Genomic DNA, 288,358 nt, shown 5'->3' on the forward strand with positions numbered 1-288,358 from the left:
TATGTTGAAATCCTACCGTCCACATAAAACTGACACTGTATTTCATTTAATATTCCTATATATCTGTATTCATCTTCAAAAAAACCAAATCATGAAACTAGGGCCTATCTCATCAGGGTACAATATATCTAGGGAGAACAGGCTATCAATGGCCATCGTGTACAGTAGAACTATGAATTGTTCAATCGAATATCTTGACAAGTAATTCTACTAATCCCAAGCAACTGTGTTATGTGAAAATATTAATTGTGTTTCCTATGTTATTCTTGTGAAGCGTATCAGATGACATAGATCAAAGTGGGTATTAAAAACAAAATAACATTAGCATTGATTTTCTTTAAAGATTATTGAGGTGAACTGCATAATTCGACACTCTAATGTGGCTGTGGAACTTTTATTTCACACAGAACATACATCATATTCTAAAATGTTCTCCATTTGCCCACTGTAACTTAAGACAGAGGTGCTCAGCTTGGCGCCCGTTGAAGCTAGCCCAGTGCAGCCGGGCTGGCGTGACGTAAATGCGGGCAGCTTACGTAACAAGCATACGACGCTGTGAAGCGAGAGAGCAAATACGCCTTGCAGCGAAGGGGACAGTGACGTTCGATTGTGATTACGAAGCTCTCTTCCACTACTCAGCGAAATGCTAATTGGGGTACAGTACAAAAATTCAGAGAACAGGGAACACTACAAAATCAAGCAATAAACTTGTTGACTTTATATAAATATATTAATTTTCGCTAAATGAATAACAGTAATTTTACTTTATAAATGGCAATACTGTCATTCCCATCCACGGAATTGTAAATCGTAGCGTGTACTCTTAAACCCTGTACCTTTACAAATTGTAACACAAAAATCATAACGTGTCAGTTTTCTTTGAATCTATAAATGTAAGAAAATAAAACTGACTGATTATATCGAGCGCAGTATAAATCGAATCGGATAATACTCAAAAGGACGGTACCGGAAGAGTTGGCCGTGCGGTTAGGGACGCGCAGCTGTGAACTTGCATCCGGGAGATGTTGTGAGATGGACAGCAGGCAATTGTATGATGAAAAACAGGGTTAAAAGTCAGATTGTTTCACGAATAGGAAAAGTCCTCTCAGGTTTAATTTCTGCGTTGATGGGGTGAAAATTCCTTTTGGTGATCATTGTAAATATCTAGGTATTAATATAAGGAAAGATCTTCATTGGGGTAACCACATAAATATGTTTAGGGTTTGTAGTAAGGATGTAAAGGAGAGGGCATATAAGTTTCTGGTAAGACCCAAACTAGAGTATGGTTCCAGTGTATGGGACCCTCACCAGGATTATTTGATTCAAGAACTGGAAAAAATCCAAAGAAAAGTAGCTCGATTTGTTCGAGGTGATTTCCGACAAAAGAGTAGCGTTACAAAAATGTTACAAAGTTTGGACTGGGAAGAATTGGGAGAAAGAAGACGTGCTGCTCGACTAAGTGGTATGTTCCGAGCTATCAGCGGAAACATGGCGTGGAATGACATTAGTAGACGAATAAGTTTGAGTGTTGTCTTTAAGAGTAGGAAAGATCACAATATGAAGATGAAGTTGGAATTTAAGAGGACAAATTGGGGCAAATATTCATTCATAGGAAGGAGAGTTAGGGATTGGAATAACTTATCAAGGGAGATCTTCAAGAAATTTCCAATTTCTTTGAAATCATTTAAGGAAAGGCTAGGAAAACAATAGATAGGGAATCTGCCACCTGGTCGACTGCCATAAATGCAGATCATTATTGATTGAATGATTGATAGTGGTTTCAAACCCGACTGTTGGCATCCCTGAAGATTGTTTTTCGTGCTTTTCCATTTTCACGCTAGGCCAATGCTGGCGCTGTTTGTTAATTAAGGCCACGGCGCTTCCTTCCCGCTCCTAGGACATTCCTATCCCATCGTCGCTATAATAAGACCTATCTGTGTCGGGTGCAACTTAAAACAGGTTGTATATATATATATTTGAGGTTGTAGTAGTCCTAACTCTTTATTTTATCCTATCATAATACATAAAATGCAATGAATATTAATGACTTATTTCTTACAGTGTAAATTGAAAATGACGTGGATTGCTGTCTTCTTTCTTTCATTATTTTCTGTCTCCATTTCAAACTAGGGTTTTGCCTCAGTGATGGAGAGTGACTGGGAGAACTTCGCCCAACCTTCACGGCCTGTGACGTAACCACAACGTCGCTGTGGTTGAATAGCATTCGCTCATCGCCTGCCAGCCCGCTTACAGTACTGTGTGCCCGCGGGACGAAACGCCCAGCGAGAGCACTTCTGACTTAAGATAACACTTCCAGATTAGATTAGTTGAAGAGTTGTGCCACTGAATCTTATTGAATGCTTGATTAAAACATTATGAAATGTGCAAGGCAACGTAAGTACCTCCCACAAGGCCAAACACTTGTCCACGTCGTGGGGACTGCGTATTAGTGTTGGTTACTGAATGCATGATTTGAAGCAGTGTATCGATTCATTCAAGTGTCCGAGTGAATCGATTCACAGGAACGGCGAGCTCACGGCACACGATTCAGCTTACTCCCAGTGGACAGTGCTGAGTGGCGCACTCACTGGACGTTGACGGGGAGCAGAGCTTCCACTGCAGCGAGACAGTGAATCATGGCACATCGAAAGAATCGTGAACGAGCGCGGCTCAGTGAGACACATGACACACACGGCTCCTTATCGGCTCACTGGACACGCGGAGAGCCGAGCTTCCGCTGCAGCGAGACATACAGTGAGCCATGGTACACGGAAAGAAGAGTGAACGAGCCGGCTCAGTGAGACACAAGATACGCACGGCTCCTTATCGGCTCACTGCAGCGAGACATACAGTGAGCCATGCTACACTGAAAAAATCGTATGCTATAATGGACTCTCTAGCTCAGCTCATTTGAAAATAATACCCATTTGCATTCACTGTCCTCTTCTTACAGGGAGGTTTAAATAATAGATGGATTATTTGCAGTGTTAAAAAGGTAGTCACAACATAATTCTGAAGTAGCTAGTAAGTAGGTAGGCTATTAGGTTATACTATTTATTAGTTTAATGAATCTTAGTATTATAACTTAGTTGACATTTGACAATTAAACTCGACTCTAGCCTGCCCTATGACTATGAAATTTCTAGATCCTAATGGGTGGGTAGGAGATAGGGATCTGCGCTCGGATGACCTTCATTTAAACCGCAGTGGTACGTATAAGTTAGGAAATTTGTTTGGAAGGGTAATAGGGAGGTACATTCAGGGAAACGGGATGGCCTAGGGAGCGGTGATAAGGGAACAGGGAACTGGAAATCAAGTAGGGATGACATAAAATTGTTAGTGTTGAACTGTAGAAGTATTGTAAAGAAAGGAATAGAATTAAGTAATTTAATAGATATATATTTACCAGATATTGTAATAGGAGTTGAATCATGGCTGAGAAATGATATAATGGATCCAGAAATTTTCTCACGGCACTGGAGTGTGTATCGTAGAGATAGGATAGGAAAGGTGGGAGGGGGAGTTTTCATTCTGGTGAAAGAAGAATTTGTAAGCTACGAAAAAGTTAAAGATGAGACACATGAAATTCTAGGTGTAAGGCTCATTTCTAAAGATAATAGGCAACTTGATATATTTGGAGTGTACAGATCGGGAAAGGGTAGCACTGATGCGGATTCGGAATTATTTGATAGGATAGTCAGCTATGTGGGAAATGACATGGAAAGAAATGTGATTGTAGCGGGAGATCTGAATTTGCCAGATGTAAATTGGGAAGGAAATGCGAACGACAGGAAGCATGACCAACAAATGGCAAATAAGTTAATATGGGAAGGACAGCTGATTCAGAAAGTGATGGAACCAACCAGAGGGAAAAATATTTTGGATGTGGTGCTGATAAAACCAGATGAGCTCTATAGGGAAACTGAAGTAATAGATGGTATTAGTGATCATGAAGCTGTTTTTGTGGTAGTTAAAAATAAATGAAATAGAAAGGAAGGTCTTAAAAGTAGGACTGTTAGGCAGTACCATATGGCTGATAAAGCAGGTATGAGGCAGTTTCTAAAAAGTAACTATGATCGGTGGAAAATGGTAAATAAAAATGTAAACAGACTCTGGGATGGGTTTAAAGAAATTGTTGAGGAAAGCGAAAACAGGTTTGTACCTTTAAGGGTGGTAAGGAATGGTAAAGACCCACCTTATTATAATAGAGAAATAAAGAGACTAAGAAGGAGGTGCAGACTGGAAAGAAATAGAGTTAGAAATGGCTGTGGAAGTAAGAAGAAATTGAAGGAACTTACTAGAAAATTGAATCTAGCAAAGAAGGCAGCTAAGGATAACATGATGGCAAGCATAATTGGCAGTCATACGAATTTTAGTGAAAAATGGAAGGGTATGTATAGGTATTTTAAGGCAGAAACAGGTTCCAAGAAGGACATTCCAGGAATAATTAATGAACAAGGGGAGTGTGTATGTGAGGATCTTCAAAAGGCAGAAGTATTCAGTCAGCAGTATGTAAAGATTGTTGGTTACAAGGATAATGTCGAGATAGAGGAAGAGACTAAGGCCAAAGAAGTAATAAAATTTACATATGATAACAATGAGATTTACAATAAGATACAAAAGTTGAAAACTAGAAAAGCGGCTGGAATTGATCAGATTTCTGGGGATATAGTAAAGACAATGGGTTGGGATATAGTACCATATCTGAAGTACTTATTTGGTTATTGTTTGACCGAAGGAGCTATACCAGATGAATGGAGAGTTGCTATAGTAGCTCCTGTGTATAAAGGAAAGGGTGATAGACATAAAGCTGAAAATTACAGGCCAGTAAGTTTGACATGCATTGTATGTAAGCTTTTGGAAGGCATTCTTTCTGATTATATTAGACATGTTTGTGAAATTAATAACTGGTTCGATAGAAGGCAATTCGGTTTTAGGAAAGGTTATTCCACTGAAGCTCAACTTGTAGGATTCCAGCAAGATATAGCAGATATCTTGGATTCTGGAGGTCAAATGGACTGTATCGCGATTGACATGTCTAAAGCATTTGATAGGGTGGATCATGGGAGACTACTGGCAAAAATGAGTGCAATTGGACTAGACAAAAGAGTGACTGAATGGGTTGCTATATTTCTAGAAAATAGATCTCAGAGAGTTAGAGTAGGTGAAGCTTTGTCTGACCCTGTAATAGTTGAGAGGGGAGTTCCTCAGGGCAGTGTTATCGGACCTTTATGTTTTCTTATATATATAAATGATATGAGTAAAGGAGTGGAATCGGAGGTAAGGCTTTTTGCGGATGATGTTATTCTCTATAGAGTGATAAATAAGTTACAAGATTGTCAGCAACTGCAACGTGACCTCGAAAATATTGTGAGATGGACAGCAGGCAATGGTATGTTGATAAACGGGGCTAAAAGTCAGGTTGTGAGTTTCACAAATAGGAAAAGTCCTCTCAGTTTTAATTACTGCGTTGATGGGGTGAAAGTTCCTTTTGGGGATCATTGTAAGTATCTAGGTGTTAATATAAGGAAAGATCTTCACTGGGGTAATCACATAAATGGGATTGTAAATAAAGGGTACCGATCTCTGCACATGGTTATGAGGGTGTTTAGGGGTTGTAGTAAGGATGTAAAGGAGAGTGCATATAAGTCTCTGGTAAGACCCCAACTAGAGTATGGTTCCAGTGTATGGGACCCTCACCAGGATTACCTGATTCAAGAACTGGAAAAAATCCAAAGAAAAGCAGCTCGATTTGTTCTGGGTGATTTCCGACAAAAGAGTAGCGTTACAAAAATGTTGCAATGTTTGGGTTGGGAAGAATTGAGAGAAAGAAGAAGAGCTGCTAGACTATGTGGTATGTTCCGAGCTGTCAGCGGAGAGATGGCGTGGAATGACATTAGTAGACGAATAGGTTTGAATGGCGTCTATAAAAGTAGGAAAGATCACAATATGAAGATAAAGTTGGAATTCAAGAGGACAAACTGGGGCAAATATTCATTTATAGGAAGGGGAGTTAGGGATTGGAATAACTTACCAAGGGAGATGTTCAATAAATTACCAATTTCTTTGAAATCATTTCGGATAAGGCTAGGAAAGCAACAGATAGGGAATCTGCCACCTGGGCGACTGCCCTAAATGCAGATCAGTATTGATTGATTGATATGAGTCATGCTCATGACCACTCAAAAGTACCTGTTTTATATTGGGAAGAACGGCTCAGTATTTTCCCAGTTCATATGTCACATCGTTGCACAAGACTTCAATCATATGTGGACAGACGCAATAACAGTATGGTGAATCAGAAAACCAGCGGGCTACTGTACATCTCGGGTAGCCTATACAAAATATGACGATTTAAAAAATCCTCAGCTGATAGAAAAATACATATTTTCAAAAATGAGCGAGTTGTCGTGCGGTTAATATCGCGTGGCTATGCGCTTGCATTCGGGGGATGGTGGGCTCGAATCCCACCGTCGGCAGGCGTTAAGATGGTTTTCCGTAGTTTTCCTATTTTCACACCAGGAAATGCTGGGACTGTACCTTAATTCAGGCCATGGCTGCTACCTTCCTAATCCTAACCTTTCCCACCCTGCGTCGCCGGAAACCTTCGATGTATTAGAGTAACTAGCACTTTTTCTAAGAAAGGAGTTCATAGTATGAAGACCAGATGGCAGCTGCGAGCACTGAATGCTGTTGCTGCTGTCTTACCAGCACATACTACGCAGTAGGAGCGGTGACCAATGAGCCGTGAATCGGATCACTGTATCGATTCAGTAACGTGAACGGAATCGAATGAATCGATTCAGTAAAATGAATCAAATGTCCCATCACTACTGCGTATACCCCATGGCTGCTACGGTAGCTGTGAAGGCCTTACAAGAACCCTGAAGAGTGATGGCTAACGGGGCTCAACGGCGGTAACGGGGAGAAGGATTTGCGGGTTTGGTACGGCGAAGCTGGCAGAGGAGGCAGTCTTTCTTCTCGGGGATATACAAAGAAACCATTGCCTTGTGGCAAATAGGAATTTGTAAAGGCTAAGAGAGATAACCCGTTCAGCAAAATTCCGCGGTGTAGTGCAGAAAGGAGGCTGGACTTAGGGTGCTATGGGCTAATAACTCGCACAAGTGGATTGAACTCATTACGGAAACCGGACGAAATTTATGCCGGTCGGATTTTACTGAGAGGACGTTTGCAGTGAAATACAGGACACGAATTGGATTCTGGGATGTGAACACTATGTATGAAACTGACAGACTGAGAGAAGTAATGACAGAAAAATGAAAAGTTATAAACTGGAGATACTTGGGTTGAGTGAAACAAGATGGAAAGATGCGGAGAGGCTGGTGTCTTGGAAAAGTGTAGCAATCCAACTCATAGGCCAACTGCTACACTGGCTCGACGATTGGAAATGTCCAAAGATCTTAAAAGTTTTTAAATTGGCAATTGTCTGTGACACTGTGCGTACTTCATTGTATGATCGGGGTGGACAACAGCACAGCCGCTACCATATTCAGTTTTTGAGCCATCAATGTATATAGGAGTGTGTCTGGGCAGACTTTCACACTTTTCAGATAGCATTTGTTTAAATACGGTACTGTCTGTTGTTTCTTTATTGAATTCAATTAAATCTAATATTATTGGTGGTGGTTCAGCTTTCCATGGAGGGAATGTGATGTCTTTTTTGGATCTTGAAGCAATCGGGGGAACTGAAGAATTAATTTCCTGTAAGTATTGCGTAAACCTAATGTGGAAGGGTATATGTCTCTTTTGTTGCGAGGAATAGCGTTGAGGCTGATAGCGTGGGAAAACATACTCGTGTGCTCTGTAGTGAGGAGAGGCCACTATCTTCACTGCCTAGTGGATAGTCAGTTGTTTTCTGCGATTCCGAAGCGGGGGTTCATTGGCTTCTATTAATAAACTTGAGATCGGGCTAGTTTTGAATGCTCCCAGGACAATCCTGAGAGACGTGTTTTGAATCGGGTCAAGCATTTTCAATGAGGATGCTGTAGCTGAATTATATATAATAGAACCATAATCCAGTTTGGTGCGAATTATAGATTTGTAAGTGCACATTAATACATGAAGATCTGCTCCCCAGTTGTTAGCTGCCAATGATTTGAGTACATTAATTCGATGTAGGCAATCTTTTTTACAGTTTTTAGATGGGAGTTCCATGTTAATTTTCTGTCAAAGGTCATTCCTAGTATTTTTATTTCATTTACTATCTCAATTTTATTTCCCTTGAGGAACAATTCTGGGCAGTTACTATCACTCTTTTGTTTGGAAAATAAGATGCATTTGGTTTTGGTTGAAGAAAAGATAAAGCCTGTGTGTTTTCCCCATTTGGCAATATCTTCAAGAGAATTTTGTATAATTGTTTGGGTGGTTGACAGGTTGCGACCTCTGCAAAAAATAGTCATGTCATCAGCAAAGAGGCAAATTTTTGCAGGAGGGTTAACGCATAACGTGATGCCATCTATAGCTACTAAGAATGGTGTTACACTCAGAACTGAGCCTTGTGGGACACCATTTTCTAAACTGACTTCTTGGGACAGGACACTATTAGCTCGAACTTGAATGCGTCGGTCTTACAGGATGTTATAGATAAAACTGATCATGTTTCCCTTAATATTATGTTGCAGTAGAGTTTTAATAACGTGAGTTTTCCACACCATATCATATGCTTTATGAATATCTAGGCAGACAGCCAGGAGATGTTGTCCATAATGAAAGGCATCCGGGATTTCTGACTCTAATACTACTAAGGTGTCAGCTGTTGAGTGAAACTGTCGGAAGCCACACTGTTCTGCAGTGAAGAAATTCTGTTGTTCTAGAATCCATTTTAGTCTTTTATTTATTATTTTTTCCATTAATTTGCACATAGTGCAGGTTAGAGCTATTGGTCGATAGTTATCGGGTAACATGTGGTCGCAGTCAGGCTTAGGTATTGGAATTACTATAGCTGTCCTCCAAGCTACAGGAAAGACTTTCTGTGACCAAATGAAATTAAATATTTCAGTGAGGAATGCTAGGCCTTCAGGAGGAAGTTCTTTCAAGAAGTCATATATAATATCGTCAGGACCTGGGCTTGTACTTCGACAGCTATTAAGCTCAAGTAGTACTTTAGTAATAATGATATTATCGTTGTAGTATTAGTCAGCACTTAGGTGGATGTGTGACTGTAAATCAGGACAATCTTCACGAGAGGATAAAAATTCTTGTTCATAGTTGGAATCACTTGAAAGTTTTGCAAAGTTCTCTGCTAATGCATTTTCAATATCGTGATGTGTAGTTGTAACTGATCCAGTCGTTTTATTGAGGGCTATGATACGTGAGGGTTTTATAAGCCCTCTTATTTTTCGTAGGTGTTCCCAAATTGTGTTTTGTGGGGTCTGATGAGAAAGGGATGAGACATACTTCAGCCAAGATGCTCGTTTACTCTCTTTTATGACTTTTCGGGCTGCAGCACGACTTTCTTGGAACCGTAATTTGTTTTGTAAAGTGGGATGGCGTTTATACTTGTAGAATGCTTGGTTTTTCTTTTTAAGTGCAACTTTACAGGAATCATTCCACCAAGGAACTGATTTTCTGTAAGCTGTATTGTTGGTCCTTGGAACAGAATTTTCTGCGGCTTTAAGTATGATATTGGTGAATTCTCTTACAATATAGTTAATGTTGTAATTTTTGAAATGGGTAGGTGGTGGTAATCTATATAACTCTGCCTTAATATTTTCTTTATATTCTTGCCAATTAGCATGTTTAGTATTCCAGTTATTTGGGCATACACTTGGGTGGGGCTTGTTGTTTCCATTTATTATGATAGGAAAGTGATCACTTCCGAAAAGGGTTTTGCTAGCTGATGATGTATATATCGTTGCTGCATCTGGAGTGCTCAGATACAGATCTATAGTACTAAAAGTTCCGTGCTGGATATCATAATGAGTAGGACCATTCGAGTCTATTAGGATCAAATTTTCAGAATCTAGCAACGATTCAATTATTCTTCCTCTTGTGTTACTGTAAAGACAGTTCCATAGGGTGTTATGGGAGTTGAAATCTCCTAAGAGGAGGAATGGTTTAGGAAGTTGATTAATCAGATCTACTAATTCATTTAAATCCATGTTCTGGCTGCTGGGCAAATAAATATTACAGATGCATAGGGAAAATGTTAGAAAGACAGTAACTGCTACTGCTTCCAAATTGGTTTTCAGAGGTATTTCTTTTTGAGGAACATTGTCACGAATGTAAGTAGCAACCCCTCCACTTGCATGAATGGGATTGTTGCGGTTTTTGTGATATGCTGTGAAATGTCTCATATTAGCTACGTAGTTATCTCGAAAATTAGTTTCTTGTAAGCAAATTATTTCGGGTTGGTGTTCATTAATAAGTTGTTGTAGATATTCGTAGTGAGGGTAAAATCCGTTCATATTCCACTGCAGTATCCAAGAATTCATGATGGCTTTTTAAAGATGTACTTACTAGATTTGATCCTTATCAGTTATTGGGATTGTCTGATCTGGGGCAGGCCTATTGCTTTCTCCGTTTATGGCTGTAAGAAGTTTCTTAACTAGTCTGGTACTCTGGTTTTTAATTTTTTTGTCCTGATAGTAGGGGTAGAGTTTATGCAAGGTCTCGATAAGATCTTCAACATGGGAAGTGTAAGATAATGCAATAGGTAAGATATTTGTTGCTGATGTTCCTTTAGTATTTTCAAATAAACTTTTGAGTTGTATGAAATTAAGAATAAAATTTGAGGGATTAGCTTCTATTACTTCCTTAACGGGAAGTAGTTGTTCTTCAAGACTGAGGGGATTTAATACTATTAGTTTCTTCTTAGTCTGTTTAATGTCTTGGGTTTTATATGATCCTAGAACAGGAAATTCATCATCTGTTTTATCATCTCCCGAGATAGAAGAATTATCTAAGAAGGAATTATTATCAGCCTTGGAAGTGTTATTTGAAGAGTCTGTGACACTTGTATTTTATCTCTTGTAGGAGCTTACCTTCTTAACTGACAACAGTTCCCAGGATAGGAAACTCAAACTATCTTCAATATAATAAAGCTCGGAGCATAAACTTTTCAGGAGCATAACAGGGAATTCTCAAAGATGATTGTGCGCGAAAGGCTAATTCGGCGTGCGGTCAGGGTGGCGTAGCTGTGAACTTGCATTCAGGTGATGGTGGGTTCGAAACTCACCATCGGCAGCCCGGAAGATGGTTTCTCCGTAGTTTAGCATCTTTACAGCAGGAAAATGCTGGGGCTGCACATTAATTAATAAATCTTCGCAATCCAAGCGCTTTCCAATCCTTCGGTGTGTGAGTGCGAAGTTAAACCTCTAGCATTTTTATACAATATCTTGTTAATGGTGAAAACACTTCTTAGCCTCGAAAAACGTAACATTAATTACTTTCTTCAGTTGTGCCGAAATTTGAAGAGCTAAAGGACCTGAAAAGGTTTCACATTGAGAGTCATGAATAGCTCTATGAAACTAAAAAAAGAAAAAATCGAAAATCACTTCCGGCTTAAATGCACTTCTGGAAAAACAACCTAAAATCGCTTGTTTCTTTATTCGTTTTCTTTTTTATCTAAATCGTAGCCAAATTAAGTTATTTATATCATTCTCTCTGCAATGTGCTCCTTGGCTTAATAACCTCAGGCGTGTTTTGAAGTTTGAAAAATGTTCACACCGAATGTAGTTATTAGGGCTTAAGTGAAACTCTGAATTTACTGACGGTAGCGCTCGTAGTTTTAGAAGAAGAAAAACTGCTAATCTAATCGACCGGATGACGATGATTAAGAAAATGATTGTAATTTTCAGGAATAAATAAAGAATATATCCACATACTTGATTATATTTTATTTACCTAAAATCGTAGCTCACATCGCTCGGGTGTTTTAGACATCGAGTTGCTTGCCTGAAGGATAGAACTGTGGATTTTTCCGAGCGTGAAATTTTACGTTTTCTTTTCCATACTATTTTTCTTTTTCTGGGAATTTATACATTTGCTCCAGATTCATGCGCACATCAGTCAACATACATGCATAGTTAGCCATGGGAAGATGCTTCAACTTATGTATTTCTTGTGATCATGAATAATTTAATGAAAAAATGACTATCGTATTTGACTTTGTCTAACAAAAATTAGAAACCATATAATGAATCTACTGAAATTTAAATGATTTTTACTATTATTGAAAGCATTCATTTAGTAACCTATGACTTCTTAATCTTTCGAAGATAAAGCATGCCCTTAAAGTGTCTTCATTACGTATGTATGTTGTGTAAAAGATCGGTAACAAGATACGTCTTCTCCAGTCGCAGTGGTGTAGGAAATACTCGTGGCAAACAATAAGTGCATTGAATACTACAGCTACTTGAGTTTTTCGTGCAAAATTGCTGTTAGAATAGTTCTAAGTATCACAACATGTATTCTAGAGAACTGAGCTTACACATCTGATTTCTTAAAGGTATGCCTAGAGAGTACTGATCGTTCCTTGAAGGATGTACAAGTGAGCATGTTTAATCATAAACTGTGTTCTTTAGCATAATGAGTTTGCAACTCAGCATGCGAGTGAAACTGGCACTTCCTTTCCGTTGACATGACGAGAGAAATTAAAGAAAAAATAGTAAAAAGAAGCCAATGGCCGTAGCCGTGTTAAAACACTGGATCCAGTGAGATCTCCGAAGTCAAGCAACATTGGGCGTGGTCAAGAAGTGGATGGGTTGCCACGCACTGTTGGTGGGGGGTAAGGGAATGGAGGAGCGGAAAGGAACTGGCCACCCTGAGGCACGTAAACTCCGGCTCAGGCACACCTCTGCGGAGGTTCAGACCTGCCTTAGGGCAGAATACACCCTTACCTTACCTTAGTAAAAAGAACAATTTATTAGACATTCTCAAGTGTTAAGCAGAAACGAACGCCCACCTTTGAATTCCTATCAGCAAATATTGGAGATGTGTAATTTGTTCGCTAATGTGCGGTTTATCACTCAACAGATAACCGCGGAACTTTCAAAGATAAATTTGTTGTCGGACTGTCTGTTGTAAGTCTGAGAATTAGGTATAGATAAGAAGATAATATGGTCAACTTACAATGGAACTTATCTAATGGCAATTTATCAATGAGGTGTGAATATGATTAATCAAGGGTAACCAATCAAAAGTAACCACCTACTGTGATCATTCCTTCCCATGTACTAAGGAGTAAGTGTTAATCAAAGTGGAGAAAATGTACCTGAGTGCTATCTAAGTTATTCATAGTTCATAAACCATCAAGGGCAACTCAAGTCCTGAGGCATATAGGCAGGCGCGCCGACTTCGGGTAATTACTGTGGGGGTGGGGGTGGGCATGATTAACATGAACACAGGCTTGTGAAATGAGGAACAACTGTTAATAGAAAGATTCCTATATAATAACAATATTCACAAACAAACAGAACAATCATAGAGCTTGTACCTCAAATACGTTTTTGAACGAGATGTATGTACGGAGTTCTCAATAATATTCATATAAATTGAAAAATAGAACTTGATTCATAAATAGAGTAAATATTTTGAAGGAATGTTTTACTTACGAAGCTATAAAAATTACAAGTAAATAATTAGAACTTGCTTTATTAATATATTTTCTTAGTAGATAACCTATTACCGTACTGTACATGATGCGAAATATGCAAAGCTGTACCACCTGAACAGTCTCCACTGGGAAGTGTAGTTCTTTGAAAGAATGCCCGCTTTCTGATCTCATTTCTCGATATAAAACCATCTGCCACCTTCTCCGGATTTAACGCCTACCAAACCCCACGTTTTATGGGGACTTATCATCTAGGAGGAGATTTTTTTTTTTTTGGTAGGGGCTTTACGTCGCACCGACACAGATAGGTCTTATGGCGACGATGGGATAGGAAAGGCCTAGGAGTTGGAAGGAAGCGGCCGTGGCCTTAATTAAGGTACAGCCCCAGCAATTGCCTGGTGTGAAAGTGGGAAACCACGGAAAACCATTTTCAGGGCTGCCGATAGTGGTATTCGAACCTACTATCTCCCGGATGCAAGCTCACAGCCGCGAGCCTCTACGCGCACGGCCAACTCGCCCGGTAGGAGGAGATTTTTTTTGTTTTTGGGGGGGGGGGAGGATAAATGGCACTCTGCCCCCTAAGATCAGTTTTGGAGAGGCAGAAATCGCCTTGCACCACCCCCACCCCTGAAAGTCGACTCCACTGCATATAGGTCCCCAAATATTGATGACGATAAACAACGATATAGTGAATCTCTTCTTGCTGCTAGATAATTTATTAAGAAAATAGAAGACTCTTATCATTTTATTAATGACATTTTCGTAAAATGAATAGTTGGCTTCACACATTATTTATTCAAAGTAGCTCAGGCAGAAGAGCGCTGGAATTTTGAGTCAGGGTGGCGGGTTCGATCGGTGGTGGTGATTATTGTTTCCAGAGGAAGTACAACTAGTCAACCATCCTCTATATAACGCTAATCAGAGAGTAAGTGGAAGCAATACCAGGACTCAGCTAAGGGATCCTTGGTCACCAACCCACGCTCCCATGTTGAGAGCCCATGGGGCCCTTTTAGTTGCTTCTTACGACAGGCAAGGATACCGTGGGGGTTATTCTTCCACCCCCACCAACATGGGAGTGGGTTCGATCCAATAATGTTCGAAGATGTTCAACTACGCCATGTAGACAACACCGGCACCTAAAGGAACTCTTGCAGGACAAACTTCCACTCATAGATGTCCACGAGAACTGTAAAAGTAGTTAAAGAATGTGACAGCAATAACATCATCGTCATCATCATCATCAACACCACTTATTCACAGTTCTACCATGTGATTCCCGTATTTTCATGCTTGTAATCTAGTCACTCTACTGTATTTGTGTTTCCTATGATGCGAGACTTTAGGGCCACCCAGTAGATAGCAGAACCGCGCTATCGACGAGCACTAGTTTAAAAACCATCAGTAGGCTCGATTCGTAAGATAAGTTTCAGGCAATAAATGCTTTGTACATGTCCAATTTTCCAGTTCGTTTTATTACACGTCAATAATTCACATTTTGTTTTAAGATGCGCATAGAATGAGAAACGTGACAGAAAAACAACAACTATTAATTGAGCACAGCGTTGACGATGTAGGCTAAATTCTCCGTTAAATGAAGGCTGTGCAAATTAAATCGTATAATATGTCACTCTGTATCGCAAATCATCCGCACTGGAACGAATCTATTAACAAAAGTCCTCTTTCCATTACTTTCGAATAGTTACAGAATTACTTGTTACCTAAATTTCACAAAGTAGGTCAGCCGTCGCAAAGTTATCTGATGCAGCCCAGGTCTCTAGACTGTTGTTGTGAGACGAACATAATTGTCTTGCACGATTGGCGAGGGGCTTCATAACCTCCGTTGAAGTTCAGACCAGAGAGGATTCTTTAAAAAAGCCATGAGTTCTATATATTTTTAAAATCCTGGCAAATTAAAACTAATTACATTTATTTATTTATTTATTTATTTATTTATTTATTTATTTATTTATTTATTTATTTATTTATTTATTTATTTATTTATTTATTTATTTCGTGCAGCTAGCTCTAGCCAGGTGTAGCCCTTGTAAGGCAGACCCTCGGATGAGCGTGGGCGGCATCTGCCATGTGTAGGTAACTGCGTGATATTGTGGTGGAGGATAGTGTTATGTGTGGTGTGTGAGTTGTGGAGATGTTGTGGACAGCACAAACACCCAGTCCCTGGGCCACTGGAATTAACCAATGAAGGTTAAAATCCCCGACCCGGCCGGGAATCGAACCCGGGACCCTCTGGACCGAAGGCCACTACATTGACCATTCAGTCAACGAGTCGGACAACTAATTACATGAAAAATATAGAACAAATTTTATTATTACTATTTATTTAATCCGCTTACCGTCCAGGGTTAGTTTTCCCTCGTGCCCAATGAGGGATTCCACCTCTACCGCCTCAAGGACAGTGTCCTGGAGCGTGAGACCTTTTGGTCAGGGATACAACTAGGGAGGAGGACCAATGCCTCGCCCAGGCGGCCTCACCTGCTATCCTAATAGGAGCCTTGTGAGGGATGAGAAGATTGAAAGGGATTGGCAAGGAACAGGGAAGGAAGCGGCCGTGGCTGCTGTGAGTTATGTACCCTCCCGGTATTTCCTTCCAGAAGGAGTGGCAAACCACGGAAAACCACATCGAGAATGGCTGGTGAGGGAATGAAATCCCCTTCTATTCAGTTGACCTTCCGAGACTGAGTGGACCCCGTTCGAGTTCTCGTACCACTTTTCGAATTTCGTGGCAGAGCCGGGAATCGAACTCGGGCCTCCGGGGATGGAAGCTAATTATACTGACCACTATGCCGCAGAAGGTGACTTGAGAAAAGGTTAACACACAAATTTACGACCTACACATTTGCTTGATGCTGGTCATAGATGTAATTTTTCTCAATGTCTGTGTCTTTGAAGTATGTTTATTTTAAATATAATTACACAAAAGGTTAACAACTAAATATCACATATTAAGTCGGTCAGTTTTAAGGGTGACATCCAATGTTATATCACTTCATGCAAAAGCAAAAAACGCAAAATCATCTCCGTACAGGCCATGAAGTCCCTTGGAGGGGTGGAAGGTAAAGGTTTCCACCATACGTAACCTCAGCACTTGGTGGGGTAGAGCTGTCAGCTCTACGCCCGACCACTTCTGCCCAGTGAATTAACCTGGTACTCATTTTTGGCGTAGGATGAATGAACCTCAAAACCATATTGTAACCGCTCATCGCCATGCCATAGGCATGTTAGGATCTTTAGTCAACCATATGTGCCGTTTTCCGCAATATTCTGCGACATATAATGTCATAATTAGCAGTTTACGTTCTAAACCGGGACAGAGTTGTGATACGCAAGCTCGAAGGGAGCAGGTTTCTGTGCTGTATCGAGAGAAGGGTAGCGTATTACCGCGGAACCTTGAAATTGCGCTCTCACTCGGTGCGAGAGAGGAGGAGAGATGACGCTACGCGTGAAAATGTATTTTGCCAGAGAGTGGGGTGAATTAAGGTGTGTTAACCCCCAAGAAATAAAAATCCTTACTGATTCAACACCGCATTCATTGCTGCCAATCCACCACATTTAAATAAGAAAAAGGAGAAGAAGAATACCTTTGTCTGAGATAATCTATGGAAATTTATAAGTTAGGTCTCATTCGAACCGAAGTATTTTATGCAAATTGTTGATGCATATAAACGCAATACTTTAATAGTGGATCAGTATTTACGCATGTCATATAGCAGTGCGCAGACTGAAGCCGAGTGCTAAGATTTGGCAACGTGAGGAAAAAGTAAGTGTACTTACGAGATAAACCATGACGCGTGAATTTATAAAAGGACGCTTTTGAGATTGTGAACGACCCGCTGATCGGATAGACTTAAAACTAGATCAGTATAAAACAGGGGCCAAGAGCTATAATTTGAATACTGTCACGTCGCTGGAATATTACGTTTAGCGGAGCTGAATTTCGATTAGGGGCGTGTTTTACCACCTCTCCTATCACTCTGCCCAAATAGTATAAATAAAACCCGGACATAGATGCAGGATCCCATTGTAATTTGTGCAGCCGCAGTACTTACGTGTCAGTAATGAACTATGGATATCAGTGTGTGAAGTGCTGTGTCGAAGAAAATCATATCAGCACGGTGTAAATATCGCGAAATAAGCCGTGTTGTACGAGATAAAGTATAGTAGCGATTAACAGAGGTGTTTTAATCCTTTAAATATTGGTGACTTCAATGACGGCTTATGATGCAATAATCAGAGAACGGGCAAACGCATCAGGTTGTTTGGAAGTAGTGAGACAGCCGATTACATTCAGTAAATAATAGTGGCAGATTTAAAAGAATTTAAATTGTGAGTGACGCTCAGTAAATTAAAAAAATGATGCTCGTGATAGGAAAAACGTTTGCATACTCCATGGACACTCGTGGTAACAATTAGTCAGACTGTGTGATAAAGGGGAAATAAATAGTGATTTATCCAAACTTACCGCTATTCGAGTTAGTCCATTTGAATTAATGAATGGATCTAATCATCAGTAGGTTCTTTGGAAACACACAATCAGTGTTCATTAACCAATTTTCCCATTTTTGCCTGTATGTTCGTGAGTGATCGTCGAACCCAGGATTGGAATCAACTAGAGTCGCGCCTAGTGCCAGCATTCATCCCTTCAGGGAACGTCTATAGATTCCAACAGTAGAAGACCATAATTCAAGACATGGACGGTACCACAAGGGAAAGGAACCAAGGACTATTTAAGAGTGAAGCTGTCGTCATGAAGGTCTAAAAATCCCAGGTGTACCCCTCGAGATGGTAGCAAACCACATGCAGAAGCGATACGTACATTTTTAATATACTAAAGTATGAGATCTGCACGTCTATATCGACTTTTATTGTAAATAAAGGTCTTGTTTATTTTATGTAATTAATAATATTAAATGTAGGGAACACTATACGCGTGTGACTAGGAAAGATTATTTTCTTAATTTAATTAGGATTTTTCTGTGATTTAAGGATAATCACTAATATTTCAGCAGGCTTATTTGCATGAATTAGTACATAAGGTGGTCCCATAAAGTTTTAGTGCGTGTGAAGCATATATTTTAAGAGAGAATGGCACTTCAGCGAAATTTATAATTTCTTCCTAATGTTAATAACTGGTAAGGATCTTCATAATAATTTGAATATAGGTTATGTGTTCGCTTCGCATGGTAATGCATGCATTTTAAAAAATCCCATAATAATAAAAATATGATCACTGAAGACATTCAAGCCTGAGGTGCAATTTGTGAATTATATAGATACGTGAGTGAGATGGAATTAGTTAAATGACCTGTGGGAATAGAGACTTCTATATAAATGAATAAAATAGATTTGATATGCAGTAGCGTGACAATGGGGAAGATGAGACTTGTGAAATGTTTCAGATGACAGAATGACAAAGAATTAGAATAATGATGGCTATCGCGACGTATTGAATTAGGCTGTAAATGATCGGAATAATAAGAAATAAGAATTAGGGGCCCTTATATAAATGTGTACTTGGAAACGAGCCAAAATGAGGTGAAAGAAAGAAAGAAAGAAAGGAAGAAAAAGAAAATAGAAAGTGTCTTTGTGGCCGCAAGGTAGGACACTGACCACAACCAGAGGGGCAGATTTATGATGAGGGTTTTTTTCTGGTCCCATGTGCGGACGGAGTTGTCTCTAAAAGCCTTTAGAATTTTAGTCTCAGTAAGTCCCGTTCGTTTACCGCTGCATTAATAATCCTATGCTAATAATATATTATGAGTAGCGTTGATAATTTTATGATTCTGCGATGGACGTATTCCCCCCCCAATTTTATTTATCAAATTAGCTCGTGATAGAAGTTTCAGATTTTTGCACATTGGAAGCTGGAAAATGTGGGTTCGACCCGCGTCAGAACGATGGATTTAACCTGATACCATATGACTTGACTAGGCCATATCTTCAAGATGTATTTTTTGCTAATGCAATTAATATTTCTCTGTGAAATGTATTTATGTATTTCTGTTGTTCTCCAGTGTGTATGGTGATGGATAGGATACCAACGTTGTGTTGATCTGCTTCGAATATAACAGGATCAGGTAAACCCAGGATACGTGTATGTGTTCAGTATAATATGTTATTGATGTGGTCAAATAGATCATGTTTTCGATATGCGGCGATGCAATCTCGTGCGTGAAAAAATGTACTAATTTAACCTGCCTAAATTCCACAACCATGACAGCCAACTAATAATATGATTTAATGAGAGGGTGCCATTCTGACCTTGTGGTCAATCCATTCAAATAACAGATACCATAGAATATCATTACTCAGAGATAAATAAACTTGCGTTTGTGAAAAATGTATATAGTATTAGTGCGCGCTAATAAGGTGATTCAAAGTATGCCAAGCGATAACCAAAACAGTGCACGAACTGACAAGGACGTTGAGGCATACTGCATACAAATGATTGCTTTACTATTGATTATTTTTATGTGTAATAATATGGCATTATCTCGTGTATTTTATCGTGTGGTTTTATCAGTTCTATCGGTTGGAATTCAAAAGGACAAACTGGGGCAAATATTCGTTTATAGGAAGGGGAGTTAGGGATTGGAAAAACTTACCAAGGGAAATGTTCAATAATTTTCCAATTTCTTTGCGATCATTTAAGAAACGGCTAGGAAAACAACAGATGGGGAATCTTCCACCTGGGCGACTGCCCTAAATGCAGATCAGTCGTGACTGACTGATTTGTTTAATAAAATTCTTAGTAAATATTGGGAACAAAATTCTTTTAATTTAATATTAGTGTATTCCCCATACATTATAGAGAACCCTACTTTTGTTATATTTAATGTAGTGCCCATTTTTTACGAACATCCCATTACCGGTATGGTTCTGAGCTTTAGCCGTTGAAGCAATGAAAGTAGGGAGGATGGGACTTCGAGTCCGGGAGGTGATTTCCGATGGTTCTCAACTAGGAGCTCCGTTTATATATTTATTTGTGAAGCCGAATTATTTAATTGATGCCCTGAATTGCCCGGGTTGGTACAATATGCACCTCCAGAAATGAAAATCCCGTTTCTTAAATTTTTCAACTACCTGACGGGGAATCGCACCCAGTTCTTCCGGGTGAACGGAGCACGTCTTTATTTCCTCGGTCAGACAGCCCATACAAATTTATGAATTTTTTAAAATCAGTTTGCATAATTTAAAGATTCAAATATATTTCAATTGCACAGATTTTAACATTTAAAAGATATCTTGCATGAAAATTTCTGAAACCGCTTTCATCTGTTGAGAGGGACAAATCATTTCACAACCAAGTGCTCCACCTCCTTGGTGAGTATTGGAGCATTAACCAGTTTAAACAGATAGAGCAAGGATTACACAAACGTGTAGCACAGATTCGAGCTGTCTAGCGGGAAATATGAAGCCAGAGAGAAATATCTGTGCCCCGGGATTATTATTATTATTTATTTAGCGTACGATGCTACAGTTGACAATGAACTATGTACAAGTTCTTAACAGGCACAATATTTCTATAATTTACTCTTATATACATACATACATACATACTTACATACATACATACATACATACATACATACATACATACATACATACATACATACATACATACATACATACATACATACATACATACATACATACATACATACATACATACATACATACATATATATACATACAAAGTCCACATGTAACTGTTTGTGACTACAAATATAAAAATTTCTGAATAAAAATATCTATAAATAAAATACTTCAAATAAATTAAATTAATAAACATAATTAATCGAAAAGTCCGTAGTATGGGCGCCAGAGTTCACCAGAATGGATCCCTCAAATTTAGATAGAGCATAATAAATTCTTTATCTCCCAGTGCGTGTACATATTGCTGCGTACTGGTACGTCTGCTTCAGGCCTTACCTAACCATCTGAAAACGACTAAATAGGTAGGAACTGCACCTAGGTTCATCAATAACTCCACTGATTCTAAAATATCTAACTACACTTAAGAAAATGGAAATTGCAACACCATGAAGGCATTGGTCGTTTATGTTGATTTTCAAGATATGGAACGATGTCATGTAGGTATGTAAACGATCAAAGTTTCAGACCTATTGGATTGTTGCTACATGTCTCTCCACGTGATTGGTCGCGGAGGAATCAACTGCAGTATACGGACTCTGGTGCAGCGTAGTTGACTTGCAGTCTGTGCAGTGAAGTGTTCGCCGTCAAACTTGCCTCGACGACAGAGAAGAGCACGCTATCAACAACTGTCGCGTTTGAGAGGGCTCGGATAATTGGGCTGTGTGAGGCTGGATTATCGCTAAGGACTGTCGCTACGCGTGTTGACCGACAGGCATCTACGGTACAACGTGTATGGCAGCAGTGGTCAAATGAAGGTACCCAACTCGTAGACCTGGCACAAGCCCAGCGCGACGGACAACTGTGAGAGAGGATCGCCACATCATTCGGATGGCCCGGATGGAACCCCATGCAACAGCAGCGCAAATTCGAGCAGCTGTGGCACCCCACGTTACACAACACACAGTTGGTAATTGTTGGATGACGAATTGAATGCTGTAGCACACATGTTGTATTACTAAACAGCGATGATTACTCTGGTAGTGGACTGTAGTTTGGTTAAGCACGTGATAAAACCATAGGGGCCGAGTCATGCATCAATATTACACGTAAATAAAACTTTTATTACAATTAAACATGATTAACAAACTGCGTAGAAATTATTTACACATTAACAATAAACTGAAATGCCTGGATGGCTATTGATTAAGTTAGAGGCCACGTGGCCGCGAATGCATCTCTAGCCGACATGTTGTCTTGTTCGCGACTGTCTCGTTTTCTTGCCGGAAACCAGATGCATTCTGGACACTCAATAGAGACGCGGACAAGAGCGCGCTCTGTATAAATTTTCTAAGAGGACGGAACATTCTCCCCTCTGTTGATTGCATTCAATCAAGAAAAAATACAGTTTCAATGAAAATAACACTAACATAAAACAAAATGTCATCAGAATACAAATAGATAATAATAAATGTTGCACTTAAATGAACGTCAATCACTAATTAACATAGATAAAATGAAACAGAACTGTACACTGGTGTGCAGGCTGATGCATTGTTTGTTTTGTTCACAACTGCACAATGAGAGTTTTGAATTGTTCATTTTGTTAAATGACTGTACAATATAACTACAAATACAACTTTATACACCAATCAACTAACTGACACTGTAAGGAATCATATTGTCATTAAAAAGAAAACACTACTCGATGGGAAGGGGACACAACTTCACTATTGGTCTCTTGAAATTTCCATGAGCAGTTTTTATGGTGACTGCTCGCACAAGTCCATCGAGACCTGGGTGAAGTTCCTCAACCACACCTAGTCTCCACTGAAGCGGGGGTAAATTGTCCTCCTTGATAACCACCACTGCTCCAAGTTGTATACAAGGTTACTGGGAGGCCCACTTTGGCCTGTTTTGTAGTTGAGTTAAGTATTCCTTATGCCATCTGGTCCAAAAGTGTTGCACCATTTGCTGCAACCGTTTCCAATCTGAAAGTTTATTGCTGGGTACAAGTGTCAGATTGGATTCAGGAATGGAATTCAAACTGTTACCAGTAAGAAAATGACCTGGAGTCAAGGGTTGAGGGTCAGTCGGATCTGAGGATAGGACTGTAAGTGGACGAGAATTTAAACAGGCTTCAATTTGTGTGAGCACAGTACTAAGCTCTTCAAATGTTAATGATGAGTTTCCAACAACTCGATGCAAATGATATTTAACTGACTTGATGCCAGCTTCCCATAATCCTCCAAAATGGGGTGAACGAGGTGGAATGTAATGCCAGTTGATACCCTTGTTTGCCAGATTGCTTACAACTTCCTCTTGATGCTGCGGTGATGCTATGAATTGGTGAAGATCTTTTAATTCTCTATCGGCTCCAATAAACGTAGTAGCATTGTCACTGTAGATATCTGCGGGCTTTCCTCTTCTGGCTATGAAACGATGAAGTGCGGCTAAGAAGGCATCTGTAGTAAGACTGCTGACTACTTCCAAATGTACAGCCTTTGTCGTGAAGCAAACAAATAGTGCGATGTATGCCTTAATACGAATATTGCTCCTCTTGTTAACTGAGTGAAGTAGAATAGGACCTCCATAATCAATGCCACAAACACTGAATGGACGTGTTGGTTGAACTCTATGCTCAGGATAGTCAGCCATGAGTTGATGACTAGTTACGCCTTTCAATTTGTAACATGTTACGCATTTGTGCACTTGCTGTCTGGCTACATTTCTGCCATTCAGAATCCAATAACGTTGACGAAGGGTTGCTAACAACAATTCTGGTCCTGCATGAGCTTGTTGTAAGTGTTCATGTTTGACAATTAGAGTCGTCAGGTGATGTTTTGATGGTAACAGTATTGGATGTTTGGATGAAAATGGAATCGATGCATTCTTCAACCTGCCTCCGACCCTTAGAATATTGTTGTGTAAGAAGGGACATAGGTTCCTTGTCTGGCTCTTCTTAGAGACTACGCCTCCGTTTTTCAGGTCTCCAATCTCTTCTGAGAAGGCTGCATTTTGTGCAATACGAATGCAGACTTCTAATGAATGTTCCAATTCTTCAACATTTAAAGGTCCAATTTTCTTGTCCCTGGCATGCTTAGTGTTATGCAAAAATCTGTAACAATAAGCTATTACTCGTTGCAGTCTTATTAATGATGAGAATTTCTCAATAATAGTTTCAGCTTGTGTCACTACTAATAGTGTGGATGATTGTCGCTGCTCTGCTATGTCGAGCGAATCCTCAACATTGTTGTTCTGCGGCCAATTTAACTCAGAAGTGGACAACCAGGTGGGTCCTGACCACCAAATGGTTGAGTTTTGCAGATCTGCTGGTCTGACGCCTCGAGAAATCAAGTCCGCTGGATTATCTTGTGATGGTACATGATGCCAGTCACTAGTGTTCGTTGATTGTTGAATGTGAGCTACCCTATTTGCTACAAAGGTCTTCCAACGTGATGCTGGTGATGCTAACCATGACAGTACGATAGTGGAGTCTGTCCATAAATGTGTTTCATTAATGGCCAAGTTTAAGACTGGCATGGTTTTGTGTACCAACTGAGCTAATAATGCTGCACCGAGAAGTTCTAGACGAGGAAGAGTGACTCGTTTAACCGGAGCTACGCGCGATTTAGAGCATAACAGTTTGACTGATACTTCACCCTCCTGATTCACTGACCGAAGGTAGATGCATGCGCCATAAGCTAGCTCGGAAGCGTCTGAAAATCCATGAACTTGAATATTTGCCAAGTCACCCTCAATTATTACGTGGCGTTCTACTTGTATATTGTCAATGTGTGCTAGCTGCATTTGTAATTTTGCCCAGTCTGATGCTAATGGATCTGGCAGTGGGTCGTCCCAGTGAAGTTGATGTAACCATAAGTCCTGCAAAAATATCTTGTATAGTATCACTAATGGGCTGATCAATCCTAATTGGTCAAATATAGATGCTACAACTGACGTAGTGGTGCGTTTAGTAATGTTACTGTTCCCTGGAATGTGTTTGATTCTGTTTGCCACTAAGAATTTGTCTGACGTAGGATGCCATGATAATCCTAAAGCTTGTATGGTGTCATCATTATCAAACTGGAAAGGTAAGTTAATTTCTCTGTCTTCAGGTGGAACAGCGGCAAGTATAGCTTGATGATTTGAGCACCATTTCCTGATGGGAAAACCACCTTTATTGAGTAAGGCTATGAGTTCACTTTGCAATTTTAATGCTTCAGCGATGTTGGACGCACCACACAGGGCATCGTCAACATAAAAATCCCTTTGTAAAACCGTTGATGCCAGTGGAAATGAAGTTGCTTCATCTTCTGCCAATTGCTTGAGGCACTGTGTTGCCAAATATGGAGCTGAAGCTGTACCATACGTGACAGTCAATAGTTCGTAAGTCTTGATAGCTGTTTGTGGCGATTCCCTCCAAATAATTCTTTGCAACTGCGTGTCATTTTCATGAACCCGAACTTGTCTGTACATTTTCGTGATGTCTCCCGTAAATGCAATGTTGTGTGTCCTGAATCTCAACATAATGGAATAAAGGTCTTGTTGTATAGTAGGCCCTACTAACAATGTATCATTAAGCGACACTCCAGTAGTAGTTTTGGCTGATGCGTCAAAAACTACTCTGACTGATGTAGTTGTGCTTTGTTTAAATACTGCGTGGTGTGGCAAGTAATAATGTTCAGAATCATTTGTTGCATGTAGGCCTACCTCCCTCATGTGAGATAACTGTTCATACTCGGACATGAAGTTCGCATACTGTTCATGCAATACTGGATTTTTCTTGAATTTTGCTTCCAGTTGTTGAAATCGTTGTGTTGCCATATCACGAGAATTGCCCAAGGGTGATCGAGTTTCTTTACGAGGTAACCTGACAACGAATCTTCCTTCAGGAGTGCGTGTGGTGTTTTCCTTGAGGTGCTGTAAACACTGTTGTTCATCCTGAGTTTTAGGTTTAGTGTGCAATTCTTCTATTTCCCAAAATTTACGAAGTTGCGTGTCGAGTTGATCTTCCTTTTTGACAAAGAGAGAAGTGACTGTGTTGCATGCAGGATGGCTGTTTGACTGAGAGCATTTACCAGAAATTATCCAACCCAGATGAGTGTCCTGCAATACCGGGTAATCACCTGCACGTTTTTCCCATCTGTCTTTAAAATGTTAAAGAACATCTCTGCACCAATGATTAAATCTACCTTGCCTGGACTGTAGAATTTAGGATCTGCTAGTGTGATGTCATTAGGTAGGTTCCACGATTTGTAGTCTAACTCCATGGAAGGCATTTCTCCTGTGATGGCAGGAACCACTAAACAATTTATGTTAGTGTTAAAATCTGATGTTGTGGACTGGAGGTGAATATCCACACTGTGTTTCAGAGTTGATGAAGAATTGTTAATGCCTACAATAGAAGTGGTGTCTTCTTTACATTTTAAATTTAGTCTGCTGACAGTGTCTGTAGTAATGAGATGAGTCTGACTGCCGCTGTCCAAGAGTCCTCGAACCTTGCTAAATTTACCACTGTGATCCTTGATTTTTACAATAACTGTGGATAACAACACATATGGTTTGTTTCGAGTACATGGATGTTCATTCTTGGTGGTTGTGTGAACGCTGGCAAATACCACCTTGTTGTTAGAAGTAGTTTTGTTAGTTGTACTAGACTTGTGATTTTCAAGATGTAGTAATGTGTTGTGGGCCTTGTTGCATTTGCGACAGTGACTGGATGTACACTCTGACGTTTTATGTGATGCTCTAAGACAATTTAAACAGAGTTTGTTGTCACGAGCATATTGAATGCGATTTGACACTGTTAACTTGAGAAATGCTTCACATGCAAAAAGTCCTGGTGTATGACCTTGTTTACAATAAGAGCACTGATTGTTAATGCATGCAACATGTGTATAGGTCGACGGTTTTTTCTTGTGTGAGCTTTCTTTACTACCGCGCACCTTGCCTTGACTGACAGATGTTTGCATGCTTTCAAGGACTTGGCAGCGATGTTCAATGTAAGATGTTAATTATTTGAGGGAGGAATTTTTGTTGGCGTTTGCTTCTAGTTCCCAGCCCCTCCTGGTTTCATAATCAAGATGATCAACAATATGTTGTGATAATATTACTTCTTCGAGAGGAGTATCTAATTTCAATGCTTTAAGTGCTTGTAAGTTGCTTGAGAATGTGCCGATGAACTGCCTGAGGTCTTCAGCGGTTTCATTCTCCACTGTTGCAATGTTTAAGATTTCTCTAACATGCTTTGCTGCTATTAGTCTCTTGTTTTGAAACCGATCACATAATAGGTTCCAAGCTACCGTATAGTTTGTTTCAGTAGTTGGAAGGTTCTGAATTAATGCTTTAGCTGAACCTTGAACTGCTCCTAGTAAGTAGTGAAATTTCTGAATGGTTGCTAGACTGGAATTTTCATGCACCAATAGTTTGAAATTATCTTCAAACGACATCCAATCTTCATAGTTACCACTAAACATGGGTAGTTTAATCGCGGGTAATTTGATGTTGATATTTTCATGCGACGAATTGGAAGTGTTACTTCTGGTACTACCGGCATTTTCGTGTTGGTCTGGCGACAATAATACCTGCATTTTTGCCTTCAAACTGTACACAATGTCATCTACTTCATCTCTATCTACCCCATGATCTCGTTTACTATCCTCCACCTCAAGCTGCGATTGAACTAAATCGTATTTGCTTTCTAAATCAATAAGTGCATCATATCTAACCCTAATGTCTGCTAGGTTTTGAGTAGTGTCGTACTTTTCGACGAAAGTTTTGATTTTTGTGATTCTACCTTTCAGATAACCCCGTTGCTTGATCAGCTTTGTGATTTCGTTCTCGTCCATCGTAAAGCACTGGCTCACACAAATGTAAATAATGCAAGGAAAAGGTAATTAAAGGGAATCTGACCTTGTAAACTGAAGAGTCCCACGTTGCATTGTATGTTTCCAATCCTGCGGATATTTCACACGCGTTTCACTTTTACCGTGTAATATCCGGCCCGGAGGACCAAAATGTTGGATGACGAATTGAATGCTGTAGCACACATGTTGTATTACTAAACAGCGATGATTACTCTGGTAGTGGACTGTAGTTTGGTTAAGCACGTGATAAGACCATAGGGCCGAGTCATGCATCAATATTACACGTAAATAAAACTTTTATTACAATTAAACATGATTAACAAACTGCGTAGAAATTATTTACACATTAACAATAAACTGAAATGCCTGGATGGCTATTGATTCAATTAGAGGCCATGTGGCCGCGAATGCATCTCTAGCCGACATGTTGTCTTGTTCGCGACTGTCTCGTTTTCTTGCCGGAAACCAGATGCATTCTGGACACTCAATAGAGACGCGGACAAGAGCGCGCTCTGTATAAATTTTCTAAGAGGACGGAACAGTAATCGCCTGCGTGCAGCTGGCTTACGAGCCCGTGTCCCTGCAGAAGGTGTTCCATTGACCCCACAACAGCGACATGTAAGCCTGGCCTGGTGTCGAGAAAGATCGACGTGGGTCGACCAATGGCATAGGGTCGTCTTTAGTGATGAATCGCGCTTCTGTCTTGCCCGCAGTGATCGTCGGAATCGTGTGCGCCGACGTACCGGGGAGAGGGGCCGCCCAGATCTTATTGTCGAGAGACGCACAGGGCCAACACCAAGCATTATGGTCTGGGGAGCTATTGGCTTTAATGTGAAATCACAATTAGTGCTTGTTGACGGCACTATCACTGCTCGACAGTACGTTGATAGGGTACTCAATCCAGTGGTTGTCTCTATGATGGCGAACATTGCTAATGGGATGTTTCAGCAGGACAATGCCCGGGTTCATACTGCACGCATCTCCAGAGAAGCTCTCCATGACATCACAACCTTAGAATGGCCCGCCAGATCCCCGGACCTCAGTCCTATTGAGCATGTGTGGGACATGATGGGTCGACAACTGGCCAACCGTCCTCAGCCACCCACAACTCTGGAACAACTGACTCGTGCAGTGCAGCAAGCATGGGCCACAATTCCTCAGGAAGCGATCCAGGGCCTTATTGACTCTATGCCTCGACGAATTCATCAATGTATTGCAGCTCGTGGTGGGCACATCCTGTATTGATTGTTGTCCAAACTTGCGGTCAGATGGACCTGAAAGTGTAATCATCGCATCACAACCAAACACTCGTCCTGTATGTTCAATTGCAGGAATGTAGCACTATTTCTTCTGGGTGTTGCAATTTCCATTTTCTTCAGTGTATATTCTCAATAAATCCGTGCATGACCATCTCATCAACACACCAGAATATACTTATGATACACAAACAAAGTATTACTGGAAGACTCCATATTTAAAACAACTACAAAGAAAACAGTGGGAAAACGAAAAAGAGAACTAAGCCACCATTTGCGGTTAGTCCGTTGAACAATGTACATATATGTAGATAAATACCCTTCACTGTCTCTGCATCAATACGACTTGCCGATTCCCATAAAGGGTACTTATGATATCACACAGATACTGTACCTCGTAATACTGTGTTCACTGACTTTAACACTTGTTGTAAAGATATATACATTTGAGCAACACACGCTTGTCGTTCCTGAACATAAATTATGGAAATTCTGAGATAGCTTTCACCAACAAATAATGCCACACGTGCTACAATATTTAGGTGTATGTCAGTCACTTTTAACAAACATAAAAAGACTACGTTCCACAAACGTTTGAAGTCAAGTCTAGTATAGTGCAGATGTGTCACTCCAGTACCGTATATCCAGTTTCACTCCCGTATGTGTTAGCACTACTTCATTCCCGTACAGTGTGTGTTCTTCCCGCCGTTTGATCACATGTTAAATAGATGTCAGCATTCCCCTTTCTCTCACATGATAGGTCTGGATTGATCCTGGCAAGCCAATCATGGTAGATTCTCTTGTCAAGACCACGCCCTGAACTCCTTCTTGGTCCCAAGACATAAACAAACTCCGGGGTGTTTCACATGAGTCATAGAACTTTCCGAGTACAACAACAAGTTCATCTCATCAGACTGGTATATATACTGTACATGACTCATGCAAAGTTTCCAAGTTGAATATAGCAATGTTTTCCCAGCCGTTGTACAAAACTAATTACTCATACCTACCATATATACCTACAAATATTAATGACAAAATATACAATTGAAATGCAGATAATAATAATAATAATAATAATAATAATAATAATAATAATAATAATAATAATAAATCAAATACTGACAACAATAGCTTACCAATATTAATTGCAAAATATACAATTGAAATGCAGTTAATAATAATAATAATAATAATAATAATAATAAATCAAATACTGACAATAATATCTCTCACTTCTAAATATAGTGCGAGGGTGTGATACATGTACTACCACACACATTAGAAAGGTTGATATGGAGGTCTTTCTGTCTCTTATAGACGAATGTCGAGTTCTTCCAACAAAGAGAGTGCCTCACGGGTCCTCGATGGAACCGGCAAAAGCTCGTAGAGAATGTGCGCGTTGGTTTGCAGTCTCAAGTTGGAGAGTCTGATGTAGAGCAGAAGCACTTCTTCCTCGACTCCGCAGCGTATGTGCGGTCCAGGTGGAGCGAGGAAAGTTGAACTCAGGCAACTTTGTAATAGGATCCTTGATGTTGGCAATGCCGTGAGGGTGTGCTTGAGACCATTCATGTTTCCATATTTCACCAGGCTTGAAATGTGAATTAACTTATTCATTTGCCGTTTTCCAGGCACGTTTCCGTGATTTGAGTCTCCTTACGGCATTTTCATCTGTATCCTGATGTATTGGGAGGTAACTGTTCCTCACTATCTTGGTCCACAGTCTAACAAGGGCGCTTTGCCTTCTGATGCGAGGATGCTGAATGCTGCTCGGTAATAGTAACCATTGAATAGGAGTAGAGCGCAATTTACCAGATATAATTCTCATTGTGTGGTGCGGTTGGCCATCAACCAGACTGGTGTGGGAGCTATTGAGCCATACAGAGGAGCAATATTCATCTGGTGAATATATTATTGCTAGAGCAGTTGTTCGTAGTGTATACGCATCTGCGCCCCTTGAAGTGAAGAGCACTAACAGGAGAGCTCAAAGAAAATGTAGGTTTCACTTTCTTATCTTTTAATGAAACGTTGTGTAAACTTTTTTTTACATAATATTACAAATATTTTTCTTTGATTTAACATGGATATGGTTTTGGGCTTGGGGTCTATCTGTGATTAACGTCATCAATTTCGTGACACCTCCGCATAAAGGCTTCTATGTATAAAATTCAAAACAAATTAGTCCGCTCAAACACATCAATAATTACTAATTCACAGATTCATAATTATGAAACAAGAATTATTTATCATATTCACTACAGTCTGATTAATTCTACTAGTTATGGTCACCGGGCGAGTTGGCCGTGCGCGTAGAGGCGCGCGGCTGTGAGCTTGCATCCGGGAGATAGTAGGTTCGAATCCCATTATCGGCAGCCCTGAAGATGGTTTTCCGTGGTTTCCCATTTTCACACCAGGCAAATGCTGGGGCTGTACCTTAATTAAGGCCACGGCCGCTTCCTTCCAACTCCTAGGCCTTTCCTATCCCATCGTCGCCATAAGACCTATCTGTGTCGGTGCGACGTAAAGCCCCTGGGAAAAAAAAAACTAGTTATGGTCAAAATTCTCTTTGGCATTTTTCTATAACTATATATAACTCACTTCCAAAAAATATAGAAATGTTTCCAACGTTATCTACTTTTAAGAGTAATGTAACTAAATACTTAAAGTAGCATGACAGTTATGCTTAGGAACCTTTATCCTATCTTATCTATTACATCATGTTACATTATATATTTACTGTATTTTATTTTGTAATTAGTGAATGTAGCCGCCATTGTAATTTATTTGTATTGCACCAAGAAGAGCCTTGGCTCAGGTACCTATATTGAAATGAAACAAATAAATAAAATAAACTGTAACCATGGCAACCAGTATTCGTCTACGTATACTAGGTCAGAATTGTCATCTCCTCACTGAGCGCTTTTTTCCTGCAATTGAGAGCGTCATGACATCTCGTATCAAGTAAACCCCGTTTTACACCTCAGTTTAGAATTAACATCAGTGAACTGGCCGGAAAACGAAACCAAGGCCTTCGACTAAGAGACAGAAACCACAGGGCTGTAAAATAATAATAATAATAATAATAATAATAATAATAATAATAATAATAATAATAATAATAATCCGTGCCCGGTCAGCTTGCGTGGGGGTCTAGCTCTGAACTGAGTAGGAGTTAGGCATAACTCTATGTAAGACACTGGGGTGGGGGCCCTCAACCCCGACACGGCGCGTCCCAATGGCTGATAGGGAAAGTTCCTGTAGATATGCAGGACAGGTGCGAATAAGGCGTAGCCAAATAAGCACCCGCAGATCAACTGAGGGAACAAGGAAAAGGGCCAACGGCCTCGACGGCATAAGAGGATTCATCCCGATGGCGGAGAGGGCGGAAGAACTGACTGAAATCCACTTCGCGTCTGACTTGCAGCAAGCGGCAAAGTGGTCAGCGTCTGTTCACCAGAGGTGCGGCTGGAAATGTATGTTCTGGAACTATCCACTCCAGTCCTATGAAACTGGACTACGGTCCAATACTTGGATAATCAAATACCATGAGGCGTGGCAGAAAACAAATTTGTACCCCAGGTGGTAACCAATCCACTGCTGACATTAGCAGCACAAGCAGACTATCGGATTCTGGGGAGTCTGGCTGGACACGCAAACAGAGGGAGTCGGAGACCTCTGGCCAAATTCACCCAAACAGCAAAACATTTTTCGGAACACTGAACATAAATTCTCTCTTGCGGGCAGGGAAGTTGTACGAACTAGAGCAAACCCTAAATGATCAAAAGATAGAAATACTGGCACTCCAAGAAACGAGGCTGACTGACGAACATGCAATGGATTTCGGGAACTACAGACTCTTCAAAAGTAAAACAGACAAACGGATTCTCAAAAACACACCCCATTTAGGAGTTACTTTTGCAGTCAAGGAGAGCATACTTAACTCAGTAACAGGTGTGAAATGTGTAAACAATAGGCTAATGACAATCACCCTAAAGTGTGCAAACAAATCATACACACTGATCAATGCACATATGCCAGTCAATGAAGACAATAAAACAGACCGCGAGAAGGTAGACAAATCCTGGGAAATACTAGAAGAAACAGCATCAAAAATTCCTCAAAACCACGTCAAAATTCTGTTAGGAGATTTCAACGCTCAGGTAGGCAAGGAAAAGAAATACAGGAAAACAGTTGGAAAATTCCCATCACATAAATGGACGAACCAAAATGGACGGAGATTAGTCGAATTCTGCAGGGCATTCAACCTTAAAGTCATGTCGACTCACTTCAGGAAGAAACCTTCTAAACAAATGACATGGAGATCACCCAACTCCCTCTTGGGCGAGTTTCAAATTGACCACGTGGCAATTTCGTACCCAAACCACAGAGAAATTATGAATGTCCAAGTAAGGAAGGGTGCAAACATAGACTCAGACCACTCTGACAAGAGTCAAACTACAGTTGATACCCCAAGGTTCAGAAGAAGGAAGCAAATAATTCCGAAATTTGATACTAGTCAGATCCAGCCATCTCTCACTGAAGAATTAGAGAAAAAGCAGTCCAAAAATTGGCAGCAACTCAAGACCAAACTAATTGAAACAGCACAAACACTGATTCCTCTGCAGAAAAGAAAAAAACACCCTTGGTGGAACGCAGACTGTGAACAAGCCATCCAATCCCGGCAGAATGCATACAATAAGTGGAACAGCAAAAAGACCGATAAGAATCACGAAATGTTTTTGGCAGTCAGGAAAGAGGCAGCGAAATTAATCCAACAGACCAAAAGGAAATTCGAGAAAGATCAACTACTAGAAATTAAAAAGGACTTCGAAAACAACCACACACGAAATTTCTACAAGAACTTCAAAACAAAGCTAACAGGGTATCAGCCACAAAACCTTTGCTTTAAGAAAGTAAATGGGCAATTTGCACTGAACAATCAAGAAAACTGCACTGAATTTGCAAGGTATTTTGAAGAACTGCTTAACTGCCCAGAGCCAACACAAAGATTTCCACCACAGGAACCTGACTTCACAAACCCAAATTCAGTACCACCGGATGAAGAAGAAATTACCAGACAGATAAAACGACTTGAAATGCATAAAGTTGCAGGTGAGGATGGGATCATAGCAGACATTCTCAAATCAGCAGGCCCAAATACTATAAAAGAATTCACCGGTATCATCCAAGAGATTTGGGAAACAGAACAAATTCCAGAAGATTGGAAAAGTGCACTAATTCATCCTTTACATAAAGGAGACAGAACAGACGTAAATAACTACAGAGGAATCTCATTGGTATCTGTTGCCTACAAAATTTTATTTCAGTGCCTTCTCGATAGAGCCCAACAGCAGCTAGAACCAAAAATTGGAGAATATCAAGCAGGTTTCAGACCAGGCCGTTCATGTTCAGAGCAAATTTTGAACCTAAAGTTAATCCTAAGGCATCAGAGAATTTGTAGCAAAAATGTAGTTTGTACTTTTGTTGTTTTCAAAAAGGCCTATGATTCAGTTGATCGTCAATCACTGTTTCAGATATTAAAAGAACAGGGTCTAGACCGGAAAACACTCGCAATTGTAAAAGAGACATTGACAGACGCAAAATCTAAGGTTAAATTCTTGGGGGAAATCTCAGACCCTTTTCCGATCAAAACAGGAGTAAGACAGGGAGATGGGCTCTCTCCACTACTCTTCAACTGCGACCTTGAAAAGGTAATACAGGAATGGCGCAAACAGAAGTCTGTCCTCAAGATTGACCAACCAATCACTTTTGGTAGGGGTAAATTAGCAGTAGACTGCCTGGCATTTGCGGACGATCTGGCAATCTTAACTCGTGACGTTTCAACAGCCATATACCAGATCGAACTCCTGAAAGAAACAGCGGAAAAAGTCGGCCTCCAAATATCGTTTGAAAAAACTGAATACATGACCTGCAACAAAGAAGCCCCTAAATTCATGGAGACAAAATATGGCAAAATAAAACGGGTCCAGCAATTCAAATATCTCGGTGAAATAATTCAGGAGAATGGAATGGAAACAAAAGCCAATGAAGTTAGATGCCAAAAAATGGAAACTGCGTATAGACTCACCCAAAATATCTATAACAAAAAGTGTCTCTCCAAGCTTGCAAAACTAAGACACTATAATACAGTTATAAAACAAGAATGCCTCTATGGATCACAGACACTAATTTTGAACAGGAAAACTGATGTAGAAAATATTCAGAAAAAGGAACGCAAGATCATTAGAAAAATTTTAGGCCCAAAACTCGTAGATGAACAGTACCGCCTTAGAGGGAAACAGGAAATCAAACAATTTTCTAACATTCACAGCGACATCAGAAAACGCAGATTAAGATTCTTTGGACATATAAAAAAGGATGAACCCAGATAGACTTACCAAGCAAATAGTTGAATTTTATGAAAACCGAAGTAAAGCCAAAACGGACACAATAAAATGGATTGGCGAAATTAAAGCAGATCTCAAACTGGCAGGAAACACACCTGAAGACATCCAAAGCCGGGTTATCTTCAGAACCAAAGTTCATAAGTGGCAAGTTGACCAAGAGGAAAAATCAAAGAAGAAGACCGGAACAACATGGTCTCAAGAGAGAAAAGAAGCACACAGCAAACGAATGAAGGAAGTGTGGGCACAAAGAAAGGCAAATGCCTGTCTCTAAGTACTTTGCGTAGTCCTAATGGGCTCATTCGCAAAATATAAATATATACACTGACTGACAGAGCAAATGCAACACCAAGAAGGAGTGGTTCGAAAGGGATGAAAGTTGGGGAAAAAACAGAGACGGCACGGGCGAATAATTGATATTTATTTCAAACCGATATGCAGGTTACACAATGCGCACGGCATCGACTCAGTAGGATGTAGGACCACCGCGAGCGGCGATGCACGCAGAAACACGTCGAGGTACAGAGTCAATAAGAGTGCGGATGGTGTCCTGAGGGATGTTTCTCCATTATCTGTCAACCATTTGCCACAGTTGGTCGTCCGTACGAGGCTGGGGCAGAGTTTGCAAACGGCGTCCAATGCGATCCCACACGTGTTCGATTGGTGAGAGATCCGGAGAGTACGCTGGCCACGGAAGCATCTGTACACCTCGTAGAGTCTGTTGGGAGATGCGAGCAGTGTGTGGGCGGGCATTATCCTGCTGAAACAGAGCATTAGGCAGCCCCTGAAGGTACGGGAGTGCCACCGGCCGCAGCACATGCTGCACGTAGCGGTGGGCATTTAACGTGCCTTGAATACGCACTAGAGGTGACGTGGAATCATACGCAATAGCGCCCCAAACCATGATGCCGCGTTGTCTAGCGGTAGGGCGCTCCACAGTTACTGCCGGATTTGACCTTTCTCCACGCCGACGCCACACTCGTCTGCGGTGACTATCACTGACAGAACAGAAGCTTGACTCCTCGGAGAACACGACGTTCCGCCATTCCCTCATCCAAGTCGCTCTAGCCCGGCACCATGCCAGGCGTGCACGTCTATGCTGTGGAGTCAATGGTAGTCTTGTGAGCGGACGCCGGGAGTGCAGGCCTCCTTCAACCAATCGACGGGAAATTGTTCTGGTCGATATTGGAACAGCCAGGGTGTCTTGCACATGCTGAAGAATGGCGGTTGACGTGGTGTGCGGGGCTGCCACCGCTTGGCGGCGGATGCGCCGATCCTCGCGTGCTGACGTCACTCGGGCTGCGCCTGGACCTCTCGCACGTGCCACATGTCCCTGCGCCAACCATCTTCGCCACAGGCGCTGCACCGTGGACACATCCCTATGGGTATCGGCTGCGATTTGACGAAGCGACCAACCTGCCCTTCTCAGCCCGATCACCATACCCCTCGTAAAGTCGTCTGTCTGCTGGAAATGCCTCCGTTGACGGCGGCCTGGCATTCTTAGCTATACACGTGTCCTGTGGCACACGACAACACGTTCTACAATGACTGTCGGCTGAGAAATCACGGTACGAAGTGGGCCATTCGCCAACGCCGTGTCCCATTTATCGTTCGCTACGTGCGCAGCACAGCGGCGCATTTCACATCATGAGCATACCTCAGTGACGTCAGTCTACCCTGCAATTGGCATAAAGTTCTGACCACTCCTTCTTGGTGTTGCATTTGCTCTGTCAGTCAGTGTATAATAATAATAATAATAATAATAATAATAATAATAATAATAATAATAATAATAATAATAATAATAGTGGTTCATGTTAGTGGGTTACTGTAGTCAAGTCCTAGTTCGTGAACCATGGGCAACTTCTGAGTGGCTTAGTAAGTGGTCCTGAGAGTCGGGATACCAGTTGCTATGGAATGACAGTGGGCATCTCGGATATATTCTGAGTCCTGGCCCTCCTTGTGCTCAGGCGGCTAGGACTATACAATCCACCGGTGGTCCATAACCCGTTAGAGGAGAGATCCTCACTTGGACTATGTGCAAGTAGGGCAGCATCCTGCTTCATGAATCGACCGAGCTCAGAACATTTTAAGCAAGCCTCGGACCTATGGGAGTAACGGAGTCCCACTCCCATTTGACAGGCGAGGGACTCCTTGGAAACAACTTGGCGAACGAAATGGAATTCGATGGGGAGCTATCAATATTAATGGGGCTTATGGAAGAAAGAAAGTAGAACTGGCTGAGTCAGCAAAGAGGATGAATCTGGATGTGCTAGGAGTAAGTGATATTCGGGTAAGGGGAGATAACGAGGAAGAGATAGGAGATTATAAAGTGTACTTGACGGGTGTTAGAAAGGGAAGGGCGGAGTCGGGGGTAGGGCTCTTTATCAGGAATACCATTGCATGGAACATAGTTTCTGTTAGGCACGTAAATGAGCGAATGATGTGGGTAGATTTGTCAGTTGGAGGAATTAGGACTAGAATTGTGTCCGTGTATTCACCATGTGAGGGTGCAGATGAGGATGAAGTTGACAAGTTTTATGAAGCATTGAGTGACATCGTAGTCAGGGTAAACAGCAAGGATAGAATAGCGCTAATGGGCGATTTCAATGCGAGAGTTGGGAATAGAACTGAAGGATACGAAAGGGTGATTGGTAAATGTGGGGAAGATATGGAAGCTAATGGGAATGGGAAGCGTTTGCTGGACTTCTGTGCTAGTATGGGTTTAGCTGTTACAAATATATTCTTCAAGCATAAGGCTATTCACCGCTACACATGGGAGGCTAGGGGTACCAGATCCATAATCGACTATATCTTAACAGACTTCGAATTCAGGAAATCTGTTAGGAATGTACGAGTTTTCCGGGGATTTTTCGATGATACAGACCACTATCTGATCTGTAGTGAACTAAGTATCTCTAGGCCTAAGGTAGAGAAAGTGAAATCTGTCTGCAAACGAATAAGGGTAGAAAATCTCCAGGACGAGGAAATTAGACGAAAGTACATGGATATACATGGATATGATTAGCGAGAAGTTTCGAATAGTAGACAGTAAGCAGGTTCAGGATATAGAAAGTGAATGGGTGGCATACAGGGATGCTGTAATAGAAACAGCAAGGGAATGCCTAGGAAAAACTGTGTGTAAAGATGGGAAAAGGCGAACATCTTGGTGGAATGATGAAGTGAGAGCAGCCTGTAAACGTAAAAAGAAGGCTTATCAGAAATGGCTCCAAACAAGGGCCGAGGCAGACAGGGATTTGTACGTAGATGAAAGAAACAGAGCGAAACAAATAGTTGTTGAATCCAAAAAGAAGTCATGGGAAGATTTTGGTAATAACCTGGAAAGGCTAGGTCAAGCAGCAGGGAAACCTTTCTGGACAGTAATAAAGAATCTTAGGAAGGGAGGGAAAAAGGAAATGAACAGTGTTTTGAGTAATTCAGGTGAACTCATAATAGATCCCAGGGAATCACTGGAGAGGTGGAGGGAATATTTTGAACATCTTCTCAATGTAAAAGGAAATCATCCTGGTGGTGTTGTGAACAGCGAAGCCCAAGGGGAGGAGGAAAATGATGTTGGTGAAATTATGCTTGAGGAAGTGGAAAGGATGGTAAATAAACTCCATTGTCATAAGGCAGCAGGAATAGATGAAATTAGACCTGAAATGGTGAAGTATGGTGGGAAGGCAGGGATGAAATGGCTTCATAGAGTAGTAAAATTAGCGTGGAGTGTTGGTAAGGTACCTTCAGATTGGGCAAAAGCAGTAATTGCCCCTATCTATAAGCAAGGGAACAGGAAGGATTGCAACAACTATCGAGGTATCTCACTGATTAGTATACCAGGCAAAGTATTCACTGGCATCTTGGAAGGGAGGGTGCGATCAGTCGTTGAAAGGAAGTTGGATGAAAACCAGTGTGGTTTCAGACCACAGAGAGGCTGTCAGGATCAGATTTTCAGTATGCGCCAGGTAATTGAAAAATGCTACGAGAGGAATAGGCAGTTGTGTTTATGTTTCGTAGATCTAGAGAAAGCATATGACAGGGTACCGAGGGAAAAGATGTTCGCCATACTGGGGGACTATGGAATTAAAGGCAGATTATTAAAAGCAATCAAAGGCATTTATGCTGACAATTGGACTTCAGTGAGAATTGATGGCAGAATGAGTTCTTGGTTCAGGGTACTTACAGGGGTTAGACAAGGCTGTAATCTTTCACCTTTGCTGTTTGTAGTTTACATGGATCATCTGCTGAAAGGTATAAAATGGCAGGGAGGGATTCAATTAGGTGGAGATGTAGTAAGCAGTCTGGCCTATGCTGACGACTTGGTCTTAATGGCAGACTGTGCCGAAAGCCTGCAGTCTAATATCTTGGAACTTGAAAATAGGTGCAATGAGTATGGTATGAAATTTAGCCTCTCGAAGACTAAATTGATGTCAGTAGGTAAGAAATTCAACAGAATTGAATGTCAGATTGGTGATACAAAGCTAGAACAGGTCGATAATTTCAAGTATTTAGGTTGTGTGTTCTCCCAGGATATAGTAAGTGAGATTGAATCAAGATGCCGTAAAGCTAATGCAGTGAGCCACAGCTGCGATCGACTGTATTCTGTAAGAAGGAAGTCAGCTCCCAGACGAAATTATCTTTACATCGGTCTGTTTTCAGACCAACTTTGCTTTACGGGAGCGAGAGCTGGGTGGGCTCAGGATATCTTATTCATAAGTTAGAAGTAACAGACATGAAATTAGCAAGAATGATTGCTGGTACAAACAGGTGGGAACAATGGTAGGAGGGTACTCGGAATGAGGAGATAAAGGCTAATTTAGGAATGAACTCGATGGATGAAGCTGTACGCATAAACCGGCTTCGGTGGTAGGGTCATGTGAGGCGAATTGAGGAGGATAGGTTACCTAGGAGAATAATGGACTCTTCTATGGAGGGTAAGAGAAGTAGAGGTAGACCAAGACGACGATGGTTAGGCTCGGTTTCTAACGATTTAAAGATAAGAGGTATAGAACTAAATGAGGCCACAACACTAGTTGCAAATCGAGGATTGTGGCGACGTTTAGTAAATTCACAGAGGCTTGCAGACTGAACGGTGAAAGGCATAACAGTCTATAATGATAACGAATGAATGAATGAATAATAATAATAATAATAATAATAATAATAATAATAATAATAATAATAATAATAATAATAATAATAATAATAATAATAATAATAATAATGAAACTAAAGAAATCAATATTGGTAGACTTCTCAGAAACAAAATTCACCCTGATTACTTCGCCTTTGCAGATGACTTGGCAATCCTCTCCAACAACAAACAAGAAGCACTCCAGTCCGTAGAAAAACTTCATGAAATAGCGGCAAGAACAGGTCTGCAAATTTCGTATGAAAAGACAAATTAGATGGAAGGTAAAAAATAAGGATTTAGCAACCATCCAGTAATCACTAGATATGGGAAAATCTTCCAAGTAGATAAATTCAAATACCTAGGCGAAATTATACAACCAAGCGGGATAAATCAGCAAGCAAAGAAAGAATTACAAAATTACAAAAAGTATAAAAAATTGTCTGGAGCAGAAACAACATAATATCTATGTCCCAAAACGCTAAATTACGACACTACAACACAACTGTCAAACCAGAAGCCGTTTATGCATCAGAAACTCTGATAACTGGTGGCATATCACAAATTTAAAGGAACATCAAAAACAAGACAGGAAAATTCTAGGACCTAAATGCGAAAATGGTATTTGGATGAAAAGGAAATCGCAGAAAATCTATCAAGTAACAGAAAAAAAACACAGACAACATTAGAAAAAGACAAAAATTCTATGGTTTCCTGATCAGGATGGATAACAATAGGCTAACAAAGAAAATACTAAACCTCACAGTATCTCTAAAAGTCACAACTGGCTTACAGAAATAAATATCTTCAGGAAATTGGTGTAAATGAAGAAATCATGCAAGACAGAAAAAATTCAGAAATCTCACAAACAAACACAAATTTGCTGATCAATCCAAAAGGCAAGCTGCAGGAAGGATGGAAGAACGCAAAAAGAAGCACAGCGAAATGATGAAGATATTTTGGGAAGACAAGAAGAAACATTGTGCTAAATAAGTTCGCACGTGCTCCTTATTTGGGAATAACGAATCAAAATAATAATAATAATAATAATAATAATAATAATAATAATAATAATAATAATAATAATGTTTACGAAGTCTATGATGTTTCATTTTCTCACGGTTCATGCCCCTTACCATTCTCTTTTCGATACACACCTTGTTCTTTCGATCTATCGGAACTGTTTGTCTACCCTCTGGGTGGAGTCAAAAGATGCATTATATTTACCTGCTGCATGTCGTAAGAGGCTTCTAATAGGGGGATCAACCAAAGAATTGTACTCGCTTTCTCGTCTTCTAAGCTCAAAAACATACCCGTAGTTCTATGCTTCTCCGTGAAGCAAAGAAAATGTATGAGTGCGAAGTTTCTTTTAACAGTAACTTCTCTACTTTGGATTATTTCTTTCAATTTTTAAGTGTACTTGATTAATGATTTTTACTTCAAACTGGCTAGTTCCCTTGTTGCTCCTAGGAGATAGTGTTTCGCACTCGGGAAAAGAGCACAGAAAATACAGAAAACATAAGTCTAAACCTCAATTTCGTAAAAAGTAGGCATAATGCCTTTTACTTTGGTGTAGAGATATATTCTTGTCCTACACACATGTGCGGGCAGGGTGTGATAGGGCTAAAACACGAGCATGGTCATATCCCTGGTGCAAGTATCGGAAGAAATGACATAAAGAGAGTACTATCGTCATCATCCCAGTGAACTAGATTCTTCTGGGGTGGCGGTGGTAGGACACATCCACAGTATCCCCTGATTGTCGCAAGAGGTGACTAAAAGCCTCTTAGCTTGGGAGCGTGGGATGGCGATAACGGGGTCTAAGCTGAGTCCTGGCATTTCTTCCACTTACTTGTGACAAGCTCCTTACTTTCACTTTTCCTATCCGACTTCCCTTGGTCAACTCTTGTTCCTTTTAAACCCCGATGTTATTACGTTTGAGAGGTACAGAGAGTCGTTAATTTTCACGCCAGTTGTGCCCCTGGCCTTCCTTTTAGCGATACATTTATTCCTTCATTATTCGAAGTGTCGAACCTTTCTCCTTATTCCCTCTGATCATTGTTAAGAGAGGATGGCTGCTCAATTTTATTTCCTCTTAAAATAATACTAACCACCACCTTCGTTTCTGAGGGCCGCGGTTTCGATTACCGACCGGATCGGTTCAATTCCTCTGGCTCAGAGTTTGGGTATTTGTGATCATATTGATACATTTATACATACATTGATGCATACAATTAATTTAAACTATTTTTTAAAATTCAAACCATAAAATATATCTTACGGATTTCCTAAAGCTTTTCAAATTTCTGGACTACATATCTTGGCAACTACCGGTAGCGTTTTTTTGTCTGAATTCATAATGCTGTAGAAAACTCTTTTTCTCAAGCACCTTAAACATTTCAGATTTTCTGTGTTAAATAGAAGGGAATACATTTTGATATATTCACCCATACTTTCTTTGAAGTTAATGTTATTTTTGTCGACTAGAATTATTTCGATAACCATCATCCATGACTTTGGGAGACGAGCGCAGCATCACACATCCGTAAAGGAGCTATCTGTGATTTCCTATTTTAACGCCAAGAAAAAGTTTAGATGACAACAGCCGTAATAACTTACAACCATTTACTTCATACTTTATTCCTTAATCCATTTAAAATATTTTTCACCAGTCGTATTCCCCACCTAGTTAAACTGATCTTCAATAGGCCTACCTGGGTTCACGAATGATGATGCACATCGTTTACATCGAGCGCCTTTCATATAGGCAACACTTCTTGCAGCTTGTCTTGGTAGTACGAACCTTGGCCGTTAGAGCGCAATGGATTGATTATATAGACACCATACATCTATCCCTACGATGTTTTATTACCGTGGGTTATCTGATAACATATCAAGTTGCAATTACGATGCCTGAATTGTTACTATCATTATTTGTAATATTTGTAAACGAAATTTTGATCACGGCAAAATTAGTCGGTTTTCGAACGCAAAAAAGTCAAAATGATGATGATGATCTTTTTTTTACGGGGCCAGCTTAATAACGCCATACGATAAATAAATAAATAAATAAACGGAATCTAACGTCTAGGTCATCGGCCCCTCACAAAACCAATCTTAACATTTCATGTTATAATCCTTAGGGCCTGTACTACGACAATCAGATAAACGTGCGGTAATGTACTTGGCAGCACACTCTCCAACCAGATCCCCCTATGGGTAGACGTGGTAGGTTAACACCCGCGGTATCTCTTGCATGTCGTAAGAGGCGACTAAAAGGGACCCAAGGGGCTCAAACTTGGGAGCGTGGGTTGGCGATCACGGAGTCCTTAGCTGAGTTCCGGCATTGCATCAACGTCCGGTTGAGTTTCGTTTAGCTGCTTGATGGTAGAAAATCGGAACATAGAAATAAGTACGCAGGTCGCCAAAATAGGTCCATTGTAGAAGGACTACACCCCAGTAACTGAAGCCATACGATTATTATTATTATTATGATTATATAATCTGTTTACTGTCCAGGGTTGCTCTTCACCTCAGCGAGGGATCCCATCTCTACAGTCTCAAGTGCATTGCCCTGGAGCGTGAGACATTTGTTCGGCGATACAACTGGGAAGGATGACCAGTACCTCGCCCAGGTGGCCTCACCTGTTAAGCTGAACACGGACGTTGTGGAGGATGGGAATATTGAAAGGGATAGGCAAGGATGAGGGAAGGAAGTGGCTGTGGCCTTAAGTTAGGTACCATCCCGGTATTTCCCTGGTGGAAAAGTAGAAAAGCACAGAAAAATACTCAGTTGACATCCCGAGGCTGAGTGGACCCCGTTTCAGCCTTCGTATCACTTTTGAAACTTCGTGGCAGAGCCGGAAATCGAAGCCGGGCCTCCTGGCGTGGCACCTAATCACAATAACCACTACACCACAGAGGTGGATTATTATTATTATTATTATTATTATTATTATTATTATTATTATTATTATTGAACCTCCAAGAGTCAGTCGTCTTAAGAAAAAGCAAAGCAAAAAAAAGCAATCTCCGTTCAGGTCATGAAGGCCCTTGGAGGGGTGGAAGGTAAAGGCTTCCACTATCCGTAACCTCGGCACTTGATGGGCTAGAGTGGTTAGCTCTACACCCGGCCGCCTTTGCCCCCAGGAATTAACCTGGTACTTATTTTTGCTGTAGGCTGAGTGAACCTCAGGGCCATGTGCACCTTCGGAAGTTGATTTCTCGTTTCTAAAGTTTAACGACTTTCTGACGGGGATTCGAAGCCACGTTCTTCCGGGCGAACCAAGCACGCCTTTACCACCTCGGCCAGGCAGCCCATAAGACAAAGGAAATGCAGAAGAGTATCTTCCAAATGAGCACAAACTATAATGAAGTAGTAAAATTCCAACGTGAAGGGACCTGCGGAGTTCCGAAAGAGCGGTGGGCTAGTTTATAACTACCGCACGTGAACTTTTCCTCAGATGTGACTGCGGTCTAGTGAATCAAACTATTCACCACATCGTAGCACAATACCGAGGAAAGCGTAGAATGACATGAGTAGACGAATAAGTTCGAGTGGTGTCTTTAAAAGTAGGAAAGATCACAATATGAAGATAAAGTTGGAATTCAGGAGGACAAATTGGGGCAAATATTCGTTTATAGGAAGGGGAGTGGAATAACTTACCAAGGGAGATGTTCAATAAATTTCCAATTTCTTTGCAATCATTTAAGAAAAGGCTAGGAAAACAACAGATAGGGAATCTGCCACCTGGGCGACTGCCCTAAATGCAGATCAGTAGTGATTGATTGATGTGCTGGATCCGCTGATCCACCTGAACAGGCCGTTGACCGGTGACTGTTACGTTGAACTTCTTGTTGACCACTTGCAGACCTTCACGTACTCCTGCAACGATGAAAATTTCCAACAAGTTGTCCAGATCTGATTCAGGGCGCGTTCTAGAGAGTTGAACGACTCCTGCAGCCACCTCGTTCGCCTGATGTGAACCCTGTCGAGGATTTATGAGACGTGGTAGTGAGGAGCATTCACACCCAAGACCTTGTACCTACAAATAGCAGCAGGAAGCTGTGGGAAGCAATCCAAACGGCATGGGTTAGAATTCCTCCACTTGCCACGACAAGCTGCTGCACTTAGCCGAGCTAGGAGAGGGCCTACACGATACTAGACCCCTATCCCATGCCACTGTAAAATAAATAATACTGAAGCCAAAACAGACACTATGTCATGGATTGGCTAAATAAAAAACGACCACAGAGTGAGTGGCCGCGTGGTTTGAGGCACGTATGTCACAGCTTGCATTCGGGAGATTGTGGGTTCGAATCCCACTGTCGGCAGTCCTGAAGATCTTTTTCCGTGGTTTCCCATTTTCACACCAGGCAAATGCTGGGGTTGTAGCTTAATTAAGGCCTCTGCCTCTTCGTTCCCACTCTTAACCCTTTCCTATACTATCGTTGCCATAAGACCTATGTGTGTCGGTGCGATATAAAGTAAATTTAAAAAAATCACAATCAACCTTAAATTGTGAGGACATACTCAACGGGACTTTCAAAACAGGATGACCTTTAGATCCCAAAATTCACAAACCGATCAAGAGAACAAACCGAAGAAACCGAGCGGAGCAACTTAAACAAAAGAGATAAAAGAAGACCACAGCAAAATAGTAAAAGAAATATGAGCACAAGCGTAGGCGCCGACTTAGGGCATCCTCTGCCATTATGATTTGTTATATTTAATAAATTTTCTGGACAGTGAAATCGTAATTATAAAGCCTCGAATACAAAGAACGTATCGGTAGTTAAAAGTATTAGATCTATGTTTATTTCGTTGCTTTAGGTAGAAGTTATCCTGTTAACTCTAACACCATCTGGTGCGATTGGTCCCCGAAAATGAATTTCACGTCGTCACGCTACCAACAATCAGCTTTATAACATTTTCCACAAATTATACACAAGTTTCAAGGTGGAATAGAAATTCACTTCCATAATGAAAATTGGAAACATTACATTTCAGATGTAGTCTTATGATGTAAAAATAATGTTATTGGTTTTATTTCCCACTAATAACTTTCACGGATTTCGGAATGCCGGGATGCCAGAATTTTGTCCCACAGGAGTTCGTTTTCGTGCCAGTAAAACCACTTATATGGGGCTGACGTATCTGATCACCTTCAAATACCACCGGTCTGACTTAGAAAGTCAGCGCCCTAAATGTCTGGCCCACTCAGCCCGGCGCTTTGGTATGTATTCGAGTGGCTACTAATTCGTTCGTTCTTTCCGAAACGTCATTCCATAATGTTCCTTGCTGTTCGTCTTGTTCTACTGATAATAATGAATGGATTTTTGAATAGGACTCGCTGAGAGTGGCGGCAGTGGAATAACACCCACGGTATCCCCTGCCTATCGTAAGAAGCGACTGAAAGGGGCCCGAGAGGTCTTAAATTGGGAGCAAGTGTTGGTGACCACGGGATCCTTAGCTGAGTCCTGGCACTACTTCCACTTACTTGTGCCAGCCTCCTCACTTTCATCTATCCTATACGATCTCACTTGGTCAGCTCTTGTTCTTTTCCGACTCTGACGGTATACGTGTGGAGGCCTAGGGACTCTTTCATTTTCAAACCCTTCGTGGCCTTTACCTTTCTTTGACCGATGTCTTCATTGTTTGGAGTGTCGGATCCCTTCCCTTTTTTCCCCTCTGATTGCAGTTATTAGAGGATGGATTGCGCAGTTGTACTTCCTCTTAGAACAATAATCACCACCACCAAATTACATTTCAGATGTAGGCTTAGGTATACAAAACACAAACGAGCCGACGTAAATCCATGCACACCCAATATAAGGCAAATTCTTCTAGGGAATGTGCTAAGTTACGATGTGTTGGAAAGTAATCTGGTGGTATCTCTTCAGAAAATGTGTAAATAGTTTTCTATGCGTTTCGCATAAAACTGGCGAATTTTACTGTTCTGTATGTAAAAGAGTGGCCGACGAGAACTTCCTGTTGCCGGCTGCTACAGTCGGAGAAATTAATCCATTCATTAAACAGGTTGTTAACGACTAGTGCATTGCATTGACAAGGTCTTATGATCGATCTTCGTGGAGCCTGCCTAAGGATATCCGAAAATTGGCGCCTGTGAGCACAAGGGAGACAAACAAACGCCTCTAAGTACTTTGAGCTCGTTCGTAACTAATAACAAATCTTCTTCCGTGTTTCATCCTTCTGAGACGGTTTAGTCCAAGAACTTGCTCTTCTTGCAGACAAACACAACAGGACAAACTTCTGACGTGTTAAAGGAAGGCGCAACATTTCACGGCCACATTGACTGCCATCGAGGCTCGAGAAACTAGTCGTAATATTATCCAAGGTCAAACGCAGAAGTGACCGATTGGTTGGAGCCAAGGATCGAACCAAGGATGGCAACAGTGCTTGGCCGAGTGAAAGTTAAGGGTGCGAGCAGAATGACGTAAATGTATCCAGGTCGTGTTGCAACTTGAGCTGCTGCTCCCCTCCCCCTCTCCCAGCGCAGCGCCTCGTTGAGGTCTGGTCAGCTTGCTTTTTTGCCTCAGAATGTTGTCTAATATCCTGTGTGATTGTGGTCTAGGATTTTGTGACTGGACCAGAGAGAACCATGGGTAAAGAAAGCAACAAGATGAAGCCTGAACCCAGGGATGCGATTTGCAAACAAGTTAACCTGGACAGACGAAAAGAGTGGTCCACCTGCGAGACGCAAGAAATGGTGATGTCAACATTTAGTCCTCAACACATTTTTACCAATAAACACTCAATTGTCAGTAACGGGCAAACCAAGACGGCATCGTCTCGCACCACCATATGAAGGTAACTTACCCCACGAGTCTCGAGAAGAGAATGCCAGCTCCAGGGGGTTCTTAACTTGGAAGCGTGGTTTGGCAACCACGAGGACCTTAGGTGAGTCCTGGCATTGCTTCCATTTATCTGTTCCAGACTCCTTACTTTCACCTACCTTCTCCAACCTTCCTTGGTTAAGTCTCGTCCTTTTCCGACCCCGAAGGTATTAGAGCAAGTGTCGAACCCTTTAAGTTTTTCCCTCTGAAAAAATGAAATGGCGTATGGCTTTTAGTGCCGGGAGTGTCCGAGGACAAGTTCGGCTCGCCAGATGCAAGTCTTTTTGATTTGACTCCCGTAGGCGACCTGCGCGTCGTGAGGAAGATGAAAGTATGATGAAGACGACACATACATCCAATCCCCGTGCCAGCAAAATTAACCAATTAAGGTTAAAATTCCCGACCCTGCCGGGAATCGAAGCCGGGACTCCTGTGACCAAAGGCCAGCACGCTAACCACTTAGCCATGGGATTAGTGTTAATAGAGGATGGTTGCCTTGTTGTACTTCCTCTTGAAACAATATTCACCACCACCACCTATCAAGAATGAGAAGTTACCAAATCCTCTTCTTAATTACCGCCAACGGTTGTAGCCGTGTTGAAACACCGGATCCCGTGAGATCTCCGAAGTTAAGCAACATTGGGCGTGGTAAAGATTTGGATGGGTTGCTACACGCTGTTGGTGGGGGGGGGGGGTTATGGAATGGAGGAGCGAAAAGGAACTAGCCACCCTACCGTACGTAAACTCCGGCTCGGACCCACTTCTGTGGAGGTTCGGACCTGCCTTCGGGCAGGTTACACCCTTACCTTACCTTCTTATTTACCCTTCATTAGATAGTATGAGAGAGAAATAAATAGGTACTAAAATGTACTATATTGGTTTAATATTCTTCTTCTTCTTCTTCTTCTTCTTCTTCTTATCGACTTCTGGTGTCGTTATAATTCATTGAACCCATATTTCATAAGTTCAGTTTTATTGACTTAAATTCATTATAATGTCCTTTACCTAAATACATATTAAACCAGATGCTGATCCATTAAGACATTGGGAATCGACACCTTTAGATAAATGTAAAATCTATTTGAAATTTTTTTTGTTATAGATTCAAGATATTTAATGTATTCCTCATACATTTGTTTTCATTAAGATAAGTAAAAGCAATAACGTATGTCTGTTATTTTAGCAGTTTCAGTCATTTTATTCTTTTCTTACCTTTTGAAATTGAATAGCGAAAACTTATTGTTTCGTGTCTGTATGTTTGTTCGTACATCATGCAAGAATCGCTGAAGACATTTAGCTGACACTTCGCATTAAATTTAAAGTAGGCCTCGATTAATGTTTAGGATACCTTCTGTTTTGCAATTCAATAATTATTAATGTCATTGGTTTTACGTCCCACTAACTAATTTAACGGTATGCGGAAACACCTAAATGCCGGAATTTTGACCCAGAGTAGATCTACCGACACGAAGCTGACGTATTTGGGCATCTTCATATACCACCGAATTAGGCCAGGATAGAGCCATCGAAGTTGGCTGAAAAGGCCAGCGCTCTAGCCTTTGGGCTACTCAGCCAGGCTTTCAAAATTCAAATTTGAACACTTACCTTCTAAGGAAACGTGAAATTCAAACTTCGAAATATCTCCCTTAAATGATAGGCTTAGGAAAAAAAGTGTTGAAGGAGAAAAAAGCTTTAGAAATTATTTTGCAGTCACTTTTGTCGTATAAAATATTTCGATAGGATGAACGTTTCTGAAATTCATCTTACCCCTCTCCGATTGTCCATTTGTGGAAACAGTCCAAATGCATTCACCCGGCAGTGACCAACCACGTGATCATTCCTTGCTGCAATTTTTGGACTAAACACATTTACATTATGGCTTACGAAGTTGCCACTGATTCCTTTATTAACTTACCCATGTGTGTTGTAAGAGCTCCAACTTCCTTCTCTATTCTGCAGGTATTCGAAGACATACGAGACTGCAGAGGAGAGAAGGCGCTCAACGGGTGCCACCGGACTCTTTCACTCTCCGACTCTCCGCCAGCGGTCAGCCCAGCTGTATTAACCCCTTTTTTTTAGTTTAAACGCCTGTAGTTTTCACTTAAGTGTCTGCTTCGCGATGACTATCAACAATTCTCAAGGGCAGACGGTTCAGGTTGCAGGCGATGACTTGCGCTCGGGCTGCTTTTCCTGTGGACAGCTCTACCACCTACTCCCAGGTCATCGGCAGGTCTGCATTTTTTATTTACACATTACAGGGTACCACAGAGAATATCTACCAGGAAGTGTTTGGGTTATTTTGAGTAAATTGTGTGTGAGTGCGTTATCCAATAGTTCAACGTAAAGTAGCTGTACCTTGATCTTCTTCAATCCGTCAGTGACGGGCATGTCCCGCTAGCTGGTACAGCCTAATAAATTGAAGAAATACATTTTATTCTATAAGTTTCAAAACAATTGGGTAGTAGGTAAGGACCCACATCGGAGGCAGCCTTACCCAGGGAGTGTCGCCCATGCCAATGCGAGTCCCAGAGCACACTGGGCCGGCGTGTATCATCTAGTAAGGACCCTAGATCAGGGTTACGAGTGAAGACGTCAACGGAATCTACAGCGGAGAAGATGGACTTCGGAATGGTGGAGATTGTGGAAGAGGGGAATAATATGAGTACACTATTCACCAGCAGCGTTTGTTTCCCATGGAGGCGGCTGCAAGGGAGTCTGTTCTCCATGTAAGGGGTGGCCTGAATAATTACTGGTAGTAGCTCTAAAATGGCTTTGGGAGTGGCGACCCTATCGTAACAATAGCCTAAAATGAGTGGTGGTAATTATCAGCCTCGGAAAAGGTTAGGGCGTACCCTGCTAAAAGCGACGCGCAGTTCTTGTGCTGGGGGAGCAACCGGCATTTAATAGTCTGACGTGGGAATAATAAAAGCCATGACCCTGACAGGGAAATCAGTTGATTGATGTTATGGAGAGTGAGAATGTTGCAATGATGGGACTGAGTGATGTCAACTGGTGGGAAAAGGGAGTGAAGAAGGTGAGTAGAGGGTACACCATATACTGGAGCGGAGGAGATGAGGCAATGAATGGCGTAGGAGTGATTGTTAACAAAATTCTGTGATTCCTCACGCAGATCTGAAAAATATATATTCAAAATAATGTTGATACCCTTCTGTTATTAGTTATCACTCTGTTAAACAGAAATATCCGTCATCTCTGTATTGATTTCATTGTCAGAAATGGGTTAGACGGTCTGCACTTGCCACTTCCAGTGGCCTGACATTTGTTACTAACTTCACAGTTTGTTTAAGCACCTGCATACCCTCTCCAGTCACTAAATTATGATTACCATTTTTGTTGGAGTTGTTAATGAAGGTGAGCTGGTTCAACTTCATCAAAAGGGAAGCGGGTAACGTCCAGGCCATGAACGTTCTTGGAAGGGAGCAAGGTCAAGGCTTCCACGTTCCACACCCTCGGCACTGAGTCAGATAGAGTGGTTAGCTTCATGCCCGGTCACCTTTGTTTCCCAAAAATTAACCTGGTACTCATATTTGGTGCAGAAATGAAAATCTCGTTTATTAAACTGTTTGACTTCCTGATGGGGAATCTAGTGCTAGTGCTTTAACGTCGCAGGTCACAGTAGCTTAAACGGTAGAGCATCCGTCGCTAAATCGGAGGGTTGTGGGTTCAGGTCCCGTGTTTGCCACGCATTCTACGGGTAGTGCGCTTACCTTTTATTCCGAGGTCTCTGGCTGGACTCCCGTTTAAGTCAGGGATTTTTACTTGGACATGAAGGCTGCTTCTAGGGACATGTGATGCTCCAGAAGTGGAAATCTCGTTTCTTAAATGTTTCGCCTTCTTAATGGGGAATCGAACCCATGTTCTTCCGGGTGAGCCGAGCACGCCTTTTCGATTTCAGATAGACAGCCCCTTAGCGATACGTGAAAGAGAACAATAAGCAGTAGTAGACAAAGTAAATTCGAAAAAAATCACTAGTCAATTTTCTAGTGAAGAGAAAAAAATCACGATGTCGAGGTATATGCAGTGGAAATCGAATGATGAGGGGAAGTCATGGATAGTAAACGATAATCACCATCATCTCGCCAACATCAGCATGCGGTCGAAAAACTAGTTTTAATCCACGTGTAGTATCGAGACCAAGTACTGTAACTAGGAAAAGGCTAGGAAACAAATAAAGAAACGAACCTCGTTTTGATGTAAAACTTTTTGCTAGTTGCTTTACGTCGCACACACACAGACAGGTCTTATGGCGACGATGGGATAGGAAATTCCTAGGAGTTGGAAGGAAGCGGCCGTGGCCTTAATTAAGGTACATCCCCAGCATTTGCCTGCTGTAAAACTGGGAAACCACGGAAAACCATCTTCGGGGCTGCCGACAGTGGGATTCGAACCCACTATCTCCCGGATGCAAGCTCAAAGCCGCGAGCCCCTAACCGCACGGCCAACTCGTCCGGTGACATAAAACTTAGACCCAGTAGCAGGATGGCATCCCAGTAAGTCATCCGACAATTTTCAGGCGAGTTATGTCACTCCTATAATTGAATCGGTTGTTTGAGAAAAAACACGAGCCCAATGTTTGGTCATTTTCAGTTATGAACACAGTCAGTGTGCCGACTTTGGGAGGGGGCCATTTTCTCCCCCCCCCCCCGCTCCGAAATGATCTTAGGGAGCAGAATGCCTTTTTACCCCACACCCCTCAAAAAATCTCCTCCTAGATATTAAGTCCCCTTAAAACATGGAGCTTGGTGGGTGGTTTTCGGGGGCTGCTAAGGCGTTAAATCTGGAGAATATGGTAGATGGTTTCATATCCAAAAATTAGATTAGAAAGCGGACATTCCTTCAGAGAACTACATTTCACAATGGAGACTGTTCAGGCGGTACATCTGGTGGTAGAGCTGTTCACATTTCGTATCATGAAATGAGCAATATTCAGTAATGATCTCATTGTAACATTACATGTAGAAATAGGATAAACAACAAGTAGTAGTTTGTAAATAAATATTATATTAAATTTAAAATGTTTTACTTATTGTACTCCCTTTACACCTTTCGGTTGACGTCATAGCTGCGGAAGAGGAGGAGGAGGAACGAGGCTATGTTCCGTCGAAGGAGGAGGAGGAACGAGGCTATGCCCCGTTGGAGGAGGAGGAACCGGAACGCGACTATGTCCCGTCAGAGGAGGAAGAGGAGGTGGGATATACCTGACCTCCATAACGTTACGCTGTGGAGAAGGGTAGCTAGCCCAGAGACCTAAAGTCGCTACTCTAAAATAGTGTCGAGAAGGGCATCTTACTATAAAACTATAGCCCAGTAAGGTTAGACCCCTTCAAGATGGCGTTATGTCGAGAAGGGAAGCTAGCCTAAGATAGTAGCAGTAAGGGTAGCCACGTTTACTCGTTTAAAATCCATGTCCACTTGGTTAGCACCTGACAGCTGTCAAAAGTATGTGCCACATTCAAAATTCCGCGTCTGTGCGTGGCTAAGTCCTCTCAAGGTGACAGCAGTGAGGTTAGGGTTCATTCAAAATTCCACGCCCGCACATGGCTAAGTCCCGTCAAGATAACAGCTGTAAATATAGTGCCGTTTTATTCATCAAAATTCCGCGCTACATATCTGTTAAAAGCATGTGATGTGTAGGTAAGACCCGTTAAGATGCGCACGCATACGAGATGAGCTTACATTCTATTTTACTAGAGTGCGCAACTATTGGTAAGCGATGTATGCACATCGACAAATCGAAAAATTTCAAAATAAGCTTATATTTTAATTTACCAGAGTGCGCAACTATCGTCAGTCGATGTGTATGCATCGACAATCCAAAGTTTCGAGATGTTTCTAGTTTCTTTTAGCAGAGTGCGCAACTTTCGTCTCATAATGCGCGCGCACTGCATGCTGATCTATGCATTCCCCCACCTGCTCAACTTTAGTATAAATACAACTGCAAGTTGCAGTTTCATTCACTTGCCTCGTAAGAGGCGGCCGTGCCCTAGCATCTTAGCCGGGGCAATATTATTTGTAGAGGACTCATCGCTACGGCGATAGAGCTCTAGGGAGAGAGAGAGAGAGAGAGAGAGAGCACATCTCTTACTCACTAATCCCCTATTTTTGGTAAGGTGAGCTGGGAAAAGAGGACTACCTCTCTACCCTCTCCACCGAATTCAACAAAGCATAAAAAAAATTCTCTGAGGTTAGCCTGCACTCTTGCTCGCCTCAGCTCACAGTTAACTCCCGTCTATGAGGTTAGCCTTACTCACTTTTTCAAATTCCGTGCCCCTATGAAGTTAAAGTGGTAGCAGTGAGGTTTGGTCATGTTAAGATGAGAGCACTGAGGTTAGCGACGTTCACTTGATTAAATTCCGCGCCTACGTGGTTAGGACCTGTCATCTTGACAGCTGCCAGAAAGCACGTGGATTTTAAATTCCGCGCCCTTACGTGCATAAGGTGGCTGCAGTGAGGTTTGGCCTCGACAAGATGGCAGCAATGAGGTTAGCCACGTTCACTTGTTTAAAATGTACGTGGTTGGAACCTGCCATCTTGACAGCTGTCAAAAGCACGTGGATTTTAAATTGCGCCCCACCATATGCATAAGGTAGCTACAGTGAGGTTTAGCCCCGCTAAGATGGCAGCACTGAGGTTAGCGATGTTGTGTTGTCCGAAAAAGTGAGGTTAGGGTCCGTCAAGATGACAGCTAACGCTTTGGTTTGGAGTTTGGAGCTGCTATTGTTCTTACTACTGATAACATATGGAAAGTATGTTTAGTTTGCAACATTCGATTCAATTTCTAAACTATACAACGTACTCCTTTGAAATGAACGATGATCGATAGTGGAAGGAGTAATTTATCCCATGTTAAATTTCCTCAGTGACGCTTAGTACCGTACTGGAAAATGACGCATTGGCAAGGAACTCCGACACGAGTGCCTTGAGCAGTATAGTGATGCAAGACTTGTTATATAGGTGGTGCAAGTTTCTGAAACGGACACTAAGCAAACGAGCACTCAGAAATATATTGACGTCGGTTAGTAAACTGTGCTCCGTAATACGCAACGATACACGTATATCACAAGAGAAAACAAGCACCCACACCCACACCCACACCCACACACATCCACACCCACACCCACACCCACACACACACACGCTTGGCGCAACAGGCCACTGCGTTTGCCTACCGCATGGCCTGCAGATGCAGTACTGGCGTGGCACGTGCTTAGGCGTACTCTTTGGCTTTCGCGACCGGGTCGTACATCACAATAAGTTTTAAATTAATTTAATTTTTAGGCCATATTAAAAAACCACCAAATTCCCGTGGCTCAGTTTAAATGTTAGCAAGAGCCGTATATTTTGTATTTTTTCTTACAGATTTCCATTTTTTGGCATATGCTCAAATTTGCCTAACCGATGTATAGGTTTCTCAACGATTTGGGCTAGGAAAGTGTTGGGACTAGGAAGCAAATGGCTATGGCAGTCCCAGGATTTTCCTGGTGTCACAGAAAACCATCCTCAGGGTTGCAGACGGTGGGGTTCGAACCCACAATCTTCCAGTTTATAAGCAAAAACTTTATTTAAATGAATTCCTGTATTAGTAACGATGGCGGTGGTGATTATTGTTTTAAAGGAAGGTATAAACAGATAGCCAAACTCTCAAAGTGACTGGAATATGTGTGTGTTTCAGATAGAGAGATTGTCATTTTAAAGAATATCATAGTACAAAAGAGATATACAGCAATTGTACATTTTGTACTGTATGTATTCAAATGAAATGGCGTATGGCTTTTAATGCCGGGAGCGTCCGAGGACATGTTCGGCCCGCCAGATGCAGGTCTTTTGATTTGACTCCTGTATTCGACCTGCGCGTCGTGATGAGAATGAAATCATGACGAAGACGACACATACACCCAGTCCCCCCTGCCAGTGGAATTAGCCTATGATGGTTAAAATTCCGAACCCTGCCTGGAATTGAACCCGAGACCCCTGTGACCTAAGGCCAGCACGCTAACCATTTCATGGAACCGGACTATATACTGTTAATACACTGAAGAAGATGGACATTGCAACATCCAGAAGGAGTGGTGCTACATTAAAATTGAACATGAAGGACGAGTGTTTGGTTGTGATGCGATGATTACACTTTCAGGTCCCTCTGACCGCAAGTTTGGACAACAATCAATACAGGATGTGCCCACCACGAGCTGCAATACATTGATGAATTCGTCGAGGCATGGAGTCAATAAGGCCCTGGATCGCTTCCTGAGGAATTGTGGCCCATGCTTGCTGCACTGCACGGGTCAGTTGTTCCAGAGTTGTGGATGGCTGAGGACGGTTGGCCAGTTGTCGACCCATCATGTCCCACACATGCTCAATAGGACTGGGGTCCGGGGATCTGGCGGGCCATTCTAAGGTTGTGATGTCGTGGATAGCTTCTCTGGAGATGCGTTCAGTGTTAACCCGGGCATTGTCGTGCTGAAACATTCCATTAGCAATGTTCGCCATCATAGGGACAACCACTGGATTGAGTACCCTATCAGCGTACTGTCGACCAGTCATAGTCCCCTCAACAAGCACTAATTGTGATTTCACATTAAAGCCAATAGCTTCCCAGACCATAATACTTGGTGTTGGCCCTGTGTGCCTCTTGACAATAAGATCTGGGCGGCCCCTCTCCCCGATACGTCGGCGCACACGATTCCGGCGATCACTGCGGGCAAGACAGAAGCGCGATTCATCACTAAAAACGACCCTATGCCATTCGTCGACCCACGTCGATCTTTCTCGACACCAGGCCAGCCTTACCCGTCGCTGTTGTGGGGTCAATAGAACACCTTCTGCAGGGACACGGGCTCGTAAGCCAGATGCACGCAGGCGATTACCAACTGTTTGTTGTGTAACGTGGGGTGCCACAGCTGCTCGAATTTGCGCTGCTGTTGCATGGGGTTCCATCCGGGCCATCTGAACGATGCGGCGATTCTCTCTCACAGTTGTCTGTCGCGCTGGACCTGTGCCAGGTCTACGAGTGTGGGTACCTTCATTTGACCACTGCTGCCATACACTTTGTACCGTAGATGCCTGTCGGACAACACGCGCAGCGACAATCCTTAGCGATAATCCAGCCTCACACAGCCCAATTATCCGAGCCCCCTCAAACGGCGACAGTTGTTGACAGCGTGCTCTTCTCTGTCGTCGAGGCATATTTGATGGGGAACACTTCACTGCACAGACTGCAAGTCAACTACGCTACACCAGAGTCCGTATACTGGAGTTGATTCCTCCGCGACCAATCACGTGGGGAGACCTGTAGCAACAATCCAATGGGTCTGAAACTTTGATCGTTTACATATCTACATAGCGCCGTTCCGTACCTTGAAAATCAACACAAACGACCAATGCCTTCATGGTGTAGCAATTTCCTTTTTCTTAAGTGTATGATGATGCAATTGTAGTCCTGTTAATTCTAGTCTGTAATTCGGTATGTGGGGCTCACCTGTTTTTACCATCCATCTCCGTAGCGTAATGCTTAGCACTATTAGTTGCCGAACTCGGCGTGGGGCGGGGACGATTCCTGGTACTGCCAGAAACTTATGAATGGTAGGAGCAGAGCCGCGTATAAGGTTTATGACGCTCTGAACAGACTTTCAAATGCCATGTCCCCATCCCCTATTCCCACTCGTTAGTGAACGATAATGTGTCCGAAGCCACTCGGCTGCCAAGGCGGACCTCTCATTCTTCCAATATGAGGCGACCACTGGTACACGGGTTATTGTAGTTGAAAAATCATTTTTGAGTAGGAATTTGGGAAAGAAGTGGTCGTGATCTTTAAATGATGCACCGTTCCGGCATTTGCCTGAGGTGAAATGGGAAACCACGGAAAACCATTTCAAGAACGGCCGATGGTGGGTTTCGAATTGCGGCATCTTTGGAGTCCAGATTAGTTGCCCGCGGTCCTACCGTTGAGCTAATCCGGTCGTTTGCTAATAATAATAATAATAATAATAATAATAATAATAATAATAATAATAATAATAATAATAATAATAATAATAATAATGTGCCATTTCACTGTTAGTAATTAACATCGTGGAACAAAAATGGACGCTATGCCGCGGGAACATTAAAAACAAGACGCGAATCTAACCGTAAATGTCGAGAAGATTGTATTTTCATCAGGGATAAGCCGAGAAATAACATCTAGAAGGCGGTGAAGACGAATGAAAGATACAAGATTGTTACACATTTATTATTACAAAAAAATTATTTCGGAAAAAACCAACGCAAACAGATCGCTACAACGTATTAACACGTAAAGGAGACGACGTTCATATAAGAAGGCTTAAATTGAAAAGGAAACAGAAATAACATCAAGAGAATTGAGCGAGACGACGGAAGTACTGTATACGATCGTGTATTAATAAGCTGAGGAAATAAAACGACTTGTCAGAATCGTTACGTAACCAGCTACGGCACGAGATACCAAGCGAAAGAGGCACATAGCATCATAAGCTACTCGCAACAAGATAAGAAATACTACAGCGATTAAGAAACAACTATAGGAAATTAAATCAGATTATTATTGATATCTTTATAGCCATATTAGTAGTCTGCAAGACATAAGCAGAAGTTTATTGAAAGAAGCATTATTCTCAACATATTTATGAATCCTAGAAGGCTTTGAATACTAAGATGACGAAACTGACCATGTTAATCTGTATTTATGTCCTAACTGCGCAAGAAATGCACTAATGCACTAAGAAGACCGAGGCAGGCTGTCTGGTCATGGTGACCTGAAGCGGAAAACCTATCCTTAGATGACGGAGAAGGAGGAGAGACCTACAAATATGTTTCCCAGAGACCAGCACGATATAACAGTCGTATTGACGAGATGTCCTAAGGATTTGGACACACCAGCGAGGGAATATAAGGAAGAAGAGATAAGTTTATTGAAACAACATTACCGTAAGTAATTTAAATAACATATTTTTGAAAGGTGCCATTTTCTATTTGTATGTAATATGTGTGTGCAATGCTGTGATATTTTTATATTCAAGAAAAGTGATGTTATGTGTGGAAAAACATTGATTTAACAACATAGGATAATGGGTAGTCATCTAACTGAAATGACAAATCTCTTGGGTTAGGATGTATTTAATCAGTGATAACCAGGTTATGCGTTCGTAATGCTATCTATATTGAGTAGAGATGTTAACTTACCTCAGCTGTTGATATGGTACGATATTGTGGTTAGTGTTATGATTGTATTAGGCTGTTATACTACGAAATGGTGATACTGTAATGTGATATACAGGTTATATTGAGATCATAGGAAGACATGAAGAATATGAGAGGAATATGAAGAAAATTGAGAAGGAAATGGAATATATAAGTGGATAAATAATAATTATGAAGTCATATGCGTCAAGTTAAGATAGATTATTGCGGTTATTGAAATGAAGGATGAGATATGATATGAGAAATGTGAAGCAGATGACATATACATGAAGAATGGTCGAGTAATAAGAATAATAATGATGGCGATGATTAATTTTTCGTCGAGATAGGAGAGATGGATGTATTTTATTGATGATATTAAGTTAGTTGACGCGATTTAAGGTTAAGAGTAAATGTATTTGATTCCATAACGTATATTAATCCTTCAGTATTCCACATCTAACACTATATATGACCCATATAACTTGCATATGTTGGTTAGATACCTGTAGATCATAAAAAACGAATCCGTATAGGGAAGTGAAAGTGAAATTATCCCATATTATTCGGAATTCTTAACCACAAACGTGTTTATTCAAATAAATAGAGTTAGGAGGCTTGCTTGCTCATATTTAATGGTATCACTGAAGAGGTTCTCCATAATTGGATGATAATGACATTGGTTATTAGAGTCTTCTTAGATGACAGACCACAGAACTTCTAGAAATAACATTAAATAAGATGTCAGGTGTTAATGATGACATGATGACAGATCACATATGGTAAATATAATTTGCACTTAAATTAATTTTGGGAATTTATATTTTATTTTTGATGACTGATTTTAATAATGATCGGTAATGATAATTTTGATTATTTGAGAGTGAAGTAATGTTTCAATGACTTATATTTATCTTTTCTTCCTTATGTATATGAATAGAAAAGATATATAACGTCAAATACTCGACAAAAATGAATGAGAAAACGAATGCTCTCCTTACACGAAAGGTTAATAAACGTGATCTAAATGTAATTATGAAATGTTGACAGATAGATGCAGGCAAAACAAACTGAAAACTTGAGAATAGATCTGCAATGTATTGTATAAAACTTTAGGAGAAAAAGTAAGGAATTATGTTGTGTATAAGCAAAGAAAGAATAACAAACGTGATTTTAATTTAATAATTTGTTATAAATAATGAGCATTTCTGAATCATTTTCTATATTCAACAGAAATAATATATATAGCAAGAAATATTTTCTTTGATATGAAATGCCTTGAAATATCCCATACAAATATTAATTAGATTAGTTAGGTGTAGAGATAGCTAGATTTTCTCTAGGATGTTCAACTCCCACTCTATTTTCAAGATCTTTTATTTTAATAAAGAGATGTTAGATGAATTTATTTATCGTTTTTAATGGTATCCTAAATTAGATAAGTACTTATAAGTATCTCTAGGTTAATAATGATAAAACTTTATGATGATATGAATTAATTCGCGAGATAGAGACGTCCAACGCGCTGATATGATATAAATTTATCCATTTGCCTCGTCCGATGACTCTACTTCCGAAACCTACGACCCCAAATCGATATTGAATTGATGAATGATGATAAAGTTGAGCTAGTCTGGATCGTTTTGTGACTCGACCTGGACGTGGGAACGGCGCAATAATAATAATAATAATAATAATAATAATAATAATAATAATAATAATAATAATAATAATAATAATAATGTTGTTGTTTGAGTCATCAGTCCATAGACTGGTTTGATGCAGCTCTCCATGCCACCCTATCCTGTGCTAACCTTTTCATTTCTACGTAGCTATTGCATCCTACATCTGCTCTAATCTGTTTGTCATATTCATACCTTGGTCTACCCCTACCGTTCTTGCCACCTACACTTCCTTCAAAAACCAACTGAACAAGTCCTGGGTGTCTTAAGATGTGTCCTATCATTCTATCTCTTCTTCTCGTCAAATTTAGCCAAATCGATCTCCTCTCACCAATTCGATTCAGTATCTCTTCATTCGTGATTCGATCTATCCATCTCACCTTCAGCATTCTTCTGTAACACCACATTTCAAAAGCTTCTATTCTCTTTCTTTCTGAGCTAGTTATCGTCCATGTTTCACTTCCATACAATGCCACGCTCCACACAAAAGTCTTCAAAAACATTTTTCTAATTCCGATATCAATGTTTGAAGTGAGCAAATTTCTTTTCTTAAGAAAGCTCTTCCTTGCTTGTGCTAGTCTGCATTTTATGTCCTCCTTACTTCTGCCATCGTTGGTTATTTTACTACCCAAATAACAATATTCATCTACTTCCTTTAAGACTTCGTTTCCTAATCTAATATTCCCTACATCACCTGCCTTCGTTCGACTGCACTCCATTACTTTTGTTTTGGACTTATTTATTTTCATCTTGTACTCCTTACCTAAGACTTCATCCATACCATTCAGCAACTTCTCGAGATCTTCTGCAGTCTCAGATAAAATAACAATATCATCGGCAAATCTCAAGGTTTTGATTTCCTCTCCTTGGACTGTGATTCCCTTTCCAAATTTCTCTTTGATTTCCTTTACTGCCTGTTCTATGTAAACATTGAAAAGGAGAGGGGACAAACTGCAGCCTTGCCTCACTCCTTTCTGGATTGCTGCTTCTTTTTCAAAGCCCTCGATTCTTATCACTGCAGACTGATTTTTATACAGGTTGTAGATAATTCTTCTTTCTCGGTATCTGATCCCTATCATCTTCAGAATCATATATAGCTTGGTCCAATCAACATTATCGAATGCCTTTTCTAGATCTACGAATGCCATGTACGTGGGCTTGTCCTTCTTGATTCGATCCTCTAAGATCAGACGCAAAGTCAGGATTGCTTCACGTGTTCCTACATTTCTTCTGAAGCCAAATTGATCTTCCCCCAACTCAGCTTCAACTTGTTCTTCCATTCTTCTGTAAATAATACGTGTTAAAATTTTGCAGGCATGAGATACTAAACTAATGGTGCGGTAGTTTTCACACATGTCAGCACCGGCTTTCTTGGGAATAGGTATAACAATAGGTATTATTATTATTATTATTAATAATAATAATAATAATGATAATAATAATAATAATAATAATAATAATAATAATAATAATAATAATAATAATAATAATAATAATAATAATAATGCCACTTTGACAAGAAATGAGAATAAATTGAGTTTTGTAAGGCATTGTGTAGAATCATTATTTATACAGTGAAAGGGGTATTTTTTCTTCTTAACCTATTGTTAGGCAAATCATGGAACGACGTAAGATGGCAAGCGAAGACTGTGTAAATGACCAAAACTCAATTACTCGTGGTTTGTGGCACAGCTCCCTCTCACTAGACCCCTCAATTTAGTCTGTCACTTAAAAGTCATCTATATTGACTAAGACAGAGCCTGCGAATTTCGGATCATCAGGTAGCTAATAGATTCTAACACACTCTAAAATATAATCATTGTAGAGAGAACGTTGTTGTCATAAGGCCAGTTTCTTAGTGTTTCAAGTACGTTGTGCATAACAGAAGTAGACTACGCGCAAGTTCAGGAACATTAACACGAAGTAGCTGAGGAGGAATGTAGCAATGGGACTGCTGCCACGTTCAACTGGACTTGAAAAACTTGTCGCTCTGCTCGAGTGACCTTTCAGAGGCGAGGTTCGCTCACGCATTCTCCGGAACTGGAGTAGAGTTACTTCATTGCCCTTGCAGCCAGAACGTGAACAGTTCTGGCCCATGGGAACAATATTATTCTCACACTGAATGTTTACGCTAACGTTAATATTTGACATAAATATGTCTTATGGCTGGGGCAAAAGCCTGGATTCAGTTCCAAATCTCTCCGCGGTGCTCATATGGGGTGAGGCCATATGGCGTTGTTGGTGGTGATTCGTCCGTCAGATGGAGACATAAAGCCTTGAGCAGACCCTTGGTACCATTCGACAAGAGTAGGCTATGTGCCGGCACCGGGTTTCACTCTCTCCCTTGCTACTAATCATACATCACGTCATTCATTTCATCTCATTAACTCCTCTGATAAGATAGACGTCAGAAAGGCCATTTGGTCGCAAAAACTGGCTACGAAGATTCATCTCACTTCATATTCGACCCCATAGAGAAAAGGGATAAGAGTTAGAATACAGTAGAATATAAATTAATGTTACGAAAGTGTAACTCTAGTCACCGTGCAGGCTGAGATGTAAGGTACGGAAAAAGCAACTGATTGTTGAAAACATCCTAGGGGTATGAGGTACGAAATTTAGGCAAATAAAATATAATAAGTTATGAGAATATTATTCCTAAAAATTACAATCCTTTCCTTAATCATCGTTATCCGGTTTGCCTTTTTTTTCTACGACTACGAGCGCTAATGTGAATCAATGCATTGTTGCACTTAAGCATCACTACGAGAGCTAATGTGAGTCAATGCATTGTTGCACTTAAGCAACACTACGAGAGCTAATGTGAGTCAATGCATTGTTGCACTTAAGCATCACTACGAGCGGTAATGAAAGTCAATGCATTGTTGCACTTAAGAATCACTACGAGAGCTACTGTAAGTCAATGCATTGTTGCACTTAAGCAACACTACGAAAGCTAATGTGAGTCAATGCATTGTTTCACTTAAGCATCACTACGAGAGCTAATGTGAGTCAATGCATTGTTGCACTTAAGCATCACTACGAGCGCTAATGTAAGTCAGTGCATTGTTTCACTTAAGCATCACTACGAGAGCTAATGTGAGTCAATGTATTGTTGCATTTAAGCATCACTACGAGCGCTAATGTAAGTCAATGCATTGTTTCACTTAAGCATCACTACGAGCGCTAATGTAAGTCAGTGCATTGTTTCACTTAAGCACCACCACGAGCGCTAATGTAAGTCAATGCATTGTTTCACTTCAGCACCACCACGAGCGCTAATGTAAGTCAATGAATTGTTTCACTTAAGCACCACTACGAGTGCTAATGTAAGTCAGTGCATTGTTTCACTTAAGCACCACTACGAGCGCTAATGTAAGTCAATGCAGAGATTCACTTGAGCCCTTATAACTACATTCAGCATGGACATTTTCAAAAAATCAAAAAATACCTGAAAGTATTGAACCAAGGAACGTATTACAGAAATAATTGTGTAAATGAGTTAATTTGGTTAGGGTTTTATTGAAAAGAAAAGGAGTAAATAAACAAGCGATTTTAGGTTGTTTTTTCGGAACTGCATTTAGGCCGGAGGTGATTTTCGAAATTTTCTTTTTTTTTAGTTTGCTAGAGCTACCTACCCAAGACTCACAATTTGAAATCTTTCCGGGCCATTTAACCCTTCAAGTTTCGGCGCAATTGAGGACATCGCTTAATCTTACGTTTTTCGTAGTATGGGGACCCCTACTTTGCTAAGAATAGTTTTCAGTATTTAAAACAAATAATAGGAATATCTAAAGAACGAACCTGGCAAGACTGACCGATCAGATAATAACATCTTTTGAGATCAGGTATCAGGAGGTGTAGAATGGCCTGGAAGAAATGGGAATACAAGGAACGGAAATCAGCACAGGGATGCTTACAAGTCAAGGATCAAGGTCACGAAGATGTTTCAAGAAAAAGTTTCATCCTCTCTCCTCATTTTCTTCATCATCCCACATCCAGACGCCCAGCCGAACATATCCTCGGACACTCCCGGCACAAAAACTATACGATAAAGAAATAGCGTTCATTTAAGCGTTGCTTGTTATGGCTAGTAAAGCAAGTTGAAAAAAAAATATATATATAGCATATCAAGTATTATGTAATTATAATAAATTAACACAGCACTTCCTGTTTACATGAAAGTTTATAAAACAGTAGATGTTCTACTCAATGTAAAATAACAATTATAAATGAATAGTTTCCATTCAAATTCTGAAGTTCTCATATAATGAATCAGGAAAGTATTCAATGAGAGCGGTATGCGTGCATGGTTTGACACAGTTCTGTGATCCTTGGACTTCGAGGTGAACATTTCTAGTAGAGGTGCGCGCCAAAATTTAGCTTATCTTTAGGTACAACATGGATGAAAACCCGCCCTCGCACTAGCACAGTCAGCGATATGGGAAAACTTGTTCTTTCTCTGCAAACATAAAAGTTTTTTCAACTGAAATGTCATGGCCGCGAACTTCTTTTAGAAACAAGCCAATTATTACTACTTTCGGGAAATTAAAAAAATTCCTCACTTCAGGGCAGTAACTCCATTTTGAAAACATCCTAGGGATATGAGCTACGAATTTTAGGTAAATATAATATAATGAAGTACGAGAATAACTTATTCTTTATTTATTCCTAAACATTTACAGTCTTTTTCTTAATCATCGTTATCCGGACGATTACATTAGCAGTTTGACTTCTTCTACCACTACGAGCGCTGATGTGAGTCAGTGCATTGCTTCACTTAAGCACCACTACGAGCGCTAATATGAGTCAATGCACTGTTTCACTTAAGCACCACTACGAGCGTTGAGCATTGTTTCATTTAAGCACCACTACGAGCGCTTATGTGAGTCAGTGCATTGCTTCACTTAAGCACCACTACGAGCGCTAATATGAGTCAATGCACTGTTTCACTTAAGCACCACTACAAGAGCTAATATGAGTCAGTGCATTGTTTCACTTAAGCACCACTACGAGCGCTGATGTGAGTCAGTGCATTGTTTCATTTAAGCACCACTACGAGCGCTAATGTGAGTCAGTGTATTGTTTCACTTAAGCACCACTACGAGCGCTAATGTGAGTCAATGCACTGTTTCACTTAAGCACCACTACAAGAGCTAATATGAGTCAGTGCATTGTTTCACTTAAGCACCACTACGAGCGCTGATGTGAGTCAGTGCATTGTTTCATTTAAGCACCACTACGAGCGCTAATGTGAGTCAGTGTATTGTTTCACTTAAGCACCACTACAAGAGCTAATATGAGTCAATACATTGTTTCACTTAAGCACCACTACGAGCGCTAATATGAGTCAATGCATTATTTCACTTAAGCACCACTACGAGCGCTGATGTGAGTCAGTGCATTGTTTCATTTAAGCACCACTACGAGCGCTAATGTGAGTCAGTGCATTGTTTCATTTAAGCACCACTACGAGCGCTAATGTGAGTCAGTGTATTGTTTCACTTAAGCACCACTACGAGCGCTAATGTGAGTCAGTGTATTGTTTCACTTAAGCGCCACTGCGAGCGCTAATGTGAGTCAATGCAGAGTTTCACTTAAGCACCACTACCAGCGCTAACGTGAGTCAACACAGAGTTTCACTTAAGCACCACTACCAGCGCTAACGTGAGTCAACACAGAGTTTCACTTAAGCACCACTACGAGCGCTAACGTGAGTCAACACAGAGTTTCACTTAAGCACCACTACCAGCGCTAACGTGAGTCAACACAGAGTTTCACTCAAGCACCGCTACCAGCGCTAACGTGAGTCAACGCAGAGTTTTGCTTAAGCCTTTATAGCTACATACTGTGTGGACAATTTTCAAAAATCTAGAAAGCCTAAGGGTATTGAACCAAGGAACACATTACAGAAAGAATTGTGTAAAGAAATTCATCTGGCTAGGATTTAAATAAAAAAGAAAACGAGTAAAGAAACAAGCGATTTTAGCCTGTTCTTCCGCAAGTGCATTTAGGCCGGAAGTAATTTTCGAAATTTGTTTTTTTTTAAATTTGATAGAGTTATCCAAGACTTACAATTTGAAACCTCTCCGGGCCCTTTAGCCCTTCAATTTTCGACAAAATTGAGGAAATTGCTTAATTTTGCGTTTTTCCTAGTATGGGGACCCCTACTTTGTCTGCTAAGAAACGTTTTCAACATTAAAAACTTTAAATATCTAAGCGCCCTTCATACCTTTTCCTTAAGTAAAATTCTCTGCTCTATTTAACAGGAAATTGTTTTTCAAAATGTCATGTTTATTCCTAAAGAACCTAACAACTGTATTATATGCCTTACTAAAGGTTGTTCTTGCGAAAATCTCTAGGTTTCTTTTTTTTTTTTTTTTTTTTTTTTTTTACAAGTCGATTTACATCGCACCGACACAGATAGGACTTATGGCGACGATGGGATAGGAAAGGGCTAGAATTGGGAAGAAAGCGGCCGTGTCCTTAATTAAGGTACAGCCCAGCACTTGCCTGGTGTGAAAATGGGAAACGACGGAAAACCATCTTCAGGGCTGCCGACAGTGGGGTTCGAACCCACAATCTCCCGAATGCAAGTGCACAGCTGCGGACTCTGAACGGCACGGCCAACTCGCTCGATCTCATGGTAAAAGAGCTGAACATCTTGTTCTTATAAATACGGCTGAAAATTCTGTATTTCTTTCATTTATTCTCATGGATGAGAAGAATGCCCGCCTTTGCGGTGTAGTGGTTAGGGTGATTAGCTGCCACCCCGGGTGGCTCGAGTTCGATCCCCGGCTTTCCACGAAATTTCAAAAGTTGTACGAGAGCTGGAACGGGGTCCACTCAGCCTGTGTAGAGGAGGTTTCGATTCCCACCTCAGCCGTTCTCGAAGGGGTTTTCCCTTGTTTCCCCACTTCTCCTCCAGGCAAATGCTGGGATGGTACCTAACTTGGCAACGGCCGCTTTCTTCCCTATTCCTTGTCTATCCCTTCCAAACCCCCCCCCCGCAAGGCCCCTGTTCAGCATTTCAGGTGAGGTAATGGTCCTCCTTCCCAGTAGTATCCCCCTACCCAAAGTCCCACACTCAAGGACACTGTCCTTAAGACGGTAGAGTTGGGATCCCTCGCTGAGACTGGGGTAAAGCCAATCCTGGGGAGTAAACAGATTAAGAAAGAAAGAAGAAAGAAGGATGAGAAGAAAACCATTAAGGTAGGCCGTAATAGCTAGATCAACAGATGTGCCGGTGGAGCTCGAACCCATAATCACCCAAATGTAAGCTCACAGCTATGCGACGCGAACCATGCAGCCTATTCGCTCACTTTCAAGATACATCGAGGTCTTGCATAGGCTACCGAAGAAGACTAAGAGACCTAATAAAGTATCGTAAGTGACGGATGACAACGAAAGTTGATCAACTGATGTCGAGTTGGAAGGAAATATTGTCATCCACGTAATAAGGTGATATGTGGGTACGTGACACCGTTGGAGCGCATGTCATGGACAGGAGCGGAAGTGGACCATTGCACTGCAGGAAGTAAGCTGTCCTAACACTCGAAAGGGACATTCACTGTAGAGTCGCGAACACATGTACATTATTGTTCTTTTGTAATCAGAGTTAAATTCTGTTCTCTTTCCTTCGCGTGATCTAGTCCTCCACTTCCCACACGATGTGAGTTCTCTTCAGCCTGTCAGACCGAGCAAGTGGCTTCGCGGTTTGATCACGTAGCAATAAGCTTTCATCCGGGAGATAGTGGGCTCGAACCCCACTGTCGGCAGTCTTGAACACGGTTTTCCGTGGTTTCCTGTTTTCCCACCAGGCAAATACCTGGGCCACGGTCACTTCCTTTCCAATCCCAGCCCTTTCCTATCGCATCGTCACCGTAAGACATAGTTGTGTCGGTGTGACGTAAAGCAAATTTTAAAAATAAAAATAAAGACTATTTCAGGAGAAATAATATTAGAGATACATGAAAAAGAAAATATATAAACACAGATTTTACCTGAAAAATACATCATATGATTAAAAGCAAAATGGCGTTTCGTTCTTGATAGAACTTCATCAAATTCGATCACAACACACTCACACTTTATTATTATTATTATTATTATTATTATTATTATTATTATTATTATTATTATTATTATTATTATTATTATTTTACAGCGCTATTCCCATATGTGGAGCGCGATAAAACTTACTTAGCTGATGTTGACATTTTCTTCATCTGGGCACTGAACATCTTCCTCCGTTCTCGAGTCCATGATTTCTTGGTCCTGGTATTCACTTATCTCAGCAAAATTATGGTTGTTGGCTGCTTTTTTCAACTGGAGTCGATCTTCAACTATTTCCTGCTAAGCCAGTTGTTCTTGACATTTTTTATTTGCAAGTTGCTTTACGTCGCACTGACACAGATAGGTCTTACGGCGACGATGGGATAGGAAAGGCCTAGGAGTTGGAAGGAAGCGGCCGTGGCCTTAATTACGGTACAGCCCCAGAATTTGCCTGGTGTGAAAATAGGAAACCACGGAAAATCATCTTCAGGGCTGCCGACAGTGGATTTCGAACCCACTATCTCCCGGATGTAAGCTTACAGCCCCGCGCCTATAACCGCACGGCCAACTCGCCCGGTTTCTTGACTTTCAATGAGAGAGCAAGGTTAAGAATCCCTTTGATGAGCCTGTCACTGTTCATTCTGAGGATGTGGCCATAGAACTTTAATCGTCTTTTCCTGGTGGTATCGGTGATCTTTTCAGAACGCTGATAAAGCTCCCGACACCTTCATTTCATCCAGACTCCCTCTGAGTAGAATGGACCAAAAAGTGTCCTCATTATTTTCCTCTCGTGTTTCTCTATGTCTTTAATAAGTGATCTGCCTCGAATGATCAAGGTTTGCGCGGCGTATAGTGCTTAAGGTTTGATAAGTGTGTTGTAATGTCTTAATTTTGTGACCCTGGATATTGATTTTTTTGTTATACCGTACATCTGTTCCAGGTGAGTCTATAAGCCTTCCATAATTTTGAGATCATCTCCTTTTTTACTTCACGATTCAAGTCTGGTGGCTGAATCACTTCTAGTAGGTAGGGCCTACTTGAACTTATTCACTTGATTAATTCTGCCGAATTTAGTCTTCAGAGGTTTCCCATCTAGATAGCGAGCAGATCCTTCCATTTACTGATTTTTTTTTCATACGATATTTGGAGCCCAGTCTTAGCTGCAATTTCATTTTTTTCAAGGGCCTGAATTGCTTCTGGTCTGTTGTTAGAAAGAATAGCTAGATCATCTGCGAAGGCCAAACACTGCAGATTAATTTTAGTTTTGAGTAGTCGACCTATAGTTATTCCCTTTGTGCCATTTTCCCATGCCCTGATAACTTTTTCAAGCACAAGATTGCCCATTTCGCCAGTCAAAGTCATACCGATGCTGGATGCAAAGCAAAAGTCTGCTGTTGAGGACTGGTAAAAATCTGGCGGGACGAATTGTCTGAGGCGATGATCCGCAGCGAACCTGCGAAGACCGCAGACCGCACGACTTTAAATTGCACTCCCCTCTAGCTTGGATATGTGCGAAGTGGTCTTAAACTGAGCCTTTATCTTGATCTATTCACCTGCAAAAGATTACGGAAACTTACTTCCTGACTGCAAGCTTACAAAGCAATTCACCTCCAGCTACATGATCGAAGATAGCCAGCCCCACGAGGAAGTTAGATTGCCTTATCCTCAGTAGGAGTACGGTAGTGAGTAACTCAAGGACTTCCCGTCACTGACAGGATGGCGTGCTCTGTCATGGGCGCTGTGCAATTAGCCAGTTAATTACGGCGAGATTATTTATCAATGCAAAGAAGTGTGTGCATCCGTCTCATTAGCGAGTTTTAAATTTCCTTGTGACACTCACTCGTTGAGAAGGTGATATGGGGTGCCTACACTCCTGTTTTATTTGGAAATTCTCCTGTTCATTGGAATTTTTAAGCCATACCTCGTTTCCCGTTTTGATTTATCCGGGAGCTCGCATCTCCCGTTTTTCAGAAAAATTATACCATACCAAATTGCCACGTTTTTAAAGAATCTAATTTTTGAGTGATAATTTCACCATCGAGTATTGTTACGAAAATGTTGCAAAGTTTGAGATGGGAAGACTTGGAGGAAAGGAGACGAACTGCTGGACCAAGCGGTATGTTCCGAGTTGTCAGTGGAGAGATGGCATGGAATTACATTAGTAAACGAATAAGTTTGAATGATGTTTAAAAATAGGAAAGACCACAATTTGAAGATGAAGTTAGAATTCAAGAGGACAAACTGGGACAAATATTATTTTATAGGAAGAGGAGTTAAGGATTGGTATAATTTACCAAGGGAGATGCTCGTTAAATTTCCAAGTTCTCTGAAAGTATTCAAGACTAGGTAAACAACAGATAGGGAATGTGCCACTTGGACGACTGCCGTAAATGCAGATCAGTAATGATTGATTGATTGATTGATTGATTGATTGATTGATTGATTGATTGATTGATTGATTGATTGATTGATTGATTGATTGATTGCGATGTAATGTCGATAACATGACTTCACCGATACGTGGTGATACGAGCTACGACAGTCGGCATCCTTGCGTTTCCTTATTTCGGTTCTGATTTCATTTTGTTCACATACTTCGGCCATGCCATGCATAACACTAAGTACAGCTTTCTACACTTGGTCGTCCAGGGGAAGATTGAAGGCAAACGGGGTCCACGTCGCGGAAGGACATCTTGGATAGGGAATCTCTAGCAGTGGTTCCAGCTCAGTACACTTTCGCCATTCCGGATGGCTATGGAAAAAGTACATTTCATGCTATTGATCACCGACGTTATTGGAGGACATGGCTTGAAGAAGAAGAAGAAGAGGAATAGGAAGATGAAGAATAAGAGGAAGAATACATGCATCTGCTGCTGTATATCGTTTTTGGATCTACCTTAATTGTAGTGATACAATATTCATGGACAAAACTCCTCTTAAAAGAGAAACGGAAATACTAACGTGTTTTATCAGGCCCTGTCCAACTCCACTCCTTAATTATTTAGTCAGTGATCCTCTAGGTTGCGTGAATTGTATGTGTATGTCCAACCCTTGCCACGTTTCTCTACGGGGTCAGGTGTCAAGTGAGATGGCTCCGTAGCGAGTTCTTATGACCTTATACCCTTCCTGGTCTACCTCTGTGGTGTAATTGTTAGCGTGATTAGCTGCCAGCATCGGAGGCCCAGGTTCGATTCACGGCTCCGTCACGAAATTTGAAAAATGTGGTACGAAGGCTGGAACGGGGTCCACTCAGCCTCGGGAAGTTAACTGAGTAGACGGGGGGTTCGATACCACCTCAGCCATCCTCAAACGGGTTTTCCGTGGTTTCCCACTTCTCCTCCAGGCAAATGCCACGATGGTACCTAACTTAAAGTCAAGGCCGATTCCTTCCCTTTTCCTTGTCTATCCATTCCGATCTTCTGATCTCCCACTCCCCCAAGGCCCCTGTTCATCATAGCAAGTGAGGCCGCCTGGGCGAGGTACTGGTCCTCCTTCCCGTCTGTTTCCCCCGAACCAAGGTCTGACGCTCCAGGACACTGTCATTGACGTGGTAGAGATGGGATCCCTCGCTGAGTCCGAGGAAGAAACCAACCCTGGAGGGTAAACGGATTAAGAAAGAAAGAAAGAAAGAAAGAAAGAAAGAAAGATACCTTTCCTGACGTCAACCTCATCAGAGGAGTTAATGAGATGAAATGAATGACATGAATGATATATGATAGTAGAAGGGAGAGAGTGAAAGCTGGTGCCGGGACATAGCCCACTCCTGTCGAATAGCACCAAGGAGTGTCCCCATCCGACGGATGATTCTCCATCAACACCGTCATATGCCCTCGCTTTATATGAGCACTGCTGTGAGGTTTGGAATTTAATCCATGCTTTTGATCAGAAATTGTATAGCACCACCTCCCCTACCCTGCCGGCCAACATTCTGATGGTGAAATGTTTCAACCAACGGGACTAGAACCGGCTAACCTCGGTGTCAAACCGTTTAAACTTCACGCCTTAATGATCATGGCCACCGGGTGGGCTTACATGAATTGTGTCTACAGGGACAAATTTACAAACGCCTGACTTCATGAATTGCGGCCCAGTGGCAGCTTATACCGGAGAAATACCAGGCTGGAGGGAAATATTGAGTAATATGATCTTCGTTGTTGTGATCTCCAGATATTTTTTGCGCTTTTCTGCAAAAGGCTGCATTTATTACGCAATTGTTTCAATAATACATCCCAAAATTAACATGGCAGCCCTGTGATCTCCTTCGGTACTTTCTGGATGGTGTTAGTGAGTGATATGACTGGAGATCTTCCAGCCGGCCTTTCCGTGTATTCTTCTTGTCTGCTGGTTTCCCTGTGACATTCTGGGCGATGCAACGAGAATGTTCCTGAGGATAGCCGCGAACATTCAGTCAGTGTTCGACTCTGTGTTTGAGTCAAAGTTGGACTCGGTGTGTTGGTGTTCGGTGGCCGGGCTGAAGGTGACAGAAGTGTTGGCTGTGGCTAGTGTCTCAGTGGAGTCTGAACGAGGAATTGTGGTTGTTGCTTCGGAGTGACGAGTGAGTAGATGGACTGGAGACCGCTGTTTGCTGTTGTCAGGGTATCGTACGTACGGTACGGAGTACTCTCTCTCTCTCTCTCTCTGTACTTGTATGGACTGAGGACCGTCGTAGAATCGGCGACTGGAGCAGGTATCGAGAGTGTCATTGGACGTGGTTGCGAGAAGTATTGTCGTGCTGTTTAATACTGTAAGCTGTTGCTGTTTAGTTGCTCACTGCATAAGACTGTGTGAATTCTTGGACTGTCTGCAGTCGAACCTAGGAACAGTCATCGTGTGTTGTGTGGCGAGTAGCCTATGTTCAAATCCAGCTGTCTGCAAGCAATTGCTTTGTGGGGTGACTTGACTAGGAGAAATGAAAGTAAGGCAAAGCTGTGAATAGGATTATAGCATTCTCAGGTAATAACGAGCCTGACCACCCGCTGTGTGAAAAGAGGAGAGACTTGTAAACATACGGCAACTAGTGAGTGTGCTCATTCATAGCTGAACAGAATTGTGTGTGTGTGTGTGCATTTATTGGGTCATCCTGAAATAAATGAGAGTAATACAATAGACGGCGTATTATTTGTAACAATATTGTTTTAATGTAAATAAGAGGGTACATGTGTTTGCACCATCTATCAAAGTGATCCTGTGAAATACACTTTGTTATCTAAATATGTGCCGTGTAGTCCGCTGTGTGTTGTGAAAGAAGACAATAATTTTCGTTTGACTGCATCTGTTTATGGACGTGAAGAAGGTAATTGAGAACAACCTATGTGATGAATTTAATTACTTGAAAGGCGTAATATGTACAAAAATTCATGAGAAAAATGTGGAAAGTGGGTATCTGTGATGACACATACAAAAGCCAAAGGTGTCATCCCATGTTCACGCAGAAAGGATTTTCCTTGATGAGCAATAAATGATTGACAGCAATTGTTGCAATGTCTTGCAGTGTCTTTAAAAGTAGGAAAGATCACAATATGAAGATAAAGTTGGAATTCAAGAGGACAAATTGGGGCAAATATTCGTTTATAGGAAGGGGAGATAGGGATTGGAATAACTTACCAAGGGAGATGTTCAATAAATTTCCAATTTCTATGCAATCATTTAAGAAAAGGCTAGGAAAACAAGAGATAGCGTATCTGCCACCTGGGCGACTGCCCTATATGCAGATCAGTAGTGATTGATTGTTCTGATGAAAGCTGAATTACAAATAAGTGAATGTCGATTTCAATAAATGTATACTAATTTATGCAACAAAAATAGTACGTCTTGTTTATCTACCTTCAGGGAAGTGTTCGTTTCTGAATTTAAACAAGTACTTTCGCAGAAAACATTTTTTTTTAAACTAGCTCTCATCCGTTGTTAGCTGCACAGACTTGCCAGAGTCTAACACGGTGCAGGACTACAATATACAAGTGTTTGAGTGTCATTATCCATGGCATATGGTCTAATATACTCGGAAATAGCCTCATTACTCAAATGAAACGACACCAGAATATTTGCCGTGGCTCAAGGATGGAAAAGGGCTAGGATGAAGAAGGTAGCGGACGTGGTATTAATTAAGGTTGCATTTGCTTGGTAAAAATGAAATGGCGTGTGGCTTTTAGTGCCGGGAGTGTCCGAGGACATGTTCGGCTCGCCAGGTGGAGGTCTTTCAATTTGACACTCGTAGGCGACCTGCGCATCGTGATGAGGGTGAATGATGATGAAGACAACACATACACCCAGCCCCCGTGCCAGAGAAATTAACCAATGGTAGTTAAAATTCCCGACTCTGCCTGGAATCGAACTCGGGACCCCTGTAACCAAAGGCCAGCATGCTAACCATTTAGCCATGGAGCCGGACGCATTTGCTTGGTGTGAAACTGGGAAGCCACGGTAAACCATCTTTATAGCTGCCAACGGTGGGATTCAAACACACTATCTCCCGAATTCGAGCTCACAGCTACATGGCCCGAACCGAGCAGCGCTATTTGTTAAGGCCACAGTTACTTTCTTCCCGGTTCAAGCATTTTCCTATCCCAACGACTCCATAAGACCTATCTGTGTAGAAGAATGGGAAGAAGCGGTAGAAGAATGGGAAGAAGAGAAGAGCGATAGGACGCTGTGATTGGTGGTGTGACTTTTGCTTTAAGAGGAACTGCACCTGGGCACCCACCAGATCTTAACACTAAGCGGAGGGAAGAGGTAGGTAGGTAGGTAGGTAGGTAGGTAGGTAGGTAGGTAGGTAGGTAGGTAGGTAGGTAGGTAGGTAGGTAGGTAGGTAGGTAGGTAGGTAGGTAGGTAGGTAGGTAGGTAGGTAGGCAGGTAGGTAGGTAGGTAGGTAGGTAGGTAGGTAGGTAGGTAGGTAGGTAGGCAGGTAGGTAGGTTGGTTGGTTGGTTGGTTGGTTGGTTGGTTGGTTGGTTGGTTGGTTGGTTGGTTGGTTGGTTGGTTGGTTGGTTGGTTGGTTGGTTGGTTGGTTGGTTGGTTGGTTGGTTGGTTGGTTGGTTGGTTGGTTGGTTGGTTGGTTGGTTGGTTGGTTGGTTGGTTGGTTGGTTGGTTGGTTGGTTGGTTGGTTGGTTGGTTGGTTGGTTGGTTGGTTGGTTGGTTGGTTGGTTGGTTGGTTGGTTGGTTGGTTGGTTGGTTGGTTGGTTGGTTGGTTGGTTGGTTGGTTGGTTGGTTGGTTGGTTGGTTGGTTGGTTGGTTGGTTGGTTGGTTGGTTGGTTGGTTGGTTGGTTGGTTGGTTGGTTGGTTGGTTGGTTGGTTGGTTGGTTGGTTGGTTGGTTGGTTGGTTGGTTGGTTGGTTGGTTGGTTGGTTGGTTGGTTGGTTGGTTGGTTGGTTGGTTGGTTGGTTGGTTGGTTGGTTGGTTGGTTGGTTGGTTGGTTGGTTGGTTGGTTGGTTGGTTGGTTGGTTGGTTGGTTGGTTGGTTGGTTGGTTGGCAAGATTAAGGCCTTCAGGCCTTCTCTTCCATCTAACCAGGCACTGAAATATACATATATTACATTGTATCACTTTACAGTAATAGATTTAATACTAATTAAATTAATAGTAATACGAGAATGATAAGTGATAAGGTTAAATGATGAAATAAATTAGGTATAATAAAAGGATAAATTCTTAAAACTAATATCTTAGGTGTAAAAAGAGGTAGTACATAAAATGTAATAAAAAATTAAAAACAGATCGGGTAAGAATTTTAGACTAATCTTCTATCAGAACATCCGTGACAATAGAATGGCAGTAAGTAGCAGCATCAAGTTTAAGGATAAACCTGACTGTTGCATAAAATGTCTCCACAGAGCTTCCTTGAAAGTGCGAATAGCGCATAACCCTCTGATACTTTCGGGAAGGTGGTTCCACTCTCGGCAGGCAATTACCGTGAATGATTTATCGTAGATGGCAGATCTATGGGTAGGTAAAGCAAGGATGGAATTATTAGTAGATCTGGTGTTAAGATTGTGATAAGAAGATAGGTATTTGAAATATGAAGTAAGGTAAAATGGCTGTGAAGAATGAAGGATTTTATGAAGAAGGGATAGGGTATGAACAGGGCGACGGATTTCTAGTCGGGGCCAAGATAGGTGTTTATATGAAGGAGTTACATGGTCTTAGTACCGTAGGTTACAGACGTATCTCACACATGCATTTTGACCACGTTGTAATCTGCTCAATAACTTGCACCCAGCATCTCTATAAATCACGTCACAATAGTCGAAATGAGGGGAAACCAGAGCTTCTACCAACATTTCTTTTTGTTTTTCAGGAAATAAGTATTTGTACACGCGCAGCATGTGCAATGCAGATAATGTTTTCTGAGTGATGTTCGTAATATGCGTTTTCCATGACATGTCATCATCGAAAGTAACGCCTAGGACTTTTACCGGTGACGTGAATGGTATGTTAGTATTATATAACATTATAGATGGAATCTCTGGTCGATTGACCTTCGCGAGTAGTTTCGGGTATCCAAGGATGATGGCTTGCGTTTTTTTCTGGGTTTAACGTAAGACCACATCTCAAAGACCCAGAAGAGAACGATGTCAGATCCTGATTGATTTTGTCTATGGCCGAAAATATTCGATCTGGAGATGTATGGAGGTACATTTTTACATCATCAGCGTAAATATGGTATTTGCAATGCGTTAGGGTTTGGGAGACATCATTAATTTAAATAGAAAAAAGAAGGGGTCCTAACACCGACCCTTGGGGCACACCACACTGCACGGACCGTCAAGTTGATTTGTTTAACCTATCTGTAACACACTGCCGACGGCCATGCAGGTAGGAATGCACCCAAAGGAGGGCACTGTCCGAGAAGTGAAGGGAATACAATTTCGAGAGCAAAATGTCAATGTCAACAGAGTCAAAAGCTTTGCTCAAGTCTAGTAGTATTAAAACTGTCATTTCTTTGTTGTCCATTGCTTCTCGAATGTCTTCTGTGACTTTCAGTAGTGCCGTTGTAGTACTGTGTGCTTGACGAAAACCAGATTGTACTGTAGTGGGTCAAGTAAGTTGTAAGTCGTCATGTAGTCTGTTATTTGCCTATGAGCGATGAACTCTAGCGCTTTGGATAAAGCAGAAAGTATGCAGATGGCTCTATAGTCAGATGGTTCAGAATGGGAAGCTACTTTTTTTAAGAGGACGTATAATGCGCGCTTTCCATGCTTCGGGAAATGTGCTGTCTACATAGGAAGAGTTAATTATGTTAACTAGTGCAGGTAATATCACGTCCAGAATAATTTAATCATCTCTATTCCTATATTGTCATTTCCTTTCGCCCTTGTTGTTATCCGATTTATAGCAAACCTGACTTGTGAGTGGGTTGTTGGACGGAAGTAGAAGTTTTCTCTATCTGTTCGCGAATTTGCATAATTCCCGTCAAGACCTTCCTGTTTCAGGGCTACATTTAATGTGCAGTTGGATAAAAAATGATCGTTCAGTTTTTCCAAGGGTATATTTATTTAGTCATCGTCTCGTCCTTTGGTAATGCCAAAGCTCTTTATGGATTTCCACAACTCATCTGTTGAAATATTTGGTTGAATTAAGCTATGAGCGTGTCGTAATTACGCGTTTCTAATCTGTTGGGTCGTCGCGTTTCTCAGTTTCTTATAGTTAAGTAGATTGTCAGGAGTGCAATGTTTTCTGACTCGTCTGTAAGCAGCATCGCGGTCAGCCATTAGTGCTCTAATCTCATCTGAGAGCCAGGGAGCTGGCTTCCGCGAAACTCCAGCCGTCTTTTCAGGGGCATGTCTATCGTACAGCTCAGTCATGTGTTGATTGAAACATGCCACTTTGTCATTTATGTTTTTAAGTTTAAGTATGTCATGCCACGGCACTGCAACTGTGTCTTGTAAAAGTTTCTTCTTATCAATTCGTCGTAGATCTCGATACGAAATTATTTTCGGTTTGAACTTGGGACTTTTAATAGAATAAGCCATAAATACAGCGTCATGTCGCGATATACCTGGGACACTAATTTGACTGTGGTAGGTTTGTGGCAATGAGATCAATTAAGGTGTGTGATGTGCCTGTGTGATGTGTGGCACTGAGAGGGAGAAACGTTAACTTGCAAGCTTTAAAAGAAGTTATAAGTTGGGTAGTCTGAGGAGAGTTAGGTTCAAGAAGGGTTTTTTTTTTTTTGCTACGGGCTTTACGTCGCACCGACACAGATAGGTCTTATGGCGACGATGGGATAGGAAAGGCCTAGGAGTTGGAAGGAAGCGGCCGTGGCCTTAATTAAGGTACAGCCCCAGCATTTGCCTGGTGTGAAAATGGGAAACCACGGAAAACCATCTTCAGGGCTGCCGATAGTGGGATTCGAACCTACTATCTCCCGGATTCAAGAAGGTTTATGTTGAAATCGCCCATAATAATTATATTTGAATAATCAGTGACTAAATCTTGTATTTGAGTTTCTAGATCGCATAAAAAAAACCCGCGTTTGGTGGCTTATATACTACACCCAGAAGACATTTTACTTCACTCACATTTATTTCCAGGAACATGAAATGAGGTTTTCGCTCGTACGAACCTGGAGACCTACAGATTATTTTAGGACGTAGACTGCTCATAACATATGCAGCGGTACCCCCGGAGGGCTTATTTAATCTGTCGGATCTAAGCAATGTATAACCCGCCACCTGCAGTCTTTCTATTGCGTGGTGTGGTTTTAACCAAGATTCGGAAATTGATATTGCGCCGAAACTGGGAGGCATAAATAGAGCTTTAATTTCGTCCATTCGCGTCTCAGCAAGGAGGCTTTGAGCGTTTACAGTATCGGCCAAAGAAAGGAAAGGACACGAAGCCGTGAAGATGAAAGACTTCCTAGGCCTCGGATACCTAATACCGTCGGAGTCGGAAAAGAGTTGACCAAGGGAGATCGGACAGGAAATATGAAACTGAGGAGCCTGGCACAAGTAAGTGGAAGCAATGGCAGACTCAGCTGGAGAACCAACGACGTCAAGTTGAGAGCCCCTGATCCCTCAAATCAAATCAAATCAAACCAAATCAAATCAAATCAAATCAAATCAAATCAAATCAAATCAAATCAAATCAAATCAAATCAAATCAAATCAAATCAAATCAAATCAAATCAAATCAAATCAAATCAAATCAAATCAAATCAAATCAAATCAAATCAAATCAAATCAAATCAAATCAAATCAAATCAGTCAACACTGATCTGCATTTAGGGCAGTCTCGCAGGTGGCAGATCCCCTTCCTGGTGTTTTCCTACCCTTTTCTTAAATGATTGCAAAGAATTTGGAAATTAATTGAACAACTCCCTTGGTAAGTTATTCCATTTCCTAACTCCCCTTCCTATAAATGAATATTTGCTCCAATTTCTCCTCTTGAAATCCAACTTGTCCGCCTCTGTGGTGTAGTGGTTAGTGTGTTTAGCTGCCACCTTCGGAGGCCCGGGTTCGATTTCCCGCTCTGCCACGAAATTTGAAAAGTGGTACGAGGGCTGGAGCGGGGTCCACTCAGCCTCGGGAGGTCAACTGAGTAGAGGTGCGTTCGATTCCCACCTCAGCCATCCTGGAAGTGGTTTTCCGTGGTTTCCCACTAATGCCGGCTAATGCCGGAATGGTACCTAGCTTAAGGCCACAACCGCTTCCTTCCCTTAACCTTGTCTATCCCTTACAATCTTCCTATCCCCCCGCAAGGCCCCTGTCCATCATAGCAGGTGAGGCCGCCTGGGCGAGGTACTGGTCATCCTCCCCAGTTGTATCCCCCACCCAGAGTCTGAAGCTCCAGGACACTGCCCTTGAAGCGGTAGAGATGGGATCCCTCCCTGAGTCCGAGGGAAAACCGACCCTGGAGGGTAAGAAGAAAAAGAATTCCAACTTGATTTTCATATTGCGAACTTTCCTCCTTTAAAAACATCACTCAGACTTATTCGTCTACTAATGTCATTCCACGCCATCTCTCCATTGACAGCTCGGAATATACCTCTTTAGACGAGCAGCTCGTCTCCTTTCTCGTAAGTCTTCCCAGTTAAACTTTGTCTGTTACGAAAGGCAGGGGATTCCATTAGAGAATAGCATGACCAATACTGAGCCTCTGAACGTGACGTAGCTCGGGTGTCAGCCCAAGACGTGTTGTAATGGAACAGGATCTGGTATAATTTCCAACGCAGATTACTCACGCAAGAAGACATTCCACGACACTAACAGAGCTGAACTATGGCCCCTTTCCTGTGTTGTCAAACACTATGACTACAGAATGTTAAGCAATAGGCTCTATAACCACCTTGACACCTTGTGGTACAGTCTCTGCCGCTGCTTGCATCATCAGAAAAATAATGTCTGTTCTGGTTTAAATACAATCTTGCAATTACAGCCTATTACGTGTGAAGTACCTTTAAGGCTGACAGTGATCTGGATACTTTATAGCGTCATCTGAGGAGGAGTGGTAGAGATCGCAGGTTAGAACCCGGCTGAGGAAGTCAGGATTTTTGAAGGGTGGGTGAAAGTGCATTCGGCACTCCCCGTCGTACGATATCAGCATGTTGTAAAAGATCTTTGGGGAGACAGTCGGTGTTTAATTTCAACCATAGATTATACAAACGAGTTCTGGCTTCTCTGCCATTTCGAAGTATAATGGAACGTTGACATTGTCGCACATGCACTCTAAAAGGTGTCAAATCGAAATGCCTCTCTTCGGTAGCTGACATCATAAATTATTATTATTATTATTATTATTATTATTATTATTATTATTATTATTATTATTATTATTATTATTATTATTATTATTGCTAGTTGCTTTACGTCGCACCGACAGAGATAGGTCTTATGGCGACGATTGGACAGGGAAGGGTTAGGAGTGGGAAGGAAGCGGCCGTGGCCTTAATTAAGGTACAGCCCCAGCATTTGCCTGGTGTGAAAATGGCAAACAACGGAAAACCATTTTCAGGGCTGCCGACTGTGGGGTTCGAACCTACTATCTCCCGAATACTGGATACTGGCCGCACTTAAGCGACTGCAGCTATCGAGCTTGGTATTATTATTATTATTATTATTATTATTATTATTATTATTATTATTATTATTATTATTATTATATATATAATTCGCTGGGGCCATCAAGGACCACGTTAAGTCTTGTTGCATTTGACACTGAACTTGGCCTTCTTTACAGCCCAAATTTCCCTCATTCTTTGTGAGTGGGCCTGCTTACGCTCCTCTGTCCAAGGGGCACCGTGTCTTCTCTTCGGTTGCTCGTCTCAGTTTAGCCCATTCGTCAATATTTTCTTGCGGAAGAGATCTCTGTTAAAGGCGTCTTCAGCTGAGATATATAGCATTTGCAGGTCTTCTTTGGTATTTCTAAACCAGGGAATTGTGGTTTTGGGATTTGAATAAAAAAAGTGAAAGATTTCTTTAGTTAACTTTCTTCTGTCCATTCTTTTCAGATGACCGTAAAATCGTGCCCGTCTTTTTCTGATTGTGTCGGTAATTTTCTCTGTTTTGCTGTAGACTTCCTTGTTGGATCTCTTTTGATGGATTCCATTTCTGTACTTTGATCCCAAGATTCCTCTCACAATTTTGCGTTCTCTTTTCTCCAGTTCTTCAAGGAGTCCTTTGTTGGCATTTAGAGACAGGGTTTCGGCTGCATATAGAACTACTGGCTTCAGAACTGTTTCATAGTGACGTATCTTGGTGTTTTGGGAAAGGCATTTTTTGTTGTAGATTGTGCGGGATGTTTGGTAGGCTATTTCCAGTTTGCGTACTCGCTCCTGAAGTGCTTCTTTGTCCAGTCCATTTTTCATGATGATCTCACCCAGGTATTTGAATTTGTCTACTCGGGTGATGTCCCCGTATTTTGTATGGAGTTTTGGTGGAGCCTCTTTGATGTTAGTCATTACTTCTGTTTTCTCAAACGATATCTGCAAACCAGTTTGTTCGGCAATTTCCTTTAAAATTTCAACTTGAGCTCTAGCGGTTTCTATGCCGGTTGAGAGAACAGCAATATCATCGGCAAATGCTAAGCAGTCTGTTGTGATCCCCTTGGATTTGGTTCCTATTCTCAATGGACTGTAGTTGGTTTCCTGTAATCTCACCCGCCAGATTCTGATGATCTTTTCAAAAACACAGTTGAAGAGTATCGGGGATAGCCCATCACCTTGTCGGACTCCTGTTTTGATGTCAAAGGAATGCGAGAGACATCCGTGGAACTTCACCTTGGATTTTGTATCGGTCAGGGTGGCTCTAATTAATGCCAGAAGTTTCGAATCAACTCCAAATTCATTTAAGATGTTTAGCAGGACTTCCCGGTCAATGGAGTCGTACGCTTTCTTAAAGTCCACAAAGACAGACACATACTGCTTGGACCTTAGTGTACAATATCTGATGATCGTTTTTAGATTTTGGATCTGTTCAGCTGTTGAGCGATCTTTTCTGAACCCTCCTTGGTATTCACCTATTTGATGTTCGACTTGTGCTTCCAAACGCTCCAGGATGGCAAGTGATAGAATTTTGTAAGTCACGGGTAGCAAAGATATTCCTCTGTAGTTGTTGATGTTCTTCATGCTGCCTTTTTTGTGTAATGGATGGATCAAAGCTATTTTCCAATCTTCGGGTAGGGTCTCCTTGTTCCAAATTTCTTCTATTTGCTTTTGCAAGATATCAAGTGATTCTTCTGGGGCATATTTCCATAGTTCTGCTACTACTGAGTCTTCCCCCGGCGCTTTGTTGTTTTTGAGACGGGCAATGTGGCGCTTGATTTCATCTCTGTCGGGTGGTCTGGAATCTGGGTACCTGAGTAAGGGTTCCTTGGTCTCAATGGCGCTTTGCGGTTTAGAGCAATTAAGTAAATTCTTGAAGTAATCTGCCAGAATGCTGCAATTTTCTTCATTTGACGTCGCCAGTGTGCCGTCCGTTCGCTCAAAGCATAGAGATGGTGGTTTATAGCCAGTGAGTTTGCGTTTGAAGGTTCTGTAGTACTCTCTGCTTTCATTCTTCCTAAAGTTTTGTTCTATCTTTTCAATGAGAGATTTTTCGTATTTACGTTTCTCAGTTCTGAACACCCTAGCTGCTTGGGCACGTTGGGTTTTGTAGGTTTCAAAATCATTTTCTGATTTCGTAGAGTTGTACTGTTTCCACGCATTGAGTCTTTCTTGGAGGACTGATTCGCAGGTACTATTCCACCAGGCATGCTTTTTGCTTCTCTTGATTTCTGCAACGTCTTTGGCAGCCTCAACAAGGAGACTTTTGGCGTTGTTAAAGTCACAGTCATTTGGTCTAGCCTTTTCCTGGAATTCCTCGACCCTTTGCCGAAGTTTATCATTGTCGAAGCGTGTGATCTGTTATTATTATTATTATTATTATTATTATTATTATTATTATTATTTCTTCCTTTCTTTCCTTCTTAGTATGTTTACCCTTCAGTGAGGGATCCCACCTCTACCGCCTCAAGGGCAGTGTCCTGGAGCGTGAGACATTGGGTCGGGAGGATACAACTGGAAAGGAGGACCAGAACGTCGCCGAGGCGACCTCACCTGCTATGCTGATCAGGGGCCTTGTGGAGGGATGGGAAAATCGGAAGGGACAGGCCAGGAAGAGGGAAGGAAGCGGCCGTGGCCTTAAGTTAGGTACCATTCCAGCATTTGCCTGGAGGAGAAGTGGGAAACCACGGAAAACCACTTCAAGGATGGCTGAGGTGGGAATCGAACCGACCTCTACTGAGTTGAACTCCCGAGGCTGAGTGGATCCCGTTCCAGCCCTCGAGCCACTTTTCAAGTTTCGTGGCACAGCCGGGAATCGAAGCCGGGCCTACGAGTGTGGTAGCTAATCACGCTAACCACTACACTACAGAAACGGACATTATTATTATTATTATTATTATTATTATTATTATTATTATTATTATTATTATTATTATTATTATTATTATTATTATTATTATTGCTTCTCTGAGTGATCCCCAAGCAAGGTGCGCTAGAAGTGAGAGTTAACGTTAGCGAAGTTTCAATAAGCAGAGCCACTCCTTTTAACTTTCTACCTCGAGTCTTCGAGTATACTTACCCCACAATGTCTCAAAATGGTAAAAGACTAGTCCTCCGCGAGCTTTCTTCTGCTCGAATAGAAATCGCATTTTCACTTCATTGTGTCAGAGCATCATCGAGCAATTAGAGATCACAATGGTAACACCGTATATTCAAGACGGCCACATGTACCACACCAATTAAGAATGGAAATTAATGTTATTCGCTGCAGCTTTTGTACTCGTTGATTGGCTTTTTTCTGTCAGCGAGTTGGTTACGTCGTGCGGGTTTGTAGCTGTGAGTTCGCATTGTGGTTCTAGTACGACTGTTGAGAGCCCTGCAGATGGTTTTCCGTGGTTTTCCACTTTCACATTAGGCCACATCTTAATTGAATTGGCAGTTGCATAAACAGCACTAGTCTAGAAAGATAAATGTTACAGGAGAAGCATCTAAATGTGGAGTGACGTAGTTTCTTCATTTAGTTCAATACCAAGTCCCAGTATTTGCTCAATCTGGGTGGATAGGGTGGTAGAAAAACACCTACGGTAGCATCTGACTGTCGCAAGAGGCGATTAAAAGGGGCCCCGGGGTCTTTCAACTTTGGAGCGTGGATTGCCGACCACAGGACTCTCAGCCGAGTTTTGGCATTTATTCCACTCACTTATACCAGGCTCCTCACTTTCATGTATCCTATCCCGCCTTGCTTGGTCGACTCTTATTCTTTCCCGAGCCCGACGGTATTAGGTTTGTGAAGTTTAGAGAGTCTTTCATTTTCACGCCCTTCGTGGCCCTTGTCTTTCTTTGGCCGATACCTTAATTTTTCGTCGGATCCCTTCCATATTTTCTCTCCAATTAGTGTTATATAGAGGATGACTGCCTAGATGTACTTCCTCTTAAAACAATAATCACCATCATCACCACCGCTTACTAGAACTGAGTAGTTCAGACGGTTAAGGCACCGGTACGGGCTTTCTGAGCCCAACTTGGCAGGTTCGATCCAGGTTCAGCCCAGTGGTATTCGAAGGTACTCAAATACGTCGTACTCGTGTAGATAGATTTATTGGCACGTAAAAGATTTTCTGTGGGACAAAATTCCGGCACTTCGGTGTTTCCTTAAAACCGTCAAAAGTAAATAATTTACTCTCCTCCTCTCATGAACATAACACACGATCGACTACTACACTCTCAATTCCTGTGCATCGTTCATCGTCATTTAACCGCACCTTTCAAGTTTCTGGTCCAAGGCTATGTAATTCCCTTCCAGTTAGTGTTAGGAATTGCACTTCTTTAGCTTCTTTTAAGCGGTCTTGCCGAGGTTACCTATTAAATGTATAACCAGCTTGTATGAATGGCAGTATGAATGGAAGAATGAATGAGGTTAGGATTTATATTTTGTTATATTATTTCATTACTCTGTTTCATGAAGTTTATTAGATATGTGGTTAAGTGTAAGAGAGGGCCGTGAGCATTAACTTCGCCACAAATGAAGGCATGAAAATAAAATATTAAAAAAGAACCATTATATTATTATTATTATTATTATTATTATTATTATTATTATTATTATTATTATTATTATTATTATTATTATACGACATAGCAGTACAATTTATTTTTAAAATGCCTTAAAAGGTGCAGACAAACCGAAACTAAAATGTTCCTAGTGTGGCAGCTCATTCAACATTAATGTATTTTTCATTCCTGTGAACAGCTGTTAACAGTTTTTTGACGTAGAATACATCTTTCGTTTCGTTCGTGATCTGTTCCTCGCGCACGGAGCAAGTCGGTCGTGCGGTTAGGGGCGGGGAGCCATGAGCTTGCATTCGGAAGATAGTGAGTTCGAACCCTATTTTCGGCAGCCCTGAAGGTGGTTTTCCGTGGTTTCCCATTTTCACACCAGGCAACTGCTGGGGCTGCGCCGTAATTAAGGCCCACTCCTAGCCGTTTCATATCCCACCGTCGCCAGAAGACTTCTCTGTGTTGGTGTGACGTGAAGCAAATTGTAAAGAAAGAAAAGAAAAGTATAGCGCAGTAGTTTCTTCATTTAGTTCAATACTATATTTGTTTACTCTGAGTGGGCGTGAGGGCGGTAGAATAACACCCACGTTAGTCTTTCCTGTCGTAAGACGGGATTAAAAGAGACCCCAGGAGCGTGATTTGGTGACTACGGGGCCTCAGCTGAGTCCTGGCATTGCTTTCAGTTACTTGTGCCAGGCTCCTCATTTTTATTTATCCTATCCGACCTCCCTTGGTCAACTCTTGTTATTTTCCTAGCCCGACAGTATTAGTTATCGAGGCCTAGTGAGTCTGACTTTCACGTCCTTCGTGGCCCTTGTCTTTCTTTGGCCGATACCTTCATTTTTCGTCGGACCCCTTCCATATTTTCTCTCCAATTAGTGTTATATAGAGGATGGTTGCCCAGTTGTACTTCCTCTTAAAAAATAATCATCACCACCACCACCACCTGTCCGCGCAGCGGGACGTACAGACCATACTTCCAATGGAAGTTCCTATGGAACCGTGGACCGGGAGTCGGCTGCAGACGATGAAGATGTCTACCTTATCTACCCCTGTGGGTGTGGGGAGGTGGTAGAATAACACCCACGCTATCCCCTGCCTGTCGTAAGAGGCGACTATAAGGGGCTCCAGGGGCTCTCAACTTGGGAGTGTGGGTTGGCGACTACGGGGCCCTTAGCTGAGTCACGGCATTGCTTCCACTTACTTGTGTCAGGCTGTTCACTTTCGTCTATCCTATTCGATCTCCCTAGGTCAACTCTTGTTCTTTTCAGACCCCGACGCTAGGCCTAGGGAGTCTCATTTTCACGTCCCTCGTGGCCCTTGTCTTTCTTTGCCGATATCTTCATTTATCAAAGTGCCGGACTCCGTTCCATTTTTTCCTCTGATTAGTGTTAACAGAGGATGGTTGCCCAGTTGTTCTTCCTCTTTAAACAGTAATCACCATTACCACCTCTTACCTTGCCTCCGATCCCCAGCAGACCGAGTTAGCCTTAAAGCTTTGTCTTATGTAGCTACCAACGCATTCGCCTAGCGAAACGAAGGTACAGTATCTCCGCTTTCTTGATCGAGTGGTTTCCAGTACTCACCTGACTGACAACCTTTTACCATTAGATGCAGAAACGAAGAGATTGGTGTCACCTGGACTACCGGTACCGTGTGTGCAGATACGCCACCTGCAAATGGGAGCAGATAATAATCATACTCTATTTACTAGATCTAATTCGATATATTCACTCTTATCAGAAAGACGTATTCTACTGAACGCCATCAACTTTTCATCCATGTCTCAGACACTGCCCTGTCCGTTATATTTCGTCTTTCTCAGAAATTGCATAGGAGTTTGGTAAGACACCGCTGCTAAATTTACAGAAATAAACAACTCGGGCTTAATCAAGTCGACAAAACATTTATTTGTCACATCTGACCAAATCACATGAGCATGAAGTGGAAGTGGACAACCTCAATTAGCTGTTTGATATTACACTTGACATCAACCAGGCTGGCCAAACCAAGCACCTCTAAAAATAAATACAACAAACTGTCATATTAGAGAAAGAAAGCAAGGAGTGAAAAATCTTTGCTCTTTGGCAGAACTGAATCCTGTGATATTCATCAGCAGCAGAAACTTTGGCTTATTTCTTTCGAGGTAAAAATATTCTGAAGTACGGGACAATTGCCGTTCAGGATAGGGTCTGCTCGGGACATGGGGCATTTTTCATGAATACAGACCTGTCCCTTAAAGTCCAGGACGTCTGGCAACCCTGACAGGTGGTTTTTTGAAGATAAAATTGATAAGCCAGACTTTAGTCTACTGAAAGATTCCTCTAAGCATCTCAAACTTTCTAAGTCCCATATTGTACGTTTTATGCCTGCCCAAGCTATGCATTTTAACTGTGCTTAGTTGAGAATCCCTTGTCTTGTTTGATTTACTGAAACCTACATAACTGAACTATTGTCAAACAAATTCCCGCACCCGGTATCTAAGAGAATTTCCAGACGTTGTTAATGTGTCAGCATACACGTTCAGCATGTGAAAGTCCCAGTATGGGTCTCGCATAATTAAAGCGAGCAACTTTCCAAAATGAGAATGTTTTCTGAGACATTGTTTCGCTAACTTATCTCTGAAGGCAACAATTTCAAAGCCATCGAGTTTCACATGCTCGTAAGTCGCAAGGTTGCTGTTCACTTGATCTCAGCTAGACTTCAAGATATGGAGATTAACCCTTTCAAACCAACTTTTTTCTAACTAGAAGAATTTAATTTATGAAAACGTGTGGACTTTTGAAAGTACACACAATGAACTTTTTGAAGAAAATAGGGTTGAAGGACATATGCTAACACCGCCTATGTCAAGTTAAGCAGACGAGTTGTGTGATAAACAAATCTTTCAATCAGGAGGCAAGAAGAAGTTCATTCCAATATATTACATTTTGTCACCGTCAATGCTTGAATTACAAAGGCACTCGTTATGTGAGTGAATTTTATGTAATATTAAATTGGGACATGAACTCTTTTACTACTTCCGATATGTATGTGCGTGGTGCGCGCCGTGGTTCAACGATGTCATTCGCCAGCCAGCTGTGACTTACTCACTTGCTTGCCGGGTCAGTCTCTCAGCCGACCTCAGAACGCAACGTTCATACTTTCGAGTAACATCGCGTGTATTATGACTTGACATACTCAGATTCATGCATGGCATTAAACTAACAGACGTCAACGTTATCGAGGCTGCTAAAGTACGTATTCGCCTGTGATATTGAAAAGGATCCACGACTTGACAACTTTACTAAAGTTTTTGTACAAGTTTCAGCTACGAAATCAAGAGGACTTTACACACTGATTTGACATGAAGATATTACCCACTGTCGAGTGTGACATCAACTTCATCATGAGAGTTTAAACCCTGGGACCGCCGCCAACCACGTCAAGATGAGAAGATACCCGCCATGATCAGAGCACTGGGGGCGATCAGTCATCGTCCAAAATGAAGGAGTCAGAAGAAAGTTAAGTCGACACAAATCTTACAGTAATTATCTGTTCAGTAGTTGGTTAGTTGATTTCCTTGTGGTTGTTGAATAGTCTTGTAAGTTAGTGTAACGTTTTAGTTCTCACGTTCTGATGTGTAGCAGTTTTAGTACACAGTCTTCGTGTATTTCCAGTTGGCACAGGAAACTTTATTTAGATGATTGGTTTTTGGCTAGTAAATTCAACTGTCATGGTTATGATGATTATCCACGAATATTTCCATAAAATTTTCTCAATTATTCCCGAATGGTGATTTCGGTGATTTTCAATTTATCAGCTTAGTGTAGGCGTGACTTGTGGTGAAATGTGCTCGTATCTTTACAAGGTTATAACGTATATTTTTTTGCGTTTCCGAACTCATCATATTAAACACATTTTCGATTCTAGGTTATATGCATTCTGAATATTATGCGCGAGACATTACCAAATCACGAGATTCGAGTGGTAGAATTAATTTCACTCTTTGAACCTTATGTCTATTGGAGTTCAATATTTATCTATCTATCTATTTATTTATTTATTTATTTATTTATTTATTTATTTATTTATTTATTTATTTATTTATTTATTTATTTATTTGTGGCGAAGTTAGGGCTCTTGGCCCTCTCTTACACTTAACCACGTGATGCGGCTTGATAATAAATACAAGCTTAATATTCAAACTCAACACACTGTATATTGAACCCTTTTGGTCCATATTTAGGGATACCTACCTTTCTTACCTATCAGCAAAGTTCATGAGATCTGTCTCTTGGGTCGTATCGAGTTCTTCGTCACTTGCTGAGGTGAAGGTAGGGTTCAGTAATTCTAATCTATCTACTTGAATGAAAGGTCTGTTTAAAAGATTTCTATTTCTTCAGGAAAATTTGAAGCATTCTGATATGTCAACGGTATCATAGAAGTCAATTGTGTCCGCTGGACACCACAATCATTTTTACATAAAGGTCAGAACACTGGTGTGAGACTTTGACGTAACTGCCTGATGGGCATTCTTACTAGAAACCATTGTCTCAATTATTAATTATTTAAGAAAGGAAAGTCTGGAAATCCTTAAATTCGGCTTCCATGTGAGACCACATGTACCATCATAGTGATTCGTTATGGTCCAGCCCTCGTAATACGAACTCTGGACTCTGGGTATAATTAAGGCCGTCCAATCGGTGTGTGCCACACAGTGGTTATACAACATGGACCCTTAATTGAATCGATGTGACCTGCGTCTATGTCATGGACCGACATCTAAACTTCTAAGTTACTTTAAAGTCATCGTGGATGATGACCGCAAGGAAAATGATGCTACAGTGGCATATGGCCCTAATCTGAGTCACTGAGGTTGATGACCCCCTGACCATCCAAGTTTCTAGGCTGAAGGTTAAACACAATTAAGTTACATCGGTTGATGGCCAAGGTTTCCACTTTACTATCCCCAGCACATTCACTGCTTAATCAATCAAAGTTCAATAATTACAACAATAGCAATGCTCACAAACTTCGTGGCAGTAAAATCCATTTCCTTCGGATATGTCCCCTTAATCATTACTTTACCATTTAAATATTCCCCAGAAAATAAACTAAGATTTCCAGAATGCATCTCCAAGTTATTCGCTTGATTAAAGTTATTTCAAAATGCGGTTTCACTGAATTTAATAATTAAATAAATTTAAATGATTTAACGAAATGTTAAAGAACAACAATTTCTATCTCCGCGGACTCTGGTTTCTTCACAAATTCCTACGCAGCTGTGATGTAAATACAGTCAAGTGATGTTTATCTGGCTGGTAAAGAATTGTTACATAATTCATGTCCAGTTATATATCTTGTCTCATGATCTCACACTTTAAATCTAATCTAGTCCTAGCCATTATTAACACTTGGATATCCTAATAATCTACGTAAAAACCAAATAACTCGCCATATAATTACGATGTCATATCTCGTCATACCATTTATAAATTTTGCGCACCCCTCACAGACAAACCATAATCACAACCATCGCCCTATATTTTGGACAACCCTGAATTTAGTTACTCTTGTTCCTTACACTCGAAGTTCGTGGTTTCAAATGTTCATTACGTCCCCAATTAAACAAATTTTACAGTATTTCACAATACTCAGGTTATTACCGGCTATGAATTTCAACTAAATTCAACTTTTAAAGTTCTCCCCGGCCGAAAATACAATCTCAATTCCACGTGTGTCCCGTTATCTTACGGTGAAAACCTCTGAGCTGAGGCCTGTCCCCAAGTTCGCTTGGCAGTAACATGAAACATCTGGTTTGTTCTACTTGACTGGCTTCTCAAAATGCTCCCTTTTAAACTCTGTCGACATAATTAAACAAATACGATATTCTAACCACCAAAATGCACAGATTATGCTTCAAGATGCCCACAATAAATATACGCGTCGCAAATTAATACCGCCATGGATTTCTGTATATTTCTTTCCATTCCCAACATTATAAAATATTCCTCGGGTTTCCATGTCCCGGCTTCGATGACAGGTCTAACCTGATTCACACATCTCACCTCAACTCATACGACACCTCTGTTTCCCAACTCCACAACTATCACCGACAAAGAACCGGAATAAAATCCTTACTAGAATTCATGACGTCTAATACGCAAATGCATTAGTGATGAACAGCTTCGCATAACATGATATCGTATTATTAATAACTTGATTTTTACGAAAAATGACTGAAAACGTTTCTCTCCGTGAACAAATTCATCACACTAGACTCTCACCCGACAGCGCGCTTCCACTCGATTGAAAATGAGTAACCATGGATTTCTAAGTTATTTACGTCAAAATTATAGACAGAAAAAATGTACGTCGAATGAACATCTTAATTTGACATCACAAAATATAGGCAATACATACACACGGAAATGGCGATCTACATTGGACATGATATCACCTCGAAACCCTATTCAATAACTTTTTACAACATTATACGGCACTCGCAAGACTTCAAAAATTTATCCAAGTGGAAAATAAAACAAATGACTCTTTTAGTCGTATTCTCACATTTACAAAACGTAATAGGGGTGACCACTGCGTCGTATATCCCCATTCAAAATACACTTTTAGAGATCATGAAACAAGATATAATAGGTAGTAAGATGGAAAGTTACATTACCTTATGTAGTCTCACCAGTGTTCGTCATAGGGCTCACCTGCGACCCTTGCATTTTATTTAGCCATTTTTACATTCATGGCTTTACAGATCATTATTATATTTCTTCAGGTTTCCTGGAATAAAGCATTAAAAAAAGAAATACCCTTCACTTGTTTGCTGAGCGCACACGATGGACTATAATTACTTCCGCACACGAATTACTTTATCACATTAGAATGTATTCAGTACTTTGACCGTCCTATCTGGTACAATTATTTCACTCAAGAAAACTATCTCCTCATGGAGTCAAGATCCCAGTCACAATGGCTAAAATCAGCAGTTGAACTCAATCTACTTTTGTTGTTTGATTTCGCAGAGCTTTGTATCGTCCGCTTTGTATCACAAATCCCGGAGAAGGAGACTTCGTCATGGCGTCCCTTCATATTTATACCAGTTACCCCCTCTCTTCGGGCATCTCCCCTTGTCGCCAAGAAAATTTCTATAAATTTTCTGACTTAACTAAACTGTAATTACAAGAGTTTTGAAAGTGACTACATACTTGCTACATTTCTGGCGGTAGTGTTCATGGACATTTAAAATTTATACGGGTTCGATTTGTGGGATACATGACCTCCTTTGATAGGCACTATATTTTTTTGACTTGGCTTGGGTCACGCCATGTACACGCGATTTGAAATAGTTCGCAAAATTGACTTAAGATTCTTCCGCCGTTAACACGTGCGGCTGACGTCACGTATCCCAGAGCGTGGGACCGAAGGTAATCACCCGCTCGTCACGTGTCAAATCCATGCTATCAAGAATCCAACTTTTAATTTAATTGTCAATTTTATGCATAATGTTCTTAGGGCACAAAGGTCATGGGTTCAATATAATATAGTAATATAACTTAATATAGGCTAAAACTAAAAGATCTACATGCTAAGTCTAAAATGAACAAAATTAATTCAATATTAACTACTCTACGTGGAATTCATATAATATAACAGTAATGTATGTAAACTTTTGGGAACTATTTACTCAATACTTTCACTCACGCATTCACACATAACTACATAATATAGCCTACGTATTCAAGAGAAAATCTTTAGACTGTCTTTTGAAGGTAATTAATGAGGAACAATTTCTAATTTCAGGGGGTAAAGCATTCCATATTCTAGCGCCCGACACAAGGAAATAATTACTGAAGGCAGATGTATGATGTGGAGGTACTGCAATTGTTGACCCAGAATGCGTGTCACGATCATGAAAGGAAGATAGAAAATGGAAGTTACTGGAGAGATATTCAGGTATATTTTCAGTCAAGAGTCTATAGATAAGGGAGGGTACATGCTGATTTCTCTGCTGCTCTACTTTTAACCACGAAAGTTGTGCATAAAAAGGGGATACATGCGAGGCAAAATTAAATGAAAAAATAAATCTAATGCAGGAGTTTAAAGCTCTCTGAAATTTCTTATTTTGTTCACTGGTAGCATCCAGCAACACAACATCACAATAGTTAAAAATTGGTAGTTTGAACCAGTCTTATTTTTAAGTTGAGAGGTAATACGGTCAGGTGAATCTTAAGGGGATGAATGAACGTTCCTGCATACATTAGTGACATGCCCATCCCAGTTCAAAGTTTCATTTATAGTGACTCCAAGGCTTTTCACTGATTTACAGAATGGGATAGCAACGCCATTTAGTTGAATAACTGGAAGTTGTAGGCTGTGTAAATGGATAAGCAGTTTTTTCTGCCCTAGTATGATAGGTTGTGTTTTCGTTGGTTTCGGGAGACGGTGATTGATTTTGATTTCATTGATTGTTCTAGTCATTTCACATGTGTTACTTGTGAATTAGTCAACGTAGTTTTTACATTTCAGTGTTTCAGACTATTCACCGTTGTGTTGTGAGAGCTGAGATTGTTCTTTAATTTATGATGGACCATTTGAATTGATATTTCACAGCTTAAGTTTATTTTTCATTTAATTGGACTAGAGGTGACTATAGTCATGAACAGATACTTTATTTCTTTTGCGTAGATTTAGTTTTGGAATGAATTATCGCACCAATTATGTTTCTTAAATAGTTATTGTAAATTACTATCTTAGTAAGAGGGATTGTGATACGGTATGATTTTCTTACCAGTTTATTTATTTTTGATATTTTCCATATTTGATCGAGGAAACACAGATTTTTCACAATTAAATTAAATGAAAATTGTTCACTTAAATCTCAAGACGCAAAACATTGTGTTTATTGATTTGTTAGGGTGAGATAGGGAAAATTCATATGTACCATCCCATCTTGATATATTTTCTTTGTACTTCAAGAGCAAGAATTAATTTTATGTTAATGATCATTTTCCATCATCATAGATAGCGTGGATGACGAATGTATTTTATTTAAGTAAAATATGCCATTATTCAAATTTTATTTTTTCTTATATGCTAAATCCTACGTCATTTCTTTCATGTGTGCCAAATCCTTACTGAGCACACCTGAGATGTCTCAATGTTCTTTCGACTGATGTTCTAACGGGTTCAAATGCCTCATGTAGACACTTTGTATAATCAACTGCAGAAGTGTGATTGCAATCCACTTCTTACTCTGACTCAGCTAAAGGAATTTGATAGAGAAATTCAAAAAGTTAGAAACAGCGTGGAAGATGAGAAGCCACAGGAACAGTCAGAAAAGAGAAGAAGAACTGAAGAGCAGTGTGTAAAAAGGGATGCATTTGAAGTGTGTGATGTTATTCTAAAGAAAGTCAGTTACAGGTTTAGCTTCACGGAACACCGTGTAGCTGCAACTTTGTTTCACTCTGAAAATTTTTTCTGAATATGACAATAAGTTCCCAGAAGAGTCTATGAAAGCTGCAGTAAAAGCCTATCCATTCATTAATGAGAGCAAGATTCGCACGGAACTGTTTGTAATCGACACTAGGGAGGAGTCCCGAAATATGTCTAGTGCTATGTGTTTAATGGACTTCATTACAGACAATAATTTGCTACATTTAGTGAAAGTGTTAAACTGTTGGAAGTTCTGTTAACCATTCCGATGTCTACTGCATAAGCAGAACAATGTTTCTCCTCTCTAAATAGGGTAAAAACATTTTTGAAGAACACAATGTCGCAAGACAGCTCTGGCAATGCTTTCAATACAGCGAAAATTTGTAATGAGAATCAGTGACTTTAATGCAAAATTTATTGATAAGTTTGCCAGGTGTAAGGAGAGGAGGGCAGATTTCCTGTATAAGTATGTGAGTTGTGACTTTTTACTTATTTGTTTGTAGTCGTTTAATTTCAAAACCGGATACATTACAAATAATGTTTTCGATACCGGTATAGGCTAATTGAAAGGGTTCCATTTCAATATGGTAAGAGGGTTTTTGAAATGAAAAATTGGTTGATGGGTTGTAGTAATATTCCTGAAAATAGACATGTAAAATGTTTGTTTTATTTATAATAATAAAAAAGTATTGTTGATGTATCTGGATTTGAAAATTAACCTGTAAGCATATTATATCGTTGTTAAATATTTTGCACCACTGAACTTTTAAACCACCAGCCGCCACTGGTATACAGTGCTACTACTTCCAGCTATAAGCACCAGATGGAACTTTTAGCGCTGAGATTGGAGAATGGCATCTAACAAGTTTTGATAGTAAGGGCAAGGCATAGAAATTTTCATTGTTGTACCATCTTCAGATGTAATTCCATACATCTATATAAATATCATGGAACAATGGAATATGATTCTGGAAGAAACAGCACAAAGGAAAGGGAAGCATCTCTTAAACTTAGTTAAAAGTATATCAACAACACCTTGGTTTGCTTATACAACTTACACAAGACCTCACATAACTACTATCATTCGTCTTAGATTTAATCATGCCTGCACAACTGATTTCTTTAAAATGAAAATTATAGAAAACAATGTGTGTGTAGCTGGTAATTAAATGGGCACCATTAACCATATGTTGTTTCATTGAAAGAAATACAGAAAGCTACAACAAAAAGTCCTTAATAAATTAAATGAATTAGGATATCAACTACCTCTAAATATAGACTTCCTTAATAAATGTAAAATTCATATAAATTTACCCTGCAAATCTATAGTTCCTAGTTCTGAATTATTATTATTATTATTATTATTATTATTATTATTATTATTATTATTATTATTATTATTATTATTATTATTAACTAAATGCCGTATAGTATGTACAATCCAAATTAACTCTATCTTTATGTGTGATCCGGTCAGGTAAGTTTAAGTAGAAAACCCGTGGTGGATCACTCAGGCGAGGGGGCATACCTCATATCTTTGTGCTATCCCTTCCTTGCAGAAAACCAACAACCCAGGATTATATCTTTATCCAAATGTTATCATTAGGGTTCGGGAGTTTATGACGTAAAGACGTACATAATATGCAGGTAATTATGCCCTAAGTACTAACTAAATATGACCTAAAATAAGGTAAAATATGACTTAAAAATGTTAGCGATAGGTTGCAAGTATTGGAGTATTACTAACATTACATTTGTCAAAAACTGATAATTCGGCAGAAACATGCAAACTGACAGAGCTACAGTGTGTAAATTAAACTTTATTTCTCTCAGTATCATAACCCCGAAGCACAGTTCTCTCGCTGTTTTCTTAGAAAGGAACCCATAATGAAGTATCTTGCAGCATGCTTTCTGGTATCTGTTGGCGTACGTTCGTACAGCGTCACTTTCTCAGAATCATGTCGTCTAAACTTACCACTTGTTTCTTCCCAGGAAAGAAAGAAAAATACACCTTCTACAGTATTTGAAAACCGACGCCTTGTTAAAAACGGCGCTTCAAATAAAAAAATGCTCAAAATATAACCACTAATCACAAAAAATGAGCGAAATATGGCCAAAGCAAATAAAATGGGCGAAATATACATTTACATGCAACATAAAATTTCTTTAAACGGGTTCAGGGAAATTTTTCAGATTTTCAAGCAAAATGACGTCAGGAACGAAATATGACTTTTCCTTAACCCCCGAAGCTTAGTTATTTCTAATACATAACCTCACAAGTGATCAATATAAACGCTTGTATCTACTTTATTTATTCTTTGATATGCTCATTTGCTAGTGGACAAAACGAAATGAAGTACAAAAACAGACATCGTAACTGGTCGTGTTGCTACACGCGAAGTCCAATAAATTATGAAGAAGAACTTTTGATGGCGAATGCTTCGTTGTAGGCATTTCCATTCTAGATATGTGATTCGTGTGACATAGAAGTTTGGCGTGTTTGGTACTTTGTGGATAAAATGCCCCTCACTCAGTGATATGAAATTGTCATTGCACCTGGTAGCATTAACATTTTAACAAACTGTCAGGAAAGATAGCACTGACCAGGAGGGGAGGGGATCAAATGAGGTGGGTAGGGTTGAGGCTCTGGTCATGGGAGATTCTATCGTTATACATGTCGGGAAAGTGTGTGGAGGAAAGGGAACCAGGGTAGAGTGTTATCCAGGAATTAGGTTAAGGCATATATTGAGGAAAGTAGAAGAGAAGGAGGAGGGAAAGGAGAAGGTGGTAGTGTTTCACATTGGTACTAGCAACGTAAGAAAAGCAGCCATTAGTACCAACATAGTTGGGGATGTGTGGGACCTGGAAAATGCAGCACGGGTGGAGTTTAAGGAAGCGGAGATTGTTATCAGTGGAATACTGTGTAGGAGGGATACTGACCGGAAGGTGATTGGGGATTTAAATGAGACTATGGAGTGGGTATGTGGGAAACTGGGAGTGAAATTTCTAGATCCTAATGGGTGGGTAGGAGATAGGGATCTGCGCTCAGATGACCTTCACTTAAACCGCAGTGGTACATATAAGTCAGGAAATTTGTTTAGAAGGGTTATAGGGAGGTACATTCAGGGAAACAGGGTGGCCTAGGGAGCGGTGGTAAGGGATCAGGGAACTGGAAATCAAGTAAGGATGACATAAAACTGTTAGTGATCAACTGTAGAAGTATTGTAAAGAAAGGAATAGAATTAATTTAATAGATATATATTTACCAGATATTGTAATAGGAGTTGAATCATGGCTGAGAAATGATATAATGTATGCAGAAATTTTCTCACGGAACTGGAGGGTGTATCGTAGAGATATGATAGGAATGGTGGGAGGGGGAGTATTCATTCTCGTGAAAGAAGAATTTGTAAGCTACGAAAAAGTTAAAGATGACAAACACGAAATTCTAGGGGTAATGCGCATCGCTAAAGATAATAGGCAACTTGATGTCTTTGGAGTGTACATACGAGGAAAGGGTAGCGCAGACGCTTATTCAGAATTATTTGATAAGATAATCAGCTATGTGGGAAACAATAAGGAAAGGAACGTGATTGTAGCGGGTGATCTCAATTTACCAAATGTCAATTGGGAGGGTAATGCGAACGACAGGAAGCATGACCAACAAATGGCAAATAAGTTAATATCGGAAGGGCACCTAATTCAGAAAGTGATGGAACCACCTAGAAGGAAGAATATTTTGGATGTGGTGCTGGTGAAACCAGATGAGCTCTATAGAGAAACCGAAGTAATTAATGATATTAGTGATCCACGAAACTGTTTTTGTGGTAATTAATAATAAATGTGAAAGAAAGGAAGAGATTAAAATTAGGACTGTTAGGCAGTACCATGTGGCTGATAAAACAGGCATGAGGGAGTTTTTAATAAGTAACTATGGTCGGTGGAAAACGGTAAATAAAAATGTAAATAGACTCTGGGATGGGTTTAAAGCAATTGTTGCGGAATGTGAAAATGTGAAAACCTTTAAAGGTGGTAAGGAATGGTAAAGATCCACTATATTATAACAGGGAATTAAAGAGACTAAGGAGGAGGTGCAGACTGGAAAGAAATTGAGTTAGAAATGGCTGTGGAAGTAAGGAGAAATTGAAGGAACTTAATAGGAAATTGAATCTAGCAAAGAAGTCAGCTAAGGATAACATGATGGCAAGCATAATTGGTGGCCATACAAATTTAAGTGCAAAATGGGAGAGTATGTACAGGTACTTTAAGGCAGAAACAGGTTCCAAGAAGGACATACCAGGAATAATTAATGAACAAGGCGAGTGTGTATTCAAGGATATTCAAAAGGCAGAAGTATTCAGCCAGCATTATGTAAAGGTTATTGGTTATAAGGATAATGTCCAGATAGAGGAGGTGACTAATACTAAAGAAGTATTAAAAATTACCTATGACAGCAATGACATTTACAGTAAGATACAAAAGTTGAAAACTAGAAAAGCAGCTGGACTTGATTAGGTTTCGGGGGATATACTAAAGACAATGGGTTGGGATATAATACCATATCTGAAATACTTATTTGATTATTGTTTGCATGAAGGAACTTTACCAAATGAATGGGGAGTTGCTATTGTAGCCCCTGTATATAAAGGAAATGGTGATAGACATAAAGCTGAAAATTACAGACCAATCAGTTTGACGTGCATTGTATGTAAGCTTTGGGAAGGCATTCTTTCTGATTATATTAGACATGTTTGCAAAATTAATAACTGGTTTGATATAAGGCAGTTTGGGTTTAGGAAAGGTTATTCCACTGAAACCCAACTTGTAGAATTCCAGCAAGATATAACAGATATCCTGGATTTAGGAGGTCAGTTGGACTGCATCGCGATTGACTTGTCTAAGGCATTTGATAGGGTAGATCATGGGAGACTACTGGCAAATGTGAGTGCAATTGGACTAGAAAAAATAGTGACTGAATGGGTTGCTCTGTTTCTAGAAAATAGAACTCAGAGAATTAGAGTAGGTGAAGCCTTATCTGTCGATGTAAAAATTAAAAGGGGAATTCCTCAAGGCAGTATTATTGGGCCTTTATATATACTTATATATATCAATGATATGTGTAAAGAATTTGAATCAGAGATAAGGCTTTTCGCAGATGATGTTATTCTGTACAGAGTACTAATAAGTTACACGATTGTGAGCAATGCAAAATTATCTCGATAATGTTGTGAGATGGACAGTAGGCAATGGTATGATGATAAACGGGTATAAAAGTCAGGTTGTGAGTTTCACAAATAGGAAAAGTCCTCTCAGATTTAATTACTGCGTTGATGGGGTGAAAGTTCCCTTTGGGGATCATTGTAAATACCTAGGTGTTAATATAAGAAAAGACCTTCATTGGGGTAATCACATAAATAAGATTGTTAATAAAGGGTACAGATCTCTGCACATGGTTATGAGGGTATTTAGGGGTTGTAGTAAGGATGTAAAGGAGAGGGCATATAAGTCTCTGGTAAGACCCCGACTAGAGTATGGTTCCAGTGTATGGGACCCTCACCAGGATTACTTGATTCAAGAACTGGAAAAAATCCAAAGAAAAGCAGCTCGATTTGTTCTGGGCGATTTCCGACAAAAGAGTAGCGTTACAAACAAAAATGTTGCAAAATTTGGGCTAGGAAGATTTGGGAGGAAGAAGACGAGCTGCTCAATTAAATGGTATGTTCCGAGCTGTCAGAGGAGAGATGGCGTGGGAGGACATCAGTAGACGAATAATTTTGGATGGTGTCTTTAAAAATAGGAAAGATCACAATATGAAGATAAAGTTGGTATTCAAGAGGACAGATTAGGGCAAATATTCATTTATAGGAAAGGGAGTTAGGGATTGAAATAACTTACCAAGGGAGATGTTCAATAAATTTCCAATTTCTTTGAAATCATTTAAAAAAAGAAAGCTAGGAAAACAACAGATGGGGAATCTGCCACCTAGGCGACTGCCGTAAATGCAGATCAATAGTGATTGATTGAACGTGTATGAGTGAACTATGGCTACCCTTTGCCATTGTGCTGCCAGAGTTGAAGCAAGCGGACACGCGTGGTCGCCATGTTGCTTGGACTAGATCATTGGGGACCAGTTGCTGGCTGTATGAATAATTGTGTGAAGCTTGAAGTAAGCACGGAACTTGTACACTAAGATTATTAACATGACTTGAAACAGGAATGAAGGGATGCACTTAGGAAGCGAAATCAGACATTTTAATGAAAATGGCACTAAACTCAAACGTAAAATCAAATTAGCTGCACGAGTTTGATCAAATTCAGACGAGTCAAACACCAGGGACAGAAACTCTTTATACCAAGGCTGTTCCCCAGTTCTGTTCAGAAAAGTTTAAAATACTCTACTCTTCGGCCAAAAGTATTTTAATGTTTTAAACATTTCTTAGCAGACTAAGTACGGGTCCCCATACTAAGAAAAACGTAACATTGAGCATTTTCCTCAATTGTGCCCAAAGTTGAAGGGCTACAGGGTCCGGGAACGTTTCAAAATGTAAGTCTTGGATAGCTATCACTTCCGACCTAAATGCAGATCTGGAAAAACAGCTTAAAATTGGTTTATTTACTCGTTTTCATTTTTGATTCAAATCCTAGCCAAATTAACTTATTTACATAATTATTCCTGTAATGTGTACGTTGGTTCAATACCCTCAGATGTTTTTAGTCACACCAAATGTATTGTAGTGATAAGGACTTAAGTGAAACTCTGTCATCGACTCACATTAGCGCTCGTAGTGGTGCTTAAGTGAAACAAATCATTGACTCACATTAGCTCTCGTAGTGGTGCTTAAGTGAAACTCTGCATTGACTCACATTAGCTCTCGTAGTGGTAGAAAAAGGCAAACTGCTAGTCTAATCGACCGGATAACGATGATTAAGGAAAGGATTGTAATTTTTAGAAATAAATGAAGAATATATTTCCATACTTTATTATATTTTATTTACACTCGTATCTCTAGGATGTTTTCAACATTGAGTTACCTGCCTGGGATAGAACTGGATTTTTTAACTAAGAAAAGGAATGAAATAGTTGTAGATTCTAACTACAGTGAACGGTTTCTGAAGTCAGAAATGGAAAATTAGGGAAATTGTTATTATCAATATTTCAAAAAATCAGATTACATATTGTTCAAACTTCTTCATTCTTCAGGGTTCTTCTTTGCATCCAAGTGAGATTACTAATTTTTCGGGCCTAACAGTTCTATGCCCAAGGTTAATGTCATCAACCAATAAGATCTAAATATTCTGAAAGGTGAAATAGCAACGTTTATTAGTAACGATTCCGCAGAATGCGATGATGTTAATGACGTAGTATTATTCTCTTGATTTTTTAACTCTTTTCATTCTTCAGACATGCCACATCGCAAGTTAGACTTAAAAGTTGGATGTATCGTAATTATTCATCGCTATTTAAATACCAAAGCTGGTAGTGCAACTAGACTGGGTGTGCTGAAGCTAGACAAAAGTATTGTTCATGCAGAAGTTCGATCAACTGCGTACATTTGGGAAAATACATCTCCCGTCTACTACTCTAAATGGTTTATGAAGATTTCTTTTTTTTAAATTGGCTTTACGTCGCATCGACACATATAGGTCTTTGGTGACGTTGGGACAGGAGAGAGCTAGGAATGGGAAGGAAGTGGCCGTGATCTTAATTAAGGTACAGCCCCAGCATTTGCCTGGTGTGGAAATGGGAAACTATGAAAAATCATTTTCAGGGCTGCCGACAGTGGGGGTCGAACCCACTATCTCCAGAAAGCAAGCTCATGGCTGCGCGCCTCTAACTGCACGGTCAACTCGCTCGGTAAAGGAATTTTGTAACACCTGTTCTGATTTTACATTGACATTTATATATACCACAGAGAGTGTAATTTTGATTTTTCAAATACAGTAGGTCTAAATTACCATGTTTATTATCAAATTTTCAATTACTTCTATAACAGCAATTTCGACTGTCGCAGCCGGCTTTCACACTAGCAGAATGTATTGTGCACAAGATAAGACTTTCTAAGATAAGTATCTATCCTCTAAGCACTGAATGAAGTGGGTTTACTCATAAAATCGAGCAGGTTTATTAACTATTGTCAGTTACTCCTCAACTTTCACTAAGTCCTGATAGAGTGGACTCTATCATAGCACTCGGCACATAAGGCTGTACGCTAAAAGGCAAATATCGGCGCCCTATTCTGTCTTTATTTTTTAATGGCTCGTCACTGTTGCCAACTTAAATAGTTACATATTGAAATCACGAGACATAACAATCAACAAACTAACCTCAATGTATCAATAATGGACGTTCCGTTGCCCAAGCAAGTAATCAATCAAGATATTCATAGTTAACGGCTTTCAAGCTTAAGGAAATACACACACTCTCACTCACTCTTACTCAGTTTAATGTTTTATATTTCTGCATTTATTTTGATATACGCATTACTATAACCGTATCCTTCGGTGTTTCCCTTGTGTAGTCTAAATAATTAAGCTTTCTTCTTGAAATTTACTAATACTTGTCGGACTGAAGAGAAACCACGCTGTAATAATACACACAAGCAAATATATTACATGTACATATGCCGTAAGTCAATAATAATACAGAAAGGCTAAGTGTGCAAACCGTCGTGACAAGACAGGTTAGATTAGGTTAGGTTAATAAGAAAACGTCGTTCCATTTCAAATGAACTGATCTTTACAGAGGTAACTTTGCTTTTCTTTTCGGAGGAGTTCTTGTCGATGTTTTTTGCTTCTTATTTATCCTAACCGAATTCTATACATACGAATTTGACGAAATAAACCGTAATTAATAAAATGCTGCGTTCGTCATTTCACCCCAACTTCGTTATTAAATTCATTATTACCGGGCAAGTTGGCCGTGTGCGTAGAGGCGCGCGGCTGTGAGCTTGCATCCGGGAGATAGTAGGTTCGAATCCTACTATCGGCAGCCCTGAAGATGGTTTTCTGTGGTTTCCCATTTTCACACCAGGCAAATGCTGGGGCTGTACCTTAATTAAGGCCACGGCCGCTTCCTTCCAACTCCTAGGCCTTTACTATCCCATCGTCGCCATAAGACCTATCTGTGTCGGTGCGACGTAAAGCCCCTAGCAAAAAAAAAAAAATTCATTATTCGAACGCCTCAATTCTACTTACCTGGTATTACCCAAACAGATTTATGATCCCACAGAAAAAGAAAATATGCTTTAATTATACCCGCAAACATAACTCACTAGTGATCTTAACAATATGGCAGTGGCAACACGTAATTCTCGCAAGACATGAAATAAACTATAACTGTTTAGTGTCAACGTGCCAGATTAATAACTGTAAGAAGTCGTATCGCCAAGTAAGGTCCAAAAACTGTCTGGTTAGCGACACTGAATCGAACCGAACAGTTAGAAAATAATTAAAAATCATTACTTGCAGTATTAACAGGGGAGAAAGAGTAAAGTTGTACCCTTAGTGTCTAGGCTTACGTGCCACAAAGTATATGAGGAGCCGGTGCAGAAATGTCCTTGAATACGTACAGAGGGCATACCAAAAGTTCTAAATGGAGATTAAGTATCAGGAGAAAATACAAATACAAATACAAATGGTTCTATGTGATGCTGTTTTAAATTCCACGTTAAGCTCATATTAAGTCTTCTTCTTCTTCTTCTTCTTCTTCTTCTCCTTCTTAATCTGTTTACCCTCCAGGGTCGGTTTTTCCCTCGGACTCAGCGAGGAGTCCCATCTCTACCGCCTCAAGGGCAGTGTCTTGGAGCGAGAGATATTGGGTCGGGGATACAACTAGGAAGAAGGACAAGTACCTCGCCCAAGTGGCCTCACCTGCTATCCTGAACAGAGGCCTTGTGGAGGGATGGGAAGATTGGAAGGGATAGACAAGGAAGAGGGAAGGAAGCGGCCGTGGCCTTGAGTTAGGTACCATCCCGTCATTTGCCTGGACGAGAAATGGGAAACCACGGAACACCACTTCCAGGTTGGCTGAGATGGGAATTAAACCTACCTCTACTCATTCGACCTCCCGAGGCTGAGTGGACCCGTTCCAGCCCTCGTACCACTTTTCTTACTTCGTGGCAGAGCCGGAAATCGAACGCGGGCCTCCGGGGGTGGCAGCTAATCATGCTAACCACTACACCATAGAGGCGGACTATTAAGTCATTTTACCACTCAAATTACTGTAAACCGTAGTTTTAAGACATTGGAAATATATTCTACTAATGTCTATATATTTTCTTTGTTTATTTTTTGTTACACTTCTGGAATATTTCACATTATATTTTGTAACTATTTTGAATTTTGTATTATTATTATTATTATTATTATTATTATTATTATTATTATTATTATTATTATTATTATTGTCGAATTTGGCCATAAAAGGACCGAGTAGGGTAACCATATTCATTCATATTCGTGCTTTCCTGCGTGGGTTCCAATAGCTTCGCTCATCCTTGCGCTTTTCCGTCCAGATGTTACTTCCTTTGCTCATCTCCCTCTGCTGGAAAACTTGAAGTTGGTGAGGCAGCCTGAGCGAGGTACTGGTTCTCCTCTCCAGTTGTATCTTTGACCAAATGTCTCACTGATGAGTATCCTGTACACAAATGATTTAAATATAATTTTCCTCAGCATTAAAATGTTATAATAGGCTAATTGTACCGGGGGCACATCTTCTCCGGCCAATTAAACTGTGCTCCTTCTATAAGGCCATCCATCCATGTAATCTAACTTGAACTGATGTTATGCAAGATACTTGGGTTTTAAACCGTTAGATGTCTCTGTCATCGGTTTAATTGCTCCCCTAGCGGGACGAACTCTAATTAATTTATTAAGAAATGTGTATTTTCACAGTTGGCTAACCTTAGTTTTTTAAGATTGTTTTGTTCATGTATCAAAGTTGTCAGCATTTCTGATGATTCCTTCTCCAATATCCATCAACCTATCAGAATTTTGAAAACGAATTTCACCATCAGAATATTGGCCGACAGGATAGGGGAGGTGGTGGATAATTTGTAATCACTAAATTGCGTGCCAAAAGCCTGGATTCTGTTCCAAACTTTTCCGCAGTGTTCGTATCGAGTGAGGATATATGCCGCTGTTGATTGTGATTCATCCGTCGGATGGATACGTTAAGCCATGTAACTGAAACATTCTCTTCTGCGTTTAGCAGGATGTCCCGGCGCGACGGAGCACTCCTCGTCAGCGAAGCAGTCATCCTATGTTATCTTTAAAATTCTCCGATATATCCACATTTAAATGGCCTGCAGTCAGTTCATTGAAGATTTCTGTGTTCATCCTTCCACGTCGTAAAGCAGCATTGGTAATAAATAACACTTCAAAACAAGACAACGAGTTTCCAATCGGAGGTCCTGATTGTACACAACATGTTTTAATTTTAGAAGCAAAATTCTTGCAGTGCCCATTCTTGTGTTTTCTGGATCTTTATTTTAATGTCAAACTCCTTGCTTACTTCACTGGTACTGTTCAAGGTCTGAAGATTAAATAATACTTCAACTACGTATATAATACCTCATAAGCACGCAAAGGTTATAATGCATGATATAATGAAGCGAACACGCGAGTAACGCTTTATGTATTACAAGATACCAATGCAGTCGTGTTTAACAAAGCAAGGAAATGACAGAAATTTGAACGTCATGTGATTGTGTTTTGAATTTCGGATTTACTTTTTGCTGCTGCTTGTCAGAGAAACCTTTTGTTTAATAACCCAAGAATTTTATCTTACAAAATGTATATTCCTGTCCAGATTTATTTGAAATGATAGTCACGTTCTAGTTCGTGAATCATGAGCACGGTTGAGTTGCCTACTAAAGGGTGCTGAGATTCGAAACATCTGTAGACTGGCACCTTGCGTGTGAATTTGTATATGATGATGCTGGATTTAGAACGTTAAACTAGTAGTAGTCCGCTTCTGTGGTGTAGTGGTTAGTGTGATTAGCTACCAGCTCGGAGGCTCGGGTTTGATTCCCAGCTCTGCCACGGAATTTGAAAAGTGGCTGGAACAGGGTCCACTCAGCCTCGCGAGGTCAACTGAGTACACAGGGGAGGTTCGATTCCCACCTCAGCCATCCTCGAAGTGGTTTTCCGTGGTTTCCTATTTCTCCTCCGGCAAATGTCGGGATTGTACCTAACTTAAGGCCACGGCCGCTTCCTTTCCCCTCCGTTGTATATCCTTTCCAATCTTTCCATCCCCCAAGGTCCCCGTTCAGCATACAGGCGAGGCCGCCTGATCGAGGTACTGGTCTTTCTCCCCAGTTGTAACCCCGACCCAAAGTCTCACTCTCCTGAACACGGCCCTTGAGGTGGTAGAGGTGGTAATAATAATAATAATGTTATTTGCTTTACGTCCCACTAACTACTTTTTAAGGTCTTCGGAGACGCCGAGGTGCCGGAATTTAGTCCCGCAGGAGTTCTTTTACGTGCCAGTAAATCTACCGACACGGGGCTGTCGTATTTGAGCACCTTCAAATGCCACCGGACTGAGCCAGGATCGAACCTGCCAAGTTGGGGTCAGAAGGCCAGCGCCTTAACCGTCTGAGCCACTCAGCCCGGCGGTAGAGGTGGGATACCTCACAGAGTTTGAGGGAGAAACCAACCCTGGAAGATAGACGGATTAAGAAGGAAGAAGAAGAAGAAGAAACTATTACGCCTAGTATTTCTTGGAATATTTTCTTTCCATGGAATTGCTTCTTACACTCTTGTTGCTTTTGTTGTTGGGTAATTATGTTTTATCTTTTCATTATTATGACACTACTTTTTAAGTGATCATTTCCACTGGGTTATTTCTAATTGCGATGTATTTGTTGTTAAGAATAATAATATAGTCTTGTAAGAGAGCCTCCGTGGCTCAGGCGGCTAGAACTCAGAATATCTTATTCATCCTTTGGAAATAAAATACTTGAATGAAGCTAATTTAATTACTGGTACACCGAGCGAGTTGGCCGTGCGGTTGGGGACGTACGGCAGCTGTTAGTTTGCATTCGGGAGATAGTGGGTTCGAACCCCACTGTCGGCAGCCCTGAATATGGTTTTCCATGGTTTCCTATTTTCGCAACAGGCAAATGTTGAGGCTGTACCTTATTTAAGGCCACGGTCACTTCCTTTCCTATCCCATCGTTGCCATCGTGTACGTACGCTTGAAGCAAATAGTAAAAATAAAAATAAAATACTGTTACAAACTGAAAAGAAACGATAGAACTTATACTGTATCACCTGCCTGTCGTAAGAGGTGACTTAAAGGGACCAACGGCTCTCAGCCTGGGATTGTCGGTTGGAGGCAATGGTTCTCCTAGGTGAGGCTGACATTACCTCAACTTACTTGTGCCGGGCTCCTCTCTTTCATCTTTTTTGTCCGGCGTCCCTTCTTTCTCTTTCGACCCCGATGGTACGAGGTTTGCGTACCTAGGGAGTCGTTAATTTTCACGTCCTTCGTGGTCCTTTTTTCGTTACCTTCATTTTTCGAAGGGCCGCGTGTGTTTATAGTGCGGGAAGTATATGAAGCTGTGTATAGGCTAGACGGGAGCAGGAGACGTACTCCGGTGCTGTTTGTGCAGCTCGGCCACCTCGACTTTCTTACCATGTATGCAGACTTTCTTAGGGTCAGTCTTGGATATTTTGAGCTTGTCAAATTCCTTTTGTCTCGTTCTTCCTTATTGTTCCTCCTGGCAGTAAGCTTGCATCTTATTTAAATTCAGATACTGAGATATTTCAGAAATTTGCAAAAAGTTTACAGATATTTCACAATTTTCCACGAATCTAATGAAGTTTTCTCTCAAATGACGAATATCGACAGATCACGCGGTACTTACTATCAAATAGCTGTCCCGAATCATACTAATTTTACCACAAAAACCCAGCTCTGATTTCAACACAAAATGATCGATGCACCCGCCGTTCACTATTGTGATTGTGACTTTGACAACTGTTTAAATAACTCCTTAGAGCTTCCATTTTCCTGGCGAGATGGTTTTGAGATTTTGAAATTACCAAGTGGGGTGACGCTCATGTTAATGCGCCTCGGCTGTAGAGCCGAGCTCAGCATTCAGGAGGAAAGTCTGTTCGAACCCCACCGTCAGCACTCCTGAGAATGGTTTTGCGTGGTTTTCCATTTTCACATCCTGACAAATGCCGGGACAGTTCCTATCCATAGGACACAGCCGATACTTTCCAGCTCCCTACCCAATTTCATTCACCATCATTCACTTCATCTTCATAAGCACCCTGACCTAGGTTGGCGTCAGGAAGGGCATCCGGCCGTAAAACATGCCATATAACTTAATAACATCTAAACCACGACCCCGTATAACAGAACAGATCCGAGGGGTAGACATACATAATTTGGAAATTGTGGGAGATAGACTGGTATAGAGAAATGTTTTGGAACACGCAGTTTTTTTTTTTACCGGGGAAACCGAACGATAGACGTGTTCTTCACAATCTGTCACCACTGATCTGCAGTTAGGGCACTCGCCCAGGTGGCAGATATTCCTTATCTGTTGTTTACCTAGTCCTTCCTTAAATATTTGCGAATTTGGAAATTTATTGAACATGTCCCTTGGTAAGCTATTCCAATCCCTAACTCCCCTTCCTATAAACAAATACCGTATTTGCTCCGATTTGTCATTTTGATTTCCAACTTCATATTGCGATCTTTCCTACTTTCAAAAACACCACTCAAACTTATTCGTCTACTAATACGAGGGTCATGGCAACTTATTTTTTTCTCGCGAACAGGAGACAACACGGAAAATCTAAGATATGCATTTGGAAATATAGGGCATGTACTTAAGCATAGTGCCGGAAGACACATTCTGACTTCAGGAGATTCTCGTAGGAAAGTGACAGAACACAGGCCATTGGGAAACATTGTTTTATTATGGTACAGACAGCAAATACACAAGACTACGTATAAAGGACACGTCTCCACTGGTTACAGACCTTCTACTCCGTACATCTTTGTCCGTGGACACTGGACGGCCTGGGCGAGACAAATCCGCAGGTGACACTCTACCCCGTTTGAACGTCTCAGCCCACCTCGCCACTGTTCTATAGGGCATGGCATACACACCTAATGCTTCCCGCAGCTCTGCATGGCATTGGCGTGCATTTCTGCCGCGGAGAACTGCTATTTTAATATACGATCGTTGCTCCTGCTTGTTGACTTCCATTTTGTGACGCTCTCACTCACACACTGAACTTGGGGGCATGCTTAGACCCACACTGTTGTTTACATACACCATCTAGTGGGATCATACGCAAGTACATACCGTACGTTTCCAAATGCATATCTTAGATTTTCCGTGTTGTCTCCCGTTCGCAAGAAAAAAAAATAGTTGCCATGACTTATGACTCGACCTACTATGCCCTACTGCACTATAAAGTTCCGTCCAGGCGAAGGCCGGTCTCGAACCTAGAGTACAGTAGTGAACGAACTCTCACAGACGTGAGCTGGTGCACATAGTCTTACCTGAACACTGTCCTCTTCAATCAGCCGGGAGAGCGCTCTTCTCAGGGATAATATGGGTATAATGGGGCAACATAAAGCTCAAACACTAGGACATGTGCCTACTCAGGTAAGAATTCGACTAAGTAAAAATAATTAAAATAAATATCTAACAGAAAACACCGCTGCATTCAAATTTTAACAAATAGGGATTTATTACATAAAATTGAATTATTTACAAATAAAATATCATTTTAATATGAGATGGAAAAATGACGCTGAGCCGATGACTATCAGTTCACTGCCTTCACGAGAATCCGTGAGCTGCAACAAGCATGTAACCATAGGGTAAGTAACGAAGTTTAGAAAGATGGATATCTGCTTACTGACACAAAAACAATAATTCCCATAAAAATTTACAATGCCTCGCGCCGTCGAACCCCGGTGCAAACAAAATCACTACAAAATTTACAATGACCTGACTCGGTCACGAACCCTAGTCCTATGACAGGTAAGGTGTCCAAGATACCTATGCAAACAATATAAAAGGATCCAATCAACACCTACAAGGGTGTCAGTATAAAACGGGCCAGTGTTAAAAGATTACGTAAAACAAATAGGACATAAAACAAATCTCTCTCCGCTCTCAAACCATGAAGGTCGTTTCTTCCCCTTCTGACATACTTGAAATACTGCAGACGACCAACACACCCGCCTGTGACGTCAAGCTCAATGACCTCCATTCTCACCCCACCACTGGCGGCAGTCCCCTAATTTATGAGCTCTACCGGGGAGCCAGGCTAAAATCTTGCCTTTCAAAAGAACACTTCACGTAGTCAGCTGCTAAAGCCCTCATTTAAATATACCTGGGCGATCTGCCCTCGTCTCGATACCTTCAGCAATCTCGCTCATCTTACTTATGCCTCTCATGGGCTAAATCCAAGTGCTACAAAACCCTAATCATTAAGCGATCGTCACATTGCCTTCCTAGGCATTTCCAAAATATATTCAATAAACTCTTACTGGTTGGGCTCTCTCAGGCCGACTGCAAATCTTACTTCTGCCTCTTATGGGCTCAAATCTCTTAAATACCTGGACTCGCTCGCTCTATCAATGAATCTGGGTGAATTACTGGTCACAGCTTGGTCACAACTTGGTCATAATTATACACTTCTACGTCTGCAGAAACAAATGCCTGAATGTGATCTAATAAAAGTACCTATCTGTAGACTAACCTCCTATGACAAAATGAGTTCAATCAGACCCTTACAAAAACACGTACATTAAAATAACGCAATCAAAATGAACTATAAATACGCTAACAAGGACTCTACCAATAACATCTACCTTAAAGTACGGGGTTCGAGTTTGAGGCCTAGCTCTAAATTACAAGGGAAATTCTCCTATTCCCACAAATTTCTGCTGACTGACGGCCCCCATATACCTATCTAAATTTAAATGACATGCTTGAAACAGAATTGGAAAGCTCTGACCTTAATTTAGCATTCTGGAGAGGACATAGCGGAGCGGCCATCCCTGTGGACCACTGGATCTACCACATTCTGATAGACTGCAGAGCTTGCATCAGATACTGCTGACCATTTGGAGACATTCTTGCTGGTGTGGCGTCTTCGTACAGCTCCCTCTGTAGTCGGAAGGTGTCCCCTTCGATGTTGTGCTGGTCAGGTGCTCCCAACGTTCTTGGATCGATGCCCGTTGTTGTGTTGGCTTCAGCTCCTGGTTGTGGCTTCTTTGGAATGATGCTGTCACACACTCGTTCTGACTTGATGCTGGGGTAAATCTTTGCAGAAATAGCAGTACAGGTAGTCGTTGTAGCTTGAAGACAAAGCGTTGTTCTCAGTACCAACACGCCGTATGACGATTCGTTCCCGCAGCCTCTCGGTCTACGAATGACTCTGATATGCCCTGGCGGCCTTAATTTATAATTCCGGGTCGCGTCATCAAGCCACTTGGCTGCGTGCAATCATAGCGTGCCCGGGAAAATTTTCCCGCATTAATTATCATGAGCGCAACTTAGCAAATGCATTAATTAATGCAGCCCTAATGCCTATCAAAATAAAGCAGATATAATACAGGTTGCAATTCTTGTCTCAAATCCAATGCAACTCTTCTGTAACCAAAGATATTAATTTATTTCATTCTTCCCTCCTAGAATAAGTTTAGCCGGGAACTGGAACGCGTCCCCAAGCTTCATCAAGAGGCTTCGCTTTGGACATAACTCCTTCTAATGGGTTCTGGAGATTTCTCATAATGACGCTCGCGCTCACTTCACATAAGAACGCTTCTTCTGGACCCCTTTATGACATATACTGTAAGACATCGGCTTCGTGGGTGGCCTAGTATGATTCCAATATCCAATACTCAAATTAATACAATTGCTCCATGAACAGAATGGTTCATAGCCCCCCGTGAACGACAAAATAAAATTTTGTCAAGAATTTTATTTTCCCAAATTCCAAGATCATTTTCTTATTGCAATTATATCTGCTGTTAATATTCAAAACTTCAGGGCATGGGACTATCTTCAGCGACAGACATGATAGCCTCCCTATCCTTCCTAACTTGGTAATAGGCATCCAGCAGGGCTAGAAACCTCCGGTGGTTACTCTCGCAGTCTTGACACTCCGTTTCTTTGCGCTGCTCAGATAGCTGTTGCTGATCGCCTGGAGAAATCATATTCACTTCTTCTTCTTCTTCTTCTTCTTCTTCTTCTTCTTCACCATTGGGTATCTCTGGTTGTTCTTCTTCGCTGTCGTTTCCATCTTCTTCCGGAATAATAACCTCCTCTCTGGCAATATTTTCGGTCTCTTCGTCCTCAGGTTCTTCTTCCTCTTCTTCGCCTCCTTCTTCTTCTTCTTCTTCTTGATTGTCTAATTGATATTGGCCGGGTTGGAAAAAGGGCTTAAGGTTTGATGAGTTAAAGACCTTAGTCACTGTAGCGTCCATGCTTTGTACCTTGTATGAGTTATTTTCATAACTATGAATTATTCTATACGGTCCAGTGTATAGCTCAGCGAACTTATGGTAGTATCTCTCTGTAGGGTTAGAGACAGTGGGTGTCTTAACTAACACTAACTCGTGATCTAGTTGCGGATCCCTGTTAAATTCATCTTAAATTCTCCTCATTCGTCATGATGTTCAATTAATTTAATCCACAAAATACATTTATATCCACTGGCTATCATAAGCTTTCTAGTTACAGTACTACTTATATACAGTGGTGTTTATCTAAATGGCTCTTCTATTTGTCCAGTTTACAGAAGTTCCCGGTATCACGTTCGTTTCGCAACTTTCTTCACACCCTGTCTCCTTCATGCGGCCTTCTAGCCTGCAAAAGTTCATGGCACTACGTGTTTGTTTACTTCTGTAGTTAGAGAGGTTCCCTCTCTCTGTTCCGCTCTTTATTTTGTGGATTAAGAGATATTCCTTTCTCTCGGTTTTCCATTCAATTTTCTTCCGCCTTATTTCACGACATGCGGAAAGCCACCTCTTCGCAACAGCACGTTTTCTCCTCAACTGTTCCACGTAGCTTCTTGGTTTAAGCTTTCGTCCCTCTTTCATATCTTCCCTTCTCCGCTTCTTCTTTCTCCTGATGGTTCCAATCTTCCACCTCCGGCGTATTCTTACTTGTCTTGCGAACCAACCAAACTGGTATCGGTACTTTTGGTTCTTCTTGCGTTTCTTGTATGACCTAGTTCTCTTTCCTTCATTTTGCTTCGAATGCTGGTTATACCATTGATCGTCTCCTTCATTTCTGGCTGCTATTTCTTGAAGATACTTTCCAATCGTTTCCCTTTGATTATTTTGTGCGTCCCCGGTCGGGTCTCCCATTTCTCGTCGTCCAGAAATCCCATTAACGTTGTTTGCTATTTTCCTTCTTATCTCATCTGCCTCGACCTTGGATACTGTTACACACACTTCTACCGCAGTATTTATGAGGTCTTTACCCTCAGACGTCGTCGCGTAGCACTTGATCTCGGCCCCTTCTGACCGGACTATGTTGCCAGATCTCTGCACAATGGGGTTCTTGAACTGCTCTTCTTTTCCTTCCTGTAGCCAAACCAACGTTGCCATTTCCCCAGCTTCCTTGCTTTGGTCTGTCTCCACCTCCGTGCTTGCCGTGTCATTCAATCCTTCTTCTGAGGCTACAGTAATATTCTCGTTTCCTGGTGTATCTTCCCTTTCTGCTTCTGCCTCCTGAACCATTGGACTGTTTGTATCAGATTGCTCCATTCGCATCACTTCATTTTCGGGCGGTTCAACCGGTGAATCAGACTGCTGAACTTCTGTGATAATTTCCTCCTCGGGCACCTTATCGCCGACTTTACCTTCCTTATTCTCTTCCGTGGTTTGCTCTTTCCTCCCAACTCCTTCTCGAGTCCTCGCCTCCATACTGTCTTCTACTTTCTGCTCTACTTTTTCTAGCCTCTCTTGGGTAGAATCTATGCGATCTATTACTGCTACCAGTTCTTCTTTAACGGTTCTCGGTTCAGTCTGAGTCTCCTTGTCCTCTTCTTCCCTAGGCTGTTTTATTCCTCCGATACTGCCCTTAATCTTACAAATCTGTTCATCTCCTGTCCTGTGTGACTCTTTCACCTGTCTATTCAATTCCTCTGTAGGGGTAACACATTGTCTACTATCGGTCTCGATCTTCGTTTCTACCTTGGCTATGGTTTCCCTACTCGCTTCATTTCTAGAGGCCAATGGCTTCAAACGCATGCTAGGATGTTCCTTAAACTCAGTTATTTGGCTCGTTATCCGTGCCTCTGTGAGTCTTAATCGTTCGGCCAAGCGTTCTTTGAACCCCGCGAATGGATCTGTGAGTTGCTCGGTCGAGTGTTCCTTCAGTCCTTTCACTGGTCCCGAGTTCTTAACTTCCGGTTCTCTAAAATTTGTACTGACTTGGTCGTTCAAATGCTCACCGAGCGCCACAAACTGTACCTCGCTTTTGGCACACTGTCTAGGGAATGGCTCACTATTCCTAGTCTTTCGTCCTGTCATAGCTCGTATATCCTCTCTAAACGTAGTCTGTTGTCCTTTAATAATTCTTAGATCCTCTCTAAGCGTAGTCTGTTGTCCTTTAATAATTCCTACATCCTCTCGAAGCGCCACAAACTGTTCGCTCAGGTGCCTCAGCACCTCCCCTATGTCTACCGACATTCTACTCACTTATTATAAAGTCCGGCGGGAAAAGCCGCTCCGTATGTCCTCGATTAAATTTCAAATACTATAAATTTCCTACTCTTTCTAATTTATCAAAATGTTCCTACTGCTAAACTCTCGAACTTTCAAATCCTAAATTGGCTACCTCAGTCTAATATCATGTCATTCAAACATAGGGTAACCGTCAGTACAACACTATGATATAAAAATATATACACAACACAAACAAAAAAAAATTCTCCCACAAAATGTCATAAACCAGCAAAAACTACCACATGCACAACTCCAAGCTATCCGATTATACACCTGTAAAACACAACAGCTTGCAGGTCAAATCCCCGCACGAATATCATCCATCACTTCAAGGAAACCACAAAATCAGCACATCCTCGCTAAACACCACCAACAGCAATATCCATAAACTAATGGTAAGATCAAAGAGAGAACATCACAAAATATCTCTCTGAACTGGCAGTCATTCAAGCTCACAAGTTTAACAACATACTCCAAATATATCACCAAGCTCACAGTACAGATCACCGACCAAACTTGGTATACCTGCACAACACGTAATAGAATGCAGCTGTCATAACATATGCCTGAAATCAAGCCTTGCACGACCTTTATCTACCAAAATATCAGGTCCTGCCTTTATAGACACACATTATGACCTATAGCCCTATTTTATGGGGAAAATCAACAAAATACCACTTGGTTGTGTGAGCTCGTTTACACAAATATCAAGCATCACCTGACGGCATAATCAAATAAGCTGTATGACCCTCCTTACTGCAATATCGGGTCCTCAGTTAGCCACACCAAGTTCACAATGTAGACAAAGGCGCTCTGGTCCCTTTTACTGAAATATCGGCCACCACGTTCCTCGGCGTCATAAACTATGGCGCTATGGCCTAATGAGCCCCTTTTTACTAAGTTATCGAGCTCCACGAGTATTGGGCGCCAATTAAACTATGGCGCTCTGTTTACACTGTCTGGGTAGCCCTCATTACAGCAATATCGAGGCCCCACGATGGCTTGCGCCAATTAAACTATATGCCCTACTGCACTATAAAGTTCCGTCCAGGCGAAGGCCGGTCTCGAACCTAGAGTACAGTAGTGAACGAACTCTCACAGACGTGAGCTGGTGCACATAGTCTTACCTGAACACTGTACTCTTCAATCAGCCGGGAGAGCGCTCTTCTCAGGGATAATATGGGTATAATGGGGCAACATAAAGCTCAAACACTAGGACATGTGCCTACTCAGGTAAGAATTCGACTAAGTAAAAATAATTAAAATAAATATCTAACAGAAAACACCGCTGCATTCAAATTTTAACAAATAGGGATTTATTACATAAAATTGAATTATTTACAAATAAAATATCATTTTAATATGAGATGGAAAAATGACGCTGAGCCGATGACTATCAGTTCACTGCCTTCACGAGAATCCGTGAGCTGCAACAAGCATGTAACCATAGGGTAAGTAACGAAGTTTAGAAAGATGGATATCTGCTTACTGACACAAAAACAATAATTCCCATAAAAATTTACAATGCCTCGCGCCGTCGAACCCCGGTGCAAACAAAATCACTACAAAATTTACAATGACCTGACTCGGTCACGAACCCTAGTCCTATGACAGGTAAGGTGTCCAAGATACCTATGCAAACAATATAAAAGGATCCAATCAACACCTACAAGGGTGTCAGTATAAAACGGGCCAGTGTTAAAAGATTACGTAAAACAAATAGGACATAAAACAAATCTCTCTCCGCTCTCAAACCATGAAGGTCGTTTCTTCCCCTTCTGACATACTTGAAATACTGCAGACGACCAACACACCCGCCTGTGACGTCAAGCTCAATGACCTCCATTCTCACCCCACCACTGGCGGCAGTCCCCTAATTTATGAGCTCTACCGGGGAGCCAGGCTAAAATCTTGCCTTTCAAAAGAACACTTCACGTAGTCAGCTGCTAAAGCCCTCATTTAAATATACCTGGGCGATCTGCCCTCGTCTCGATACCTTCAGCAATCTCGCTCATCTTACTTATGCCTCTCATGGGCTAAATCCAAGTGCTACAAAACCCTAATCATTAAGCGATCGTCACATTGCCTTCCTAGGCATTTCCAAAATATATTCAATAAACTCTTACTGGTTGGGCTCTCTCAGGCCGACTGCAAATCTTACTTCTGCCTCTTATGGGCTCAAATCTCTTAAATACCTGGACTCGCTCGCTCTATCAATGAATCTGGGTGAATTACTGGTCACAGCTTGGTCACAACTTGGTCATAATTATACACTTCTACGTCTGCAGAAACAAATGCCTGAATGTGATCTAATAAAAGTACCTATCTGTAGACTAACCTCCTATGACAAAATGAGTTCAATCAGACCCTTACAAAAACACGTACATTAAAATAACGCAATCAAAATGAACTATAAATACGCTAACAAGGACTCTACCAATAACATCTACCTTAAAGTACGGGGTTCGAGTTTGAGGCCTAGCTCTAAATTACAAGGGAAATTCTCCTATTCCCACAAATTTCTGCTGACTGACGGCCCCCATATACCTATCTAAATTTAAATGACATGCTTGAAACAGAATTGGAAAGCTCTGACCTTAATTTAGCATTCTGGAGAGGACATAGCGGAGCGGCCATCCCTGTGGACCACTGGATCTACCACATTCTGATAGACTGCAGAGCTTGCATCAGATACTGCTGACCATTTGGAGACATTCTTGCTGGTGTGGCGTCTTCGTACAGCTCCCTCTGTAGTCGGAAGGTGTCCTCTTCGATGTTGTGCTGGTCAGGTGCTCCCAACGTTCTTGGATCGATGCCCGTTGTTGTGTTGGCTTCAGCTCCTGGTTGTGGCTTCTTTGGAATGATGCTGTCACACACTCGTTCTGACTTGATGCTGGGGTAAATCTTTGCAGAAATAGCAGTACAGGTAGTCGTTGTAGCTTGAAGACAAAGCGTTGTTCTCAGTACCAACACGCCGTATGACGATTCGTTCCCGCAGCCTCTCGGTCTACGAATGACTCTGATATGCCCTGGCGGCCTTAATTTATAATTCCGGGTCGCGTCATCAAGCCACTTGGCTGCGTGCAATCATAGCGTGCCCGGGAAAATTTTCCCGCATTAATTATCATGAGCGCAACTTAGCAAATGCATTAATTAATGCAGCCCTAATGCCTATCAAAATAAAGCAGATATAATACAGGTTGCAATTCTTGTCTCAAGTCCAATGCAACTCTTCTGTAACCAAAGATATTAATTTATTTCATTCTTCCCTCCTAGAATAAGTTTAGCCGGGAACTGGAACGCGTCCCCAAGCTTCATCAAGAGGCTTCGCTTTGGACATAACTCCTTCTAATGGGTTCTGGAGATTTCTCATAATGACGCTCGCGCTCACTTCACATAAGAACGCTTCTTCTGGACCCCTTTATGACATATACTGTAAGACATCGGCTTCGTGGGTGGCCTAGTATGATTCCAATATCCAATACTCAAATTAATACAATTGCTCCATGAACAGAATGGTTCACTACGTATCATTCTACGCCATTACTCCATTGACAGCACGGAACATGCCATTCAGTCAAGCAGCTCGCCTCCTTTCTCCCAAGTCTTTCCAGCCCAAACTTTGCAACATTTTCGTAACGCTACTACTTAGTCGGAAATCACCCTAAACATATCGAGCTGCTTTACTTTGGATTTTTTTTTCAGTTCTCGAATCAAGTAATCCTGGTGAGGGTCCCATACATTGGAACCATATTCTAGTTGGGTTCTTACCAGAGACTTATATGCCCTCTCCTTTACATCCTTACTACACCCCTAAACACCCTCATAACCATGTGCAGATATCTGTACCTTTTATTTACAATTCCATTTATGTGATTACCCCACTGAATATCTTTTTCTTATATTAACACCTAGGTACTTATAGTGATCCACATAATGAACTTTCACCCCATCAACGCAGTAATCAAAACTGCGAGGATTTTTCCTATTAGTGAAACTCACAACCTGACTTTCAACCCCGCTTACCATCATACCATTGTCTGCTGTTCAACTCACAACATTGTCAAGGTCTTTTTGCAGTTGCTCACAGTCTTGTAACTTATTTATTGCTGTATACAGAATAATATCATTTGTAAAAAGCCTTATCTCTGATTCCACATCTTTACTTATTTTGATTCGTATTCGTCAAAAGAAGAGCGGAAACAGTCTTTCTTCCCAACCAAACACACTTTAATAACCGAGACTTTCTTTAAAAAAGAGTCATTTGTGAGAGGAGAGACCCGGATAGTTATGATTGCTGTTAGATGGTTGAGTGATCGGCGTCTGTACTCCCAGGTTTCTCTCACAGTTCAGTACTGCCCAAGGCGCCCATTCAACACGTTTGTAACTTCTGCACAATGTTAGATTCCCCTTCGCTCACTCAAGGTCTGCACTTTCTTTTCTGCATGATATTTAGACACAACAAAACTATGCCAATTCCTGGAACGAACAACTCCAGTTGAGACAAATTAGCAGGGATTATTTTCGCACAAAACATGTCTCACAATTATTTTTCTTCGTATTTCCTGGACTTTCCCAATGCCTTGAGGCCAGAACAACTGGCGGATTAAGGCTAGTTTTACAACGGGGTGCCCTTTCTGGTGCAGCGATGTATTCACCACAGGGTACTTCAATGGTAGATGGTATTACGGATAGTTAGGGATTGAAATAACTTACCAAGGGAGATGTTCAATAAATTTCAAATTTATTTGAAATCATTTAAGAAAAGGCTAAGAAATCAACATATAGGGAGTCTGCCACCTGGGTGACTGCTCTAAATGCAGATCAGTAGTGATTGATTGATTGATTGATTGATTGATTGATTGATTGATTGATTGATTGATTGATTGATTGATTGATTGATTGATTGATTGATTGATTGATTGATTGATTGATTGATTGATTGATTGATTGATTGATTGATTGATTGATTGATTGATTGATTGATTGATTGTAGTGTAGCGCGTTGCGTGTAGATGAAAATGTGTCGATTAAGACAAACACAAACATGTCCTCAAGTCAAACGAATTAACAAGATGTGTAGAAAATCCTCGAACCGGTCGGGAATCAAACCTGAAACCCTCTAAACCGGTGGCGCTACACGAACTATTCGGACAACGCACCGGGCAGGAAGTATATCTCACGAAACGCCATGAATAAAATTTGCCGGCCTGAGTGGCTCAGACGGTTAATTTCTGAAACAACTACTATGTTCAAATGCGATCTATGTCCTGAAAACCGGGGGAGTTGGCCGTGCGGTTACGGACGCGAAACTGTGAGCTTGCATCCGGGAGATAGTGAGTTGGAGCTCCACTGTCGGCAGCCCTTAAGATGGTTTTCCTTGGTTTCCCATTTTCACACCAGGCAAATGCTGGGGCTGTTCCTTAATTAAGGCCACGGACGCTTCCTTCCCACTTCTAGGCCTTTCCTATCCTATCGTCGCCATAAGACCTATCTGTCTCGGCGCGACGTAAAGCAAATTATTAAAAAATATATATATGTACTGAAAAAAGTTTACAAGACGCGATAGCCTTCAGCTTCATAAAAGAGATCATCATAATCCTCAAATTATTATTTACACAGATTGTCCAGAGATATTTAACAGAAGTGATCATTTCTAACGGCATATGAACACTACACATCAACAATCAACGTCTGTAATAAAGCAAACTAACAAACTAATAAATGTAATGCTGAACTGTGTGAAGAAAGATGCACTCCTCTGTTTCCGAGATGTTTGACATTTTTCGAAACCTTTGGGGTGTTACAAAAAATCTAGATCTCTCTTCTCTATATTATATAGAGAGAGACTAAAAAATCTATACTCATATTATCATTCAGTACAGCAAAAGAGACCGCCTCCCCTTCCCAGCTTCTATGTTTATAAATTCGGCAAAACGCCCTTTTTAGTTTCGATTCTTGTAGTTTTACGCACACATTCTACTTTTATAGTACACCAAAGCACCCTTTTTAGCACTGATTCACGACCAATAAATGCAGCTTTCCTATCTCCCCAGCTTCGATTATTGCGTTTTGTCAAAATGACCCTTTCAGCATTTTTGTAGTTTAATTCTCCCAGCTTCTGTTTTTACAGTTTTCCGATCGGACGCCCTTCCGGGTATCGATTCGACTCCAAAGTGGAAAGGGCAGCTAGTGATGTGGAGGCAGCCGCAGAACTCTGAAATAATACCTACTTGCAGGACAAAATACCGATACCGCAGCGTCGCCGAAAATCGTAAATAATTTTAGACTATTAACAATAAGTCATTATGAATGTCTTCTTGTCATTTATATATGACGGTAAAAAATGTGTAATGGTTAGTGTCATTAGCTCCCATCCCTAAAGGCCCGGGATGGATTCCCGCCTCTGTCACGAAATTTGAAAAGTGGTACGAGGGCTGGAACGGGGTCCACTTAGCTTTCGGAAGGTCAACTGAGTACAGGGGATTCGATTCCTACCTCAGCTATCCTCGAAGTGGTTTTCCGTGGTTTCCGACTTCTCCTCCAGGCAAATGCTGGGATGGTACCTAACTTAATGCCACGGCCACTTCCTTCCTTGTCTATCCCTTCCAATCTTCTCCTCTTCCTAAAGGGCCCCTGCTCAGCCTAGCAAGTGAGGCTGCCTGGGAGAGGTTCTGGTCCTCCTCCCCAGGTGTATCCTCCCGACCCAAAGTGTCACGCTCCAGGACACTGCCCTTGAGGCGGTAGTGGTGGGACCCGTCGTTCATTCCGAGGGAAAAACCAAGCCTGGACGGCAAACACATTAAGAAAGGAAGATCCATTTACTCTGAATCCTTGGTTGAGCGTACTGGCTTTCGGTTCAGAGGATCGTGGTTTCGATTCCCGGCTGGGTCGGGGAAATCAAAATTTTCTGGTTAATTACTCTAGCTCGAGGGCTGGGTATTTGCGTTGGTCTTAATACATATCGTCATTTACACACAACACACCACAGAAACGCGCAACAGTGAATACATCCCTCCAAATAGAACTGCCGTCGGGCAACATGAAGGGTATCTGGGCCGGCCATGAAGTACGGATAGCATTAATTTGAAAAAAAAAATAAACAAGAAGAAGGGGAATAACATGGAAGTGGTGCGTGAAATCAGGGATTCTGTAGAAAACTTGTTCCTGCACTGCACTGATCTACAGATGCCTATCATACCTGAAGCAGGATCACACGTCAACTTCAAGCTGCTCGCTAACCATCAAGATGTACCATCACAGCTTTGTGGGTCACCCTTCATCTTTGTAAACACTCGTTGAGGCGTGCCCCTTGCTGGGCGAGGAAAGGGAAATGAGGCCGTTAGCCGCGTCCCTGACCTTAACAGCTCGTCTCATCCCGGAGAAAGTGGAGTGGGATGGCTGGCCAACGTAACACACGCACTTTCTTCAAACTTGACCTTCCAGCTGGGCCCACCATGATACACACCTCCTGCTTAGGAATGTCGGTAAACTTGAGAACATCGCGTATCCTTTCACACAGATACTTCTTGATGCATGCTGTATTTTTGTATCTGTTTCAATCAGTCATTACTGATCTGCATTTAGGACTGTCACCCAAGGTTACTACCTGGTCTTTTCTTAAACGATTTTTAGAACTTGGAAATTAATCGAATATTTCCCTTGATAAATAATTCCAATCCCTAATATTTCTTCTTATAAACGAATGTTTGCTCCAATATGTTCTCTTGAATTCTAACTTTGTCTTTATATTGTGATCTTTCCTACCTTTAAAATCTTCACTCAAGGTTATTCATCTACTATTGTAATTCCAAGCCATTTCTCTACTGACAGCTCGGAACATACCACTTAGTCGAGGAGCACGTTTTCTTACTCCCAGATCTTCCGAGCATAAAGCTTACATTTTTTAAACATTACTCTTTTGTCGGAAATCAGCCGGAATAAATAGTGCTGCTTTACTTTGGATCTTTTACGGTTGTTCTATTAAGTAATCCTTATGTCGGTCCCAAAAATTGGAGCTCCAATTGGGATCCTACCAGACATTTATACATCCTTTACATCCTTACTACAACCCCTAAAAGCCCATCTAACCGTGTGGAGAGATCTGTAACATTTATTTACAGATGGTGGTGATTAATGTTTGTAAGATGAAGTACAACTAGGCAGCCTTCCTCTATATAACATTAATCAGAGAGAAAATATGGACGGAATTCGACACTTCGAAAAATGAAGGTATCGGCGAAAGAAAGACAAGGGCCACGAAGGGCGTGAAAATGAAGGACTCCCTAGGCTTTAAATGCTCTAATACTGTAGGAGTCGGAAAAGAACAAGAGTTGACCAAGGGACGTCGGATAGGGTAGATGAAAGTGAGGAGCCTCGTACAAGTAAATCGAAGTCATGATAGAATTCAGATCAGGGCTCCAACGTCGCCACCACACGCTCCAAAATTAAGAGCCCATGCGCCCCTTTCTGTCGCCTCTTACGACAGGAGGGGATACCGTGGGTGTTATTCTACCTCCCCCACTCCCAGGAGAACCCTTTATTTACAATGAAGATGTTCATTATATTAACACTTAGATACTTACAGTGATCCCCGTGAAGTACTTAGACATGTTGATCCCCACTACTTGTTTTAAACTTGGCAACATCTATCGAATCGTCCAGCAGATTTTTTTTTCTAGTTGCTTTATGTCGCACCGACACAGATAGGTCTTATGGCGACGATGGGACAGGAAAGGGCTATGAGTGGGAAGGAAGCGGCCGTGGCCTTAATTAAGGTCCCAGCATTTGCCTGGTGTGAAAATGGGAAACCACAGAAAACCATTTTCAGGGCTGCCGACAGTGGAGTTCGAACCTACTATCTCCCGAATACTGGATACTGGCCGCACTTAAGCGACTGCAGATATCGAGCTCGGTCGTCCAGCAGAAACTAGATCTGGATAAAGTATGGTGCGATTTTGAAAACTGGATAATAAATTAATCCTTCGGCAATTACATCGCTAAACAAGGCTATATTTCATTTCTGCATATTCTCTTCCTATTCTGAAGCTGAAGGTTATTTTACACAAATAAATGAACACTTTTGAACATATCGAGCGAGTTGTCTACGTGGTACGAGCCGCGTAGCTGTTAGCTTGCGTTCAGGGAAGGGTGGGTTCGAACTGCACTGTCGGTGGCTGTGAGGATTTTCCGTGGTAAATGCTGGTAGTAAGTGCAAGCTCACAGCCACGTGACCCAAACAGCTTAGCCAACTCAGTTCGTTAAGTCTTTTATTCCTTTATAAGGTCATGCTACACATTCTGATACAATACCATCATGGACTGAATGAACAGATGACAGGAACTGATGTACATAGAATCACTACAATCTGATTTTCGAAAGAGCATGAGAGATTTAACGGGAGTGAATAAACTGGTTGCTGGCTTGTTTCTTACTGGTTGTCAGTTCTTAATTACACTGTTTCTGTTTGTTAAATTCGTAGTAAATACATAATTACTGTCCGAGAAGAAGAAGAGAAAATAGATATGCTCATTTTTTTTACAATTGGCATTAGGACCTACGTCACACCGACATAGATGTGTCTTATGGCGACGGGATAGGGAAAGGCTTAGGAGTGGGAAGGAAGTGGTCGTGGCTTTAATTAAGGTACAGCCCCAGCATTTGCCTGGCGTGAAAATGAGAAACCACGGCAAACTATCTTCAGGGATGTCGATAGTAGGGTTCGAACCCACTACCTCCCGGTTGCAAGCTCAGAGCTGCGCGTCCCTAACCGCACGGCCAACTCGCTCGGTATGCTTCGGTTTCCTGATCACATTGCCGTTATAGAAGAGAGCGAGAGAAGCTAAAGACAATGTTGAAAGTAATGGATAATACCGTTCTGAGTACAACATGCACCTTAATACCGACAAGACAAGAATACTCGTGGTAAGCTGGTGTCGTACTCTGCATGGGAAACATGTCATTAACACGTCGACGGAGACTGAGCAAGTGGCTGCGAGGTTTCGGGAGATTGTGGGTTCGAACCCCATTGTCGGCAGCTCTGGAGGTGGCTTTCCGTAGTTTCCGATTTTCATGCTAGGCAAATGCCGGGGCTGTACCTTGATTAAGGCCACGGTCGCTTTCTTACCGCTCCTAGCCCTTTACTATCCCATCGTTGCCATAAGAGCTATCTGTGTCGGTGCGACGTAAAACCATTTGTAAAGAAAACACGTTGAAGAGTTACCTTTCTTAGGAAACAAACTAATAACTGATAACAGCAGTGAAATAGACCTGGTTAGCAGAATTAACCAAGCCAAGGCAAGAAAGTTTAGCTCTTCACATCTAACAACATCAGCTTTAGGTTAAGGAAACAACTGGTCAAAACATTTGTGTGGAGTGTGTTACTCTACGGAAGCGAGACATCGACAGGCAGTCTGACAAACAGAAGAGTTATGGTGCTACAGAAGAATGTTGAAGATGTGGAGGGCGGATAGAATTAGCAACGAAGAAGTACTAAGAAAAATAGGAAAAAACGAAATGGCGTATGGCTTTTAGTGCCGGGAGTGTCCGAGGACATATTCGGCTCGCCAGGTGCAGGTCTTTGGATTTGACTCCCGTAGGCGGCCTGCGCGTCATGATAAGGATGAAATGACGGTGAAGACGACACATACATCCAGCCCCCGTGCCAGTGAAGTTAACCGATGACGGTTAAAATTCCCGACCGTGCCGGGAATCGAATCCGGGACCCCTGTGACCAAAGGCCAGCACGCTAACCATTTAGCCATGGAGTCGGACAGAAAAAAGGAGCGACGCCATGATTAACAAAGGATATCTCCGGCCCCGTGGTGTAGGGGGCAACGCGTCCACCTGTCACCTGACGGCCCCGAGTTCGGCTCCCAGCCGGGTTAGGGGTTTATAATTGTAAATGATTAATATCACTGCCCTGGGGACTGGGTGTTTGTGTCGTCCTTAACGTTCCTTTCCTCACATTCAACACTCTTCACTTCCGCAATTCCAATTACACGCAGATTCATGTCATATGGTGCAAGTAGGGGCAAAAGATCTCTATAGGTCGACGCCCCGAACAAATAGCATTTAAATAAAAAAGAAAGGACATGAAGAAAAGAACGTACCTCTGAATTGGACACATAATCGGGCATGGAAGTCTGCTGGCTACGATCTTGGAGGGTTTTCTAGAGGGGAGCAGTTGTAGGGAGAGGCTTAGGCTTAACTACATAGGATACATAGTGGAGAAGCTGAAGACACTGGCTCAAGACCAGGACTGGAATGGTTTTTAGTGCCGGGAGCGTCTGAGGACACTCCCTGTCGATGAAGACGATAGAATAACACCCACGATATCCTCATGCCTGTTGTAAGAGGCGATTCAAGGCTCTTAGCTGAGTCCTGGCATTGCTCCACTTGTGCCACTCTCCTCAGTTTCATATTTCGTATCCGACCTCTTTTGGTCAACTCTTGTTCTTTTCCGACCCCGACGGTATTAGGTGTTCGAGTCCTAGGAAGTCTTTCATTTTCATGACCTTCGTGGACCTTTACTTTCTGCTTCATTTCTTCGACGTATCGGACCTCTTTCATTTTATTCTGACCAGTTGCCTAGTTGTACTTCATTTTAAGACAATAATCACCACCACCACCACCACCACCACTCCGACGGCATATTCGGCTCGCAAATTCTATAGGTGCATTTCCCGGTACACGCCATAGGGGTGATCCCCCTATGGGTGGGGGTGGTAGAATACATCACCGGTATCCCCTGCCTGACGTAAGAAGCGACTAAAAGGGGTTCCAGGGGCTCTTAACTTGGGAGCGTGGGTTGGCGATCACGGGACCCTAAGACGAGTCCTGGCTTTGTTTCCACTCACTCACGTAAGGCTCCTTAGTTTGATTTTTCCTATCCACCTCCCTTGGTCAACTCTTGCTCTTTTCCGAACCCGACAGTATTAGAGTTTCGAGTCCTGGGGAGTCTTTCATTTTCACGCCCTTCCTAGCCCTTCCGTTCCTTTTGCTGATTGGACCCCTTACTTTCTTCTCTCTGATTAGTGTTAATAGAGGGTGGTTGCCTAGTTGTACTTCGTCTTAAAACAATAATCACCACCACCCATCGGGGTAAGTGACATGTAATTGAATGGGCTAGAAATGGGAAGACCGAGCTCGACAGTTGCAGTCACTTAAGTGCGGCCAGTATCCAGTATTCGGGAGATAGTAGCTTCGAACCCCACTGTCGGCAGCCCTGAAGATGGTTTTCCATCTTTTCCCATTTTTACACCAGGCAAATGCTGGGGCTGTACCTTAATTAAGGCCACACCCGATTCCTTCCCACTCCTAGCCCTTTCCTGTCCCATCGTCGCCATAGGACCTATCTGTGTCGGTGCGACGTAAAGCAACTAGAAAAAAAAGAAAAGGAAAAAGAAATGGGAAGAAATTGGTCGTGGGCTTCAGAAAGGTACCAACCCATCATTTGCCTAGAGTTGAAATGTCAAACCAGGAAAAACTATTTCGATGATAGTTGATGGGGTTTCGAAGCCTCCATCCCCCGAATGCAAGCTCACAGCTACGCGACGCTAAGCGCACGGCCAACTCACTCGATGAACTAACCTGTGATGATCGTGATGAAGGCTAAAGTATACGCTGCAGTACTTGTCGTTAGTGGGACAGTCATACAGCATATCTAAGTCCCCAACTACTTTCCGCCAATATTCAAGCAGGCTGCTTTACTCGGGACGCGGCAGTGATCCCATCTATCGGAGATGAGACAAATCCCATCACAACAATGGTCAATATAATGTTATTGTTGGTCAGTTTTATGGGTTTTCGTTATTGTAAGCCTTCACATTTAGTTTTCTTCCGACTCTGTGATATTAGAGCATCTAATGTAAAGGCAGTCCTTCCTTCTTTCATGTCTCCCTCTTCTCCTATTCTTCAAGCGATCGCTCCTTTACGATTTTTTCTCATTTTTATAATAATCTTCACATTGTTTTGCTATTTGCTTTACGTCGCACCGACACAGATAGGTCTTATGGCGACGATGGGATAGGAAAGGGCTAGGAAGTGGAAGGAAGCGGCCGTGGCCTTAATTACGGTACAGCCCCTTTTTGTCGACACAGACCATGACAACGCGATTTTACACCTTAACACAATCATGACGAAAACCATCGCCAGTTAACACAATTAAACAATATTTCCATGTTAACAATGATTGGCGTTGATATGGACTAAGTAAGAAAAATCTACATTCTTGAATTCTATTATCATAGTCGTTACGGTAAAACTGTATAAGACGTAAATGATTGAAACTTGTATTCTATATAACTTTTGTTACGTTATGTAATGGTTTCCGATAGGTCCAATAACATTATTAAAAATACATTTTAATAATAATAATAATAATAATAATAATAATAATAATAATAATAATAATAATAATAATAATAATAATAGTACCCATGACCTTTGTGCCCTAAGAATATTATGCATAAATTGTCAATTTAATAAGAAGTTCGATTCATGATAGCATGGAATTGACACGTGGCAAGGGGGTGATTACCTTCGGTCCCACGCTCTGGGATACGTGACGTCAGTCGCACGTGTCAACGGCGGAAGAATCTTAAGTCATTTTTGTGAACTATTTCAAAGCGCGTGTGTATGGCGTGCCCAAGCCAAGTCGAAAACATAGTGCCTAAAAAATGAGGTCATTTATCCCACAAATTGAACATGTATAATTTTAAATGTCCATAAACACTACCGTCAGAAATGTAGCGAGTATGTAGTCACCTTCAAAACTCTTGTAATTACAGTTTAGTTAAGTCAGAAATTTTATAGAAATTTTCTTGGTGGCAAAGGGAGATGCCCGAAGAGAGGGGGTAACTGCTATAAATTTGAAGGGACGCCATGACGAAGTCTCCTTCTCCTGCATTTTGTGTTACGAAGCGGACGATAAAGTGTTGAGCTGCTCTGTGAAATCAAACAACAAAAGTAGACTAAGTTCAACCGCAGATTTTAGCCATTGTGGCTGGGGTCTTGACTCCATGTGTAGATAGTTTTCTTGAGTGGAAATAATTGTACCAGATAGGACGGTCAAAGTACCGAATAAAATTTTATGTGATAAAGAAAGTAATTCGTGTGCGGAAATAAATACAGTCTACCGTGTGCGCTCAACAAGAAAAGGTGAAGGGCATTTTCTTTTTTTATGCTTTATTTCCAGGAAACCGTGAAGAAATATAATGATCTGTAAAACCAGAAATGTAATAATTCCAGGGTCGCTGGTGAGTCCAATGATGTCCGATGGCGTAACATAAGGTATGTGACTTACCATCTTACTACCTATTATATCTTGTTTTATGATATCTAAAAATGTGTATTTGAATGGGGTATATACGACGCAGTGGTCACCCCTATGTGGTTTTTGTAAATGTTAGAATACGACTAAAAAGAGTCTTTTGTTTTATTTCCCACTTGGATAAATTTTTGAAGCCTTGCGAGTGCCGTATGATGTTGTAAAGAGTTATTAAATAGGGTTTCGAGGTGATATCACGTCCAATGTAGATCGTCATTTCCGTGTGTTTACTGCCTATATTTTGTGATGTCAAATTAAGATGTTCATTCGACGTAAAATTTTTCTATCCGAAATTTTAACGTAAATAATATAAGAAATCCATAGTTATCCATTTTCAATCGAGTGGAAGCGCGCTGTCGGGTGAGAGTATAGTGTGATGAATTTGGTCACGGAGTGAAACGTTTTATAGGCTCATTTAAACTGTGTCTGACTGACAATAAAAAGATCTAGTAGAATTTTTCAGTCATTTCGTGAAAATCCAGTTATGAAAATACGATATCATTTTATGCGAAGTTATTCATTATTAAAGCACTGTGCGTATTAGACGTCGAGAATTCTAGTAAGGATTTTATTCTAGTTCCTTTGTCGGTGATAGTCGTGAGTTGGGAAACAGAGGTTAGTTTTGTCGTGTGAGTCGAGATGAGATTTGTAAATCAGGTTAGAGACCTGTCAATGAAGCCGGGACTTGTGGAAGCCCGAGGAAGATTTTATAATGTTGGGAATGGAAAGCAATATACAAGGAATCGGCGCTGGTATTAATTTGCGACGTGTATAATTATTGTGGGCATTTTGAAGTATAATCCATGTGCATTTTTGTTGGTCAGAAATATCGTATTTGTTTAATTATGTCGGCGGAGTTTAAAAGGGAGCATTCAGAAGCCAGTCAGGTAGAATGGACCAGGTGTATCGTATAACTGCCAAGCGGGTTGGGGGTGAAAGGCCTCAGCTGATAAGGGAGCACAGCGGGGATATAACGGGACACGCGTGGAATTGAGATTGTATTTCTCGGCCGGGGAGAACGTTAAATGTTGGATTTAGTTGAAATTTTCATCCGGTAATAACCTGAGTGTTATTAGATACTGTAAAATTGGTTTAATTAAGGACGTAATGTGCATTTGATACGACGGACTTAGAGTATAATGAACAAGACAAGCCAAATTCAGGGTTGTCCAAAATATAGAGCGATGGTAGTGATGATTGTTTGTCTGTGAGGGGTGCGCAAACTTTATAAAATGTTATAACGAGATATGACATCGTAATTATAAGTCGAGTTGCTTTTGGTTTGCACGTAGATTATTAGGGTATCCAAGTGTTAATAATGGCTAGGGTTAGATTAGATTTAAAGTGTGAGGTCATGAAACAAGATATATAAACTGGACATGAATGATGTAATAGTTCTTTTCCAGCCAATAGGAATATACAGATAAACATCACAGGATTTTAAAATTGTGAGAACACAATTGCGTAGAAATTTGTGAAGAAACCAGAGTCCGCGGAGATAGAATTCGTTGTCCTTTAAGATTTTATTAAATCATTTAAATTAATTTAATTATGAAATTCAGTGAAATCGCATTTTGAAATAACTTTAAATCAAGCGAATAACTTGGAGATGCATTCTGGAAATCTTAGTTTGTTTTCTGGGGAATGTGTAAATGTTAACGTAACGATTAAGGGGACATATCCGAAGGTAATGGATTTTACTGCCACAAAGTATTGTGAGCATTGCTATTGTTGTATTATTTAACTTTGGTTTATTGAGCAGTGAATGTGCTGGGGATAGTAAAGTGGAAACTTTGGTCATCAACCGATGTAACTTAATTGTGTTTAGCCTTCAGCTTAGAAACTTGGATGGTCAGGGGGTCATCAACCTCAGTGACTTAGATTAGGGCCATATGCCACTGTAGCATCATTTTCCTTGCGGTCATCATCCACAATGACTTTACAGTAACTTAGAAGTTTAGATGTCGGTCCATGACATAGACGCAGGTCACATCGATTCAATTAAGGGTCCATGCCGTAGAGCCACTGTGTGGCACACACCGATTGGACGGCCTTAATTATACCCAGAGTCCAGAGTTCGTGTTACGAAGGCTGGACCGTAACGAGTCACTATGATGGTACATGTGGTCTCACATGGATGCCGAATTTAAGGATTTCCAGACTTTCCTTTCTTTAATAAAAAAATGAGACAATGGTTTCTAGTAAGAATGCCCATCAGGCAGTTACATCAAAGGCTCACACCAGTGTTCTGACCTTATATGTAATAAAAATGATTGTGGTGTCCAGTGGACACGATTTATTTCAATGATACCGTTGACAAATCAGAATGCTTCAGAATTTCATGAATAAATAGGAATCTTTCAAACAGACCTTTCATTTAGTAGATAGATTAGAATCACTGAACCCTACCTTTACCTCAGCAAGTGACGAAGAACCCGATACGACCCAAGAGACAGATCTCCTGAACTTTGCTGATAGGTAAGAAAGGTAGGTATCCCTCAATATGGACCAAAAGGGTTCATAATAATAATAATAATAATAATAATAATAATAATAATAATAATAATAATAATAATAATAATAATAATAATAATAATAATAATGTTATTTGCTTTACGCCTCACTAACTACTTTTACGGTTTTCGGAGACGCCGAGGTGCCGGAATTTAGTCCCGAAGGAGTTCTTTTACGTGCCAGTAAATCCACCGACAGGACGCTGACGTATTTGAGCACCTTCAAATATCACCCGACTGAGCCAGGATCGAACCTGCCAAGTTGGGGTCAGAAGGCCAGCGCCTCAACCTTCTGAGCCACTCAACCCGGCCTAAATTACATTTTAGACATCTTCACCTAAATTACCATTTTATTCCGCTTGAATAAAAGCTATTTATAACCTATACTGTAGCACCTTATTCCCAGACTTTATATACAAGTTTTCATTCAATTATATTTGCCCATTTTCTCGTGGTTAGGCATTGATGTGGACTTATCAACAAAATTCTAAATTCATGAATATCTCTCTTATCATAGCCGGTACGTAAAAATGTACAAGACATACATGATCGGAAATATAATTCTATATAACTTTAGTTACCGGTATGTATTACTTATCGGTAGGATCATTAATACCCGGTCTGGAGAGCCAAGAATAACGGCCGAGAGGATTCGTCGTGCTACCACACGACACCTCGTAATCTGCAGGCCTTTGGACTGAGCAACGGTCGCTTGATAGGACAAGACCCTTCAAGGGCTGTAGTGTCATAGGGTTAGCTTTTTGGTTAGGATCATTAATAACATAAATATTTGAGAATTAAATTTTAGGCCCTCGCCAAAACTACCATTTCAATCAGCGTGAATAAAATTATTTATAGCCTAGATTGTAGTGCATCATTCCCCTATCCTACATGCCGATTTTCATTAAATTATCTTCTTCCATTTCCTCGCGATGCTCGTGCAGACAGACAGACAGACAGACAGACAGACAGACAGACAGACAGACAGACAGACAGACAGACAGACAGACATGGCGGAAAATTAAAAAGTGCATTTCCATGTTACTGTGGGTACGACCGATGCATCATTCTCTTTAAATTCTGAGCAAAGTACAGGCAAAACTCTTATTTTATATATATAGTTAAAGATTTATTATGGGCCAGGACTGTAGCACAGATGGCGGTACTGAATGTCACGTCCCGCTACCAAGATCACTGCTCGCATCACTTAGCTCCCTGGTTGGGTCAGAGTGAAAGAACTCGTTCGGCTTGCCCGTGCTGGAGATCAGGGGACTGCTAGCCGCAGGACGACTTTCCCTGACCACCATTACCACACCTGAACTCCTTTCACACTCGGAATCGATGTCAGCGGAGCATCATCATTGGGGAGAATGAGCCCGGTTCATTGGCAGCGGCTTAATCTGACTGGTGCCCTTGGTACATTCTCCCTCCTCTTGTCCAATCAACAGGTAGGATTCCAGCAAGATATAGCACACATCTTTGATTCAGGTGGACAAATGTACTTTATCGTGATTGTCCTGTCTAAGGCATTTGATAGGGTAGATAGGGTGGACAAAAATAGTGCAATTCGACTAGACAAAATAGTGACTGAATGGGTGGCTATACTTCTAGAAAATATAACTCAGAGAATTAGAGTAGGTGAAACATTAACTGATCTTTAAGAGATGAATGTATTCCTCAAGGCAGTATTATTGGACCTATATATTTTTTATATATAAATGATATGAGTAAATAATCCGACATAAGGCTTTTTGCTGATGATGTTATATGAGTAATAAATAAGTTACAAGATTGTGAGCAATTGCAAAAGTACCTCGACAATCTTGTGAGATGAACAGCAGGCAATGGATGACGTTAAACGGAGTTCAAAGTCAGGTTGTGAGTTTCGCAAATAGGAAAAGTCCTCTCAATTTTAATTATTGTGTTGATGGGATGAAAGTTCCTAATAGAAATCACTGTAAGAACCTAGGTGTCAATTTAAAGAAAGATCTTCATTGGGGTAATCACATAAGCGGGATTTAAATAAAGGGTACAGATATCTGCACATGGTTATGAGGGTATTTAGAAATTGTAATAAAGATGTAAAGGAGAGGGAATATAAGTCTCTGGTAAAACCTCAGCTAAAATATGTTATTAGTGTATGAGACCATCGAGAGGATTACTTGATTCGAGAACTGGAAAAAAATCCATAGAAAAGCAGTTCGATTTGTTCTGGACGAATTACGACAAAAGAGTACCGTTACAAAAATGTTGCAAAGTTTGGGCTTGGAAGACTTGGGAGAAAGGAGACGAACTGCTCGACTAAATGGTATATTCCGAGCTGTCAGTAGAGAGATGGCGTGCAATGACATCAGTAGACGAATGTTTGAGCAGTGCTTTTAAAAGTAGGAAAGATCACAATATGAAGATAAAGTTGGAATTCAAGAGGACAAATTGGGCAAATATTCCTTTATAGGAAGAGGAGTTAGGGATTGGAATAGTTTGTCAAGCGCGATGTTCAATAAATTTCCAAATTCTTTGCAATTATTTAAGAAAATGCTAGGAAAACAACAGATAGGGAGTCTGCCACCTGGGCGACTTCCCTAAATGCAGGTCAGTGGTGATTGATTGATTGATTGATGGATTGATTGATTGATCGATCGATCGATTGATTGATTGATTGATTGATTGATTGATTGATTTATTTATTTATTTATTTATTTATTGATTGATTGATTGATTGATTGATTGATTGATTGATTGATTGATTGATTGATTGATTGATTGATTGATTGATTGATTGATTGATTGATTGATTGATTGATTGATTGATTGATAAAACAAGGTTCCAAGCTCTCTTTCCTGTGGCAGGTTGTACTTGTCTGAGGGTTATTGATGTGACGTCTATAGAATCAGGCTAAATTACATTCAAACCATAATACAAGACGTATCAAAACTGAAATAAATAATTTCAGAAGTGGATTCCTCGTACAGGGGTTAAAACGAATGACGACTTGGGTCAGGGAATGTAGGAGTCAGGAAGCGGAACATTTTTGAAAAAGTAAATTACTCATATGGAGAGACAGATGACCCTAAGGTTCATTGAACGGTTACCAAACATGCCTAGGCGCTACTAGGTTTAAATTCTGGGGGTAAAGGCGGCTGAGTTTAGAACTAATCAGCCACCGTTTTACTTGCGCTCCTCCAAGGGCCTTGCACGGAGATAGCTTTACTAATAACTAGAGCCCGAATTTTTATGTAATATCAAGGTGCGAAATATTTACATAAAGGTGTACTAAATACGAGGCGTATCAGCGAAGAAAGCGCTGATCGACGAGCTCAGGCGGTACTGGCAGGATGTCAAAGTCGACAGACGAACAAGACACAGACACTGAAAATGAGATTGATTGTTAACACGCAGTCCATAGAGGCTCAATTCGAAAGAAAAAAAATCAGTGAAATATGTAATTATATATACCAGGTGGCTCTCGAACGCCGTACTTTCTACTTATAAATGCCCCGCATGCAAAAATGATGAATGGGATGTCTACCAACTGATTTTCACAGGGGAACTACTGCCAGCGGCCAGGTTACGTCAGAATATGAAGAGATAAGAAACGGAGTGTCGCTCTCAGCATGTTACTCAGCGCAACCGGTCTAATGCACCCCTTGCATTAGTAAACATTGTTTTCGACCGCATAGTTCTAGGCTGATGTATGGTACAGCCGCACTATATTTGCTGTCTGCATATCGACAGTGGCTAGTGTGATCAGCAGCGGTGAATACACAGACATTATTTTAATCTGGACAACCTGGTCGGAATGCAACAAAAGATCCAAACAGACTTATGCCTTCTACACATGTACTTCACCGAACATTATTAATTTTTGTTTCATACAAACAACTCTTTTATCGAGTTGAATGTCTACACGTGTATAAATTAATAAGTTTTTAGATTTCATTTACTGCATCTTCGGCGTGTCTACAAACAGTGGCGGCGATTAGGGGGTGGGGCGAGGAGGGACAGTCGCTCCCCCCCCCACTCACTTTGTGGAGTAAACATTATATTTTTATTCCATTTTAGCCAGTAGCCAGCTGGATCTAGGAATTATTTTAAAAAAGCTGTCTGTACAAACCTTGTTACAGTATCTTATCTGCTAATTCATTCGTTTATATTCTTTAATATTATTAACATAATTATTGACGGAAATACGCACAAAATGCTGTTCATCGCGGCTAACCAATTTGTGTAGCACTACGACAAGTAGTGGAGACTTTGCATGTGCTGTGATGAAGGGTAGTAGCGATACATATTTTTCTGCCGAGGTCGTGGCCACTGAGTTATAATTCACCCACTTGTCGCGCTCATTCATCAGTCTGGCAGTCTCTGTAGTGTCAGTTAGTTTCTTAGTGAGTATTCAAATACTAAATGATTTTTAATTGCATTATCACGCCGTAATTCTATTTAATTATACCGGGCGAGGTGGCCGTGGGATTACGGGCGCGTAGCTCTGGGCTTGCACCCGGGAGATAGTAGTTTCGAATCCCACTGTCAGCAGCCCTGAAGATGGTTTTCCGTTATTTCCTATTTTCACACCAGGCAAGTGCTGGGGCTGTACCTTATTTAAGACCACGGTCGCTTCCTGTCCACGCGTAGCCTTTCCTGTCTCTTCGTCACCATAAATCCTATCTATGTCGGTGTGACGTAAAGCCAATTGTTCAAAATAATATTCAGTTGTAATTGTATTTCAACGGGAGATAATACCAACGTTCCTTTCACTGCGCTAAATAATTTTTGTGCCATGTTATTTATTAAGTAAATGCATTTAACCTGCCCCGTAGTATGTTTGTGAGACCTGGTAAAAAATTTATTATACAGCATTGAATCAAAATCTCCAAGAAACTATTATTAAGAATAATCGACGGGGCAGATTAATTACATTTACATACAAAATAACATAATACAAACGAAAGAATTTAGTCCGGTGGAAGTAAAGTTGGCATTCTCTCGCGTTGAAATTTCAATTACAATTAAATATATATTTTCTTACAATTCTTTACGTCGCACCAACACAGATAGAACTTATGGCCTACCAAGCGACCGCTGCTCAGCCCGAAGGCCTGCAGATTACGAGGTGCCGTGTGGTCAGCACGACGAATCTTCTCGGCCGTTATCCTTGGCTTTCGAGACCGGGGCCACTATCTCACCGTCATATAGCTCTAATCACGTAGGCTGAGTGGACCTCGAACCTGCCCACAGGTCCAGGTAAAATTTCCTGACCTTCCGGATAATCGATCCCGGGGCCTCCGGGTAAGAGGCAGCCACGCTACCCCTACACCACGGGGCCGGCAAATAAATAAATAAATAAATAAATAAATAAATAAATAAATAAATAAATAAATAAATAAATAAATAAATAAATAAATAAATAAATAAATAAATAAATAAATAAAATAAATAAATAAATAAATAAATAAATAAATAAATAAATAAAGTAATTAATAAAATATATGGCCGCCTCTATGGTGTAGCGGTTAGTGTGATTAGCTGCCACCCCCGGAGGTCCGGATTCAATCCCGGCTCTGCGACGGAATTTGAAAAGTGGTACGAAGGTGGAATGTGGTCCACTCAGGATCGGGAGGTCATTTGAGTAGAGGAAAGGGGCGGGGGGGCTTTCGATTCCCACCTCAGCCATCCTTGAAGTAGTTTTCTGCGGTTTCCCACTTCTTCTCCAGGAAAATGCCGGGATGGTACCTAACTTAAGAGCACGGCCACTGCCTTCCCTTTTCCTTGTCTATCCCTTCCGATTTTCCCATCCTCCTACAAGACCCCTGTTCAGCATAGCAGGTGAGGCCGCCTGGGCGTGGTACTGGTCATCCTCACTAATTGTATCCACCGACCCAAAGTCTCAAGCTCCAGGACACTGCTCTTGAGGCGGAAGAGGAGGGATCTCTTGCTGAGTCCGAGGGAGAAACCAACTCTGGAGGGTAAATGGATTGAGAAAGAAAGAAAGAAAGAAAGAAAGAAAGAAAGAAAGAAAGAAAGAAAGAGATAACGAGGAAGAGATAGGAGATTATAAAGTGTACTTGACGGGTGTTAGAAAGGGAAGGGCAGAGTCTGGGATAGGGCTCTTTATCAGGAATACCATTGCACGGAACATAGTTTCTGCTAGGCACGTAAATGAGCGAATGATGTGGGTAGATTTTTCAGTTGGAGGAATTAGGACTAGAATTGTGTCCGTGTATTCACCATGTGAGGGTCCAGATGAGGATGAAGTTGCCAAGTTTTATGAAGCATTGAGTGACATCGTAGTCAGGGTAAACAGCAAGGATAGAATAGTGTTAATGGGCGATTTCAATGCGAGAGTTGGGAATAGAACTGAAGGATACGAAAGGGTGATTGGTAAATGTGGGGAAGATATGGAAGCTAATGGGAATGGGAAGCGTTTGCTGGACTTCTGTGCTAGTATGGGTTTAGCTGTTACAAATACATTCTTCAAGCATAAGGCTATTCACCGCTACACGTGGGAGGCTAGGGGTACCAGATCCATAATAGACTATATCTTAACAGACTTCGAATTCAGGAAATCTGTTAGGAATGTACGAGTTTTCCGGGGATTTTTCGATGATACAGACCACTATCTGATCTGTAGTGAACTAAGTATCTCTAGGCCTAAGGTAGAGAAAGTGAAATCTTTCTGCAAACGAATAAGGGTAGAATATCTCCAGGACGAGGAAATTAGACGGAAGTACATGGATATGATTAGTGAGAAGTTTCGAACAGTAGACATTAAGCAGGTTCAGGATATAGAAAGTGAATGGGTGGCATATAGGGATGCTGTAGTAGAAACAGCCAGGGAATGCCTTGGAACAACTGTGTGTAAAGATGGGAAAAGGCGAACATCTTGGTGGAATGATGAAGTGAGAGCAGCTTGTAAACGTAAAAAGAAGGCTTATAAGAAATGGCTCCAAACAAGGGCCGAGGCAGATAGGGAGTTGTATGTAGATGAAAGAAACAGAGCGAAACAAATAATTGTTGAATCCAAAAATAAGTCATGGGAAGATTTTGGTAACAACCTGGAAAGGCTAGGTCAAGCAGCAGGGAAACCTTTCTGGACAGTAATAAAGGATCTTAGGAAGGGAGGGAAAAAGGAAATGAACAGTGTTTTGAGTAATTCAGGTGAACTCATAATAGATCCCAGGGAATCACTGGAGAGGTGGAGGGAATATTTTGAACATCATCTCAATGTAAAAGGAAATCATCCTGGTGGTGTTGTGAACAGCGAAGCTCAAAGGGAGGAGTAAAATGATGTTGGTGAAATTATGCTTGAGGAAGTGGAAAGGATGGTAAATAAACTCCATTGTCATAAAGCAGCAGGAATAGATGAAATTAGACCTGAAATGGTGAAGTATAGTGGGAAGGCAGGGATGAAATGGCTTCATAGAGTAGTAAAATTAGCGTGGAGTGTTGGTAAGATACCTTCAGATTGGGCAAAAGCAGTAATTGCCCCTATCTATAAGCAAGGGAACAGGAAGGATTGCAACAACTATCGAGGTATCTCACTGATTAGTATACCAGGCAAAGAATTCACTGGCATCTTGGAAGGGAGGGTGCGATCAGTCGTTGAAAGGAAGTTGGATGAAAACCAGTGTGGTTTCAGACCACAGAGAGGCTGTCAGGATCAGATTTTCAGTATGCGTCAGGTAATTGAAAAATGCTACGAGAGGAATAGGCAGTTGTGTTTATGTTTCGTAGATCTAGAGAAAGCATATGACAGGGTACCGAGGGAAAAGATGTTCGCCATACTGGGGGACTATGGAATTAAAGGCAGATTATTAAAAGCAATCAAAGGCATTTATGTTGACAATTGGGCTTCAGTGAGAATTGATGGCAGAATGAGTTCTTGGTTCAGGGTACTTACAGGGGTTAGACAAGGCTGTAATCTTTCACCTTTGCTGTTTGTAGTTTACATGGATCATCTGCTGAAAGGTATAAAATGGCAGGGAGGGATTCAATTAGGTGGAAATGTAGTAAGCAGTCTGGCCTATGCTGACGACTTGGTCTTAATGTCAGATTGTGCCGAAAGCCTACAGTCTAATATCGTGGGACTTGAAAATAGTTGCAATGAGTATGGTATGAAAATTAGCCTCTCGAAGACTAAATTGATGTCAGTAGGTAAGAAATTCAACAGAATTGAATGTCAGATTGGTGATACAGAGCTAGAACAGGTCGATAATTTCAAGTATTTAGGTTGTGTGTTCTCCCAGGATGGTAAGATAGTAAGTGAGATTGAATCAAGGTGCCGTAAAGCTAATGCAGTGAGCTCGCAGCTGCGATCGACTGTATTCTGTAAGAAGGAAGTCAGCTCCCAGACGAAACTATCTTTACATCGGTCTGTTTTCAGACCAACTTTGTTTTACGGGAGCGAAAGCTGGGTGGACTCAGGATATATTATTCATAAGTTAGAAGTAACAGACATGAAGGTAGCAAGAATGATTGCTGGCACAAACAGGTGGGAACAATGGCAGGAGGGCACTCGGAATGAAGAAATAAAGGCTAATTTAGGAATGAACTCGATGGATGAAGCTGTACGCATAAACCGGCTTCGGTGGTGGGGTCATGTGAGGCGAATGGAGGAGGATAGGTTACCTAGGAGAATAATGGACTCTGCTATGGAGGGTACGAGAAGTACAGGAAGACCAAGACGACGATGGTTAGACTCTGTTTCTAACGATTTAAAGATAAGAGGTATAGAACTAAATGAGGCCACAACACTAGTTGCAAATCGAGGATTGTGGCGACGTTTAGTAAATTCTCAGAGGCTTGCAGACTGAACGCTGAAAGGCATAACAGTCTATAATGATAATGTATGTATGTATGTTTTTGCTATTTGCTTTACGTCGCACCGACACAGATATGTCTAATGGCGACGATGGTATAAGAAAGGTCTAAGAATTGGAAGGAAGCGGTCGTGGCCTTAATTTCATTTTTCATTTCTACGGAAAACCATCTTCAGGGCTGCCGACAGTGGGGCTCGAACCCACTATCTCCCGATTACTGGATACTGGCCGCACTTAAGCGACTGCAGCTGTCGAGCTCGGTAAAGAAAGAAATATAATACCAATAATAAAATTAATACTGCTACTATCATAGAAGTATATTAAGTTCAGATTCTTGAACTGGTCTGTCAATTGCTGGTCCGTGGTTTCAATTCATCCTTGACCACACGGAAGAGCGACAGTGGTAATGGTCTCCTCGCCTTAGCAGCTGGTGACATTGAACTCGTTGAAAGTGACGCAAGTGCTGTGAAGAAGAGCCAGCCAGGCCTGTGATGACACTCTCCAGTGGCTAACCTCCAGAGCCAAGTTCATTAACAATGCCACCGGTGACCGAAGATTTCTCCAACACCTGTCCACAGTAGGTCGGAGGACTGCAGTCTCTACTCGCCACGCGGCTGATTGAAATAATAATAATAATAATAATAATAATAATAATAATAAATAATAATAATAAAAAATGTGTTGTTTTGTCATCAGTAAATAGACTTGTTTGATGCAGCCCTTCATGCCACCCTATCCTGTGCTAATCTTTTCATTTCTACGTAAGTACTACATCCTACATCTACTTTAATCTGTTTGTCATATTCATACTTTGGACTAACCCTGCCGTTTTACCGCTTACACTTCCCTCAAAAATTAAGGGAACAAGGCAGATAGATAAATAGATAGATACAACCTGTGGCAATAAAGTTCGGTGAATAGTCCTGTACTATCAACATAGATGGACAATGCACGGCAATGACCTTACAGTCCTTCGAAATAGTCCTCTCCCATAACTATGGATAGCTGAGATTGGCAATACATGTCCTGGAAACTTTGCAAGAAGACTTCCTTTGGGATGGTGTTCAAAAGCCTCGTCACGTTTCGTTGGATGTCAGGAATATCGTCAAATCTCTTTCGTTTCGATGCGGACTTTTCGGCTCTGACCTTTTTCCGACGAGGGGATCCCGGAGAACGCCATTCCATGCTTTGCCGTTTCGTTTCAGGGTTATACCTGAGACACCAGGTTTCATCCTCAGTGACAATATACAGTAGTTCAAGAAATTTGGTGATTCGTCCGTCGGATGGAGACGGTAAGCCATGAGCAGACCCCTTTATTGTATTCGACAGGAGTAGGCTATGTGACGGCACTATGTTGCACTCACTTCTTTCCACCTATCACACATCACGTTATTCATTTCGTCTTATTAATTCCTCTCATGAGGCTGACGTGAGGAAGGACATTTGGTCGTCTAAATTCACTCCGAAAATTCATCTGACTTCTCCCCGACCATGTAAAACAAACGGGTTATTTTAATTGCGCATAGAACTTCTTTTACGGTAGTCCACATTTTGTAGCCGAAAGGTCGTAGCGGGGTAAGTGCCTTCTAATGAATATGGCTAATTTTAAACTTAAAGCTAGCTTTCCAACCTGCCTGGTTCCAACACTCAATGTTCACCGTAGTGGCCTTCGGTTCAAAGTGCCCCGGGTTCGATTGCCGGCCGTGTCGTGAATTTTAACTTTGTCTGGTTAATTCCTATAGCTCAGGGTCTGAGTGTTCAACCTAATTCACAACACACTGCCAACCATCACAGCAACACACAATACTGAACACTTTCCTCTATTTAGCGTTGGCGAAGGCATCGACTGTAAAAATGGACTAATTCATACAAATTGCAGACCCCAGATAACTGGGGAAAGACCAAGAATAAGAGGAAGAAGATAGACTCCTGTCCTTGCATATAAAAATATCAGGTTCAAATGTAGATGTTTACTTAGAAAGAAATCAAGGGCAGTGTTATGGAGCGTGATACTTTGGGTCTGGGGATACAACTGGGGAGGATGACTAGTACCTCGGGGCCTTGTGCGGGGATGGGGATATTGAATGAAACACAGTAGACAAGGAAGAGGGAAGGAAGCGGCCGAACCCTTAAGTATAATCCCAGGATTTGTTTGGAGGAGGAGTGGGAAACCACGATAAACCACTTCAGGGATGGCTGAGGTGAGAATCGAACCCCCTCCCGCGTCCTCTACTCAGTTGACCTTCCGAGGCTGAGTGGACCCCTCGTACACTTTTCGAATTTTGTGGCAGATCGGGGAATCGAACCCGGTACTCCGGGGGTGGCAGCTAATCACACTAACCACTACACCACAGAGGCGAACAAATACTTTTTCACATATTAAAAAACTTATAAAGCCTCTTCTGGAAGTTAACTGTGACCGCAGTAAGTTATAGAAGGGTCACTAGACAGTTAGTCCAAAGGATGTCAGTGCAGGAGTCGTTGAGAATGCTACCTAAGAACAAGTTCTCTACAGTCACATTCACCATGTGTTCCGCCCTGAGTTCTGAGGTAGAAAACAGGTGAAAGGTAGTTCCTGTATCAGTCACCGGACACGACAACTGCCTCACACAAAAGACTCCTCACAGTCGTAATTACACTCCGACATGCAACACACAGTCAGACCTCTTGTTCCTTCACTTCCCATCTTTCTCTCCTCTTCGGGAATGATCCGTTCGGGCCTCCGTGTTAGTGGTTTCTCTTCAAATGTTTTTAGACTATCGACTCTTCTGAACTCTCCTCTATTGCGTGTAATTCCAACTCTTCCACATCCCTCTTGATCTCTTCTACCCACCTGGAGGTGACCTTTAATCCCATGATGTATCTGAAGATCTTTTTGGTTAGTCGTTTGTCATCCATTCTTATCAGGTGTCTGTACTATTACTATTATTGGTCGATACGGCAATCTGTGGGTCACGTTTACACAATCTACCTGCCCTTCCGTCACGCGCAGACTAATGCTCTTCTCTTTGCATTCTCGCAAAACATCCTTAAGTCTTTGGCTTCTACAGAGATGTTCCGTAGTTTTCCGGGTGCATCCCTCATTCTCGCTACCTTTTTTTCAAATTTTGTTCTGTCCTGTATCTTTTTCTCCTTGATGTCCACTTTTGCTAGGTCCCTGTGCACCTGTGTGAGCCACTCAGGCTATGTTTTTAACTTGTCTTGCAGAAGGAATATTCTGTTGGCCAATCTCTCTTGATTTATCCTTCTAAAGTGTCCAATAAAGGTAGGTTGCCTTTTCCTCATCATCGTGTAATTTTTTTGTATGGTTTCATAGAGTTCTAAAGTATTTTGGTCGTTTTGCAATATTTGGACTGAACCACATATTTGTAAAGGATTAGGTATTCTTTCTTTTTCTTCTTCTTCTTCTTCTTATTATTATTATTATTATTAAAAGTAATTCTTAAAATAAATGCATTAAAATAAGAAACAAAGACATTCATGATAGTTAAAAATGACTTGTGAGTTGTGTGACATAATTAACATTTTCAGAAAATTACATAAAATAATTCTTTTCGTGCAGGGTAATATAATTACAACGCCATTATTTCAATCAATCAATCACTACTGATCTGCATTTAGGGCAGTCGCCCAGGTGACAGATTCCCTAGCCTTTTCTTAAATGATTGCAAAGAAATTGGAAATTTATTGAACATCTCCCTTGGTAAGTTATTTCAATGCCTAACTCCCCTTCCTATAAACGAATATTTGCCCCGATTTGTCCTCTTGAATTCCAACTTTATCTTCATATTGTAATCTTTCCTACTTTTGAAGACACCATCCAAACTTATTCGTCTTCTGATGTCCTCCCACGTCATCTCTCAACTGACAGCTCGGAACATACCACTTAGTCGAGCAGCTCGTCTCCTTTCTCCCAGGTCTTCCCAGCCCAAACTTTGCAACATTTTTGTAACGCTACTCTTTTGTCAGAAATCGCCCAGAACAAATCAAGCTGCTTTTCTTTGGATTTTTTCCAGTTCCTGAACCAAGTAATCCTGGCTTAGGTCCCATGCACTGGAGCCATGCTCTAGTTGGGGTCTCACCAGAGACAAATATGCTCTCTCCTTTACATCCTTACTACAGCCTCTAAATACTCTCATAACCACGTGCAGAGATTTGTACCCTTTATTTACAATTCCATTTATGTGATTACCCCAACGAAGATCTTTCCTTATATTAATACCTAGGTATTTACAATGATCCCCAAATGAAATCCAAAGTTCATTCAAAATTTACAAAATATATAGGCCTAATATAAATTATTCTATTACGAGTAGTATAAAATAATACAGTAATTACAAAAGAAAAAAACACATACAGATTCGCAGATAACTTAAAGATTTCCATTACCAAAACAATACTACTTATAATAGGTTGAATGGTACAGTGACATATTACTGGCATAACATTATGAGTACAACAGCATCATATAGACCAAGTATATTCTACGTTTCCACATTTAAAACAATCAATTACATCCGCTTTTCTAAACATAATTGTTTGCATCTTATCGAAGCATTCTACTATAGATCAATAATAATGTTATTGGCTTTACGTCCCACTAACTACTCTTTTACGGTTTTCAGAGACGCCATGGTGCGGGAATTTAGTCCCGCAGGAGTTCTTTTACGTGCCAGTAAATCTACCGACACGAGGCTGTCGTATTTGAGCACCTTCAAATACCACCGGACTGCCCCAGGATCGAACCTGACAAATTAGGGCAGAAGTCCAGCGCCTGAACCGTCTGAGTCACTGAGTCTACTACAGATCACTACAAAAACTTGTGTGTATCTGTGAATCGGTGGAAAAGGGGAAGTTCAATCAGACTTCGAGCGAGCATCTACTATACGCGAAATTTTTCTTGATACCTGAGCTCCCTGGTGCTGAATTGGTAGACCTCGGTTATCTTCGTGATTCGTACTGGCAACCTTTGAAACACAAACTATGAATCGCGTATGCATCGCCGGGAGACATCTGGCGTACACTTTACGTACTAGTACTATTGTTGTTTACACAGCAAAGCCGAACTATGGAATTCATGCCAGGAACAAGATTCGCATCGAGAAATGTTATATAATGTTATATAATGTTTGTGACACAGTTGTTGGCTTAAAATAATAAATGTTTAGAAAATCCAAATCGATCGATCATATTATCGATTCAATTCAGATTTCATTTTCATTCAGTTGGCAGTATAACCGGAACCCGGAGAGCTCCCTCCTTACTCCTCACCCCGGTAAAACTTGACATCAAGAAAAGGTTCACGTACAGTACTCACTTCCAACATGGCACATACTGTATTTCAAGTTTCAACTTTCTTTCCACTGTAAAACCGGCTGATTCGCGTGACCGCTAGCTCATGACCTTCGGTACACATACGAGATAATGACGACATGAAAAGGAAATGGAGGAGGACTCGGCATAGATCCCTGTGTCATGGCATTCGTCAAGTGACGCCATTATCACATACCGTGACCATCGGAAATACATTACCGTCTGTCGTGAAGGTAAAAACATATCCAGTTTAAAGCGCTGTCATTAAAGTGAGTGAAAAGTGTTTAGGTAGTAAGATATCGCGGTTTGCAGTGTCAAATGCCTTACTTAAGTCCAGCAGTACAAGAACGACTGACTGTTGATCGTCCATTACCTTATGTACGTAGTCAGTAATTCTTCGCACAGCAGTGGTAGCTAATTGTCCAGCTCATTGCTCATTGCTTAAACCAATGGTGAATTCGGTTTATATTTGCGCTAGAGTTTCTGGTCCGTAGCCATGTTCTGAAATTTCTAACATAATTTGTCGTGAGATAATTAATTTCCATTCTTCTGCAGAAAAGATTGCTATAGTACCCGCAACGAATAAACTGGAGAAGCCTCTGCTCTGGATGTGGGTTCTCACCTGCACATTAGGTATGTGCACTACCTTTCACTCTCACAGTTCCTGCTCTACATTCTTAACGATCTTAGCTTTTATTCTGCTAACCAGCTTTTAATGGTGAATTGTTACCATAACGATACACAGATTCCACACAGGTGTAGCCAAGCCAGGATCTACACAAGAGGACACATTAACTGCTCGACAACCGCGTTCTTTGATTCAGAAAGGCTGTGTTTCTGATCTGTCACTAACACGCATCTTTAAAATATCTAGGCTTGTATTATTTCATAGTAAAAACTGAGTGAATTGGTAGTGTGGTTTGGGACGCGCAGCTATGGGTGTGCATTCGGGAGATAGTGGGTTCGAACCGCACTGTCGGCAGTCCCTAAGATGGTTTTCCGAGATTTCCCATGTTCACACCAGGCTGTACCTTAATTAAGGCCATGGCCGATTCCTTCCCACTCCTAGCCCTTTTCTATCCCATCGTCGCCATAAGATCCATCTGTTTCGGTGCGACGCAAAGCAAATGGTAAAAACATAAAAAAATCCTAGTAATCTATAGAGGGTGTATCAGACCTCAACGGTAAAACTTAAGAAATTGATTTCTCGTATATAGAAACCCCGTGTGGGTGAGAGCGGTAGAATAACACACAAGGCATCCCCTGCCTGTCGTAAGAGGTGCCTAAAAGGGGCCCCAGGGGCTCTGAACTTTGGAGCCGTGGGTTGGCCACTACGGGGCCCTTATCTGAGTCCTGGCATTGCTTCCACTTACTTGTGCCAGGCTCTTAACTTTCACCTATCCTATCTGACCTCTCTTGGTCAATTCTTGTTGTTTTCCTACCCCGACGGTATTAGGTTGCGAGGCCAAGGGAGTCTTTCATTTTCACGCCCTTCGTGACCCTTGTCTTTCTTTGGCCGATACCTTTATTTTTCGAAGTGTCGGACCCCTTCAATTTTTTTCTCTGATTAGTGTTCCAGTATATAGAGGATGGTTGCCAAGTTGTACTTCCTCTTAAAACAATAATCACCACCACCACCATCACCACCACCACTCGTGTATACAGGAGAAGAAAACCTTATTACAAAATCACAAAACTTCCCATTACAGATTTATCCGAACTTTAGTAACGTTAGTGCAAAGCGTCACTCTCGACACTTTTATAGTAATTACGTCTCTAACGACACCAGAACACTCTGTTCATGTATCAGATAAAATGTTCAAAGTGACCTCTTCGGTCTGAATATATTGCCTCCTCTCGTCTTCGTACCGTAAGCCGAACACGATCAAAAATGTCTGGTGTATTGTCAACTGCCTGGCAGGCTATGAAAGTGCGCACACAGCACCAAGAGCAGTCGAACACAGTACGGACTTTTTGTCACCGAAGGTAAAAGTCCAGGGGATTTACGTCAGGAGAGAGTGGTGGCCAAACGAAGGTTGGATAACTCTGTAGTTATTTATTTCCGGACTAATGTAGTCATACACCTATTTTCTTCTCGCTATATGAGGAATCCAGACCTACCGGGCTGAGTGGCTGGCCTTCTGTCAGGATCACGATCGAACCAGGATCGAGCTCCTCAACCGTCCGAGCCACTCAGCCACTCAGCCTGGCAATAATTAATGATTTAGACGTGATAGAGGAATATTCAGTGGCCAAGTGTTTTGTGATCAGGAGGCGCCTGAAGCTATCCTGATTAAGCCTGTGAGTGAAGTTGAGATTTTGGATGAGAAAGTCAAGGTTTTATTAGATTTTCGTATTGAGGACCTTAAGTTTTATAATAATGCTAAAAATAAAAGGCACATGGTGGAAGAAATTCCTGGTAGTAACACTGTCTACAGTGAGCAGTAAATCACATAGAATTAGGAGTCAAGTGGCAATTCCGTTAATATAATGAGATTATTTTTCACCCTTGAGCAAGTACCTTCTTTTAAATATCCAGGTAAGAAAATATTCAGAAGAAGGCTACTCTCACCAAAAAGTCAAAGTGCGCCTTGGAATGGCAAGAAAGATGTTCTACAAATACCGGGAAATACCAACAGCGCACTGTGCCCAGAACCCAGGAACCTGGCAATCGTATTCAGGCATATGAGGTGTGACGATTGAATCACAAATGCGAAAGTACCTAATCGAGTTGGTGAAGGGAAAATGTGTGCAAGACGCCTCGCCTGGATTGGACACACACTACGACATGAAGACTTACTACAGAACGTAATGGAAGCTGCGCTAGAAGAAAGAAATAACTCTTTCGGCGATGGATGGTCACGACGGTGGAGGCGAAGAGCAACTCATCACTGGAACTCATGTCACTGTTGCTATCGCCAGCGCTGTTACGAAGTCGGGCGGCGCCTTCACACTTACGTTGCTCCCTTTTCCCTGTTGCCTCTGTTTCGTTTGGCTCTGGTGACACCTTTTTGGAATCACCACAACTCGCTTTTTATTCTAATTGTCGTTTCCTGATTTCTGCTTTATAAATTTGCCGTAAGCCTTGGCACTGTCAAGTGTGCAATATTTTTTATAATCTCATCTTACAATTGTTGTAGCATAACAGTGGTATAATTCTTTAAATGTGTATTTTTTGTTTTTACAAGTTGCTTTACGTCGCGTCGACACAGATAGGTCTTATGGCGACAATGGAATAGGAAAAAGGCTAGGAGTGGAAAGGAAGCGGCCATGGTCTAATTAAGGTACAGCTCAAGCATTTGCCTGGTGTGAAAATGGGAAACCACGCAAAACCATCTTCAGGGCTGCCGACAGTGGGGTTCGAACCCACTATGTCCCGAATGCAGGCTGATAGTATGTGACTCAAACCGCGCAGCGACTTGCTTTGTTAAAGCGGTGTTTTATACAGTTCACTATATTCTGCACAAAATGACTTTCATTTCACTTAAATCGGTTGAGGGATGTGCAGTGTGTCTTGATTTTTCAGTATGTTTATTTTTGTAAATTTCAGGGGTTATAAAAATTGTGCGTTATAGCTTGGCAATTTACGTAAGGAAATAAAAAAACCCGACTATTTCTCAAAGGATTAAGCTACTGTACATAATTAGTACGGCCGTGCTGAGTAGCTCAGATGGCAGTATGCTGGTTTTCGGAGCTGAAATTTGTGGGCTCGAACTCGGCTCATTCTAGTGGAATTCGAATATGCCTCACGTCGGCAGATTTACCGGCACGAAAAGAACTGCTTTGAGACAAAGTGTCCATAACCCCGGTGTCTCCCAAAACCGTTAAAGTCGTTTGTGGGACTTAAGCCTACAACAAATGACAACCGTATAATTGTCTTGGGAGTGAACTGCCGAAGACGACCATTTAGAAAGCGGTCGAAGACGCTCCATTGGGATCATTCATCTGCCATTAAAAAGTAGACAAATGAAGCCTAATTAATAATAATAATAATAATAATAATAATAATAATAATAATAATAAATTGTGGTCATAAGTACAGAAATTGTGGAAACAATTCGACCTAAAGGTAATGATTTAGATGTGGTAATCCAAATCAGTAACGGCGCTTAGGGGAGGCGAGGGGGACAGTCGGCCCCCACTTTCTGGAGAAAATATTACATTTTTATTTCATTTTGGCCGGCTGAAACTAGGAATTTAAAAAAGCAATTTGTACAAGCCCTGTTGTCTAATCCTTTCCTTAATTTTCTTTAATTATTAACAAAATTACTGGCGGAAATGCGCTTAAAATATCGTTTGTCCCGTCTAACCGATTTGTATAACACTACAGTAAGTAGTGGAGACTTTGCGCGTGTTGTATGAAAGGGTAACGGTTGTGTATGTATGGCAAAGCCATGGACACTGAGGCATGGTTTACCCGCTTGCCACGCGCATTCGTCAGTCTGGTAATCTCGTTAGTGACTGTTAGTTTCTTAGTGTGTACTTAAATATTAAATAATTTTAATTGTATAATCACACCGTACTTCTGTTTAATTGTAATAAATGTGTAATATTGTTCCTTTGGTGAAAGTTGATTGTATGGTATTGAATCAAAATATCAAGAAACTTTTATTACCGCACTTAAACTGGTGAACTGTCAACCTTTACCTTTCTGTGGAAACTGGCTCAGAGAGCATAAAAAACTTACCTTTTGTAGCTTTTCCTGTTCAGTTTTGATGTATGTATCCCCCCCCCTCCCGGCCGATATATCCCACAAACCCGGGTACTGTTTGTTGTCTGTATATTATTTTCTTTGCCCCCACACTTTTAATTCTCAATCGCCGCTGCTGATCGAAATAGTGTAGATAGAAGCTGGATACAAAAGTAATAATTACAATTCCTTCTTTGTTTATTAATATGGATATGTTTTGGTGCTGGGGTCTATCTGGAATTAGTGCCAACAATTTGGAGTAGACAATTTTGGACAGAAAACCGACACCGTGGCAATCAGGCAACAAGTGTTCGTCATCTGTCTATACTAAGTCTTTGTGATCTTCTTCACGTTATTAGGTTACCGTGTGCCAGAACACTGCGCCGTGTTTTAAACGAGTTTCCACTGCCTTTGACTGGAGTCACAGAAAACCAAAGCCCCTTAGACTCGGTAACGCCACTAAAGGCAGCAGAATTTTAATGATGACAATTTTTCTTAGCAGTCGAAGTAGCGGTCCCCACACTACGAAAAACGTAAAATTAAGCAATTTCCTCGATTGTGCCGAAAGCTGAAGGGCTAAAGGGCTAAAGGGTCCGAAAAAAAAATCAAATTGTGTCTTGGATATATCTATCAAACTAAAAGAAACAAATTTCGGAAATCACTTCCGGCCATAAATGCAGTTCCGGAAAAACAGCCTAAAATCGCTTGTTTCCTTACTCGCTTTTTATTCAAATCGTAACCAAATTAAGGCAATTCTTTTTGTAATGTGTTCCTTCGTTCAATACTCTCAGGCGTAATTTGATTTTTTTTTAATGTCCAAAATGAATGTAGTTAGTCATAAGGGCTTAAGTGAAACTCTGCATTGACTCACATTAGCGCTCGTAGTCGTGCTTAAGTGAAACAATGCATTGACTCACATTAGCGCTCGTAGTGGTGCTTAAATGAAACAATGTATTGTGACCGTATCGTCACAGTAGATATTGATTTCGATTTATATATTTGGGAAAGAAGTAGGCTTGAAGCTTCCTCTGTGAGGATGCTGATGGTTGCATCATATTGTGCAATCCTTCTCGCCAGAGCGGCGCCTAGAGCACGCAGATGATGGCTCAGAAAACCCCCGAACTGAGCGCGCGTCGAGAAAGAAGGCGAAGAAAAATACAGTTTTTGATGACTCCGCCTTGAAAACAAATGCCAACTCACAGTAGAGCCAACGTGAGGGGGTGATTTCAGAGGTGTTTTCGGCCTAATAACGTTTAATTTAACCAGGAAGCATATGTCAGAGCAATTAGAAGAATACTGGATGAATAGTAAAATTATAAACCGAGGTAAAAGAATGTCGTCTATGAAAGTGCGCATTGACTCACATTAGCGCTCGTAGCGGTGCTTAAGTGAAACAATGCATTGAGTCCCATTAGCGCTCGTAGTGGTGCTTAAGTGAAACAATGTATGGACTCACATTAGCGCTCGTAGGGGTAGAAAACGATAAGGATAACGGATAACGACCGGATAACGATGATTAAAAATTGTTTGCATTTTTTGGAATAAATAAAGAATATATTTTCATGCTTTATTATATTTTATTTACCTAAAATTCGTATCTCATATCCCTAGGATGTTTTCGACATTGAGTTGCTTGCCTCAATGGCTAGAACTGTATATTTTTCTCTTATTACGAAAATCCACAGCGTGTTTCCAGTCATTCGACCGGATCAGGAATGGGATGCATTTTTTTTTCCCTAGGGGCATTACGTCGCACCGACACAGATAGGTCTTATGGCGACGATGGGATAGGAAAGGCTTAGGAGTTGGAAGGAAGCAGCCGTGGCCTTAATTAAGGTACAGCCCCAGCATTTGCATGGTGTGAAAATGGGAAACCACGGAAAACCATTTTCAGGGCTGCCGATAGTGGGATTCGAACCTACTATCTCCCGGATGCAAGCTCACAGCCGCGCGCCTCTACGCGCACGGCCAACTCGCCCGGTAGGAATGGGATGAATGAAGCCCCTATCTAGCGGCGAGGGTAGGAAATGTGCCGGCTTCCGAAGTCTGTCGGACTCGTCTGGGGCAATATGACTGGCAGATGAAATGTTAATGGAGTGTGTTGCTGGAATGAAAGATGACAGGGAAAACCGGAGTACCCGGTCCACTTTGTCCAGCACAAATCTCACATGGTGTGACCGGGATTTGAACCACGGTATATAGCGATGAGAGGCCGGCTTGCTGCCGCCTGAGCCACGGAGACTTTTTTATTTATTATATTCTGAATATTCATGGCCATAAAATTCTGTGCTAAATCAGCGACCATTTTGTTGACTATAGATCTTGAGAGATGGTGCTATCTTGTGACATAGCATGGAAAGATGTGTGCTTGCTCTTTCGTTGTTAGAAATGCCGTTGACTTTCACTGGCGGAAATTCCACTGACAGTCCTCACAGTCAGTGGCAGAATGACTTACCGCAAGCTGTAGACTCACTCTCCGTACAGTGATGTGCCATAGATAAGTAAGGCACAATTAGTTCCTTCTTTCATTCTGATTTAAAAGCACCATAAACTCTGTCATAGAAATCAAAAGGAGAAGATCGATGTAGCATTCTGTTTAACTAATAATAATAATAATAATAATGTTATTTGCTTTACGTCCCACTAACTACTTTTTAAGGTCTTCGGAGACGCCGAGGTGCCGGAATTTAGTCCCGCAGGAGTTCTTTTACGTGCCAGTAAATCTACCGACACGGGGCTGTCGTATTTGAGCACCTTCAAATACCACCGGACTGAGCCAGGATCGAACCTGCCAAGTTGGGGTTAGAAGGCCAGCGCCTTAACCGTCTGAGCCACTCAGCCCGGCTTCTGTTTAACTCATGAGGGAAAGAAGAATTTAAGGGCACGGCCACTTCCTTCTCTCTTCCTTGTCTATCCCTTCCGATCTTCCCATCCTCCCACAAGCCCCCAGTTCAACATAGCAGGTCAGGCCGCCTGAGTGAGTTACTGGTCCTCCTCCCCAGTTATATACCCGACCAAATGTCTCACGCTGCAGGACACCACCCATGAGGCGGTAGAGGTGGGATTCCTCCGAGAGAAAAACCAATCCTGGACGGTAAACGGATTAAGAAAGAAAGAAAGAAAGAAAGAAAGAAAGAAAGAAAGAAAGAAAGAAAAGAAAGAATTAAGGTATCTGGAGGTACCTCCTGACACAGTAACTAACTGATTGAAATGTTCTATTTTCTATCTCCCTAATAATTGCCTTTTCTAGCCCACGCCCAGTCTGATAGAACTTTCGTTAATAAAATGTCATGTTATATCGACATTCTGAACTCGAGATTCTCCCTCACAATTAGTAATTCGAAATAATATGTATTTGAAACTACTTAGCTAAAATCGCCTAATTAAATAGGCTCCATCCTGGATATCCGCCAATCAGGACAGTTAAGAGCCTGGCAGATACAAGTTTCCACATCAATCTCGCCTGGCAGCATCCGACTTCTTGGCTGAATGGTAAACGTTGAGGTCTTCCGTTCAGAGGGTCCCGGGGGTTGTAAAAATCGTGGATGACCAGTATAGGCTACGATAAAGGGGATAATTATGATAGAAAACTGAAACATTGATTGAGTCAATGAAAGACTCAAATTTTATGAACAGCTGTTTAGAATGGACGCGAAGAGTCTGACAATATATATTTTTAAAACACTTGGCAGCACAGTAGACCTAAAGTTTTCGACAAATGGTTCAGGGAGGTAAGAAAGGATATTGTGGTGCCTGGATTAAATCGGGAAGAACTCACCAAGAAGAAACAAGAGATATGGCCGGAGTTCTTCGCCAGGGAAGCGATGAAATGAAATGTCGTATGGCTTTTAGTGCCGGGATATCCCAGGACGGGTTCGGCTCGCCAGGTGCAGGTCTTTCTATTTGACTCCCGTAGGCGACCTGTGCGTCGTGGTGATGATGATGATGATGATGATGATGAAGACAACACATACACCCAGCCCCCGTGCCGTTGGAATTAACCAATTAAGGTTAAAATCCCAGACCCGTTCGGGAATCGAACCCGGGACCCTCTGAAACGAAGGCCAGTACGCTGACCGTTCAGCCAACGAGTCGGACATAATAATAATAATAATAATAATAATAATAATAATAATATGGGTTCGTTTACATTGTTAGAGTAGCCTTGATCTGACGACCTATCGGCTGCCTACATGTCAGTTACGACGTTCCATTATACTCTGACAGATGGCATAGAATCCAGACTTCTATCGGGCAATGGAGGTGGTATGAAATGAAATGGCGGATGGCTTTTAGTGCCGGGAGTGTCCGAGGACAAGTTCGGCTCGCCAGATGCAGGTCTTTTTCATTTGACACCCGTTAGGCGACCTGCACGTCATGATGAGGATGAAATGATGATGAAGACGACACATACACCCAGCCCCCGTGTCAGCGAAATTAACCAATTAAGGTTAAAATTCCCGACCCTGCCGGGAATCGAACCCGTGACCCCTGTGGCCAAAGGCCAGCGCGCTAACCATTTAGCCATGGAGGTGGTGTTGGTAGTGAATACTGTTTTAAGAGGAAGTACAACTAGGCCACCTTTCTGTATTAGACTGTACTCTACCACCATCACCCACAGGGCAATCTATTATATGGGCTGTTGCTGAGATTTAATTGATTTATTCAGACAAACGCCGACACTACTAAACAAAGCGAGCTTGTTCTTACATTTTGGCATGAATATGCCTTCTGACTGGGGTTATCCAAAAATATGATTAGCGCGACAAAATATGTGACGCATAACTGACGTCTCATTAGTGGTTACCACAGGCCTTGGTCGCCAAAGATGCTGCGGCTATAGATTTACAGTATAGAATAATAGAGTGTGTTGAAACAGAAAGTGTACAGCCAGTGACGTCACATCAGTCGTTACCGTAGGCCTTGCAAATAAATCGTTCGTTAACAATATTGGAGTTTCATTTATTCAAATGCGCTTAAGTGCGGCTAGTATCCAGTATTCGGGAGATAGTAGGTTCGAATCCCACTATCGGCAGCCCTGAAAATGGTTTTCCGTGGTTTCCCATTTTCACACCAGGCAAATGCTGAAGTTGTACCTTAATTAAGGCCACGGCCGCTTCCTTCCCACTCCTAGCTATTTCCTGTCCCATCGTCGCCATAAGACCTATCCGTGTCAGTGCGACGTAAAGCAACTAGCGGGTCATTTATTCAAAGACATAATTCATGATCATTAGTTTTTCGCAAAGGGGAAAGGTCGTTTCTTCTTGACATTTAATTTTTAATTTCGTGTGGCTATTTCTAATAATAATCTAATAATAATAATAATAATAATAATAATAATAATAATAATAATAATAATAATAATAATAATAATAATAATAATACGGTAATAATAATAATAATAATAATAATAATAATAATAATAATAATAATAATAATTGTTTTACGTCCCACTAACTACTCTTTTACGGTTTTCGGAGACGCCGAGGTGCCGGAATTTAGTCCCGCAGGAGTTCTTTTACGTGCCAGTAAATCTACCGACACGAGGCTGATATATTTGAGCACCTTCAAATACCACCGGACTGAGCCAGGATCGGACCTGCCAAGTTGGAATCAGAAGGCCAGCGCCTTAACCGTCTGAGCCACTCAGCCCGGCTGTGGCTATTTCTAGCCGGGTGCAGCACTTGCAGGGCAGACCCTCCGATGAGGGTGGGCGGCATGTGCCATGTGTAGGTAATTGCGTGTTATTGTGGTCGAGGATAGTGTTATGTGTGGTGTGTGAGTTGCAGGTATGTTGGGGACAGCACAATTACCCAGTCCCCGAGCCAAGGGAATTAATCATGTAAGGCTAAAATCTCCTACCCGGCCGGGCATCGAACCAGGGATCCCTGTGACCAAAGGCCAGCACGCTAACCATTTAACCATGGAGCCGGACTCTTCTTGACACGAGTAGGGGAAGGTGGGGCAATTCCGCCACCAGTTAAATTTCAATAACCGCGCGTCGAACATGTGCGCAAATGAGCGTGATCTCTAGCGCACGACTACCGAAACACTGCAAGGTATGTCAGTTTCCTGTAAGCAAACGTGTTTCTACTCGGAGATTAAAAATCTAAAATATTCCTTTATAATCGTATTTTGTGACATCAAATAAACTGAGGTAAGGGCAGTTTAAATTAGCGATCGTCAAATTACGGTTATATTTTATAAAAGTATGATCAATATTAAATATTTTATACTAAACTTTTGTTTTGTTCGATTTGTTGGTTAGGCAGCATTTCGATCCAAATACTGTATAGCCATGTGCTAACGGGGTAATGCTGCCACAGGTGGTGGTATTCCCCCCATGCAATATTTAAGTGGGCGCAATTATATTATTTTATTTTCAGCTGCCTCGGAATAGACCGAGAAGAACAGAAAAGGCTAAATGGACTGCGGAGGATTTGCCAAAAGGCATTAAAGCAGTGAATGACGGCCAGGCTGTTGAATGGTGTCTGAGTTGTTCAACATACCAAGATTAACATTAGAAGATAGGTCTAAAGACAGTAAATTAGAAAACCCTACATTGGGGTGAAAAATCTTTATTTTCTGAAGAACAAGATAAAGAAATTCGTGATCACCTATTGCTCATATCACATAACTTATGTCTATTTTCCATTGTAGAACTTCGTTGACTGGCATTTTATCTGGCAGAAGCAAATGGGATTGCTCATAATTTTAAGCGGACAGCTAAGGTGGATGTTCCAGATTGGGTTTATGGTTTTTTAATGAGAATTTCTTACATCTGCACCTATAAACTGAACCCGAGTGACTTAGGCCCATAATCAATCATGATTTGATCGGTAAAATAATATGATACATTTATTGAAATACAGAGGAGTGTATTTGAAAATATTTCGTTTAGGTAATGTCGAAATCAGAGCGAAGGAAGGACGACAGACTGGAGCCTGACGGATTAGCTCAACACGACAACTTTTAGCTACTTCACAGCAGGGAATATCATTAGTTGGCGTACAAGGAAATACAGAGTCCACAAATAAGTCTTGGTCAGAAAGAGGAAGGGGGAGAGTCATACAAAGAAAACCCACCACATGAGTAAGACCTTGGGATATTTTTGGTAGGACGGAAATTCCATGACCTCATGGAAAATTACAGCGGCTGAGTGTACGTTCGCTAGCCTAAGTTCGAGCAGGTGGAGATTTAAATCACGTGACCGCTTGCCGGCCAATAGTAAAAATTTGATGGGAGACTCAGTGATACCATCTTAAGGAATGAGGGATGAGATATTTTCGTAACTACAAAAGTAATCAGTAATAAATTAATATGAGTACGCGGATGGATGTAATGAATTTATTAGATGTCACGCATGGAAAAATAATCAATACTTATTGGCAAATTAAATAAATTGAAGGCTGGATTTCTTGGAAACCGGACAGCTTGAATCTCATTGGCTGAAAGGAGACCACGTTGTCAGGGACGCTTACGAAGGCGCGAAATGTGAGGAGCGAAATCCATCCATATCTCCTAAATCTGTGATCACCTGGAGTTCATATTTTATCCAGCAGATATGCTAGCGGAGTGGATTAATTTGATGTAAATTTTAACTTCCAATTCGGAGTGCAAGTACCGATATTAAAAATCCACCCCCTCCCTAAGGGGCATGACGTCAACAAATCCGCGGGAAAAAGGCTTCATCCATATATACGGAGCTGAATTGACGGTCGCCAGCACACTTGTCTTGAATCGTTGGAGCTGAATTGACGGTCGCCAGCACACGTGAATTGAATATCGGGAGCTGAACTGTTGGTCGCCGGTAACTTATAATTCTACGGACGTACAGTCACTTAATGGCGCGAGCATCCGCCAGTGTTTGTAAAGTGTGATCGCGCTCAAGCAACATGTTAAATCTGGAAATAGTTAGCGTAGGACAGTGTCTGTCATTTATGAATAATCAGTGACGTAAAGTAATTACCCTGCAAGAGAGTAGTATAAAATATATCACCATAAGTACGTACATAATAGACTGTGTGACGAACAGTACTTTAAGGAAGTAGTAGCCTGTACTTAGCTATACCGAACCGATGTAATGAACACGTCAAGAATGCCGTATAAATCGGGCGTATCGCGACGGGCGAAATAGTTGACACCTCGTCGTACGTGTCCAGGTCCATTGTGCGGTAGGTGGACGAAGATTAAATAGTGTAAATATATTAAATTCTTGGGTCTAGGATAGAAATTTGTTGTATCCAAATTAAAGTATACAGTGTTAACGTAGTAAATGGTGAAGGTTTGTGGTAGTCAAGATATGAGTGTAAAATAATAATGTGCCAGGAAATCTTTTGTGAAACTACGCCATCAAGGATGGAGGAGTAAAACGCAGAGAGGGGCTGGATGAAGCCTCTCGTCTGCAAAGCTGCAATGGAATACCGATAACTAAGATGAGTACTAAACTGTAAAATATATTTGGGAAATGTTATCGTGATGGGAAAAATGGGAATAATTTGATTATACTTGGTTACCTTCTGTAACAAGATGGGTCGCTTAACGACCCCATCCTAAATTTGTAGCACGGACAGTAGTAAATCATAATAATGTAAATAATCGGGTCTTTTATGTATTCAGTTTGTTGGAGATGTAAATTTGTATATATAGTGTAGTACGTTAAGTCATGCATGCATTCATATTTTCTTTGTAGTCGATAATTTTCTTTACATTTGATTTTGATTATGCTAGTTAAATAAGACCCGATATGTGCTTTTATGTTTTGTCATTTTAACGAGCCATTTAATGACATGGAAGGAAAATCCAGCTTCGCCATACCAAGAGTGTTTTGTTGAAATTAACATGGTCATATTTTCAAAGTGAAGTTGTTAAATTTGTGAGATGCGATTAATATAATATTTCCAAGTAAATCATATCTGGAGTGATTAGTGCCAGAATAAATTGAATTTGTAAAAGGGGTTATGCGTTAAACATAATAAGAGTGGACTACCGTATTACAGGCGAAATTATTATTTTTTTTAAATATTAATAATAATAATAAATAAATAATATAACTACTTTTTTTTGTGAAGATATTTCTTTTTTAAATATGATTTGGAGATAATAATAATTTATGTGATCAAGTGTTGAGTTTATTGGGAATCATTTAATGACGGGAGGTCGTTTTAATTTGGAATTAAAGTGCGTGATAACTTAATTTGATCAATTAATAATATTGAAATGTAGATCGGTGTTAATAATCCGTACATGTTAATGAACGTGTGGTTTAAATTACGGTCCAATATTTTTTTACGTATAAATGTCGCGTTTTGAAGTTGCGATTCATTAGCCGGAACATGTAGTGCTAATATTACGAGACCATGATTGTCAAATTTTGGTAAATATAATTTCAAGATGTTACGATTATTTGTGGAGAATGAACTAAGGCATAGATCCAAATGAGATAGAGAATGTGAAAGAATTTGCAGTCAGATAATAAAAGGTCGTACGATGTCCGAAATGAATAAATAAGTCAGTTGATAATTCTGTGAGGAATAAATAAATGAATCGAGGAATATTGAGATAGAGAGGAAAATAAATTCCGTACGAGAGACACTTAGGATATTGATATGAGTGTAAAATGTACGGGCAGTGTCACAGAGAAATACTGAGTTACGCAGCGGGTAGAATTCGAACCCGTGACAGCATGTACGAAATAAATAGACTGCACAGTTATTCGTTGAGATACAAGGGATCTAAGGATAATGAGAGTTCAGATTCCAGAGAAATGGTCGTATATTGTATTCATTGTAATAACGAGTGAGGACAATCATGATGTCGTGATAATAATAATAATAAATATTGCAGATAAAGGATTGGACCGCCTTAATTAATTGAGCGTTGATAACGATGTTAAACGGGAATCTAATTGAGAATATGCAACCGATAATAATAACAATGTAAGGACGATGTTAAATCACCGCGGTCGGATTAATAATAATTGTCATAATAATAACAGGAATGATGTCGTTGGTTGATCAGTGAAATGTTTGTAATTGCGACCGATATCTTAATAGATAATTTGGCGGAAGTGACCGGTTCATTAATGATAATAACCTTTTTAAGTGACGTGAATAATAATAATATCTTGAGTCACCTATTCATTAATAATAATAATAACCACGAGAGGGATATAATAATAATAATAACAGTAATAACCACTTGGTGTTTGCATCCCGCATAATAATGACGATATTAATCAACGTGACAGTGCCAGGAACCGTTGCATATAATAATAATAATAATAATAATAATAATTTCGAGGATGATAATTTTGTGGATTAAATTGTTTGGTGACGATATCCCTCTATTCGTATGTTTGAATAATGAGAGTGATAATATTAGAGTCTTTTGGAATCTTTTTATTGTACGGTCTCCGTACGGGACGATGTTACAGTCATACTTGCGTGTTTGTTTACTTCGCTCGCGATGCGAGGGGGGTCACTGGCCACGGTATTTCCCACCGCTTCTCGTTATCTCATCTGTGTCAGTAGTCTACTGAGGCTAACTGGAAACAATTCAGATCACATGTAAATAAAATGTAAATGCTAATTCATTGGTATGGTATCAGCTGGATATCGTGAGATAGGGACTGTCCGTGGAATCCAGTTTTCGCACTTCACGAGAAACATTACCCAGTCCGAGTACCGGTCTCGGAAAAATGTACATAGCCGGAGTACATCATCTTAGTTAAATCGGGAAGCCGACCGTAACATGGGTTATGCTCGGGCTCCCGATAGAAGGAAGCTATATCCTTGAGTAACGGTTCGATTCAAATGGAATCGATCCGTAAATTATACCTCCAAAATGTCATTTTATTTCAGAAGCAACGCAGCAAGATATTGATACCACTTGCGGTATGGCAAGTGATTTATATATGTAACATGTGTGTAAATTCAAATATTGTTGCCACGTGTATCAAAGTTTTATACGTCAAATGGCGTAATAAACCGCTCCTTCTGGCAAATTATTTCAAAGGAAACCACTCTCATAATCTTTTTATTGCAGTTAGATGATGCCCTTTTTAACGTAACAGTCACTTCCTAGTCCTATCATGGAGTCCTTAAATTTAAGTTACAATCGAGCCTTCCCCCTTTTAATTTTAAGTTGCTCCGTTCATCCCCGTGTTCTATTATGCCGTTATATTTATATTTGATGATTTAAATAATGAACCGACACCCCTGAGATAAATGCTAGTCTGGGACTCGGGAGGTGGACGGGTGCAAAATGGCTGGCCCAAAGTGGGGCTTTAAGAACGGCAAAGTGTTGCTTTAAGAACGGCAGAGAGGCAAATTTTATTGCTAATCAAATTTTAGATTTTTATATTTTTTTCCAAATTTTATATTTTTAAATTTTTGATTTTTATTAATTGATGACCGCATCACGGTCAAGTGTGTGTTCACTTGTAACGTAGTATCATGCTAGAGTAAGGTTAGTTTCGAACGGAGCTAGATTTGACTAGTGTATTAATATAATCCATTGCTAATCTCTTCAAGTTTGGCAATGATTCAAAAGTCAATAAGCTCGAAGATTTGATGTTTCTCTTTTTCCCATATGAAATTTAATATTATTTTGGTAATTCAGGACTCCATTTAAATGTCATTGGACATGAGATGAATATTATAAACAGCTGTTTAGGAAGGCTTGAAATGGTAAAAATATTACTGAGCACCAGTTCAAGTTATTAGTTAAAAAGAGGTTGAGATGGTATAAATTTAAAATTAACGTATTTCAGGGCAGGAGATTTCCAACTTCATCGTTGTTTTTAATGTTGTTGTTGTTGTTATATTGGAGCGGTTTATTGTGAAATCTTAGGCGCAAGCCAGCATTCAAGTTGAATGACCTGCGAATGTAAACAAGTTTTATAGTCAAAATTTTTTTTTGTTGTTAAATGAAAGTTAGTGTAGGGGTATAATGTCATAGGATAGGGCCTAGACCCAATAGCGTATTCCTTCGTGTGCAGCAAGGCGAGAGGCCGATCGGCCCTTTTGCTTTCTCAAGAAAAGTTATAATGTCTGACGACGGTGGGGAGCGATCCCAGGACATAGTGGTAGAAGGACAAGGAGAGATGAAAGCTCTCACGTTAGAGGACTTAATGCAAGCGTTGGCTTTGAATAATGTTGCAATGGAACGTAGGTTCGATCAAGTACAGGCTAATAGTGTTTCATTAGAAAACAAAATAGATCAAGTACAGGCTAATAGTGTTTCATTAGAAGACAAAATCGACCAAGTACAGGCTGCGAGTGTTTCACTAGAGAATAAGATCGACCGAGTACAGGCTGCGTGTGAAATAAATAAATCAGAACTCAAGGCACAAATAGATGCAGTTCAGGCCGCGAGCGTAGCGATGGGACAGGAACTTAGGGACAAATTAACTCAAGTCCAGGAAGCATGTCACTTCGCGAAAGACGAATTAAAAGTGCACATGGATGCGTACATTATCATCGTTAATGAAAAGGTTGACCGCGTTAGAGATGAGGCTCAAATGGAACGCGCAGAAATTAAGGAAAAATTGAACGCTAGTGTCAAGGAACTCGCCGCTCTGCGATTAACTGATAAAAAAAACATAGAATCACACATAGAGGAAATTCGGGATGAGTGTAGGAAGGAGAATGACATCGTCCGGGGACAAGTAGAAGAAAAATGCGCGCAGATAGCTGGCACCTTGGACAAGCATGACAAGGGCATGAACGAGTTACGTGGGGAAGCCGCACGTACACTTGTCATCGTAGCAGGACTGAAAAACAAAGTCGAAGAACTAACTATAAATTTAGAAGACCGTAGCCAGAGAATAACTAAGTGCGAAGACGCAAACTTAGCGTTATTCCAGCGGACGGAAGATCTAATCGAACAGGGCCAATCATTTGCCGACACGGAAGTTCGCCTATTAGAACAATGCAAGGCGCATAATGGGCAAAATTCCGGCACAAAAGAAATAGCCAGTTGTAATCCCGACGGAATGGATGACATCCGAAAAGACTTGGAGATGTTGAAGGCTAGGTTGGAACCATCAGCGTCTAGCCAAGATTTTAACCTCCAATATCGCGAATACGAACCCCATGATAACCATGGGATTCATAAGAAAGGAGGCCTATCCCATGCTGATACACACGGTTTCAAGTTTGAAAACAGAGATGGGTCGTCTACGTCATCAAGTGCTATCCCGACATCGGTGGTACACGTCATTAAGATGTCTGATGACAAGCCACCAAAGTTCGATGCCCGTGGGCATGTCACCCCGAAAGGTTTCATCCGGGAAATCGCCGGTTATATAAGTGAGAATAAAATACCAGTAGAGCGACAACTGCGAACGGTCGAGAAATTCCTAGACGGAGCACCAGCTGTATGGTTCAGGGCTTTCTTGTATACTTTTGAAGATTTTGAAGGATTTCGGCGGGCTTTTCTCCAAAAGTTCTGGAGTATTCAGGAACAGCAGGAGTTAAGGCTGGAAGTATACTCCAGACGATATGCAACATCTTCACCAACGAAATTCTCTGATTACTTTGTGGCACAATTTCACAAGCTACGAGAGCTTGATAATCCAATGAGCGAAACAGAATTGATTAGCGCCATTGGAAAACAATTGCCATTCGAGGTCCAACGAATGATGATAGCGTCAAATGTCCAGACAGCTGTCGATGCGGAGGCTTTATTACGTCAATTAGACCTCACAATGCATCATTCGAACCCAAGACAAATTAGGAGCAGGGACCAACAGGTGAATAATATCGAACGGACCATCGAACCGAAGACCACTAGTACGAAGAACCAGGGAACTAGTACTGATCCAGAACCTCGTCGAGCATATAATACGGAGTGGAAGCCGCGACAATGGACGAGACCAAGGAATTTTGCGGAAGGCAACCGGCAAACAAACCAAGGGAATTTTCGAGCCGACAGGGGATACCGTGGATTCCAGAGAAGTAATTATAGGCCGTATCCAGCTAGGAATCAAGGGAACCCGAGATATTACCAGGGAGGATCTCGTCAGGAGAAGGATGACAGATATCAAGAGTCTAGGCGGTATATAGAAGAGCTGAACAAGAGAAAATGGAAGGAGGCGATCCATGATCGGGGCCGTGATGAGGAAGCGACAGGAGCGGAGAGCTTGCAGTTCCAAAGAGCAAGGAAAGGGGGCAGCGACTTGAACCCAAATGCACCGACGTTCGATTCGGGACAAGGAAACAAAGAGATGTGACTAGAAGCAGAGGATGAACGAGAGGAAGCAGATGACGAGCCGGAAGAAGATGATGTCGAAGAAGAGGATGAAGAAGATGACGGAAGGGAAGAAGAAGTCCAAGTAATCCGTACACCAATTGAAGCAAGGCCATGTCCAGAGTGTGGAGAGATAGACAGAGACGTGCAGGAATTTGTCAATGCGATCCATGATATCGAAAGACAGAACGAGGAGTTAAGGGTCAGGAACCAGATGTTGAGAGACGAAATCAATAGCCGTCGCAGAACAGAGGATCCAATGTCAAATCATGATAGTGATGATATGGACACATCATAAAAAAAAAAATCTCATGATGCTCACTAGATTTTTTTTTTACCTGGGCAAGAGGAAGATGAACCCGAGTGACTTAGGCCCATAATCAATCATGATTTGATCGGTAAAATAATATGATACATTTATTGAAATACAGAGGAGTGTATTTGAAAATATTTCGTTTAGGTAATGTCGAAATCAGAGCGAAGGAAGGACGACAGACTGGAGCCTGACGGATTAGCTCAACACGACAACTTTTAGCTACTTCACAGCAGGGAATATCATTAGTTGGCGTACAAGGAAATACAGAGTCCACAAATAAGTCTTGGTCAGAAAGAGGAAGGGGGAGAGTCATACAAAGAAAACCCACCACATGAGTAAGACCTTGGGATATTTTTGGTAGGACGGAAATTCCATGACCTCATGGAAAATTACAGCGGCTGAGTGTACGTTCGCTAGCCTAAGTTCGAGCAGGTGGAGATTTAAATCACGTGACCGCTTGCCGGCCAATAGTAAAAATTTGATGGGAGACTCAGTGATACCATCTTAAGGAATGAGGGATGAGATATTTTCGTAACTACAAAAGTAATCAGTAATAAATTAATATGAGTACGCGGATGGATGTAATGAATTTATTAGATGTCACGCATGGAAAAATAATCAATACTTATTGGCAAATTAAATAAATTGAAGGCTGGATTTCTTGGAAACCGGACAGCTTGAATCTCATTGGCTGAAAGGAGACCACGTTGTCAGGGACGCTTACGAAGGCGCGAAATGTGAGGAGCGAAATCCATCCATATCTCCTAAATCTGTGATCACCTGGAGTTCATATTTTATCCAGCAGATATGCTAGCGGAGTGGATTAATTTGATGTAAATTTTAACTTCCAATTCGGAGTGCAAGTACCGATATTAAAAATCCACCCCCTCCCTAAGGGGCATGACGTCAACAAATCCGCGGGAAAAAGGCTTCATCCATATATACGGAGCTGAATTGACGGTCGCCAGCACACTTGTCTTGAATCGTTGGAGCTGAATTGACGGTCGCCAGCACACGTGAATTGAATATCGGGAGCTGAACTGTTGGTCGCCGGTAACTTATAATTCTACGGACGTACAGTCACTTAATGGCGCGAGCATCCGCCAGTGTTTGTAAAGTGTGATCGCGCTCAAGCAACATGTTAAATCTGGAAATAGTTAGCGTAGGACAGTGTCTGTCATTTATGAATAATCAGTGACGTAAAGTAATTACCCTGCAAGAGAGTAGTATAAAATATATCACCATAAGTACGTACATAATAGACTGTGTGACGAACAGTACTTTAAGGAAGTAGTAGCCTGTACTTAGCTATACCGAACCGATGTAATGAACACGTCAAGAATGCCGTATAAATCGGGCGTATCGCGACGGGCGAAATAGTTGACACCTCGTCGTACGTGTCCAGGTCCATTGTGCGGTAGGTGGACGAAGATTAAATAGTGTAAATATATTAAATTCTTGGGTCTAGGATAGAAATTTGTTGTATCCAAATTAAAGTATACAGTGTTAACGTAGTAAATGGTGAAGGTTTGTGGTAGTCAAGATATGAGTGTAAAATAATAATGTGCCAGGAAATCTTTTGTGAAACTACGCCATCAAGGATGGAGGAGTAAAACGCAGAGAGGGGCTGGATGAAGCCTCTCGTCTGCAAAGCTGCAATGGAATACCGATAACTAAGATGAGTACTAAACTGTAAAATATATTTGGGAAATGTTATCGTGATGGGAAAAATGGGAATAATTTGATTATACTTGGTTACCTTCTGTAACAAGATGGGTCGCTTAACGACCCCATCCTAAATTTGTAGCACGGACAGTAGTAAATCATAATAATGTAAATAATCGGGTCTTTTATGTATTCAGTTTGTTGGAGATGTAAATTTGTATATATAGTGTAGTACGTTAAGTCATGCATGCATTCATATTTTCTTTGTAGTCGATAATTTTCTTTACATTTGATTTTGATTATGCTAGTTAAATAAGACCCGATATGTGCTTTTATGTTTTGTCATTTTAACGAGCCATTTAATGACATGGAAGGAAAATCCAGCTTCGCCATACCAAGAGTGTTTTGTTGAAATTAACATGGTCATATTTTCAAAGTGAAGTTGTTAAATTTGTGAGATGCGATTAATATAATATTTCCAAGTAAATCATATCTGGAGTGATTAGTGCCAGAATAAATTGAATTTGTAAAAGGGGTTATGCGTTAAACATAATAAGAGTGGACTACCGTATTACAGGCGAAATTATTATTTTTTTTAAATATTAATAATAATAATAAATAAATAATATAACTACTTTTTTTTGTGAAGATATTTCTTTTTTAAATATGATTTGGAGATAATAATAATTTATGTGATCAAGTGTTGAGTTTATTGGGAATCATTTAATGACGGGAGGTCGTTTTAATTTGGAATTAAAGTGCGTGATAACTTAATTTGATCAATTAATAATATTGAAATGTAGATCGGTGTTAATAATCCGTACATGTTAATGAACGTGTGGTTTAAATTACGGTCCAATATTTTTTTACGTATAAATGTCGCGTTTTGAAGTTGCGATTCATTAGCCGGAACATGTAGTGCTAATATTACGAGACCATGATTGTCAAATTTTGGTAAATATAATTTCAAGATGTTACGATTATTTGTGGAGAATGAACTAAGGCATAGATCCAAATGAGATAGAGAATGTGAAAGAATTTGCAGTCAGATAATAAAAGGTCGTACGATGTCCGAAATGAATAAATAAGTCAGTTGATAATTCTGTGAGGAATAAATAAATGAATCGAGGAATATTGAGATAGAGAGGAAAATAAATTCCGTACGAGAGACACTTAGGATATTGATATGAGTGTAAAATGTACGGGCAGTGTCACAGAGAAATACTGAGTTACGCAGCGGGTAGAATTCGAACCCGTGACAGCATGTACGAAATAAATAGACTGCACAGTTATTCGTTGAGATACAAGGGATCTAAGGATAATGAGAGTTCAGATTCCAGAGAAATGGTCGTATATTGTATTCATTGTAATAACGAGTGAGGACAATCATGATGTCGTGATAATAATAATAATAAATATTGCAGATAAAGGATTGGACCGCCTTAATTAATTGAGCGTTGATAACGATGTTAAACGGGAATCTAATTGAGAATATGCAACCGATAATAATAACAATGTAAGGACGATGTTAAATCACCGCGGTCGGATTAATAATAATTGTCATAATAATAACAGGAATGATGTCGTTGGTTGATCAGTGAAATGTTTGTAATTGCGACCGATATCTTAATAGATAATTTGGCGGAAGTGACCGGTTCATTAATGATAATAACCTTTTTAAGTGACGTGAATAATAATAATATCTTGAGTCACCTATTCATTAATAATAATAATAACCACGAGAGGGATATAATAATAATAATAACAGTAATAACCACTTGGTGTTTGCATCCCGCATAATAATGACGATATTAATCAACGTGACAGTGCCAGGAACCGTTGCATATAATAATAATAATAATAATAATAATAATAATAATTTCGAGGATGATAATTTTGTGGATTAAATTGTTTGGTGACGATATCCCTCTATTCGTATGTTTGAATAATGAGAGTGATAATATTAGAGTCTTTTGGAATCTTTTTATTGTACGGTCTCCGTACGGGACGATGTTACAGTCATACTTGCGTGTTTGTTTACTTCGCTCGCGATGCGAGGGGGGTCACTGGCCACGGTATTTCCCACCGCTTCTCGTTATCTCATCTGTGTCAGTAGTCTACTGAGGCTAACTGGAAACAATTCAGATCACATGTAAATAAAATGTAAATGCTAATTCATTGGTATGGTATCAGCTGGATATCGTGAGATAGGGACTGTCCGTGGAATCCAGTTTTCGCACTTCACGAGAAACATTACCCAGTCCGAGTACCGGTCTCGGAAAAATGTACATAGCCGGAGTACATCATCTTAGTTAAATCGGGAAGCCGACCGTAACATGGGTTATGCTCGGGCTCCCGATAGAAGGAAGCTATATCCTTGAGTAACGGTTCGATTCAAATGGAATCGATCCGTAAATTATACCTCCAAAATGTCATTTTATTTCAGAAGCAACGCAGCAAGATATTGATACCACTTGCGGTATGGCAAGTGATTTATATATGTAACATGTGTGTAAATTCAAATATTGTTGCCACGTGTATCAAAGTTTTATACGTCAAATGGCGTAATAAACCGCTCCTTCTGGCAAATTATTTCAAAGGAAACCACTCTCATAATCTTTTTATTGTAGTTAGATGATGCCCTTTTTAACGTAACAGTCACTTCCTAGTCCTATCATGGAGTCCTTAAATTTAAGTTACAATCGAGCCTTCCCCCTTTTAATTTTAAGTTGCTCCGTTCATCCCCGTGTTCTATTATGCCGTTATATTTATATTTGATGATTTAAATAATGAACCGACACCCCTGAGATAAATGCTAGTCTGGGACTCGGGAGGTGGACGGGTGCAAAACATATTTGAAGTAGCAAAAAAATCTATGTATTATATGTGATGCATATGGAAAAAACAAGGAAATGTGGTATAAATGCACATATTGCTCTGAGTGGTCAAAATTCTCCTGAAAACTAGGTTTGTGACTTTTGTTTGTGTAAGTAGATGTAGGCTATATCGTAATTGTGCGTTTGATATCCAAGACTACCGGTATGAGGTCAATCCATTAAATCCTCGTGGCATGGGCAATAGCACCATATTCACGGTTTCACAAAAACAATCTAATTACCTATAACTTATATATAAAAACTAATTATACTTAGTACTCCACAAACTATTATAATAAGGAACTATATTCTGTTACTTACTACATTAAACTATATTAACACGAAGTGACATTATCCTTAAGGTGGCGCCATTCCCCCATCTTCCCCTATGTCTTATGGTTGGAGGTCATCGGAAAATTTCTGGAACATGACGCGACAAAATGTGTGACGGAAGAGTAACCATAGCAACTGCGCAGGCTGTGGCTTATGCCTGGTTGGATCTGAGATTAGCAGCCGTTGATGGATGGCCTTGACCAAGAGATACTGTATATGATAATTTGATTTTCGCAAAGGGTAAAGCGGTTTCATTTTTGTCATACACACTTTTACTGTGAGGTTTTAGGGAATCTGGTCATTTTGAATATAAAGGAGAAGTGCGAGAGGTTTCATTTATGTACAATAGTTTATAGTTTAAGATACACTGACTGACAGAGCAAATGCAACACCAAGAAGGAGTGGTCAGAACTTTATGCCAATTGCAGGGTAGACTGACGTCACTGAGGTATGCTCATGATGTGAAATGCGCCGCTGTGCTGCGCACGTAGCGAACGATAAATGGGACACGGCGTTGGCGAATGGCCCACTTCGTACCGTGATTTCTCAGCCGACAGTCATTGTAGAACGTGTTGTCGTGTGCCACAGGAAACGTGTATAGCTAAGAATGCCAGACCGCCGTCAACAGAGGCATTTCCAGCAGACAGACGACTTTACGAGGGGTATGGTGATCAGGCTGAGAAGGGCAGGTTGGTCGCTTCGTCAAATCGCAGCCGATACCCATAGGGATGTGTCCTCGGTGCAGCGCCTGTGGCGAAGATGGTTGGCGCAGGGACATGTGGCACGTGCGAGGGGTCCAGGCGCAGCCCGAGTGACGTCAGCACGCGAGGATCGGCGCATCCGCCGCCAAGCGGTGGCAGCCCCGCACGCCACGTCAACCGCCATTCTTCAGCATGTGCAAGACACCCTGGCTGTTCCAATATCGACCAGAACAATTTCCCGTCGATTGGTTGAAGGAGGCCTGCACTCCCGGCGTCCGCTCAGAAGACTACCATTGACTCCACAGCATAGACGTGCACGCCTGGCATGGTGCCGGGCTAGAGTGACTTGGATGAGGGAATGGCGGAACGTCGTGTTCTCCGATGAGTCACGCTTCTGTTCTGTCAGTGATAGTCACCGCAGACGAGTGTGGCGTCGGCGTGGAGAAAGGTCAAATCCGGCAGTAACTGTGGAGCGCCCTACCGCTAGACAACGCGGCATCATGGTTTGGGGCGCTATTGCGTATGATTCCACGTCACCTCTAGTGCGTATTCAAGGCACGTTAAATGCCCACCGCTACGTGCAGCATGTGCTGCGGCCGGTGGCACTCCCGTACCTTCAGGGGCTGCCCAATGCTCTGTTTCAGCAGGATAATGCCCGCCCACACACTGCTCGCATCTCCCAACAGGTTCTACGAGGTGTACAGATGCTTCCGTGGCCAGCGTACTCTCCGGATCTCTCACCAATCGAACACGTGTGGGATCTCATTGGACGCCGTTTGCAAACTCTGCCCCAGCCTCGTACGGACGACCAACTGTGGCAAATGGTTCACAGAGAATGGAGAACCATCCCTCAGGACACCATCCGCACTCTTATTGACTCTGTACCTCGACGTGTTTCTGCGTGCATCGCCGCTCGCGGTGGTCCTACATCCTACTGAGTCGATGCCATGCGCATTGTGTAACCTGCATATCGGTTTGAAATAAACATCAATTATTCGTCCGTGCCGTCTCTGCTTTTTCCCCAACTTTCATCCCTTTCGAACCACTCCTTCTTGGTGTTGCATTTGCTCTGTCAGTCAGTGTAAATAAGGCCTTTGTCTCATTAGTAATTCCTAAACCATTGCCGACGAGAGCAGAAGATGAACGCATTGTTCGATCAGTGGGCGGTGTAGTGAAGTATCGCCCACTCCCACCGGAGTCGTGAACTGCTCCACTCACTTCGTGATTCAGTCCAAGGACGAGCCACGAGCTGTCTTGACTCACCTTCAAATTCATGTTTATTTCGAGCATTTATTAACTCCAAGACAAAAGCCTTGTTGGCGAGCAAAATGCTGCTGTGGCTATGAGAGGTTCTGTTGCCGGGATGCCAAGTAGTCCATTACTCATGACTTCCAGGACTATTCTTTCTGGACTGCTCAGTTATTACTGCTAAGCTGAGGATCTTTTCTGAAACTGTCCTGTAACTACTAAATATGCAAAGTTAAAAATCCGCTTTAGGTCAAATTGTTGGTCTTATTTTTGTTTTTGTAGATTGGGTCATGAGTCCATTGACTGGTTTGATGCAGCTCTCCATAACACCCTACCCTGTGTTAACCTCTTCATTTTTTTGTAACTACTACATCCTAAATCTACTCTAATCTTTTTGTTATACTAGTGCCTTGGTCTAATCTTACCATTCTCTTACCGTCTACACTTCCCTCAAAAACTTCTTGTGGCCAAATTTAGCCAAATAATTCTGCTTCCAGTAATTCGAATCTGTATACCCTTCATTCGTGATTCGATCGTTCCATCTCACCTTCAACATTTTCTATACCGTAACACTTTATTTCAAAAGTTCCTATTCTTTTATTTTCTCTTCTGAGCTACCTATTGTCCAAGTTTCACTTTCATTTGCGTACAATGACACATTCCAGACGGAAATCTACCTTTGTAATTTCTATATCACTGTTCGAAGTGAGAACATTTTTCTTAAGAAAGGCTTCCTTGATTGTTCTAGTCTCCATTTAATGTCCTCCTTACTTCTGCCATTATTAGTTATCCTACCACCCGAGTAACAACATTCATCTACTTCCTTTAAGACATCATTTCCGAATCTAATATCTATCCTGCATCGCCTGACGTTCTTCTACTCATTCTACACTACTTTTGTTTTGGATTTATTAACTTCCATCTTGTTCTCCTACTCCATACCATCCCATTTTCACACCAGGCAAATGCTGGGCCTGTACCTTAATTAAGGCCACGGCCGCTTCCTTCCAACTCCTAGGCCTTTCCTATCCCATCGTCGCCATAAGACCTATCTGTGTCGGTGCGACGTAAAGCCCCTAGCAAAAAAAAAAAAAACTCCATACCATCCAACAACTTCTCTAGATATTCTGCAGACTCAGATAAAATAACAATATCATCCTGAAAAATGTTGATTTTCTCTCTTTGGATTTTGATTGCCTTTCCAAATTCCTCTTTGATTTCTTTACTGCCTTTCTATATAAACATTGAAAAGGAGAGGGGACAAACTGCAGCTTTGTCTTACTCATTTCTGGATTGCTGCTACTTTTTTCCATTCTCCTCGATTATTACCACTGCAGAAAGATTTGTTTACAGATTGTAGATAATTCTTCGCCCTCGGTATCTGATCCTGACCACCTTCAGAATTTCAAATAGTTTGGTCAAATTACGTAGTTAGTGCCATAGCTTCTTTTGACCATTAGTGCTTATTTTGCAACTAATTCTTATTAAATGCCTAAAATATTATTTTTCTACATTTCTTTTTCTGCTTCGATATAATTATGTCATTGGTTCGTAGAGAGTATAGTTCCGATCACATCCCGTAAAGTCGAGAGGAAATTCACTCGATTTTAAACATATTGTGACCAAAAAGAGGAATACCATTTTTTGCTTTATGTCGCACCGACATAGTCTTATGGCGACGATGGGATAGGAAAGGCCGTGGCCTTAATTAAGGTACAGTCCCAGCATTTGCCCGGTGTAAAAATGGGAAACAACGGAAAACCATCTTCAGGGCTGCCGACAGTCGGGGTCGAACCCACTCTCTCCCGGATGCAACCGCATAGCTGCACGCCTCTAAGGGCTCGGCCAATTCGCCGAGTAAACGGTGATAAATGTACACCAGGGAACCTTGAAGAATACACAGTAATCAACTATAATACAGTTGAAGAGGAGGCTGTTCCAGTAGTTTCACTGGCACGTCCAAGCAGCCTACAGTAAACTCCTTACTGTTCAGGAGATAATGTCAATGTTAAGTAGCTAATACAAGGTGCAGCTTCTTCGATGAATGGTCGGCGTCGATGTGTTCGGTCAAGAGGGTCCTGTGTTCGATTCGCAGCCGGCCGGGAGATTTTAACCGATGCTACCAATTCTCTTGTCTCTTACGACTTCCTCCACGTGGGCAGTGAAGAGACAAACTGGACAGTGTGTATCACGTGAAAAAGACAGACCGCATTACAACATCACGAACATCCTTCACTTCTTCAGAAGTAACAGCAATGTTTTTAGTATTAGATTCTACTTTTTACTGTTTCCGGAGACGCCGAAATGTCGGTATCTCGTTCTTTGATTTCTTTACTGCCTGTTCTGTATAAACATTGAAAAGGAGAGGGGAGAAGTTGCAGCCTTGTCTTACTCATTTCTGGATTGCAGCTTCTCCTCGATTATTACCACTGCAGAAAGATTTGTTTACAGATGCAAAGTTAAAAATCCGCTTTAGGTCAAATTGTTGTTCTTATTTTTGTTTTTGTAGAATGGGTCGTGAGTCCATTGTGTGCCGGTAGATCTACCGACGCGAAGCTGGCGTATTTAAACATCTTCGAATACCACCTGACTGACCTCGAAATGAACTTAGGCTCAGAAAGCCAGCGCTTTACCACCTAAATCACACTGTCCGTGTGAGGAAGTGTTGGCTACATCGCTCAGGAGTTCCCACCAGACACCAAGAGATATTAGTATTGTCTGCTGCTCGGTATCACTTAGCACGGTAGAAAGCCTATAACATGCAGTGCCGTGTGACAAGCTGCACCCTACTTCTGGAACACGACAACAATAGTAATTAGAAATATCATGCCGCAGTCTAGCGCCACTTTCCTGTTGGTCTGTAACCTTCACGACAACCACTCTGTCTAGAAACATGGCTGAGAATAGAAGAACAAATACTAACAATCCGCCATTCTCATGTAGATTATGGTGCGAGTCAACCCCATCAGATGAGCTTTGGCTCCCGCTGTGGATTAGTGGTACTTTGTCTTTTCTTAAATTATTTGAAAGAACTTGGAAATTTATCGAACATTCCCTTTGATAATTTATCCCAATCCCCTATTCTTCATCCTATAAATGAGAATTTGCCCCAATTTGTCCTCTATAATTGTAACTCTATCTTCATATAATGATCTTTCCCACTTAAAAAAAAGCTGCACTTCAGCTTATTCGTCTACTAACATCGTTCCACGCCATCTCTCCACTGACAGCTCGGAATATACCACTTAGTCGAGCAGCTCGTCTCCTGTTTCCCAAGTCTTTCCAGCCCAAAGTTTGCAACATTTTCGTAACACTACACTTTTGTCGGAAATCAACCAGAACAAATCGTTCTGCTTACCTTTGGATCTTTTCCAGATGTCGTACCAAGTAATCCTGATGTGGGTCCCGTACACTGGAACCAGGCTCTAACTGGGGTCTTATCAGAGACTAATACGCCTTCTCCTTTACATCCTTACTACAACCCCTAAGTAACTTCGTAACTTCGTAACAATTCCGTTAATGTTATTTCCCCAGTGAAGATCATTCCTTACATTAACACCTAGGTACTTACAATGATCCCCATGAGGTACTATCACCCCATCAACACAGCAATTTTTCCCTCTTGATGAAACTTACAACCTGACTTTTCATTGCTTTTACCATCATTCTATTGTCTGATGCCCATCTCAGAATATTGCTGAGGTCTTTTTGTAGTCGCTATCAGTCCTGTAACTCATTTACTACTCTATACAGTATAGTATACAATCGAGTAGCCGGTTGTTTCCTGTAAAGTGTCTAGGCGAGTGATGTCATGTTCTCTGCTACTCTGCGATAAGCTTCCGTACAGCGTAAAGCGTAATTGCTTCTTATACAGCAGTAGTTAATCAGTTTAGTGCTTTAGATTTCCAAATGCAATTCGCACCAAAATGTTGCAGATTCGTGAAACTGCATTGCAGAGAGTGAAGCGGAATGCAATCACACGCTACGACGCTTGTCTACAGCGTGGTCGGAAACGACGTGAACCAAGTATATGAGCGTTAGAGGTAAATAATTCGATATCTCCTGCAGTTGACCAACCAGAACACTTCGCGGGCGAATTCAAATGGCTTTGCGACGAGGTGTTGCTAAATCTGTACGTAGAGAGCGCCAATCGAATGTGTGTCCAAGTCCACTGTACGCATGCAACATGCCTGCTTAATGAATATTTCCGTAAATGACCGATCACCTAGCACCTACCGACACCAAAAAATCGGCATAGAAACGAACACACCGTGGGCTTCAGCCGGTGTCACCGTAGCGTACTGTCCGACTCGTTGGCTGAATGGTCAGCGTACTGGCCTTCGGTTCAGAGGGTTCCGGGTTCGATTTCCGCCCGGGTCGGGGATTTTAGGCCTAACCTTCATTGGTTAATTCGAATGGTTCGGCGGCTGGGTGTTTGTGCTGTTTCCAACATCCCTGCAACTCACAAACCACACATAACACTATCCTCCACGAAAATAATACGCAGTTACCTACACATAGCAGATGCCGCCCACCCTTATCGGAGGGTCTGCCTTACAAGCGCTGCACTCGGCTAGAAATAGCCACACGAAATTTTAAAAAACCGTAGCGTACTTGCTACGGCACGGTTTCTTTCAGATCAGGGATCCGTGTTCAAGTCCTCCCTTGGCGATTATCCCTTTCCACCTTTGAATGCGCTCTTGAGCCGGTTTTAACATGGATATGTTTCTGGGATGGGGATTCATCTGGAATTAGTGTCATCGTTTCCCCAACACCACTGTAACCATCTATACTCGTCTATCTATACTCGGTCAGCAGTGTCATCATCTCACTGTGTGTGCTTTCTTCCTGAATCTAAGAGATTGAGAAAATCACGTATCAAGTGAACCCCATTCCGCTCTTCAGTACAGAATTAAAATCCTTGAACTGGCCGGAAAAAGAACCCAGGGCCTTGGAATAAGAGACAGGCACGCTACCTCAACATCACAGGGCTGGATAATAATAATAATAATAATAATAATAATAATAATAATAATAATAATAATAATAATAATAATAATAATGTCCGCCTCTGTGACTCAGTGGTTAGTGATTTTAGCTGCCACTCCCGGAGGCCCGGGTTCGATTCCCGGCTCTACCACGAAATTTAAAAAGTGGTCCATTCTGCCTCGGGAGGCCATCCTCGAAGTGGTTTTCTGTGATTTCCCACTTCTTATCCAGGCAAATACCGTGATGGTATCTAAGTTAAGGCCACGGCCGCTTCCTTCCCTCTTCCTTGTCTATTCCTTCTTACCTTCCCATCCCCCAACAAGGCCCCTGTTCAGCATAGCAAGTGAGGCCGTCTGGGCGAAGTACTAGTCCTCCTTCTCCAGTTGTACCCGCCTACCCAAAGTCTCACGCTCCAGACACTGCTACTGAGGCGGTAGATGTGGGATCCCTGGCTGAGTCCGATGGAAAAACTAACCCTGGAGGGTAAACAGGTTAAGAAAGAAAAATAATAATAATAATAATAATAATAATAATAATAATAATAATAATAACAACATATTTACGAGAACCGAGTAGGTGGTTGCGCGATTTGAGTCACGTAGCCGTGAACTTGCATTTGGGAGATAGTGGGTTCGAACCCCACTATCGGCAGCCCTGGAGATGATTTTCCCATTGTCATTCCAGGAAAATGCTGGGGCTGTACCTTTAAGGCGACGGTCGCTTCCTTCTCATTCCTAGTCCTTTCCCATCCTGCCGTCGCCGAAAATCTTCGACGTGTTAGTGCGACGTTAAACAAGTAGGGCCTAGCAAACAAAATCTACGAGAAAAAATCGATTTTTTTTACTCAATTACTTCCCAGCTCTGAAGTTTTTTTATACTACAATTTTCTCAGATGTTCTCTATTTCATATTGTTTTGTCATACTTCTAGAACTCACAGAGGTGAGTAAAATCTCACACAGCGTGCTACCGCGTTGGAATCTAGAGTTACACTTAGTCGCGCGACACGGTGATTTTAGTACCTCAAAATGGTGTCGCTATTGCATCACACAATGATGGCATACCGAGGCTACACTCTTCTTGATAGGTACAGTGGTTCTTCTTCCATACCATGAGATATTAAACACTGTTTGCGCATGTTGTCTAGAAATTACCTCGATTGTAAAACGTTCGTGCTTTTGTACCACTCACCGGTCCAAAGTTGGCTCCCATACTAGAGGCGTATTGTATGTCAATAAGACATCGAAAGTAAACACGAACAGTAACACAGTGAACTGAACGCGCCACATTTGGAGCGGAACCGGCGCGGCGCCGCAATTAGCACAGAACATGTAGATCGTTGTAGAGGGAGGACATCGCGGAAGTAGAGGCTCTCGGAAATGACAGCACGTCATGCAGTAATACGTTCACGTAAACGCGAAAGCAGGCTGCCTTATGTAGGCTGCCAAGTTTATAGGATGGAAGAATGGCTCTTTATATCGTTAAGAACTTCTCATATTTAATTTCTAGCTATGAAAGTAAGATAATACAGTACGAATAGAAAAAAAGAAGCACGGTTACCTCCTACTGTTTCTTTTTCTTCTTCTCTTCTTGTGATGGCGTCTCGTCACAGCAGGATGGCGACCATCAAGCAGCAATGTTTTTCCTATTTTGTGTTTTTCGAATTAGAGTGGTCGGTCGGTGGAGGCAGAGTAGGCTTCGCCTTACCGGTTGCCACTCATCTACGGCTCTGCATTCAGGAGACAAAGAGGGGCTGATCCTCACCGTCGGCTGTTTTCCCTGGTTTTTCATTCTCCTCCTCTAAGGCGAAACCCGGGACAGTTCCTAGTATAGGCCACGGCCGCCAACTCCTCACCTCCTCCAAACATGACCTTCACCACTTCAAATGTTCTTGACCGGAGAGAGGACTTATCTCTCCAGGACCCTGTTTCATCAAGCAGGATTAAATCTAAACTCTGAGTTTGTTCATTTCGGGTTAGTATATTAACTCGTTCTTGCGAGTTACGCGTTTCACCGAGCTGTTTCGGCACAGGTTAACTAACACCGTATTAACTCTCGCTGGAAGTAGCTACTGTCCCGATCTTTCTTTCTTAAATCTGTTTACCCTCTAGGGTTGGTTTTTCCCTCGGACTCAGCGAAGGATCCCACCTCTACCGCCTCAAGGGCAGTTTCCTGGAGCGTGAGACAGTGCGTCGGTGATATAACTGGGGAGAATGACCAGTACTTCGCCCAGGCGCCCTCACTCGCTATGCTGAACAGGGATCTTGTGGGGGGATGGGAAGATTGGAACGGATAAACAAGGAAGAGGGAAGGAAGCGGCCGTGGCCTTAAGTCGGGTACCATCCTGGAATATGCCTGGAGGATAAGTGGGAAACCACGGAAAACCACTCATTTGACCTCCCGAGGCTGAGTAGACCCCGTTCCAGCCCTCGTACCACTTTTCAAATGTCATAGCAGAACCGGGAATCGAACCCGGGCCTCCGGGGGTGGCAGCTAATCACACTAACCACTACACCACAGAGGCGGACTACTGTACCGATCAAGGATCAAAAGTAGAGCTTATGAACACACTTCTTGCACAATTGTTTTGTTTCCTTTTTCGCACGGTATTTTTTCTTCCACAGTTCCGAAGTAACCTGAATTATACCGAGCTCGATAGCTGCAGTCGCTTAAGGGCGGCCAGTATCCAGTAATCGGGAGATAGTGGGTTCGATCCCCACTGTCGGCAGCCCTGAACATGGTTTTCCGTGGTTTCCCATTTTCATACCAGGCAAATGCCGGGGCTGTACCTTAATTAAGGCCACAGCCGCTTCCTTCCACTTCCTAGGCCTTTCCTATCCCATCGTCGCCATAAGACATATCTGTGTCGGTGCGACGTAAAGCAAGTAGCAAAAAAAAAAACCTAAATTATTCTTTCGTAATAGGCCTGATGGCAGTGATCGTAAAATGGAAGGTATTCACAGGCACAACTTTGTGCTTCAGAAAAACATTAGGTACTTGCTGAGTCACTAAGTATCAAATCAATCCAAGAAAACTGATAGTGTGAGATTAAAATAAAAAAGAGGACACACGGAAATAGATTTCACAGTAATTTAATGGCATTGCCCACTTAACAGCGTGAACTAGCAAGCAACGTAAACAGTTCTACAAAAATATTAATTATATAGCTGCAGACACCTTAGAGACGGTAGCTCTTGATAACCCAGCGTTGTCTCCGGCAATTATGAAACGACTCTTAATGCAATCGAAACCTGCAGTACAGGGGAGAGAGGCTTATTTCTATCTGTTGTACTCCTAGCCCTTTCCTCTCCCTTCGTCGCCATAAGACCTCTCTGTGTCGGTGCGACGTAAAGAAAAAGAAAAAAAAAAGAGTTCCTCGTACTTACACGTTTCTCAGAAACAACTGAAACTATAGATATGTTTCTTGCGGGTACCCAGAGGGTTTGTATCTAAGTGGGAAGTGAATTATAGTTTGATAAAAATTAAAGCTAATTCTTGTACGGCCCCCCGGGGTAGGGGGCAACGCGCCCGCCTGTCACCCGGCGGCCCTGGGTGCGATTCCCAGCCGGGTAACGGGTTTATACTTGTAAATGATTAATATCTCTGGCCTGGGGAGTGGGTAGTTGTGTCATCCTTAACGTTCCTTTCCTCGCATTCAACACTCTACACTTCCGCAATTAGCAGGTGAGGCCACCTGAGCGAGGTACTGGTCCTCCTCCCCAGCCTCATCCCCCGACCAAATATCTCACTCTCCAGGAAAATGCCCTTGAGACGGTACACTCAGGTTCATATCACCTTTATAATACTAATCAGAGGAAAAAATGGAAGGGATCCGACACTTCGAATAATGAATGTATCAGCCAAAGGAAGACAAGAGCCACGAAGGGCGCGGAAATGAAAAACTCCCTAGCCCTCGGAAACCTAATACCGTCGGGATCGGAAAAGAGCAAAAGTTGATGAAGGGAGGTCGGATAGGAAAGATGAAAGTGAAGAGCCTGGCACAAGTAAGTGGGAGCAATTCCAGAACTCAGCTAAAAGCTCGGTGGTCACCAACCCACGCTCCCACGTTAAGAGCCCCTGAGGCCCCTTTTAATCAACTCTTACGACAGGCAGGGGATACTGTGGGTGTTATTCTACCGCCCCCAACCACAGAGGACACTGTGGTTATATTCTCAAATAGGTAAGCCTCGTGGTAGTTCCCGAACAGAGATAACCTAATCCTCAAAATACCATATCAAAGATCCACCCTCTACAATAATTATTTTGTTGTCGGTACAATTCTTCTTACTCTTCTTCTTTCAGAGCGTTTAATCCTGCATTGGTGCAGGTCAGTACAATTCCAGCATGGAATTCGTTGTCCAATAATCTAAGGGACAACATACATGTCAACCGGTATTGGCAGCGCTACTTGGACGGATTAAGTGGAGTATAAATACATGCGTCCGACTCTGTAGTGTAGTGGTCAGTATGATAAGCTGCTTCCCCCAAAGGCCCGGGTTCGATTCCCGACTATGCCACGAAATTTAAAAAAATCGTACGAGGGCTGTAACGGGGTCCACTCAGCCTCGGGAAGTCAACTGAGTATAGGGGGCTTCCATTACCACCTCAGCCATCCCCGAGGTGGCTTTCCGTGGTTTCTCCAATTCTCCACCAGGCAAATGCTAGTATGGTGCCTAACTTCAGGCTACGGCCGCTTCCTTCTCCGTTCCTTGCCCATCTCTTCCAATCTTACCAAGCCCACAAGGTCCCTATTCAGCATAGCAGGTGTGGCCACCTGGGCGAGGTACTGGTCCTCCTCCCCAGCCTCATCCCCCGACCAAATATCTCACTACCGGGCGAGTTGGCCGTGCGCGTAGAGGCGCGCGGCTGTGAGCTTGCATCCGGGAGATAGTAGGTTCGAATCCCACTATCGGCAGCCCTGAAAATGGTTTTCTGTTGTTCCCCATTTTCACACCAGGCAAATTCTGGGGCTGTACCTTAATTAAGGCCACGGCCGCTTCCTTCCAACTCCTATGCCTTTCCTATCCCATCGTCGCCATAAGACCTATCTGTGTCGTTGCGACGTAAAGCCCCTAGCAAAAAAAAATATATCTAACTCTCCAGGAAAATGCCCTTGAGACGGTAGAAGTGGGATCCCTCGCTGAGACGGCGAAAAACCAATCCTGGGGGATAAACGGATTAAATAAATAAATAAATAAATAAATAAATAAATAAATAAATACATAAATAAATAAATAAATAAATACAGGAATTTTGTTATTTCATTCCGTGTGTTACTATGTTTCGGACTAAATTTGTTTTTGTTGACAAGTTAGGACAACTTTCTTTATTCTGGGTTATTTTTTATAATTTTCTTTTCTCTTTCGTTTCATGTGTACAGTTTAGTATTATAGTGTGAGTGTGATAAGAGTAACATATTGTTGATAATTTACTTTACGTCACGTCGACACCGATAAGTCTTATAGCGACGAAGGGACAGGAAAGGGCTAGGAGTAGAAAGGAAGCGGCCGTGGCCTTAATTAAGGTACAGCCCTAGCATTTGCCTGGTGTAAAAATGGGGAACAACAGAAAACCAGCTTCCGGGCTGCCGACAGTGGGGTTCGAACCCACTATCTCCAGAATGCAAGCTCACAGTTGCGCGACCCTAACCGCACGGCCAACTAGCTAAGTATGTATGTTGTTGAATGGTATGTACATAAGAATAGCTTCATGGTCTGAGTCACGCCATGGAAATAAATGAATAATAATAATAATAGTAATAATAATAATAATAATAATAATAATAATAATAATAATAATAAATCCGCCTCTGTGGTGTAGTGGTTAGCGTGATTAGCTGCCACCCCCGGAGGCCCGGGTTCGATTCCCGGCTCTGCCACGAAATTTGAAAAGTGGTATGAGGGCTGGAACGGAGTCCACTCAGCCTCGGAAGGTCAACTGAGTAGAGGTGGGTTCGATTCCCACCTCAGCCATAATGGAAGTGGTTTTCCGTGGTTTCCCACTTCTCCTCCAGGCGAATACCGGGATGGTACCTAACATAAGGCTACGGCCGATTCCTTCTCTCTTCCTTGCCTATCCCTTCCAATCTTCCCATCCCTCCACAAGGCCCCTGTTCAGCATAGCAGGTGAGGCCGCCTGGGCGAGGTACTGGTCATTCTCCCCAGTTGTATCCCCGACCAATCAATCAATACTGATCTGCATTTAGGGCAGTCGCCCAGGTGGCAGATTCCCTATTTGTTGTTTTCCTAGCCTTTTCCTAAATGATTTCAAAGAAATTGGTAATTTATTGAACAAGAGTCTGAAGCTCCAGGACACTGCCCTTGAGGCGGCAGAGGTGGGATCCCTCGCTGTGTCCGAGGATAAAGCCGACCCTGGAGGGTAAACAGATGATGATGAAGATGATGATGATAATAATAATAATAATAATAATAATAATAATAATAATATATAAAAGAACTCCTGAGGGAAAAAATCCAGCACTTCGCATTAAACAGAAACCGGCAAAGTAGATAGTGGGGCGTATGGTAAAACCATAAACAATATCATTACATTATTTACAAATTTGATAAATGAATTCAAGGTAGAACGTCAAAAATGTTAGAAACTAACTCCGACCCTGAAATTCCGGAAAAACCAAACAAAGTAATTTCACCTTCGTGCAGACCGTGAAATCCTGGATGGCCAAGGCTTCTAATGTTCGTTACTGCAGTGGGAGAGAGTTTTCTGCTGTAGAATGCCCGGTCGCCTGGAACTCATCTCTGGTGTAGGCTGACTGACTTCGGGGTCAAGTGCCTCTTCACAGGTGTTAGCAGTGTTTCTAAATTTCTCTACTCTTCAAGAAGAATTCGTACCGAACACGTGCTAGTTGCCCCCATAACTAGCCAGTTCTCTACTCTTTCTAAGAGAGTTGTAAGAACAACTTATTCAGTCACACTGTCCTCGTACGGTGCCTTGGCTGATTGGGCAGCGTCGAGGCCTTCGCTTTGGAAGGCCCCGGGTTCGATTACCGAATGGGTCAGGGATTCTGGCCGCGCCTGGTTAATTTCTCTGGTTCAGGAACTGAATACCTTCACCTATACACAACATACTACCAATCACCAAAAAACACAGTGAATTCACCCCTTCAATAGGGCTGGTCTCAGGAAGGGTAACCTCGATCCCCACTGTCGGCAGCTCTGAAGATGGTTTCCCGTGGTTTCCCATTTTCACACCAGGCAAATGCTGGGACTGTATCTTAATTAAGGTCACGGTCACTTCCTTCCCACTCCTATCCCTTTCCTATCCCATCATCGTCATAAAACTTATCCGTGTTGGTGCGACGTAAAGCAACTTGTAAACAAAAAGAAAGGGCAATCGGACTTAAAACAGGTCCAAGTCCACGTGAGCAAAACAGTTCGCGCCGCGAGCTTATCAGAGTGTAGGAAAGGCAGCAGAAGGAAAGAAAAAGAAAAGAAGAAGGAATCATAATGTTTCTTAAGCTGTGAAAAGGCGGGGTATCAAATCTATCACTTGAATTATGTGCGGAGATATGTTTTCAGTCCGCCTCTGTGGTGTAGTGGTTAGTGTGATTAGCTGCCACGAGGCTGGAACGGGGTCCACTCAGTCTCGGGAGGTCAACTGAGTAGAGGGGGGTTCGATTCCCACCTCAGCCATCCTGGAAGTGGTTTTCTGTTGTTTCCCACTTCTCCTCCAGGCAAATGCCGGGATGGTACCTAACTTAAGGCCACGGCCGCTCCCTTCCCTCTTCCTTGTCTATCCCTTCCAAACTTCCCATCCTCCCACTAGGCCCCTGTTCAGCATAGCAGGTGAGGCCGCCTGAGCGAGGTACTGGACGTCCTCCCCATTTGTATCCCCAGAGTCTGAAGCTCCAGGACACTGCCCTTGAGGCTGTAGAGGTGGGATCCTCGCTGAGTCCGAGGGAAAAACCGACCCTGGAGGATACACAGATTACGAATGAACACATAGGGAAAAGACCGGTCCTCTAAGAAAAAATCTAATCAAGTACAGTAAACAAAGAATATAATCTTTTTTGCTAGTGGCTAGGTCTTACGGCGACGATGGAATAGGAAAGGCGTAGGAGTTGGAAGGAAGCGGCTGTGGCCTTAATTAACGTACAGCCCCAGCTTTTGCCTGGTGTGAAAATGGGAAACCACGGTGTGTGTTAGTTGGTAAAGTGGTGTGTTGAATGTAGATAGAGAGAAGTGTATTAAGATGAACACAAACACTCATCACCTGAGCCGGAGGAAATTAACCATATACCGTACAATTAAAATCCTCAGATCAGCTTGAAATCGAACCTGAGCCCTCTAAATCGAAGGCTAGTACATTGACCATTCAGACAAGAACCCGGGTCTCCGAGTGCAAAATTGAAAAGCTTACTTCAGTTTTTAAATTCACAAAGGAAGTATGAACCAGAGTGCTGACGGTCCTTGGCCTACCCAGCGACCGTTACTCAGCTCAAGAGGGCTGCAAATTAGGATTTGACCCATGATAAGCGTCAGGAATCCTCTGGACTGTTATTCGTGGTTTTCTAGACTGGGACCGCTTCTCTCTGGAACACGTCAAGTTCGACTTGGAAACGGATAATCAAGCCTTAAGTTGGGTCTTAGCTAGGCCGCGTCGTACTGGTCGCATAGCCCGCTGGGCCATCAGGATTTCTGCCTTACAGTTTGATGTTAGGCACATAAGAGGGTCTGTAAATATTGTGGCGGATGGACTAAGCCGTATGTTTTCTAATGAAGTAGAGACCTCTGAACAGGACGACGGTTCTTCACTTCCCGATTCCATATCTCTTGGTATAAATGCCATTCTAACTGATGCTCCCATGTTGTTTAGGAATATTGAAAAATATCAACGTGAAGATCCGACGCTGGCCCCTATTATGGGAACCCTTTCTTCGGGGGAACATGTTGTCCCTTATGTGTTGAGGAAAGGGGTTTTATGTTGCCCATCGAGGCATGATCAGAAGATGAAAGTTGTGGTTCCAGCTGTTCTTGTACCCATGATCTTCAAGTACTACCATGAGACTCCCGTTAGGGGGACATTTAGGCATCTTCAAAACCCGGAAAGAGATGCGAGAAATGTTCATTTGGAAAGGTATGGACGGCGAAGTTCGTGAATTGGTAAAAGCCTGTAAATCTTGTTGGCTTAGTAAACCTACCACGTCCACTAAGCAAGGGCTATTGTCTTCTCATCAAGCGTCGCGCCCCATGGAACGCCTCTATATCGACTACGTAGGACCCTTCCCCCAATCAAAGGGGAACGCCAACAAATTCATCCTTGTGTGTGTAGATGGCTTCACTAGATTTTCCTCGTTATTTCCGACTAAGCTGGCTACCGCTCAGTCCACCATTTCTTGTTTAAATTCCATCTTTGCTTCTTTTGGTCCGTGTCAATACATAGTTTCTGATAATGCCAGATCTTTTACCTCCAATCTCTTCCGTAAATTCTGTTTTGGTTTATCCATCTCACATGTAAGAACCTCAGCGTACTATCCTCAACCATCTCTGGCTGAACGGGTCAATCGTAATCTGAGGTCGGCTCTAATTGCCTATCATCATGATGATCATTCTAGGTGGGACACATTCCTGCACTAGTTAGCCTTCGCTTTGAATTCGGCTCTTCATGAATCTCATAAATTCACTCCAGCGTCATTGATGTTTAAATTTGTACCCAACACGCCGCTCTCTAACCTTTGGTCTCTTAGTGATATTCTACTTGAGACAATAGATCCTGATAATATTAGAGATCTCTGGAAGAAGGCTAAGGCCAATCTTAAAGTTTCTCATGAAAAGGTTAGGGAAAGATATGATCGTGGACGGAGGCCCACCAATCTAAAAGTAGGAGACCAAGTAATGATCAAGAACTTTGTTCCCGCGGGCAAGCTTCCCCCCAGATTTCATGGGCCGTCTATCATTTTAGATTTCCTTACTCCGGTTACATTATTAGTGAGCAATCCAGCCACCGAGAGGATCTTTAGGGTACATATGTCACAGATTAAACCCGTGTAAAATCCTAGTTAACCTTGCCACTAAACATTGCTGAAACTCTGAAGGTTATATTTTTATATTAATCTTAGGCCTTCTGCCCTTTGCCTCTTACCTGCTCTGTATAAGTATGTAAGATTTCCACCCCCCCCCCCCCCTGGTTACTCTGCTGTCCTTCCCGTGCAGCCATTACCAAGCTCCCGTCTACTGCTAAACCATACCAGTGGCCAACCAAATTTCCACGCCGCTGGCCCCTCTGCCTCACCAACAAGTTCGTACCCTAAAATAGCCAATCACCAACAACAATTCTGCCTCCGAGATCTTATTGTTTCAGTGCCCTGCAGCCGTTGGTCGCCTTACCGCCACAATGGTGGTGTAAGGGCCCACTCCACTCCCGTGATGACCTTCTGTGTACGGCGCGCCGGAGGCTATCTACCGGCACAGGCTGAAGTGCGGCGCACCAACCGCAAGCTTATCTGGGGACTGTAAACAAACTTCGCATCTGCGGCGTCCTTCACCACGACTACCCCTCTCATAGTGCGGGAGAGAGGTATCTCAGGGTACTGGAGGGGTCCGGAGGACCTCGACTGGACATTTGCAGCGGCGGCTGGTCTTGCCGTCAAAATTTGCATCGTGTGGTTGGCTTTCTACGGCAACAAAGACACTCTCAAGCTGGAGTTCAACTAACTCCTAACTATCTACTTCAAAACATAGGAAAAAAAGGCTTTAAATGTTTTTCAAAATTCTTCTATAAACTTTGGAAATTCTTTGTCTCTTCCATCCTCTTCCACGAATCTATTTGCAAGGAAGCAGGAATTCAACTAACTTCAAATTATCAATCACAAAAAACATGAAACTTTTTTGGAAAATAACTTTTGTTAAAAATCTTCTTCTGTGTCACACCGGGAAGGACATTTGAGGTGGGGGGAGGTCTGTACCGGCTGGTACACCCCTACGCCGCACATTTAAATCTTCCGCCAATAAGCACTCCTCTACAGGAGAAACTCTGAACTTTAAAAAACTGGATCAACTCATATGTTTCTCAGAAGATGTCACTACCATAAATTTTGTGATTACAAAGTTGTCAAGACTGTGTGGATTTCAACTTGTTTTGTTTTCCATAAATCAAGAAGTGTGGACATTCTCTCATAGATGTCACCGCCTAAAAACTATGATCATGCACCCTGGTGCGAAGTGAAGGAACTTTCCCGAAAAATTTTTGTATTCATAAGTTTTTGTTTTTACTAAATTTCGTTCTTTCATGGGTGGGTTGGCAATATTAATCCTTTCTTTCCGCCTGTTTTGAACTTAGCCAATCAAATATTTCTGTAATTAATTTTTGACCAATCGTGTCTTTCTTCTTCGATTTTGCATGTAACTGCATACTCTAGCCAATAAACGACTGTGGGTGTGTCTTAATTATTCATGAAAGGTCTCGAATCTTCCCCGAGAGTATAAAAACTGCTGATTTTCTTGTCTCTCGGCCAGATCATCAACATTTAGCTTAGTGTATGGACGTGTAGCAGGGGGCGGGTAGCGCCTCATCCTTCGGGCAGCAGCTCTTCAGAAAGGTAATGACCGTTTAACATCTTTATTTCTTGCTAGCTCAGCAGTTTAACCCTCGGGAAAGGTCCGAAACCTTTTGATTATATAACCTATCTCCTAAACATGTAAACTTTTGTAAAACTTCACAGATCTTTAACTGTGAATCGGGGATAGAGAGTGCTTTACCATCTCGAGCTCCCCTTCCTTTTGATTTGAGGTGACTACGTTTTCGTAACTGTTTTTCTACTCTTCCTTAATGTGTTAAATTTATTCTGTATACGAGTCACCTTCATAGTTTGGGAATAGCCCCTGTTTCATCGGCCTCGCGCCTCTTAGGTTTTAAGAAGTTTCGTGTAGGAGTGCAAATTCTCGCCTCCATTCATTTTGCATTTTGGGCCATTAACTTAACCTGTTATTTTTCTACTAAGGCCCAGTAGGTTGGGTACAAGATACCCCCGTATCATTTGATGTAAGGTGTGCCTTGATGGCAGTTTGGTGTAGAAGTCTGGTATTGCCTTTAATAGGCTGGAAAAATTGAGAGCGGGTCAGCTCTTTCTTGTTATTGGATATGTGCCTCTAGGAGGCTTGATATTGCCAGGTGGGAGCAAGTGCTCCATGCAATTAGGGGATTTCTGCCCTTTGGTAGATATGCGTTTGAGCTATGAGTGCAAGGAAATTTTGAAACGTGGGGCATAAGGCCCAGAATTGTTCTGAATCTTGGCTTTCCTAGTCGTGCCACTTGATTATTGATTTTGTTGACTTGTTATTAAAGTTTCAAATTCTATGTGAAAATTGTTAAGTTGCCATTTTCAAAAATATAACCTCTGTTAAAATTTTAATTCATTTCTTGGATTGTAGTTAGACACATTCCAGCCCGCACCTTCTTTCACCTCTCATTCCACGGGTAACCCCGTAACAAGTGGAAGCGATCTGGGCCCATAACCCAGAGGTCCGTGGATCGAAACCACGCTCTGCTACCACAATAATAATAATAATAATAATAATAATAATAATAATAATAATAATAATAATAATAATAATAATAATAAGGGGATAACTAAAAATAAAACACCTAAAAGTAAAGTACAGCGTATATTATTTGACCTAGCCAGGGTGGGGGAGTGATATGGCGGACAGATGGACTCACGCCAACGACTGATTAGCGATATTACAACAACCTGCACTCTATGTTAGAGTGAAGAGAAGTGAGGACTCCATTAAGATAGGTTGTAATTTTAAAATATTGCAACAGAAATTAATATAAAATTTATATATTTCTAAATATTTTGAGTGTGATTTTATACAACCTGATGATGTTCTTTCTCAGGTAGAATTCTGTTACCATGTGTTTTCTTTTTCAGGTAGTTAATACATTTATGTAACTTATTCAATATTGGTTCCGAGAGACTGAAGAACCTAACAATTATAAAGTAAGCATACTTGTCTCTATTTTAAATACTATTATGGAATATGGACGAAAAAATGATGGTTCGCCGTAGTTCTCGATATGTAGTAACCAATATATAACTCTTGACTTTTCAATGCTTTTTCCTAACTTTTATAACATTTATCGCTGTTTTGTACTGACTTTCGAAATGGTGGAGAGGAATTTCAGCTTCTTCTTAAATGCAATAACATTTCCCTATTACTGGCCCTTTGAAAGTACTTAATCTTGTGAATCTTATGGCGGTGCTTTCACCGATGCATAAAATAATCCCTGCGGGAAACAATTCCAGCGCCGGTATGCCTCTGAAAAAAGCTGAAAGTTTTGGGACATTAACATCACGTCCTCCTTCTTTTTATTATTTGTCTACCCTACTTTATATTACGTTACTGACACATACAATACATAGATGACGAACACTGGTCGCCATGGTTACAATGATGCCGGGAAACTGATGACGTTACTGATCTACTATACATAGATGACAAAGACTGGTTATCATGGTTACAATGATACCGGAAAATTGATGACGTTACCGATCTAGTATATATAGATGACGAACACTGGTTGCCATGGTTACAATAATGCCGGGAAATTGATGACGTTAGTGATCCACTATACAGATGACGAACACTGGTTGCCATGGTTACAATGATGTCGGGAAATTGATGACGTGATCTACTATATAGATGACGAACACTGGTTGCCATGGTTACAATGATGCCGGGAAATTGATGACGTTACTGATCTACTATACATAGATGACAAAGACTGGTTATCATGGTTATAATGATGCCGGGAAATTGATGCTGTTACTGATCTACTATACATATTCTAGATGACGAACACTGGTTGCCATGTTTACAACGATGCCGGGAAATGATGATGTTACTGATCTACTATACATATTCTAGATGACGAACACTGGTTGCCATGGTTACAATGATGCCGGGAAATTGATGATGTTACTGATCTACTATACATATTCTAGATGACGAACACTGGTTGCCATGTTTACAACGATGCCGGGAAATGATGATGTTACTGATCTACTATACATATTCTAGATGACGAACACTGGTTGCCATGGTTATAATGATGCCGGGAAACTGATGACGTTAGTGATCCACTATACAGATGATGAACACTGGTTGCCATGGTTACAATGATACCGGAAAATTGATGACGTTACCGATCTAGTATACATAGATGACGAATACTGGTTGCTATGGTTACAATGATGCCGGGAAATTGATGACGTTACCGCCACGTCACACACGACAATCGACTTAATGATTGTCAAGAATACAGACAAAGTACTACAACACGGACAGACATCTGTACCAGGAATTTCAGCTCATGACCTAATATACTTGTCCTACTCCTTAAAGACCCGAAAGACAAAAGCAAGGACTATTGCATTCAGAGATCTCTCTAAAATTGACTACAGTATGTTTACTGAAGACGCAGTAAATCCCATGGCACCATATACTGACAGTTGACGACGTTGACATTAAAGTAAATATATTTAACAAATATCTGACAGCGCTCTATGATCGACACGCCCCGCCGGAAACAGTACGGGTAACACGAGCCCCACCACCGTGGTTAAACCTGCAGCTAAAAGAGTTGATGGCAAGACGAGATGCCGCACACAGAAAGTTTAAGCGACAACCGACACAAGACAATTTTGACGCATTTAAACAGCTACGAAATAAAACATCACAGGCAGTACGCAACGCTAGAATTAGACATGCACATACCCTGTTAAAACAAAATACTAAACCTGGTATGGCTTGGAAAGAACTAAGACACTTGAGAATAGGTAAACAAAGAGACGATCATCCTATTGACATATCCCTGGACTCCCTCAATACATATTTTACCACTCCCGGACTTGCCATTGACAGAGAAAGGAAACATAGAACACTATACAGCAATTACAACTCCCCTGAACCTGACAGAGAAAAATTCTACTTTTCACATGTGACACCTTCGCAAGTTAAACAAGCCATATTTAGAATAAAATCGAAGTCCCAAGGGATAGACAACCTAGAAATAGAACTTATTAAGACAATAATTGACATAATTTTACCTACTATAACTCACATATTTAACCATTCACTAATGACTGGCGCGTATCCTCCTTATGGAAAGCTGCCTTTCCGTCCCGCTCGCTAAAAAATCACCGCCTGAAGACGTAACCGACTATAGACCTGTGAGCATATTATCGGTCCTTTCAAAAGCCCTAGAATTCATTGTACACCAACAAGTCTCCAACTACTTGCAAACACACGATATTCTTGACGAACACCAGTCTGGTTTTCGACGTTACCACAGCACTAGTACTGCACTACTTAAGGTTACCGGCGACATTCGCAATGCGATGGACAAAAGACAAGTTACCATCCTAGCTCTTCTTGACTTCTCTAAAGCAATCGACTCAGTTGACATAGACATACTACTTTCCAACTTATTTAAACTCCAGTTCTCGACAAACAATCTTCAGTGGATGAATTCATACCTACGCGGTCGTCTGCAGTGTGTAAGAAATAACAGTAATGAATATTCTTCCTGGCGATCCATAGAAGTTGGTGTTCCACAGGAGTCTGTCCTAGGACCGCTTCTATTTTCTGTCTATATCAATGATATTACGTCGTCGCTAAACAGCTGTAGACACCACATGTACGCTGACGATATACAATTATATTTGCACTGTGAACCGGGAAGACTAACCGACGAAATTAAAAATTTCAGTAGAGACTTACAAGAAATCTGTAACTGGACTGACATGCATGGACTTAGATTAAATAACGTAAAATCTCAATCTATATTAATTTCACATCCTCGGCTTTGTTCAAAAACCACAAGCAACTTCACTTTACCAAACTTCTATCTATAAAATTCATCCATTGATTTCAGTGAATCTCTCAAAGATCTCGGTGTTATTATAGACGAACATCTTTCCTGGAAGCAGCAGGTTACCAGCATCTCCAGGAAAGTATTTGCGACACTTAACTCACTTAGAAGATTCCGCAACATATTTTCTCGAGTATTAAAAGAACGTCTCATTTGCACTCTCGTATTACCTCATTTCGACTGACTACTGTGACACCGTGTACAACGACCTGACTGCTACTCTTAACGACAAACTACAACGCGCGCAAAACGCCTGTATTCGCTACATATGTGACCTACGTTACTTTGACCATGTTACACCTGCCTACGATGAACTCGGTTGGCTAAAACTCAAACAGCGCCGTAATCTTCATGCTTTATGCCTTCTTCATCGAATACTCTCCTCATGCTCACCTCCCTACTTGTACAGTAAATTTCACCACCTCTCATCCAATCACAGTTTTGGAACACGGTCAAAATCTGATACACTCTTATCTATTCCACCTCACTGCACCATACGATACACAAACTCATTTGTTATTTCTTCGGCACGACAGTGGAATACACTACCCATCTCTGTTAGAGGAGCCTCACCTGCTAGTTTTAGGCAACTTTGTCACCGGTACCTAGTAAGTAATAGATGAAGTCCTATATTGTTATTTGTATGTTATGGAAATTTTGTAGATTTAGCCTTCCTCAAACTATAGATTTTATATAATCTCACTGTTATTATCAAGGTTAATTAAAATTAGGTAATCATGTCATAATTGTGTAAATAATCATCTTCATCATCATCTTCATCATCATTTTCCTATTTTTCCTATTTTTAATTTTTTGCTTTTCATCATAATATTGCATTGTTTAGTAGTTGCAAGATGTTTGAATTGTAGGCCTAAGTCTATTTATTTTAATTTGCACATGTAGATACTGTATTTTCTGGTTAGATGGAAGAGAGGGCCTAATGGCCTTAATCTTGCCAGACAAAATAAATCCATTGTATTGTATTGTATTCTATCCACTATACAGATGACGAACACTGGTTGCCATCGTTACAATGATGCCGGGAAATTGATGAACCCAATTCCAGATAGAACCCCAGCCAAAAACGTATTCAAAGAATACGTCCTTAAAATTTCGCAAGGCGTAACAATAAACGAAAACATTCTGATTTATTTAGTTTGTTAAGCCCATGATTTACTAGACGCCTAACATGTATACACCTTCTCAACACAGTAGTGAAGAACTAATGAGGAAGGCGAGACACATGATCTCTACACTTTTTAACTTACTTCTCATAAAAAGTACCACATTATTATTTGATATAACATAGAAAGACAGAAATAATTCTATACAATTACTAAATTGTTAAACAAAGAATGGATCACACCAGGACGAAAAACAAAATTTTTCTTTTTTTGTATTTTAAGAAGTATGTGTCAAAAGGAAACGAAAAGAGGCTAGCATTAACTAACAGTATGAAAAGAAACCAAGAACAAAGTCAACATTTAGATTCATAGTTGTATTGTTGTCGTCACTGATAATCTGCTTAGCGTACAATAGATGAACTGTCTTCCTCAGCTACTGGAATTCCGTAGCTGTAGGTCGAGAATTCACGGTGTTTCTTGTAAGCTAAGGAGAAATCTCTTCGGCTCATAACAAACAGATACTCGCGCCAATTAATAGTAAAGGCAGATATATGCTGTCCTAGACAATAAAACACTGTTAATGCCTAGGACAAAAATATATTTTCTTTTTTTTTTACTACCCACAATTTAGAGATTCGATGGAAATAGTAATTAGGTTTAAGTGTAATGTTTAAGGTTGTAGTAGATACATTTAAATGTAATAATAAGAGCATTCATGTATCAGAATAATATGAATTGCGATAAATTATCACTCTCTCTCCAGTTCCAGGCGATACGGAACTGGAGGACGGAAGCGTTCTATTCTATTCTATTCTAGTAATCTATTATCTGATACCTGACGATACTTGAATAGAGACCTGTTGTAGCGATTAATTAAGAACTGATCAAATAAAACATAGTAGGGTAGTAAATCATAAAAACGAGGACGAGATATTAACTTCCCAACAACACACAGCGGTCTTCAGGGACATTGTAGAGGTGCAGGACTGTTATCCTGCAGGGATTACTTTATGAGTGGGTGGAACCACCACCGTAAGCCTGTCACGATTAAGCAATTTTAGATCCTAGTAATTTAATTTAATGTAAGAATTGTGCACAAGGTGCATAAAGAAAGAATATCACGTCTTACAAGAGAAGCTGATTGAGTTTATTCTTTTCTTTTTACAGTTGGAAATATAGTATCTGTCATACGGCAGATTGCAGAGATCACATACGAAGTCCTGTTAGAGGTTCATGGATGTTTTGTTTTTACATACAAAAGACACTAGGAATGTTTTGCAATACGAAAAAACGGTTAGCTGGACACCCCTGTTATGGTGAGGGATGAAAATAGGAGTGAAAACCGATCTAGAAGACAGCAAGGCGTGACATTCACACCAGTTGTTACCAAGCAGTGGGACTGAAAGCAAGTTAAGATGTCAGTGTGGTCTAAAGGTGAATATCGCGCAATTAACCGCTATAATTTTGCTCGTGGATTAACTGTTGACCAGTGCCTGGAGGAAATGACTCCTGTGCTGGGGAAAGACTGTCCACAATTTTCCGCTGGTACAAAGAGTTCCAGAGGGGAAATTTTGGGGTTGAAGACGATCCTCGTTCTGGGCGACCGTCTGACTCGGTAAAGTAAACTCGTGTCCTCATTCCGAGGTGGTGCAGCTCTTTTCAGGCACACCCCCATTGGAGGTGAGCTGCGTGTACCATTTGAACCACATACCAGCCCTCCTGCCATTCTTAAATTTCTGGCAGTACCGGGAATCGAACCCGGGCCCCCGAGGACGGCAGCTAATAACACTAACCGTTACGCTACGGAGGCGGACGTCTGAATCGGTGACTGAGGAAGCTGTGAGGAAGATGTTGCAGCAAGAGAGGGGGTTGACATATCGGCAGGTAGAAGGGTGGCGTGCCAGATGCGACCGTGCCGCATGCGACCCGTGCCACAAGCGACCGCATAATCTGTAACCGTGCCGGATGCGACCGGCGTTGACAAGCAAATTGTCATTTGATAAGTTGTGTCATCACCCAAGTTAAGGCAAGCTAAACGAAGTGCAATGCTATTTCAATAAGTCCTATACGCAGCCGCTACCCCTACGTTACATAACACTTCTGGGGGAAACTCGTTTTACAACACGAAACATGGTGATGCGTTTACGTCTTTTCCCACCGGGCGAGTTGGCCATGCGGTTAGAGGCGCGCGGCCCTGAGCTTGCATTCGGGAGATAGTGGGTTCGAATCACACTGTCGGCACCCCTGAAGATGGTTTTTCGTGGTTTCTCATTTTCACACCAGCCAAATGCTGGGGCTGTACTTTAATTAAGACTAGGGCCGCTTCCTTCCCATTCCCATTCCTTGCCTGGTGCAAGTCTTTCTACCTGACGTCCTTGGGCGGCCTGCGCGTCTGGATGTGGGATTATGATAATGAAGTAGGGAGAGATGAAACCCGGTTTCAGCACGTAGTCTACTCCTCTCGAATAATACCAAGGGCTCTGCTCAATGCTTTACGTCGCCATCCGACGGCCGAATCACCATGGACAGCATCATATCCCCTCACTCCATTTGAGCACTGCGAAAAGATTTGGATTTGAATCCCAGCTTTTGGCATGCAATCTAGTGATTAGAAACTGTCTACCACCAACTTTCCTACCCTGCCGGCCAACATTCTGATGGTGATTTTTTTTTCATCCAGGCTAAGTGGCTCAGACGGTTGAGATGCTGGTCTTCTAACTCCAACTTGGCAGGTTCGATCCTGGCTCAGTCCGCTGGTATTTGAACGTGCTCAAATACGTCAGCTTTGTGTCGGTGGATTTACTGTGACGTAAAATAAGTCCTGCGGGACTAAATTCCGGCACCTCGGCGTCTCCTTAAACCATAAAAGTAGTTACAGGGACGTAAAGCCAGCAACATTATTATATTTTTCTTTCGACCAATGGCACTCGAACCTGCTAACCACGGTGTCAGACCTTTATTTTAGAAAAGATCAAGTTAGCTACTTATAAGCAATCTGCCACTTGGTGACAGCCCTTAATGCAGATCTTATAAGTGATTGATGGGTCGCATGCGGCACGATGCTTATCCGCTCGGTCGCTATTGGCACGATAATAGCCGGGTCGCATCTGGCACGTAACCGGTAGAAGAGACCCTCCACATCCCTGCACCAGCTATTCATTCCATTCTACACGACCATCTCCATGTTAGAAAGGTTTGTTCCCTTTGGGTGCCCCATTCACTTTCAGAGGAACAAAGGGCACATCGAGGGAGGTGGTGCCGAAAAATGCTAAAACAGTTTGAAAATGGGACTTCGCGTAACGTCAATAGCATCGTTACAGGTGACGAAACTTGGCTTTGTTGTTACGATGTCCCAACAAAATCCCAGAACAAAGTGTGGTTGTTTGAAGATGAGGGTACTTCTGTGACTGTGTGAAAGTCAAGGTCAGTGAAGAAAAGGATGATTGCAGTATTCTTCACTAAACGGGGCATCCTGACTCGGGTTGTGCTAGAAACACAGAGGACAGTTACTGCGAAGTGGTACAGTGTGACTTGTCTGCCTCAGGTCATCCAGGCTCTCAAGCAGCTCCCTCCAAGGTCACGGCTCAACACTTGGTTCTTGCATCACGACAATGCTCCAGCACATCGTGCTAATGTAACAATGGATTTTCTTGCCAGATCAGGGTTGACTGTGCTTGATCACCCTCCTTACAGTCCTAATCTTGCCCCATGTGACTCTGCACTATTCCCAGAAGTGAAGATGAAGCAGAAAGGGCGGCGTTTTGCATCCGGTGAGGAGCTTCTGGCAGCATGGGATCAAAAGTGTGAAAATGTAACCGAAGGAAAGTGGCAGAGTTGGTTCAGTGACTGGTTTCGACGAATGGAGAAGTGCATTGAGTGTGGTGGAAATTATTTTGAAAAAGACTAAAGCGTTCACTCACATTGCAAAATTTTCCGAGTGCCCTTTGTATTTTGTGGTGGTACCATGCACCGCTAATCCCGTTGTCAAATGACGAAGGTATTTTTTGGTCCTGTACATGACCGATCTAGCACTGCATTTGTGGTGTAAAACTCCGGCCATATTGTTTTTCTCTTGTCTTTCTTGTACAGCTTTTGCCCAGTTAGTCGTGAAGAGGAGGGAGAATCTTATTCGTAGATCCTCTTTCAGGGAAGTTTCTTTCGGGAGTTCGTATTCTAATCTTGATGGGGTGTATTTGGACAGTCCTAGAGCTAACTTTAAGAAACGGGCCTTTGTTTTCTCGAGATTCTTGAGGTCCTTTACAACGAGACTTTGTCAAATGATTTCTATAATGTAACATATAGTTCAAAGAGTTTTAAGGCAGATGGGAGACTTAGAATTTTGACGTACTTGAGGTCGAACATTCCCTTGGTCGCTACCACGGCTGTCTCCATAATGCGCATTCTAAACGACTTTGTTGTTGACTACAGGGTTTTCCCCAGATACCGGAAGTGGTTCATAATTTTCAATGGCTTTTCTTTTATCAAGATGATGTCTTCCTTCAAACTTCTCCCACCTTTTCTGAACACCATTTCGACTGTTTTCTTCTGATTTTCTCCCATTTTATTTCTGTCCGCCCAGTTTATAAGGAGGTTAAGTGATCTTTGTACGTCGATTTTGTGTGTTGAGCCGATGTGTGTTAATGTGTTAAAGCAAGCATGGAGACTGATGGACGCACTGGTAAACTGAGATTTCTTGCAATCGTTACAACTTAAAGAAATGGATTCTGGCTTCCACAAAGGCCTTGACCTGTGGTCTTGCTACGTCTATAACAATCTAGATGACAAAGTTGACTTCTTTAACAGCAAAGTAACGGAACTATTTGACAAACATGCCCCAAAGCGGCGAGCGAGAATATCGAAAGGACCCTCCCCGTGGTTAAATGACAAAATTAGACAACTTATGAAACAAAGAGACTGCGCTTACAGGCAGTACAAAAATGACCCTACCGTACAAAACTTTGACGAATATAGGAAGTTACTAAATAAGACAACACAACAAATACGAAATGCTAAATTGCGACACGCTTACAGTTTAATTACGCCTGACGGTAGAACAGCGACGACATTTTGGAAATCTATTAATAAGCTTGGACTTACGAAGAACAAGACCAGAGAAGAAATTACAGTACCTCTCGAGGCTCTTAACGAGCACTTTTACTGCTAACTGCTCCGCAGTACGACATGACGACAAACAGAGACTTAAGAATTATTATGGTACACACCCTACTCCTGACAGAGAGAAATTCTATTTCAGTCACGTGACGCCCCTCCAAGTCAGAAAAGCAGTCCTCAGAATAACCACGAAAGCAAAAGGAATTGATGACATAGGGACTGACATGGTCAAACTAATTCTTGATTGTATATTACCAACCTTAACTCATATAATCAATTTCTCTCTTCTATACTCCACGTATCCAACTCTCTGGAAGAAGGCTATTGTGCTACCTCTTCCGAAAAGTAAAACGCCTTCGAACGAGGAAGACTATCGTCCAATCTGTATTTTATCAGCTTTATCAAAAATCTTAGAATATGTAGTCCATACACAAATGTCTGAGTACCTTCGAACGCACAATCTCCTTAATCCTCTCCAGTCCGGTTTCCGACAAGGACATAGTACAACTAGAGCCTTACTTAAAGTGACTGAGGATGTTAGACAAGCAATAGACAGAGGACGATTCACAGTTCTGGTACTACTAGATTACAGTAAAGCTTTCGACAGCGTAGACATTGACATTTTACTTGTAAAAATGAAGGCTCTACATTTTTCTCAGAGTACGATTGCTTGGATACATTCTTATCTTCACGGACGTCAACAATGTGTGAAAGGTAATAATGAAATCGTTTCCTCGTGGAGCCACGTGAAGAGAGGAGTCCCTTAAGGCTCTGTACTTGGTCCTCTTCTTTTCACACTCTTTGTGAATGACATATCATCCAATTTAGGACACTGCAAATACCATATGTACGCTGACGATCTTCAACTCTACACCGACTCTACAGCACGAGACCTCCAGGAAAATATCGACTTACTAAATATTGACTTACGATCTGTTAGTGATTGGTCTGCTGCGCACGGCCTGAAATTGAACACTACAAAGTCGCAAGTAATCCTTCTTGGCCATCAAAGTCAAATAACAAGTATAACTAAACGTCCATTGCCAGGAGTAATCCTGCAGGATGTTCCAATTCCTTTTGTATCACAAGTGAAGAATCTCGGTGTTATCATGGACGAACGCATGACTTGGTCTGCACATGTCTTACATATCTGTCAAAAAGTTTACTCAGCTTTACATTATTTATATAAATATAAACATATATTTCCAATAAAGCTTAAAAAGAGATTAATTGAAGCCCTTGTAATGCCACATTTTGACTATTGTGATGTTGTCTTCAATGACGTCAGGCTGCAATTTTCCCTAAGGCTACAGCGCGCTCAAAATGCGTGTGTGAGATATATATGCAGTTTAAGAAAATATGACCACGTGTCACCATCTTTCCTAAAATTAGAGTGGTCGCGACTCCATGTTCGTCGTAACCATCATACTTTGTCTCTCCTCCATCGAGTTCTTACTACATCTTCCCCATCCTACCTTTCTTCACGTTTCCATTACTTCTCAAATGTTCATGACAGACATACAAGGGCTCAAACATCCAACCTGCTCATCATCCCTCACCATCGAACTGCCGTTTTAATTGTTTTAATTGCGTCTTCTAGTATTCATTACGGTAGTATTACTTATGACTTTAATGTATACTAATTGGTTTAGTGTAAGAGAAGGCCCAATGGCCTTAACTACGCACAATAAAGACATTTATCTATCTGTCTATCTATCTTCCCAGCATATGACATTTCTTGAGACCTTCCATGCTCTTCTCATGAAACATTCTTAGGCCTACCGACAGCCTCACATTTTTATCTGATTGGACAACTATGACGCAAATACGAGTAATTGGGCTTCCCACATGCCTACAATGCGGCTCGTGATAGCCTCGGGTTTATAGGGCAAGATGGAAGAAGGTTTCCACCATTGGTAAACTCGGCACGTGATGGGGTAGAGTGGTTAGCTCTACGCCCGGCCACCTTTGCCCTCAGGAATCAACCTGGTACTCATTTTTGGTGTAGGCTGAGCGAACCTCAGGGCCATATGCACCACCGGAAGTGGAAATCTCGTTTCTTAAATTTTACGACTTCCTGACGGGGATTCGAACCCACGTCCTTCCAGGCGAACCGAGCACGCCTTAGAAGGTTTGGAAATGTGTTAATCCAGTATTTCACCTACTGTATAAAGTAACTGAAATAACTACTGACAAGTGGGTTATAGGCCAACAGGCCGCAGCTAACATGCCACCTGAATGTTTCGCAATGCCAATACCTCTCCCACTATTCGCACCACTTTTATCCAACTCCATTAAAGCCTGTCATATTCATAAATTTGCAATGTCAACTCCCAAAGGAAGAGCAAAATTGAACATTATTTTACGAACTAGCTTTTTTATATTTACAGTTCAATTAATCAGTCACTGCTGATGTGCATTTAGGGCAGTCGCCCAGGTGGCAGATTCCCTATCTGTTGTTTTCATAGCCTTTTCTTAAATTATTTCAAAGAAATTGGAAATTTACTTAACATCTCCCTTGGTAAGTTATTCCAATTCCTCTCCTTCCCATAAACGAACATTTGCTCCAGTTTGTCCTCTAGAATTCCAACTTTACCTTCATATTGTGATCTTTCCTACTTTTAAAGACACCTCTCAAATGTATTCCTCTACTAATGTCGTTCCACGCCATCTATGCACTGAAAATTCGGAACATACCAATTAGCCGAGCAGTTCGTCTCCTTTCTCCCAAGTCTTCCCAGCCCAAACTTTGCAACATTTTTGTAACATTACTCTTTTGTCGGAAATCACCCAGAACAAATCGAGCTGTTTTTTTTTGGATTTTTTCCAGTTCCTAAATCAAACAATCCTGGTGAGGGTCCCATACACTGGAACCATACTCTAGTTGCGGTCTTACCAGAGACTTATATGCCCTCTCCTTTTTTTTTTTTTTTTGCTATTTGTTTACGTCGCACCGACACAGATATGTCTTATGGCGACGATGGGAGAGGAAATGCCTAGGAATTGGAAAGAAGCGGCCGTGGCCTTAATTAAGGAACAGCCCCGGCATTTACCTGGTATGGAAATGGGAAACCACAGAAAACCATCTTCAGGCCTGCCGACAGTGGGGCTCGAACCCAATATCTCCCGATTACTGGATACTGGCAGCACTTAAGCGACTGCAGCTATCGAGCTCGGTGCCCTCTCCTTTACATCCTTACTGACACCCCTAAACACCGCCATAACCATGTGCAGAGATCTGTACCCTTTATTTTCAGTCCCATTTATGTGATTCCCCCAATGAAGATCTTTCCTTATATTAACACCTAGATACTTACAATGATCCCCTAAAGGAACTTTCACCCCATCAACGCAGTAATTAAAACTGAGAGGACTTTTCTTATTTGTGAAACTCACAACCTGACTTTTAGCCCCGTTTATCATCATACCATTGCCTACTGTCCATCTCACGACATTATCGAGGTCACGTTGCAGTTGCTCACAATCTTGTAACTTATGTATTACTCTGTACGGAATAACATCATCTGCAAAAAGCCTTATCTCTGATTCCACTTCTTTACTCATATCATTTATATATAAAAGAGAACGTAAAGGTCCAATCATACTGCCTTGAGGAATTCCGATCTTAATTATTACAGGGTCAGATAAAGCTTCGCCTACTCTAATTCTCTGAGATCTATTTTCTAGAAACAGAGCCACCCATTCAGTCACTCTTTTGTCTAGTCCTATTGCACTCAGTTTTGCCAGTAGTCTCCCATGATCCACCCTATCGGCTTTACGTCGCACGTATAGGTCTTATAATGGCGATGGGATAGGAAAGGGCTAGTAGTGGCAAGCAAGCGACCGTAGGTACAGTCCCAGTATCTTCCTGGTGTGAAAATGGGAAATCACGGAAAAACCATCGTCAGAGCTGCCGACAGTATGGTTCGAACCCACTATCTCCCGAATGCAAGCTCACAGTTACGCGGCCCCAATCACACGGCCAACTCGCTCGGTACGAACTAGTTGTACTGTTACTCAGGCTGAAGATTCATTTCCTAATTTATTATAGACTATTAATCATTTTCAACTCCGACATACTCTTGTTTCTCAGTCGCTCACGAATGTTACACAACTATTACGTAAAACAATATCGAATGGCACTGTTAGGATCTGAGGAAATAAAAACAAAGTAATTAAGAAACAAATTGCAACAAATTGCACGTTTTTGAAAGTTTCATTATACATATGGCCAAACACTCTAGAAAAACTGAGATTTATCCACTATCAAAGTGTAATGACGTCATAATGTCCCATGTTTCTTGTTTACATAGTTATTCTTTGTATATGTTATAACGTTATATTAATTATCTTGACATAATACTGTATTTTTCTCGAAATGTATTTCGAAACGAGAATATATTTGGAAATAATGTATAGTGATAGAATGCCCAGGCAAATTTACTTTGAAGGCAGGTTATATCTGGCGTGTTTAAATCGCGGTAAATATCAGGAATATCTGACAACCCAGAAGTTATAGTAGTATAATTGGGTAAATTACCCGCGAAACACTTTTATCGAAAAAATAAAATAAAACGTTTAGGTTTACACAACTTGACAGTTTCTTTCCAATTTTTGTCAAGTTTTATTTTCTAAGTTTCCATTAAATTACAAATTACAAACAAGTTCCAATTTCAAAATGTGTCCAGTTGGGCATTCTTTAAGTTTTTCAAAGCTGTCATCAATTTAAAATTAATGGAAACTCAATTTGTAGAAAGAAGTTCCTTACCTAGTAATCATAAATAGTTGCATTCAGAAATAAGTTAAATTTTTCCTCCTATCTACCCATAAAGAAACAGGTCAGGTGAGTAGCTCCTCGATAGGGATTTACTCAAGGGTGGCTAAAGCGTTCGTAAATCCACGATCTGTGTAGCCTGAATATTGCGCATCACCCCAGATATTTTTTGCTTGACCGTACATCAGTCGTATTATGTTCCCTGTCCGATCGAAGTCCAACCGAGTCTACACCAATCTAGCAGAACTCTAATGGAGAAAGAGTACAAGAACATAAATAAATCAAAATTTGTTTTTGAAAATATTCAGGTGATACAGGAAACATTGTATTAGGAAAGGAAGCTTTAAAGGAGCTACTGCAGTGCCGTTGCTGAGAAATGAAAGGTCTGGCAACTCCAAGTGGTCAGCAGGCTCGTCTCCATGGCGACAGCTGTGGGACTGCCCATGTTTCCATGGCAATCGCATTCCTACTCCCTTCTGTGCAACCAGGCAGGCGGTGAACTGACCTCCCAGTGGTACTTGTCAGAACTCTTCTTTTAATATTAGGACCTTAGCACAGGGAGGGAGGCCTTTCTTAAGAGTGGAGGTGATGATTATTGTTTTAAGAAGAAGTATTACTAGGCAACCATTCTCTATATAACACTAATCAGAGACAAAAAATGGAAGGGATCCGACACTTCGGAAAATGAAGGTATCGGCTAAAGAAAGACAAGGGCCATGAAGGACGTGAAAATGAAAGACTTCCCAGCCCTCGAGTGCTCTAATATCGTCGGGGTCGGAAAAGAACAGGAGTTGACCAAGGGAGGCCAGATATTATAGATGGGCGAGGAGTCTGACACAAGTAAGTGGAAGAAATACCAGGACTCAGCTGAGGGCCCCGTAGTCGCCAACTCACGCTTCCAAGTTAACAGCCCCCGGAGCCCCTTTTTAGTTCCCTCTGGGGATACCGTGGGTCTTATTCTACAGCCCCCACCCACAGGGGGAACCTTTCTTAAGAAAAGAGACTTCCTCACTTCAACCTAGTTATATGTACTGGAAGAAATGTTATTGAACACTTTGCTAAGGAATATGACACTCCAGAGCTGTACAAAATGATGTGTAGACTCTCTCAACCTCAGTCTAGACTCGCTCAGAGCTTCCTACTCGAGCTCTCTGTTCAATGAGTGTTTGGCTGAGTGACTCAACAATTGAGTGATGTGCTTTACGGAGCTTGATGCCGAGTTTAGATTGACTCATAAGCCGCTCATTGTTCAAATATCGTCCATTTCGACTGAACAACAATGAGTCTCGTCTGAGTCTGTCAAGGCTCGTTCATTTGAGTATGTTTCTGACGGAACGAGCAGAGCAGTTGAAGTGGAGTCATTGCACGGTTCTATGGCACTCGATGAAAGTAACACTTGGACAGTAACTAACGTAGGAAGAAAAAAGAATGTGAGCTTTTAAAATGCAGTGCTACAGAAGAATGTTGAAGGACATAGGGATAAAATGGGGCCCAATCTAAGGGATATCGAATCGAGATGTTGAGAGGAGAATGTTTTTTGCAATTCGCTTAACGTCGCACCGACACAGATAGGTCTTATGGCGACGATGGGATAGGAAAGGCCCAGGAGTGGGAAGTAATCAACCGTTGCCTACATTAAGGTACAGCCCCAGCATTTGCCTGGTATGAAAATGGGAAACCATGATAAACCATCTTCAGGGCTGCCGACAGTGGGGCTCGAAGCCAAGCCACTATCTCCCGGATGCAAGCTCACAGCTACACGCCCTTAATCGCACGGCCAACTAGCTCGGTGGAGAAAAATTACCGACAGAGTTGGCTGCTCGGTACGGATCACATAGCCGTGAACCTGCATTCGGGAGATGGTAGGTGCGAATCCCACCGTCAGCACCAAAAAAATGATTTCCGCAAATGCTGGTTCTGTACCTTAATTAAGACCACGGGCGCTGCCTTCTTAGTCCTAGCCCTTGCCCTTCCTTCCTCTCTTCATGTAGCAAAACAAAAAAGGCTAAATTTAACTTTTTTTTTTTTGCTAGGGGCTTTACGTCGCACCGACACAGATAGGTCTTATGGCGACGATGGGATAGGAAAGGCCTAGGAGTTGGAAGGAAGCGGCCGTGGCCTTAATTAAGGTACAGCCCCAGCATTTACCTGGTGTGAAAATGGGAAACCACGGAAAACCATCTTCAGGGCTGCCGATTGTGGGATTTTCTAAGAAGTTTCGAAAGTTGCATTATTTAAGGTTCTAAACTGAACATACCATTCGCTGTAAAACTGTTGACTTTTGGTCTATTGTTCTCGTCCAATATTTTAATTAAAAATTTTGCAGTCTGAATATCAACGTAATTCACTTGTATCAGTGCCCTCATAATGACAAGTCTACAGGGCGAGTTGACCGCGCGCTTAGGGGCGCGTGGCTGTGAGCTTGCATCGAGAGATAGTGGGTTCGAATCCGTGGTTTCCTATTTTCACACCAGGCAAATGCTGGGCTGTACCGTAATTAAGGCGACGGCCGCTTCCTTCCAACTCCTACGCCTTTCCTAACCCATTGTCGCCATAACTGTGTCGGTGCGACGTAACGTCACTAGCAAAAAAAAAAAAAAAATAATAATAATAAAAAAAATCACAAATCTTGCATACACGCAACTTGTTCTCGGACACTTTCTGCACTAAAAGCCTTAAAAATGCCATTCCATTTTTTCATTGTGTTCTATCATCATTTTTTAAGTATAACACCCCTCCCCCGCAATCGGCCGATCCTGGACACGCTACTGTGTATGACGCTGTAATAACACGGAGAAGAGAAGGTTACCGGAGTGTAGAGTCGTATGGAGCACTGTATCAGACCAGTCTATTGGACCGATGATCCGAGCTACTGTACTTCTACATTATCATCAACAATAATAGCTCTCACACAGACTGACTGCGTAATGTAATTAACTAGACACATGAGAATCAGCGCATTCGGTGAACATTAAAAAATTACTAAAAATTGAAGTAGAACTACTTGAATGTCAATGAACTCCTTGGAACAAAATTGTCTTGGAAATTCTGTGTCTACCCAGAACTATCTGTTTCAATACGAGCACATTGTTGTGCCCCCTTACTTCTTTTTCTGGATTTAGAATGTTAAACTAGTGGTAATTCATGTCGTATTTTCTTTCTGTGGAATTACTTATTGTACTCGTGTGGTAGTGGTGTTATTGCGTAGTTAGGTTTAAATTTTACTTTATTATCACGCACTGTAAGTAACCATTGCCACCGAGATATTTCCAGTTGCGATATATTTGTTAATAATAATAAACGTTCGCCTCTGTGGTTTAGTAGTTAGTGTGATTACCTGCCACGCCCGGGTACGAGGGCTTGAACGGGGTCCACTCAGTCACGGGAGGTTAACTGACTAGAGGTGGGTTCGATTTCCACCTCAACCATCCTGGAAATGGTTTTCCGTGCTTTCCACTTCTCCTCCAGGCAAATGCTGGGAAGGTACCTAACTTAACGCCACGGCCACTTCCTTCCCTCTTCCTTGTCTATCCCTTCCAATCTTCCCATCCCCCCACCAAGGCCGCTTTTCAGCCTGGGCGAGGTACTAGTCATCCTCCCCAGTTGTATCCGGCGACCCAGAGTCCGAAGCTCCAGGACACTGCCCTTAAGGCGGTAGAGGTGGGATCCTTCACTGAGTCTGAGGGAAAATCCGAGCCTGGAGGTTAAGCAGATGATGATGATTAACTAATCTGACACAAACATTTGTCTAAGAGGAGCAAGGTTTGGACACACATACTAGATAAATCACGTCCCCGTTTTCGATTCTTAAACTGCGACAATCCTCTAGTTTTGAACTTCCGGACTATGGCAACCCTAGAAAGGTCTGATCCTTTGTGGAATGGGAGTATATTGGTAAGCGAAAGGGAAATGCTACGAGGAAGGTAACAGTGGAGGACTCTCTAGGCCTCGCGAAACCTAATACTGCCGGGGTCGGTAAAGAACAAGAGGTCCCCAAGATAAGTCGGAGAGAGAAGTTGAAAGAAATGAACCTGCCATTTGGAAAGTGGCGTATGACCTCCGGATACCTGGTGAATTGGACGAAATGGACGTGCAGTTAGGGGCGCCTGGCTGTGAGCTTGCATCCGGGAGATGGTGGGTCCTAGCCCTGATTATGGTTTTTTTCGTGGTTTCCCACTTTCACACCAGACAAATGCTGGGGCTGTACCTTAATTAAGGCCACGGCTGCTTCCTTCCCACTCCTAGAACATTCCTATCTCATCATCGTCATAAAACATACTGTATCTGTGTCGGTGCGTCGTAGAAACAAATTGTAAAAAAAAAAAAGAAAAAAGAGAAGTCCGACACTTCGAAAAATGAAGGTATCGGCGAAAAAAAAGAGAAGGGCCATGAAGGGCGTGAAAAAAACTCCCTAGGCCTCGTGATCATAATACCATCGGGGTCGTAAAAGAACAAGATTTGAGAAAGGGAGGTCGAAGGGAGGATGTAAGCCAAGAGCCAGACACAAGTAGGCCTACAGTAAGTAGAAGCAGTATCAAACTCAGCTAGGGGAACCTTGGTAGCCAACTCGAGCACACTTTCAGTCTCCTCTTATGACAGGCAGAGGATACCGTGATTGTTATTCGAGAGCCCCTACCTATAGGAGACACTTTCTGATGGAGCGTGGCCTTTCATACGAAAATTCCGCTCCAGAATACGCGGAAATTCGAACCTCGGCCGTCTAAGGAGAGAGCCAGCAGGTAAGCCACAGCGCTAATAGCGCAGAACGAAGCCCACAATGTCCAGAATGTCGAACTGGCGAACCTCCGCTGAAAGTGATAGTTAAAAGAGTTGCGGCTCTCGCTCTGGTATTTGGCACAGCGCGTACAGTCCCGGACACAAGGCTGTGAACTGGTTCAAGCTGCACGCAACTTGTGATGGTGAAAGGAAACGAACCGTTACTCAAATAAGAAGAGTTTGTGCCGCCGTCGCCGAATGCTATCGGAATGTTGTGCAAGGCCAGCGCTGCAGCCACTTTCTGGAGGTGCACTGCGGGCGGTTCAAGTCAAACACCAACTTTTTATAGCCGCTACCCATGTGTAGGACTCTTAGTGTTCTGCTGTAAAATGCTACGAAATCAGGAATTTACTTATTTAGTGAAACTACTCCATGGGGCATACTCTAAGTACCTAGGAGTTAGTATAAGGAAAGATTTCATTGAGATAATCACATTAACAAGGTTGCAACTAAAGGTTACAAATCTCTTTATGTGGTTATGGGGTATTTAGGGGTTGTGGTAAGAATTTAAAGGAGAGATCATATAAGTTACTGCTGAGACCCCAATAAGAGTATGGTTGCAGTGTATGGGGCTCTTTCCAAGATCATTTGATTCCAGAAATGGAAAATATCCTAAGGAAAATGTTGCAAAGTTCGGCCTGGGAAGACTTGGGAGTAAGGAGACGATCTGCTCGACTAAGCGGTATGTTCAGAACTGTCAGCGGAGAGAGTACGTGGAATAAAATTAGTAGAGTAGGATTGAATTGATACTTTTAAAGTAGGAAAGATCATAATTTGAAGATAAGTTTGGAATTCAAGAGGAAACATTGGGGAAAATATTTGTTTATAGTAAGAGTAACTAGGGATTGTAATGATGTACCAATAAATTGTTTGGTTTATTTGTTTATTTATTTATTTATTTATTTACTTTCATTTTATTATCCGGGGATACAGATGGGGAGGAGGACGAGTACCTGCCCAGCCGGCCTCACCTGCTCTGCTGAACAGGGGCCTTGTGTGGGGGATGGGAGGATCGGGAGGGATAGACAAGGAAGAGAGAAGGAAGCGGTCGTGGCCTTAAGTTAGGTACCATCCCAGCATTTGCCCGGAGGAGAAGTGGGAAACCACCGAAATTTAATTTGGCTAGGATCTTCATAGAAAAAGAAAATGAGTAAATAAACAAGCGATTTTAGGCTATTTTTCCGTGAACTGCATTCAGGCCATGGTTGACCAGTTGTAGTTCCTCTTAAATCGATAATAACCACTACCACCACCATCTTTCCATTCATTTTACCTAATGTGTGGCAATGTGTAGGCAACCTTGGACTTGTAGCTTCAACTGCTCTGGAGATGCCGGTTCCTTACCATAATATTTTATTTATAGGTTCATTTCCTGTCAATATGGTGCACGGTGGATTTCAAAAGAACCAGAAATTAAAAATATCAATGAATGATTAAATTCATAGACGTAGCAGATTCCTCATTATTAGAAAGTTGTCCCAGATAGGAGCTGAGGACTGAGGAGGTTATAAAATAGTTGGATGACTAATTGATGACTCAGTTCAAGAAGTAATGGTAATGGTACTGACGTAACCAGCTTATGACTAATGAAGGAGTAGAGTTCCGATTTTCGGAGAATAATAATAATAATAATAATAATAATAATAATAATAATAATAATAATAATAATAATAATAATAATTGGTAATTAAATCCTGCGTGAAGTTCTTTAGGAGTTTTTGAAATCATTGTAAAAATCCTTGAGACAAGCAAGTTAGTGTTGAAAACATACTAAGGATATGAGATACGAATTTTTGGTGTTAAATAAAATATAATAAAGTATGAGAATATATTCTTTATTTAATCCTAAAAATTACAATCCATTTTTAGTCATCGTATCCGGTCGATTAGATTAGCAATTTGCCTTTTCTATCACTACGAGCGCTATTGTGAGTCAATGCATTGTTTCACTTAAGCACCACTACGAGCGCTAATGTGAGTCAAGGCAGAGTTGCACTAAAGCCCTTATAACTATATTCGGTAGAGACATTTTTAAAAAATCGAAAAACGCCTCAGGGTATTGAACCAAGGAACACATTACAGAAACAATTATGTAAATAAATAAATTTGGCTACGATTTGAATAAAAAAGGAAACGAGTAAATTAACAAGCGATTTTAGGGTGTTTTTCCGGAACTGCATTTAGGCCGGAAGTGATTTTCAAAATTTGTTTTCTCTTAATTTAATAGAGCTATCCAAGACTCACAATTTGAAACCTTTGCGGGCCCTATGGCACTTCAACTTTCGCCAAAATTGAAGAAATTGCTTAATTTTACGTTTTTCGTAGTATGGGACCCCTACATTGCCTGTTAAAAAAGTTTTCAACATTAACAATTGTAAAACAAATAATAATTGTAGTAGTTCTCCAGTCACTTCAGTAACTTCAGAAATTGTTCTTATCCATTGTCCCCGGCACATAAGCCTAGTCACTAAGGGAATAACCTAACTCTTTCTCCCCTGTTAACACTGAAGGTAGTGATTTATAGTTATTTTCTAACTGCTGGGATCGATTCAGTGTAGCTAACCTTATAGTTTAGGGAACCTACTTGCCAATACCATGTCTTACATTTACTGTTAACGTAGCATGTTGGCACTATGCAATCAAGACTTTTTTCGTGACTTGCGAGATTATACTTATTGCCACTGTCGTATTGTGAAAATCACTAGTGTTACATTTGCAAGTATAAGTGAAGCATATGTTCTTTTCCTGTATGATTATAAATCTTTTTGGGTAATACTAGGTAAGTAGAATTGTGGCATTTTCGAACAATGCATTTAATAACGCATTTGGTGTTAAATGACGAACAGAGCTTTTTTAAAAAAATACGGTCTTATTTCATCCAATTCGTGTGTATAGAATTCAATTACAAAGTGTAAAAAGCAAGAGTCCGCCTCTGTGGTGTAGTGGTTAGTGTGATTAGCTACCACCCCCTGAGGTGCGGGTTCGATTCCCGGCTCTGTCACGAAATTTGAAAAGTGGTACGAGGGCTGGAACGGGGTCCACTCAGCCTCGGGAGGTCAACTGAGTAGAGGTGGGTTCGATTCCTACCTCAGCCATCCTGGAAGTGGTTTTCCGTGGTTTCCCACTTCTCCTCCAGGCAAATGCCGGGATGGTACCTAACTTAAGGCCACGGCCGCTTCCTTCCCTATTCCCTGCCTATCCCTTCCAATCTTCCCATCCCCCACCAAGGCCCCTGTTCAGCATAGCAGGTGAGGCCGCCTGGGCGAGGTACTGGTCATTCTCCCCAGTTGTATCCCCCGACCCAATGTCTCAGGATCCAGGACACTGCCCTTGAGGCGGTAGAGGTGAGATCCCTCGCTGAGTCCGAGGGACATATCGACCTTGGAGGGTAAGCAGATTAAGAAGAAGAAGAAGAAGAAGAAGAAGAAGAAGAAGAAGAAGAAGAAGAAGAAGCAAGAACAAACTGCAAGAACTTCTCTGAAAACGTACTTCCTCTATAAACATCAATTCAGTTTGAAATAGAAGGAAATTTCGTTATCAACCTAACCTAACCTAACCTAACCTAACCTAACCTAACCTTGTCTGGTCACGACTTTGGTACGGTTTGCAAACTTAGCCTTTGTGTATTCCTTTTGATTTACGGCATTTTCATATGAAATATATTATTGTTTGTGTGTAGTTTCTCTCCAGTCCGACAAGTAATAGCACATTTCAAGAAGACAGCTGTATCTGACAAACACCGAGGAATACGGTTATAGAAATGCGTATATGAAAGTAAAGGCAGAAATAGGCTATATAACATTAAACTGAGTGAGGGTGAGAGAGATTGTTTATTTCCTTAATTCCTCATTGAGCTTGCAATTCGACTTAATTTCTTTATTTTATTTGTTTCGACCCTTACGATCTCGAGTGACTTGTTAAACACGTCTTCGTTCTTCCCAATATCTCTTCACCGGGCGAGTTGGCCGTGCGGTTAGCTGTGAGCTGTGAGCTCGCATGCGGGAGATAGTGGGTTCGAACCCCACTGTCGGCAGCACTGAAAATGGTTTTCCGTGGTTTCCCATTTTCACACTAGGCAAATGCTGGGGCTATACCTTAATTAAGGCCACGGCCGCTTCTTTCCCATTCCTACACCTTTCCTGTCCCATCGTCGCCATAAGACCTATCTGTGTCGTAAAGCAACTATATATATATTGAACCCTTTTGGTCCATACTGAAGGATACCTACCTTTCTTACCTATCAGCAAAGTTCATTAGATCTGTCTCTTGGGTCGTATCGGGTTCTTCGTCACTTGTTGAGGTAAAGGTATGGTTCAGTAATTCTAATCTATCTACTCAAATGAAAGGTTTGTTTAAAAAATGTTCCTATTTATTCAAGTATATATGAAGCATTTCTGATTTATCAACGGTATCATTGAAATAAATCGTGTCCACTGGACACCACAATCATTTTTATTACATATAAGGTCAGAACACTGGTGTGAGCCTTTGATGTAACTGCCTGATGGGCATCCTTACTAGAAACCATTGTCTCAATTATTAATTAAAGAAAGGAAAGTCTGGAAATCCTTAAATTCGGCTTCCATGTGAGACTACATGTACCATCATGGTGATTCTTTATGGTCCAGCCCTCGTAACACGAACTCTGGACTCTGGGTATAATTAAGGCAGTCCAATCGGTGTGTGCCACACAGTGGTTATACGGTATGGACCCTTAATTGAATCGATGTGACCTGCGACTATGTCATGGACCGACATCTAAACTTCTAAGTTACTTTAAAGTCACCGAGCTCGATAGCTGCAGTCGCTTAAGTGCGGCCAGTATCCAGTAATCGGGAGATAGTGGGTTCGAGCCCCACTGTCGGCGGCCCTGAAGATGGTTTTCCGTGGTTTCACATTTTCACACCAGGCAAATGCCGGGGCTGTACCTTAATTAAGGCCACGGTCACTTCCTTCCAATTCCTAGGCCTTTCCTTTCCCATCGTCGCCGTAAGACATATCTGTGTCGGTGCGACGTAAAGCAAATATCAAAAAAACTTTAAAGTCATTGTGAATGATGACCGCAAGGAAAATGATGCTACAGTGGCATATGGCTCTAATCTAAGTCACTGAGGTTGATGACCCCCTTGACCATCCAATTTTCTAAGCTGAAGGCTAAACACAATTAAGTTACATCAGTTGATGACCAAAGTTTCCACTTTACTATCCCCAGCACATTTCTGCTCAATCAAACAAAGTCAAATAATACAACAATAGCAATGCTCACAATACTTTGTGGCAGTAAAATCCATTACCTTCGGATATGTCCCCTTAATCGTTACGTTAACATTTACACATTCCCCAGTAAACAAACTAAGATTTCCAGAATGCATCTCCAAGTTATTCGCTTGATTTAAAGTTATTTCAAAATGCGGTTTTCACTGAATTTAATAATTAATTAAATTTAAATGATTTAATGAAATTTTAATGAACAACAAATTCTATCTCCGCGGACTAATGGTTTCTTCACAAATTTCTACGCAATTGTGACGTAAAATTGTTAATCCTATGATGTTTATCTGTTGATTCCGATAGCTGGAAAAGAACTATTAGGCCTACATCATTCATGTCCAGTTTATATCTTGTTTCATGACCTCACACTTTAAATCTAATCTAACCCTAGCCATTATTAACACTTGGATAACCTTAATAATTACGTACAAACCAAAGTAATTCACCGTATAATGTAAGCCAATTACGATGTCATATCTCGTCATAACATTCCATAAAGTTTGCGCACGCCTCACAGACAAAACAATCATCACTATCATCGCTCTATATTTTGGGCAACCCTGAATTTGGCTAATCTTGCTCATTATACTCTACGTTCGTGGTCTCAAATGCACATTACGTTCTCAATTAAACAAATTCAGTCTAGCTTAAGCCAGTAAGGAGGACGGACGTATCGTGTGGCGTGCGCCTGTTGAGTGGAGTGGAGTAGGGAAGCGGTAGAGTCAAGCGGTCGGCAAGGAGATAGATAGGATGAGTTGGGTAGACGTAGTTATGAGGAAAGTGGTAAAAGAGGTAATACAGGAGATATGTCCGTTTCAGCAATTAAAGAAGATGCTTCAGGAACAAGTCCAGGAGCACGAAAAGACGAGACAGTGGATCCAGGATTACATGAAAAATACGAAGGCGATGATGGAAGACAGCCATAAAGAACTGGTGTCACTAAGAGAGAAAATAAAAAATATGGAAGAAGAGATGGTAAACCTGAAGAAAGAAATAGAAATCTGCAGACAGGAGTGTAAGAAGAAATCCATATTTATTTATGGGGTGGAGGAAGAAAAGGCAGAATCTAAAGTGGACATTATTTACAAAGTGGTAGATGTCATACAAAAGAAAATTAAAATAAATTTCAGGGAGGTCGATATAGACAATGTGGAGAGAGTTGGCAAGGTGGGAGGGCACAGGCCCATAAAAGTGTCGCTGCTATCTTCATTGATGGCAGATATAGTGATAAGGAACGCTGGTAATCTACGGTGTGAGAAAATTGGAGTTAAGAGAGATTTCGGAAGAGAAGAGAGTAGGAATTTCAAAATTCTCAAGAAACATTTTGTGAAAGCAAAAATTCAGGGATTGAGAGCGTATATTAGTGGCCAGATACTTGTGGTGAGCGACAGGAATTGGACCCGAAAGTGGACAGTTTCGAAACTGAAATCAATGGATGAGAGTTTGAGGCAGGAGGAAACTAGCAGGGCTGAGAGTTCGAGGCAAGAAGAAACTAGCAGGGCTGAGAGTTCGAGGCAAGAAGAAACTAGCAGGGATGATGTGCATATTATCAAGGGAGGAGCACCGAGCAGATGGGGTTCCTGGGAAGCGATCGTAAAAAGAGCTGAAGAAAGAGTAAATGCAAGAAGGGGGGAAGAAGTCAGGAAATTAATGAACGAACTAGTGACGGAGGTCAGCGTTAGAGAAGAAAGCAGGATGCAGGAAGAGAAGATGGAAGAAGAAACCCAGGGGATGACAAGTGGACATAATCAGAGCGAAAATAATGGTCTGAGGGAGGAAGCAGAAGTAAGAAGTGCCTTGGCTAAAGGGAGAAGCTTGAGTTTGAAGGAGTTATGGGGTAAAAAGGGAAAAATGGAAGAAGGAGTAATTACGAGAAGTAAAAAGACAAGTAACAGTAGTAAGTAACTTGGTTTGCTTGTGTTATGATGGATGATGAGAGAGGTAGCGAAGTTTAGATGGTATTTACTCAAGTAATAGTGTCTGTATGTGTAGTGTCATTGTTATTGAAGTGATGGTGTCTCTAGGTATAAGATAGATGGATTATAAATGGATGGTTATTGAAGTGATGGTGTCTCTAGGTATAAGATAGATGGATTATAAATGGATGGATGATAAGAGAGGTAGCGAAGTTTGAGTTCGATGGATGTAAATGAGGAGAGGTAACGAAGTTTAAATGGTATTTATTCAAATGGTGGCGTGTGTATGTGTATTGTAATTGTTGAAGTAAATGTGGCCTGGAATAAGATGGATGGATTGTGGAGTTCGATGGATGGATGATAAGAGAGGTAGCGAAGTTTAGATGATTGTAATGGTAAAGTAAATGAGGACTGGAATTGAAGTGTTAAGTATGAAAGGTGATGATGATGGATCGATGATAAGAGAGGTAGCGGAGTTTAAATGATATTGGCGATAAGAGAGGTGGCGAAGTTTAGATGGTATTTATTCAAGTGATGGCTTCTGTATGTGTATTGTAATGGTTAAGGAATAGTGTCTGAATGTGTATGGTATGATGGATGAAGGAGAATGAGAGGTAGCGAGGCGATAAGGTATTTTTAGGTGTACTGTAATTGTACGGTATTTATTCAAGTGATGATATGAGGACTGGATTTGAAGGGTTAAGAATGAAAGGCGATGATGAGGGATGTATGATAAGAGAGGTAGCGAAGTTTAAATGGTATTGATGATAAGAGGGGTAGCGAAGTTTAGATGGTATTTATTCAAGTGATGGTGTTTGTATGTATGGATGAAGGACAAGAGAGGTAACAAGGTGATAAGGTGTTTTTAAGTGTATTGTAATTGTATGGTATTTATTCAAGTGATGGTATCTTTAGGTATAAGATGGATGAATTGTGGAGTTCGATAGATGGATGATAAGAGAGGTAGCGAAGTTTAGATGATGGATGGAAATGAGAAGAGGTAACGAAGTTTAGATGGTATTTATTCAAGTGGTGGTGTCTGTATGTGTATTCTAATTGTTGAAGTAAATGTGGCATGGAATAAGATGGATGGTTTGTGGAGTTCGATAGATGGATGATAAGAGAGGTAGCGAAGTTTAGATGGCATTTATTCAAGTGAAGGTATATTAATGTGTATTATAAATGTAAAGTAATTGAAGACTGGAATTGAAGTGTTAAGTATGAAAGGTGATGACGGATGGATGATAAGAGAGGCAGCGCAGTTTAAATGGTATTGGTAAGTGATTTATTAGTTAATGGTAGATCGGTAAGCAAAGTTGGTTGTAGATGATTATTTAAATTAGATTAAGCATAGTTGAATAAGACCAGGAACAGATAAGTAGTGCAGTGATACAGTTGCAACGTGAGCAGAGTACGTAGTAGCAGAATGTGAGTGCAACGGAAGTATGGAATCAGCAACCCAGAGGGAGTCAAGTAGAGGAAATGTAGGAGGAATGGAATGTGCAAAGGTTTGCGTGTTTACTCAGCAGGGGCACGAAGGTCTGTGACATTCATAATACAGCTTAAATTGCATATTCTGGGAAAACAATAGATATATTCAGGAGAGAAGTTGGACGTGACATGAAGTGGCAGAGAATGACTACCGTGGTGACCTTCATTTGGGGCGTGACGTTTCCGGAGTATCCGAGGTGATTCATGCCATGTCCAAGAAGTATCATTATTTTACTAAATTGTTCTATTCATTTTCTGTTCATTTCGTGTATTATTTTCTTTTCTTTTTCTGTACAGTACATAGAGTGTGAATTTTGGCTTAAGCTGGACATTGTTATTTTTCTCTTTTAACGGATCAAATGGGTATTGTTACTGTAGATCTGGAGAAAAATAATAAATAAATAAATAAATAAATAAATAAATAAATAAATAAATAAATAAATAAATAAATAAATAAATAAATAAATAAATCAAATAATCAATCAATCAATCAATCAATCAATCAATCAATCAATCAATCAATTAAACAAATTTACCGTATCTAATAACACACACGTTATTCCCGGATGAAAATTTCAACTAAATCCAACATTTAACGTTATCCTCTACCGAGAAATGCAATCTCGATTCAATGCGTAACACACACTGCATGTTCCGTTATCCGGGAGGCGAACCCGTATCAGCTGACGGCATATCGCCCCAAACCTCCCTTAGCAGTGATATGAGACATCTGGTCGTTCTACCTGACTGGCCTCTCAGAATGCAACTTTTAAACTCTGCCGACATAATTACACAAATACGATATTCTAACCAACAAAATGCACATAGATTATACTTCAAAATGCCCACAATAATTGTACACATGGCAAATTAATACCGGCGCGGATTCATGTATACTGCTTTCCATTCCCAATATTATAAAATCTTCCTCGGGCTTCCACAAGTCCCGGCTTCATTGACACGTCTCCAGCACCTGATTCATAAATCTCATCTCGACTCACACGACAAAACTAACCTCTGTGTCCCAAACTCACGACTATCACTGAAAAAAGAACTGGAATAAAATCCTTACTAGAATCCACGACGTCTAATAACGCACAGTGCTTTAATAATGAATAACTTCGTATAAAATGATATCGTACTTTAATAACTGGATTATCACGAAAATGATTGAAAAATTCTACTAAATCTTTTTATTGTCAGTCAGACATAGTTTAAATGGGCCTAGAAAAACGTTTCACTCCGTTACCAAATTCATCGCTCTATACTCTCACCCGACAGCGCGCTTCCACTCTATTGAAAATGGGTAACTATGGATTTCTTATATTATTTACGTCAACATACAGACAGAAAAATTTTACGTCGAATGAACATCTTAATTTGACATCAAAAAATATAGGCACTAAACACACGGAAATGACGATCTACATTGGACGTGAGGGTATAGTGCGCATTGGTATCACCTAAATATCACTATAAAATTTGTCACAAATGGAACATAATAATTAATTTTACACATATCAAGTGAAAAATCCCTGGCAAATTAAGAAATATATGTTTTTTGGAGAATATTAATACGTACTGTACTACTTTGCAAGTACATTTGGTGTTGCGCTCACAGTGACACACGTATGTCTTTTGTCTTACACTTTGAACAATTTCGTGTGTGATATCTGTGTTCACTGAAGTTCTTTGCTTTCGTTTCATTCTTCACTTGTCAATGACATCATTTCATGAATTGTATCGCGATATGCAAATTTAATAGGCGACAAAATGATATGGCCAATGTACATGAGAAAAATTCAGTGGACTAGTGATTTCGTTCGAACAGAAATAAAAATATTTAATGGTCCAGGGATCATGCTATTTTTCTTTTGACCTCCATTTTGCTGTTTGTACTGGCCAAAGATAATGAGAATCTACAGACATAGCACTCCCATTCCACGCTGCTAGCCCTGGACCTGAATAAAGTAACAAAAGACGGCACCAGCAGCGAATGGACAAATATAATGAGAATCTACAGACATAGCACTCCCATTCCACGGTGCTAGCCCTGGACCTCAAGAAAGTAACAAAAGACGCACCAGCAGCGTAGTACGACATAAACCAGTCCTGTCTACAAGCCTTAAGTATGTTTTCATATTTCTCAAATAACGACGGTATTTCTTAATTTGCCAGGGATTTTTCACTTGATATGTGTAAAAGCAATTATTATGTTCCATTTGTGACAAATTTTATAGTGATATTTGGGTGATACCTTTGCGCATCATACCCTGGACGTGATATCACTTCGAAACCCTATTTAATAATTTTTTACATCATATGGCACGCGCAAGACTTCAAAAATTTATCCAAGTGGAAAATAAAACAATTGACCCTGTTTCGTCGTATTCTGACATTTACAAAAACCACATAGGGACGACCAACTGCGTCGTATATACCCCCTTCAAATACATGTAATTTAGGCATCATGAAACAAGATATAATAGGTGGTTAGATGGTAAGTCACACACCTTAAGTCACGCCCAGCGTTCATCATAGGGCTCACCTGTGACCCTGGCATTTTTATTTAGCCATTTTTACATTTCTGGCTGTACAGATCATTTCATTCTTCCGGTTTCCTGGAAATAAAGCATAAAAAAAGAAAATGCCCTTCACTTGTTCTTGTTGAGGGCACACGATGGACGGTAATTATTTCCGCACACGAATTACTTTATCACATACAAATTTATTCGGTACCTTGACCGTCCTATTTGGCACAATTATTTTCACTCAAGAAAACTATCTCCACATGGAGTCAAGACCCCAGCCACAACGGCAAAAAATCTGTTGGTTGGACTTAGTCTACTTTTGTCGTTCGATTTTTACAGAGCAGCTCAACCCTCTGTCTTCAGCCTCGTGATACAAAATGCAGAGGCTTCATCGTGGCGTCACTTCTTATTTATATAAACTTCCCCCTCTCTCCGGGCATCTCCTTTTGCCGCCAAGAATATGTCTGTAACCTTTCTGACTTAACTAAACTGTAATTACAAGAGTTTTGAAGGTGACTACATACTTGCTACATTTCCGGCGGTAGTGTTCATGGATATTTAAAATTTATACATATAAAATTAGCTGGATAAATGACCTCATTTGATAGGCACTATATTTTGTCGACTTGGTTTGGGTACGCCATACACACGCGCTCTTCTGAAGTAGCCCCCAAAATGACTTAAGATTCTTCCGCCGCCGACACGTGCGAATGACGTCACGTATCCCAGAACGTGGGACAGAGGGTAGCCACCCCCTCGCCACGTGTCAACTCCGTGCTATCAAGAATCGAACTTCTTATTCCAATTGACAATTTACTACATAATATTCTTAGGGCACAAAGGTCATGGGTTCAATATATATATATTTCTTCAGTCTTTCATTGCTCCTATTCATCTCTGCTTCTGTGATTTGTACCTTGATCTTAATATTGGTCCAATTGTGACTTTCGACGAACTTTTCGTGAAGTGATCTATCCTGCACAGTCGTCAGTGCATATTTATCCATTATGCCAACAACCCTCCAATCCTCCCTAACCTCCTTCATCCTGCTATTTCCCGTTAAGTACGTCGCATTCCATATCTTCTTCGTCAACCTGTCACTCATCCTCATCAAATGTCCCACGAAACTCCACCTTCTTTACCATAGTACACTTGAAATTGATTCTACGAGGAGGGATAAAATATAAACGGGATTTTATTTTTATTTAAATTCGTTTATTGAAAAACACAAGGCAATTACAGTTTATTTTTTCCACACAGTTTCCTGCTTTGGAAGTGCATTTGTCCCAGCGTATGCGCAGCTTTTTGATGCCCTCATCATAAAAAGGAGAGGTTCGTGTCACCAGCCAGTTGCGCACGAAGTCTTCTACACCCGTCATCTTCAAATCGTTGCCCTCCTAGGGCTTCTTTAAGCGTTCCGAACAAATGGAAATCGCAGGGCGATAAGTCCGGGGTTCAAAGAGGATGATCAAGTGTAATCCAGTGCATTTCTTGTAGCTTGGAGAAAGTTAGAGCTGCAGTATGGGTCCGCGCATTGTCGAATCGGTTGGTCTCGTCTTTTGCGGCGATATGCAACCTTCGCCTTGTTCAACAGGTCACAATAGTAAGCAGCATTGATTGAGCGTCGCTCATGCAAAAAATCAATCTGCGAAATGCCTCGCTGATCGCAAAAGAAAAGTTGCAAGAACCTTACCAGCTGACAGTCGAGTCTTGGCTTTCACTGGTGCTGGCCACCCCTTTCGTCCGCCACTCCTTACATACATGCGTCCTTGACAATGTTTGATCACCGAACTGTGCAGTCAATCTCTGCCAAATTTCCGCCGCTGTAATTCCTTCACGAGGAAGCAATTTTATAAGCATGCGTTGCACGGTGGAAGGTTATCCTCTAGCTCCGACATCGTGAGCCTTACTGACGAAACGGCGGGAAATATCTAACAGCATGCTCTCCCCACTCTTAACGGTCCTGCCTAAGCATAGCAGAAGCGCGGATCCAGTCCTACCAACTGTTGATTTTTAGGAACAAAAATCCCGTTTATATTTGACTGACCTTCGTACTTTCTCATATATCTCCTGACTTGATCTACGCACCCATTTTTCACCATGCGTGTTCGTACCCCATACATCTTTCAGGATCTTTCCGACTTAATTAGGAATATAATAATAATAATAATAATAATAATAATAATAATAATAATAATAATAATAATAATAATAATAATAATAATAATAATGTAATTGAATTTACGTCCCACTAACTACTTTTTCGGTTTTCTGAGACGCCGAGGTGCCGGAATTTTGTTCCGCAGGAGGCCAGCGCCTCAACCGTCTGAGCCACTCAGCCCGGCTATGAATATACTGATTGATGATTTACTTGGATAAGAGAACCTCCATTATTGATACATTAGGGTTGGTTTGTTGATGGTTATGTCTCACGATTTCATTATGTAACTGGTCAAGTTCGCAGTAGTGATGGGCCATTATAAAAAAGAGATATTTGCTTTTAAGTGTATAACCTTACATGCTGAGTACTAATTTTTCTCCTTTGTTTTCATTCCCCTCCCTGAAGGGGAGCGGCGGACCACCTTGAAGGTTACGCCTTCACCCTGGCCAGCTAATCGTCTGTTACCTTCATCAGCTGCATTCGGACTGTGAGTGTGGACTATTTTCGACACACTGAGAAGCTTTAAAGTTACGTTTAGTAAGTGGAATGATCAAAATTAAAACTCTACACACCTAGTATTGGATGTTCAAAGCTGTATGGGTCCTATTTAGAGACGATGTTTGTCAGTAAGTGCCAGTACACTATAATTTGCGGCTATATGCTCACCGCCCGAACAGACATGAATTCCGTTTGAGTTATATGCAGCCATGCAGGACACGTAACTGTGTGGTATAATTCACATAACTCGATGAAGTTGGAGATTAATAGAGGCGCGTGATCAGGAGCAATTCGCTTTCTCAGAAATAACCGCAGTGTCACGGCAATTCCGAGAGTTACCAGGTCCATGACATCACACGGGAATGGAATACTCTCTTCTCTGCTAGCAGAAATAGAGTCACTGTTACAAAACAATTTAGTAAACTACCCTTAATTGATAAACAATTGAGCGTAAATTAATAAATGCTACAAGCTTGTATTAAGTTCCTACTTAATTCTATAATAATAATAATAATAATAATAATAATAATAATAATAATAATAATAATAATAATAATAATAATAATAATAATAATAATATACATTTATTTTCATTTTATACTATGATAATAAGTTCGTGTGGCTATTTCTAGCCAGGTGCAGCTCTTGTAAAGCAGACCCTCCGATGAGGATGGGCGGCATCTCCCATGTGTAGGTAACTGCGTGTTATTATGGTGGAGGATAGTGTTATGTGTAGTGTGTGAGTTGCAGGGATGTTGGGGACAGCACAAAAACCCAGTCCCCGAGCCAAGAGAATTAACCATTTAAGGTTAAAGTCTCCGACCCGGCCGAGAACCCTGTGACGAAACGCCAGCACGCTAACTATTTAGCCATGGAGCGGGATATTTTGTGCTATCATGATAATAGCTTTTGGACTTTCGCCGTGTCGGGTGGGGGTGGTGATTATTGTTTTAAGAGGAAGTACAACTACACAATCATACTCTATATAACACTAATCAGAGACAAAAAATGGAAGGGATCCGACACTTCAAAAAATGAAGCTATCGGCCAAAGGAAGAGAAGGGCCATGAAGGACGTGAAAATGAAAGACTCCCTAGGCCTCCAGTGCTCTGATACCGTCGGGGTCAGAAAAGAACAGGAGTTGGCCAAGGGAGGTCGGATAAGATAGATAAGATAAATGAAAGTGAGAAGCCTGGTATGATAAAATGGAAGCAATGTCAGGACTCAGCTAAGGCCCCCTCACCACCTACAGGTTTTTTTGCCGTGTCAAAAAACAATCTAAATACTAATTACTACCGAACGAGTTGACCGTGCGCTTAGAGGGGCGCGCAGCTGTGAGCTTGCTTTCGGGAATAGTTAGTTCGAACCCCACTGTCGGCAGCGCTGAAGTTGGTTTTTCGTGGTTTCCCATTTTCATACCAGGCAAATCCCGGGGCTGTACCTTAATTAAGGCCACAGTCGCTTCCTTCCAACTCCTAGCACTTTCCTATCCCATTGTCTTCATAAGAACCATCTGTGTCAGTGCGACGTAGGCCTAAAGCAAATTTAAACAAAACAAATAAAACTAAATGTTGTTACGTCTTTCAGCGTTCAGTCTGTAAGCCTATCTGAAAAAACAAAACGCCTCCACAATCCTCTATTTCCAACTAACTCTGTGCCCTCATTTCATTCCACATCTTTCATCCACAAACTATTAAAAACAAAGTCCATCCATTGCCGACTTGGTCTCTCTCCATGGCCCATTACTTTCCTAGGTAAACCTAACATCCTCCATTCGCCTCACACGACCCCTCCTCTGAAGCCGAATTATGCGTTCATCTTCATCATTCGAGTTCAGTGCTAACTTAAGCCTTTATCTCCACATTCCGATTATCCTCCTGTCATTTCTCCCACTTGTTTGTACCAGCAATCATTCTCGCTACTTTCATGTCTGTTACTTCTGATTATAAGATACCTTGAATTCATCCAGATTCCACTCCCGTACAGAAAAGTCTGTTTGAAAACAGACCGATATAAGAATAGTTTCGTCCGAGAAGTCACTTCTTTTTTGCAGAATAAAGCTTACCACAACTGCGAGCTTCATAAGCTTTGGTGCATCTTGACTTAACCCATTCAGTGTCAGCATTTCAATGCTATTTCTAAAATAATATCAAAATTTGAATTTCATTTCTGAAGCGTTTCAACATTCTTTTCTTGGTGGGAGGGGGCCGAAGGTGTTTGTTCATCAGTAATAACCACATATTCATCGTCGACTCCTCAACAGGTTGATGCGTTTACAATTTTACATCTTACAAACTTTCAGCAGCATAAATTTTGTTCGCACGTATGCCTTGCAAGTTTTCCTTTGATGTTATTTTATGAATAGTGCAATAAACGAAATGATTTATTAATCCCAACCTGAATAATAATATTGATAGAAATTGCCATGTGAAATGCTTCTCCCCTTAAGTTCTAGTGTCATTTTTGGCGCCAGCTCAAATCGTCCGAACTAAATACATATTAACATGTATTATTAATTTTATTTTTTACAGTTTGCTTTGCGTCCAACCGACACAGGTAGGTCTTATGGCGATGATGGGATAGGAAAAGGCTAATAGTGAGAAAGAAGCGACTGTGGCCTTACTAGCCCAGCATTTGCCTGGTGTGAAAATGGGAAACTACGAAAAATCCTCTTCAGCGCTGCCAACAGTAGGTTTCGAATCCACTATCTCCCGAATTCAAGCTGATAGTTACGTGACCCAAACCACGCAGCCACTCGCTCGTTGATAAATAATCGAATCAGCTTTCGATTTATGTTCGCTGATGAATGTCGACAGGTGAAGCTGGCGCTTATCTTCTGAGGAGTTGAAGGCAAGCCGAAAGTCTGTGCACTGGACATCAATCATTACCTCTGCCGATAAAGAAGCAGGCGACACTTGTCACGTGTGATTCACTGACCCATTGTGAGGAGGAAGCAAGAAGTGGTCGTACAAGCTGACTGCAGGATACAACGAGAGGTTAACTACAGAAGAGTATGTCTGTTATTTATTACATGTCACTGATTGTTATTCACCTCGGCACCGCATGTCGTGTTCTGTAGTAGCCTTGAATTATAAATAACGAGATTCATTCCATGACTATGTAGACCAGGGTTCACCAGTACAGTCAGGTAGGGATCCAAAATGTGCCGTTTTTCACCTCAGCAGCGGCAACTACATCGGCGAGGGTAGGGGAGGGGCAGTGGTCGCTCCCCCCACTTTTTAGAGAAAACATTACGTTACATTTTTTATTCCATTTTAGCCGGCCGAAACTACGAGTTATTAAAACAAACCGTGTTGTCTTATCGGTTTATCCTTTATTTTATTTTATTATTAACAAAATAAGCGGAAATACGCAAAAACGATTTGGGGAAGGGTAGCAGGGTATTTTTTTTATCAAGTTGATAGACTTTCAATCTTTACCTCTATCGAAATTCGCTCAGAAAACATCAAAATCTTACCATTTTGTAGACCGAGCTGGATAGCTGCAGTCGCTTAAGTGCGGCCAGGATCCGGTAATCGGGAGATAGTGGGTTCCAGCCCCCACTGTCGGCAGCCCTGAAGATGGTTTTCCGTGGTTTCCCATTTTCACACCAGGCAAATGCCGGGGCTGTATCTTAATTAAGGCCACGGCCGCTTCCTTCCAATTCCTAGGCCTTTCCTATCCCATCGTCGCCATAAGACATATCTGTGTCGGTGCGACGTAAAGCAAATAGCAAAAAAAAAAAAAAAAAAAAACATTTTGTAGCTTTCTTTTCCTTTCAGTTTTGATCTATATACCCCCTCCCATTCCTCCAGCTATATCCCCACAAACCCGGGTATTTTTGTTGTCTGTATAGTTTTTTTTTTTTTTTTTTCCCCAGCCCCACTTCTATTCTCAATCGCCGCCACTGCCCGCCCTCTCCAGCCATGTCCGGTTTCGGAGACACTTGTACACTTGCAGTAGGCCTACATAAGGAAACTTAGAACAGTAATAAGGATATTCAAATTATGTTACCCTTCTGTTGAGTTAGAATCATCAGAACGATAAGCAAAGAATGGACTAAGCCTAGTAATCTTAGTAATTAGTGGGAGGCGAATTTCTATTACAAGTCTTTTTTTTTTATCATTGCATCATGTAGTCTTACACTTTCAGCACATTTCCAAACAGGTTAATCAACATTAAACAGACTGTATTGGGCATATAAATGCATATATTTAGGTTGTTTTAGTTCTGTAGCATATTTTGAACAAAATTTCATTATAACAATATATTTTGGTAATTTTCCTCTTTCTTTCTTTCTTAATCTGTTTATCCTCCACGGCTGGCTTTTCCTTCGGGCTCAGTGAGAAATCCCACCTCCACCACCTCAAGTGCGGTGTCCTGGAGCTTGAGACTTTCGGTCAGGGGATACAACTGAGGAGAAAGACCAGTGCCTCGCACAGGCGGCCTCACTTGCTATGCTGAACAGGAGCCTTGTGGGGGATGAGAAGATTGGAAGGGATATACAAGGAGGAGGGAAGGAAGCAGCCGTGGCTTTAAGTTAGGTACCATCCGGCATTTACTTGGAGGAGAAGTGGGAAACCACGGAAAACCACTTCTAGGATGGCTGAGGTGGGAATTGAACCCCCCTTCTACCCAATTGACCTCCCGAGGCTGAGTAGACACCATTCCAGCCCTTGTACCAATTTTGAAATTTCGTGACAGAGCCGGGAATCGAACCCGGGATTCTGGGGGTGGAAGCTAATCATGCTGACCACTACACCAGAGGGGCAGACGTAATTTTCATTTTTATTTCATTTTATAAAAATCAGAGTAAGCTCTGGAAATTATTTTTTAGGATAGACTCTAATATACTAAACTGAAGAACCATTGAAAAGTAATGTATGAAATATTTCTAGCACGTAAGAGCCACTGTTTTCTGATTGAGCCAATTCCTGAAAAGCAGGCCATTGTTTCTTCACGGAAGCAAAGGCAATACTGCAGTTATTTGTCTACATATTTCTAGGAATTTTCTCCAAATGATTTAACTATATTCATGTGATGTAGAAAGAAGTTTTTCTCGCTGCAAGACGATACTCAGCGACAACAGGAAGGATAAATAAAATTCATGAAACTCAATCGTTAAAACTTGCCAGAGTGGCATGGCTCACCTTCCCAAGACCCCGGCCGGCTAGCACGCCGGTAGCGACACCACTCCAAGCTATCCCTCCGTTCATTTATTATTTTTTCCAAATAAGTTACTTTATTTTTTTAATTTATAATTTTCCCCCCGTAAAGAATGGCTAAGGAGCGCGAGTGTACTTATTGTGGGTGTGGTGAGGCATTGAGGGGTATGAGGGAGGAGTTGAAAAGTTTGAGGGAGATAATTAGGATTCTCACAGAAGACAGGAAGGAAGATAGGACTCCCTCAAACAATGTACAGGTTACAGTAGGTGTACAAGAGGGAGGGAAAGGAAAGGGAGGAGTTGTAGAAGACAGGTGGTCTAATGTTCTAAGGGGAAGGAGATTGCAGGCCAAGGGCTCTATTCAGGATCAGAATTCAGGACAGGTGTCTGTGCGAAATCGGTACGAGTCACTCCAGGTAGAACAACAGAGGGAAAATGAGGGACAGGGAACTGTTGCTGAGATGCATGCAAGTAGGAGGAAGGGAAAAGGTAGGAAAGGGAAATGTAGAGTAGAGGATAGGAAAAGACAGGTGGAACAGGGTCATGGGAAGGAGAAAAGGGAGGAGGAAGTAGCTTCTGCAGCTATCAGGAAAGATAGGGTTGACCAGGAGGGGAGGGGATCAAATGAGGTGGGTAGAGTTGAGGCTCTGGTGGGGGATTCCATCGTTAGACACGTGGGGAAAGTGTGTGGAGGAAAGGGAACCAGGGTAGAATGTTATCCAGGAATTAGGTTGAGGCAGATGTTGAGGAAAGTAGAAGAGAGGGAGGAGGGGAAGGAGAAGGTGGTAGTGTTTCACGTTGATACCAACAACGTAAGGCAAGCTGATATAAGTACCAACATAGTTGGAGATGTGTGGGATCTGGTAAATGCAGCACCGGTGAAGTTTAAGAAAGCGGAGATTGTTATTAGTGGAATACTGTGTAGGAGGGATACTGACTGGAGGGTGATTGGGGATTTAAATGAGACTATGGAGTGGGTATGTGGGAAACTGGGAGTGAAATTTCTAGATCCTAATGGGTGGGTAGGAGATAGGGATCTGCACTCGCATGGCCTTCATTTAAACCCCAGTGGTACGTATAAGTTAGGAAATTTGTTTGGAAGGGTAATAGGGAGGTACATTCAGGGAAACGGGATGGCCTAGGGAGCGGTGATAAGGGAACAGGGAACTGGAAATCAAGTAGGGATGACATAAAATTGTTAGTGCTGAACTGTAGAAGTATTGTCAAGAAAGGAATAGAATTAAGTAATTTAATAGATATATATTTACCAGATATTGTAATAGGAGTTGAATCATGGCTGAGAAATGATATAATGGATGCAGAAATTTTCTCACGGCACTGGAGTGTGTATCGTAGAGATAGGATAGGAAAGGTGGGAGGGGGAGTTTTCATTCTGGTGAAAGAAGAATTTGTAAGCTACGAAAAAGTTAAAGATGAGACACATGAAATTCTAGGTGTAAGGCTCATTTCTAAAGATAATAGGCAACTTGATATATTTGGAGTGTACAGATCGGGAAAGGGTAGCACTGATGCAGATTCTGAATTATTTGATAGGATAGTCAGCTATGTGGGAAACGACATGGAAAGAAATGTGATTGTAGCGGGAGATCTGAATTTGCCAGATGTCAATTGGGAAGGAAATACGAACGACAGGAAGCATGACCAACAAATGGCAAATAAGTTAATATGGGAAGGACAGCTGATTCAGAAAGTGATGGAACCAACCAGAGGGAAAAATATCCTGGATGTGGTGCTGATAAAACCAGATGAGCTCTATAGGGAAACTGAAGTAATAGATGGTATTAGTGATCATGAAGCTGTTTTTGTGGTAGTTAAAAATAAATGCGATAGAAAGGAAGGTCTTAAAAGTAGGACTGTTAGGCAGTACCATATGGCTGATAAAGCAGGCATGAGGCAGTTTCTAAAAAGTAACTATGATCGGTGGAAAACGGTAAATAAAAATGTAAACAGACTCTGGGATGGGTTTAAAGAAATTGTTGAGGAATGCGAAAACAGGTTTGTACCTTTAAGGGTGGTAAGGAATGGTAAAGACCCACCTTATTATAATAGAGAAATAAAGAGACTAAGAAGGAGGTGCAGACTGGAAAGAAATAGAGTTAGAAATGGCTGTGGAAGTAAGGAGAAATTGAAGGAACTTACTAGAAAATTGAATCTAGCAAAGAAGGCAGCTAAGGATAACATGATGGCAAGCATAATTGGCAGTCATACAAATTTTAGTGAAAAATGGAAGGGTATGTATAGGTATTTTAAGGCAGAAACAGGTTCCAAGAAGGACATTCCAGGAATAATTAATGAACAAGGGGAGTGTGTATGTGAGGATCTTCAAAAGGCAGAAGTATTCAGTCAGCAGTATGTAAAGATTGTTGGTTACAAGGATAATGTCGAGATAGAGGAAGAGACTAAGGCCAAAGAAGTAATAAAATTTACATATGATAACAATGACATTTACAATAAGATACAAAAGTTGAAAACTAGAAAAGCGGCTGGAATTGATCAGATTTCTGGGGATATACTAAAGAAAATGGGTTGGGATATAGTACCATATCTGAAGTACTTATTTGATTATTGTTTGGTCAAAGAAGCTATACCAGATGAATGGAGAGTTGCTATAGTAGCCCCTGTGTATAAAGGAAAGGGTGATAGACATAAAGCTGAAAATTACAGGCCAGTAAGTTTGACATGCATTGTATGTAAGCTTTGGGAAGGCATTCTTTCTTTATATATTGGACATGTTTGTGAAATTAATAACTGGTTCGATAGAAGGCAATTCGGTTTTAGGAAAGGTTATTCCACCGAAGCTCAACTTGTAGGATTCCAGCAAGATATAGCAGTTATCTTGGATTCTGGAGGTCAAATGGACTGTATCGCGATTGACATGTCTAAAGCATTTGATAGGGTGGATCATGGGAGACTACTGGCAAAAATGAGTGCAATTGGACTAGACAAAAGAGTGACTGAATGGGTTGCTATATTTCTAGAAAATAGATCTCAGAGAGTTAGAGTAGGTGAAGCTTTGTCTGACCCTGTAATAGTTGAGAGGGGAGTTCCTCAGGGCAGTGTTATCGGACCTTTATGTTTTCTTATATATATAATTGATATGAGTAAAGGAGTGGAATCGGAGGTAAGGTTTTTTGCGGATGATGTTATTCTCTATAGAGTGATAAATAAGTTACAAGATTGTGAGCAACTGCAACGTGACCTCGAAAATGTTGTGAGATGGACAGCAGGCAATGGTATGTTGATAAACGGGGCTAAAAGTCAGGTTGTGAGTTTCACAAACAGGAAAAGTCCTCTCAGTTTTAATTACTGCGTTGATGGGGTGAAAGTTCCTTTTGGGGATCATTGTAAGTATCTAGGTGTTAATATAAGGAAAGATCTTCATTGGGGTAATCACATAAATGGGATTGTAAATAAAAGGTACCGATCTCTACACATGGTTATGAGGGTGTTTAGGGGTTGTAGTAAGGATGTAAAGGAGAGTGCATATAAGTCTCTGGTAAGACCCCAACTAGAGTATGGTTCCAGTGTATGGGACCCTCACCAGGATTACCTGATTCAAGAACTGGAAAAAATCCAAAGAAAAGCAGCTCGATTTGTTCTGGGTGATTTCCGACAAAAGAGTAGCGTTACAAAAATGTTGCAATGTTTGGGTTGGGAAGAACTGAGAGAAAGAAGAAGAGCTGCTCGACTCAGTGGTATGTTCCGAGCTGTCAGCGGAGTGATGGCGTGGAATGACATTAGTAGACGAATAAGTTTGAATGGCGTTTATAAATGTAGGAAAGATCACAATATGAAGATAAAGTTGGAATTCAAGAGGACAAACTGGGGCAAATATTCATTTATAGGAAGGGGAGTTAGGGATTGGAATAACGTACCAAGGGAGATGTTCAATAAATTTCCAATTTCTTTGAAATCATTTAGGAAAAGGCTAGGAAAGCAACAGATAGGGAATCTGCCACCTGGGCGACTGCCCTAAATGCAGATCAGTATTGATTGATTGAGTGTTGATTGATATCACACCCTGAAGAGTGAACGGATTAAATAAATGATACGTAAATTATTGAAAATCCTCAACCTGTTTCCAGTCATTCGACCGGGTCAGGGATGGAATGAATGAATGAAGCCAATCTAGCGGCGAGGATAGACATTGTGCCGGCTGCCGATGCCTGTCGCACTCCTCTGGGGCGATGATTAATGACTGACAGATGGAATAAAATCATATTGGAGAGAGTTGCTGGAATCGAAGTTGGCAGGGAAAACCGGAGTACCCGGAGAAAAACCTGCCCCGCCTCCGCTTCGTCCGGCACAAATCTCACTTGAAGTGACCATGATTTGAACCACGGAAACCAGTGGTTAGAGGCCAGCGCGCTGCCACCTGAGCCATGGAAGCTTTCAATACATAAATAATTATGATTAACACTTCATTTACGTAAAGTTTAAAATAGCATCGAGTTGCGGGGCAAGCAGTTAGTAAGGATAAAACGTAATAAGATAAACATTTGGAGCAGTAAAGAGAATTTTGGACCTCCAAGGTTCCGATTCTTTTATGAACATTGCGCCACCATTGTCTTGCCATGCAAGGTCATCTGAATACAATGGCACATCAGGGCGGCATGCGTGTGTGTGTGTGTGTGAGCAGACAGAGCTTTAAACGTGTCCCTGTGGGTAAGTGTGACGAAGGTCTCAGCCTCTGAGTTCCTCTCACGCTTCTTCAAGACTCGCGTAACTAACACTCAGACTGGGAATGTAGTAGGCTGCGCTGTCTACGACTGTACTTGCCCCAACGAAGGCAGCGTCAATCAGTCGACTAAAACAAAGAGAATTGAGGGTTTTTGTGAGTGGCGGTGGTGGTTATTGTTTTAAGAGGAAGTACAAATAGGCAGCTGTCGTTTCTTTACACTAATTGGAAGGAAAATATAAGAGGTCCAACATTTCAAAGTATGAAAGTATCGGCAAGTAAAGACAAGGACCGCGAAATGCGTGAAAATGAAAGACTCCATAGGCCTCGGAAACGTAATCCCATCGGGATCGCAAAAGACCAAGAGTTGACCAAGGAAGGTCAGGAAGCTGAGGAGCCTCACACAAGTAAAGGTAGCAATTTCAAACTCAGTAAGGGGACCCGCGCTTGCCAACCCACTCTCCCAATATGAAAGCCCATGGGTTCCCTTTTATTCGCCTTTTACGACAGCCATTATATATCGTAGTAAATTCTACCACCCCCACCCACAAGATATTTGCTTGCTTGTTTGCTTGTTTGTTTGTTTGTTTGTTTGTTTGTTTGTTTGTTTGTTTGTTTGTTTGTTTGTTTGTTTGTTTGTTTGTTTAAGCCTTGTCCCATTTCTCTACAGGGTCGGGTATGAGGTGAGATGAATCTGTCGTGGTGGGCTTTCATGACAGGATGCCCCTCCGGACGTCAACCTCATTAGAGGAGTTAATTAGATGAAATGAATGGCGCGACACATGATAGTAGGAAGGAAGAGGGTGACACCCGGTGCCAGCACATAGCCTACTTATGTCGAATAGCACCAATATATCTGCTCAAGGCTTAACGTCTCCATACGACGGACGAGTCACCATCAACAGCGTCATATGTCCCCACTCCGTATGAGTACTGAGGAGAGGTTTGGAATTTAATCCAAGATTTTGGCATGGCAACTAGTGACTAGAAATGTTATACCACCACCTCCCCTACCCTGCCGGCCAACATTCTGAAGATTTTTTTTTTTTTTTTTTGACCTACGAGACTTGAACCGTCTAACCACGTTGTCAGACCTTATAGACTTCAACGTCTTAACGATCATGGCCACCAGTGGGCTCCCACCCACAAGAGATTGTTTTCCTGAATTCCTATGGTAGATAAAGATATAAGATTTAAGTAGAAGAATGGCGCCGGAGAAGAATTACCGAATACCGTGTTACTTCTTGGGTCTCCGACCAAAATATGAATAGGGTGAATTTCGCGCAAGTGACAGAAATGTACGTTTCACTCGGGACTTCGGCGGTTTCCTTCCATCCCAGGCTTAAATGCAAACACCATACCAGACACATCAACTTCAAGAAGCTAGTGAAGTTTCGCGACTTGATATCGCGACCATTGCTACGTGAACTCCAGCATTACGTGGGATCCGAACCACAGAAACGTAATTTTTCATTTTTAAAATCCTATGTGTATTGACGGGGTTTAATCCACGGCCACCTTGGTTAGAAGCTAGTGACTATGCCACTCGGCCAGCATGTCTCTCAGTTAAATTTAAGTGGTACAGTCATTTAATCGTTGTCCTATAGTCCCAAAATAGTATATTCGATCCCCGCTGAAGTTGATAGGATTTGATGGTGTTGACTTCCGGCAAATAAACTCCAGACCCCTGTGATTACAGGCGGTTGAATATAACGACTAAACGGGGAGGGGATCAGGAACTCTGCACTTTGGAGCGTAGGTTGGCGACCACGTTTCACCCAGCTGAATCTGTCATTGCTTCCACTTACTTGTGCCAGGGACTTCACTATTATCTTTCCTATCTGACCTACCTTGGTCAACTCTTGTTATTTTCTGACCCCGATGAAATAAGGTTTCCGAGTCCTAGGGGGCCTTTTATTTTCCCGCCCTTTGTGGCCCTTGTCTTCTTTAGTCGATATCTTCATTTTTCGAAGTGTCGGATCCCTATCAGGTTTTCCCACGTCTTCTTAGCATTTATCCCGCTTAATTGCAGGGTCTGCTGTTCTGCACTTCCTTTTCATTTGATGCGGTCTTGTGCATGTTCAGGGGAGACTTTCGCCACGTGTAGAGTGTCGAGCCAGCGCTCCTTTGGTCTGCGGCCCTCAGGACTTAAATTTAATGCCCTTCTCGCGACTGAAGAACCGTTTTTACGTAGCACTTGACCATACTATCGCAAACAATTCTCTCGCCATTCGAACATCTCCATTTATGATGTGGTTCAGTCTAGTGAGCCCCATTAGCCAGCGAAGCATCCTCATCGCCATGCCATGCAGCAGTTGTTCGTATCTCCTTGTGACTGACCAACACTCGGTTCTATACAGTGCCACTGGTCTAATGATGATTGTATAGATTTAGGATTTCAGATACACTGGCATCCTCAGATCGGAAAGGATTCCTGTGACTTGGCGCACTTTATCGAGGCAGCGATGATCCTGCTTCAAACATCTGGGAGTGTATCACCATCCGATTGGATAAGTGATTTCAGATATTTAAATTGAGATGTTTTGAGAATTTGAACACCGTCGATGTTAACTGACCCGTCACCTTGTACCCAGCATTCTAGGTACTCAGTCTTCCCAACGTTAAGTTGCAGGCTGTATCTGTCCAATGAGTTCTTCCAAAGTTGGACTAGTTGTTGAAAATCTTGACGGGATTCAGAGGCGACCATAATATCATCAGCATAGAGTGGAGTCCGAGGGTGTGATGTTAACACTTCTGTGTTGATGGTGTCGAGACAGACGATGGACAGAAGCGGATTCCTGATGAACGCCAACTTGAATGTGAAATGGTGCAGACATTCCAGCAGCACATCGGACAGAGCTGGTGGCATTCCGATACAGAAGCTCGATCCATCGAACACATACTTCTAGTACACAATGCAGACTGAGTACATGCCAAATAAGAAATGCAGGCACCCTGTCAAAGGATTTTTCGAGATTCAAGAAAGCGATGCGGAGTGGTTTCTTTTTTTCATTGTGACGTTCCATCAAAATACATGTTTTATATATGGCGTTGATCGTTCCTGTTGCTGAGCAATGTGAACTGTGTCGCGAAGGCGTGCGTCTAGGACACGCTCGAAGATCTTCATTGTATGACAAAGCAAATGAATTGGTCGATAGTTGGAGCAGTCTCTGACATTTCCTTCCCCTTTCCACATAGGAAACGCAATACTGGTAAGCCAACTAAAAGGGGCACAGTTCTTCATCAATGACCATGTTGAATAGGTCTGCCAGGAACGTAGCTCTTTGTGGTCCAGTTGTGGTTCCTTTTAAAACAATAATCACCATCAATAAACTTCAGCAGTAGCTAATTCCGACATCCCGGAATATTTCTATAGCAATTGAAGATGATGATGATAATAATACTACTATTTGTTTTACATCTCACCAACTATTATTATGTCTTCGGAGACGACAGTAAACCTACCGACAAAAGGCGGACGTATTTCAGCTTCTTCACATATCATCGGCCAATCTTCCTAGAAGAAAGATCGCCGTGGACGGAAGTGACGCGTGGCCATTTTAGGCCTAATGTTAAACATATGGGAGAAACTAGGTACAACTTAAAACCGGGAAAAAACTCTTTGCAGTGCCAAAATAGATTTCAGTTATTGCAGCAAGTTCCAGAAGAAGACACACCAAGTTTTCCAAATAATTTTAAATCCAGTGGAGGTAAGCTACAGAAGAGGAAAACCAACCGAAAGTCAAGATCGCCAAAGATTCATCTCTACGCAGACAGTCAAGGGCGGGGTATGGCAGAAGGCATCAAGGATGAGCTGCAGAATCCAGAGACTGACGTTTTAGGACTAATAAAACCAGGTGCCAAAACTGAAGACGTCCTTTCAAGTCGTGATCCTGTGTTAGAGAAGGACAATTATGTGGTGACTGTGAGTGGTACAAATGACATTGCTGCAAATGAAGGTGAGGAATTAATTACGACTCTCAGAGGTAAGATTTCTAAACTACCTGACTCAAAAGTAATTGTAGTAAATGTGCCACCCAGGTTTGACCTTTTAGAGGACTCATGTGTGAACAAAGCTGTACATGATGTAAATATAAAAATCAAGAGATTAAGTAAGAGTTTTAGAAATGTCTATGTAGTAGATACTTTAGGTCTTGGCAGGCAAATGTTCACTAGACATGGGTTACATCTAAATGGTAATGGAAAAGCAACTCTCTGTAGACAAATTGCTACAATTATCAACAGAGATTTGCAAACTAATCTGTACTTAAGAAAACCCATACCACTAAACTGGCACATACAGGGAAACTTGCCAGAAAACCCAGACCCTTAAATCAAGATCTATGTACAAGGATCTGGGTTCCAGGGAAGTTCTCAACTCATGAGTCAAACGTTACCCAATTGCAACAGTCAACTTTTAGGGAGGAAAGAGGTCTGAGATTGCTCTTGGTAAACTGTCAGAGTGTAGTAAATAAACAATTAAAATTCGGTACATTGATGGAATCTTATGAGACGGATGTGGTGATAGGAGTGGAATCGTGGTTGAGAGAAGGGGTGGGTAATACAGAAGTATTTCCAGAAGGGTATACAGTCTATCGTAGAGACCGAGGAGATAAAAAGGGAGGAGGGGTATTTATTCTGGTGAAGGAAACTTATTGTTCGCATGAATGGTTTACTGATGAAAGGGATGAAATATTAGGGATAAAATTAGTTTGTGATAATATGAAGGAGGTGGGAATTATAGGAACATATAGGCCTGGAAGAGAGGAAAGAGACATGGAAATATTTGAGAAAATAATAGATTATACTCATAAAAACAATAATGATACGGTAATAATTGGGGGAGATCTAAACTTGCCTGAAGTTGAATGGAATGGAGCTGCAAGTGAAGCCCATGAACAGAAACTGGCAAATAAGTTAATTTGGGAGGGAGGATTTACACAAGTAGTACAAGAACCAACTCGTCTCAATAACTTGCTAGATGTATTCTTGGTTAAACCATGGGAAATTGTTGATAAAACTGAGGTAATTGAAGGAATAGATGACCATAAGGCTGCAATAATGGATGTAGGACTTGTACCAAAAATGCTTAATAAGAGGGTCACAAAAGACAAGAAATTATACAGAAAAACTAAAGTTGATGAATTTGGGACTTACCTTAAATCACAATTCAGTTGTTGGATAAGTGAAGGGAATAATGTGGATACACTTTGGGCTAAATTTAAAGGAATCATTTGGGAAGGAGAGAAGAGATTTGTACCTGTTAAGAAGGGTAAAATGACCTCAGACCCTGTTTATTACACAAGGGAAATAAAAAAATTAAAAAGAAAATGTAGAATAGTAAACAGAAAAATCAAAGAAGGTAGGGAGAGTAGAGAAAGTAGAAAACAGCTAATGAGGGAACTGAATAGAATGAAAAAGGAAGCAAAAGAGAATTATATGAATGGCATTCTTCAAGAGGGTAATGACCACAAAGGGAAATGGAAAAAGCTGTATTCATATATTAGGAATCAAAAAGGAAAAGGAATCCAAATTCCTACAATGGTGGGAGAAGGGGGTGAACACTATTTAACAGATACTGAGAAAGCAAACCTCTTTAGTAGGGAATTCCGAGATTCAGTAGAAGATTGTCAGGACTTGGAAACCGTAACAGAAGATAGAGAGGGAATGACACAGAGGGAAACAAGAAGCTTCTCATTCACAAATGAAGATATTTTCAGAGAAATCCAACTGCTTCAGCAAGGAAAAGCAGCAGGAAGTGATCAAATTACTGGGGAGGTATTAAAGACAATGGGGTGGTATATAGTGCCTTATTTAAAATTTCTCTTTGACTATGTCATAAATAATAGTGCGATACCAAAGGAATGGAAGGAATCTATAATAATACCAATTTATAAAGGAAAGGGTGATAAAAGGAAACCAGAGAACTACAGACCAATCAGCCTGACCAGTATAGTTTGTAAAATACTGGAGAGTTTAATAGCAAAGTACATCAGAGGGATATGTGATGATAAAAATTGGTTCATGAGGAGCCAGTATGGATTTAGAAAGAAATTTTCTTGCGAGGCACAACTGGTGGGATTTCAGCAGGACATATCAGATCAGTTAGATTCAGGAGGCCGGTTAGATTGCATAGCCATAGATCTTTCCAAAGCCTTTGATAGAGTGGAACATGGAATATTATTAAAGAAATTGGAGGGAATAGGATTGGATGTAAGGGTTATACGTTGGATAAGAACATTTCTAAATTCAAGGGTTCAGAAAGTCAAAGTAGGAAATAATATATCACAGGAAGAGAAAGTCTGGAAGGGAATTGCACAGGGTAGTATAATCGGTCCGTCACTTTTCTTAATATACGCAAATGATTTAGGGAACAATATAACATCAAAAATAAGATTGTATGTAGATGACATAATTGTTTGTAGGGAAATAAATAACATTGAGGATTGTTCAGAATTACAAAGGGACCTTGACAGTATCCAAGAATGGGTTGAAGAAAATAATATGAAGATTAATGGAGGCAAATCAACTATTACAACATTTACAAACAGGAGCTTTAAAACTGAATTTGAATATACTTTGGATGAGGTAGTTATCCCAAAAGATGGCAAGTGCAAATACTTAGGTGTGAGATTTGAAAGTAATTTGCACTGGAAGGGTCATGTTGATGACATTGTTGGGAAAGCATACAGATCGTTACATGTCATAATGAGACTACTTAAAGGATGCAACAAAGAATTAAAAGAAAAAAAGTTACTTAAGTATGGTTCGTCCATTATTGGAATATGCAAACAGTGTTTGGGATCCTCACCAAGAATACCTAATAAAAGAACTAGATGGTGTGCAGAGGAAAGCAGCAAGGTTTGTAACAGGGGATTTCAGGAGAAAGAGTAGTGTATCAGAAATGTTAAAGGAACTTGGGTGGGAAACCTTAAGTAAGAGAAGGGAGAAAACTAGACTTATAGGATTATATAGAGCCTATACAGGAGAAGAAGCATGGGGAGATATCCGTGAGAGGCTTCGGTTGGAAAATAATTATATTGGTAGAACTGACCACAAGTACAAAATTAGAAGGAATTTTAGCAGAAGCGATTGGGGTAAAATTTTTTTCATTGGGAAGGGCGTGAAGGAGTGGAACAGTTTACCAGGGGTAGTGTTTGATCCTTTTCCAAAATATGTACAAATATTCAAGAAGAGAATAAACAACAACAGAGATAATAAATTAAATGTTAGAGGGCATTCGACCAGTGCAGGATATTGTAAATAATAAATGTGTGTGATTAAATTAATTCCATCCCCTGGTCTAAGGAGTTTGGACAGCCCAAGTAGGGGACTGCCTGTAGGGGTGAAGTACAGTGGGGACTTCGAGGGCCCTGGGACCGCTACGGTAGCTGTGAAGGCCCTTCAGGAACTCTGAAAAGTGGTGGCAAAAGGGGCTCTGGTTAAGACGCAGCAGGTCGTTATGCTACTTAGGTTCCAAAATGGGTAAAATATAAATATGTAAATAAATTCAGTGTTAATTTTATTCTTATACCAGTTGTATAGTATTATTAGAAGTAATTTCACATACCGTACTATATATGAGTTGACTATGTTTGTAAGATATTATAAGTATGATGATGATGATGCTTGTTGTTTTAAGGGGCCTAACAGCGAAGGTCATCGGCCCCGATATTATAAGTAGAATTTTGTAAACAATATAAATTTATTAAGGATGATGTGTGTGTTTAATAGAAAAAATTATTAGCGTAAATTGTATAATATTGTATTCTAGGAAAATTTTCTTCGTCTCCTGTTAATTTAAAATTTAGTGCTTGACAATAATGTATTTTAGTGTACCATTTGCCACCGAGGTAGACACCTCATTTGCAAATAAAGAGATTTTGATTTGATTTGATTTGATTTGAATTTTAACAATTATAGTTTTTGAATAATTAGTTTTCAGCATCGTTGTAATGGCGTGTGGCCTCCGGAGAGGTCTGGGGCAGGTCTTTCGAGTTGATGTCGTATAGGTGACCTGCGCGTCGATTAGGATAGTGCTCTTCCTGAGATAAAATCTAATGCTGAAAACAACACATACACCCAGCCCCTGAGCCATAGCAATTAACTAATGAAAGTTAAATCCCGGACCCGACTAGGAATTGCAGCTGGGACCCCTTGGACTACAGGCCAGCATGCTAGCAATGGAGCAGCAACGTACATACATACATACATACATACATACATACATACATACATACATACATATATACATACATACATACATACATACATACATACATACATACATACATACATACATACATACATACATACATACATACATACATACATACATTATCATTATAGACTCTTATGCCTTTCAGCGTTCAGTCTACAAGCCTCTGTGAATTTACTAAATGTCGCCACAATCCTCGACTTGCAACTAGTGCTGTGGCCTCATTTATTCCTATACCTCTTATCTTTAAATCGTTAGAAACCGAGTCTAACCATCGTCGTCTTGGTCTACCTCTACTTCTCTTACCCTCCATAACAGAGTCCATTATCCTCCTAGGTAATCTATCCTCCTCCATTCGCCTCACACGACCCCTCCACCGAAGCCAGTTTATGCATACAGCTTCATCCATCGAGTTCATTCCTAAATTAGCCTTTATAACCTCATTCCGAGTAGCCTCCTGCCATTGTTCCCACCTGTTTGTACCAGCAATCATTCTTGCTACTTTCATGTCTGTTACTTCTAACTTATGAATAAGATATCCTGAATCCACCCAGCTTTCGCTCCCGTAAAGCAAAGTTCGTCTGAAAACAGACCGATGTAAAGATAGTTTCGCCTGGGAGCTGACTTCCTTCTTACAGAATACTGCTGATTGCAACTGCGAGCTCACTGCATTAGCTTTACTACACCTTGATTCAATCTCACTTACTATATTACCATCCTGGGAGAACACACAACCTAAATACTTGAAATTATCGATCTGTTCTAGCTTTGTATCACCAATCTGACATTCAATTCTGTTGAATTTCTTACCTATTGACATCAATTTAGTCTTCGAGAGGCTGATTTTCATACCATACTCATTGCACCTATTTTCAAGTTCCAAGATATTGGACTGCAGGCTTTCTGCACAGTTTGCCATTAAGACCAAGTCGTCAGCATAGGCCAAACTGCTTACTACATTTCCACTTAACTGAATCCCTCCCTGCCATTTTATACCCTTCAGCAGATGATCCATGTAAACTACGAACAACAAAGGTGAAAGATTAAAGCCTTGTCTAACCCCTGTAAGTACCCTGAACCAAGAACTCATTCTACCATCAATTCTCACTGAAGCCCAATTGCCAATATAAATGCCTTTGATTGATTTGAATAATCTACCTTTAATTCCATAGTCCTCCAGTATAGCGAACATCTTTTTCCTCGGTACCCTGTCATATGCTTTCTTTAGATCTACGAAACATAAACACAACTGCCTATTCCTCTCGTAGCATTTTTCAATTACCTGGCGCATACTGAAAATCTGATCCTGACAGCCTCTCTGTGGTCTGAAACCACTCTGGTTTTCATCCAACTTCCTGTCAACGACTGATCGCACCCTCCCTTCCAAGATGCCAGTGAATACCTTGCCTGGTATGCTAATCAATGAGGTACCTCGATAGTTGTTGCAATCCTTCCTGTTCCCTTGCTTATAAATAGGTGCAATTACTGCTTTTGTCCAATCTGAAGGTACCTTACCAACACTCCATGCTAATTTTACAACTCTATGAAACCATTTCATCCCTGTCTTCCCACTATACTTCACCATTTCAGGTCTAATTTAATATATTCCTGCTGCTTTATGACAATGGAGTTTATTTACCATCCTTTCCACTTCCTCAAGCGTAATTTCACCAACATCATTTTCCTCCTCCCAATGAGCTTGGCTCTTCGCAGCACCACCAGGATGATTTCCTTTTACATTGTGAAGAAGTTCAAAATATTCCCTCCACCTCTCCAGTGATTCCCTGGGGTCTGTTATGAGTTCACCTGAATTACTCAAAACACTGTTCATTTCCTTTTTCCATCCCTTCCTAGGATTCTTTAATACTGTCCAGAAAGGTTTCCCTGCTGCTTGACCTAATCCTTCCAGGATATTACCAAAATCTTCCCACGACTTCTTCTTGGATTCAACAACTATTTGTTTCGCTCTGTTTCTTTCATCTATATACAAATCCCTGTCTGCCTCGGTCCTTGTTTGGAGCCATTTCTGATAAGCCTTCGTTTTACGTTTACAAGCTGCTCTCACTTCATCATTCCACCAAGATGTTCGCCTTTTCCCATCTTTACACACAGTTGTTCCTAGGCATTCCGTTGCCGCTTCTACTACAGCATCCCTATATGCCACCCATTCACTTTCTATATCCTGAACCTGCTTACTGTCTACTGTTCGAAACTTCTCACTAATCATATCCATGTACTTCTGTCTAATTTCCTCGTCCTGGAGATTTTCTACCCTTATTCGTTTGCAGACAGATTTCACTTTTTCTACCCTAGGCCTAGAGATACTTACTTCACTACAGATCAGATAGTGGTCTGTATCATCAAAAAATCCCCGGAAAACTCGTACATTCCAAACAGATTTCCTGAATTTGAAGTCTGTTAAGATATAGTCTATTATGGATCTGGTACCCCTAGCCTCCCATGTGTAGCGGTGAATAGCCTAATGCTTGAAGAATGTATTTGTAGCTGCTAAACCCATACTAGCACAGAAGTCCAGCAAACGCTTACCATTCCCATTAGCTTCCATATCTTTACCACATTTACCAATCACCCTTTCGTATCTTTCAGTTCTATTCCCAACTCTCGCATTGAAATCGCCCATTAGCACTATTCTATCCTTGCTGTTGACCCTGACCACGATGTCACTCAATGCTTCATAAAACTTGTCAACTTCGTCCTCATCTGCACGCTCACACGGTGAATACACGGAGACAATTCTAGTCCTAATTCCTCCAACTGACAAATCTACCCACATCATTCGCTCATTTACGTGCCTAACAGAAACTAAGTTGCGTGCAATGGTATTCCTGATAAAGAGCCCTACCCAAGACTCTGACCTTCCCTTTCTAACACCCGTCAAGTACACTTTATAATCTCCTATCTCTTCCTCGTTATCTCTCCTTACGCGAATATCACTTACTCCTAGCACATCCAGATGCATCTTCTTTGCTGACTCAGCCAGTTCTACTTTCTTTCTTCCATAAGCCCCATTAATATTGATAGCTCCCCATCGAATTCCATTTCGTTCGCCAAGTTGTTTCCAAGGAGTCCCTCGCCTGTCAAATGGGAGTGGGATTCCGTTACTCCCATAGGTCCGAGGCCTGCTTAAAACGGCCTGAGCTCGCTAAATTCATGAAGCAGGATGCTATCCTACTTGCACATAGTCCAAGTGAGGGTCTTTCCTCTAACGGGTTATGGACCACCGGTGAATTGTATAGTCCTAGCCGCCTGAGCACAAGGAGGGCTATGACTCCGAGATGCCCACTCCCATTCCATAGCAACTGGTATCCCGACTCTCAGGACTACTTACTAGGCCACTCAGCCGTTGCCCATGGTTCACGAACTAGGACGTGACTACAGTAACCCACAACCATGAACCATTGTATTATACCTTAAATGATTTTCAAATTCCTTGTACCGAGCTCGATAGCTGGAGTTGCGTTGCTTAAGTGCGGCCAGTATGCAGTATTCGGGAGATAGCAGGTTCGAACCCCACTGTCGGCAGCCCTGAAAATGCTTTTCAGTGGTTTCCCATTTTCACACCAGACAAATTCTGGGGCTGTACCTTAATTAAGGCCACGGCCTCTTCCTTCCCACTCCTAGCCCTTCCCTGTCCCATCGTCGCCATAAAACCTATCTGTGTCTGTGCGACGTAAAGCAACTAGCAAAAAGAAAAAAATGCAAATTCCTGGCTTATACCGGTTTTCAAGGTTCCAAGGTTCACTGGCCACCCCAAGTTAAACTATGTAATGCAGACAATAAATAGGCATTTATAATTTTAAACTACTGTATTATTTGCAAAGATCAATCACAGAAATGCTAGACTCCACTTTTCAGTACAGTTTATCGCTTGAAGTACAGTAGAGTGCGGTCTTTGTGAGTAGGTAGTAGCTTCGCTTGCCCCTCGGCTTATAGTACCCGCCTTACCATGCTTCAGGGAGTGAAAAAATCCGCAGCCTGTTTCCAGTCATTTGACCGAGTCAGGAATTGAATGAGTGAAGCCCCCATCTAGCGGCGAGGATAGGAATTGTGCCGGCTGCCGAAGCGTGTCGCACTCCTCTGGAGCAATGATTAATGACGATGTTGGAGAGTGTCGCTGGGATGAAATATGATAGAAAAAACTAGAGTATCCGGAAAAAAACCTGTCCCGCCTCCGTTTTGCCCAGCAAAAACCAACCTGGAGTGACCGCAATTTGAACCACGGAACCCAGGGTGATGGGCCGACGCGTTGCCGCCTGAGCCACGGAGGCTAGCTTCAGGCAGTATGCATGCGTAATTGTAACACGCAGTTTTAAGTGCATCACTGCACTGCAGCTTCACGTAGTATAGTACGCGCACTTTTTAGTGATTGATTTTTGTACTAGGTTGAGGAGTAAGAAGGGAGTACTACCGGTTTCGGTAGTACTGCCAACTGAATGAAAATGAAATCTGAATTGAATCGATAATATGATCGATCGATATGAATTTTCTAAACCTTTATTATCTTACGCCAACAACTGTGTCACACACACATTATATAACATTTCCCGATGCGAAACGTGTTCCTAGCATGAATTCTATAGTTTGGCTTTGCTGTGTAAACAACAACAGTACGAGTACTTCAAGTGTACGCCAGATCTCGCACAGCGATGATAAGCGATCCTTAGTTTCAAAGGTTGCCAATACGAATCTCGAAGATAACCGAAGTCGACCGATTCAGCACTAGGGTGTAAATCTATCGCTAAAAAGTGCGCAGATAGTATGCGCGTGTGAGTTGTAAGAAAAGGTTCTACGTACAAGAAGCGAACGTTTTCACACTGGAAAATACTGCGAAGTATGTCAGCAAAGCCCTATGTCGTTCCTCAGTAAATACTACCTGAGCTACAAACTTCAAATTTTCAATTTCTTTTTTTTTTTTTTTTAATTTTTGAAACAGAACATTATTTTGACGTCATGTGTATTCAGAGCCAACGGCCGTAGCCGTGTTGAAACACCGGATCCCGTGAGATCTCCGAAGTTAAGCAACATTGGGCGTGGTCAGGAGTTGGATGGGTTGCCACGCGCTGTTGGTGGGGGTAAGGGAATGGAGGAGCGGAAAGGAACTGGCCACCCTACCGCACGTAAACTGCGGCTCAGGAACACCTCTGCGGAGGTTCGGACCTGCCTTCGGGCAGAATAACCCTTACCTTACCTATGTATTCAGGACCCTAACCAACATTCAGCAGAAAGAAAAGTTTTACTTATCTCCTAGACACCCCGTAGGCCTACGACTTTAGTTAGTATAGGTGTGAACAGGACGTGGAGAACAGACACTGTACCCTGAATGTGCAATAAGACAGATTACCATACCGAGTAAGTGTATATCGAACCACTGTCGTCTTAAGGCTACTTTGGGACTATGAAACATGGATCCCGTATGGCAAAGTTATCAAACAACTTGAACGCTTTCACCTGCAGAAACTGAGATCCATCATGAATATCAAGTGGGAGAACTACGTCATCAAGCTCGCTGTTCTCGAGAAATCGCGTGTTAACTCGATATAAGCCGACATCATTGGTTATAGGCTTTAGATGGCCAGACATGTTAGTTGTTTGCGTGATACAACGCCTCCTCTTCAAGTCCTCTTAAACGTGGTATAGGGAGAGAAATATTTATGAAAATAAATAGTTCGTGTCCGCCTCTGTGGCGTAATGGTTAGTGTGATTAGCTGCCACCCCCAGGAGGCCCGGGTTCAATTCCAGGCTCTGCCACGAAATTTGAAAAGTGGTACGAGGGCTGGAACGGGGTCCACTCAGCCTCGGGAGGTCAAATGAGTAGAGGTGGATTGGGAGTGGTTTTCCGTGGTTTCCCACTTCTCCTCCAGGCAAATGCCGAGATGGTACTTAACTTAAGGCCACGGCCACTTCCTTCCCTCTTCCTTGTCTATCCCTTCCAATCTTCCCATCCACACCAAGGCCCCTGTTCAACATAGCAGGTGAGGCCGCCTGGGCGAGGTACTGGTCATTCTCCCCAGTTGTATCCCCGACCAAGAGTCTGAAGCTCCAGGACACTGCCCTTGAGGCGGTAGAGGTGGAATCCCTCGCTGAGTCCGAGGGAAAAACCAACCCTGGAGGGTAAGAAGATTAAGAAAGAGGCTTAGTACATACGAAATAAAATAAAATAGATGATTTTCGCATTACATTTGAGGTGGATGAAACAACAAAACTAAAAATCTAAAACTGGATTATACAGGCATAGGAAGAGTGATCTGTTCAAGGTCGAAGAAATGAAAGGTGTTAGGATCAGAAGAAAGAGACTAGGGCTCTTTGGTCATATAATGAGGATGGATAAAAACAGACTTACAAAAGGAATTTTCAACCACGCATACAAGAGCAAGAATGGCAACCAGTATATCAAGGGAATAAAGAAATATTTGCCCGAGAAAGGGATAACAGGAGATATAAATCAAGACAGAACAACTTTCAGAATATTGACACAAAGCTTCAAGGGTTTTCACTAGGAGAATATAATAATAATAATAATAATAATAATAATAATAATAATAATAATAATAATAATAATAATAATAATAATAATAATAATAATAATAATAATAATAATAATAATGGAGTGTTGTCTCTGGATCCTGATGCGGGCTTCTCACGAGTTGATGTCCTGTAGGTGACCTGCGCGTCTGTGAAAATAAGGAAGTAACGTCTGGATGGCAGAGAAGATGAAAGAGCAAAGTGAAAGAATGAAAATATATTGGAAAGCAAGGACAGAAGCAGGAAGTACAGGGTTTTTATGCGACCCTTAAATTGCCAAGTTTGATAATAAGGAGATTATAAAGTTTCAGTCTTAGAGGAGGGCCTTTTAAATGATGCTAACGGAAATGATCAATTTGAAGAGAATTTTACGTAATTTGAAATATTCAATTCCAAAAAAATAAAAAATGGAATACAAAGTTTTTTAAGGAAACTATGTTCGAATTTTGTTTAACCACGGGAGGCGAAAATTATATCCATTACTGACCACAGAAGATGTTATATGATTCACTGAAGAAAGGGATAGAGGGTTCATACAAATGTCCAGTTTATAAACAATTCAAACAAGCGAACAAGGGTTTTACGTGACTGTTGATATCGTGATCATAGCACAATACCTCCAGTTTTATGTGGAATCTATACAGCGGGTACGTGCATGTTCATTGAAATGGCGTTTGGCTTTTAGTGCCGGGAGATCCTAGGACGGGTTTGGCTCGCCAGGTGTAGGTCTTTTGATTTGACGCCAGTAGGCGACCTGCGCGTCGTGATGAGGATGAAGTGATGGCGAAGACAACACATACACCCAGCCCCCTTGCCAGGGAAATTAACCAATGATGGTTAAAATTCCCGACCCTGCCGGGAATCGAACCCGGGGCCCCTGTGACCAAAGCCCAGCACGCTAACCATTTAGCTATGAAGCTGGACTGCATGTTTATTAAAAACATTAAATAGTCCATTCCGAGTAAAGTGTGTGAATGATTGTTACAATAACGTGATGAAAAATATTCAATATGGGGTTACGGGAAAAAATATCGACTTCCATGGACGAAGAAACCGATGTATTTGGTAGGCATATAGCCATTGCAATCATCGGAACCTTGGACTGTACAGATGATTTTTTTTTGTTGCTTTACGTCACACCGACACAGATAGGTCTTATGGCGACTATGAGATAGGAAATGGCTAGGAGTGGGAAGGGAACGGCCGTGGTCTTAATTAAGGTACATTTGCTTGGTGTGAAAATCAGAAACCACGGAAACCATCTTCAGCGTTGCCGACAGTGGGTTTCGAAACCACTGTCTCCCGGATGCAAGCTCACAGCTGCGACTCCCTAATACACCTCCAACTCGCCCGGTGTACAGATGATCAAGAGCTCTTTTCTTCTAACTTCTGAGGAACGCCAATAATGTATGCTAACCCAGTTATTTACTACACCCTTGAATATGCTGTGGCCAGACGAAATATAGCATTCTGATATTCTTCTATTTTTCACAGATAGCGCACTGTACATGAAGGGAGCTGCGAGAAAATTGAACAAAATATGTTTTTTCCAGAAATATCCCATACAATTTGTATTGTTCATGGTTCCCATCGTATTGCCAGAAAGGCGTGCAGCTTCTATTGCCTTGTTCATCGTTCGATATCCAATCCCAAGAAGATGTTTCGTATAATTCCATCCTACGTGCAGAAATTCAATGTGCTCGCAACGGATCTCACCCTACCTCCACAACCAATCCTAACGAGTACTATGGAACGAACTTCAAGATAGTGGACGATGCCATAAATTAATTTTCTGAAGATGACGCTGTTTCCATTTTTGATGCCGAAAATCTTTACAGTGAAGCGGAAATTGAAAATAACCTCATCTTCATTGCAGGCAGTTATGCATAGTTACCTGAATTATTGCCAGTTTTGATGAAAGAGAATTACTCATGTTTACGTCTTTCAAGATTGGGGGAGAGAAAGTTCAAAACAAGATAGGGAATGAAACAGAGTAATGTCTGGCAAATCAGACCCAGTAAAAAGAAAGAGTTTAGACAAGATTCTCAGTAATGAAAATGCAAATTTTGTGAACTAGGACCTCTTGATTATTATTCTTTGTCCGATATACGCTCCACTTTTCTCAGAGGACGTTTAACGTAGTTTTTATTTTTTGGGGTTTGAAAACTAATTTGATAGACGACTAAATTTCAGTGCCGGTAATCTGAAGAAACACCTTACTGTTAAGTGTAACAAGTGATAACAGTATTAAAAAATTCTGAGTCTAGCATTTTACGATATTCTTTTTTTGCAAATACGAAGGGCGTACTATATTGTTTTACACGTTATTTTTTCTACCCAAATGAAGTATATTACACATAGGGTTGCCATAAGGTTCAGGATGAAACTCAGGACAGCAGCATCAACAAGTTCCAACCATAGTTGCCGACTATGTTGATATTTTCATCCTTGTCCCGGTGCTCACGACCAACAGTCGGCGCTTATGATTTCAACGAGTGTATTGGGGTAACTCCATATGAACTCTCCCGTCCGTTACCAAAAGACACACTTGTTATATGACGTTAATGTTAAAAATCAAGTAGAGAAATAAAAACAAATCATACCATATGTAAAACGTCTGATTTACAGGCCACTCCAAAATTATATAATATTCAATGTTATTTGCATAGATTTTTAAGTAACAGATGGGACAGTTCACGTGGAATTACTCATTTCATAATAAAACGAATAAATGAAAACTAAAAACAGCATTTATTTATCTTTGATTAAAGATATTTATGACACAGAAGTGCCCTCATGCTGATACCATACTTTTGACACACTTTTTAGCTAGTAATTACTTTTTAATATAATCATGAAATTCCTGCCAAGATATTTCTTTAAAATTGTATTTAACAGATTCTACTTTCAGTCTATTTCTGTCATCTGTCCATTGTGAATTCATTAAAGAAAAATTCTTTCCACACATGTATTTTAGCCAGGTAGACAGAAATAGAACGGAGCCAATTTAAGCAATTCAGAATATTGCTTTAAAAACTGAACCCATTTATTACTAGCTAACATGGATACTAAATAATTCTCATCATTATTCAACACTCTGCTTCCGGGCGGAAGTAAATAGCGTTAGCGTATGTCAAGCCTGTCACCACGACAACGTCAGGTCATGACGTCAGAATCTGCTTGAGGACGACCAACCAAAAAAATTCCATTCCCTTTCAAAAACATTTTAGCAATATTTTAAGTAATTTGCTCTGACTTTTAAAATTCAGGACATTAAGGGTTTAAAAAAAAATCAGTCAGGACGTCGAAACACATGCTCAAATTCAGGACAATCCCGCTTTTTCAGGACGTACGACAAACCTAATTACACATCAGTTGTTACGTCCACCTTCTCAACACAATCTTCATGTAACTGTACGCACTTTTGCCATCGATGTGTCAGTCTCTCCAGACCTTTCTGAAACCATATTTTCGGAGTGCTACGTACTTTTGCCTTGACACCTGTGTTCAATTCTGCAAAATCCGCAAAACTCGACCACGCAGAGGGTTTCTTCATGTTCCCAAACAGTTGATAATCACTTGGTGCCAAGTCGGGAGAGTATGGTGAGTGTGGCAGCACCGTGAATCCCATGTGATCAGTGGCAGCAGTGGTCTCTCGGGTAGTGTGGGGCCGGGTATTGTCATGTTGCAGAAGCACACCTTTAGCCTATTTTCCCGGCCGCTTAGTTTGAATGGCACGACGTAAGCGCTTAAGGGTTGCCACATATGCTGCACTGTTAATCGTGGCCCCAAATTCCAGTCAGTCAATGAGGATGGTGCCCTTTGTGTCCCAGAACAATGTCGCTATTCACTTGCCAAATTACGGCACTGTTAGACATTAATTTGGAGGTGGACTGTCCCTATGCTTCCATTGCATCATTGTTGTTTTGTCATCTGTCACCAGCCTAGCCATGAAGTCGGCTGCATCTTGATCATAGCGTTGCATAAGTTCTCTGCACACGTCCACATGCCTCTGGTTTTCGTCTGCAGACAAGAGTCTAGGCACCCACGTGGATGACACCTTCCCCAACTGTAAGTTGCCATGCACGATCCGCTGCAGGGTGTTTCGGCTAATTCTCGTGGCTGCCTCCATTTCCGTAAATTTGATGCATTCGTTTCCTTGGATGGCCTGTTCAACCCGGGCAGTGTTGACTGGTGTTGACACTGTTACATTCCTTCCAGAACTGGTTCCCTTGGCCACCGATGTGTGCCCTGTTTTCCACCCAGTTGTAATGCACTCAATAAAAAGTGATTTATTTTTAAACCATTATATTACGAGGGGTACTATATTGTTGTAAACTGTTTTCCGTGACGGCGCATGTTCTCCACAGACTGCCACCAAGCGCCGATAAATTTCTGCAGTGGTCACGCCTTCTTTTCATAGAAACCAAGTCGTATAACACTGTACCTGAAGGTTGCTTTCCATGTTGTCTGCTCCTACGCTGACAGTGTTGTTATGAAATGGATATGACGAGTGCATTCGTTGGCCCCTGTGCGTGTGCTGATACCAAATGGTGGAACAAGACAACTAGTTACACGTCACCACCTTCAGAAGTGAAATGTTAACCATACCCGGACATATTTTAAGTCAGAATGGCCAGTGAACCTGGGACACTTGAAAAGCGGGAATAGCGGAATTTGAAAACCTTCAATTTGAGACGAACACTGTTATGGTGTAAGGAAGTAAATGTACTACTTCCTAGAGCAGGGCCTCTCAAACGCCCAAAATCTCACGCGTGCAGAGCGAGGCGCAAGAGCTCCGTGCACTGTGCATCGGTGCCGCTCGGTATGGCTCGGATCAACGCTTCGTCTCTGGGCTACTCGGCTAAGCTCGGCTCTACTCGGCTATACTCGGCTCAACTCAGCCCGGATTTGGAGCGCTAAGGCGCAAGTGGGGCAGAGGGAGACAGGCGGAGCGAGCGAGAGAGGCGTGAGGAAAGAGAGAGCAAGCGCTATTGCTCCAAATCGAGGAATGGTGGTCTGCACTCTTGTCTTTTGCACCGTGCATAGTGCGTGCACCACGCGCATGCACCCTGCGAGGCCCTGTCCTAGAGGATTGAGGAAATCGAAACCTTGAGATGAAACCAAAGCAGATGAAACTAATTAATTACCCAAGTGACATGAAATTCATTAGAAGTATACTGGCCAACAGACGATATGACCGATACGGTAATACGAGAAACATAGGTATATGCGGAGTGTGTGAGACAGAACGATCGAGACTGAGGTAATATGGGCACGTGAAAAGAATGGCAGGAACGAGGTTGGAGGGAAAATACTAAGAGGTAGACCGAGGAAACTATGGAGAGAACAAATATAACAAGACTTAAGGATCAGAGTGGCAAACTTTCAAGATGTTTTTGATGAAGTATAGCGGAAAGACAGACAGCTGTCCATCTCACAACAACACCGAGGTCATTTTGCAGTTGCTCACAATCTTGTAACTTATTTATTACTCCGTACTGAATAACATCATCTGCAAAGAGCCACTTCTATACTCATATCATTTACAAATATAAGGAAACATAAAGTTCCAATAACACTCTCTCGAGAAATTCCCTTCTTAATTATTACAGGGTCAGATAAGGATTCGCATACTCTAATTCCCTGAGATCTATTTTCTAGAAATATAGCAACCCATTCAGTCACTCTTTTGTCTAGGCCAATTGCACTCACTTTTGCCAGTAGTCTCCCATGATCCACCCTTTTAATATATAGATGATAATATCTATGATGGTGTTTGTAACATCATCACGGACACACCTGTATAGAACCATTCATCATTCTCTGAAGGATCCGTCCACAAGGAAGTGCAGTTCTGCCTTGACACCACAGAAGTTGATACCAGTGTGCAAAGATATGAACTGAAAGAAGCAGAACGTGGCGTGCCTTGATTCGTGGAGAGTCCGTGAGAATAAACTCATGTATGCTATGTGTCATTCTACAGCATGTTTTAACTTAACATGTTACTGAATCATTTCGACTATTAGCGCTACGCAGTGTGGATCCGACCTCACAGGTGAGATAAGGCTCCACTTTCCGTTACAGCTCGGTGGTCCTTACAATGAGCACTCCTGTTATTTCTGTCCTTAATTGGGCCTGCTTCCGTCCTCTATATGATACAGAGTAATTAGAAATTATTCTCTTGGCGTGTCCAATAACCGTAAAAAGTAGTTAGTGGGACGGAAAACCTATAACATTATTATCTATATATTAAAAGAGTTTACTAAACACAGATTTGGCAAATCCATCCGTACGTTCTACTGGACTGATTCGCTTCATGAATCATGAGACATCGATAGGTCTCTAAGTTCAGCCAATTTCGAGTAATCATAAAATCAAATCATTAAATGATCACTCCAATAATTCAGGCGAAGGCTTACCCTAAGCCGCAATACTTAGCAGGTTGCTAAGCAACGAACACATTTCATTTAATATTCTGATATATGTGATTTTCATCCTGAATAATGTCATTGCAAGCAGCCATGTTTGATTACTACCTGTGAAGTCAGAGAGTATACACTTCTTCTGATCACGGAAGAATACTTTTCCTTGCTAGATACTCTTTGATTCTCTAACCTTTCCCAGATTCCAAATATAGTCAACAGATGGCAGAGCATTCCTGACAACTTACATGCTGCTAATTCAATTTAGAGAAAATGGCCCTAAGGGAAAAAGTCTACGTACAATCAGACCCGATCATGATATACGCCTTAGACATTATCAGGGAACACACTAAAAAAAGTGAAGGCCATGTATCTTTAAAACGTTCTCTGCCTGGCAAAAAATGTTCCTTCGGGACGAACATAAGAGCTCACAAGGCAACCGTTCTATACAGAAGAACTGCGATTAAAAATACCATGCCTTCTACGACACAATACCAAGCTTTACATCAAGAACTGCAAGATTAAAAAGTGAATGTGTGGGTGGATTTTTACCAAACAGACCGCATGATGGCGTCAGAGTGGATGTATTCTGACTTCGAACTGCGCCATACCATAACGCACTTCTATTAAATGTTCATAAAACTACTGAAAATGACAGGCAAAACCATCCGATTATGGCAGGCATATCAAGACGAGTTATATGACCTATTTATAACAAGTGCTGCTGAACAGCTCGGGTCCTCCAGTTATTATTATATTCTTCTCTTCATCCAGCCAGAATTAAACTAACAGGAAAATAACTGGAGCAGTTGTACTTCCTGGCTATCATCCAGATTTGTAGTGGTACTGGTCAGCCTTGACTGTTGGGTGCGAGATGGCTTGTGGTGGCGTTACTGAGGTCGCAATATTCCCCAGACTACCAGCCAAGTCGATGAATGTTGCATTTTGGTCTCATACTTCAATCTTATTTCGAGGACACATATGGAAAATCCGTTGTTTTATTCAGGTCTGTCTGTTTCTCTATGTCTCTCGTGTCTGCCGTGAGAAGTGACTGAAAGGGGCGACTTCCCAAGGAATATCGAGTAGGAAACGTGTAGAGGCAACCGCGGGGCCATAGCTCAATAATAATAGCTCAATAATAATAATAATAATAATAATAATAATAATAATAATAATAATAATAATAATAATAAATGAAAATCTACAGCCTGTTTCCAGTCATTCCACCGAGTCAGGAATGGAATGAATGAAGCCCCCATCTAGCGGTGAGGATAGGAATCGTGCCGGCTGCCGAAGCCTGTCGCAGTCCTCTGGGCCAATGATTAATGAATGACAGATAAAACGAAATGTATTGGAGAGTGTTTCTGAAATGAAGGATGGCAGGGAAATCCGGAATACCTGCAGAAAATTCCGTCGCGCCTCCGCTTTGTCCCGCGCAAATCTCACCTGGACTGACCGGGATTTGAACGACGGGACCCAGCGGTGAGAGGCCGTCGCGCTGCTGCCTGAGGAACGGAGGATTAATAATAATAATAATAATAATAATAATAATAATAATAATAATAATAATAATAATAATACAAAGAAGAATCGTGAGGAAAATCATAGGCCCTGTGAAAACAACAGAAGTATGGAAATTAAGATCTAATGATGAAATATACAGGAACATAGAAAACATAACAGACACCATAAGAAAACGGAGACTGCAATTTTTCGGACAAATTTACAGAATGGATGATTCCAAATTAACAAAAAGGATTTTCAAGTACCTTTGGGACAAAAAGGCAACAACTAGCTGGATTCAAGACGTAAAGAAAGATTTAGAAAGAAATAATATAAGAAGAAACTATGCACAGAGATTTTTAGAAAGTATGGAAGGATTCCAAGGAAGATTGAACAAGAAGCCTGGTGCGAGGACAGAAATAATTTTTTTTTTATTTTGCTAGTTGCTTTACGTCGCACCGACACTGAAAGGTCTTATGGCGACGATGGGATAGGAAAGGGCTAGGAGTTGGAAGGAAGCAGCCGTGGCCTTAATTAAGGTACAGCCCCAGCATTTGCCTGGTGTGAAAATGGAAAACCATGGAAAACCATCTTCAGGGCTGCCGACTGTGGGATTCGAACCCACTGTCTCCCGGATGCAAGCTCACAGGAGCGCACCCCTAACCGGACGGCGAACTCGACCGGTACAGAAAGAAACAGCATAGTGAAAGGATGAAAGGATATTGTAAGGAACGGAAGAGAAAACAACAAAGTATGAAGAACTGAATTAAAATTGGCACATGGTTCTTAAAAGGCCTCATCGGAACTAATAATAATTGTACCGGGCGGTACACCTCTACGCCGCACATTTAAATCTTGCGCCAATTTGAACTCCTCTACAGGAGAAACACAGAACTTGGAATTAGATCTACTTAAACGTTTCCTCTGAAGATGTCACTACCTTAATTTTGTGATGGTGAAGTTTCCAGTACTGTGTGTATTTCAACTTGTTTTTGTTTTCCGTTCATCAAGAAATTTAGACTTTCTCTCATAGAGGTCACTACAAAAAACTATGATCATGCACCCTGGTGCGAAGTGAAGGAACTTTATTTGAAAAAATTTTGTATTCATAAGTCTGTTCTTTACTAAATTATGTTCATTCATTTTTGGGTTGGCAATATTGATCTCTTCTTTCCGCCAGTTTTGAATTCAGCCAATCCCTAATTTCTGTAATTAATTTCTAACCAATCACGGGTTTCTTCTTCGATTTTGTGTGGAACCTTGTATCCGCCAATAAAAGTAAGGGGGTGTGGCTTGATTATTCATGAAAGGTCTCGAACTTTCCCCAAGGGTTTATAAACTGCGGATTTTCATGTCTCTTGGCCATTTTGATCAACATCTAAGTGTGTGTGTGTGTATGTGAAGCAGGAGGCGGGTGGTGCCTCTTTCATCAGGAAGCAGTTCTTCAGCAAGGTTTAACATCTTTATTTCTTACTAGCTCAGCAGTTTAACCCGCGGGAAAGGTCCGAAACTTTACCATGTAACCTACTTTTCTAAAAATGTAATTTTCTGCCGGCTTATGTAAAAACTTCATAAAATCTGCAACTGTAATTCGGGGATAGAGAGTGATTTACCCTCTCGAGCTCCCCTTGATATTGGTTTGAGGTGACTACGTTTTGTAATTGGTTTTCTTCCTTTCTGTAATGTCTTAAATTATTCTTATACGAGTCACCTCCATAATTTGGGAATAGCCCCTGTTTCATCGGCCTAGTGCCTTTTAGGTTCTAAGAATGCATATTTAGGAGTGCAAGTACACGCCTCCATTCAACTTGGTGTTTCGGGTCATTTACTTAACCTGTTCTTTTTCTGCTAAGGCCCAGTAGGTTGGGTACGAGACACCCCCGTTTCTTTTGTGTAAGTTGTGCCTTGATGGCAAATAATTGTAAAGTCTGATATTGACTTGAATAGGCTTGAAAAACTGAGAGTGTGTCAGCTCTTTTCTTGTGTTGTAAGAAGGCCTCTGGGAGGCTTGGCATTGTAAAGTGGGAGCATGTGCTCCATGTTCTTAGGGGATTTCTGCCCTTGAACAAATTTGTGCGTTGAGCTAGGAGCTCGAAATTGTAAAACTAGGGGCTTGTAGCCCAAGAGAGTTAAATTCTTGGATCCTTCTAAGTTTTGTTTTTAGATTGCTATGTGTATGTTGGGTTTTCAGCCCGAAGGCTGGTTTGATCCTCTACAGCTCCACCAACAGCTGTCATAGATAGCCTAGGTGTCACTGAAGAGGCATACTAGGGAAGTGAGGAATGAGGTAGTTTCCCGTTGCTTTCCTCACTGAGCCAGAAGTTGCTATTGCATATCAGTCTGCCAAGCCCACTGAAATGCATGTACCAACCGACCCTATGAGCGATATTTTCACACCATTCATAACAGGGACTGGCTGCATAAGGAATGGCATTACTGGCATCGCTCATACCTCGGCCACTTTCATATTGTCAAAGCCAAGGATGAGACTGAGACAGGTGAATGAAAGTAACAAATTTATTCTAGCCCGTAGCAGAAGACATAGTGCACTGTAAACACTACATCCTGCCAGCAAAGGCAGTAGATTGCTATATCTTTGTAATTTCCCTAAAGTGAAAAGCTATCAAATTTCTTTTGATTTTGGAAAATATAACCTTTGTTAAAATTTTAAATTAACTTTGACTCTGTAGTTAGACCCATTCCTCCCGGCACCTTCTTTCGCCTCTGGTGTTCCACAGATATCCCGGAATAATAATAATAATAATAATAATAATAATAATAATAATAATAATAATAATAATAATAATAATAATACGAGTACCACTACTGTTCATCCTTATACTGAAAAACGTAATAAGGGAATTGAAAAAAAAAGTGAAGACTCAAGCACTGCTCAAATCAATCAGGTTAGAAAGAAAGACCAAATGAGTAGACATTATTTATGTGGTTTCAAACTAAAAATCCTGTACGCATAAGAAATATTCGTAACGAACTGTAACATCAGGAGAATAGAGTGAACAATCATCAGAAAAATTCTAGGAGCCAGTAAGACAGAAGAAGGATACAGACAAGAGGTTGAACATAACAAACGACGTGGTGAGACGTCAACGGGCATATCGAGAGAATGTCGGACACCCGACTGGCTAAACAGATCTTGGAGTACACAGAAAGTATCAGTGGGTCGCCGAAGTTAAAGAAGACTTGAAGGACGCTGGTATGACATACTCAGACATACAGGACAGAGAAACATTCTCAACCCACCGTCGTGTTGAATGCCAGTACAAGACGTAGAGATTCTTTGTGCCCGTATGAATGCTAACGGAGTTAGAGCACTTCATGCAAGAAAGCGTTTCTCGTGGTAAGCTGGTACGTTCCGTTCCTCCCTGTTTCCTTTGATCAATGTACTGTGTAGAGTTGCAGAAAATGAGTTCTAACACGGGAGTAAAGCTTTTCCCGATCCATATCCATAAAACATACATGTTTCTTGTGAGGAATGTATCCTGAAAGTGTGGCCTACTTTATTGCATTTACAATCTTGACCATTTTTACAGGTCGACTGGTGCGTATTCACAAAATACAATAATCTATGTTATACGTTATACTCAATACTTATTTGTGACAACAAATTGCTATTTATATTTTATTTAGTTTGGTACACGTTTCGGTATTCTATTCTAATCCGTTCATCAGCCTTCCTACAAACTACCTCTCGCACCCCTAATTGGTGGGTTATGGTGTTTTGATATGTCAACAAATTGACTCCTCGCTCGTAGTAGCGCTCCGTACACACTCGTTCGCTGCCGCCGGTGGACATCCACATGAGCTTCATACATATTCGCAGTCAATAGAGATTGGTTCGAAGCCTGGCAGACTGATAATGGGAAATGTAAATAATACGGATTCGCCTTAGACATCAGTACACCAATAGAAGAATATTTCAATGGGCTGATGCAAGAATAAAACAAGGGACTGTGCAGCAAAGAAGTGATAGACTTCTTTTTTTCTACCGCTTTTCCCACACCTGTGGGGTCGCGGGTGCGAACTGTGTCGCACATGTGGATTTGGTGCTATTTTACAGCTGGATGCCCTTCCTGACGCCAATTCTATATGCAGGGATGTAATCACTATGGCGCGTTTCTGTGGTGTTTGGTAGTGTAGTGTGTTGTGTGAATATGAAGAGGAAAGTATTGGGACAAACACAAACACCCAGTCCCCGAGCCAGAAGAATTAATCAGAGGCGATTAAAATCTCCGACCCGGCCGGGAATCCAACCCGGGGCCCTCTGAACCGAAGACCTCAACGCTGACCATTCAGCCAATGAGTCAGACAAAGAAGTGATAGACTATTTAATAATTTTAAAATAGTGAACGAGTAAGGTTCCAGTAGCGAACTGTTATCTTTTATCACGACAATTGTGTCTAATGACAAGCAGATGTAATATAAGACTTTAGCAGTGTGCCGGGTCCGCCTCTGTGGTGTAGTGGTTAGTATGATTAGCTGCCACCCCCGGAGTCCTGGGTTCGATTCCCGGTTCTGTCACGAAATGTGAAAAGTGGTACGAGGGCTGGAACGGGATCCGCTCAGCCTCGGGAGGTCAACTGAGTAAAGGTGGGTTCGATTCCCACCTCAGCCATCCTGGTAGTTGTTTTCCGTGGTTTTCCACTTCTCCAGGTAGATGCCGGGATGGTACCTAACTTAAGGCCATGGCCGCTTCCTTCCCTCTTCATTGTCTATCCCTTCCAATCTTACTATCTCCCCCGCAAGGCCCCTGTTCAGCATAGCAGGTGAGGCCGCCTGGGCGAGGTGCTGGTCATCGTCCCCGGTTGTATCACCCGACCCAGTGTCTGAAACTCCAGGACACTGCCCTTGAGGCGGTAGAGGTGGGATCCCTCGCTGAGTCCGAGGGAAAAACTTACCCTGGAGGGTAAACAGATAAAGAAGAGGAAGAACAGTGTGCCGGTAAACAGTATTTTAAAGGTCATGAATTTCATTTTTCCCGACACAGATAGGTCTTATGGCGACGATGGGATAGGAAAGGTCTAGGAGTTGGAAGGAAGCGGCCGTGGCCTTAATAAAGGTACAGCCCCAGCATTTGCCTGGTGTGAAAATGAGAAACCTCGGAAAACCATCCTCAGGGCTGCCGATAGTGGGATTCGAGCCTACTATCTCCCGAATGCAAGCTCACAGCCGCGCGCCTCTACGCGCACGGCCAACTCGCCCGGTTCATGAATTTCAATTATTTTAGGAAACAATCATATAATAGCAACAGAATGAAAGGTTTTAATATGCTAAGAGTGTTTTGTAAGACGGCTGATGAAGGGATTAGAATAGAATCCGGAAACATATTCTTTCTTTCTCTTTCTTTTCTAATCTGTTTACACCAGGGTTGGTTTTCCTCTCAGACTCAGCGAGGGATCCCACACTTTCCGCCTCAGTGTCCTGGAGCATGATACATTGGCTCGGGGGATACAATTGTGGAGGAGGACCAGTACCTCGCCCAGGCGGCCTCATCTGCTATGTTGAACAGGGGCCCTGTGGGGGGATTGGAAGGGATACGCAAGGAAGAGGGAAGGAAACGGAAGTGGCCGTGGACTTAAGTTAGGTACCATCCCGGCATTTGCCTGGAGGAGAAGTGAGAAATCACAGAAAACCGCTTCCAGGATGGATGGGGTGGGAATCGAACCCACCTCTACTCAGATGACCTCCCGAGGCTGACTGGACCCCGTTGCAGCCCTCGTAACACTTTTCAAATTTCGTGGCGGAATCGGGAATCGAACCCGGGCCTCCGCGGGTGGCAGCTAATCACACTAACCACAACACCATAGAGATGAAATTATTTTGTTTTTGCTTTTGCTTTTAATTTCCTTAAATATCTAAAGGGCATTCAATCCCATGGCTGAAAGATCAGTGTACTGGCCTTCGACCCAGAGGGTCCCGAATTGGATTCATGGCCGCGTCCGTGATTCATAACTTGTATGTTTAATTCCTAATACATCTACATACACGCGATAATGAATACATTATTCCACAACGGGTTAGCGTCAATAAAAGTATCGAACCGTAAAACAGGGCCTAATTCACATTAAGCGCGACGCCAATAAACTGGGAAAAAGGCCTGGATGCAGAAGAATTTGATCTTAAGTTTGTAGTTTTCCGTGACTCTTGTCGTGGCCATAGCCATGGATACTCCAGTTTTACGACGTACACGAATTCCATGAATCGTAACTTTTCATTTTCAAGAATCTCACATGCCTAATCCGGAATTCGAACCATGACTATCTTGGTCTTCAAATATACATATTTCCATACACGTAACGATTATACACTGCTAAGATAAACAACATTTACTGAATCCAGTTATCTATGTTCAAGTTGGTAACATCGTCTCTTTCTCATTTCTATTCAACTGTCGCAATAAGTTTGCTTCAGTCTTTCATAATCATTTCCCATCTAGAGCCAGTGTGCATTACAATACGTCCGAAGGCGGTAGTGATATCTGCCGCATTGTTTCGGAGTGAAAGTGTGCCTCACCCATCATCTGGCCAAGCACACAAAGGGAACCTCCGGCGCCATCTCGACTGAAAATACTAAGTTATTATAAAAACAATGTTATATTTATCAATCCATTAATCAATCAACCATCAATGGGCGTTCGCCCAGGTGGCACGTTCCCTATCAATTGTTTACCATATTTTAAAATTACTTATACTTGGTTACTTAGCTTTTTCTTAAATATTTTCAACGAATTTGGGAATTTTCGAAGATTTCCCTTGATAAATTATCCCAGTCCCTTACTCCTCGTTCTATAAATGAATATATTTTCCCCAATCTGCCCTCTTGAATTGCAATTTTATCTTCATATTATGATCTTTCGTAATTTTAAAAGCTCCACTCAAGCTTATACTTCTACTTATGTCACTTCACGCCAACTCACTGCTGACAGCTCGAAACATACCGCATAGTCGAACATCTCGTCTCCTTACTCCCAGGTCTTCCCAGCTCAAAGTTTGCATCATTTTAGTAACACTACTCCTTTGTCAGAAATCACCCGGAATAAATCGTGCTGCTTTCCTTGGATTTTTTTCTAGTTCTCGAATCAAGTAGCCCTGTGGTCTTATCAGAGACTTATACTCCCTACCCGTTACATTCTTACCACAAGTCTTAAATACTCTCTGAACATGTGAAGAGATCTGAAACCTTTCTTAACTACTTCGCTAATATGATTACGCCAATGGAGATCATTCTTTAAATATTAACACCTGGGTACTTACATTGCTTCCCATGATGTACTATCACCCCATCAACACACCAATTAAAACTAAAATGATTTTTCCTTTTAGGAAAAAAGGCCGGAGCTGGCCCAGGGGGTAATGTGCAAGATGGCGGCTATACATGGGCTCTTTTGGGACTAACTCCTGGAACCTGAGCCAGAGGCTACTGCGCACGATGGCGGCTATACATGGGCTCTTTTGGGAGTAACTCCTGGGACCTGGCCCAGGGGCTAATGTGCAAGATGGCGGCTATACATGGGCTCTTTTGGGACTAATTACTGGGACCTGAGCCAAGGGCTTCTGCGCAAGATGGCCGCCCCGCGCAATCTACCTCTAGCTACGCGCTACGACCTCTGACACCTTCAGACAATAGGATGTTGTTATCTTACGGAATACTGTTGTACGAGGCGACTAAAAGCGGTACCTGACTTGAAACAGCACGAGTTATCCAACGCGGGGTCTTTAGCTGCGTCTAGGCATGATGTGTGCTAAGCTGTTTTCTCTCTAACCGTCTTGGTGAACTCTTGTAGCACACTTTATTCCGAGATGGTGGGGGTAGAACAGAGTAAAGCTCCTCCAGGGGCACCCTTGCCTTAGGTAGGAACCGAGCAACCTGTGCTGTTGTTCTGTCTGCATTGGTGAACTAGTCCCATGTTACAACTTTTTTTTATCAAAGGAGCAGTCTGCCTGTTAGATCACGTAACTTTAAAAGCTTTTCAGTGTATCGAAAACACAAATTATAACACTATAATGTACCGAGGGAAGTAGGAGAGGAATTGTCCACCTTCCAATACACAACTAAATGAAATGACTGAAAATTACACCATTTCATATTTCTGGGATCAGTTACGACCCTTTCTTGAGGTCATCGTCAGCCATATAATTTAAAATCGGCAAGTTATTAAAAATATATTCAACACATTGTAACTGTTCTACCCCTCATCAAAACACTTGGGGAGATGAAAGTTATTATCTTGGGACACATGAATATCTAATAAACTATTTGTGGCTTGCCCGCAAATTGCCACGCAAATAGAAACAATTAACATTCCATGGTTTCCCATTTCTCTATGTGATGTTTGGGCGCCAGGGTTACAGTTTTAAACAGAACTGTAAACCAAAATTTATATTTACTAGCATAGAGACGTATACTTAAATCACAGGGGTAGGATTTTAAATAATTAACCATTAAGTATCGCTTAAGAAAGAAAATTAACGCAATATAAAATACAAATCAATTTATTATACAAAAAAAATGAGATGAATCGGAAAAGTTCCTTAAAGCGTGGATGAATTTATAATTTACTTTACTGAATTTACAATTGCTTGCTTTATTTAATTGAAGCTCACCAATTGCAGCTTCCGTTGAAGTCATCTGGTTTCCGTGGTTACTCGTTCTCTTCTTCTCGATGTAGAATTTGCTGCATGGGCATCCTTCCTTCCTTCTCTGATATGGTACGGGCTATCTGGACTAACACTCCCTACTTGCCTAGTCTTTAAATTAGACATTGGCCCTATACTTGTAAAAACTGATCAGCGTTGATCGTATGAGGAGAAAATTCAGAGATATGAATTTTTCCATATTACTAGAAATCTCAGTCCAACTGAGCTATACTATTTATACGGTACAGACTTGCACCAAATTTCGTAGACTTGAACTAAACATAGTTCTTCGTCCAGAATATTTACTGAAAATAACACAAGCCGTAAGCTTGTTTCGTCTCACGCAGATCCGATAACATTACCGCACCTAAGTACTGTATCGAAGCGACAACACATTGTACAAAAATAACTATGTCGCGGAGCGACCACACACTGTTTCAAAAATCAAATCACGTCGTTCAAAGTAGATGTTCACAGTAGAAGTAGTAGTGATGGAGTATCCGTCGGTATCTCGCTCCGCACTTGATAATATCACCGGGCTCCCCCACTCTAGGTAACAGCTTCATCTCAGATCTCTATATAACGAAACATCTGATTCGTAGATCGCATTATCATCTCCCCTTCTCTTCTTCCTTGTCGACTCCAGTAGGCGTGGTGATGATGTACTCTGCTGGTATGCAAGCCTCGCGCGCGGGTCGCTGTTTACTGCCTTCGCCAAACCCATGAGTCACGCAAAATCCCAACTTTAAGAATAAATTTCCGTATACACAAATATGAGATGAAATGAAAACAACTATGTCTCAACATATTGACCGTATTTACAACATAATGAATTCCTATCCTACATAATATAATAATTTAAATAATAAAACGATGTTATCATATATACAATATGATTCCAAAAGGCCTTGATTACAAATGATTGACGTTGAATAAATATGTTATTACGAATAATTGCCGATGGCGGATAAACTTGATATAAAATGATATCGCGTAAAATGATATTATATTAAATTAGTAGGGCTGGAGAAGCCTGGATGGTTACATACGCCCTCCTGTTATTTACAGATATAACATATATGAAAATAACACACTACACCAAAACGGCTGATATATACATTATTACATCTTACAAACACTTAATAAAAAACATACATAACCAAATCTTTTATCTCACTGTACAGTGTCTGTTTCAACGATACCAGATAACATTAGTAATAATTCCTGCCGATTTTCTTGCGAAAGTTTGTCAGCAACACTCATAATATTTACAACATAACAACAGGTAAATAACTCTATCTTTGCACTTCACCATCAAAGTGTTCGGCAGTTCCAGGTTATCATAATATATACACCACACACACACACACACACACGTAATCACACGTGGCTTACCTCCCTTAGATGGCCGCAAGCATTTTCTTGTTTTCATTGCAAAAAATACTACTACTTAGAAAATTATTGCATTAATTTCCTTCTGCAGTTTCAAAAAAAAATCCCAAGTTACTCATGGCTTCTACAGTGGTGTCAGGTCTAGGTTCACAACCTATACATGAATTCACGTTTTCCAAATCAAGTACATTTAATGTTATCAAAACAACATCGGGGAGACATTACACTTAATTCGCAAAAATATATCGTCCCAGAGAGCGAATATTATAAGTGCCCAACATGACACGATTACCATCTTTCAATCTGTATGCACAAGGACCAACCCGACAATGAATCTGGAATGGACCCTGATACAACAAAAATAATTTCTTCGTCACTTTCTCTTCACTGGTCGAGAGCATGGGAACACGTAACAGAACAGAATCTCCTACCTGAAATTCGTCTAACACCTGACGTTTCTGCTGTTTGCTACGCTCCTCAGCCGCTTTAATTAAATTCTCTCTCGCTAATCTGACATAAATCTGAGAGTCCCGCTGAGGTTCCTGTGTAATACCTAATATTTTTGTCAGCTCATTCCTTGGATTGCTGCCAAAATGAACCTCTAATGGGGTGAATTTCGTACTATCATGCTGAAACATGTTAATCCATTTCTCAATCAACGCTAAAGAACCAACCCACGCAGTGTGCTTGTCATGAACTAAAGATCGAAACATCCTACCTAATTCCTTCATCGTGCGTTCACACATATTCCCTTGCGGATTCCTAACTGAGGAAAAAACATGTGTGATACCTAACTCTGTCAGCACAGCCTTCCAATTCTTCGATGTAAATTGAGATCCGCTATCAGATAATAACCTACTAGGCGTACCTAATTCCTGAACATATTTGACACTAATAATCTTACTGCAACTAAGACCTGTCGCTTTTCTCAATTTAAGATTGACATACAGACTACTCGAAACTTCAATAATACCATCCTCTAACATAGCTTCAATTTGATTGTCTACCGCTTTAGCATACTTATTTGGTATCGGATATCTCGATCCAGCGAATATACTTTTATCCAGCACTGAAAATGAGTGTTCATACACATGTGTTTTGCCAGGTTTCGATGAAAATACTTCCTTGTGTTCTCTCAACACATACAACAATCGGTCCCTCTGACCTTCTTCCAAATTGCTACTATCTACCGCTTCTCTCAAAGCACCATCGTGGTCCTCCTCTAACCACAATTCACACAACTTAAAATCCGCTCTCTCTTCTTCATCTTTTGAAACCTCATTAACACACCATATGTTACAAACCTCCACTTTCGTCTGAACTTCGGCATCCCACGTGACTTTAACATCCTCATTATCCCACCTTAAATATACTATCGCCTCACTGTAATTTAAACGAGCTGAGTATAAACTTAGCCAGTCAGATCCCAAGATAACATCAAATATAAGATTCGGAATAACAAGACAGATCTGAATATTCGACTTCCCGTTAATACAAATAGGTATGGCAACTTGTTTACATATTTGCTTGGATCGTTTACCTACAGCAGTGACGATATATGTGGATTTCACAGGCATTTCTTCAATCTCAATATTCTCCTTCTTTCTGTCCTCATACCACTTCGAACTTACACATGATCTTTGACTGCCTGAATCCAATAAAGCCTTATACTGCGCCCTCCATATAACGATCGTAACAACGGGGTTCTCACTTTTACTACCAACTTCGACTTGATTCACTTCCACCTCCCGTAATAACTCATATCTGACATCGAGATCAAAATCCATGTGCGTCATTACACAATTTCTCGCAACATGTACTGAAGACTGATAATCTGATCTCTCATTACCGTCTACTATCAGTTTAAATTACTTTGTATCCTTGTATCCTGATTTCGGCTTGTACCTTCCTCTACATTGCGTTCCCTCTGAACATTCCTATTTTTCTGGTGTGACTGATTACCTACAGGTTGTTGTCTCGGTTGAAACTGACCACGGTTATTGTGTTCTTGTCTTCTGGGTGGTGTCTGATAGTTTGTGTGCTCTCGTGTTTTAAACAAAACTGTAAACCAAAATTTATATTTACTAGCATAGAGACGTATACTTAAATCACAGGGGTAGGATTTTAAATACTGTACACTAACTGACAGAGCAAATGCAACACCAAGAAGGAGTGGTTCGAAAGGGATGAAAGTTGGGGAAAGAACAGAGACGGCACGGACGAATAATTGATGTTTATTTCAAACCGATATGCAGGTTACACAATGCGCACGGCATCGACTCAGTAGGATGTAGGACCACCGCGAGCGGCGATGCACGCAGAAACACGCCGAGGTACAGAGTCAATAAGAGTGCGGATGGTGTCCTGAGGGATGGTTCTCCATTCTCTGTCAACCATTTGCCACAGTTGGTCGTCCGTACGAGGCTGGGGCAGAGTTTGCAAACGGCGTCCAATGAGATCCCACACGTGTTCGATTGGTGAGAGATCCGGAGAGTACGCTGGCCACGGAAGCATCTGTACACCTCGTAGAGCCTGTTGGGAGATGCGAGCAGTGTGTGGGCGGGCATTATCCTGCTGAAACAGAGCATTGGGCAGCCCCTGAAGGTACGGGAGTGCCACCGGCCGCAGCACATGCTGCACGTAGCGGTGGGCATTTAACGTGCCTTGAATACGCACTAGAGGTGACGTGGAATCATACGCAATAGCGCCCCAAACCATGATGCCGCGTTGTCTAGCGGTAGGGCGCTCCACAGTTACTGCCGGATTTGACCTTTCTCCACGCCGACGCCACACTCGTCTGCGGTGACTATCACTGACAGAACAGAAGCGTGACTCATCGGAGAACTCGACGTTCCGCCATTCCCTCATCCAAGTCGCTCTAGCCCGGCACCATGCCAGGCGTGCACGTCTATGCTGTGGAGTCAATGGTAGTCTTCTGAGCGGACGCCGGGAGTGCAGGCCTCCTTCAACCAATCGACGGGAAATTGTTCTGGTCGATATTGGAACAGCCAGGGTGTCTTGCACATGCTGAAGAATGGCGGTTGACGTGGCGTGCGGGGCTGCCACCGCTTGGCGGCGGATGCGCCGATCCTCGCGTGCTGACGTCACTCGGGCTGCGCTTGGACCCCTCGCACGTGCCACATGTCCCTGCGCCAACCATCTTCGCCACAGGCGCTGCACCGTGGACACATCCCTATGGGTATCGGCTGCGATTTGACGAAGCAACCAACCTGCCCTTCTCAGCCCGATCACCATACCCCTCGTAAAGTCGTCTGTCTGCTGGAAATGCCTCCGTTGACGGCGGCCTGGCATTCTTAGCTATACACGTGTCCTGTGGCACACGACAACACGTTCTACAATGACTGTCGGCTGAGAAATCACGGTACGAAGTGGGCCATTCGCCAACGCCGTGTCCCATTTATCGTTCGCTACGTGCGCAGCACAGCGGCGCATTTTACATCATGAGCATACCTCAGTGACGTCAGTCTACCCTGCAATTGGCATAAAGTTCTGACCACTCCTTCTTGGTGTTGCATTTGCTCTGTCAGTCAGTGTAATTAACCATTAAGTATCGCTTAAGAAAGAAAATTAACGCAATATAAAATACAAATCAATTTATTATACAAAAAAATGAGATGAATCGGAAAAGTTCCTTAAAGCGTGGATGAATTTATAATTTACTTTACTGATTTTACTATTGCTTGCTTTATTTAATTGAAGCTCACCAATTGCAGCTTCCGTTGAAGTCATCTGGTTTCCGTGGTTACTCGTTCTCTTCTTCTCGATGTAGAATTTGCTGCATGGGCATCCTTCCTTCCTTCTCTGATATGGTACGGGCTATCTGGACTAACACTCCCTACTTGCCTAGTCTTTAAATTAGACATTGGCCCTATACTTGTAAAAACTGATCAGCGTTGATCGTATGAGGAGAAAATTCAGATATATGAATTTTTCCATATTACTAGAAATCTCAATCCAACTGAGCTATACTATTTATACGGTACAGACTTGTACCAAATTTCGTAGACTTGAACTAAACATAGTTCTTCGTCCAGAATATTTACTGAAAATAACACAAGCCGTAAGCTTGTTTCATCTCACGCAGATCCGATAATATTATCGCACCTAAGTACTGTATCGAAGCGACAACACATTGTACAAAAATAACTATGTCGCGGAGCGACCACACACTGTTTCAAAAATCAAATCACGTCGTTCAAAGTAGATGTTCACAGTAGAAGTAGTAGTGATGGAGTATCCGTCGGTATCTCGCTCCGCACTTGATAATATCACCGGGCTCCCCCACTCTAGGTAACAGCTTCATCTCAGAACTCTATATAACGAAACATCTGATTCGTAGATCGCATTATCATCTCCCCTTCTCTTCTTCCTTGTCGAGTCCAGTAGGCGAGGTGATGATGTACTCTGCTGGTATGCAAGCCTCGCGCGCGGGTCGCTGTTTACTGTCTTCGCCAAACCCATGAGTCACGCAAAATCCCAACTTTAAGAATAAATTTCCGTATACACAAATATGAGATGAAATGAAAACAACTATGTCTCAACATATTGACCGTATTTACAACATAATGAATTCCTATCCTACATAATATAATAATTTAAATAATAAAACGATGTTATCATATATACAATATGATTCCAAAAGGCCTTGATTACAAATGATTGACGTTGAATAAATATGTTATTACGAATAATTGCCGATGGCGGATAAACTTGATATCAAATGATATCGCGTAAAATGATATTATATTAAATTAGTAGGGCTGGAGAAGCCTGGACGGTTACAACATTAAAACCTTAAAGAAAAATGCTACGTTCACAAAACATAAGGTAAGGTTTATTCTGCTCGAAGGCGAGTCCGAACCTCCGCAGAGGTGTTCCTGAGCCGGAGTTTACGTGCGGTGGGGTGGCCAGTTCCTTTCCGTTCCTCCATTCCCTTACCCCCACCAACAGCGGGTGGCAACCCATCCAACTCCTGACCACGCCCAATGTTGCTTAACTTCGGAGATCTCACGGGATTCGGTGTTTCAACACGGCTACGGCCGTACAAAGCATAAAGCGACTTTAAAATACTAGATATAAGCAGATCATATGAAAAGCTTGGGCAAGCTTCACGACAAGTCAACATTTATGGACACGTACAATGTTTTTCATTCGATCTGCTTATATCTACTATTTTTAAGTGTTTTTATGTTTTGTGTATGTAGTGTTTTTCTCAAGGTTTTAATGTGTTGGATGCATTTTTAATAACTTGCCGATTTTAAATTATATGGCTGCGGATAACTCAAGGGAGGGTCGAGACCAGTCCCAGAAATATGGAATGGTGTAATTTTTAGTAATTTGATTTAGTTTTATATTGAAAGGTGTTTAATTTCTCTCCTATTTCCCTGAATAGAGTTTCAATACGTATCAACTATGAATTTTCTTACGCACGACTATAATATACCTGTAAAAATACACACTATTGAACAAAGAATGACATGTTTTCTTCTACAAGAACATCCTCAGATTCTATGACATCACTCAAATTCATGCTTATTGTTTACGTTGCACCAACTTGTCAAGGATTTGGCGATACTGTGAACAAGTAATAACAAATCATGTCCACCGCGTGGTGTAGTGATTAGTGTGATTGGCTACTATCCCCGGACGTCCGGGTTCGATTCCCAGCTCTGCCACGAAATTTGAAAGTGGTACGAGGGTTGGAACGGGGCCCACTTAGCCTCGGGAGATCAACTGAGTAGAGGGGATTCGATTCACAACTCAGCCATCCTAAAAGTGGTTTACCGTGGTTTTCCACTTCTTCTCCAGGCAAATGCCGGTGTAGTACCTAACTTAAGACCACGACCGCTTCCTTCTTCTTTATTTATCTCTTCCAATTATCCCATCTTCCACAAGGCCCCTGTTCAGTATAACAGATGAGGCCGCCTGGGTGATGTACTGGTTCTCCACCCCAGTTGTATCCTCCGACCCAAAATCTCACGCTCCAGGACAATGCCCTTGAGGTCGTAGAGTTGGGATCCATCGCTGAGTCGGGGGGGGGGGGGACCAACGCTGGAGGTTAAACGGATTGAAAGGAAAAAGAAGGAAGGAAAGAATAACAAATAATGATCGTAAGTTAGCAGTATTCAACCGTCACTTTATTAACTTATAGAAATGTTTCTCTAAAAGCTGCTAATGAGTAGTCCATCGTCTTCAGCAATATTGCTTCCGGACTGTGGGTGTGACGTTGCCAAGTAGCAAAGCAGAAGGGTGAGTGGAAAATTTCAGTGGATAATGAACTCTGCTCCGTGGATAGGGCAGGGGCAATTGGAGACTTGGGTAGTGTTGCGGATCCAGCCTTCTGTCCATCGAAGAGGGGAGTTCTCTTGCTTCTTTATGCTATAATGTATTTTTATGTATTAGGGAGAACGTGCAAGTTAATAATTTTGATTAAATAAAGTATGGAATTGAATTAGACGATATCTTGTAAGACATTATTTTTAGTGATAACTCGTAACATAAATAACCGTCTCGAGTGAAGAAAGACGTTGCTAAATTCAGATAATTTACTACAGATAAGGATATCCCAACCAATATTCCAGATAAAATCAGAGATTTCCTCCTGTGGGATTCATTAAGTACTAATGTTGCCCAGAGGTCGGTTGGATCCTTAAGCTGCATTCTGTTCTGGCCTGTATCAAGAGTTAGATGCAAATATACTGCATCTATCTGCACCCAAATCCAATCTGTCAAACATTCTGTCAAGAAATCGAAACAGGCTCAAGGAGCAGTCAAATGGAAACTGGCCAAAAATATAGTACCTCATAAGTAATAACCAGCATTATTAAGACATCTATCCCACTAGGTGACGAGATGGTCGGTCCCATTATTGAAAAATCTGACGGGCTGTCGATGGGCCGTATCTGTACTCAGTAACATCTGTCGTTGTCCGATTCATACGGTTGTACACGAGTGTCTTTCATCTCCGCAAAGATGTGAAAATCGCATATGGTGAGAGAACTAGGCTGTAGGAAGATTGTTGAAAAGTTTCTCACCCATATCTCTGTAGCGTAATCCTCATAGAGTTGCCCGTATGGGAGCGGGCGTTGTCATGAAGAAGGGTCATTTCCTTCCATAGCATGAGCAGTCGTTTTGACTTACCGCGCACCTCGGTTTCTGCGACGTTTTCTCATATCATTGTGCCTTAATTGTGGCCCCACGCTTCTAGTCATTTTGAGGTTTGCAATTCGAGACGATTTGGCCCCTTTTTTTGCCCGGATGCCCTATGTAGAGGAATGTATTCACTATTGAGTGTATCTGCGGTGGTTGGTAGTATGTTGTGCTCTCTGTAGATCAATATTGTTGTATTACGATAAACATAAACTCCCTTCCCCTGAACTAGATGAATTAAGGAGTGGCGGCTAAAATCCCCGGTGAAGATGGACATCGAACCCGGGATCCTCTGAACTGAAGGCTATGACACTGGCCATTCAGCAAAGAAGCAACATAAGGACTAAACATACTCTCATATACCTATAATGTTGTTCTTCTTCTTTCTTTCTTAAACTTCTTACCCTCCAGGGTTGATTTTTCCCGCGGACTCAGCGAGGGATCCCACCTCTACCGCCTCAAGGGCAATGTCCTGGAGCGTGAGGCATTGGGTCAGGGGATACAACTGGGGAAGATGATAGTACCTCGCCCAGGCGGCCTCACCTGCTATGCTGAACAGGGGCCTTGCGGAGGGATAGGAAGATTGGAAGGGATAGACAAGGAAGAGGGAAGGAAGCGGCCGTGGCCTTAAGTTAGGTACCATCCCGGCATTTGCCTGGAGGAGAAGTGAGAAACCATGGGAAACTACTTCCAGGATGGCTGAGGTGGGAATCGAACCCATCTCCACTCAGTTGACCTACCGAGGCTGAGTGGACCCCGTTCCATCCCCCGTACCACTTTTCAAATTTCGTGGCAGAGCCGGGAATCGAACCCGGGCCTCCGGGGGTGGCAGTTAATCACACTAACCACTACACCACAGAGACGGACTATAATGTTGTGAAAATATTAAATGCAGTATCTAAATATATGAACAATTAATAATTGTACACAGTCAGTGACACGTCGCTTGTGAGCGAGCACTCAGTTGATGACATGACCTATATTCTTTTATAATCTGGTTGTACTAATAAACGAAAGTACTGTAAATTACGTACCTAAACAATTACTGATGAATGTTGATCACACGTCCTCTCTCCTCCAAACGTGGCCTCCTTTCCTTCAATCTTGATCCAAGGTCCGGGAGAAGTTCTTAAAATTACCAAAATGTCCTCCTTTTTGTCATGATTTGTGTCAGTCGTTTGAAATAAAACGGGAATATTTAAGTTACGTGTGAATTAGTATGTGGTAGTGTTGTATTTATTATGTGAAAGTACCAGTAAGTCAGTGAACCGTTCAACCTAATGTAAATCGTGGTGTTGAGGTATTTCATTTATCTGTGAATTTGTTTGCGATTGTCTTGTAATTATTTAGCCATGCTAAGGAAACAGCAGAAGTAAAAAAAAAAAAAAAAAAAAGGACTTTTTGGTGTCGTTGGAATCATCTCGATGTTCTGCATTATAATAAACCTTAAAAAAACAGTAACATGATATTTTAACATTCAAAATATAAGGAAAAATCAGTTACTGACTTTGCAGTTTCTTCGACATCTACAATGAGAGGAAGCAGCAAGTATAGACTGAACTGTAAGAGAGAAGTATGTGCAGAAGTACTGTGTTTTGAGATTTTACTATTCCGCGCTCAACATTGACAGAAGGCTGTAAATACTGGCTTGAATGTAAGAAAGCATTGCCTGCATACTGCTACCTCGTTCATTTACCGAGCTCGATAGCTGCAGTCGCTTAAGTGCGACCAGTATCCAGTACTCGGGAGATAGTAGGTTCGAACCCCACTGTCGGCAGCCCTGAAAATGGTTTTCCGTGGTTTCCCATTTTCACACCAGGCAAATGCTGGGGCTGTACCTTAATTAAGGCCACGGCAAAGATTTGTCATATGAAATTTCTCGTATCGATATAATAATAATGTCCACCTCTATGGTGCAGTGGTTAGTGTGATTAGCTTCCACGAAGTTTGAAAAGCGGTAAGAGGGCTCGGGGTTCGTTCAATTCGCTCCTCAGCCATCCTTGAAGTGGTTTTCCGTGGTTTCTGCACTTCTCCTCCAGGCAAATGCCAGGATGGTACGTAACTTCAGACCACGGCTGCTTCCTTTCTTCTTACTTGCCCATCCCTTCCACTCTTAAACCATCCCCCACAAGGCTCCTGTTCAGCATAGCAGGTGAGGCTGCGTAATCGAGGTACTGGTCTTCCTTCCTGGTTGTATCCCACTGACCTAATGTCTCACGCTCCAGGACACTGCCCTTGAGGCGGTAGAGGTGGGATCCCTCGCTGAGTCTGAGGAAAAAACAAAACTGGGGGTAAACGGATTAAATAAATAAATAAATAAATAAATAAATAAATAAATAAATAAATAAATAAATAAATAAATAAATAAATAAATAACATATTTCCATGCTTAGACGACGTATTGTTTCACCATTGTGTCACCAGTTCACCATGCATTTGCTTTATAAAATTCATTTCACAAGTCTAATTAATATTCCTGCATTGAAATGCATGTCTTTGATGTAAATCTACTTATCTTTTTGCAAATAAGTAGCCTATCTATCTTTTGAGGAAAGGAGATGCAGGGCCTAAGGTAAAGTTTTCCTGGTTTTCTGTTCTGTTTCGAAATTGAAGGTCTATATTTCCTTCTTTTATGTCGGACTTATCAGGTCTATGTTTAGGTATTTATTCATATTCTTCTTGAATTAAGCCACACTGGGTGTGGTGATAGGTAACATGATGTGTTGGATATACATAAAGATGTGTATTAGGGTGAACAAAATCATCTAGCCGCCGATCTAGAGGAATTTATAGAGACGGCTAAAATTCCTGGCGACACCGAGTAACGAACTCAGGCCTCTGTAAACCGAAGACCACAAGGCTGACCATCCAGCCAAAGAGATGGACAAATTCTCTCCTTCTATATTTGTTTTTTAAATATGTATAATTTTTTAATTATCACTTCGTCTGTAATTGCAGTTGCATTTGTGTCTGTTGACAAATAGGCCTAACCAAATCAAAATTTAATTAAACCGAGTGGAAATTCAGATATACGAACTTACATCTCATAAATGAGAGGTTGTTCAGAAGAACCAAACAAGTCCAAAATCATTATTTATTTATTTATTTATTTATTTATTTATTTATTTATTTATTTATTTATTTATTTATTTATTTATTTATTTATTTATTTATTTATTTATTCTTCTTTCTTAATCCGTTTACCCTCCAGGGTTGGTCTATACCTCGGACTCATCGAGGGATCCCACCTCCATCACTTCAAGGGCAGTGTCCTGGAGCGTGAGACTCTGGGTCGGGGAGATACAACTGGAGCCTGCCATTCTCATCACAACTCCGCAACTCGCACTTTACATTGGAAACATCGTATGGGGACCTCCCCAAATTGCTTCTCGAATAACGTTAAGAGACATGCAATAAAAAAATCTTATGCACTGTGTGTACAGTAATTTACTTCGATATCCGTACACGATGTAGAACACCGTTGCGAAGCACGGGTACATTTGCTAATAAATAAATAAATAAAGTAAGTTTACGAAGCTTTCCATTCAAAACGGACAATTGAAACAAACACTGTAAAATATTCTTTTAGCTAACCTGTAAAACTGCTTATTTGTGACATAGTGCTCTTTACCTCCAAGGTATACTTAAGTTTTCATTCCCCACCCTGAAGGGATAGGGCGGGCCACCTGGCCAGGTTGTATATTTTAACAAGGACGGTACAAAGCGGTTGAAAGCCATTCGCCCAGTCTGTTAAATTACAAAACACCAACTACTAGCTCCGAGTGGAGGAACTGTGTTTCAGTTCCTGGTTTGGCGCTCGGACCGTGGGTGCCAGGGCCAAGGTGAGATGCTCCTTTCTAAAAAGAGATTACCAATTGGCAGCCCACCTGATGAAGCCTTAAGAACTCATCAAGATCTCGATGGCGGAATGTAGAGGAGAAAGCAAGGAACGTACGAAGCTGAATCATGTGTAAATTACAAATGTGCCGCGAGGCCACACCCAGTGAAAGGAACTTAGCGATCCAAGGTTGGTGCACATCCGCTTGCTCGCTACCTTGCCTTGTCACAACGACCGGAACTTTCCAAGTCCAGTCGGCAGCTTGCAGGAGGACATTTAATCAAAGATCAAGTTTCCCCACTGGAATGAGACCGGTCAGCTCTCACAAGAGCAGCGTTTGACGAGAAAAATACCCATACCTACATGTTATTACAGTTGGGTCACCTCGCAATGTGGGAAGGTCACTTCAAAACTAATGCGCAATTGTAAGGTTAAAAACATTTATAGCAAACGCAGTAGGGTCCCGATACTACGAAAAATGTACAATTAAGCAATTTCCTCAGTTGTGCCTAAAGATGAATGGCTAAAGGGCCCGTGAAGGTTTCAAATGGTGAGTCTTGGATAACTCCATCAGACTAAAAAACAAAAAAAATTCGAAAATCACTTTCGACTAAACGCAGTTTCGGAAAAACAGCCTAAAATTGCTTGTTTCTTTACTAGTTTTCTATTTTATTCAAATCCTAGCCAAATTAACTTATTTACGTAATGCTTTCTGTAATGTGTTCCTTGGTTCAATACCCTAAGGCGATTATTGATTTTTTGAAAAATATCCACACCGAATGTAGTTATAAGGGCTTAAGTGAAACTCTGCATTGACTCACATTAGCGTTCGTAGTGGTTCAAAAAGGCAAACTGCTAATCTAATCGACTGGATCGACTGGATCGGTGATTAAGGAAAATATTGTAATTGTTAGGAATGAGTAATATATTCTCATACTTTATTATATTTTCTTCTTTCTTTCTTGCCGGCCCCGTGGTGTAGGGGTAGCATGCCTGCCTTTTACCCGGAGGCCACGGGTTCGATTTCCGGCCAGGTCAGGGATCTTTACCTGGACCTGAGGGCTGGTTCGAGGTCCACTCAGCCTACATGATTAGAATTGAGGAGCTATCTGACGTTGAAATAGCGGCCCCAGTCTAGAAAGCCAAGAAGAACGGCCGAGAGGATTCGTCGTGCTGAGCACACGACACATCGTAATCTGCAGGCCTACCAAGCGACCGCTGCTCAGCCCGAAGGCCTGCAGATTGCGAGGTGTCGTTTGGTCAGCACGACGAATCCTCTCGACCTTATTCTTGGCTCTCTAGACCGAAGCCGCTGTTTCGCCGTCAGATAGCTCCTCAATTGTAATCACGTAGGCTGAGTGGTCCTAGAACCAGCCCTCAGATCCCGGTTAAAACCCCTGACCTGCCCGGGAATCGAACCCAGGACCTCCGGGTAAGAGGCAGGCACGCTACTCCCTAGAACGCGGAGCGGGCCAGACGTTAAACCACTAGCAAAAATAGTGATAATATTTCCTAATTTTTTAACGTCGCACTAAAACATCGAAGGTTTTCGGCAGCGAAGATTGGCCGTGGCCTTAATTAAGGTACAGCGCCGACTTTTGCCTGGTGTGAAAATGGGAAACTATGGAAAACCATTCTCAGGTCAGCCGACATTGGGATTCGAACCCACTATCCCCCGAATGCCAGCTAAGAATTGCGTGACCCTAACTGTACTGCCAAGTCGCTTGGTAAATTTAAATTAATTAATTCATTCATTCATACGTTTTCAGTTACCTAACTTGTAGTTTTGCACCACCTTGTTTAGGAAGTATTAATCGAAGTAAATAATTATACATACACACTTTCCCTATTTGAACACACGATGACGGTTGCACACATCTGTGTACGACAACGGGTTAAGAGATGTTTGCCCTTGATGTAATCCAACATGGAAATGGCCAATCGTCATTGCCACAGCCTGAGATGTCATGTAGAGAAAATTACCAAACGTTCTAGTATCTCAATGCTGCTCGCGACGTCTTGAGAGGAGGTGGTGTTGTTTATTGTCTTGAGGGGAAGCACAGCGAGATAACTGTACCCTCAAAACAGAGACATGGGCCCCTTAAAACAACAAGCATCATCACAAGCAAAACAGAGACGTACGCGGTTAATAATAACTAAAAGAGAAATTACATTCGTGACTGACTCAAGTGAGAATCAAGCAATCTCATCTTTGAATTTCTTCTCCTTGCGTAACGTGGCGTCTGCATTTGTTGGCTCATAATAATAACAACATTTTAGTATTTACGTTTTATCATCCGAAACCAATGCATTCATTATTTCACCGCTTATTGCTTGCGCTATATTGCTGGCTATAACCGTGAGTATTATTTGTTGACTCTTGTCTTAGGGGCTGCCTGGCCGACGCGGTAAATGCGTGCTCGGTTCACCCGGAAGGACGTGGGTTCGAATGCGAAATTTAAGTACTACTACTACTACTAAAGTGTTTTCATCCCTCCCCTGAAGGGGAAGGCGGGCCTGTTAGACGGTGACGGCGACTCTCAAGCCAGGGGATTTGTTATGGTGAAGGAAAATGTGAGGGGGTTGGTGTCCGTGCACTATACTACGAACTGTCCTGGCATTTGGAGAATTGAAACGGAAAACCATTCTCAGTACAGCTGGCGGTGGGGTCCAGTTCCTCTCCGTCTCCCGAATACAGAGGCGTTGAGCCACGGTAGAGCCGTGGACACCCGTCCTCTGCTAGGTTGGTCGGTCGGAGTGCAGAGCTGTCGAACCACGGACTAGCCGTGGCCACTTGTGGGCCAAAGCCTACTATGCAACCGCCAACCAGCCAATTTAAGAAAAGAGATTTACACTTCCGGAGGTGCACACGGCCCTGAGATTCAGTCAGCCTGCGGCGGAAAGATTAGTATTATCATCTTGTGCAGTAGAACATCCAAATGAACGATGAAAAGGAGAAAATGTCACTGGCAGTAGGATCAGTCCAGAAAAGAGAAGCTTCAGTATTCAGAGTATCTTGCGTAGAGCAGGGAAGAAGTTGTAGGGCTGCATGATGTGATGTCAGGTCCCGAGAAGTAGTCAGGTGTACCTAGAACAGAAATCGAATGGCGCAGGAAGATGTTCCAACAAAATTCATCTACAATAGTCCAAAGTTGGATAAGAAAGTGGAAGAAGTCAAGAAATAAATGTACATATGACGATATACAGAATAAAAGATAAAGGGGGAGATAGAAAAGGAAATGACAAAAGGTCAGAGGGATACAAATACATAACAAAGACTAAGAAAGATGGTTGGGACAATATTTTACTCCCATTACAGCAGTGCCTTGAGGCTTGGGAGGAAGGACGCCTTGGAATGCTGGAGAGAGAGACAAACATTTAGATGTGGGGACTATGAGGGAAGTAAAAAAAAATCCGAATAACTACAATAAGAGCAGGAGGGATATTAATTCCGAGAAAAGAGAGAATAAAACCAGGAAAAAGTCCAAGCAAAGGCGATACAATTAGCAAGAAAATTAGCATGACAATGAGGGTAATTTTTATTGCCAATACGTTCGAAAATCTAGAACTTCATCAGGTGATAGATATAAAACACAATATTCCAGATTAGGTAAAGAGGTAGGAAGAGCAATAAGACATTACGAAGACAGCAGGCAAAAAAAGGAGTTCCAAGAAAAAGTGGGATAATTAGAACAAAAAGGGCATAAAGTTACGAAAATGACAGAAATATCAATAGTCCACCGAATGGAGTAACACATCAGATAGGAAAAAAGGGAAAACGCGGGAGTAGGTTAAGACTGAGTTGAAGTTTTAACATTAATAATAAACTAAATCTTAACACTAAATCCTACCAGGGTAATTCTTGACGTTACGGTTAGTGGAAGTCTTTACATTGCACCCCTAGAAAGGCCTTCTGTTTCACGATAATGGCCACTATCCTGTGCTAGTGAGCATTTAGTAATTGATAAGCTGTATTTTATACTTTCTTCTTCTTCTTCTTCTTCTTCTTCTTCTTCTTCTTCTTCTTCTATTTACCCTCCATAGTCAGTTTTTCCCTCGGACTCAGCGAGGGATCCTACCTCTACCGCCTCAAGGGCAGTGTCCTGGAGCTTCATACTTTGGGTGCGGGATACAACTGGGGAATACCTGGCCCAGGCGGCCTCACCTGTTATGCTGAACAGAGGCCTTGTGGGGGATGGGAATTTTGGAAGGGATAGACAAAGAAGAGGGAAGAAAGTGGCCGTGGCCTGAAGTTAGGTACCATCCCGGCATTTGCCTGGAGAAGAAGTGGGAAACCACGGAAAACCACTTCCAGGATGGCTGAGGGGTGAATCGAAGATCCCTCTACTCAGTTGACCTCCCGAGGCTGAGTGGACCCCGTTCCAGTTCTCGTGCCACGTTTCAAATTTCGTGCCAGAGCCACGAATCGAACCCGGGCCCCCGAGGGTGGCAGCTAATCACACTAACTACTACACCACAGAGGCGGACTTTTATGCACACACACTCTCTCTCTCTGTTGTAACATGTAGAAATCAACATTTAAGTCTGAAATGAAAATACGTATCCTTGAGCTTGAAATAAAATACTGTTGTGGCATCTAATTATCTTCCTCCGTGGCTCAGTGTTACAGCCTCCGAATCCCAAGATTACGGGTTCAAACCCGGCAGAGATAGTCGGATTTTTGAAGAGCGGAAAAGACTCTATTCGACACTGCATGTCGTACGATGTCGGCCTATTAAGGATCTCTGGTGATAGTATATTTGGTTTACCCTACTGCTTTAAAGCTCGGCTGTATAGGCCCCTACGCCCGGGAGAGATCCGGCACACGAAGAATAAAACGGAACGTCAAAACTAACGAGCACGCAGCCACACTGCGTCAAATTAAAAAAAAAAAATTGCCTACACAAGGTAGCTGTGGACTTATTATTATTATTATTATTATTATTATTATTATTATTATTATTATTATTATTATTATTATTATTATTACCGAGCGGAGTGGCCGGGTGTGATAACGCGCTACCGCTATGGAGTCAAGTTCTGCATTCGGGAGACGAGTGTGTTAGAACGCCACTGTCAGCTGTCCTGAGAACAGTTTCTGGAGTTTCCCATTTTCACTTTCAGGTAAATGCCGGTTCAATTCCTATTCATTGGCCATTCCCCCCACCTCCGTACCTAGTTTTATTTACCATCATTCATTTCATCTTCATTATCTCCTCCACTGAGGTTGACGTCAGGAAGAGAATCTGGCCGTGTAAACGTGCCATATAATTTCATCTCACCTCATTCCGACCTCCTATCAGGAAACGAGACTAAAAGGACAGATAGACAGACAGACAGACAGACAGACAGACAGACATCATTGTTATTATTTATTTATTTATTTATTTATTTATTTATTTATTTATTTATTTATTTATTTATTTATTTATTTATTTATTTATTTATTTATTTATTTATTTATTTATTTGAGCCTCCGTGGCTCAAGCGGCAGCGCGCCGGCGTCTCACCGTGTGGTTCCGTGGTTCAAATCCTGGTCACTCCATGTGAGATTTATGCTGGACAAAGTGGAGGTGGGACAGGTTTTTCTCCGGGTACTTCGGTTTTCCCTATCATCATTCATTCCATCAATACTCTGCAATATAATTTCATTTCATCTGTCATTCATTAATCATTGCTCCAGGTGAGTGCGATAGGATTCGGCAGTCGGCACAATTCCCATCCTCGCCCCTAGATGGGGGCTTCATTCTTTCCATTCCTGACCCGGTCGAATGACTGGAAATAGGCTGTGGATTTTCATTTTCATTTATTTATTTATTTACGTCGTCACAAACAGCCATGGACTATGATTACACAAACTACCTGCCTCTCTTTCTTACGCCTACACCTTTTTGTTTACATAATAAAATAACGAACGTTTTTTCAACATCGCGCTCCTTTTCAGCCGTTCTACTGCCGAGATGTTCTGCGTTTTAGCAGGTTCTTTCTCTGGAACATCCCTCAACCCCGCAACATTCTTGCTAAAGATGGTCCTCTCCATTATATCCTCTGGTCTTATATTATTTAACCGCATGTCTTTGTGCACCTCCTTCATCGAGCGGGGGGGGGGGGGGAAGAGATTTCCATTTTTCCAGTTGAGTGAGAAATTTGTGCGCCAATCTTCGGATTCATTCTTTTGATGTAACGATAAAAGATTAACCATCGTTTCTTCATAACGGTGGTGATTTTTTCGACTCTCGCATACAGTTGCTTGTTTGACCACAGGCGGAAGACAAGACCATCGGACACTTTCTCAGGACCCAGAACCTTTCTGAGGAACTTCCTTTCCTTTTTCTCAATCGATATACCTTCCATGTCTGCAAGTGTTTCTGCAGCGTAAAGGCACGCCGGCTTGACTACTACGCAGTAGTGTCTCAGTTTAGCCTTGTAGGAGATGGATTTGGATCTGTATCATGGCTCATTTTAAATGCCATTTACATCTTCCTTGCTGTCTCAATGCTGTGAGTGGGGTCTGTCTTTTTGGAATCCATATACTCGGTCTTTTCAAAGGAAATCCGTAAGACTGTTTTATCAACCATTGTTTTTTTTTTTTTTTGCTAGTTGCTTTATGTCGCACCGACACAGATAGGTCTTATGGCGACGATGGGATAGGGAAGGGCTAGGATTGGGAAGGAAGCGGACGTGGCCTTAATTAAGGTACAGCCCCAGCATTTGCCTGGTGTGAAAATGGGAAACCACGGAAAACCATTTTCAGGGCTGCCGACAGTGGAGTTCGAACCTACTGTCGCCCGAATACTGGATACTGGCCGTACTTAAGCGACTGCAGTTATCGAGCTCGGTCAATCATTTCTTGAACAATTTCCACCTGATTCACTGCTGTTTGAAGATTGTTTGCTAGCAGAACAACATCATCCGCGAAAGCCAAACAGTCAAAAGTAATGCCTTTGTTTTTGTATTATTATTATTATTATTATTATTATTATTATTCCGAGGTATTTGTGGAACAGCAGAGGTGAAAGAAGGTGCGGGCTGGAATAGGTCTCAACTACCAAATTAAAGTTAATTTAAAACTTTAACAAAGGTTATATTTTCTTTTCAAAATTAACAAAAGACAACAAATAACAAAAGTGTAACAGGTACCAAGTAGCAAATCAACAAATTAAGAAATTATAGATTACAGTCGTTACAAGTTTTGGGGCTTCGAGCCCTGTTTTACATTCCTTGAGCCCTCAGCTCACAACCAAAGGGCAGAAAACCCCTTCATACCAAGGAGCAATTGCCCCTAATTAGAATGTCAAGCCTCCTAGAGGCACACAGAGATCAAATTTGGAAAGAAGAGTCCCGCTCTCAAGTTTACAAGCCTATCAAAGGCCACAACAAACTTCACTCCTAACTGCCCTCAAGGCACACATACAGTACAGTGAAACAGGGGTATCTTGTACCCAACCTACAGGGCCTTCACATGAAGAAAACAAAACTTTGGGTTGATTAAACGGCCCCAAAAACCAAATTGACTGGAGGCGTAGCTTGCACTCCTACATGAACTTCTTAAAACCTAGGTGGCATTCGGCCAGTTATAGAGGGGCTAATCCCATACTAGGGAGGTGACTCGTAGAAGAATAATTTATTACATTAAGAAGAGAAGAAAATCGGTTATGAAAACGTAGTTACCTCAAAACAACATGAGTGGGAGCTCGAGAGGGTGAAGCACTCTCTATCCCAAATTGCGGTTAATTTACATAAATATAGTAAGGTTTACATTGAAAAGAATTCGAACCTCCCCCCGCGGGTTAAAACTGCTGAGCTAGCAAGAAATAAAGTTCTTAAACGGCCATTACCTTGTTGATGAACTGCTGCCCGAAGAAAGAGGCGCTTCCCGCCCCCTGCTACATAATCACACACTAAGCAAGTTGTCGATGGAGTGGCCACGAGCCATGAACTTCAGCAGTTTTATACGCTCGGGGAAAGTTCGAGACCTTTCGTGAATAAAACAGCCCCGCCCGCTAACTTTTATTGGTCGGCTAAAGATTACATGTCAAAACTGAAGAAGAAATCTAAGATTGGTGGAAAATTAATTTAGAAAATTCAGGATTGGCTGAATTCAAAACTGGCGGAAACAGAGATCAATATTGCCAACCCAAAAAATGAAAGAAAGAAATTTAACAAAGAACAAACTTATGGATACAAAATTTCTGCAAAAACAGTTCGTTCACTTCGCACCAGGGTGCACAGTTATAGTTTTTATGTAGTGACATCTAGAAGAGAATGTCCACACTTCTTGCTACAGAGCAAACAAACACAAATCGAAATAGACACAGTTCAGAACACTTCAAAATTTACAGTAGTGAGATCTTCCAAGAAACCTTTGATTTAATACAAATTTTAAAGTTCAGAGTTTCTCCTGTAGGGGATACTTTTTAGGCGCACAATTTAAATTTGCGGGGTCGGAGTGTACCAACCGGTACAATTATTATTATTATTATTATTATTATTATTATTATTATTATTATTATTATTATTATTATTATTAGTATTATTATTGTACCGGGCGGTACACCTCCATGCCGCTTATTTAAAATTTGCGCCAGTTGAAACTCCTCTGCTGGAGGAAGTCTGAACTTTATCTACGGTATTAATTTTCTACTTTCTCAGAAGATGTCACTACGTGGAAAATTTGGAGTTTTTGAACTGTGTCATTTTCGACGTATTTTTGTTTTGCTTGTAGTAAGAAGTGTGAACTTTCTCTTCTAGAGGACACTACTGAAGATCAACAATAGTGCACCCTAGTGCGGAGTGAAAGAACTGTTTTTTTGGAAAAAATTTAATTTCAAAAGTTTGTTCTTTGCTAAATTTCTTTCAGTCATTGTTTAAGTTGGCATATTAACCCTTTCTTTCCCCTTGTTTTGTATTTAGCCAATCCCGAATTTCTTGAATTAATTTTCCACCAATTATGTGTTTCTTCTTCATATTGTGTAGGGGTTTCCTTGGTTAGCCAATAAAGTTTTTGTGGGAGGGTGTTCTCATTCCCCTAACGCCTCGAACTTTCCGCGAGAGTATATAAACTGCTGATTTTAGGGTCTCCGGGCCACTTCTGTTCCATCTTTTCGTGTGTAAAGTACATAGCAGGGGGCGGGAAGCGCCTCTTTCTTCGGCGGCAGTCAACAACCAGGTAATGGCCGATTAATTACTTCTTTTCTTGCTTGCTCAGCAGTTTAACTCTCGGGGCGGGTCCGAAGTTTTTCCATTATGTAACCTTCCTTAAAATGTAAAGAAACTTGTATCTATTCTATCTTTTAAACTACATATTGGGATAGAGAGTGCTTAACCCTCTCGAGCTCCCACTCATATTGTTTTGAGGTGAACTTATTTTCTCAACCTATTCTTCCTTAACATTATGTAAATTTGTTTCTTTTCTAAAGTCACCTCCGTAGTATGGGATTAGCCCTTGCATCAGTGGCCTAGAGCCAAATTAGGTTTTGAAACAAATACATTAGGAGTGCAGATCGCCTCCTCTCAAATTGTTATTTTAGAGGTCATTGTAATTACCCTTTTTCATTTAATAGACCTCAGTAGGTTGGGTATATTACCCCTGTGTCTATGTCCTGAGAGGACAACTTGAAGGTGGAGTTTGGTGTGGCCTTTGAGAGGCTTAAAGTTTGAGAGCGTGTGGCTCTTTCTTGAAAATTAAGTGTTGTATGCCTCGAGGAGGCTTTTCTGTGTAATTTGGAGCTAGTGCTCTTGAACATGAATGGGGTTTTCGGCCCCTCTGGTAAAACTTATTTTGGAGTAAAGTTGGGCTAATTGCCCTAGAAGTGTGAATTCGG

Source organism: Anabrus simplex, chromosome 4 (genome assembly GCF_040414725.1).
Source record: "Anabrus simplex isolate iqAnaSimp1 chromosome 4, ASM4041472v1, whole genome shotgun sequence".
NCBI lineage: Eukaryota > Metazoa > Arthropoda > Insecta > Orthoptera > Tettigoniidae > Anabrus > Anabrus simplex.